This window comes from Akanthomyces muscarius, chromosome 3 (assembly GCF_028009165.1).
Source record: "Akanthomyces muscarius strain Ve6 chromosome 3, whole genome shotgun sequence".
Classification (NCBI taxonomy): domain Eukaryota; kingdom Fungi; phylum Ascomycota; class Sordariomycetes; order Hypocreales; family Cordycipitaceae; genus Akanthomyces; species Akanthomyces muscarius.
In genome coordinates this window covers 660,669-888,325 of record NC_079243.1, presented here as the reverse complement: position 1 = coordinate 888,325, position 227,657 = coordinate 660,669, and the positions used below count along the sequence as shown (strand labels likewise).

Below are 227,657 nucleotides of genomic sequence, written 5' to 3'. Positions count from 1 at the left end.
TAAGTACTTAAAAAAAATAAGAAACTATAACTATATATTAACTATTAGTAACTTAATAAAATTATAATTAAAAACTAATACTTATTATTACTTATTATAAAGATATAAAATAAACTTAAATAAACTAAGTAGTTTATTACTTTTAACTTAAAAAGAGTTTATAATCTAATTTATATAATTAAAGGTTATAAGTAAAAAAACGCCTTTTAAACTATTAAAGGATACTTTAAGTATCTTATAATACTATTTAGCCTTACTAATATATTAATAATATTCTAAACTATAATTAATAATATTTTATAAAAATAACTTAATAGATTTATTATTATTTACTTTAATAATATCTTTATATTTTCTAATAACTTTAAAAAATATAAAAAATATATATATAAAGTATTATAAACACTTTAAAATAATAAACTTTTTATTAAAAAAAAAAAAAAAGTAAACTCTATTAATATAAAGTTAAATTCCTAAAATATAAAATTATATTAAGATAAATTAAGATAAGTCTATCTAAGATTAAAGATATTTAGACCTAGTTTATACTAACTAATATTAGAGAAGTAAAAAGATTCCTTAAATTTATAAACTTTTATTAATACTTTATTTATAGATTTAGTAAAATTATAATTCCTTTTACTAACTTTATAAAGAAAAATAATAAATTCTAATAAATAGATAAAGAAGTTAATACTTTTTAAAAACTAAAAGAGAAAATTTTAAATAAGTTAGTTTTACTTATAGTTAATCCTAATAAACCCTTTAAAGTTAAAATAGATATCTCTAACTATATACTTAATAAATAACTTAAATAATAAGATAATAAAGACTAACTTTATCTAGTCTTATTCTTCTCTAAGAAAATTTATAAACTAAAATTAAACTATAATATATATAATAAAGAACTTATAACTATTATTAAAGTCTTTAAAGAATAAAAGTATTACCTAAAAGAAGTAAACTATAAGATTAAAGTCTATATTAACTATAAAAATCTAATCTCTTTTATAACTATAAAAGATTTAATTAAATAAATAATAGATTAGATAGTATAAAACCCTAATAGATTATAATTTTAAGATTATATATTATAAAAGATTAAAAAATAAAAAAATAGATATACTTAGTTAAAAAGAGAATTTAAAAATATAATAGTAAGTAAATAATATACTTTTATTATATTAAATTAAAAATAAGAACTTTATACTAAATATTTAAGAAATTAATATAATTTAGTAAATATAACTAGATAATATCTAGTTATAAAGAATTAAGTTAAAAATCTAAAAAGACTATTTAATTAATACTTAAAAATTAACCTTATTTTTTATATAAAAAGAAAATAACTATTTTTATAATAACTAACTATATATTTTAACTATATTATAAAAATAGCTTATAAAAGAAATATATATATATCTATTATATAAATATTAAGATATTATAAAAATAATTAGTTAACTATAAAGATTATATAACTTTCTTAAAAGTAAAAAGATTATATAAAAGTTATTAAAAGATATAATATTTATAATAAAGTAAAGTTAGTATAATATATATCTTATAGTAAATTATAACTAATATTACTATTTAAAAGAGTATAGTAAATTATTACTATAAACTTTATTATTAAATTATTAAAATCTAAAAAACTAATAATAAGAGTACTTTATAATAATATCTTAATTATTATTAATAAACTTATAAAATATACTTATTATATTCTTTATATAGAATCTAATAATACTAAAAACCTAGTATATATATTCTTTAAAATAGTTATTACTTAATATAGATTACTAATAAAACTTATATTAAATTATAATAAATTATTTATATTAAATTTCTAAAAATACCTTATAGAAATAATAAAGATTAAATAAAGCTTATCTATAATATTTTACTTATAGTTAAATAGTTAAACTAAGATTCTAAACTAAATATTAAAATAATACTTATAAAATTATATTAACTACTAATAAGATAATTAGGTAAAATAGTTATTATTTATATAATAGGCTTATAATAGTTTTAAAATTAATAATATAAAGATATTACTATTTAAAGTAAATTATAGATTTAATCTTATTATTAAAATATATATAATATAGAATATAAATATACTAATAGCTATAATATATATAATAATAATTATAAAAATATAAAAACACTTATAATAAGAATAGATATTTTTATAAAACTATATAAAATACTATATAAATAAAAAGAGATTACTAGTACTAATCTTAAAAGAGAGATATAAAGTCTACCTTATATATAAAAATATTAAAATAAAATAACCTAATAATAAACTTAATTAAAAGAAAATTAAACTATTTCTTATTAAAAGAAAAATATTAAGTACTAACTATAAACTATTCTTACCTAATAGAATATAAATCTATTTTATATTTTATATCTTACTATTAAAAAAAGTACTAAATAATATTATAGTTATTATAAATATTACTATAAAGAATAATAATAACTATAAAATTAAGAAAATACTTAAAGTATAAAGAAATATTAAGAAATATAAATATCTTATTAAATAGAAAGAATACCTAAACTTTAAAAATACTTAAAAACCTATTAGTAACCTTATAAATTACTTAGATCTATTTTAGTAGTTTAAAAAGCGATATTTTATTTACTAAACTCTTTTATAAATATCTATAAACTATTAGAAAACACTATAATTTAGTCTACTATATTAGACCTACTAACTATATAAGTATTAGTTATAGCTTTTAACTTAAATAAAATAAGATTAGTAGGAGAAACCTCTACTACCCTATCTTCCTAATCTAACTCTACTATACTATAATAGAATAACTCCTTCTCCTTAGAATAAAGGAGTTACTTTTATTTCTAAAGACAGTTTAGATAACCTAAGACTTCTACTATATCCTAGTAAGTAGTTAGAGCCTTTTTTTAAGCTTTAGTTAGTATATTCCCTACTTTTAGTTTTTAAATAGACACTTTATCTAAAACTATAATAGCCCTCTCTAATAAAATACTAATAAAGACACTATTATAAAAATAGCTATATTAGGTATACTTAAAAAAATAGTTCTTATTACTAACTATTATATATTATATACTATAATAAAAGTAAGGAGTATAGGATATAATATCCTACTAAGAATTAGTATTATAAAGTTTAATATATTATAATAGATAAAGACACTTAATAGTAGTATTATATTTTATAGACTTCTATAAGTATAATTTTTTAATATAACTAAATATAGTAAAAAGATATAATAATATAAGAAGGAAGTTTAAAACATACTAACTAGGCTAAAATAATAGGCCTTAAGGATAAGACTAATAGGGGAAGAGTATTATATTATAAATAAAGAAAGAATAAAAGTAAGTATAAAAGTAGCCTAAGGTAATAGCCCTATAAGTATATATAGATTACCTAATTAGGATAGATAGTTATATAACTAATTACCTTACCTACTAGTAAGTATAGTAAGTAGTATATACTATAATTACTAGTAAGTATAGTAAGTTAAGGAATATAATAGAGAGATAGATAAGTACTTAAAGAGGAAGTATTCTAATAGCTAGGTAGTCTAGATCTCTATTAATTAATCTAAGTAATAGTTTTATTATTAAGAGTTCTACTCTTAATAACTATTTACAATACTATTTAAACATACTACCCTATAGCTTTCAGCCTAACTTACTCTTTAAGAAACAGACCTACTATAACTTAGTAAATAAGCTATTATTACACTATATAGGGGCTACTTAGGCGAAAGGGTAAGGCAGCTTAGTTAAGGCTCGGAGAACTTCAGCACCCCTAGTAAGTGTAGACTATATAGCGCCTAAGCAAGTATAATAAAAGCGGCAACTAAGAATTAGCAGTTTTAACGTGGGAGAACTAGCACGTTTTAATAGTTACTCATATTTGCAAGACACTATAACTCTTACATTTCAACTTTCAATCACTAATTTACATCTACTCCTTCTTATACACGAATCAAAGGAGCGAATAATCCACTCTAAAGTTGGCAAACCCGAGTATTATGCTTGCATCTTTTCCGCCGTGGAGGTAGCCACAGGTAATGGCACACGAAAACTACCACAGTCGTGACGCAATACTTGTAAATCAATGCATCGCCACTCGTTTTTATATCTCTAATACCACCACCCTATTATACCAGTGGCTCCCACCAGCGAATATAGCCGTACCACGGGGGCGTCTCGCCCGTCAGTCCACCTGTTGCCAGTATGGGTCGTCTAGAAGTGACCGTTACGATGAGCTGGGAGGAGCTACTACGTCATGGGGAAGGGTGGCTTCCGGGAGGGCGTGTGTGGTCGTCCTGAGGAAACGGAGTAGCATCTTCACGTCAGTGTAGATTAGAACATTCCGCCGTCGACCAGCGCAGTCTAAGCGACAATCAATTTAGGGTAAACAGTATCACTATATGTAGAGAGGCGCAAACTACCAGTCTGAGAATCACAGCCGCGAATTGCTTGTTTCCCACTGAAGCAATATCTGGAAAGGGCTCCATAGCCTTTTGGTTTTGCGTATCGCAGTTTCGAAAAAAATATGTGTCTTCCTAGGATGTTGTCGTCAAAAGGCCCTCGATTAACATATGCGACTTAGAGCTATCAAAGATAGTATGGGCTATGGTTTTCTCCAATGCATGGACTGTGCCTCATTCAATTACTAGCCCAGGTTACGGGAGATTTCCGACATTAAATGAAGAAACTGGCAAGCTAACAGACTGATAAAACTGTCAGGTGACGCTACAACAAAACCATGAATCTGCAAGAGTATTTCTCATTCTCTTTGCCCAGGCACTTTTCCTTTCTAAAGAGTTTATCTTTGCAAATTCCAAGCATTGTGTCATGGCGGCCATCCGCGCCGCAGAAATGTGCACAGCTCAAATGGCGTGCTCGTAGTACGGATTTTTCTCAAGGTCAACGCCGTGGCGCTTTAGGCGCCTTCGCTCGAAGAAGGAAGGAATCTTGGTTTCGTCCGCGGGCATGATCCGACCGGGATGGAAGAGGTTGAAAAGTAAGAGCGCAATCAGCATCGGGAGCGAATCGAGTCCGTACTGCCAGCCTTCATGGTTGGGGATCGAGCTGTCGAGGCCGCTAGAATACTCAACCAGCCTGAACACGATTCGGACCTTGAAAAAGTAAGAACACGTACCACCCACAGATATCTTTTCTCCCAACAGGAGGAGCTGCACTTACCGTGATAAAGAACAAGGCAGCAAGGAGAACCCAGACTAAAAGGATTGGTGAAGAAACATCGACCTTGCCTCGCTGGCGACGGAGATCTCGGAGGAAAGCAAAGACAACGACGCAGAAACAGAGGATGAAAGTCTCCTGGATGCCGACGCCGACCATGTAAGTATGCAGCCCGCGCATGACATCTTCCATCTTGGCGCCGGGGCGCGCCGCCATTACCGCGCCGCCAACCTGCACAATAAAGGCAAGCATGTCGAGGAGGACAAACGAGGTGCCGTAGTGCCAGGCCTTGAGCTTGAGAACGGTGCGGTTGGGCTGGTAGCGCCAGACCATGCGACCAAAGACCATGTAGACATAGGCGTTGGTCCAGACGGAGGCGATGAGGATGAGCACGAACCACAGCACGTAGTAGATCTCGCTGTCGGGCTCGCGGATGCTGAGGTCGCGGAAGACGTACGTGGCCACCTGCAGTGCGCCAGACACGACGATGACCCAGCTGTACCAGGTCCGGTGGAAAATGGCCTGGACGATGTGCAGGAGCGTGACGCCGGCAAAGAGAATCGTAAAGACGATCGAGGCGCTCATGGATGGGCAAAAGTGCCACTGGGTGCCCTTGGTCGTGAGGGCTTTGCAGTCCATGATGGAAAGCGAAGACGTAGATTTGAATTACTGGTGATGAGGTGTATGGTATCAGGAAAATGTGAAGGGCTTCAATTGCTTGAAGATTGGAACGAGGGTTCTTTGTATTTTTGTCAGCGGCAGGCATGCGCTTCCCTTTATACACGCTAAGTCGCGGACGATCGACAATGTCTTGCCGGGGCTCAGGAATGTTGTTGCGTATCCCTTGGAGGGGCTTGTGACGTCGCTGCGAGTACAACCTTTTTTTTTAAGCTACGGGGAAGCTTAACGGAAGGAAGCACGACTGGGAGCAGAAGGTCAGCGTCGAGAAGTCAGAAAAGCGCAGCCCTAGAGCACTGTTAAGGAGTGAACGCTCGAAAGAGGGGATGGGACTGCCGTTGGGTTGTGTCTGAGAAGAACCAAGCATGTTTTGCGGTGCAGGCGACAGCTTCCCAGTGCTACATATAACAAGTGTCTCACGCTAATATTGATGTTTGAAGAGAGGCAGCAAAATCAAGAGCGGCCACCGCTTCTTAATAGACTTTGTCGGCTTTTTTATGTTGTATAATATTAATATTTTATTTATATTATAATGTCAACTATGGCACTTTAGAAAGATTGCTTTTTATACTTTCTACATTTTGGAGCCATGTGAAGCGGCTAACCGTATCCGCAAACCATTTACTACATTGCAGGAAAGGGTACATGTATGTGCAAGTTAATAAGTAAATATTTAAATCTTATTATATAACGCAGCTCTTTACTGCAAGTTGAAACGTGCCGGGTCTAGACAGCACTGAATTGGTAGCTTAAGAAAGGCTAGCCGTGGTGGCGTCACGACGCAGCGCTCTTACAGCGTGCTCGTTGGTGAAATCGCCGTAGAGTACAGTGCGCGTATAGTAAGCCTGCCAAACTCCTGCATTATCTCACTTATTTATATGAGCGTAGTAGTCGCGTAATAATGAAGCTTGCCGTAGAACTGCTCCTGGCTACGGTGCGAAATGCGACCGTGGTAATATTTGTTTCTGCCCTAGTCTCTCTAGCTCCGTGTCAGGTATGACGGCCGAGCAGCAGCGGTGGAGTAGCGTGTAAGGAGCAATTGAGCATACTTTCTTACGGTATGCCAGTGGCTTGGCATGGCATGGTTTTGAATATAGGCTGGCGCTGACCTTCCCGGGCACTGATGGGTGAGTCTCCAGCCTTATTAATAAAGAGAAGTAGCGCTTTCGCTTACGCAGTAAGACTGGCATTATAGTTAAAGTAGCTTTCTCTATAGAAGCCTCGTGAGTCAACAGCATTCTTTGAAGCTCATAGGCCACATGGGTTCCCATTTGAGGACCGCAGCCTGGAAGAAGACGTCATCCAGAGATTGGTGGGAAGCATGCGCGAGCATTTGAGAGGAGCCACGCTATATTACACGTGAAGAGAGCTTCGTGCAGGTGCAAAGACAATGTTTGCAGACATGGAGAATCATGGCATCATCAGCCGACAACATGTATTCACGGAGTCAAAGACTAGGCTTGCTAAGCTAGCTAGCAGAAAAGTGGCTGTCAGAGGGGAATTTGATGATACCATCGACCTGAGGATAGCTAGGGTTGTGTTCTTCTTCTAGAGAATTTCGAGCTTCAAAGCCAAGTTTATGGAGATGAAGGTTACGATAGACCAGGTCGATCCTAAACCCCCTTCTGAATACGCAGCCACAGTGTGTTGAACTATTGTCCTACCCGGGGCATTCTTGCTCAGCTGGTGGTCAAAAGAGAAAACTTAGGCTACAAGTACGTTTAAAATGCAATCACATATGTTAATGAAAATGTCCTCTCATCCTTCACATAGTCGCTGGTTATTTCTCAATGTTCAGACATCGCAAAGAGCGCCGAACACTGAGCATATAGCTTACCAAACAGTGGCGAGACTGATTGTCTCCTTCATTGACACCTATATCCTCTACATAAGTTCTTTTCAAGCAGCGCAAGAATATAGCATCAGTGCAATTATTCAATTCGTGTAAAGTCACATGGGCAGAGCAACATTGGCCACAAGGGTACCTTCTTTGCCCCGCACCCATATACCTTCTTCAATGCGCAAATTCTCCCGGCTGACTGTTCATTCATCATTATACTTCATCTACTTCGTCTACTCTTTTTTGAACACCCTCCTCCCCTCAAACCACGTCTCCTCCACCACGCCATTGATCAGCTTCTCCGGCGTCGGCTCCATGTTCACCACCACAAAGTCCGCCTTCTTGCCCACCTCCAAGCTCCCCGTCACGCCGTCCGCAAAGCACGAGTACGCCGACCCGTGCGTCGCGCCCGAGATGGCCTGCGCGACCGTCAGCGCGAATTCCGGATTCACCGTCGTCTCCAGCTCCGGCTCGCGGTACGACCGCCGCGTCGTCGCCACGTAGAGGTTCGGCAGCGGCAGGTGCGGCGCGGTCGGCGCGTCAGAGCCCAGCGCCAGCGTGGCCCCGCCGTCGACAAACTCGCGGTACGCAAAGGCGCGCTTGCACCTGTCCGGACCGATGAGCCTGGGCCAGGCGCGCAGGATAGCCGGGTCCGAGTGCACGGGCTGGATGGAGGCGGTGATGCCGAGCTTGCCCAGACGACGGGCGTCCTCGGGGGAGGAGAGCTCGAGGTGCTCGATGCGGGGTCGGTGCGAGGCGTCGGTGTTGGCCTCGAGCACGTCAATGGCCATTTTGATGGTGCGGTCGCCGATGGCGTGCAGCGCGACCTGCAGGCCAAGCCCGTGGGCCTTGGCGACGAGCTTGTGCAGGACGGCCTCGGACCACAGCGAGTCGGGGTTCTCGCCGGTCGAGTACGGCTTGGTGAGGGACGCGGTGCAGGCGTCGATGATGCCGTCGCATATGACCTTGATGCCGACGATGCGGCAGTCGGGCGTGGTGCTGGCGTTGTACTTGCTCGCCATGGCGGCGGCGTAGTCGACTTGCGAGAGGATCGCGTCGAGGGAGTCGTTGGGCTTCATGAGCCAGTAGGCCGAGATGCGCATGGCGCCGAGGCCCTCTTGCTCCCGCAGTGCAATCAGCGGGTCCCAAATGTTGTCGTCCATGGCCATGTCGACCATGCCCGTGTAGCCGGCGCTGTTGAAGTGCGCCACGGCTTCCCTGATGGAGGCCTTTTTCTCCTCCATGGAGGCTACCGTCGCTACAAATGGCCAAATGACCTGAAACACGGCACCTTCATTAAAAACGCCATTCAGCTTTCCCTCGGCGTCGCGCTGAAGGGTGCCACCCGCAGGATCGGGCGAAGTGTCCGTCAAGCCCATGACTTTGCATATCTCGGCCAGCCCCGCAGTGTTGCACCACGTCGTATGCAAATCTTTGGTGTCGATAAAGATGGGCCTCGGATCAATATCGTCGAGTGTGCTGCAGCTCACCCCCTCGGGCGTCATGGAGTGCATCCATCCGCGCGCGAAGAGGCGCGTGGCGGAGGGATTGGCAGCGGCGCCGGCGGCAATGGCGGCGCGCACGTCGGCTAGGGTTTTGCAGTGGTCGAGGCTGATTTTCTGCAGGGCCTGACCGACCATGAGCAGGTGCAGGTGGCCATCAATGAAACCGGGCAGGATGTAGCGGCCGGACAGGTCCTCGGTGCGGGCGCCGGGAGCGGTCATGGCGGCCTGCACGGGCTGGTCCGTCTGGGCGCCGATGTAGCGGATGAGGCCGTCGGCGACGACCATGCAGTCGGCAAAGACGGGAGCTTCTGCATGGCTGAGCAGAGGGGAGTTGTAGATGCGCCCGCAGACAAAAATGGTGGTGTCGGCCATGGTGAAGGAGTAGATGTGAGGGTGTCTGGTGAGAGTGAAGTGAGCCGTCTCATCACCGATGTCGCCGGTTAACATCGAGCGCATCTGCGGAGCAGGCGGAGACTCGGTATCACATCACGTGTAGGGCGCGGTGTAAGCCGGAGCTTGGCGCTGGTCAAATCGTCCAAAGGCTGATTGCGGCCGTTCTCAAGTTATTTGAGGTTGCCATTAGCAACTTCTGCCAGTATTTAACGCAGCCTCCCCCACGGGGTCGGTGCCGCGTTTATGTTGGGGCTGCCGGCTTTGATGGCAGGGGCGTTTGGTTCCGGGATCATGTATGCATGACAGGGCAGTCCGGTGACCTGCAGCTCCGAAACGGTGCGTTGCCAGTATGTGACTGGTTCCAGCTCTGATGCGGGCTATTCGAAATTGCCGCAGTAATGTTGATACTTGGGATGGTGCGGGCTTGTCGAAAATGCGTCCGGGTCATGGAGTCGCGGCCGACCTCGGGTTGGTGTCGGCGATCCGCGCACGTAATGGCAGAACTCCGAAACAAGCGCCATTGATTCCCCTGAGACCCCGCGAGAACCTATCTCGCTATTCAGTACAAGACGGCGCATATGGAACCGCCGAGATATCGCCAATGTGGGTGTTGCGTCTGGTGTAGTAGGGCGAGCGTGCTGATTGATGAGGTATTTGACTCGAAGCCTGGGCCATGGACCGTGAAGTGACCGGCGCCGAGTCACGAGAGCTGCCAGCTTTGACCGCCAAAAAGTCGATAACTGGTTTTTTTTTGGGACAAGAGACAAATACGATATTAGTCGCAGCTTTCCGAAGATCTGTCGCATTTGGAGCGAGACAAGCGCAGTCTTGACTGACACCAGGTCCGCCGTGGATGGGGGAAATGGTAGGCCGGGCTACTGCTAGCTGAGCGTAAGCATCGGCGATGCCAATTTTGATGCAACGTTTGTTTGCTCAACCAACGGGGCTCGGATGGTTTTATGGGCAGCCTAGTTTCGGAGGGGCGGTGTAGCCTGAGCCAATGCTTGCTTGCTGTCGCCATCTGTCTCTTCCCTGGAAGACTGCATGCAGCAGTAGCCTCGTTTGCCCTCGCAACAGCACGTTTTGGGAGAACGGGGCTTTCCCTTGTAGCGCCAATGACCGTTGTTCGTCTGTCAAATTTCAGAAAGGCGACGGCGCACGTTTTCGCCTCGAATCCCAAGCCATGGCCCGGCGTTGATGAACGAAGTAGCGTGGCAGCGTGGGGCGGCGAAGCTCCGACCGGATGAGATGCCGACGTGCGAGGAACGCGAAAAACCTTGGCAAAACGCAACCACGTTTTACTGCTATCCAAGAGACCAGATATAAGATCGGCACAAAAAGGGCGCTAAACAGCAGGTACATGGTAATTCGCATGGTAATTTGTTGGCCAAGATGGAGCCTCGACTAGCTGCTGTCAGACAGAGCAATGGCAGAAGCCCCGTTTGAGGTGCTCGTTGGTGATGTCATAGAAAAACAAGGCAAGCCACGATACGGCCTGATGAAACGCCTGTGGCTCAACTCGCTAACCAACTAGTTTATTGCTCTCCTTGTCTGCTCCAGCAACAAAAGCTCGTCGACTCCTCGGAATCTCCCGACCGCTCTTCCATTTCCTCTCCATCCGTCGCTTGCATCGTTGTCACACAGACGCCAAGGTCCAAGATCCGAGACATTCCAACACCGGCGCAGCACACCAACCATGAAGCTCACGAGCACTGCGCTAGCCGTCTTGGCAGCCGTTGGGATCGGCAGGGCAGCTCCCGCTCCCGCGCCAGCTCCCACGCCAGAGCCAACCTTTGCTCTTGCTGGCCGTGAAGCTGCTGCTGCTCCCGAGCCCACGCCGGTGCCGGTCGTGGCGCGTGGCCTCGGCGACGAGCTCAAGAGCCTGGGGAGCGACATTGACAGCAAGATCTCGTCGTTTGTCGACTCAGACGTGCTCAACTTTCCCCACGGCTTCCCGACCGGCACCGCTGTCGAGAGCTCCCTGGGCATCACGGCTGGTGCGCTCGATGCGCAGCCGACGCGAGTCCTCAATCTGCCGTAAGCGGGCTTTCCCCCTTTTCTATTGTCCGATGACGAGGGAATTGCTAACAGGATCTCGATGCAGCCCCTACGCCAACTGGACCGAGGACGGCTGGAATGTCCGCGTTCACGGCAACGTCTACAAGGTGCCCGACGTGGCCCAGGACAAGATTGATAAGCTCGCCGATGCTTTCCTCGTCGGCACCAGCGTCAGCGATCTTCAGGACAATGAAAAGGCCCAGGCGCGTAACTTGACGCGCGAGATTTTCGTCGTGCAGCAGGGCCACGAGAATGTCACTGTCAAGTTTGTTGTCCCTGTAAGCAACGCGTCCGCACCTCGCGGAGGCGGCTATGTCAACGCCGTAAGTACAGTTCAGCTCACTTGACCCTCGACACGAGTTCCAAGACTTACCTTTTTTTCGCTGCAATAGAAAGGCGGCGCGCAAGAGATTACGCTGCCGTATGAAACGACGGCTGAGGGCGACTTTGACGTCTTTGTCCCGCTCCGAAACGAATCCGCCAAGACCAACGGCACAAGCGCCTACCTTTTACCGGGCAACGCCACGACCAATATTCAGACCCTCGACATGTACGTTAACGGCACCGACACGGGCAATGCCACGGCGTACCTCGTTCCGCCCAAGGGTGTGACGATCGTCTCCGACATTGACGACATTCTGCGCGTCACCAAGATCTACAAGCCCAAGGAGGGTCTCCTCAACACCTTTGCGCGGCCCTTTACCGCCTGGATGGACATGCCCAACATCTACACCAACTGGTCCTCGTCCAGCATCTCCTCGCTGCACTTTCACTACCTCACCACGACGCCCGAGCAGGGCACGCGGCCGTACATGGACTTTATCTTCCGGACGTACCCCGCGGGCTCATTCGACACGCGGCCCCTCAACTTTACCAACGTCGAGGAGACGCTCAAGATCCGCCGCTACCTGCTCGACAAGCTGTTCCAAACCTTCCCCCAGCGCAAGTTTGTGCTCGTCGCCGACACGAGCAACTCGGACATTATGAAGGCGTACCCAGCCATGTACAAGGACTACCCCGGCCAGGTGAGCTGCATCCTGCTGCGCAACACGACGGCGACCGACTCGGAGGACAAGCTGCCGTACAACACGCAAGGCTTCAAGGACATTCCGCAGGAGAACTTTATGTTCTTCAACGTGCCGGATGACCTGACGGGCTTGGACATTGAGAATGGACACTGCTATAATAAGACTGTTGCGCAGAACGTGACGTTTAGCGAGCAGGGCCTGCCGCTAGGCCTGGGGAAGAAGAGCGATGCGGCTGGTGGCGTGATGGCGCCGGGGTACTATGCGCTTTCGGCGGTGATTCTGGTGGCCACTCTGATGACGTTTTTGTAAATAGTCATGTGATATGAACATATCTACGCTCGAGCGTTACGAGATGCATGAATGAAAGGCGATTTTGTTTTTCTGGTACATAAAGCACAAGACACAATCTAGTGTAAAAACATGCAGACTAAATTATACAGGCATAGAAATGGCCGTTCAACAACAGTTGACTTCTCTCTCCCCAACCTCGTGCTGCTGCTTCCATCACCCCTCCAGGTCAATCCATTCCAGATACCCAGTGCCGTTCAACTCCCTACTTCCCCAAGCGCAGCTAAACGTGTACGCGCTCACGTAGCCCTGGCCATGCCCATACCGAAACGGCGCATCCACACTCGCCTCGAGCCTCAACAGCCTCTCTCCGCCGTCCTCATCCACCGTCCACCGCATCCTCCTGGGCACCCTCATCCTCCGCCCCTGCACATCCACGAGACGCTTGTCCACATACTCTAGCACCTCCAGCTTCGTCTTTTCAAAAACCCGGGCTTTTCCACCCAACGTCCGCAGATGCGACAGCAGGCACAGCGTGGCGCCGGCGCCGGTGACCTTTGTCAGAAGCAGCTGCGTCGTCGCGTCCAGGTTCGCAATCTGGTACGTGAAGAACGTGACAGGGAGCTTGAGCGACGGCCGGAGCGGCGTCCGCGTCAGCGCCTGCGGCGTGATGCAGCGGCCGTACTCGACGGTGCACAGGCCAGAGATTGGCGTGGTGCCACGGATGTCCTTGATGGTGCCGTGGTAGGTTGCCAGCACGCTAAAGTGGTCGTAAATCGGCATCTTGGTAAAGTACGACACCTGGTCCGTCGCGCGCACCACGACATCGACGCTCATGTGGCTGTACCGGCCCGCCACTGTATACTGGGGGTGCTTGCGCTCTATGACCAGGTCGTCGCCCCAGGCTAGTCGAGACCCGTCGGGGCGAAAGTCGCAGTTTGCCGAGGCGTCGTACGCCTCGTAGTGGTGGTCGTCGCCGTACGCCGTCGCCGAGAGCACCGTGGCGGTGTTGCGCGCGTCCGGCTTGGTGGCGAGGTAGTCGTTGTCAAAGCACGCGGTGCCTGTGGCGCCGATAAAGGTCATGAAGTTGAGAAAGCGGTACGGCTCCGGCAGCAGCGGGAGGAAGATGCCGTAGTGCGTCCAGCCCCACCACCGGGATGTTGTGTGCGGCAGCATGACGTCTGCTTGGGCAAAGGGGAGTTGTGAGGCTGCGATGCGGGTCTCGATGCGAGGGGCGGCATGGGTGATGGCGAGCCGGGCGGCGGTGTTGACGAGGCGATTAGTGGCAGGCCGGGCTGGGGCGGCTGCTGCTTCGTTGTCAATGGGCGACGACATTGCTTTGTTGTTACGTTTCTAGAGAAATAGATGGATACTACCGGCTGTTCTTGGAACAGATTAAGAAATGCCATCTAGAAAGTCATGGAGAATGGCAGTGGACGTTTGACTTATATGCGGAAGCCGGCTTGATTGCAGGCTCCGGGTCGGCCCCACTGCCCGCAACCGTTCGGTTGCCGAGCCGTGAAACGGATTCACTACAGGCCCCGCGGCCCCATTCTCGCCATATGCTTATGATATCAATCAGATGCTCATGGCCGAGGCGATCTTTTTGACATTTGATCATCGTCGCGAACAGGGGCCCATCAGTAATGATGAGCTATCATTATTCGGGCCCTCGGGCAGGGCACAAGCAGGCAGCCTCCAGAGTTGAAATGTGGTAATTGTTGTCGGCCTAATCGTTCTGCTGCTCGATTTTCAAATTGGATCCTCCACATGTTCGGAAAATCGTCTTTTGTTCATAACATATTCGCTTTTATACGAGGCTGTCGCTGCCATTAGAAACCAGCATGCTTCGATCGTAAGGGCTCCCGAGACATGAGCTGCAGCAGAGTAAGTTGTGCTAAGAAGACAAAGTTCATACATCCAACGACGTCAAATACCGAAGGCGATCACTGTAGGTTTTACAGGGGCATCCGATTAGCCGTGTTGTTGGTTCATACGCATCCCGCTCACGCGCGCGTAGATTGCCAATAGCTGTAGCTGCTGCAGAGAGCGCTTCTGCACACGAGCCGGGCTCGGGGCCTAGCGCAAGAAAACTTACAGGGCCCATGGAACGGTCACGAGGAAATTCGACGAGAGGTTCTGCAGGACGAAATGTGGCAAAGCATCGGGCTGCAGGTTTCACTTCGCCGCGCGCACTTCGCCGCGCGCTTGCTTCAGACGCGCCTCGAGCCCGATCGGCGGTTGGATTGCGCTTCTCTGTAGTCGGTTTCGATCTGATGCCCAAGCTCAACAGTGGTTCGATAAGCTATGAATTCCGACTCTTGTCGAGACGTTTATTCTACTGCGGTGTAGCTCAGCATGTAGGCGCTTAGTATTCTTAATTATGCCTGGATTGAGACGGCGTGTCTGTGTTTGCCTCGCGCCTCAAGAAAGACAAATAATAGCTCGGACCAGTATATCTTTGATGATTCAATCTGAGAGATTGCCGTTTTCAAGTCATCAAACCCATCCCTCTTCTTCCAATATTTTTTTTTTTTTTTTTCCTGTATACTTGCGTAAACCGTTTGCATGAACAGCGTGTCGTTGACGATGTGCACCATTCGCTCGCGTCGACTAGGGCGGACTTGTCAGAGGGCGTACAAAATCACCATCGACGTAAAAACTCTCTATTCTCCCCACCACACACAGAAAATCGACTTTAACAATCTCAGCATCGCCTGTCTCTAGCTTGATTTCCCATTAACATGCACAAGATGCGTTCTGTTCTGCGCCTCCCCAGAAACGCAGGCAGCGCACGCCTGTATTCCTCCGCCGCGGCGCCTACCCTACGCATCAACGCCGCTCGTCTCCACGAGACGCTTCACCACACCTGCCAATGGGGCTCCGCGCATCGCTATGGCGAGTAAGTCAATGGCGTTTTTCTCCACGAGGAGTCAATCTAGATTTGTCGAGATTGATACTAAATGCATTTTCGAGTAGCAGCCCGACAGAGACCGGCATGAATCGTCTTGCGCTGACGGATGACGACATGGCAGCTCGGATGTGGTTCCGTGGCGCTATGGAAGACCTCGGGGCCAAGTTCACGATTGACCAGCTCGGCAACATGTTTGCGCAGAAATCAGGAAAGGCGAAATCGTCGGCCCCAATGATTGCCATGGGGAGTCATTTGGACACGCAGCCGCGCGGGGGCCGGTATGACGGCATTTTGGGCGTGGTGGCGGCGGTGGAGGCGATGCGGACGTTGCAGGAGAATAACTACGAGACGCACTTTGACGTGGGAGTCGTCAACTGGACAAAGTACGTGCTACAAGAACCAAATAAAACATGGCACGGGCGACTGATGAAACTACAGCGAGGAGGGCGCGCGGTTCCCCATGTCCATGATGGCGTCTGGCGTCTGGGCTGGCAAGATTCCGCTCCAGACGGCTTGGAACACGCGCGACGTCTTCGACCGCAGCAAGACGGTCAAGTCGGAACTGGAGCGCCTTGGACTCATTGGCTCCGTTGCGTGCTCTCACGACGCCTACCCTATCAGCGCGCATTTTGAGCTGCACATTGAACAGAGCCCCGTTTTGCAAGACACGGGCCGAAGAATCGGCGTCGTGCAGGGCGCGCAAGCGTATAAATGGTTCACCGTCCACGTCACCGGTCGCGACTCGCACACGGGGACGACGCCGCTGTACATGAGACGCGATCCGTTGCTCGCAGCTGCCAAAATGATATCCCGCGCGCACGAGATTGCCAAGAGCCACGGGGCGCTGGCATCAACGGGCATCTTCAAAATTCCGGCAACGTCGTCGACAAACACCATCGCTGCCGAGGTGTCGTTTTCTCTGGACGTGCGGCACCCGGAGAATTCCGTCGTTGCGACTGTCGTAGAGGAGGTTGATGCGGCCTTCGCAAATATTGCTCAGGAGGATGGCAAGGGCGTAAGCTACAAGATGACGCTGGATACGGATTCCCCAGCGGTCAAATTTGATAAGGACTGTATCCGGGCGGTCGAGAACGCCGCCACAAAGACTGTAGGGAAAGACGGCTGGAGCCATCTCACGAGCGGCGCTGGCCATGACAGCGTGTACACGAGCAAGATATGCCCTACGACGATGATCTTCGTGCCCTGCAAGGATGGCGTCAGCCACCATCCTGAAGAGTACACGTCACCGGAAGATTGGTAAGTGCCGCGCCGTCGGGCTCTTGTACCTAAAAACTAACGTTAAAAATAAAGTGCTCTTGGCGCGCAGACCCTGCTGGATGCCGTCGTGGAATACGACCAGTTCAAGGCGAACCAGTAAAGTGGCCTGAGTGGCGCTCAATTGACCGAGAACGGAGTTCGCCGAAGTGTGGGGTTCAGCCTGTTTCCCATCATGTAATAGTCATAACGGACGAATTTGCATAGACGTAACTTGAAACCTTCAATTGAATGACGAAAATGCACGGTATGGAGCTCGAACGCAGGATACGAGATGAAATTGACGCGCAAGCGGAAAGACTGTTGTCGCTCACACAGGAGCTCGTGCGCACTCCCTCGACGAACCCACCGGGTGATGTGTCTGCGGTGGCCAAGACGGCGGCGGATCAGATTCGAGAGTTAATACCGGATAGCGAGATCTCCACCATCGAGACCGCCCCAGGTATCACCAACGTTGTCGCTGTCATTCGATCGGGGCGCCGCGGAAAGCGTCTGGTTTTCAGCGGCCACCTGGACACGTATCCGACCGGCGACGCTGAGCGGTGGACGCGTTCTCCATTCAGCGGCGAACTGAGCAGCGATGGCAAGCACGTCTACGGGCGTGGCGTGTCGGACATGAAGGGCGGCATAGCAGCGTCCGTCATTGCGGTGCAGGCTCTTTCTCGCTGCAAAGACGCCTGGAGCGGCGATGTGGTGATTGCATTAGCCGGAGACGAGGAGACCATGGGCACGCTTGGAACGGCGCATCTGCTCAAGAATGTTGCAGAGGTTGGCGAGGCAGATGCGATGATCTGCGGCGACGCTGGGTCGCCGCTCATTGTACGTGCCGGGGAAAAGGGCCTGCTCTGGCTGGAGGTCGAGGCCAAAGGCAAGCCAGCGCACGGGGCTCATGTCCACCGGGGCAGCAACGCAATCGACCGTCTGATGGCGGCACTTTCGAAGCTCAAATCGTTGGAAAAACTGGAAATTACGGCACCGAAAGAGGTGGAGGACGCCATCAGAGCCGCCAAGTCTGTGTCGGAGCCCTTGGGAGGAGCCGGCGAGGCGGCGGTCCTCGGGAGCGTGACGGTCAACATTGGCACGATATCAGGCGGCACGTCGACGAATTTGGTGGCGGAAAAGGCGTCGGCGTCGCTAGACATTCGGCTGCCGATGGGCATCTCGACGACTGCACTGATTGAGGAGATGAAGAAAATGCTCGACTCGGCAGATGGCATCACATATCGTGTTGTGCGGGCCTACGAACCGTCGTGGACCCCGGCGGACGAAGAAATTACAAGACACGCGCTGGATGTGACAAGGCTGACGGTGGACGAGCGGGCCGTGGTGAACATGCGAGTCGGGGCTTCTGATGCGCGGTTATTTCGGGCGGCCGGGATCCCGTCGGTGGTGATTGGAGTAACGCCTCACAACATGGGGGCCCCGGATGAGCACGTCGAGGTTGCGGAGCTGGTGCAGGTGGCGCAAATCCACGCATTGACGGCGTATAGGTTTCTCAAGACATGCGAATAGTTTGTCGAAAAATATAGACTGAAAGTTCGAGTGGCTAATTTTAGTGCCAGCCACCAGCGAGAAGCGGCTCGTCTGGCGTCTGGATGTCAAAGTTGACCGAGGAGCGGGTTTCGTCTCCAGTGACCAGTGACCAGTGACGGCGGCGTCAGCCGTTCCAGCCATGGTAATGCTGGATCGGCAGGTTTGTACCGCAAGACCGGGCGACGGCACAGCTATAGGGGACCAGTGGCAGTCGGCCAGGGCTTGCCGGTGCATCCGCCGTGGAGCCAGTCGTTAGCGTTTGTGGGCGTGGATGTAGGGTTGACCGTCAAACAATAGCGGGAGCGTTGGAAAAGCGCGAGCTGGAGCGATAGTTCAACAGACTAGCTGATGCTTTTCCTCGAGGCGATTCAAAGGACCGCAAACATGGGCAGACGTGAGGCCATTAGGCGTGCCAGTCTGGGGAACTGCATGGCCTTGCCTGCAGAGTTATCAGAGAGCGGATGCTGTGGGGATGAATGGATGGGATGCTGGGATTGTGCATGACAAAAGTTCTGCGCGATGCCACAAGGGGCTGTGGCGATGGGAGTTGCAGAAGAAGAGGGAGAGAAGAGAGGGAAAGACGCTGACATGGAGGGGCGAGGTTGTAGCAATGGGTGTGACGCTGCAGAATACCTTAGATACCTAGGCAGAATCATTCATTGTCCTGTGACAAAAATGAGTGCTTTTCTCGCCTGAACCGACTTTCCGTTGGGCTGGACATCACTGGAAGTCGCCTAGGACAGCGCCTGGGAGGTCAGAGAGCGCCTCAAAGATGCCGCTGTGGGTGCTAAAAGAACACCCCTGTGGACCGTCGGCCGCCCCAGAACCCGCTGGATGGGCTACAAACAGTGGGTTCGGCTTGCGGCACAACACGAGGCCACGCAATGCATTTCATTTTTATTTTATCCTGACTTATTTTTATTTTCTCATTTTAATTATTCTCTGCGACAGCTCCAGCAAAACGCCGGCCAGCCCAGGTCCCGTCCGTCGCTAGTAGAAGAATGGCCGTCTTCCGCCGCCCTTTTCAGTCCTCTCGAAAAACCACCTCGCTTCAACAAAGCAGTCAGAAAATGGCCTGCAACCGCCCATGAATGATCCTCCATCCACAATCCCATCTCCTTCTTACAGATTCACACATCACCATTCAACCTCGACTTCCGCAGCGGGCTGGCCCACTGCAACCGCGGAATTATGGAGCGTATGGGCGAAAAGGACATTGTGACGGTCCCTGAAATCGTGGCAGTGCAACAGCCCGATGCCGCCTCCGACATGGACATGGAGGAGCTAGGCTCACACCACCACCACACGCAACAACAGCAACCACAGCCTTCTTCTTCTTCTTCTTCTCCAACGCCTCCTTCTCCTCCTGCCCTCCCCAAAGAACACGACGCTTCCGAAAATGCGTCTGGCATCACAGAAATCGGCTACCAGCACCGCATCCGCCTGGCCAAGAACCAGGCTACCGGCGCATACGCTCCCGTCCTCGAGGAGCGCTTCCGCAACAACCTCCGCCTCGCCGTCGGCTTCCTCGAGCTCGCCAACGCCGGCGACTTTGCCGCCAATGTCTGGAATGACATCCCAGTCCCCGTCTACGCCATGGTCCTCATGGCCATTGGTGCCACGGGAGCCGGCATCCTCTCCGTCTTTGCGTTTGACGACGCCCGCTACGCATGGCGCAACGTTGTCTTCCTGCGCCGCCAGCGCGCCCAGCTGAAGGAGAGCCTGGAACGCCGCGAGGCCCAGGGCCACAGCAGTCGCGATGTCAGGGTCCTGCTCGAGCTCAACCTGCGCGAGCTCGGCTGCGAGACGGTCAACCGCTTCGGCATGGACGTCCTCATGGGCTTTGGCGCCGTGCTCATATGCATCGGCACCTACATGGCCATCGGAGGCGCCAACAGGAAGGTCTGGCTGACTAGTAACATCTTGTCCGGCTACCTCGGAAACGCCCCGATTGCGCTCTATGGTCTTGTCAACTCGGGCTGGGCCACCTACCTGTCCGTCAAGACTGAGGGACATGTCAAGGCCACCGCCCGCGCCTTGCCCGGCTCGCTCGACTACAGGCTCGTCAGGCAACGCGCCAAAAAGCTACAGCTTTACTGCGGCATTAACGGCACCATCACCCTCGTGGGAGGCGTTGCCTCCATGCTGACGGCGACGCAATGGTGGGCCTACGTCATCCTCATCCCCGTCATCATCCTCTCCCCCACCTGCAACTGGTTCTGGCGGACGCGACTGGGCTACAGCCACGACGACATGCGCCAGATGCCCGACATGGACGTCGACAAGCTCTCCAAAGTCCTGCGCTTCGCCGCCGAGGCACGAACTGGCATCGCGCGCAACGCCGAAGTCGCCGAGAAGGACCTGGTGCGACAGGCCGCCACCCTGCCCCAGGCGCTCGACCTCATCGACACGTCGGGCCTGCTCGAGGCCTTTTGCATCCGGGTCGTCTCCGACAGCCGCCTCTGCTACGCCCTATGCGACCCCGGCGCCGAGCACATAGAAATTTCGCTGGCCGACATTGCTGCCCTCCCCGACGCCCTCCACCCCGCCTTGCTGGAAGCCGCGCACGACTGTCTGCGCTCTGCAGGCGTGCGTCGCTTTGCCCACCTCGAGCGCTTCAGCGCCGAGCTGCTCGGCATCTATCTTCACCAATCTCAAGTATCCGCCGATCCGGAATCTGCACGGAAATAAGGACCTTTTATGAGCAATGTATTTTTTCTTCTTTTTAATACTTCAGCGCTGCATATAATTTAGATATAGATACAGCCTATGGATACTGCATCACTCAAACGCTCGCTCGACGTGAGGATTTTAGTGTCCAATGCTGTTGGAAGTAGCCAATAGATGGCGTAGTCATTCAATCAGAATGTTACTATCAGTACAGTCGTTCTCTTCGACTTTATTGAGGCGTGTGTTTCACGACTTCCGAACTAACGTTAGCTAGTAGGTGGTTGTTGGCTAGTGGCGATGTCCCCTCTCCAAGGCTCTTCTGGCCAAATGTTGGTTACTTGGTTGATCCAGCCATATTCCCAGAGAGTGTTGCTCAGAAATCCAGAGCCAGCAATCAATTCATCGACGTCACATGAAGGGCTGTCGTCTAGAACGTACCCAGCAGCACCGCTGCTTGTCGCTATTGTAGGTTGCATGTAGTCCTGCGAGCCGTCTTGTGGAAGCAACGGCCCTGATGATTGGCGAGTGGAGTGTGGCGATGGAGCGATGTCACCAGCTGCTCTCACGTCAACCGGTATGCCGGCCTCGGCCGCGACAGTCTGGCGAGGCATGCCGAGTTGAGGGGGCACCAGCAAATCGGGCGTATGAGCCGTAGCCCATGGGCCTAGACCTTCGCGCTCCACCAGTTTATCGTCATTTGTATCGCCGGCGGGGACAGAATACTTGTTCAAGCCAACTTGCAGGGCAACATGCCGGAGAAACAGGTCGGCGTATTTGGCATATACGTGAACGCCTTTCAATACCTTCATATAAGACAAGCAATCCTGGAAGCGACGTATGTGCCGCTGCTGGGGGGCACCCTGTCTCATGAGCTTAAACTCCATGAGATGGTTGGTCGCCGCAGTCAACAAGAATGTTACTCCCGATGAGGGAAGGAACCGAACAAGATCGTGCTCCTCCAAGTCTTCAAAAGAGCGAGTGATGAGCATGGTGGAGTGAGCCATCCTTTGCTTGCACTGGCCGCTGGGAGTATCGGTCGAGTATTGCTCTGCTAAGAGCAGCGGCCGATAGAATGTACACATGATGGTTTCGTAGAACATTTTCAGCACGGAATAGTGCAGAAACATGATCCTTGACTTTTCATCTACCACTGGGTCCTGCTCACCGGATTTTAGCTCGTCCGGTAGACTCTTTGGCCACTCCTGAAGTTGATCTTCGAGATTTGACACGCTCACTGATCCTGCCTTTTCAGCAACAGGCAGCAAGATGAGCGTTACTTCGGTTTTGGTTCCCAGTTTGGGATGCGACTCTTCATAGAGACTGTCAAATACCACTTCTAAAGCGAGGCAAAGTTTAGTCTTCTCACTGCACATCTTCGCCAGTCGAGACTGTAGTGAAACGTCTCGCAACATCTGACAATCTGGAAGGAAATTCTCGACATCTGGTCCGAAACCCCCAACATCAAAATCGGCTTCTGAAAGTGTTGGAAGTCCGAGCTCGTGATTTTTAACCTTGGGGGGCATCCGTACACCCAGGTTGAGCACTCTGTCGCGCAGGACACACGACCAGCCAATGCGTCGGCGTAGCGCCTTGCTTCTGTCGGGCAAGCTTGTAGCTACTGGGTCCTTGAACAATCCAATTGCACGTGCTGTTAAACAGCCTAGTTCGGACCAATACCAATGGTTCGTACTTTCGTCGTGCTTTTCTTGCCAGTATGACATTAATAGCAAGGCCTGCACAATTACGATGCGGTCAGACTCGTAGTTTGTATGGTACAATGTCTGTGTGCGGTTGCGTCAGCTGCGCACTTGGTCGCCGTTTTCAAGTGTGGCAACTCACCTTGCACCTTTGGAAAAAGTCTCTGCGAGCTGCGAACCTCGATGTGTACCCTGCTCTCGTGATCTCGCTCTGGGGCGCAAAGGTTGCACCGCCCAGCATCACTGCGTATAGCAGTAGTAGGCTGACTTGTCCACAGGACCCATCTGGATGCGCGAGTATAGCGAGAAAATCCCGTAGGTCGAGCAGAGGCAAGAAGAAATGAACCCAATGGATATAGCTCGTGATACAGCTATTACGAAAGGACTCGGATGGGAGCGCAAAAACATTTTTTCTAGCCAAGTGGTCGATGTCGTCTTGAGCCACGGAGGCTGGGGTCGGTCGAACATAGCCGGGAAGTTTATAGCGCGCGTCGAACGAGCGAATATCAATGTCGCTCATGTCGGGATGAACTTCATTGCTGACTGGCTTAGTGTTAGCACTCGGTTGGCAAAACGTTAAGAGACAAGAAAAGCAGACCATACCTCGACGTCCGGAGTCATTGCCATGATCTCCAATTATGCTCGATTGCGATTCAGATCCGTAAAAAATGGTTTCAGGCTCGCTCAAAACTCTTCCCTCAGCGCTGCTGATAGACGGCAGCAAATGCTTCCTTCTTCGGCCACTGGACTGAGTTAGTTGGCCACTGCGTGGCTCCATCGCCAATCGACCTCGATCGAGTAATTGTAGCATACCGCTTCTTTGCCTTGAAGGTGACGCACTCATCCTGGTTCGCTCGACAGTTTGAGCATGGCCCGCTGGACGTAGTAACGTCGCATCGCACTTTGCGCTCATGGCATCTAGAGCAGGCGGTCGATGAGCGCTGTGAAGGTCGCGCCCTGGAATGTACAGTGGAGTCGGAAATCGCCTTCATGTTGGATCTGTCGTCGCTAAATTCCCCTGAAGCTTATCCCGACGTAGTGTACCCAGAGGCCCTTCTGGTGACGCATGGTAAGCATCTACCACTTGATGAATCGATTGGAAGGCATAGGCGCTGCGATGCTGATTGCGCATCTGCGCGAAAGGAGCTTGGATGGGAAAAGAAGACTGCCAGTCCACACGGCGGGGGCGGAGAAGCCCTTTGGCTGAAAACTAGCCATGTTCATCTAGTCCCCTAGACGATCGCCGCAATTACCCCGATACCCCCGCTAAAGCTCGTGCTGGCGCCGGGGTTGCTGCTTTCGCGGAGGGGTCGGCATTAGAATACCGAGTCGGAGCATGGGGTATGCATGGGCACTAAGTTGTTTTGGGTACGGGTACTCTGCAATGCGTGCTTTGTCTTCAATCCGTTTATTGGTGGACTTGTTCATTTTGTCATCTAACGGTAGCCCTACCAATCTCATCACTCGTTGGCGATCTTTTCTACTGGCGCCATATCATCGGATTCCCTCGATATCTTTCGCTCTACTCCATTTTTGATCAGCACATTCTAGAGATTGCAGTTTATGCAGAGAGGTTGGGCGGCTTGGGATAGCAAAGCTCACAACCCCGTCGGCGGCCTGGATCGTACGCTGCTGTCGCGAGACTTTGGTCCATAAAGCCGTGTCAATTGTCGCTATGCTCAAATTGGCAGTTAGGAAGGCAGTTAGGAAAAAGATTATGCTCGTCCTACCAAAAATGTGCGCATAACCAATAAGATTGTAGACTTCTATCATGTCGTCGCATGGCACTATCTAGCTGGCGGCCACCAGGGGATGCGTGGTCGCTTTATCGTGTCTTATTCAGAACATGCAATGAAAGACTGCCGGAATTGCGACTATTAATGGATAACCCTTGCATTTAATCGTGTCTAGAAAAGACATCTTGCGTGGCATTGCTAGTCAAGGGTAGCACTCTTCAGCGAGTGAGTCTGTATAATTGAGCTGTTGAAGTCTTAACAATTTCTATGAGAGGAGCCTATGAGCATGACAGTGCCAAATGTTCTAGAACTTCGCCGCCGCAATTTGAGGCTCTTTTGTTAACCTGCGAGCTTTGCATTGACAAAAGCTGCTGCCGGCCAGTCGTGCCTGGAAGGGTACGTCAAATGAACCCACACATTGTTGCCAACAGAACAATAGGGGTCGCCCAAGTCGCAGTATGATGCAATCAAGTCCGAGAACGCGTCACAAGACTGGGAAGCAGGACGGACATAAAGCTAAATTAGTTAGCGTTGGACTTCCACCATGGACAAAACTGTTCGGAGAACTCACCCCATCAGTAGTAGCAGTTCCTTGGTCATAGGAGGCGCTCACGTTATGGCGGGGATCGCCATACCAAACAATAGCAGTAACTGCATGTCGTGTTAGACTCTGAAGTGTATTTGGGCTCTGGGCTAACTCTACCATGGCTAGCAATGGCCGCATCGATTGGTGGTGTGACTGGCCCGGTGCCAGCGGCATCACCACCGCAGAGCGCATCACCAGTGATCTGAGCTCCCTGGGAGTAGCCAAGGAGCACAATCTTTGAATCAGGGCAGCTTTTCACATAGTCGGTGAGCTGCTGCTTAACAGCCACGGTGCCCTGCTTCACAGATGGCCCATAAGGGTTCAAGATGGCCGGATAGTCAATGGACTCATACGTTGCTCCGGGATTTGCTGCGATGATGTCGTTGGCCAGCGAAAGCAACTGGCCAGGGCCGGCTTTCTCGTTGCTACCACGGGCGACGAGCAGATGGATCGGATCGCAGCTGACGTCGCGTGTAGGATGTCCAAGTGCCAGGCCAGACAGTGACAAGGTAGCCATGAGGCCGCTGGACATGGTGGACGGATACATTTCTTCTGAATTGAACTGGAATTGGCTTTGAACAGTTGATGTGCCGCTTGCTTGTGTCGCTGAGAGAAGTGATTTTTTAATGTTGCTGTTCCTGCTAGAAATTGCGCGTCATTTATAGATAATTCAAGTCCACCGTCATGAAGATCTCGTGGGATGAGCCGATGTCCGGGGTAGTTTTTTTTTGGCTCGGTTAATTTTGTTCTGTTATCGTTGATGTTGGTGATGTTGGTGCGACTGCCACGATGGGATGCACGTGGTTATGTCAAAACGCGGGCGCCGACCGAGAGGCGCTGGGTGGTTCCCTCTTTTCTTATTTTCTTGACCTACGAGCCCATGCATTTGGAACTGCCGAAACCAACAAATAAGGCTTCTAATTCCGGGGTAATCTACATCCGCAAGGTTGGGCTGGACCTCCTCTGGTGGATCATTGTACCCTGGTAGCGAGTTGCAAAATTGACCACTGACTCGGCGCTTTCTTCATTTCATACTAACGCAGAAATTAGCCGGCTTCAAGGACAGCGGCGGACCGTTACTCCACAACACGCCAGGGAGAACACAGTACGGCTATTTAATCGGACTCGTGCTTTGAAGCCTGCGGGGAAACAGCACCAGTGGCTTGAGTGATCTCCTCGGGTCTTGGCGTTTCTGCCCGCTAGATTTCTGCTGGACCAAGACCCTGCCAACCGGTTCCATGCACCCCGGATTTGCTCACTCCGAATTCTGCGCGTTGCAAGCCACCGCCACGCGCCGCTCAAAATCCGACTGATACATGCATGTATTCAAGAATTGCAGTTGAAAGAGTGGATCTCCTGCTCATCAAGCTGCTTGGCGTTCCCTCTAAATGTCACAAAGCACTCGCCGATTACCACTTGTTTACGAGCCAGTTCGGTAGTACCCTATATTGGGGTCGAGTTTTGCGATCTGCCGAAGCGGTGCTCATTGTGGGCTGGCAGTAACGAGACAACCACTTCGACTCGGCTATGGCTCTTTTGCTATACCAAAGACACCGCTCTACGGTATCGCTGGAGTAGATGATTAAGGAAAAATCAATGCAATTGACAATTAAATGCTAAAACTTTAAACTAGGAAATGCCTTGCAAGCAAAAGAGACCATGTCAAGGGTAATTCAGCTACCCAAATCTGAGGCCAAAAACCCCACGTAAACAAATACTACTCAATGGCTTTCTCAATGTGCCGAGCGTCCTTTTTGACAGTCTCTTCGATTCTGTCATCGGTGCGGTCCCGAGTATGCTGTGCCTCTTCCTGGCGCTCACTTTCGGTCATTTCTGGACCGAGTAGAAGGAGTAGAAAAAGAACACCCCAAACCGCCCCGATGAAAATGGCAATGACCCTTCCATAATCGAATCTCTGCTGCCCCGAAGGTCCAGGAGAAAGTTTGTACTTCTCACCAATGATCGCCTGGATCGTCGCGGAGCCGGATGAGGCGAGATTGCCTAGCTGATATGTCAAGCCTACGACAGTTGTTCGCAAGGTAGCAGGTGCCAGTTCCATGAGATAAACAGGCACAGGGCCCCAGACACCGCCCACAAATGCCTGTTCGAAGAACGCTGTGCATACTAGGACCATGCTTCGGGGCAGAATATACGCCGGCACAAGAGCTGCTCCGAACACGCATGCAATGAGCATGATGAGACGTCGGCCAGAGAAGCTGCTGATGTATCCAAGAATGGTCCCACCTGTGATGGATCCTAGTTGTCCAACCACGGATATGATGACGACCTGAGAAGAATTGAATCCCGCTTGACTCTTCAGGAATGTCGGAAAGAAATCTTGACTCCCATGGGAGCAAGAATTGAAAGCGGTCATAAGAATGACCATGAAGATGAGCAAGACCCAGTTCTTCTTGACTTCCTTGCCAGATTCTCTAGCAAAAGCGGCGATTTTGTGAAAACGACCACGCCAAGTAGAGTCCAGCTCGCAATCCGTTTGTTGTTCTGCCAAAGCATTCATCTCACGCTCCGCCTTCATAGCCTGAAAGTGGTCGGTTTCGGGCATGTACCATCGAAACACCATGATTAGTAGTGGCGGGACCGCAGCAAACCAAAAAAGACTTCTCCATCCGTATGATGTAGTTGGAACCAAAGCCCTGTAGAAAACACAGGCAAGAAGATAGCCTGTCGAGTAGCCATTTTGAAATAGGCCGGATAAGACACCTCGCGCGTCATACGGTAGATCGGATAGTGCGGTGCTCGCAGCAGGTCCAAACATGCCTCGAATCAAGTCAGTATTTCAACGTAGCGCTGTTGGAAAAATTAGCAACTAACCTCCCATGGCAATTCCGTATAGCGATCGTACAGCCAAGAACTGGGAAAGCGTTTGACAGAATCCTGAGGCAAGCTCAAGAACAACGAAGAGGAGGAGGGCAACCATCATAGGCCATTTGCATCCGTACCGATCCGAACATGCGCCGAAAACTAATGCTCCAACGGAACGTAGCATCAATGATACAGTGATTCCCTTCGATAGTTAGAAACAATTTGATATGCTCGCTTTTGTAACTCACCCATGATACTGCAGCATTGTCCACTCCGAATTCCTCGGCGATTTCCGTGAGGCACAGCCTAGGGCCTACGTTAGCTGATACAGTCACCATACGCGGCCACTGAAACCTACGAAACAGAAAAGCTGTTGCAACATTAGAAAACAGCCCGTAGTAGCTCCGAATGTACTTACAAGTCGACAGCATCCCAAACCCATGCGATGAATCCGAGGCTGAACATGAGCCATTGGTGACGATTGACTTCCCGCAGTACCCGAATAGGGTTATCAATCTTGGCCTGTAAGCGATGTAAGTACCTGGACTTGGTGCTGGGATGAGACTAACAAGGCCCCAGTGGAGACGACCTACTCTAGGAGGTTGCAAGCTCGTAATGCGGGTCGCGAGATAGCGTTTTATCTGCGCTGGTGAGTAAAACCAGCCATCCATATGGTTCTTCATTATAACGGGTAATGTAGTCAATTGCGGGTAGTAAGATATTAGCTGATCAATACGAATCGAGTGATATCGATCATGCAACGCTGGCACATGTTCTGCCAATCTCTTGTATTTAAATGATCCGTTGCCAGTGAGAAATGTCTCTAAGCCACAGCGGCTAATTCTACAACTGATATGCTCCTCTCGGTATAATTATGAAGGGGTTGCCTGGGCTCGGACTCCCAGAATTGTAGTGGTGCATTGTCAACACGAAAATTAACCGACTGCTCAATTAGCCGGCCGCCGCCACTACGGCAGTCTAAGCTATGAGGCTACTTTGTCTAACCTCCGCTCACCTGCGATAAATAGGTAACTTACTAGTCATGTCTCGCTAGAACTAAATTTACAAACGAAGTCTGAGCAATTCCGCTCTCAAAGGCTCGGCGTTAACTACTGTTCGAAATGGTCTCTAACAACGGTTCCGGTGCGCCACCAGCGACGCTTTCTCTAGGAGGTATCTTTCTGGATATTTATGGCCTGGATCAAGTGAACAACGCGTCCAAGATCACTTGCCTCTGGTTACTCCATCCCAGGACTTATTCACGGACGGTGATGGGAAGCTTTGCTTGGCAGATCATCAACGTTGCGAAAGAGCGGATAGCTGAGCCAAAACACGCTGTAATCGCGCTAGCTTTTGACCTGCCAAACCACGGAAGCCGTTTAATTGACCGAGCAGCTACCCTTGAGTGGTCAAGTGGCAACAGAAACCATGCGATAGATCTTTTGGGAACGGTCCTGCGCGGTAGGAAGGATTTGTCTGCCTTGATTTCTTGTTTTGAAGAGCTCTATGGCCGCGATCGAATCCAACAACATCTTGTCTTGGGCTGGAGCTTGGGAGGGCACATTGCTTGGCAAGCATGGCTCTGGGATCAGAGAATTGCCGCCGCAGTAGTTGTCGTCGGCTGCCCAGATCTGCCAGGTGAATTTGCCCTTTTGCATGCGACGGCTCTGGCTTTCCGAACATGACTAACTCTCACAGGGCTACTGAACTATCGAGCGCAAAGATCAAAGCTCCCGCTGAACGGTCCTTTTTTCGGCAGCGTCTACTTTCCCGACGACCTGGTGGAGAAATGTCTCCAGCGCGACCCAAAAACCTTTGTATTCGGGACGGCAAGTGCTAAGCCCCTTCGAATCTTGCCCACGGATGAGAGCGAGATGAAAAGTGTTTTTGACGAGACAATTAGGGGGAAATCGCTTCTCGTTTGCTCAGGTCAGGACGATGAACTTGTGCCGTACGCCAACACCCAGCCCTTCTTGGAATTTCTTCAAAGCTCCATCAGAGAGGATGGCTGGTACGCCGATGGCAAGGTCAGAATAGAGGATAGGACTTACAAAGGAGTCGGCCATGAATTTAGTCCGGAAATGGTTCGGGACTGTACAAACTGGATCATGGACATTGTGCTGTCGCCTAGAAATCCTCGCCAAAAAACCGAGTTCCACTAAGAACCTGACATAGCGCTAGATGATATGACTTTTTTTACATTGTGAGACAACGTGTTTTAGAGCTGCCATAGGTGATTTGGACCGTGACATCAGTGATGAAGCCAAATTCTCGCCGGCGCATTTCTCCCGCACCGCACAGTAACATTGGTGTACAAGTTCTGTGGAACTGTGTGTATGTGCCAGTGGGCCGTTAGTGGCGTTTTCGTGGCTGTTTTGACACATTTTCGGCTGTCTGCTGATTGGCCCTTGGAATTCGCAGGGGAGGTCCGTTCGAGTTGGTGTCATTCGGCTATTTTTAAAATTCGCCGAAGGCCCAGGTCGCGTTCTTCCAGGTCTTCCCCGGCAGATCTGCCTGGAGAAAGGGAAGAGTTAATATCCCAAATATTGCAAAGGCTCAACGAATAGGTTGTGAGATAACTTGTCCTGGCGACGAACAACGGGGGCATGGCACTAAGCTAGCAATGCGGACAGCCGTCAAACGGGGTCCTCAGACAAGTTGCAAACCCGCAATCTCGGTTCAGTTACTACTTGGCTACACACTCCCGCCTGGTATATTTATCTCAATTGTGATTGCTTTCCGTATTTTGCTATAACACATTTGAGCAAGGAGGGCCACTGGATGAAGAGGTGGTACTTGAGTTTTAGTCTCCGTATGATCCTTACCTCAACCAGATAAATACATCGCTCTAGAGTTCAAACTAAGACATTCGAGCCTGTGACCGTTTAAAAAAAAACCCTATTGGCTGATATCACACAGTAGCTCCTTGGGGCTCGTCCAAGCACTCTCCAGAGACCAATCACCGCGATCAGCAATTATTGGACTGATTAAATAGCTTGAGCTCGCCTTGTTGCAGGTCACGCCCTTCGTACAGGACAAATTGCTCCCCTCTTAAACCTGGCTGCAATATAGTTCTTCCTTGCTGTAATATATTTCCATATTTTCCGACAGCCACCTCGGACCCAAGCTATGTATGTCTTGCGCCCGCACAACAATCCTCCCCGCGTTGCATCAGAATGAGAACTAACGTCGTGCAGGTAAGGCTTGGCCAGACGTTTTGGATAGCGCTTTAGCCGATAATGCCCCATCATGACAGGATTTCGAATATTTTCCAAGCATATCCGAGTGCAGTAACGTCTATTGAGTCGGCGCAGAACCTCTTCGATGGTCAACAAATTTATCAAGGAGTAGGATTGCAGGACCAGGACTACGGTGCTGATTGCTTCACTTGGCAAAAGTACATTTGTACGAAAAACACCACTAGCACCATCAGCGCAGATCAAGGTGGCGCTCTCCTACCTCCGCGACCCGAATCGTTGAACTCTCACATCACAAATCCAACCAGACAAGGAGCACAGACATGGGGTTGCTCGCTTTTTGACTTACACAATCAGACATCATCGCAGTTGTATAAAGAGACATACCCGAACGAAAGTGTACCTGCAAATGGAAATGAGAGTGCCTTCTCGGGCTGGGCATACCCGCCCTGGGAGGGCCTGCCAGCTGCATGCTTCGCCCAAAATGCGCAATGGGGACGTGTGTGGATGCTGGGCGCCGGGCAACGATATACACAGCAGCAAGTCAATTTGAGCGATGCGACCACGATTGACTTGGAAGCGACACCCAACAAGGACGAAGAAGGGAATGGGCAGCAGGATCACGGCGACGACGCGGACGTCTCGCTCTCCGCAGGGCACAGAAGCAGTCAAGCTTACAGCCCAACACCATCAGTAGAGAAGGAGGTTGAACTTGACCAGCGAGCTGCTGCGAAGAAAGTAGACAAAGACATCTCTACAGCCGGTACAGCAGGGCTGTCAGCCATCAGCCAAGGGCCCAGCCGCCAGCGCAAGAAGCTCACAGTAGAGCAGAAGCGCAGCAACCATATACGATACGAGAAAAGGCGGCGCGCTCTTATACGGGATCGTTTTACTGCGCTGGCAGAGCTTCTCCCAGGGTTGGACGGGGAAAACTGCTCAAAGTCTAGGACTTTGTTCAGCGCAGTCGAGCAGTTACAGGTTCTGCTGGAGAAGAACAAGTTGCTGCAAGAGCAGGTAGATATGCTGAAGCGCGATAAATGAATAAGTATCCAGCTATTATCGACGAATCTCGCAAATTATCCTACGGTCGGCTGTCCACGTTTCTGCAAGTGCGTGATCCTGATTGTGTCTTCTCCTAGACCAGTTGCGAAAGGAATTGCGGTTTTTATCGCATCTGACATTGTGAATGAAGCGGAATTGGCACGGCCACGGGGTCTTGCCGCCCCTGGAAGCTTCTTCCTCCGGAATCGAGGTTGTGGATGTGTTCCTTGCGGCGATGATGCACTAGAGTACAGGAGCTGGTCTTGAATCATATTGGCTACCGAGAAAGCAGCACAAGGTATGCGAAGCACCAAATTCGAGTGCTCCGATTTGTTAGTAGAACCAAAGTACTTTTTTTAAAGCAGAGATTTTCTTGAGGCAGCGGCAAGTAGATGCTAGGTCGTTTGCTTACCTGGTGGCACAGGCGGGTAACCCGGTGACCCGGGAAAGGGAGAGAACTCGGGTTCATCTCGTGCGGAAGTAACATTTCCAGATTGGTTACACCACTGCGTCTTGTACCGCCGCGCAAGAAACTTGGTGCGTGACAGGTGTAATGCCGGCCGTTGTACGAGAGAGAGCCGTGATGCAGAGTTGCACAGCAGCCAGGCGGTTAAAAGGAGCATTTTCCTCCCCTCAATGAACTCAAAGTCTGGTTTACGCTCTCTCATCTGCACTCCAGCAAACGCAATGTCCGAGGATTGGTTCAGCAGCTCTGTGGCAACGCCACGATGGGGTGTGATTGACTTCACCTTCGTCGAGGCAGAAAGATGCGCGAGGATTGCGGTAATGTGCGACTATACGTGCTATGTCATTCAACTGAGGACATATACCCTCAGGCCGAGTCGCTTGTTACTGGAAAGATTCAAATTCTTTCTCAAGGTGGCCGAGAAGATTGAAGTCGAGGGATACACGGTCGACGACTTTTACGACTGGGCGGTCCAGCCGCTGCTCCTATACTCCGCGAGTATGCTGAGGTGACGCCATGGCCAAGAGTCATAGTACCAACGCTGCGCGACTTTCTACACGCCCCTACCATGGAGTACAATTTAATGGGGTCCGAGTCAGATACGCTTTTTTTGAAACCGGAACGCGAGAGCGAGGAGACTCGCTTCATGTTCGGTGTTCGCCGCCCTGGTATAGACAGCTCCTGGACACGGTACCTGCCGGTGAGCCTGCGACTCGACGACCAAGATGGCTTGTACTCGGTCCCCCACAAAGTCATGCTCCCCAACGGTACTCCAGCATTCTTCAAGCTTATCAGGGCTGGGGACGGGGTCTCCCTAGAGGGGCAGCTCGCAACATACAGCAAGATCCGCGACGTGCAGCTGCGAGAATGGGTCCGAGTGCCCCGTCTTCTTGGAATTGTTGTCCGGGGCGACGACCCGGACGTGGTGCTTGGTCTGCTACTGACCTTTGTTCCGTGTGGAGCAGCTTCTCTAAGACTTGCAGTGAACAACGGCGCGCCGCAGCGCTCGAGACGAAGATGGGTTGCACAGGCCAGGCTCATCATAAATGCCCTGCACGAGAACGAAGTGGTCTGGGGCGGAACTGGACCTGATCATGTCATTATTGACAAAGACCAGAACGCGTGGCTAATTGGCTTCGAGGTTGGACAGCCGAGCGGCTTGGTGCCGAGCTCGCAGGTAGGCACCATGGACGGTGATCTCAAGGTCCTGGAAAGATTGATTGAATTCGCCGGAGGGATCATTCCGTATTACTACTGATGAACCTTGTTCCATATTCGCATGCCTTTCATACTGTACGCGGCCGTACGCGAGCACAGGGAGGTTTATACCCTGATCTTGAGTGACTCGTGTACTCGATACTCGTGACTGACGGTACAATTTGTTAGCGTATAAGGTGGGGAGATTACCGACATACCGTTCCACATAGTAACGCTACCAGCCCACATCCTTTCTTATCCCTATTAGCACTAATATACTTCACCGCCTTCGTTAAATCTAGACTATTAGGACTTTTCCTTATAAGGCAGTTATATAGAAAGGTGTAGAATTCGCCGTCAGGATGCCACTAAAGAACTAAAGATCGACTAGCTAGCCGCAGACTGTAATACGATAAAGGCGTAATAAGACGTTATATTTTATTAGACTACTATTAGAGTAGAAGTAAGAGAATAACATTAATATAAAGAAGCCTATACTACTTAAATCAGTATATTATACGTTAGTAGAGGCTATAAAAGAGCGCTTTATTAGGCGGCTATAGCAGATAGACTAAATAAACAGCAAATATAAAGATGTTGTAAGGTGCTGTCGGCGAAGAGCTTCAGTCACTAGATGATCCTTAGGTTTTTAGAATGATGGTGGAATTATCGCTGCCTCCTCGCTACTCCCTCGTCGGCAGCCCACAGCTATATAGTAGCTTCTTCGTACGTAATACCTCTAGTTGCCTATAACCTCCTACTAACCAACGTGCCCTGCGGGTGCCCTGACAGGCTGCCCTTCCTTCTCACGCGCCGTCCCGGCGTGAAGCCTTCTCTCCTTCTGCTTCCCTGTGTACGCGCGGCTAGTACGCTGTCACTCCGTACTGCTTCTATCTCGGAGGTTCGCCTCTTATACGGTCGCGGGGCTGGGGTTTGCTTCGCAATTCACTTTTCTCTTAGCGACGTCGTTACTACCTGTATATTACTGCTTACACGTCATAGAGTCAAAGCGTCTTCATAATAAGCCCGTTATTTATTTAACTTAGTTCTAACGCCTTTTAGCCTCCTTTATAATAAGCTTCACTTTATTCTTATATTACGTACTATTTGTCCTGTATTATAGCGTTAGCCTATACCTCCGCTATGTGCTCTGTGTGTGTACGTAGTGACTTGCCTTTATATTATTACTTCCTTTCTATTCTTAAGTTTAGCTGCCTTTTACCTTTATTCTCGCCTTCTTAGCTACCTTACTAGCCCTAATAAGCTCTTATAATAATAAATAGCTACTAAAGACTTAATTTCTTACTTCTTCTTTCTTTCTTCCTTTAATAACCTTAAATTATACGTTTTAGTATTATCTTTATATTTACTTTATATATTATTATCTTATTTACCGCTAACTTAATTTATAGATTGCTAAGTTTAGCCGCCTTACTACTACTATTTTTTTTTTATATATTTACTTATTACTTAGTTTAGTAAGGTTATAGCTAATTTGCGTGTAGAATTAAATAACTTTTTTTTTTTTAAAAAGAAATTATTATATAGGTTCGCTACTTCCTTACTAGGTCCTTACTAACTTATTATAGGTCTGCTATTCCTATTATAGCCCCTTTCCCTTTTATATAAGTCTATATAAGTTTAAGGTGGGTTTATAGCTAACTTACTACTTAGTACTATATAGCTCTATATAAGTAAGAATAAGAAGGGTCTATATATTATTAGCCTATAAGTGCTTCCTTATTATATTATTTTTACTATTAACTTATATTAAAGTTAAGATACTAGGTACCGCTATTACTTTAGGCAGCTTATTAATAAGGGTGCCCCTTATTAATATCTATAGACTAATAGTAAGTACCCTTTTCCCTACTAGTTCCCTATAACCTAACTGTGAGCTAGATAAGTTATAGAAGTGTTTTTACTATTAAGACGGTGGCAAACCTTATATCGCGCTTACTATAAGTAAGTAGTGAGTTTTTAACTCACTCTAGGCTGCCTGTTACTATAGTGATTTAGTAAGTAGTTCCTTTTCTCCCTTCGCCTTTACCGCTAACTTACCGCTAAGGCCCTATTCTTAAGGGTCTTTTAACCTAGGCTTAGAAGGTGTTAGGTTATACCGATAAGGTTATTATAACCTTATAGGGTCTAAAGCGCCGTACTAACACTACTATAGACTAGGGCGCTTATACTGATACTACTATATGCATATAGATTTTCTATATGAGAATAGCCTACTATTAGGGCGTTATTACCGCTATTATAGCTATAAGTTTACTACTTTCTTATAGTGTCTTTAAAGCTAACTTATATATAGGTAGATCTTAATATTAAGGTCTTACTAATACTGGCCCTACTAGATTTTAGTTAGGATAATAAGGAGGAGGAGGAGGAGTAGGCGCTACGCCCTTATTATGTTATCGCTAGCCCTTAGGTAAAAGTGTTTTTAAGAAAAGTGGAGTTTTAGTGCTATAAGCTTAATTTAAGCTTAAACTATCTTTATAGCGTGTTTATAGTAATAAATTCGTTAATAAAAGTTATTATTTTTCCCTACTTCTTTTTCACTTCTCTCTTATCTCTTTTACTCTATAAACTTAATTTATAGTTAGGGCTATAGCCTTAACTTATACTCTTTAGGTAGTGTTAGATCTATAAAGTTATTACGCTTAACCTAAGAGTTTTCTATATTATTATAGCCCTCCTATTTTACTTTAAAGAGCCTTTATTTACTGTTATATTTATACCCTATAATTTCTTTAACTATATACTTATTATTATTCTTAAATAGGGCTTATATATTTAGCGCTATACTCTTATAGTGATTATATAGTTTAAGGCTAGACACGTTAAATACGTTATAAATTCTTAAGCCTTAGGGTAGGTCTAGTTTATATGCTTATTTAGCTATCCTAATCGCTAAGATAATCTAAAAAGGTCTTATATACTTCTCTATAAGTTTATAGGTAGGTCGTGTTAGTTTTAGATTTTTTATTAATAGTAATACCTAGTCCCTTACCTTATATTCTTTAAGCTGCTTTTTATTATTATAGTATCTTATATACTACTTATTAGCTTCTTATATATATTTTATAGCGTTTTTATATATAATAAGTATTTCTTTTATACGTTCCTAAGCTTATATATTACTTATATTTAGGGTAGGTACTAAAAGGTAAATAGGCGTATAGCTTAGTAGTAACTTTATAGATATATTATAGATTATTACTTACTAGCTTATATTATAAGTAAATTATACTATAAATAGTTTTTTAACCTAATTAGTCTATTTAGTGTTATAGAATATATATAGGTAGTGTTCTAGCGCTTAATTTATACGTTCTATTAGGCTGTCTATTTATAGGTAGAATATAACACTAAGTCGCCACTTATACGCTATAAGGTAGTAAAAGCTTCTCTAAAAGCTAGATATAAAGATACTATCTTAGTCTAAAACGATACCTTTAGGTGCTCTATATACTATAATAATTTTCTTATAGAAGATTTCTATAAGTCTATTACTAAATAGGTATGTGTTTATAGTAATATAGATATTATATTATATTATCCTATCTACTATTACTAGTATTACGTTATATTTACTATATTACCTTTATTATTTTAGTAATCTAGTAATAAGGTCTATTAATATTTCTTTAAATAGGCGAGATAGTAGCGGTAATAGTATAAGGAGGCCGTAAAGTTAATACGTTCTAGGTTTTATTATTTAATATATATAATAGTGTTTTATATACGTATTAATATTATGTCTTATTCCCTACTAGAAGAAAGATATAGCTACTTTATATAGTGTTTAGTAAGTTCCCTAATATCCTATAGTAAGGTTATTATAGTATAATTATAAGATCTCTACCCTCTCTCTAAGTAGTATATAGATTCTCCCTTTATTCACTAAGAGGCCTACTATATTTACTATCTAGTAGACTTTTTAGATTCTTAGGTCTTCCTTACTATTATTATATAATACTTTCTTAGTTTGCTTAATAAAGACGTCTCTTTATTAGGCTGCTAGTAGCTACTCTTATAGTGTTTTCTTACTTAGTGTGTTATCTATGTTATTACTACTTCTTTATAGCGTATTCTTTAGCTACTTATCACTCTTAGCTACCTAGGTGCTCCTCTAGCTTGTCTTAGTGTGGCGAATTCTTATATTATACCTATTATTCCCTATTTATATAAAACGGTTTAAGAATTATAGTAGTAGTTATTCTACACACAGCTTATTTATATCTATTTTATAGTCCACTTAGCGCGATAAAGTATTTATAGGGTTATACTTACCTAGTCTAAAAATAATTCTAAAGTTATATAGAGATAGTTTATCTATTATTACTGCTTGCCTATATAATAGCGTCTTCTTCTCTATAAGATAGCTGTGGTTTAGGTAGTCTATAATAACGTTAATAGTTACTATTAGGTAGACTAAGTAGTGTCTCTATTAGCGGAATACTACTAAAATTACTAGTATCTTTATATCTAGTATTTAGTAATTTAGTTTAGCTCCTTATAACTTCCTTAATAAAAACACTATAAGATACTAGTAAGTTCCTTATAATTATAATAGTATTACTTTAATTATAAAGTCTAATATGTCTATTTTTATATATATATAGGCTTTTAGATTAAACTATATAAGTATAGGCGCTTTTTTAAATAATAGCTTAAGGTGTTAGAACGCCTATAATTTATAGATATTTAGCGTAAATTTTACTAGTACGCCTCCTTTTATTTTTTCTATTAGAGGTGTTATAATCTTACTAAAGTTCTTAATAAATCGCCTATAGAAATTTGCGAACCCTATAAATACCTAGATTTCTTTAACGGTAGTAGGTCGCGGCTAGTTCGCCACTCTTTTAATATATTCTAGATCTATTTTAATTTTACCCGGTTTAATAATAAAGCTAAGGAATTTAACTATATTTATATTAAACTCACACTTTTCTAAGTTTAAAAATAGTCTAGTTTTATATAGCTTTATAAGGACCTAATAAACGTACTATAAATAGTCTATAAGGTCTCTACTAAAGACTAAAATGTCGTTTAGGTATATAATATAGATATAATTAATATCCTTATATAAGGTAGTATTAACATATTCTTAAAATAATATAGGCGCTCTAGTTAGCCTAAATGGTAATACTAAGTACTTAAAGTGTCCGAATTAATAGCGAAATACTATCTTCTACTTATCGCCCTTATAGATTCTTAGCCGCCTATATGCGTCTTTTATATCTAACTTAGTATAGAACTTAGCGCCTTATAGTTAATTAATTATTTCTATAATTAGGGGTAGTAGCGCCCTGTTTTTCTTAGTGATTTAGTTAAAACTATAATAATTAATATATAAGCGGAGTTTTCCCCCCTTTTTTAGTATAAATAAGATAAGAGCTCCTACTAAGCTAGTAGATCTTCTAATCTATCCTTATTTTAGCCCTTTATTAATAAAGTTATATAGCTTATATAGCTCTCTTACTATAAGGGGGTAGATAGGTCCCTATAGTAGCGTCTTACTATCTTCTAGTTTAATAGCGTATATAGGCCTATATAATAGTAGCAACTTTATAGCTTTTTTAGGTAAGAAGAGCTCTACGAATTCCTAGTATTCTTATAGTAACCTTATATATATTCCTTCTATAGTTATAGTAGGTAGGTCCGGCTAGCTTACTACTAGTATTATCCTAAATTTAGCGTTCTTTATAGCCCTTTAAGCTCCTTTTAAGTTTAATACTATCTTAATATCTTTTATATTAATACTATAGTTCTAGTAGTCTAGGCTACTATAGATTAAAACGTTTTATTCTCTAATCTATTACTAACTAAGGATAAAGTCCTCTAAGGATGTTATAACTAAGAAGGGAACTTATATCTCCTTTCTACGCCTAAGGTCGTCTATAACTTATAGCGTTTTAGTAACTTCCCTATTTACCTAGACTCCTTTTTTAGTTAAAGGATATGTTAGTACAGTTAGTTTAAGGAAGCTATAGACTTCTAATCCTTCTACTATACGCTTATTAATAATATTTAGATCACTCCCTATATTAATTATTATTATCACTTCTTCTTAGCTATATCTTATTTATGCCTTTATTACGACCTTATATTAAGGGTAGATTTAATAGTAGACCTTATCCTATTATATCTCCTTTATCTAGCGGTTCTTAATTAGGCTATTATTTAGGTATATCGCTACGTCCTTACTCTAAGCTATCCGCTTTATTTTAGCAATTTTCAGCTAATCCCTATACTTATTAGTAGTATAACTTCCTCCTTTATAGATAGTATAATTATCTATAAAGTAGTTTCTTTATAAGTAGTTACCCTTATATTTAAAACATCCTATAGAGAAGTCCCTACTAATACGCGGTATATTTATAGTGTTCTAGTTACTTTATAGCTTATTTTTATCTAATATAGTAGGTTAAGGCTTTAAGATTATTTTAGCTTATAGGGTTATACCTACCGCTCTTTTAGTGTTCTCTATATAGGACTCTAGCTTTTTCTACGTTATAAGATCACTACTACTACTTATCGCCGTTTAGAGCCTATAACTAAGTCCTTTTAGAGCTATTATAATTTAGAAGCTAAGGGGTAGAGGATCTAGTAGCTCTATTACGGCGTTCTCTATTTAATATAGATACTTCCTTACTAGCTTATTAGTGTTATATTTATACCTTAGGAGGTCACAGGTCGCTCGCTATACCCTAACGTTTTTATCCCCTAGTTCTTCTTTATACTAGATATTAAAGTCTTCCTAGGTAACTCCCCTATAAGTTCCCTATAAAGTTATAGTAAAGTAGTAGGCCTATTACGTCTATACCTCTCCTTATAGACACTATACTATATATATTACCCTATTAAGGTTATCTATATAGTCTTCTATATACGCCTAGAAGTGCGTTTATAAGGTGACTATAAAGCTTATATACTCCTAAAACGATCGTCTAGTAAATACTACACTAAGGAGCTTTATTATTACTATACGTTTCCTACAAATTAGTTCCTTTAAGAGGTTTTCTAATTCTAGAGTTACTATAATTAGCTGCCCTTTTACTAGCTACTTATAGTATACTACTAGCTACGCTTATTTCTATTCCTTTACTGCTTTCTAGATGCTAACTCGTATCTCCTCCACTATTATTAAGCTAATAGCTGTGCTTACTATACTGCTTAGTGGGTCGGACTAAACTAGCGATGTTATTCGTTATGTTCTTACGGCGGTCTCTCTGCTTACTTATAGCGAGGTAATAATTTGTTCGGTTATAGTGCTATAAGTAGTTCGGCGTCCTATATACTAGGTAGTAGCGATAATCCTATAAGGTGCTGTTAGTGAAGAGCTTTAGTTACTAGATAATCCTTAGGTTTTTAGAATAATGGTGGAATTATCGCTGCCTCCTCGCTACTCCCTCGTCGGCAGCCCGCAGCTATATAGTAGCTTCTTCGCACGTGATACCTCTGGTTGCCTATAACCTCCTACCAACCAACGTGCCCTGCGGGTGCCCTAACAGATGTTTAATATATCTAAAAGATCTTCTTAGCAGCTAAGTTAACCTTAGGAACTATAGTTAATAATAATACTAGAACATTTAAAATTAGCGCTAACTATACTATAAAAATAGTTAATATATATAGTATAATAGGCGGTAGGATTATCTCTTTAAGCATACCTTATAGTAAGGGTATTATACTTATTATATATTAAAAGATCTTTACTAGTAAAGTAGCTAAAAGGTAGTATATTTAAATAGCAGCCTAGAGGAGGAATCTATAGTAAGAGGTACTAAAGGCGATTATAGAAGCTAATAATAATAATAAACCTATTAATAAAGATATTAGAGATAATAATATTAATATTTAGAATAAAGAGCTTTAAGAGCTAGCTTTAAATAAGTTATAGATAACTTAAGAAGCTAAGATTAAAAGAGGAGAAAGAGAAGATAAAGATAACCTACCTAACCTTTAGAATTTAGTGCTATAGTGTGCTATTAGGCCTAAAGCTGCCACTAAAGCTACTATTAAAGCTACCACTAAAGAAGTTAATAATATTATTATTAGAGAGTTAAAGGCAGAAAGATCTATTTTTATAGCTTCTTTTAGCTCGCCTATACTATTAGAGGTGTTATTAGCTTTATAAAGTGCCTCTAAAGGCAGAAGAGGCAGAAATAACACTTCTTAAGCCTCCCTAATCACCTCACACCAACGCCTAGCTTCTTAGGCACTATTAGGCTCTAGATTGTTAGTAAAGAAAGCGCCTATTATTATAAAACAGCATTTTTACTATTATAAGCTTCCTAGTATAATTATAATTAAATAAATAGTTAAAAACTACTAAAAATTAGATAATAAGATAGTTATAAATTAGATTATTTAAATAGTATATTTTTTAGGTAAGGAACTATTAACTATACTAGTCTAGAATAAACTAAAGAATAGGGAGGTAAGAATTAGCTTTTTAATAATATTTTTAGATAGGCAAGCTACTAGCTAACTTAATAACCCTACTTTTAGACACACTTCTTTACTTCTTATAATAACTCTTCCTTTTTAATTAATAATATCTTTATAGTAATTTCTCCTTTCTTTATTATCCTATTACTATAAATATTTATTATAACCTTTTTAAAGCTTATCTACTATTATCTCTTAAACTTCTAGCATACTAAGACCTTTATATCACTATTAGAGCTATATAAACGCCTTATTAAGCCGCTCTTATTCCTCCTTTATTAGTAATACCTTTTCTTCTACCTCTTACTTTACTACTATCTTTCTATTAAGTTTAACAAAGTTAAATAGGCTAGTTATAACTAATATAATATTAACCTAGTCTTTAATCTTATACTCTAATAGGCTAAAATATATAATCTTTTACTTCTATTTATAATAACTAAATACATTCTCTATAATAACCTAAAGCTAGACATACTATAAGTTAAATAATTCCTACTTTATTTAAAGCTTCCTTATAGTATCTATCTAGTCTTAAAGATAATATCTTATCCTATTATAAAGTAAGAGAATTCCTTACTAAGTACTAAAGCTAGTATTACTAAGAATTAGCCTATTTTCTAGTATATAAAAGCCTATAATAATTACTTTTAGTAATAATATTATATTAGAGAAAGAGCCTTCTATACTAGGTATTATATATAAGAAATACCTTATAGAGGTTACTATAATAAACACATTCTAGCTTATAATACCCTATTAGTCTTACTATCTTCTACTTATTATAATAGGTATATATACCTATATATATATACTGTTAATAATACTAATTATATTACTAAAAGGCTTAAATTTAGTATTAAGCTTAATCTTTAATATAAGGTATATTAGCTCTAAAGGCTATATAAAGTGGCGATATAATTCGTATATTAGCTTAAATAGTTATTATATAATAGAAGAGATATATAATTAGCTAACTTTAAACTTACTAGTAGTGTTCCTTTAAGGCTCTTTAAAGGTATAGATCTATAAGAAAATAAGCACTTTAAACTTAAGTAATATCCTCTATAAGGCCTTAGTTATAGTGTTACCTTATAGCTAATTAATAAGCTAAAAGAACTAATCTTTCCTTATTTAGAAGAGGTTAAAGAAGTGCCTATCTAAGACGTTGTTAACTAGCTCCTACCTTATTAATTTAGCTACTAGGAAGCCCTAATAATAGCGTGGCAGTAGAGGCCTAAAGAGGTTCTTATTATTAAATTTATCTTCTTTATTAGTCTTATTATTATTATTTTTAGCGATATTACTAGTAATAGCCTTATAGAACTAGGGCTTATTAAAGAAGGTTAGCATTTTAGTAATATTTCTACCTTTATCTAGCCCCGCCGCCTAAGTCACTAATTTTATTATAAGTATAGGTAACTTATAAGATAGCGAGAAAAATGGTAGAAAAGGCAGAACCTTTCCTCTTTAGGCTATTTCTAACGCCCCTATCTAGCGCGGTACTTTATCTGCTAGGGTGTCGAAAAGTTATATAACGACTATAGGAATTTGCGGGTAATCACTACTAAATTCGGTAAAGCGCAGGAATTATACAGACAAGTCGCGAGTATCGAGTACACAAGTCACTCAAGATCAGGGTATTATTGGCGCGATCACGGGCTCTAACCACAATAGACATTAATATAAACGGTTAAATAGAGCAATCAAATTCAGCTTCATATCGAGCACCGAATTTACCTCGATTACGTTAGTGGCCTGGCAATTTTATTTTAGCTGACTGAGGCTGCTAGGGTATTATGCTTACACCGCACCGCACTAACACATCATCGTACCTAGAACCTGCCAAAAACATTGCACATGACAATAAAAATGCTACTCTCTGAACGCCGGACATTCCTCACCTCTCGCGGATACAAGTACTCCTTCATCTACGTGCCCGCCAAAGACAACAAGCCGACGCTACTATTTCTGCATGGCTTCCCCTCGCACGCCGACGACTGGGAGCGGCAGATCGCGCACTTTGCGCCGCTGGGCTATGGCGTCATAGCGCCGGACCTGCTGGGCTACGGCGACACCAGCAAGCCCGACAGCGTCGCCAGCTACACCTTTAAAAGCATGAGCGACGACATTGCCCAGGTGCTGGACCACTTGAAGCTCGAGTCCGTCGTCGGCGTCGGGCACGATTTCGGCGCCAACTTTCTCGGCCGGCTGGCCGCGTACTACCCCGCGCGCTTCCGGGCTCTGGTGTTTTTGGCGGTCGGCTCCGGGAAACCGGCGCGCAGGTTTGACATTGACCAGATTCAACAAATGACAAAGAAGATGGCGGGCTTCGTCATGTTTGGGTACATTTCGTGGCTTGGCGGTGAGGAGGACCCCCACGCGGTGCTGGAGCAGCACGCCAAGTCGGCCATGAGCCTGCTCTTTGCGGCGGATCGCAGCGCGTGGAATACTTCATTCCACCCGCTCGGTGCGATGGAGCAGTTTGTCACTGAGGACAAACAGCTTCCCGTGGGCGAGTGGTACACGCCGATGATGCAGGACAGCCATTTGGACGTGTTTGGAGCCAAGGATGGCTACAAGGGCGCGACGCGCTGGTATCGCATGCTCGTGACTAATGCGTCTCTGAAGGAGGAGGAGGAGAGTATTGCCGACGTAAAGCTGGAGCAGCCGAGTATTATTGTTGCAGATGCACAATCGATGCCCTCGCAGAAGGGCATGCTCGCGGAGTGGGTGTCGAACCTGACGTCAAAGGAGCTCGATAGCGGGCACTGGACGCACATTGAGTGTGCGGAGCAAGTCAATCAAACCATCACCAAGTTTATCCAGACGATCTAGAGAATTTAGCCTCGAGTCAATGAATATCTTCACTCTGCAGCAAGCGCGCAAGCTGTCTGCTGATAAAAGCCGGCAAGATTCTACCGGCTTGCCTCTTTGAGCCGCTGAAGAATGCTGCGATCTGAAGCTGCAGCTGCGGTATCTGAAACATGCGGCCCTTGCATGAGAAGCAGCGGCGAGGGCGAGGCTTTGATTTTGCTGCCCGTGGTTGCTTCGTCGTTTGCTGGGGTCCATGACCAGCTGCCAGGCAATTGAGTCAATTACCTGCACGTGCCAGCCCCATCGAAGCCAAAGCGGAAAACAATCTTCAATAAAGCACATGCAATTAAATTCTAATGATGCGTCTCCACAGCTTCTGCGCGACGCTTGATACTTGAGCCGTGTTATTAGTCTGCGTACTGAGTAACGATACTCCGTAGAGCAGTAATAATAAGCCCTAGCAAGCCCTTCTTTCAGCCTTGTGACTGGGCGCCTGATGTTGTCTGGGCGCGGATTCTCGGGCTCCATGCACTGAAGCGCCCCCTAGATGACGATGGTCATTCAACTGAGTACCTAGACCTAAGCGAATTACCATTCAATCGCTAATAATAAATGTCTCTACGGATTCTGAGTAGATGCAATACTGAGTACTGCACTGTAGCAGAATACCATGTTCCAAGTACGCAGCGCCACTCCATGCGCCACTTGACGCACCAACGCCACAACAGCGCTGGAGCTGTTCGGCGTCGGCCTAATCTGGCGGGCAGGCTTCATCTCGATACTCCACGCAACGGATTTGTTGCCTCGTTCATCATCTCTCGTCGCCACCCACGCTCCTGCGCCAGAGCGCCTTGTGGCTGGCTCGATCCGCCTTGCCCCATTCCCTTGTCCTGCACCTGCACAGCCGCTACTTATGCCCAATCCAGCAATGGCTCTCGTATCAAAACGTGCTACTGCTGCGCCCAGTCGAGGCTGCCTCTGGCGTCGCTTGGCAAAGTGGGAATGAGTAACGCCGTGAAAGGCATTGCCCGTTCTACCTGGGCGGGCCTGACATCATCACCGCCCGCCGCTGAGACCCAGATGAGACGGCGGATCATCTTCTTTTCGTTCAGCCCAGCCGATCCACCGGCCGCACAGAGACTTTTTGCGAGCCGTTGCACAGCACAAACGTCACCTATATATTACAAGGGGCCCCGTGTTTGTTCCCCTCGCCACGGCCATCTCGAAATACGCAGCGAGTCGAATTTTCAAAATGAGCAAAGAACAGTCCCACGAGCTCCAAGAGCAGCAGCAGCAGTGCGAGCTGCCGCACGACCAGCCCCAGCAGTCGCAACAGCAGCTCAATTCGCAGCAAAGTGCCCCGACCGAGCCTCAGCCCGCACACAATCATATCCTCATCCAAGAGACCGCGACCGAAGTCCATCCCCCAAGCTATGAACAGGCCAAGGCTTCTCCGGCCGGTCAACCGCCTGCCGGCCTGACGCCTGGCCAAGCTCCCACAACGGTCACGCCCTTGAACCAGCTCGGCGACACGCCCCAATGGATCGACTGCCCGTTCTGCCACAAGCGGACCAAGACGACGGTGCGAAAGGAAGGCGGTAGTATGCAAATGTAAGTCTGCATCTCAGAGATGTCGTCTGAATATATAGCTAACACCCCCTTGGCGTCGTCGGTGTCGTCCTCTGCCTCGTCTGCGTGTGCCTGACCTGTCTCCCCTGCCTGCTCCACTGGTTCGAGGACACCGACTGGCACTGCTCCGAATGCAAGAAGAAGGTCGCGATACGCCAGAATGAAGGTGCCATTCAAGTGCTTGCCCCTACTCAGGTCGTGTACTCGCAATACGGCAACCAGAATCCGATGAACAATCCCCAGCAGCCGCAAGGCCCCGGTCAGAATGTGCAGCACCCAGATGTGGCGCAGCAGCAGCAGCCTCAAGCTGTGCCAGGCCAGAATACACACCAATCAATGCCCCAGCATCCCGATGCTTCCCAGCAGCAGAGCCATGATATTCAACCTCAGCCGCTGCAAACACCAAACCATCCGCCCATGGACGTCAAGAACTAATGGATCCGCTACGGATACAACCCCAGCGAAGCTCATAATCCTAAGACCTGTCATGACTCCTACGCGTATTATTAATCAGAGATACCATTCCAGATGAACATGTTTATTAAATAGCATTCTACCCTAAATTTCATTAAGTCTTTACAAAATGCGCCGCCGAGAGTGTCCCGTCGGTAGAATTGAAGAAACCGCACAATGCCACCCCGCAAACCATGCACCCCACTACCCACCGTCGCCCCGTAGGATTAAGAGAAACTTTATTGTTCCCGATTTACTCGATCAGGAACTGCTTCTCCCGCTTGATCTTCTCGATAAAGTCCACAGGGACCTTGAGCGTCTGCGCGGCAATCTCGGGCGGTGTGAGGGCCAGCCACTGTGAGAGGGAAATGTCGGCCACACGGTCCGACTTGTAGATTTCGATCCACACAAGATCCTCGTCCTTGGATGTGTTCTCAATGTAATGTCTTCGCGAGCGTCAGTATTTCCATTGCATTGTGGTTGACTAAAGAGGAACGTACCCAGAGTTGGTCGGGAAGACGGCCGTGTCGCCGGCGGAAAAGTCAAACGTGCGAGCAGCGCCGTTGCCGATGAAAGCGCTGGCTCTAGCCTGGCCCTTGTGAAAGTACAGCCACTCCTCGGCCTGGTTACAGAATGTCAGCCAAGCTTCCCACGTTCGGTTCGGGATAACATACATTGGGGTGCCAGTGGAGCTCGCGTAGACCGCCCGGCTTGAGCGTCACAAACGTGGCGGCAATCTCCTTTGCAATGGGAAAGTTGGTCGAGTCAATCTTGTAGAGCGTGCCGCCGCTGCCGCCAATCTTCTCGGGCGGGTGCTGCAGGGTGCGGTACACAAACGAGGCGTCGCCCTTGGCCTCGGGCGTGACGGCGCCGGTGACGTTTTTGGTCGCGACGGTGGCGTTGAGGATGTAAGGGTTCGTCGCGGGGACGTCCTTGAAGGTGGACTCGGGGACGCCAAAGTTCTTGGCGAGGATGTCCTTGGGCGTGTGCGCGACCCAGTCGTCGAGGTTGAAGGTCGTTCTGGCGGCATGTGGTGTTAGTGGATGGGACTTGTGATGGGAAAGGTTGGCGGTGACATTACCCAATCTTGTCGAAGTCGGTCTCGTCAAAGATGAGGAGAAACTCGTTCTCGTCGTCCAGACCCTGCACCGTATGCGCGACGCCCGGGGGAAAGTACCAGACGTCGCCGTAGCCAATCTCGGTGGCCTGGAAGACGCCGTTTTCGTCGACGGCGGAAATGGTGATGCGGCCGTTGTAGACGATGCCCCATTCAGCCTTGCAATCATCAACACATTAGCTCTTTGGCCCTACATGCATAGAATGGTAGAGATGGATGCGTATTTTGAAGAGAAAGAAAAAGAAAAGAACATACCACTTTGTGCCAGTGAAGCTCGCGGATCGCGCCCTTGCTCAGGTGCTGCTGCGCGCCGGTAATGTCGTGGCTCGCGGGCAGGTCGGTGACGACCTGCTCGCGCACCCAGCCGCCCTTGAGGATGCGCGTCTTGGAGTCGGAGAAGCTCCATTTCAGGTTGGGCACGGTGCCGGCGTCGGTCGACTGCTGGCCCAGGTTGTCGGGGTTTTGCAGGTCGAGCGCCTTGTTGGTGCCGCCTGTGTCCAGTCAGCAATCTTTCTTCTTTCTGGCAGGTCGGGTACTGGTAGACCAAGGTTGGAAAGGCCATACCTAATATGCGGCCGCCTTTGCCGTCCTTGCTGATGGGCTGGCCTTCCTTGAACTGGTCGCCGTCGCGAGGCGTCAGGGAGGGAGCGGCGAGGGCCGAGGCGGCGAGGCCAAGCAGAACGGAAACAGCACGCATGATGAATGATGGCAAACTTTCGTTCGCTTCTCTTTTCCTTACTACATAGCAGCTGAGCTGGAGGAAAGGGGGCCTGTCGTTTTATTTATTGCTGCTTTACAGCTACGTGCACGTGAACGGTATCGGCGTTGTAAACACCTTGCTAGGATGCCTTGAGTTTGATTTGATTTGATTTGGCAATCCGCAGCTCAGTTTTCGCAAAACTCACGACTACAGCTGCACCGGCTCGTCGCTTATTGGCTTGTTTGTCATGTTTTCTTTTTTTCTCTCAGCGTGCATGGGTGTGCACGCGTGCCAAAATGGCGACATAGGGTTGCGGAATGAGATGCAGTACGCTACTCGCCGGATCGCTCAGCTTCCTGAAATTAAGCTGTCCAAAAGAGCTTGGTACAGTTGTAAAATTGCGAACATCTCATTCGTCGATCGATTTGACTTTTATTCATGCGGCAGTTGAGAAATATCCCGCATGACAGGGCCGTCGTTGCATTGGGTTTCTCGGGGAGAGAGGGGAGGGATCGTGTCGGATCACGCCATGCGGATCGCGAATTGTGTCCATCGTCTGCGCTCGGACGGGAGAGGCTGCTTGGCCCGATATGACAGACAGCGGGCGAAAAACTGCCGACTGGGAAATGTGGCTTGCTTTTCCCTATTTTGGGTACGGGGCTCCTTAAATTATGCTTTATTTTATGCTCCAAGTAAACGGGGGGCGCTGGATCGGCCTGGGGTTGCCAAGCGAGGCGTCCAGGTCGAGCTGCACCAGCTGCTCGGGACGATGGCGCCCGCATCATGCGCCCCAGGTTCCACTGATGCAGTACTCTATATAACTCCGAAGTGTCGGAAGATATATTGCTGGACATGTCTATTCATCGCAAAGAGATTTGATATAACAGTTTCGCGTGTAAAAGAACAAAGCGTGTAGTTGCGTTCTGCCAAGCCCGCGCGAGACAATGCATTATTTCAGCAGAGGAATCTAGTCTGAATTCGATCTACACATCATAGTTACAGTCTCACTTCGCCATTCTCTAGCTCAGTGCAGATCCGCAGCCCAGCTCTCAGAGTCTCCAAGCGGCCAGGGCCTCACACTAAACAGGAGTGTCCGCTCCTTTGTTAGTAGAGCTGTCGCCGCCGCCGCCATCATTGTGGCTTTCGTCGCCATCTGCGCTACGCACAAACGGGAAAGAAATCCAAGACATGCAGTTTTCTCCCTTGCTTATTCTGGTGGTCTCGGTGTGTGTTCTGTATGGCATCACGTAACTGCATGCCTGCGCCGTGTAAGCGAGGTGCGAGGATCCGGAGGGGGGAGAGGAGATTGTCAGGAGAGCCGTCGAGTTGGACGCAGGATGGGATATATAAGTACAGGATAATCTTCTCATATCTTGCTCATATCCAAGCACAAAGCAGCCAACTTCTCAATTCATTCTCTAATCTGCTCATTCCCGCCCAGCACACACCCACCCCTAGCCCACCATGATCTTCTCCAGCGTTGCTCTGGTCCTGGCCAGCCAGCTGGTGGCCAAGGCTGCCGCTTCCCCGGCTACCTCTGTCAGCAAGCGCTCGCCGCTGGGCATCAGCCTACCCCCTCTGATTCCCTCTATTCCCGGCGTGACGGAGCCCCTGGTTGACTTGGCGCCGCCTCTGCCTATTCTGCAGATTCCGACGCCACCGCTCGACAGCCCGGCGTTTGAGACCAAGGACATCAAGCCCAAGAAGATTGGCTACATCTGGACCGGTGCCGGTGACAACCACCACAAAGATTTCCTGACGGCCATCAGTCTTGATGATGTGAGTGAATTGTCCGTACTCTTATTTCTGTGGTGATGCTAACTCGGCCGCAAGGACACATTCGGAGAGATTATCCACATTGCGGATGTGCCCACCAGTGGCAACTCGCCTCATCATCTTGGAACCTCCCTGGATGGCAAGACCCTCGTCGGTGGTGGTCTCCTGTCGCTGCTAAAGACGCAGGATACCGCGTTTTACTGGGACTCGAGCGATCCTTACCACCCCAAGTTCTCTCACAGCAACAGAGCCCTGCTCAGCTCCATCACTGATGAGATCCGTGCCAAGCCCGAGGGGTAAGACTTAATACAATCAAGCACTACGCTACACTTTGCTAACAGGCTCTAGTGGTTTCCTGATTACCTACATGGGAAGTGCGCTTGGAACTTCTCCCGGTCGCCTGGTCGAGACCGATGCCAAGGGCAACATTATCCACGAGTGGCCCGAGGACGTTGACGGCACGGTAAGTCTTTTGCCGATTAACAACTTTTCCTGAGCAGACGCTAACAAACGCCAGCTCAACATTCTTGGAGAGCAGTTCAGCCCTCACGGCCTGAGTGTCGACTTTGAGAAGAACCTCATCCTCACCTCTGACTTTGTCGTCCCGCTCAGCATTCTGAAGCCCGTCTCTGCTCTGGGCATTCAAAAGGCCAACACTCTGCGTCTGTGGACTCTGAACGATCGCAAGATTATCTCCACCATCACCATCCCTGATGTAAGTCTCTCGTGTCATTAATTACTCTTCCGACCACTAACATGGAATAGGGCCAAGGTATTCAGGATGTCAAGTTTATCCCCGGTAACAAGGAGAGCGCTGCCCTCGCCACGTAAGAACCGTCATCCACTCTGGAATCGCACATGCTAATTTTGATAGTGCTGTCAAGAATGGCCAGGTCTGGATCATCTACCCTTTCCGCAAGGATGCCAACGGCAAGCAGGGTGTCGCCGAGCTCCTCTACGAACTCGGCCCCAAGGCTAAGGAGTCGGTCGCCATCTACTCGGACATTTCCGACGACGGAAAGTTTGCCTATTTTACCCTCACTGTCGGCAACCACGTCGCCGCTCTCGACATCTCCGACCTCAACAACGTCAAGCGCCTCGACAACCCCGACGAGCAGCAGCCCATCATTGGTCCCCACTACGTCAAGATTTCGCCCGACAAGAAGAACCTCCTCGTCTGCGGCTACTTTGTGCAGGCTGGCGATGTAAGTGAACACTTCTGTGCTTTCGGTGGCGACTGCTAATTGAACCGCAAGATTTCGGTCCTCAATACCCCCGGTGACTACAAGGTCCACTGGATTGACATCCTCGACAACGGTGCTCTCAGCTTCAACCGCACTGTCGACTTTGAGACTATCTTCACCCGCACTCGCGGCGGTGCTGTAAGTATACCCCAAATGCAACATTCGAAGGCATTTTGCTAATGAAATCGAACAGCGACCTCACAGCGCCGTCATCTTTGATCTTTCGGACCCCAACCACCCGATCTACTACTAGAGGAGCAGATATAGAATGGCTTTGGGACGGTCATGACTTTCTTTCTTGTCAATCTTTTTCTCGAAAGATGCAGATGCGCCGATTGTTGGGCACACCCTCCGCTTCAGCGCAACTGCGTCAGTTTTTTAGGCTACTGCAGCGCGAACTCGGCGTCGCATACTTAATTCATAATATACCATACTCAAAACCCACATCGCTCTTCCAAAAAAATGCAAAGATCTGCCAGCGTCTGCCCGGAAAGTGTGTGTCCTATGCTGTACTCGTGCATGTCAATCTTGCGGATCTGGCGCGCCTGCAACGCCGCGAAACACGACTTGAAGTACCGAGACGGTACCAACGCGTCTTGCATTCCCCGCGCAATGAGGACTGGCTGGTCCACAAGACTAGCCTCGGGTGCATGTTTGTTTCTGATGCTCTCGAGCTGCTGCTCCAGCGGCAAGTAGCCCATCAAGCCGAAGATGCCCGCAAAGCGGCCGGCATACTCGGACGCGAGGCCAAGTACCAGCGACAAGGCGCATCCCTGGCTGAATCCACCGAAAGCGATGCGGTTCGTGGGGATATTTCTGGCATTTATGTCTTTTACGATGGAGATGATGTAGCGGCAGCTCTCCATGATGCCCTCGTAATCTTCCTCGTCTTCAAGCTCAGGGCGTGGGGTGGGGCGCTGTGTGAGTTTGGAGGGCCCGTACCACGCGCGTGCCATGGCATCTCTGTTCTCGGCGGCAGTGGGCAAAACCCAGAGTGTATGTGGAAGCTTGTTCGCGTTTTGGTACTGATTGACGAGATCTGTAAGATGTGTTAGCTCAGATGGTGAGCAGGGTGTAGAACGGCTCACCTCGGAATGATTCGCCGTCGTCTGCCAGGCCGTGAAGGAAAATAACAGCGGAAGCCTGTTCGGGGGACGTTATCGCCACGCTCGGCTCGATAATTATCGGATCAGGACGAGCTCGAGCCATGATGATGCGCGCGTCCGCTGTGTTATGCTGGTAGAGCTGCGCGGTGCAAGTTGGGTTGCGGGGTAAAGGTGTAGGTAGGGTGGCAGGTCACAAAGGCTGGGTAGCAACAATATTCACGAGTCGGGTTCGCCACATAGAGTATAATTCGAGGTTGAATCAAAATTGAGAGAAGAATAGTTTAGTAAATTGTCTAAAATGAAACTCTGGTGCTTGCAGTCTCTAGCTCCGTCACATTGGACTTGTTTATGCTGGGGCGCGACCTTGCGTGTACGTGCTTAACACTGAGTTGCGGGTAGGGTACTTTCCGTTGCGCGAGGTGGCGATTCCCGTCCATCAACAGTCGTTCAGTGATAATCATTTTCTTTCTTCGAGTGTGAGAAATCATACTATAACTTCGAAGGGTTTAGCTATACAGCATAGAAAATAGCAACGAAAACGATGATAACAAAATGCCGAAATGTCACAAGTGGAAGTAACTCGCGGTGGGGCCCCATGACACGGGCTCATTTACACGCGGTTGCCAGAATCAATCGTGTCAGCGCCGCCCGCTGGAGATGGTTATACCTCCCATGGATGTTATACACGGCTCGCGTGCCTAAGTGTGTCTCAAAAAGTGGCTGAAGGCTGTATGCTGTTTCAGAACAGAAATGAAAAGAGGGTGAGCGCGCCGCCACGGCCGGGATGCGATGCGGCATCGTCATTAGTGTAACGCTTGTAATACAGCTATATTACAAGCTCCGACTCGCACAGGGCGCACCCAGCCCGTCTTTCCTTTTCCGCATTCCCCAAAGGGTGGGCGCGCTCCAGGCTCCTGGTTCCAGACTCTGCCAAATCTGTCTCTGGCTCAGGAGCTGGGTGTGACCGTGGCCGTTGCTTTATGACTCTGGCTCGGCGACGGGGGCTTTGCTGCAGATCCTCCACGGTGACAGCTATACCAGAATGTACCTGAATGCTTTCAGAAGAGCTCTCACATGTGTATCCACTGCCATGCAGATGATTCAAGGGCATCAGCTGCATCCATTTGCTCCTCGCCCGCAGCGGGTGGTACCGCTCCTGGCGGCGTTTGGGTTGCCCCCGTAGTCTCACGCTCCTTCCGTGCATGTCCAGTGTACTGTGAAAAAAGCTGTAGCTTGCAACCATGCGGCCACGTTGCGACCACACCACCTTGGCGCACCTGTCTGCTCGGACGCGGCTTTGCAATAATTTAGGATGACCATGACTGACATCTAGCCTGTCCACGGTGCAGGACCCTTTCCCGCGGCCACGACGGGCTCAACTTCACCCGCAGGTTGATACCATGAGAAAGCTAGGTGCGCAATACTTGCAGCACAGAGTCTTGGACCCGGGCGGTCGAACCATTCGCCCTTGAGCGGTATAAAAGGCTTTCAAGCCCCCGGACTGTAATGTCAATTAAAAATGAGAGGTACTCAAGTTGGAATCGACCGCAGCGAGATATCCTATTTACCTAATCTTTTCTACAATTACGTTGCTTATTGGCCTGCTAATCGTACGACCTCACCTTTCAGCACTACCGGTCTCGCATCAAACATCCACCGGCTGTGCAACTGGACAAGAGGAGCACCTCAAACTTATGCTATCTGGAACCTGCAGGCAGTATATACCTCTCACCGCAATAGAGCTTCTTTCGATGAGTCTCAGAGTAGAAGCCATCGTTGGCATTGCTGGCCTCTTTCTCGCCCTCCCCTCTGCTGCCATCGTCATTTGGCGACTGCAACGGCGCTGGTGTCAGTCGACCCAGTCTGCCGCCGGCGAGTCTGATTCAGACTCCGAGTGTACGTGTTACGTTTGTTACTCCCCTTTTCCTCAATAAACGCTAGGTGCCAATCTGAGAAGAAGTCCGCATGGAACAGTCGTGTTAACCCCGACTAGTGTAATCCTTTGACAAACTCGCCGCTGACGCTATCGCTTCTCGCGATCGCACTTGTCTTTCCAAATCGTTGCAAGCGGCCGCAAGACAACCCGTTCTGATCCATATCGCCACGAGAGGAAATAAATATTTGATGTAGCTAGTCTTAGTTAAGTAGCTCGCCAAAACTGCGCTACCCTAGACGAAACAAGGCATTATATGTGAATAGATGGCATCTAGAATAGCACCTCACAGGACCTTGCACTTGTTTCGCAGTCATTGTATGGTTCGATAGACGCTTCGTGACAAAACTACGCAACAGTCGACTAGAACCTTTCAGTCACAAAGGTGTTTCTTTACGTCCAGACGTTACTTGCCTTGCTTGGAATTGACACTACCAAGGCTAGAGGGCGCATCTGGATGCATCGACCCACAGATTGACAACTCGCAGGGCGTCTTGAAGGAGTACAAAGCAATCCTACGATCAGCCCGATGCAGTTCACACGAACACCAAAACTTACGAATTATCACTCATCGCTCTACAATGGCAAGAATCACCGACTTCAAAGTCCTCTGCTTCGACGTCTACGGCACCCTCATCGACTGGGAGACGGGCATCATCACCGCCCTCGAGCCTCTCTTCGCCGCCAGCGGCCGCGCCCTGCCCCCGCGCGCCGAGCTCCTCCATGCCATCCACGAGCTCGAGGCCGCGCAGCAGCGCCTCACGCCAGCCCTCTGCTACCGCGACGTGCTCGCCGCCATCCACCCGCAGATTGCCTCGCGGTTCCAGCTGCCCGCGCCGCCGCCGACCGCCGCCGAGAACGCCGCCTTTGGCGCCTCCATCGGGACGTGGCCCGCGTTTCCCGACAGCGTGGCGGCGCTGCGCCGCCTGTCGCAGCGGTACAAGCTTGTGGTGCTGAGCAACACGGACCGCGAGGCGTTTGGCGCGACGAACGCGGGACCGCTGCAGGGCGTGCCGTTTGATCTGGTGATTACGGCAGAGGACGTGGGGAGCTTCAAGCCGGCGAGCCGGAATTTCGAGTACATGATGGACGAGGTGCAGAGGAAGCTGGGGGTTGGAAAGGAGGGAATTTTGCAGATGGCGCAGAGTCAGTTTCATGACCATCATCCGGCGCAAAAGGCGGGGATTAAAAGCTGCTGGATCGCGAGGCCTGGTGCGGTCATGGGAAATAGGGACAAGGAGGTGTATGACTGGAAATTTGATACGCTGGGTGAAATGGCGGATGCTGTCGCGGCGGAGAAGAGCTAGGGCGATGGTGTAATGCGACGAGGAAATTCGTCACGATTGATACCTAGTCCATGCACAGACATATTTGCTTCTATAATGAAAATTGTCTCAGTCTTCTTTTGTTACAATTTAATACAGCGCATTCATCCGCATCGTGAAGTATTCCTGCGTCGTCACCGGCTCATACCGTTTCGGCCGCTCCGGCCCATGACACGTCGGCACGCAATCCACCACCGTCTTCGGATCCGCGCCGATGAAGAACGGAATTGAATACCGGCGTTTAGTCATTCGCATGCACGTCTCTGGATTCGCTTCCGTCTCTGTCGGCGTGCGCACGCGGTGAATCGTCGACCGCAGCTCGTCATTCGTCCAGCGCATCAGCATGTCCCCGATATTCACCACAATCGTGCCCGGTATGTACGGCACCGGCCGGAACCGCCCGCCCTGGTGCTGGTCCTCAATCTCGAGCCCGCCGACGGCGTCCTGGAAGAGCAGCGTCATGGTGCCGAAGTCGCTGTGCGCGCCGATGCAGTCGGCCTGGCCGCGCTCGAGCAGCTCCGCCGCAAAGGGCGGGTAGTGCAGCAGCCGCAGCTGGTTGTCGCGTCCGCGGTGGCAGCTTTCGAAAAAGTCGGCATCAAGGCCCAGACCGACGGCCACGGTGGTCAGCAGCGTCGTCTCGAGCGCGTTGCACCGGCCGTAAAAGTCGACAAGGAACTCGCGGAAGCCGGGCAGCGCGGCTGCGGGCGGCCAGATGTTGCGCATGACGGCGTCGTCTTCCCGGCCGAGCTCAAACGACTCCTTTTGGTCCGGGATCTTGCGGTGCTGCGCGAGCGAGTTCGGGTCAAAGACATTCTGGGAGACCTTTTCGCGGCCGACGCTCGAGTACCCCCGGTGGTACCAGCCTTCGGGCGGATGAGGCGCCTTGTCCTTTTCGCTCTGCGGGAGATTAAAGAACTTGTGGCTCTGGGGACGGCTTAGAAATTGAACAAGTTTTAACGACAGTAGGCTCCTTACCCATGAGAATGCTTCTTCGATTCGTTCTTCTGGAATACCGTGGTTTTTTATGTACGCAAAACCCACCTCGCGAAAGGCCTTGCATAGCTCGTTGGCAGCTTGCTCTGTCGGGGCCGAAGCGGCGAGATCGACAATCGGGATAACGCTCTGCGGCGAGTCTCCCATCATTCAAGGAAGCAGGATATTGTGGGAACACAAGATGAAAGAATGAATGATTTTTAATAACGAGCCAAATACCAATAGACATAAGTTTGTAAGCTTTATAAGCTTCATCTAGATCGTCCGGGGGGGCAAGTACGCCGATGCCCCGCAGACGATGCTGGCAAGCCATACTCCGCACTGCTTCACCCCGGGACGAACTCGCACCCAATAACATTAGCACACATGGCTCTGGAATGTCACACATATGCAACGTCGGCCAATTTACTTTCTCCAGAAGGACATTGTGCATCGGGTATTTTTTATCCAACCAATCCATTTTTAGCTAATCCTGCTTGGTACAGATTGCCCCCGCTCTACGGCTCGTAGCCCTTGGGAGGGTGCTGCGAGTCCGCAACCTTGAGAGAGTCTGTGTAATACGTGGGTGCGTCGCTATCGGCCCAGGTGTCCTTGACTGACTGCAGGATGCGGCGGCCGTTGAACGTGTTCTGGTCCAGGTCCAGGTTGGGCTTGGGGATCGGCATGTCGGTCGATTCGGAGTTGAGGTAACCGCCGTAGCACTTGTTCCAGTAGTAACTCCGGAACTCCTTGTCGCTGTCCCACTTGCGAATCGTATCGCCCGTCTTGTCAGCCACCATCTTGTACACGTTGGCGCCGACGTCCCAGCGGCCGAGCGTAGGAAGGTCCCAGTTGGCGGAGACGGTCGAGATTTCAGAATAGTGGTTGTAGAAGCTGTTGTCCGTTGTGCCGACCAGCTGCTGCGGGACGGCGTCGCCGAGGAGGATGCCCAGAATGTTGTTTCTGCGCGAGTACGTCTCCGACTCATCCCATGTCACGAGCACAAGAGTGTTTTGCATAAAGTTGGGGTCCGTCAGGAGGGGCTCGAGGAAGAAGCGGCACCACTTGCCGGCCGTTGTGACACTCGAGTCGTGGCCGTCAGAGGTCATGTTGGGGGTGATGAACATCCACTGGGGAAGAGCGTTGTTCTTGAGGTCCTTGTGGAACTCAGAGCGTCCCGTGTCAATGTTCGACATGTTCTTCACGCGACCTAGTCTGTCGCCCGAGTCGGTGACACTCTTGTGCATGATAGCAGGGTTGTGCTTGCGGACGTAGTCGTTGCGGCCCCGGCTGTTCTTGTATGAACCGCCCTCGAACCCAGTGTACGGCATGTCTTCCTGATAGTGCGCCCATGAGATGTCCTTGGATTCAAGCAGGTCAACGACTGTGGCGACCTCGGAAGGGGAGTCAATAACGCGGTCGTCATCAAGACCAAAGTAATCACCCGCTACGCTGGCCATATAGTTGGGCTGGGACGGATGCGTGGCGGCAAAGTAGTTGGACAGCGTAATGCCCTTCTTGGTCAGCCACTTGAAGTTGGCTGTGAACTGTTAGCCGCGTGTTCGGACACTTCTGCATCTATTACTCACGATCGCCAATCGACTTTTCATAGTTTTGGTTCTCAAAGTAAATGACAACAAAACGATCAAAAGCCTTGCCTTTGACATTGCTAGTCTCGACAGTGGCAGCAGCACTGAGACCAGCAAGGGCCAAGATCTTTGCGAACAACATGGCGCAAGAGTATCAGCAGATGTTCTACCTGACCAACTCGGATTACCTCTAGTGCGAAGATCCTACCGCCAGGGTGTAGCGGCGGGTTCGGTATATATATTCCAAGATCCATCTCGGCAGATCCAGTGTGACCGGCCTGGTCTGGGGATGATGTGCTAGGTGACATGGGCTGGTGTGGAAACCAGATGCCGCGCCCTTACAGAACCGGGAGAAGGGCGCATTTGCGGTCATTTCCATGACATTGCTTTTCATTAGTGCCGTCCGTCTGATAATTTTATTCGGGGCGGTTCCCTGGCGAGATACCGGTGTGCCAATCAGACACGGCTCATTACCCAACGTAGCATGGCCAGTGTCCCATCACCATCCCGTAGAGCGGAGTCGACTAAAACTGAGTTGGAAGGTGGAAGTTGCTGCCGACCCTGCACGTGTTTTAATGCGAACCTTGCTGAGGAACAAGGTGCGCAAAAAAATCGTCTAACCTCGCGAACAGACCGAGGTAGCACAACGTGCTACTTCAACGCCATCTAAGTGGTTTACTGCATTGCCAGGAACGCGCTTCCCAAGTTATTCGCAGAGCTGCACTCTGGGAGTGGCATCTATTAAAAACGCCATGAGCTTTGAGATGCCATAGCCCCCGAGCCATAGATTGACATCAGAAAATTGTCCAGGGATCCTGCGCAGCTATCAGTGTCGCGTGCCTCATGACCCAAAATGCACAAGAGTGACTGTCGCCTTCCGAAAAGCTACTAGTTGATGCGACCGTCAAGTTCAGGAATGAGTTGGGCTGGGGCGTTGTGGAGGATCTGCGCCGCCGTCTCCTTGCCTAGCGTCCCGCGTCGCATGCCGTGGCACCCGGTGTTGGTGTTCGGCGGGACGAAAAGCCATCTGTGCCAACTCTGGGGAGTGCAGAAAGTCTCTTCGGGACCGTGAATCTTGCGGAGGTATAAAGGAGTGACTATTATGTTGAGGACTCGCCGCATTGGAGAATGGGGTCGGGGGAGCCGAGGGCTGACTCGCTCCATAGGCTTCGGGGAACGACGCCGAGAGGCTGATGATATTGCCAGCCATGTTCTTGTAGCAAATGGACCATTTCTCGTCGCATCTCAACTGGTGCTTTTTCGTACGTGCAAGAGACGAGAATTGTCCAGAGAAAGAGGGGCCTTTCAAAGCACCAGATGAGAGAAAGGTCCTGCTGCGTCCAGGACAGCTCCAATTTAGCCACGTACCGGGCATCTCCGACCATGTCCATGCCGAACAGGGTCCATAGTTTGCAAAGATAGAGGACAGCCGCCAGGCGAAAAAGTTCTTTGCTGTGCGCGGATGCGCTATTCATCACGCTAGCTCTCGACATTGAAAGCAGGACGTGTAATATGGGTGCAAGATGAAACTGCGGGAATAGAACGTCACCCCAAAGGCCATCCCCGGCTGTCTCAAGTCGACACTGTATCACGATATTGAGCTTTTCAATACTTTCGCATATAAAGGATATTTGTACATCGTCGGGTAGATCTGGGACGAGTCCAGTTGCCTGCACAGGGACAATCTTGCTCCGCTGGGCTAGTATAGTCATAGGCTGAGGGAACCGCGGTTCGACATCCTGTAGAAAGGCGGCCCGCAAATCGATCCTGATCACGATTAGATATGAAATGTACTAAAGGATTTCGATGTGAGCTCCCAGTAACGCACCAGTAGACCATTGTCCGGATGACGGGTAGACTGTCGATGGATTGCAGACCACCCACATAGCTGAGTGCGTGACATAGACCATCGAGATGAATATTGACCAGATTGGGATCACTCGTCAAGTTCTGCTAGCTAGTTAAGCAAAGGTCGAAATGCGGAGCTTTGACCGTCGAAAACTTACCGCATAGGCTGCAAACGTCAGGATCGCTATCACGGTTTCGAGTGTGACTCGTTTGGACGGATCGGAGAGCATGTGGCGCAGCGAAGAAGTCGCCATGACCGAGTATCTGGCATAGTCCAGTTTGTTTTCCGAATTTGCCTCTGTTTCGTTCCTCATGTGCCAGGCCGACGATGAAAGCATCTGAGTAAGTGCCGCTGATTCCTGCAGGAGATCGAGGAAGCCAATCTCGACCATCGACTTGAACACGACGCACGTCCCTCCATACACTACACAGGTCAGTATGGGATATTATGAGTAGGAGAAACCAACTGACAATGCTGCCAGAGTATCTGGGCACGATTTCGCTCCGCTGTGTTCATGAGCTGAAAAACATCTGAACCCTTGCGCTCAAAGGGCGACAACCGCGCGACGGTGCCATTCGAAGACGCGCTGCGCTGTGCTGCCGCTGGCGAAGCTTTCAGTGCTGTCGGTTCGATAGCACTTATATCATGAGATAGTACGCGTAGCCATTGTCCGACGTCAAAGTGGTCGTTCAGTGCAGGCTTTGGTGCGGGTGGGTTTTTTCGCCGGTAGTCGGCCTGGGCACGACTCCTCACGCGTTTTCGCGTCGCTGCATCGCCTTTAATGTTTGTTCCAGACACGGGAACAAATTCAAACGGCTGACGCTTATTCCCCATCATCAAAATTGGCGTTGCAAGGCTAGATTCACACTGGCGCTTGATGGATGTGGGGGATTAAGACACATCGGCACCTGGGCGGCTTTCTGCCCGGTGAAGCTCCGGTGACAACTGCGGGGTGCTTAACAACCAGCCACAGCCTGTTGCATACAACGCTGTTAGTGGCCACCAGCCGTGCACAATCACTTGAGACGTACACATATGCACATGAATGTATTATGTAACCATATTTAAACTATTGCTAAACTTTCGTCTACTCAGTTCAGAAATTTTAGAATTTCTTCTGCTATCAAAACAGTGTGGCTCTCTACCGCAAAGTGTCCAGCGTCAATGAGCTTTACCACTGCGTTCGGCAAATCTTTCTTATACGCCTCTGCACCAGGCGGGATGAAGAAGACATCATTCTTGCCCCAGATGGCAAGTAGGGGTACCTGCGAAGATTTGAAATATTCGTGGAATTTTTCGTACAGTGGAATGTTGTGCTGGTAGTCTCTAAACAAATCCAGCTGAGCGTCCCTACGCCCAGGTCGCTGCAGCAGGGCGTAGTCCAGCGAGTAGGACTCGGGGGCAATTGCGTCCACGTCGAGCGTGCCGTTGAGATATTGAAACTTGGTGATATCCAGGCTCAGCATAGCGTCTGCGAGCTTGTTTCGGTCGTCTGTCGTGTTGTCGCTTGCCCAGAATTCCTTGATTGGAGCCCAAACGTCGCCGAATCCCTCCACGTAGGCGTTTCCGTTCTGAGTGACGATGGCCTCGATCGCTTCGGGGTTGCGTAGCGCCAAGCGCAGTCCAACAGGTGCGCCATAGTCAAAGACGTAGACAGAATATTTCTGAACTGAGAGTAATTCGAGAAACTCATCAACCACGTTTGCGAGAGAGTCAAAGGTATATGTAAAGTTGTCGGGCGTCTCCGTGAAGCCAAACCCTGGCAGGTCTGGTGCAATGACGCGATACTTGGCAGCCAAGAGCGGAATCAGGTGGCGGTACTGGTGCGAAGAAGATGGGAAGCCATGGAGGAGTACAACCGTCTTGGAAGGATTCTGTGCGCTCTGCTCTCGCCAGAATAGATTGACTCCGGCCTTGGGCAATGCGATTGTTTTGGTTTGTGTAAGAGACATGGTGTCAGGCTTGGTTGTGGAGGAGTGTAAAATAGCGATGGGTGTTGGATTGGATGTGCTGATAATATTGAAATCGGGGCTTTGGTGTCGTATTTATGCTTTTCCAGTCACCGTTCTCACTATAGATCTATGTGCACATTATAAATCAATTCGAAACAGTCAGCGCAAAATTGATAATGAAGCTCATCGTTTAATCACGCGCAACGACCGATTCCAAACTTGTGCCCACTACTTTCCTAAAAGAGGCAATGCTGCTATCACGCTAGATGACGGAGCAACGCCTGATCTACACTTCTTTGGTGGGGTTCACTCTGCGTCACTGAGCGAGATGATAGTTAGTGGCACCATCGGTAAACATCATCACCAATAGAAAGACAACAGACTCGTCAAATCGACTGCGAATGCGCTGGTAGCTTGATCAGCAAGATGTCTCCTAGCAAGCTGCAACGGCCCAGAACTAGACCTCTGCCCACTGTTTACCATTTCGCTTCATGGCTGAAATCCAAATCAGGGGGGGCCACTAAGAGCCAGCTGGATCTATTTTGGACGCCGCCATACTGTAAGTTAGTGACAGGTATGTGCATCGTATCTGGGGGACCTTTGTCCTCATGACATGTGCTTTCCAGCTAATTTACAAACCTAACAAGTACTGTAATTGAGAGAGGATACGGAGTGCACATCCGCGAAACCTGGGCCTCGGGACAATTAGCGTATTGGACCACTTCTGTGCCTCAGCACGTCTCTCGCATCTGCGAGCAGAACCCCCCACAACAGGCCTTATATCAGCTTGTGGATAGGACGCTGGCTTCCCCAAAAGCGAGCATAAATTTGAACAAAAAGAAGACATTTGGGTAGTCCCACTCTCAAGCTGCGGAGTCGCAGAACGCTGGTTAAACAGCATCCCAAGTCCTCGCAGCCGTGTCCAGGCGCTCTGCTCTAACGTTAGCTTCAGCCCGCGCCATCAGCTCCCTGGTTGGCTAAAGGTGAGACTTCGGCTGGCCGCTTGGCGAGACAAATATACAGCATAAAACGGTAACGTCAGTAGCAATAAACAATAAGACCGTATGGAAGACATGTCTCTTTGACTGCAGTATACTTAACCAGATGCTCTTTGTAGAACCTCATATCCGTCGTTGGAAGAATATGCACAAGGTGTCTTAAAGCACCGCTTCTCCAGCAATGGTTACCAAGAGCGGGCCAGGCTGCCAATCTGTCGCTAACTAAGTTACGGGTAGGCATGGTATGGTACAGTGGGCAAGAGGTTAGGTGGCCCGTTGCAGCCGCGCTTCAGTCTTTCGTGGCTTTCGTGTCTGCCGAAGAGTATTCAAATATACTGCCATGGTTGTCACTCATTGCAAGGGAAAATTAGAAGAGCACTTCAAACCTAAGTGATCGAGTGTTCCCGATTACGGCCTACTGCTAATGCTTCTGGATACAGGAGGAGGTGCTACCGCCACATACGCTGGTGCGCTGGGTGCTACCCAGGCCGCTCATCAATGGCACAGTCGCAGTCGCTAACTTAGTAACTGTGGCGGGTTTCTCTGGAGCCGGCTGCGGCTTTCGCCCAACCAGTATTCCCCGTACTTCGGCGACTTTGCAAACGCCCCGGAGCCGTCATTTGCTGAAAGAAAACTCGTACGTTTCTTTTCAAAAAAAAAAAAAAGAAAAAAAAAGAAAATGAAACTCAGTGTGTCCTTCACTATCTGCAGGAGAACAATGCCATTCAGTGTCACCAGGGAAGTGGAAAGAAGTCGTGTTCTAGTCACGGGAAGCATCTCCTAATCACAACTCAAAGGCGACGGTGGTCAGGCCCGCCTGCTTGCAACACGTCCTAGTAGCTAGTCAAGTTGCGCTGCTACGGGCATTACGCGCTGAAAATCGTGCCAGTAGACACCTCAACGCCGATGCGATTTGCCCTCGGGCCTGGTTGGGGGTGTTATATGATGTATTCGTATGTGAATCATACTGAATGTAAATCTAAGCCCAATAGTTAGCCAGGCGGCATACCTGCAAGGACCTGTCGTTGGCCACCATCCGCGGTCTTCACCTAGCCAGCGTGAAATCAGTTGATGAGCCAATGCAAAAGGTCGCCTCATTAATATCACCTGAAGTAGGAAGCACAGTCGCGCCTTTAGTGTACCGCGACATAGTCTGTTCATTACGGCAGCGGGCGTAAAGACCCCGAGAGTGCACCACGGTTACTCGGTAGCCCCCTGCAGTTGCTAGCTTGAAGACGGTGAAGCTCAGTCAAGAAACCAGGGGAAATACACAAATCCCGTTTTAAATAATATAAGCAGGACATTTATGCTTTTCGAGCATGGATAAGTCGGCACGGCTCCTACCCCTGCTCGAATCCTGCTAATAACCGTCTCACACCACCTGGCGAGGCTGTGGCGTTGCCACCTTTTTATTGACGAAGGACCAGCGACTAACGCATGCTTTGCGCCGCCTAACGTCCACCTCCCCGCCAAGGATGCGGGAGAACCCAGAAATGAGCTTGGCCAGGTCGGGTTTTCTTCTTTGTTCTTTCGAGTAGAACCATCGAAAGAACACTTCCATACCCCTCTGTTCCCCGTCATGTTTTGCATCTTCCGCAATCTCTGTTGCCGGACCTACTGACAGTCGAACCAGCTTTCGGCCTCGCGAGGAGCAAGTGAAATGTTGGTAGGTAGCCTGGCGAGAATGAGGGGTCGGTCCACTTGATTGCAGCTCTGCCTGCCTTAGCCTGCTTAACTAGCCTCTGCAAAGTGCCCTGCGGCGCGTCCAGCCAACGGAAGTCGCTGGCTGGTGATCACAAACCCATGGGTGACGGTACATGGTGTTGGGCCCTGTTATGCAGCCTACGAGAGTACTTGCACAGGCCTTTCCAGGCCCTATAGCCCCAAGAAGGGGACTATAGTACCTTTATGCTTGAGAGGCGACCGTCTCTGTCTGTTGTCCGCGACCAATCACAGCGCTTGTCCTCATTACCAGATCCGCGCGCGTTGGGCCGCCCGCTGGTTAGATGCCGCTTCCAAGCGATTATAAAGGGCTCGCCACGCATGTCGCTTCCCCTCACCCTCCTTCTCTCATCAACTGTGTCGTACCCTGTGCTCTCAGAAATTCATCGTTACCTCCGTCTTTTTCGACAGCGTCCACCGTCGCTTCGCTCTCCCTCTCCTTTGCGAGAAACACTGCCTCGATGTTGTCGTTGGTTGACGCGGATGCCCTTTTTGGGCCCCAACTGCCGGATCACTTTGACTTCACGATTCTCTTTGAACATTCGATACTCTGGCTAGTCCCAACATGCATTCTCATCCTGATTACACCTGTGTATCTGAAAAGACTTGCGCGCGCTGAACGTCAAGTCCGACCCGGCATTCTCCTCTGGGTTAAGGTAGCTTGCGGCCTCGTGCTTGTTGGGATACAAGCTAGCAATATTGCGCTGTGGCACAACAGGGCTGATTATTTTCGTTCCAAAGTAACTGTCTCTGCCTGTGCCATGTCACTCATCGCCTCTATCTGCACCCTGGCTATCATCATTATTGCACACTGCTATTCCTTGCAGCCCTCCAGCTTCCTTAGCATTTTTCTCTCGATTACAATGATCTTTGATGTTGCTATGGCGCGCTCTTACTTCTTTCGAGAATTTCTCGGCGCTATTGGTCCTCTGCAAGTCTGTATCGTGCTCCTCAAGTTTCTCCTCATTGTTTTTGAGGAAGTGCCGAAGCGCAGCCTCTACCAGTCATCGCATCTGCAATCCACAGTCTCTCAAGAAACGCCTTCTGGCTTCTGGAACAGGTCTCTATTCATCTGGCTCAATCCGCTTCTGGTTTATGGTTGGTTCAACAACTTTACCCAGGACAACTTGCCTGGGATTGGTGACGAGTTCGCATCCGAAAAGCTTTTCGATCATTTCCAACCACACTGGTACAAAGGTACGAGCCACTTGCCACTTATTGACGTCTTCTCCACTTGTTCATGGCACGCATGGGCTAACCTTGTATAGTGTCAAAATTGTCCAAGTACTGCCTGATCATTGCGCTGCTCTCCAGTCTTAGATGGCAATTTTCTCAAGTGATGATACCGCGGCTCAGCTTCGTTGGATTTATGATCGGGCAACCTTTTCTGCTGCAGCGTACTGTTGAGGCGGTGAGCGGAGGCCATGTTGACATCAACACCGCCAGTGGCCTCATAGGTGCTTGCGCTTTGATATACGTTGGCATTGCAGTAAGAGTCCATTGTGGCTGAACTGTTTTCAGGACTTTTTCATGCTGACATTTATCTCAAACAGATCAGCAGAGCACTCTTTGAACATTGGGAATACCGCCTGGTAACATGCATTCGAGGAGTTCTCATCGTAGCCATCTACGACAAAATGTTGCGTCTTAAAGTCGACGACTTAGAAAACTCCGCTGCCGTCACTTTGATGAGCACGGATGTTGATGGAATCGAACAGCTTATCTCTATGGCATATGAGTCTTGGACATGCGTCATACAACTTGCTCTAGGAATTTGGCTCCTGTACAGATTTGTTGGACCAGCGTGCTTCCTCATTTTTATTCCCACCCTGTGTATGTCCAACACTGGAGCAGACATCTCGACAATGAGTGCTGACTTCGTTTACTAGTCACTTTTCTTGGGTCCCTTATTACTGCCAGAGTTATTGCAAAGATTCGTACTGCGGGAAATGCGGAAACGCAGAAGCGTGTTGCGGCGACCTCGAATATCCTTGCTCAGATGAAAAGCATCAAGGGCATGGGGCTCTCAGGCGCTATGACGGCCTTTATCGCACGCAAGCGCGAATTTGAGCTCAAGGTTGCAATGAGAGAGCGCTACTCCGTCCTTTGGGTCTTCGCATTTGGTAAGCTGGATCAATCCTCACGTCTCCCGAGAGCCACTGACAAAACGCAGGCGCAATCAACTATACGATAACGCCGGCACTTGTTTTCGCCGGTGCTTATTTTTGGACGCGAGCGGATAACAAGATGACTATTTCCGAAATATTTACGATTCTTGCCATTCTTTCCATTTCCACCAACCCTTTGATCAGTTTGTTCAGATCAATCACAAAATGGGCCGCCGGGGCTGCATCCATTGGGAGAATCTACGATTACTTCATGCTCCAGGAGCTACAGGATCCTCGTGACGTGCCAGGTCGGACTGCGGATCTCACCGACGGCCAAGAGAAGTCGTCTACACCACAAAGAAAGCCGTTTGCCGTCGAATTCAACGGCGTATCTGTGGCAGTCCCCATCGCTGGCCTTATTCTTCAAGACATTAGTTTACAAATTCCATGGGGCAATTTAGCAATTTTGTGGGGGCCTATTGGCTGTGGTAAAACTACATTTCTCAACGCTATCTTGGGCGAGCAAGAGCTGAGCACTGGGACTGTGTCTGTCGGCTCGAAGAACGTTGCCTTCTGTAACCAAGAAACATGGATCCCAAACAGCACGATTCAAGAAGCTGTAATAGGACAGCTGCCGCTTGACATGACACGATACAGAGCGGTCATTAGAGCATGCGCCCTTGATGTCGATATTTCAGATCTGCCCGACGGAGACAAAACGAAAACTGGGAGTGGTGGCTGCAATTTGAGCGGCGGACAGCGACAAAGACTGGTAAGTCCCTCCTCATACTCAAGAAGACACAAAATCAATCTATTGGAGACAATAGAACGACTGACGATCCGGCAGAGTCTCGCGCGGGCTGCCTATACGGAAGAGGAAATTATCGTTGTTGATGACGGCTTCAGTGCTGTAGATCCGGAGACCGCAGGGACCATTTTCGAGCGACTGTTTGGCCCTAGTGGTATGGTTCGTGCCTGGAATTGCACTATCATTATGACAACAAACAGACGTGAGTGAGGTTATCTGCCCAAACAAGCCGGGCTAGCTAACTGTTGAATGTGTGGCCCAGTCGATCTGTTGCATTACGCTGATCAAACTCATCAATTCGCCAAGGATGGTCGCGTTACTCAGAAGGATCCCAATGAATACGATGGGGCTGCAGAAGGTTTTGAAAGCAGCGGGAACGAAGATTCCGCAGCAAACCCAGCCCAGCCTGTGGCGGAGATCAGCGACGGCGAGGATCCCGATATGCCTCAGGTCCAGGCCGAGGATGAAGAAGTTCTAGACGAATCCAGAGGCAAACTCGGTGATTTTTCTCTCTATTCTTACTACCTTGGGTCAGCCGGGCACATCGTCCTTTTTGCTTGGTTATTATTCGCCATGACAGCAGCAGTCGGTGAATGGTCGCCAGGTCGGCCTCCAGTGCCAAATTACATGTTAGAATCCCACACTGACCGCCGCTATAGTCATCTACTTGAGGGTTTGGTACTCAAAGTCGCCCGATAACCCATACCCATTCATTGGATACTGCGCAATCGCGATTTTGTGCATAATTCTCAATGTTTCGAGTGGCGCGTAAGTCCCTTCTGCCCCTACAAAACTGCCTTGAAACTTTGTTTACAAGTTTATAAGATACTACTTCACATTCATCTTCAAGAAGGCGAACAAAGAGCTACATCACCGCCTCCTACATGCGGTTATGGGGTATGTTCTTGCAAACACTTGGTGGCGAGAGTTCGGCGCTAACATTAACTTTAACTAGTGCAACACCGCAGTACCTGAACGAAACCGATTCGGGCGTCCTACTCAACCGGTAAGACTCCCTCAATTGATTGTGTCTATTATCTACTAATCTGCAAAAATCTCAGATTTGGACAAGATATCTCTCTCATAACGCGTAAACTGAGTCTTCTTGTGAACCAATTTGTTTTCTGTAAGTGAATCGGGTGTCGTGCGACCGTCTCACTTGTAATAATCTGTTTGCAGTGTTCTTCACCGTCCTCGTGGAGATGGTAATAATTGCCGCTGGTTCCGCTTATGTTGTACCCGTCATGGCACTCCTTCTCGCGCTTTTAGCTGTCATTCAGGTGTTCTACCTTCGAAGCTCCAGACAGCTGCGACAAATCGAACTAGAATCATCTGCCGCCCTGTTCACGCTCTTTACGGAGGCGAGCGAAGGTGTCCAGCACATTCGCAGTTTTGGTTGGCAGCAGCACTTTCGCCGAGAACTTTACGCCAAACTGGACCGATCTCAGAAACCAACCTATCTGCTCTACTGCATCCAGCGCTGGCTAACACTCAGCTTGGATATTACCTCTGCTGTTACCAGCGTTATTCTGGTGAGCGTAACGACGTCGCTTCCCAGTCAGACAACGTCGGCCGCGGTAGGGCTAGCGATGCTCGGCCTCATGGGATTCAGCGAGACTGCAAATGTTTTTATTCAAAGCTGGACATCAGTCGAGACTGGACTTGGCGCGGTTCGGCGCATCAAGCTCTTCGTGATGAACACACCCCAAGAAAAAGACACTCTCTCCGCCCCGCCTGTCCCTGACAATTGGCCGACTGAGGGAAAGCTAGATTTCAACTGTTTGACAGCAACCTACAGGTAATTGTCCCTAGATGTGGTTCGAGTTTGCGATGATGCTGATTTACTATCGCAGGACGGCTGACGGCACCGAAAATAAGGCCGTTGACAATCTTACCGCCACCATCTTGGGAGGTCAGAAAGTCGGGCTGATGGGCCGCACAGGAAGGTATACAACCCTCAAAAAGAACGCCACATATAACTCATGTTGCTAAATTTTCTCAAGTGGAAAATCGACAGTGTTATCCGCCATCCTTCGTATGGTGGACTGCAACGGCAGCGTCAGCATCGACGGGCGCGACACTCGAACGGTGCCCCGAGAGCTTCTCCGTTCGCGCATCACAACCATAACCCAAGATGGTCTCCGTCTGAAGGCACCGCTTCGCTTCAACATGTATCCTTTCGATGGTGAGCGCCCGTCTGACAACGAGATCATGAAAACACTTCGAAGCGTGAACTTATGGGCTCATGTGGAAGCCCGAGGCGGCCTAGATGCCAACTACACCGCAATGCGGTTCTCTGCCAGCCAAAAGCAGCTTGTTTATATTGCGCGTGGAATTCTGCACCAAGCGAAGACCGGCAACAAGATTGTGATGATAGATGAAGTGACGAGTAGCATGGCGACAGATGCAGAACCTGAGCTACAGCGACTAATTGATGTGGCATTCAATAGTTGCACGATCCTAGTTGTTTCACATCGTCCGGAATCTTTCCAGACGGCGGAGAGCGTCCTTCGATTCAAATTTGGCGTGCTTGACAGCGTACTCTACAGGCAGAGTAACGGGGACTTCGCTGAGGTTGAGACTGAGTGAACGGAAAAAAGAAATACACGAAGGCGTGCGGTTCCCTGTACCCTGTTGAATCCTCATTTTTGTTTTGCCTCCATTTCAATTTATAGTAAAGTTGCATTTCTTTTATTCGGATGCTGGCTATTGTTGGGGCGCGGGTCTTGCTTCAATTCGTAGTGAGCTTCTTGTTAAAACTGCGTTTACAGAAGGTCTAGCAATGTCTGCGGTAGTTGAACTCTTGCAGGGCTTTTCGGGTTGGCAGTGCCAACTGACGTTGCCATTATTACATTTCGTTGATCAAGGCGAATGCCGAGCTGGAATCGGGTCGGCAATGTGCGGCAGCTATTTTGGAATACATTCAGATTAAATTATACGGGAGAGCTGTCTTCCACTTGACGTGACATTCTCTCGTTTCGCGACAGCCCACTGTACCATCAGGGCCTAGTCAATGGCACCGGAACCTTGTCAGCGCCGAGAGTGGCGTCGCGGTCGGCGCATCCGATATCCGCTTAACAGTGACTATCATGTTCTACTTGCTTTCTTGGAGACGTAATCTCATAATTTTATGGTCGTGAGTCTGGTTCGAACGCGATACTCTGCACGTGGAGCTGCGATTATCGGTCCAGCTCAGCATAGGCTTGTTGGGCGTTTCTCAATTATCCTAAACCCCGGACACTGTTAGCTAACACGAGAGAGGGGGGCTGCTGTCCGGCCACGAAATAGTGAGCTTGCGGATCGTTGGTGATGAGTTTCCTAGGACGACGATGCGCAATTTGAAGTGGTTGCCAGTCTGTTTTACCAGTCGTATTGTCCCGGTGTTCAGTTTCTTCCAAAGTGGTCTGTTCAAGTCATATATGTGACTGTTAGCTCCTCTTGGAAAGCTGTCCTGGCTCGGATTCCTGCCGCCCGAGCGTAAACAACGCGGACGGAAACGATCCAGCTGTGCAACCAAGGTTACTGAAGCCTTGGACAGTTTTATCACGCGAGTGACAGGGCTCCCAAACGCCCCACCTGCATTCAGCCTTCGGGGCTCCAGCGCAAGCCACTTCCAAAGCTCATCTGCGTTGGCCCGAGGGTAATTGGTGGGCGAACTTCAGCCACGCAACGCGGGAGAGCAACGCGATTTGCCAAGGTATTACTCAAATACTGTTACAATGTTCCTCTTTAGACACTCGACGATATCAAAACACAGCTGCCGCTCGCGGCAAAGTCAATGGGGAAGCGGCTGGATCCATGTGTCAAACTGGCTGCGTCTCTGAGGGGTATGGAGCTAGCCCACTTGCATGTAACCGCAACTGGTAAAATATTAGCGGGCAAGCTTCCAAGCTTCATCGCTGGCAGGTGGGTGATGGATGGTAGCCTAGTCTGTTTCTTTCGAGTGGCGTGCGTCCTAACGTTAAAACAGCTCACATCATGTGCCAGTCACCATTGTAACCACGTCAGCATTGCATGTCAAAGACTGGCCCCCACGCCAGATCAGTTGTCAGCCGTCGCTATGCGCTGGATCTTGGCCAATGGTACCCTCACCTCTCCCTGGTAGATCCACCCCTAATGCAATGTTGGATGGTGGTCAGTAAAAGGTCTCTGCATCCCGCAATGAATTCTCATTCGCACTCCTACACGCACTTGAGCTCTTTTTCGGTGCACCATCTATCCATCCTATAGTTTCTCCAAAGTTCGTAGAGACACATCGATGTCGTCTCTGCTGCGCTCGGAAGCCCTTTTCGGGCCATGGCTGCCTAACACTCTCGATCTCACAGCTATTCTTGGCAAATACATGCTCATGCTAGTTCCAGGGGGGTGTATCATCTTAGCTGCGCCGTTGTTTGTCAAGGAAGCCGTCGCTAGCGATCGCCGCATGCCGCTCATCCCATTTTCCCGGGTGAAGATAGGTTGCGGTCTATTTCTTGTCCTTGTGCAGGCTACCAGCGTTACCTTTAGGTACAACAGCGAGCAATTCTCTTAGAACTTGGCTGAAGCCGCGTATACAATGTCGCTTGCCGCTTCTCTTAGCACTTTAGCAATAATTGTTGCATCGTGTGCACAGTCCTTGCCGATACCCAGCTTTCTGAACGCCTTTCTTCTACTCACAACTCTTTTCGACATCGCCCTAACCGGGTCTGGCTTCTCAAGCGACCTCTCACAGACGTCTTTAGTACTTCAAACGGGCGTTGTGCTCCTAAAGTTATTATTTAGCGCTCTCAAGGAGAGACCCGAGCAGGACTTACACCATATCCAGTGGTGGGTAAAGTCGAGCCCCTCTCCAGCATCCGCCACAGGCGCCCGCGGCTGCTTCCGTTTTAGGTGGCTGAATTCGCTAGTTATTATTGTGTTTAAAAACAGGTTTAATCTAGACGATCTGCCGGGAATCAGTCAGGATATGTCATCTGAGAGACTTTCTGGCCGATTTCGGTCTCACTGGTCCCAAGGTATAAGTCAACTTTCATAGCACTGCATTCTTGGATCCTAACTCGCCGCAGTTGACCAGTCCTCTGACAATGCTTTGGCCATTGCGTTGCTACGCACCACGAAATGGCAGCTTGCTGTGGTGGTCCTATCGCATCTATTCGTGGTGGCTCTTACAGTCGGGCAGCCGTTCCTGATGCTACGCCTAGTCGGGGAATTGAGCAACGAGGAAACCGATGGCAAAAGCTACGAGGACTTAGCAATGCTTAGTGCTATGCTCTTCATTGGGATTTCGGTACCAATCTCTATTCTATAAGCCTATCGTTCCTTAAGCTGACACAGGCTTATTCTAGGCGACGAGAAACATTTGCGAGCATTGGGTCGATCGCATCGTGACGTCCACTCGGGGCATGCTCATTGCTGCTATATATGAAAAAATGCATCACCTTGCAGATGACGACCTCAAGCATATCGATACGGCCAGCTTAATCAGTCAGGACGTCGAGAGCATCGAGCAGGTTATCACACTAGCTTATGAGGTCATATGGTGTATCAGTCATGCTTTAGCTGGCATATGGGCTTCTTACACATTCATCGGCTCGGCCGCATTTTTCGTTTTATTGCCTCCTTTAGGTACAAACTTTTCCTTCTTGGCCTGCACGTTATTTTAACAAGCTAATCCGCTGCACCAGCTATATACTTCAGTACTCTAGTAACTTTGCCGATTCTCGACAAAGCTAAGGCTGAATGGTGTGAAGCAGTGGAGCGACGAGGCTTACTGACCGCCAATATTCTTGCTCAGCTGAAAAGTATCAAGGCTATGGGGCTGTGCAGGTCCATTTCAAGTCATATTAAGGAAGAGCGTGTATTGGAGACAAAAGCTGCTTTACGCGAGCGTCAAGCCACTCTTTGGACTTTTGTGTACAGTAAGATTGGACACCAATGATCTATAAAGCTTGAAATCGCTTTTTTGGTTTTTTTTTCTCTTTTTGCTAATACGAGGATATAGCGGCGAGTACATGGGCCATGTCCCCTGGAGCCGCTTTCGCGGGAACCTATTTTTGGACAAGGGCGAGGAGCCCCATGTCGACTGCGGAAGCTTTCGCTATTTCTTGTGCACTTGAAATTGCATGCTACCCTCTGACTATGATGAACATGTACGTTCCCAGACGAAAAGGCAATTTTCGATCAGTCACAAGGATTCGGGCTTTCCTTACGCTGGACGAGCTGGAAGACCCACGGGAGATCCAAGCGCCGACAGCACAGCAACTGCTCGGCTCCCCCACGCAACCACTTGCCATCGAACTTAATGATGTGTCAGTAACATCACCTTCAGATGGTCCTATTCTCAAGCAAGTCAATATAAGAATCCCAAGAAGCACTCTAGCGATAATATGGGGCCCTATCAGCTGTGGTAAGTCTACATTACTAAAGCTACTTCTGGGCGAGGTGGGTTTAAACGCAGGGACCGTTTCCGTCACCTTCGGTACAATATCATATTACAGCCAGGAGCTCTTTATTCCAGATTGCACTATTCTTGAAACCATTTTGGGCACCCTTGACCTCATTGCTGGTCATTATAGAGCTGTCCTTAATGCCTGCGCGCTGGATGGAGATCTCGCTATACTACCAGAGAGTGATCGAACTAGAACCGGGGCCAACGGGTGCAATCTGAGCGTCGGACTGCGTCAGAAACTGGTGAGTATTCGATGTCATTTTTACAGGCTAGCCGTAACTACAGAGTTTCATATAAGAACGAGCTGACATTAAGTTGCTAGAGTCTTGCCCGTGCCTTATATGCCCAGAACGAGATGATGATCCTTGACGACATATTCAGTGGCCTAGACCCTGATACGGCAGGTACGATATTCCATCGAGCTTTTGGTCCTGGGGGCATGGTTCGACAATGGAACTGCACAGTCATCATGACAACCAATCGCCGTAAGCAAGCACCGGGGTTTTTTTTTTCTCGCAAGCTATTTGATGAGCCCAAGCTAGAGCGTTAGCTAATTCTCTTTCAGTCGAGCTGTTAGACTATGCAGATCACGTGTATCAGTTTACTAGGGACGGACGAGTCGAAAAGCAGGAGAGTTCGTCGAATGGGTCTTCTTCGGCTGGTTTTACCGGCAGCAATTATGGCTCAGTTGCCACCTCTTCAGCCTGCGCCGATGTAGATGAAACGGAGACCACTGATGACACGAACGACAGTGTTGCCACGGAAACCTTGGACACTGAGCCACCGCTCCCGCGGTTTGTGCAAGAAACTGATAGAGCCTCGGCGAAGAATGACGGTACAATTGGGGATATTCCACTCTATGCACAGGCCTTGGCCTCGGCTGGATGGTCTCGAATCGCCTGTTGGCTCTCCTTGTTGTTCATATCCTCAATGGGCCAGTTCATGCCAAGTGAGATTATTATGCTCTGTTTCTGTCTTCCCGCTACAATGATTAACTAGTGCTGCAGCAATTTACGTCCAAACTTGGTTCGCAAGATCACCCGGCAATCCAGTTTTTGTCGCTGGGTATGCCGGATTTTGTGTTTTCTGTGTTTTTATGAACGTCATAAATTCCGTGTGCGTACTTACCTTAACTGGTTGTCGTGTTTGTCTCGCTTACATACTAACTAGATTCTACTGTACATTTGTGCTTCCTGAGCCCGTCACAGAGTTGCATAAGAGGCTCTTGCAGACCATCATGAGGTTTGCGCTCCTGTGGTTCATCAGCAGTTCATATGCTAATACTCTATAAGTGCGATGCCACAGTACCTTGACGGAGTTGATGGCAGCCTTCTGCTACACAGGTAATGCTCAGTGTCTCCAGATACCGAATGCTTTCTAACTCAGCATATTTCGACAGGCTGGGCCCAGACTTCTCTTATAAAACGCACAGACTAGGAGTCCTTGCAAATCAAACTATATTTAGTAAGAAGCCTTGCAAACTTGTCCCCCAACAGGCTTGCGCTAATGCTTCCCAAAGATCTGTCTGATTTCTTGGTAGAGATCGTCCTCATTGCTTCAGGGTCACTTTCTCCTGTCCGAACGGCAGTTTCCATGCTGGTCTCTTACGGTGCCATAGAAGGTATTTATATACGCAGCACAAGACAGTTACGAGATTTAAGCTCGGCTGCATCAGCTACCCTAACCGATCTCCTCGGGGAGACAAGCGATGGTATGCAGCATATTCGCAGTTTTGGCTGGCAGGCAAGCTTTCGTCAACGAGTTTTTGCGGCGCTTGACCAGTCCCAGACAGCTCGATATCAGCTTTATAGTCTATCACGGTGGCTGAATGTAGTCACCGATATCATCGCGGGTGCTACAGCTGTCGTCCTTGTCAGGGCACTCCCTTCTAGCCGCGAGACTGTGTCGACTCTTGCTACGGGGCTTGCCTTACATTACCTCCTCAACAATAATATTTCGGCGTCCCGGCACATCAAACTCGTCACATCGTTTATCTTAAGCCTGTCCTCGGTGCGTCATATTGACGACTTTATGACGGGCACGCCCCAGGAGCAAGATGTTGCTGCTGAGCATGCACTTCCTGAAGTCTGGCCTAGTGCCGGTAAACTAGAGTTCAATGCTCTGACTGCATACTATAAGTTAGTACTTAAGCGCATATCTTAGCCTTCTGGCTCGTTTTGACATACAGTTCTTAGAAATAGTGACGGAATGACACACACAGCTCTAAACAACATCACTCTAACCATTCGAGCGGGGCAGAAAATCGGGATCGTAGGGAGTACTGGAAGGTATTTGTTATCATTTGCTTACGTCGTACGCAGCGTGTATACTAACCTACCTTCGAAGCGGCAAATCGACTTTCTTGTCATCTATACTTCGTATAGTGGAGCAGACAGGAAGCATCAGTATCGACAGGCTTAATACCCGGACCGTTCCGCTCGAGTTTCTTCGCTCTCAAATTACGACTATAACTCAAGACGGCCTTCGACTCGACACAAGTCTTCGATTTAGCCTATACCCATATAGCGGGTCGCAACCATCCGACAAAGACATCGTATTCTTACTACAGCGACTTAATCTATAGTCACGGGTCACCAGCTACGGTGGCCTTAATGCCAAGTACTCTAACATAAAGTTCAGCGCGTCCCAGATGCAGCTCGTATATCTCGCGCGTGCGATTCTGCACCATTCCACGACAAACAGCAAGATCGTGCTGATTAATGAGACGACTAGCGCTATAGCTGCCGAGGCTGAGGAAGAGTTTCAGGGACTTATTGATGACTTTTTTAATGATTGCACCTTGCTTATGGTTTCGCAGTCTACCCATGTTTTAAATAGCGCTGATTTGCTCCTGCACTTTGATGGTAGTATACTAGACAGGGTATTTCGTCGCCGTGCGAATAGGCGGTTAGTGGAGGTCGAAGTTCAATAGAACGGTGAAGATGTCGCAGGTAGTTAATTCTTCTCTCAGCGCGCTAGGCACGAGTCAGAATTTGCCGAGTTGCTTCGCTTTCATTGTGCACACTAACGTCAGTGCCGAACAGGAGCCGTCGGCCCCTTCATTCAGCGACCGGGTCGCCATAACTCAGCCGCTCCAACCCTGGCCAACTGAACAGTGTGGACAACTGGAAGACAAGAAAGCTTAAATACGCTCTCCAACGCCCTTCTCCCTAAATTCCTTACGAGGCTAGCTCTAACAGGTATGTATGCGGATTTAGCCATAGCTCATTTACGATGTGCGTGGCGGTTGAAACGCCTTGAATGCGTCGGTTTGGTGGCAGCTGTCCGGGCAGCGAATATCCTGTCGGGAAAAAGGTCATCGCTGTTATTCAGGGCATACCTTACACCGGGCCGGGCTGTCCGCGACCATTGTCTGCGCTTGTGACGGCTGGCATCTGCTTTCAGAGTGCGTAGCACGGGGTGCTATCCGTTGCGCGTCTACCACTTGTGGTATCCGTGGTATGTGTTAAGGCAAGTAGATTTTTTTCGCGGCACCGCCCGGGGGCCAAGACAACGTCGCAATTTCCTTAAGAGCATGAGAGTTCAGACTGATGATCAAATGAGAGTCTGTTCTTTTTTTTTTCCCACAAATGGCAGTGCGTTCTCACCTTTTCTGATGCTTTTTGCGCCATCGCGAGCCTGGTTCCGCGGAGTTTTGCGCCTGTCGGCATCTTATCGAGCCAGGGGAAGAAACACGCCATCTAAAAGATTCCAAGTATCACAGTTCAGACATGAACTCCTGAATTCTTTAAACGAATTTAGATAGACAGGCTTCAGACGACGCCTTAAACTCCGAGAGCGAAAGGATATCCCCGCATCTGTCCGCGGATCGGCTCCCGCCTTCGCCGTTTTTCCACCCGTAACCCTTGCCCATCTCTGCAAGCCACAGCGTAAATCATGCGCTATGACTAGCTACCGCCGGTCGCATTTTTGAACCTGTCAAAGAACACAAGCGAGACAAGTCACCAATTCATAGCCGCTTCATAGTCGCATATTACCAAGCACGGAGCAACAAACGACATGGAATCTGCAGCAAACGTGGAAGAGGGCTCTGCTGAGCCGGCGTCGCCTCAGAATTATGCTCGCAAACCGCTCAGCTGCTCAACATGTCGCATCAAGAAGATTCGCTGCGACAAGCGCATGCCATGCTACCACTGCGTCAAGGCGAATATTCGATGCACTTTCCCAGTGCAGAGAAAGCCAAGGGAACGTAAACCTCATCTCAAAAACCGGCTACCGGAGGAACGGAAAGTTGCCGAGGCCGTCGGCGATGCCTTGGCAGACAGGTTGCAGAGTCTGGAGACACAGGTCTCGTCACTACAAACACAATTGGTGGACGCGAGCAAAGGCGACAAAACGCAGCCGCCAAACTATGAGCTGGTAAAACGGATGGCATTGCGTCCGCATGCAAGCTCGACGGGCGCTGGTTCGCACATTAAATCCTCGTTCTGGGCTAGCATCAATTCTGAGGTAAGTTATTTCTCGATAGCCTTTTCTGATGGGTCACTAAACAAGTGCGTCTTCAGTTACAAAAGCAGCTCTCATCACGGCGCTCAAAAAGCATACAGCTGCAGTTTCAGTACAGTGCGCTGGCAGGGCCCAGCTTTCCTGCGCAAAATCAACCCGATGTCTCTATGCTCCTGTTCAAGTCGTTTCAAGGACTGCGACATCCTCTCCATCACCCACCGGAAACGCACATCATGCTCTTCTGGAATGTTTTCAAAGAAAACGTTGAGCCCATGGTGAGATTGCTACACAACCCAACAATGGCCAACCTGGTGGAGAGGGCGCTCTGGCACCGGCATACGCTTTCCACCGCTGAGCATGCTCTTCTTTTCTCAATATACTATGTTGCAACAGCAGCCATGGGCGAAGAAACGGTCAGTACGAACCAGTTTCGTTGCTTTCCGCGGCCACAACTAATGCCATATTTCAGATCATTCGAGAATTTTCCGTCTCCAAAGGCGCTTTGCTCAGTCGCATGCGAGTGTTGGTAGAGCAGGCGCTCGTTGCTGCCAGATTTGCTACTACAGTAGATCTGACTGTTTTTCAAGCTCTCATGTTTTTCGTGCTAGTACTTCGCAAGACAGGAGAAGCTCGAAGCGCAGGAAGTCTAGTTGGTGTCATCGTACACCTCGCTCAATGCTTACGCCTACACAAAGACGGTGCGGGAATATATGATCTTACACCATTCCAAACGGAGATGCGCCGCCGATTATTCTGGTGCGTCATTGTCCTTGATCAGCGCTCTGCAGAAGATTTGGGCACAAATCCCATGATACCCGAGCACATGTGGGATACGCCGCTGCCGCTCAATATCAACGACGACGACATCAGCGAGAGTTCGCCTGCCTTACCCGAAGAGCGAAACGGCATGACAGACATGACGTTTTGTCTCATTCGCGTACATACTATGCAAACCTCGGTGAGGATAAGGCGACTCGCCTCCGAAGAGCCTGGCCAAACAATTGAGGCGCTTGATCAGTTTTGCGAGGAAATGTGGCAAGAAACGTATGAGATGCTCAAGAAGAAATTCGTAGACCCAAACCCCAGCCACGAGCTGGCCTGGGCCGCAGAGACCATGGCGTCATGTATCATCTCCAAGATGAAACTGACAGACCAATGTTCGTTTTACTCACCTGAAGACGCGCACACAATGACCGAGTCAATGCAGAGCCGCTCCACGGCGCACCTTGCCTCGGCCATTCGCGTCATGGAACAAAACCACTCGGCCAACCTCGACGACCGCTGGGCCAAGTGGAAATGGATCTTTGTCGCCTACTCGCGCTGGCACGGCTCCGCCATCCTGTTCAAGGAAATGCTCCGCAGGCAGTGGACGCCCGTCAGCGAGCAGGGCTGGGTGACGCTGCACAAGATCATGGGCGACTCCAAGTTGGGCGAGCTCGAGTGCCTGCGGGACCAGCCGGTGATGCCGCTGCCCTTTGGCTTCATCTACGAGCTCACCAGAAATTACCGAGAGTCCGAATATGCGAGACTGCGCGGCCAGCCAGAGGAGGCGCGACGGCTGTGCGACGAGGCCGTGCGCGACAACGGGCAGCACCAGTACGGCGCTAGCTGCGGCGATCGCCCCGGGGTTTCGGCCTCATCTCTGGAGCGCTGGCAGCGGGCAGCAGGCCTCGTTCACACGGTCGAGGATATGTCCGCGCAAGTACCGCGCGGCGTTATCGCATCCTTGGAAGATGAAGAAAGCATCGCAGGGTTCGGTAATATGTTTGCCGTCACGCAATCAATACCCGAGGCATCCAATCGTGGGATGCTACCCACAGCACCGTTAGGCTATGACGCTGGGACTGAGCCGTGGCTAGCGGGGGAGGTTATGCCAATGGAATACATGGAAAATATGCTGGACGAGCTGTTCTAGCAGGTGTTGTCTTGTGGCGTTGGCACATCTACGGATCTAGAACTCGCGACGCCTCTCCCGTCTACACATTCCAGCGCCTTCGAGATGTATTTTAATGCCTCATCGAGTATACTATCCGTTGCCATGAACTAACTTGTTCTCAAGCAGCCTGCGTGGATGGCTCATTGATCGCAAAGCAGGCTCTGTTGCTGTGTCTGTATCTGTTGCCGCGCGGTTTGAAGTGCGCGCATGAACTCAATTAAATTTGCTATTATCTCTAAAAACTCGCAACGAGAGTTTGTCCTATGATGTAATTTACTTTCAAATTTCTCAGCCATTCCCCTCGAGCAAGTGAGCGTGCCGCGACTCCCGATCGACGGGCCGTAGGGCCTAGGATCGCTTTTGCAGTGTCGCCGTTTCGCCGTTTCGGCAACTTCTAGTCGCCACACGCTAGCGAGCAATGTTTCCGACCGGTGTGATCGGCTTCACCACTTGAGTTTCCTTGCGATAATTTTATGTTCTAAGCAGCGTAGACGATACGACCCTAGTGGAGAGACCTGACGTAGTATTTCTTTTCGTGTAGAGCTGCCGCAGATTGTCTTATAAAGGTCGCGGCCGTTCCCTCAAACGTCCTGCGTGTTTCTGTAGACAATTAATCATACTCCTTCCTATTTAGCAGCAATTTACATATCCGCCGTGTTTGCAAGAAAATGGCCAAGAGCGGGCACACTCCCTTCGGTGGACCTTACGGGCGCCGCCTCTATGTCAACGTCGTCGACGAGACCGCCAAAGCTCATCCTGATCGAGCATGGATCTATGCGCCACGCTCCTCGGATGAGCGGGATGGCTGGAAAGCCATTACTTGGCGGCAGCACGCCAACGCCGTGAACCGCACAGCCAACTGGCTCGTCGAGCGGTTCGGTAAACCGGAGCACAAGTCATTTCCCAGCCTTGCCTACGTCGGACCAAACGATGCCCGGTACCTGGTGCTCTTTGCCGCAGGTGCGAAGGCTGGCTACCAGGTTAGTACCAAGTGTTGCGACTTTTTTTGGTGGCGCGAGTGGCTAACATGGGGGCTAGATCATGTTCCCGTCTACACGCAATAATACGGAAAGCCAAGTCTCACTACTTCAAGTAACAAAATGCCAGAAACTACTGTATAGCAAGGAATACGCCAGGAGAATCCAGCCTTGGGTGCAGGAGTCTGGCGTCGGAGCGATGGCGATGCTGGGCCTCGACCAAGTATTGGACGATGCGCCTGCGCCTATTCATCCCTACAACGAGACATTCGAGTCGGCCGAGTTCGATCCTGTAGTGATAATGCACACGAGTGGCAGCACTGGTATTCCAAAGCCTATTTACTGCAAACAGGGTCTTTTTACATCGGCGGATAACTATCACAATTTTCTAGAGTATGAGGGCTCTACCTTTGTCATGGAGGCCATGGCAACCTGTTCCAAAAACACGTATTGTCCACGTACGTTTAGCTTGCATGCATCTCGGCGCCTTCTCTGCTAACAGCCCCCCTAAAGTGCCGCTTTTCCATGCGTTTGGTCTGTACTGCTTTGTCAACATCCCGACATTCTGGGGCAAGCCGATGACGCTCGCGATTGCCGACAAGCCCTTGACAGCTGAGAATGTCGTGAAAGGCTACGAGGCTGCCGACTGCGATGCTGTGTTACTCCCACCGTCCACTGTGGAGGATATAGCGAGGCTCGACGGCGGTGTTGAGAAGCTGAAGCAACTGAGTTATGTCTGTTGCGGCGGTGGTGAGTTATTCCCGCTGCCATTCTACAACAATTGACTCCCGCTGCTCACACAATCGCTTAGGTGGTATTTCGAAGCAGGTGGGTGATGATCTTACGTCACAGGGTGTCAAGCTCAATAACTGCATTGGGAGCACCGAGTAAGTCTCGCGACATGAGAGCAGAGTCTGCCGAGCCTAACGCTGTCAGGTACCATATTTACCCTCTGTATTGGCAGACCAATTACAAGAACTGGGATTGGTTTATTTTCGACAACAAGCTATTTGGCTGCAAATATGACCACGTCGGCGAGAACATCTACGAGCAGACCATTGTTCGACAGGAGCCGTTTCAGTCCATCTTCTACACGTTTCCCGACGCGACCGAGTACAAGACGGGCGACCTGTTCGAAAAGCATCCAACTCTGCCAGGGCACTGGCGCTCACAGGGCCGCTTGGACAACATCATCGTCTTCAGTAATGGCGAGAAGCTAAACCCGATCAGCATTGAAACAACCGTGTCTATGCATCCCGATCTTCGGCAGGCGCTCGTTGTCGGCCACGGCCACTTCCAAGCCGGCATGATTCTGGAGCCTGTGCAATGGCCGCTCGACGAGGCGCAAAAGGGAGCGCTCATTGAGAAGGTCTGGCCAGTCATCGAAAAGGCCAACGCAGCAACCGTTGAGCATGGGCGTGTTGCTCGTCATCTTGTCACTTTATCGAACCCCGAAAAGCCTTTTCTCTACTCTCCAAAGGGCTCCTTGCGACGTGGTGCCGTGATCAAGATGTACAAAAAGGAAATCGATGATCTCTTCTCGGCACAAGAGGTCATTGAGGCAGCTCAGCTGGACACTACTAACGTCGAGAGCCTGACTACGGGCATTCGATCTCTTTTCAACGGAGCTTCGCCTGGAGATGCCATGGAGGATGAAGACGACTTTTTTCTGCAGGGAATCGATTCACTGCAAGTTATTAACATTGCCAAAAGAATTACCGCGGGTCTGAAGATTGCTGGGGTCGCCGAAGATTTGGCATCTCTCGCACCGCGGGACGTATATGCGCAGAGCACCGTTACCAAGTTGTCAAAATTTCTGTTCGATCGGATCCACGGTAGACAGAGTAACGGGGTACACAGACAAACTGAAGTCCTCCAAGCTTTGGTGGACAAGTATAGCGCCGGTCTTGCCAAGAGCAGCGACAGCCGCCCGCCGGCGAAGTCTACGGGCAAGACTGTTGTTCTGACTGGATCAACTGGTAGTCTCGGATCTTATTTCCTTCACTTCCTGATCCACGACAATCAGGTCGCAAAGGTTATTTGCCTGAATCGGTCCGATGACGGCGGTCGGGCAAAGCAGCTCGAAGCCAATAGAGAACGTGGCCTGTCTACCGTTTTTGACAAGGTCATCTTCTTGCATGCTGATCTCTCGCGGCCGGACTTGGGCCTGAAGGCAGATGATCTCAGAGAGGTACAGCAGTCGGTCGATTGCATTATTCACAACGCTTGGCCGGTCAACTTCAATATTGCGGTCCAATCGTTTGAGGGCCACATTCGTGGCGTTCGCAACCTGATTGACACTGCGCAAAAGGCTACTGTGAAGGCTTCGATCACTTTTATTTCGTCGATCGGGACCGTCGATAAATGGTCTACGCAGTCTGCCGTCCCAGAGACCAACTTGACAGACTTCAGCCTCGCGTCGATGGGTTACGGCCAGTCCAAGCAGGTCAGCAGCATCGTGCTGGACATTGCCGCGAAGCTTGCTGGTGTTCCTGCCGCCGTGGTACGTCTTGGTCAGGTGGCTGGGCCGACGACACAGCAGGGCTCTTGGAACGTTCATGAGTGGCTGCCGACGATCATCGAGTCCTCGGTTCAGCTGGGTTCTTTGCCTGAAAGCCTGGGTAGCATGGCGGTTGACTGGGTGCCTGTCGACAAAGTTGCGCGCACCATCCTCGACATGGCAGCTTATACTTCCGAGGCTACAGACTTTAGCAGCGGGGCAGAATTCTTCAACCTCGTCAATCCCAAGACAGCCTCTTGGTCGACGATTGCGCCTGCCGTGGTCAGCTTCTACGAGCAGAGAGGCAAGAGGCTGCAGTTAGTGAGCCTCGATGAATGGACCAAGGCTGTCGAGAATGCGCCGGCTTCGTCCAGCCTCTCGGCGATTAAGCTGCTCGATACGTACAAGGCCATGGCGGAGGGTGCAGAGAACGGTCCCGGCGCAAGGTTTGCGACGGACAAGGCGCAGGTGGCGAGCAAGACACTGGCAAGCATGGAGGCAATTACACCGGAACTGATGGCTTTGTGGTGCCAGCAGTGGAATTTTGCGACGTAGATCGATTGCGTCGTTTATTCTTTTTTGTCTTTGTTCCTTTTTTTTTATTCTGTTCTCGGCCAACAGAAATAAACTTTGCGACATTATGAAAAGCATTGCGCCTTAGTCTTCAGCCTCAAGTCCACACACTCGCGATACCAACTGCCGGTGCAGCCACATCTGCCACCATGCCGTGGCCGACACTTGACGTGTAGCAAGCTATTTGGCTCCTTATATGCTCGCGAATATTCAGTACACGAATAGATCAAAGAAGCACGTCCAGGATATACCCATTTCACCGGAGCGAACGGACTGTTAGAACCGCTGCTCTTCATTACATGATCACGCAGGTTGACAGGATCTAGGCCAACAGGCTCCAGCCGGATCGGCAATCTAGTGCACACAAAAGAAGCAACAGAGTGTGCTGATCCAGGCCAGCCGTCGCAGCCCCCACGTAAAGTGTCAATTTAAATATTTTTCCGACGATGGACCAGCTGTCAATGGGCCTCGCATGTTTTGCCTGCTTCTACAAGCCTCAACAGCCATGGCCGTTGTATTGCTTTGGCCTCTTTTTCCAGGCTTCGAGTTATATCGGTGTGCGGATAACACGCCTGGCAGTGTTCGGCGTACAGTTTTGGGCACCTGGCTAGCCAGCTTCCTCGAGCCTCCAAGAGGCTTGCCCGTGGCTCAAATCAGCCATCCCATTGGCTTATCTGTGCGAACCACGAAAGGCGGCCGAACCAGCATAGACTTCATCAGCCTGCCTTGTTAATTTGGGTCAATCTATTTCTTGGGCCATGGGCGGTGCCGCCTGAACCGGCTTGGCTAGAGCCAGGCAGGCAGCGCACTGGCTGTGTCAAGATGCCAAAAAAAGGTGGCTTGCAAATAGTCCACTGGGGCTAATGCAGGGGAAATTACGCACACCATCAAGCTCGCTCGGTGAATGGTGAAAGATGGAAGCGATGCGCTCAACGGGCGCCGAGGTTGCTTTTGCGGGAGAAGTGCTCTTGTCTCAATTGGTTTCCTTGTTGAGAATTAAGGCCAGACAATGCCGCCGCTCCGAGTCTGCATCGTGGTTTCCTGCAGCAGGCATCTTTGACGCCCACTAAGTTAGAGAAATTCTTCGCATTACCCTCGGTCTGCCAACGGCGGCGGTGGGCACCTTCTAATATCGACGCTAAATTGCCCTGCTCTTAGCTGGGCACGTTTCTCTTGGGCAGCCAGGTCAAGAGAGGCTGCGACGCCCGCACACGAAGGATTTTTATTACCTAGTTACCGGAAAACAAAACTCACCTAATGTACCCGCTCGGGTCGGCCTTCTTGGTAACGTTGGCATTCAGAGACCCTTGTCGCCATGCGAGGTGGCTAGCGCCATCACATCTCCGCCCACAGCCTTACTTGGTCACCATTCACTCAGGTGCATCTCCACATGGATGTCGCCGAGTGGTCTCCTGCGGGAGCCTTTGTCGAAAAAGGTCTCTTGCGCCGCTGCTGCTGCCTTTGGCTCCATATGCCCTCTAGGCACTGATGAAGAAAAGCAAGCACCTTTGCTCATGTGGCTTACAGGAGCCAAGCGGGGGCTGGCAGGGGAAGCAGCAGCAAATCAGACTCGATCAAGGTATCCAGCCTATTGGTAGCTGGACGCCTCGATTGGCTCCAGACCGGGGAGGGCATTACAAGCAATCATTCCGAGGTCCCGTCGCATGCTGGGGACATCAGATGGCTTGCGATGTCGCGCCACGGCTTGGCCTGGGCGGCCCTTTCTCCGACTCGCCGGAGTTGAGTCGAAAGGAGAGCGCTTGTAATGATAAGGGCGCCACGCGCAGTATTCTCGCGCCGCTTGACCTTTTCCTGTCAACCATCCCATCTCGCCTCCATTGCTCGTTGTATCTTTTCAAGAGCCCCTTTGAGCTCGTCCACTGACGTATCGCACGTCGTCCACATTCCTTTTTACTTTGCTAAATAGTCATTCGTTCTCTGAGCAATATGGGTCCTTTCGCAACCTCACTGGCCGTGCTGTTGGCCGGCGCCAGCACCGCTTCAGGCACCGTCTTCTCCCTGAAGGAGACGTATGATGTGTCCAACTTTTTCAACGAGTTTGATTTCTTTGAGGTATGGGTTCCTTCATGGCCTTGAGCTGTTCTATCGAGTGCTGACAAGAACGTTCAGAGCAGGTGGGGCGGAGACGATCCCAACCTGGGCTTCGTCAACTACAAAAGCCGCAAAGACGCATTTGCCAGTGGTCTGATCAAGTACGAAGGAGATAATGTCTATATTGGTGTCGATCATGAGAACAAAAAATGGTCCCCCGATGACAAGGGTCGTCCCAGTATCCGTCTCGAGTCCAAGAAGGACTACACGAAGGGTCTCTTCATCGCCCGCTTCAACCACCTCCCCAAGTCGGCTTGCGGCACCTGGCCGGCATTGTAAGTGACCCTTCTCGTGTAATTTCCATGTCTGATCCCACACTAACTCTTCTTGCTGCAGCTGGACTTACAGCCCAGCCAGCGGATGGCCCAACGGTGGCGAGGTTGATATCTATGAGAACTGGAGCCTTGCTACGCAGAACCACCCTACTTTCCACACTGGCCATGTGGAGGATGTCGGTCGCTGCGTCATCAACTCGGCTGGTAGCACGGGCTCGATGCTGCGACCTGACTGCTCCAACGATCCCTACAACCTCGGCTGCAACGTCGTCGACACGCAGGGACCTTGGGGCTCCTCGGACGGCGGTATCTGTACGTACTTTTGCACATCCTGTATGCGAATGGGGCTAACTAGACCTCATAGATGCCATGGAATGGACGGATAGCTACATCCGCGTCTTTACTTGGTCTCACGGCAATGCCCCCAGCAACATCGACTCCAAGCATCCCGACACTGCTGCCTGGGGCAAGCCCGTCATCGAGGTCCACGACGGCCTCTGCAACATTAAAAGACAGTTTGGTCCCCAGAAGCTTATTCTCAACATTGATTTCTGCGGTACTGCTGTGGACGCCACGTGGGGCCAGGAGTGTGCCGCCAAGACTGGCGTAAACGTGTGCCAGGACTACGTGCGCAACAACCCCGAGGAGTTCAAGGATGTCTACTGGAAGGTCAAGGACATCCGCTACTTCGAGCAGGGCTTCATCCCAGATCCCACCTCGTCCTCTACCACGACGACGTCCACCTCTACCACAACTTCGTCGACCAGCACCTCGTCTAGCACCACGACGTCTACGACGACTTCCACTACGTCTAGCACCACCACCAGCTCGACCACCACCAGCTCTGTTCCCACTAGCACCAGCACCTCGTCGTCCACCACCACGCCTACCTCCTCCAGCTCCAGCTCCAGCTCCAGCACTATCAGCTCTACAAGTTCCTCTACTCCCACCTCGTCTAGCACGTCTTCCACCACCACCGACAACAGCAGCAGCAGCAGCAGCAGCTCGAGCGCGGGTGGTAGCAGCTCCTCGACTTCCGCGGTGACCACCAGCAACCCTACCAGCACAAGCAGTGACACCACCTCCTCCTCGGTGCCTCCCACAAGCAGCAGCGACTCGTCCTCGGTGACCTCCTCCTCTGCCGTTACTACCTCTTCGTCTTCTACTGTTCCCACGTCGTCCTCCACCGAGTCCAACTCGTCCTCGTCGACCGCCACCACGACCGACTCCTCATCTTTTTCATCTACGCAGCCCACCAGCACTAGCTCCTCATCCACGTCAGGCTCTGCAAGCACCTCTTCGACTCTTCCCGGCACCACCACTGGTGCCCCCGTCACGACGGGCTCCTCGTCGAGCACTTCTGCCCCGGCTGTGACCACCTCGTCGGAGGAGTGGACCACTTCTGTCGTCTACACGACCACGACCTACACAGTCACCAGCTGTGCTCCCACCGTCACCAACTGCCCCGGCAAGGGCCACGTCGTGACCGAGACGATCCCGCTGTACACCACCATCTGCCCCGTGACCCCCACCGCCACCGCCGCGCCGTCGCCCTCGAGCAGCGCTCCCGGCCAGCCCGAGACCATCACCACAAAGGTCACCAAGGTCTACACCATCACCAGCTGCGCCCCGACGGTTACCAACTGCCCCGTCGGCAAGGTCACCACCGAGGTCGTCACTAGCACTGTCTGCCCCGGTTGCAGCAAGAACACCGACAAGCCCAGCGCTTCCTCCACCGAGGCGGGCTGCCGTGGTGGCAACTGCGCCACTGGTGTTCCCGTGATGATTGAGACATCCACCGGCCTCACTGCTTCGTCGTCGGTCCCCAAGGCCTCCAGCAGCATCCAGTCGCTGCCGTCTACCGGCGTGTCCACTGGCGTGTCCAGCGTCACTCCCTCTGCTTCTTCGCACGTTGCGTCGGCTTCTTCGCAAGTCGCCTCGACTGGCATCGCTTCCTCCAGCACCCGCCAGCCCACTGGCACCCAGACTCAAGTCCCGACTACTGGCCTCGCCAGCCCGAGCAAGTCTGTGTCCAGAGCGGTCGCCGTCATCGCCGGCATGCTGGCCGCTGCTCTTCTCTTGTAACGTGCAGAAGGAATAAGCGCGGTTCCTTTCCAAACCAATGAGCCAGTTTTATGTGAATTCTTTATTCTCTTCACCATAATCTATTTTTCTCTGCATTACTCTGATGAATCGATAGAAGATGCTGCGCGCCAGGCACTAGCGCCAAGCACCATCGTAATGTAGCCTCACATAGACTAATTAATTTATGACTAGTCTGTTGCACAACTATTTAACACCTGATCGGATGCAAACGTGACCACGGTGAGCAGGGCCAGAGCCAAGGCATCTCAGTGATAGTGCTCAGTCATTTAAGTATAAGTGCCGCATTGACATGGTTGGTGGTTGTCTCTACGTATCATGCATCTCTACATCGGGTCACGAACACGTCGGTGGCGGTGGCTAGTAAATATTTACATTTCTGCATTCCTAGATGTACTACTTCATCTCGTGAACTCATCGCGCACGCGCATTCCATTTACATCTAGTTGCGGACCTTGAAGGGGTGCGCCTCCGTGTTGAAGACAAACTGGTTGGGGCTGTCGGCCTTGACCTGGACCGGCGTGTCGTCGACAAAGATGAGGTACAGGTACTTGAGCGTCTCGGCGAGGAAGAAGGACTGCTGAAAGTCGTCGAAGCCGCCGCCGTCGGCCTTTGTGACGTCGCGGATGCCCGAGTAGCCGCTGCCGGCGCGGCACTTGCTGGCGATGGCGTTGAAGCCCTGCCAGGCGAGGTCCTGGTACTTTTTGTCGCCGGTGGCGCGGTAGGCGTAGTAGAGCGACTCCATCGTCTCGGGGCGCAGCACGTAGTCGGCGCCGTCGACCCAGAAGCCAGCCTTGGCGTAAAAGTCAGCCTGGTCGGCGGGCGGCTGGCCGCCGGGGTTGGCGGCGTCGACCCAGCGGAAGACTTCGGGGCCGATGCCGCTGGCGGTGGCGTTGTAGGTCTGGAAGTACGACTCGGCGAGCTCGATACCGAACTTGGTGTACTTGTCCTCCTTGAGGACGAGGCCGGCGAGGATAAAGTTGCCGCCGGCAAAGCTGGTCACTGTAACGCGGTATTAGTATCGTGCACGTGAGGTCCTTGGGTGGGGGTAGGTGTTCTTACGGTGACCGGTGACGGGCTGCGTGGTCTGGCCGTCAAACTGGCTCAGGAATGTGAGGTCCTTGCGGGAGGTCGGGTGCGAGGCGAGGTGCTCCATCGTCGAGTCGGCGGCGGCGATCCAGCGGTCGCGGTAGAGGCCATAGCTCTTGGGGTCGTAGACGTACATCTTGATGAGGTACTCGTAGAAGCTGTCATCGCCGCCGGACCAGCCGCCGTGGCTGTTGAGGAACGTGCCGTCCTTGGTGCTGATATCGGTGCCGACCAGACCGGGCCAGGCCTCGGGGCTGCCCTTGGGCGCGAGCAGGTGCGCCTCGCACCGGTCGGCGAGCTGCGCATACTTGGGGTTGCCCGTCAGGTCGCTCAGGCGCGTCCACTCGAGGATCAGGGTGCCGACCTCGGCCAGGTTGCTGCTGGAGGCGCCGCTGATGCTGCGCGCGGGGTTCAGGACCAGGTAGCCGTCGGCAATGCCGCTCGGCGTGTCAAAGGCGAAGCTGATCGTGTCGGCCAGGCTGGCGGCCTGGGTGAGTAGGGCGTCGACCTTTTTGGGGTCGGTGGCCAGGCGCTTGTACGGACCCTTGAGCAGGTCGTAGGCTGCAAGGAAGTTAGGGAACTGTCGCATGAATTGCTTGGATGGGTGTGCATACCGCTGAGGAGACCACCGATGTAGCGAATCGTGGTTTCAAAGAGAGAGATAGTCTCGTTCTCCTTGCGCGTGGTGGTAAAGTCAACGCTAGGAATAAAGTCGAGGATGGTGTTGACAATGTCCTTGTAGTTCATGACAATGGCAGTGTCGAGGGCGTCAATTGGCGTGAGGCCCCATTGAGCTCTGTGTGGTGTTGGTTAATGCTGTGCTACGTGACTCGGCAATCTAGTTTCCAGTACCTGTCGTCCTCGAAGGTGTTGCTGATGGGGTGCAGGTCATCATGAGGGAAGGCATATTTGTAGTAGCCGGACCAGGCAGTCTGAAAAGCGGCGCGGACAGCGCTGGCACGACCGTGGTCGGGAGCAGGAGCGCGCTGCTCGTTGGCAGGGAGGGCGAGAGCCTGGCTCAGCAGAGCAGCAAGCAGGTACGCAGAGGTCTTCATGCTGGGCTCGGTGGGATCGATGAAGGTGGGTTACAAGGAAAGATGGCAGACAGCCATGCAAGGTGTGCGGGTGCAGCGAGCTTTATCTGCGAATGTCGCAGCCGTGGTAGCTCGGGGGAAGCTGGAGGTACTTTTTGTGCTTCTCTGTTTACTCCGCACGAAAAGAGATGACATTGTCTCTGATTTGGGGGAGATGCGTTGTAACCTGTGGAAGTGATGGAATACGACACTACAAGTGGCTAGCGGCGTGCAGATCAGCCTGGGGATTGCCCGTAAAGGCTTAATCCGCAGCGAGAGATGCAGCGGTCTCTTGTTTAACGAGCGGGGATGCAGGTGAAGGAGGATGGTCTCTGCCGGTGCGAGCGGTGGTGCAAGGAAAAGGCAGCTAATGATGGCCAAGAGCTGCTAAAGCCGGACAGGTGTGGCTTCATCTCGGCCCTATTCTATCGAGCATCGGTGGACACGATGTGGGGGGCAGCGGCGTAAAGTTGAAGGAAGAGCTGTGAGTTGCGGGAGTTGTAGCCGGTGTAAAGGGTTCGTCTTTGCTCCCTGTTGTCCTGACGCTGATGGATTTGCATGCGTGCCAGTGCTGAGTGAGTTTTTGTGAAGCAAATCGCGGTACAGAGAGCCTGGAGCCGTCGTGAGACAACGTCTATGATGCTCCGAGCTAGATGGTGGCGGCCCAGGCGGATGAGGCTGGCCGGGGTTGAGATGCGGGGTTGGCCGGGGAAGCTCGGTGCGGAAGACGAAGTGCCGACGAAGGATGGCTCGGCTGATACGAGATGATGTTATTAATACTGGTAATCATGATGAGCTGTTTTTTGCGGCCAGTACAGACTGTCTTTATGCAGGCAGTCAACAGCCCATGATGCGTCACGGCCATTGAGCCGCATTTGAGCAATTAAGGTACGAACATGTTTACAATCGGGTGAGAGTCTCGCGCTCACTTACGAAGATTCTATGTGAGAGCAGCGTCTTTCGAGTCACCGTGTGATTCCAGCGGACCCAAATGATGTCAATCAAATCGCGTTGCATTAAATCGAGAACTGCATTAAGGCTGCTACCCTGCAGACGCGATGGTCCAGCGGAGTTGCAACGATCTAACGCTTGGTTAAAACAGGAAGGACGAAGGTTTATCCCAGGCGTCTACTCAACATTTCTTGGTAGATTCTAGTTTTGGTCGTGTTTTTAGAGCCTGTGTTGAACTCTGGCGGTCGATTGACGTTTGCACGGGGAGTGATGACATTGACACATTGATTTTGGCGAAGTGCGGCACGACTCAAGCTCAAATACATTTAATGTCGTCTACCTTTAGAGCATCGATCTAAGTCCTCAAGTACCTTCTAGACATATGAGATATTTTTTACTGTTTACGACACCTCTGTATTGTACAAAAGTCGCCCTCCCATATGGCTGTGAGTACGTTCCTGCCTACGGCTACCCTGAACAGCTGGGGAGGGTACTGTTAGGCAGCGTTGATTTCGCGCGGCGCTTCCGCAGCTAGGTGAAGCCAATCATTTGCAGTTTTGTTCAGCCATTGCTTGCACTGTACTCCGTAGCGCCAGACGGATCTAAGGTTCAACGGATTCAACGTCATGACGAGACGAACTCTCGTATCTGTAGAAATGCACCCCCACCAATACGGGCCAGGAGCGGAGCGTCCCGCGCAGAAACTCTATCGCTAATCTGCATGTACAGCCTCATCGCAGGGAAGTGAGGGCACAAGGCTGGGGTAGGCGGCGGCAGTGTGTTGGACGATTATGAGTTGGAAGTGCAGGCGTAGCAGTAACAGGCTGGTAGTATCAAAATGGTACCACGCAGACCAGCGAAGCAAGACAGACCACTCGGGCGCGATGGCTACTAGTAGTCAGTCTGATGACTGTGGCCTAATAAAACAAACACGGGCGGGAGCGGCACGGAGCGGAAAGGGGCAGACGGGCTGCGACACGGCGTGTCTGGACCAAAATAACAACACCAGCAAACTGCAGTTTTGTCAAGTTGACCTCGCCAGCGATACCGAGATTCATCCTTTTTATTTTTGTTTTTTACATGACTACCGATATCCTGCAAAAGTTCTAATGGCGATCAGCGCAAACATCAAACAAGTGCATCTGCAACAGCGGCGGCCCGGCCCACGTGAGAAGATGCCGAGTCCAGATGCTGGACAGAGCAGAGCCAAATGGAAAGGAAAACATGCGTATTTGTTAGTTTCAAAAGCAAGGAAACCAGATTTCGACTGGTTGATTGTGACGGCGTCGCCCTGTGGTTGCAGCGACTTGTTGAGACAGGGTCGCGACGGTCAAGCGGAACAGGGCCAGACTGCAAACTGCCCAAGTCAGGAACAGCACAATGAAAGAAAAAACAGGGAACAGAGCGGGTCTCGACAGCAGATGGGCGAATGAAGAGAGCGAGAGGCGTTGCTAGTTTGAACAGGGAACAAGGAGATGGCTTGGGGCCAAGTGGGAACCGCTCCAGACAAGGCTTGGACAGGCAACAGGGCTTGGACAAGACCTGGACAAACGGTACCTGATTGGGACTTGCTGACCACTGACAAGCCACTGAGCAAACGCTGAAGGAAAAGCTCGCGAGACCGCTGACAGCCAGGCCAGGTCTGCGATGTGCCTCGCGTTTGGTTTCTTGTTGCAAAATGCCCCGCGCGTCACTTGCTGCTCAGATGGGCTGCATCTCGATTGACTCACCTCGGACAGCCCGCCTCTTCTTTCCATTGTTCCCTTTTCGCAATGAATAGTAAGCCCGCCCATCAGGAAATTACGCGCGCTAACGTTGCGGCACTAACTCCAACCAAGTCACCAGTAGCGTCGCGACATGGCTCCGACAGGCTGTACCTGGCCGCTACCTACTGATACTGGTACGTGCTTGCTTGCTTGCTTGCCCACCTCGAGCTTGTCTCTTATTAGGAGCGAGCAAAAGCCCTCCTCCTCAGCAGCAGACCCTGGCCACTTAATATAAACAAATTAATACCCGCCGCCCTCGTCCCTCTTCCTCTCCTCTTTTTCCCCTTCTCCTCTCTCAGCCTGATTTCATCACTGTATATTCCGAACTGGTTGCGCATCCTTCCCTGCAACTCACAAACCACTTTCGTTACCGGACTGTCAGCATCACATTTCACAATGCAGGCCACTTTTGCTCTCCTCTCCTTTGTCGGCCTCGTCGCCGCCCAGGGCTTCTCCTCGGCCCCTCCCTGCGCCGTGAGTACATACCAAACAGCACCGCCATGTTGCTGCGTTCTGGTCGAGCAATACCACTGACCCTCTCCCTTCCCACAGCTCGGCTGCATCCTCAAGGCCATCCCCGAGACGGGCTGTTCCCTCAATGACACCGACTGCCTCTGTCGCAAGGAGAAGCAGGCCCAGCTGCAGGCCGCCGCCGGCGACTGCCTCATCGCCCAGTGCAGCGCCGCTGACCTGACCAAGGCCGAGAACCTCGCCAAGGACGTCTGCAGCCAGCTCGCCTCGACCTCGCAGGCCACCGTCACCATCACCGCCGGCGCCTCGTCTTCGTCGTCTTCGTCCTCGGCGTCGTCCGCCTCTGGCAGCAGCGGCAGCTTCGTCGCTGGCGCCTCCCACTCTGGCTCGGCGACCACCACCGACTCGGCCTCTTCTTCCTCCTCCTCGGCGTCGACCAGCGCGGCTCTCAACAGCACCACCTCGGCCTGGACCAACTCGACCACCGTGACCACCGTGACGACTGGCACTACTACCACCAGCACCACCTCGGACGACAGCAGCGCGACCGTCACCACCACCACCACCGCCACCCCCAGCGCTACCAAGACGCCCAACGCTGCGGCTGGTACCGCTGCCGGTGCCCTCGTCGCCGTTGTTGCCCTTGCTTTCGCTCTGTAAATGGGGAGCAGTGGACATGTTCTTTCGACTGTTTATGTTTACGTTTTACATATAAAACACCTGGATCTGTTGACAAAACTGGCGTTGCGCTGGACTACTAGAAAGCTAATACTTTAATGCAATAATACCCATTCAAGAACCACAACCTTGCACTCGAACCTGCATCATTCTCGAATGAGAAATCCTGGTGATGTTGTGTTTTGCCACGGACACTAGCCACGCGAATAATGGCACCATTAGAGAATGTAAGGAGTTGTGAAAAAACCAACGCTTGTGAATTATGTACTTTGACTGTCACTAGTAAATGTCCCAAGTGCATTGTCCATGCACAGGTATCTATATCCATCTATGAATGTCCCCATCTATCGCCCGACTAATACCCACCCATGGAACACATGCGCTGAAACGCCGCCGCCACCCGCACGCTGCCGACATCGACGAAGCGGTAAAACACATCTGCGACGCACAGCGTCACTGCAAAGTTAAAGGCGCCCGACAGCACCATCGCCGTCGCCCAGTCCCTGTCCGTCTCGTCGCCCGTCCGCGCCAGCATCCACGGCGTCACGACGTAGCCCACCGCGTGCAACACCGGCCCGTGCACAATGTACAGCGAGTAGCTGATGGTGCCCAGGTACTGCGCCGTCGACGTCAGGAACGGCCGCTGCAGCGTCGCGCTGCTCGACACGGCGACGAGGAACAGCACGGCGCCGGCGCCGTGCACGTAGCGCTTCCCGTCGCCCGTCCAGCTCGGCACCAGCCACTCCCAGACCAGCATGAAGCCCGGCGTCTCCTCGGGGTGCGCCGGCGGACACGACATGAGGTACATGCCGGCCAGGGCGAGGAGCATGATGCCCAGGCCCTGGATCATGCGGCGCTCCGCCCGCGGGGGTCTTCGCGGCACGTCCTCGCGCTTGGCCTCGACATCCTCGTCGTCAATGCCCAGCGAGTCAGCCATCGGCGGCGGCATCGCCGCCTTGGCCGCCGCGTCCCTGCGCATGAGGTCCAGCTCGGCGAGCATGGCGCCTGTCATGAACAGCACCACCTCCCACCGGTCAAAGCGCAGCGAAAAGACCGTCAGCAGGGTCATGATGGCGAGGCGCGGGCCGACGCGGCAGCAGGCGACGGCGGAGAGACTCAGCGAGACGATGAGCGAGGCGCGGAACTCGAGCGGCACCGTCCACAGGTGCGGGTCGTAGTGCGTCCAGAACGGCTGCTTCCACGGGTCGATGAGCTGTATCATCTGCTGTCGCCAGTCGCGCAGCGTCCCCATCAGCGTGTCCTGCCGACCCGGGTGAAAGTCGGCCCAGTTGAACACGCCCTCCAGGGTATCAATGTTGTGCCGCGCGGGCTCAAAGACGCCCGCGTACGTGAGCAGCGCTGTCGTGAACGTGGCGGCCAGTGCGGGAAGCCACAGGCGGACGCCGCGACGGAGGAGGCTGGAGGCGACGGCGGGTGCGAGCTCGGCCTGGCGGTGTTCCCGCATGAGTCGAAGCGGCTTCATGGCGTTGACGTAGCCTCCGATGAGGAAGAAGATGCCGACCATGGCGTGGCCGGCGTGGACGAGCCGCACAAAGGGCAGCTGGAGGATGTGGAGGTTCTCGCCTTCCTCTGCGTGCCAGCCGTACCCGTCCTCGACGATTCTGCTGTAAGCCCATGTCGAGTGGAAGATGAAGACGATGACGGCGGCGATGCCGCGGACACCAGAGAGATAGGCCGTTGCGGATTGCCCTCGCGAGGGTTTTGGCGTCGTGGTAGTGTGGTGGTTGGCGCGGCCGCCGGGAGACGACGACCGTCGGGGGCTGGTAAGGTGCGATGCCACAGCGCCGGTCGACCTGACGGCCTTGGAGACGGAAGCAGCGCGGTTCTTGAGGTAGCGTCCGCATAGTACGGCCGTGTCGTACATGGTTTGCGTCTCCGGTGGGAGCAGCAGGTCTCGCTTCTCGTTGCGAGGGTCCATTGTGATGCGCGAATGGTTTGGAGGTGGGCTGCAGAAGCCGGTGATTCTGTCGTAAAAACGACAAGTTTGGATTAAAAGAAGCAAACGAATAGAATAAATAAAGGAACAAAGATGAGTTAATATCAAGCAAAGGAACGTATGAGAAATGTCGACGTTGGCGGTGTCGATTTGTCACCGTCGTCGCAGCCAGGGCGATCTGGGTTTCGGTGAAAGCCCCAAACGTATCTGGCGGCGTTTTTTATACCGCCGATAGATGAACTTTATAGATGAACTTTAACAAGAAGGAAAATAACAGGAAAAAAGGAAACCAAATTAATGAGTGAGCAATGAGAGAAGCGAGAAAACAGAAGGGAAAGGGGAATGCTATGATCGTCAAGCAGGGGCGGGTGTCTACACTATTTGAGAAGGATTGACGGTTACACTTTTTTGCAATCTACATTACTGGTAATTAGCAACGTGGTCCCGCGGTTTTTCTCTCGTTCTGGGATAGGCGCAAGCAAGGTGGCCCATGTTCCTACCAGTAGTTAGTTCTCCTCCCTCCTTCAAAATTGGCAACCTTCGCTTGGCTTCTGATGGCAACGGGGCCGAGGGGGGAGACAATCGCAAGGGCCACAGGACCCGTTTAGTGACCACCCCGACTCGAACTGGGTGACTGAGTGACTGGTTGACTGGGTCAACCTCTCTCAGCTCGGCGCCCAGCGGCCCCCTGGCGTTGCGCCCTCAAGCCATGCGCAGAGCGCCGTTGTGGAGATGCTCTGTTCCAGAACAAGTTGTGATGTTCGCAACAATGGGCCAGTTTTTATGGCTCTCTTTTGCGCAGACCCGGCACACTGTCGCAGGCTCTGTCGATCGCCTGTCTAGATCCAAGCGTTGGACAAGTCGGACGGGTTGCTGTCGCGCTTTTTTGTGGACGGGACATGGCAGGCACGGATCGCTCATTGGACGTGCACGGGGCGATTGATGGAGATGTGCCAGCTTTTTTCCCTTGTCTGAGACGGGAGCCGCAAAAGCTTAGCCATGCACTAAAAATGTTCAAGATCGGCCTGGTTTGAGGAGAAACACATGTGCCACCGGAGTAATTTGACGTCAACACAAAGGGCACGCGAGCTGACGTGGAAGGGCGAACGAGCTTGCCGAGGTCGGCCCAAAAAAGAAGAAGGAAAAATCAGAGCAAGAGACAGTGAGGGATGAGCTGGATCATCGCCATCTAAAATCTAGACATGGAGGCGAGTGGTTCACCTTGCTTGGTTGCTTGGCTAGAGGTAGTCATGCCTACACACCATTGCGGCGCTTACGTGTCATGCGAGGGCGGGCAGACTCGCCTCCTGCGCTGGCGCTATGCCAAGTTTCTTGGAAAGCTTGGAGATGGAGTGAAAACAAGCATAGCTTACAAATGTTGGACTTGATAACCGAGAAATTCTACAAAAGTTTAAAGTCGAGTCGTCCTGCCTGCATTCCATTGACGTTGTGGCACCGTTACGCGACCCCCCTGGGCGGCCCATTGTCCCTCGACAACAACGGGCAACTTGCGACAAATGTCACAGATAGACATCGAATCACAAAACAGCGATAAACGAAAATGAACAGGTGTTTTACTCAACGTCTTTATTAGCTATGAATCAGACCACTTGAGGCGTTATGCGCCAAACCCGCCCGCTGAGTCGTTGCCCTTCATCGACCCGCTCGGATCCGTGCCTTGGCGCACGGAAACAACGTCCGCAGGTTTCCCTCTTGCCCATCAACCCAGAACCTGCTGTGCCTGGCCCTCCAGCGCCTTGACGTCGTCTTCTCCCAAGGAAAGCGTCGTCGTCAGCCACTCCCGCGCCTTATCCACCACCAGCTCCCACACCTCCTCCTCGTCGGCGAGCTTCGCCTGGAGATATGCCATTGCGCATAACGTCGCCGTCGCCGCCTCGGACGTGACTTGGAGCGCCTTACTCGCTGCGTCCTGCGTCACGCCCAGGAGTCGTTCCAGCGCCGCCGACCATGTCCAGCTGCCGCTGAAGGTCTGCAGCGCGATGATGGCCTCGAGCGGTGTCTTGTCGTGGTCGTCGTCGACGTTGCCGCTGGGGGAGGCGTTGCCAAAAGTAGACTGGCTCACGCCGACCGCGTGCTGAGCCATCTGCTGCTGCTGCTGCTGCTGCTGCTGTTGTTGCTGTGGCTGCTGGCGCTTATGCTGGGCCATCTGCATCTGCAGCTGCTGTTTCTGTTGCAGCTGCTGCAGCGTTGCAGCATCCCCTGGCTGTGACATTCGCTGCCGTCGCGGCGGTGACATCTGCTGCTGCTGTTGTGGCTGTGATGACTGTGCGCTCCCGAACAGCCCACCGGAGGCCGCGTTCATCGAGGGGGCCGGCGCCCCGAACAACGACGACGACGAACTACCGCCGCCGAAACTCGCGGCCGACTGCTGCTGCGGCTGTGCGCTGCTAAACAGGCCGCTAGATGTCGCGCCGAAACCGTACGCGCTACGGCCGCCAAAACTGGCAGTCGCCGCTGAGGCCCATATCGGTGCTGCGGGTGGTGGCGGCGCAGCCATGCCACGAGTTGGAGCCGACCTGCGCGCCGACATCTGGGCCATCGCCCTCTTCCTCGGAGCGGCGCTGCCTGGCGTGGTTGCCGAGAAAGGCTGCGCGCCGTCGTCTATCACGCAGTCGTCGCAGCTGTCGCCTATTTCGACGAAGTCCACGACCTCCTCGTCGCAGTCTTCATATCTCTTCTTCGGCGTCTGTGCCGTCTCTGCCGCACTGAAAGATGCATCGTGAGCGGTCTTATTGCTCCTCTTCTTGACAGCAACAAACGAGCACCATTTGCCCACCACCTGGTACTCCACGCCAAGCCTGACACCGGCCTCCCGCGCCACGTCGCTCATCTGCATGGCGTACGTCTCGTTCAGCATCTTGCCGTTCGTGAGCTTGGCTTCGTAGATCCAACCGCGGCCCTCCTCCAGATCCTGCACGGCCTTGCGCGCCGCGAGTTGGTGGATGGTGGTGCCCTTTTCGGCGAGAGCCGTGATGGGAATCTCGAGCTCCAGAGGACCTTGGGGCGCCGTCCCCTTGAGGACGACAGACTTGGGCGTGCGGTGCGCGCCCTGATCAGAGAGCAACACGTAGACAGAGGTGCGGTTGAAGGGGAACAGCGGAGGGATGATGTGCGGAGCTTGCAGATATGTCGGCGTGGGTAGCGTAGGGAGATGGAGCGTCTTGGCGTCGGGCATCTCCAGGTCTTCATCCTTGACAGATGTGTCGTGCAAAGAAATGGACGCCTTGGCTGGTTGCTGTGTTTCAGGCTCCTCGCCATTGTCCACCACAGTACACTCGCTGACCTTTTCCACCAGCTCGAATTCGTCGTCGTCCTCCTTTTCGTACTTGATCTCCAGACTGTAGTCATTGATATGCGGCGTCAGGGCACCCTTTAGCATGCGCACGACCTTTTTGTTCATCTTTTCATTCTCGCCGACCGACTGCGCAAAGCCCCGGCCAGCCCGCGCCGTACCCTCAATGAGCGAGTGACTGGCATCAGCGCCGACACCCAGTGCAAACAGACGGATAGCGCCTTGAGCCTCTTTGACGGCTCGGTTGATCGCTTCGAAGGTGCCATTCTCATCCCACGTCTCGCCATCTGTCATCAGAAACACTTCCAGATTTCGCGACCGCTCGCGATTGTTGAACGTAGCCTCGATAGGCTCGCGGATGCGCGTGCCGCCATAGTTTGCCGAAAAGCTCTTGACATGCGCTGTTGCCTCGTCGAGCGTCGCCTGGTTATAGGGCTGCGACTTGGGCCATAGGAACGAATGTGAGGAGCCAAAGCTGCAAATGTTGAACAAGACGCCGACCGGCAGTGACTTGAGAAAGACTTGCAGCGACGCAACCAGGTTGGGCAGACGCGTGCCCGAGTCCATACTGCCACTGCGGTCGCAGATGAAGACGACCTCGGGCTTTTCCACCGCGAGGTTGAAGCGTGGCACCAGAGTGGCCATGAGCGCCCTGCGGTTGGGCATAGTCGCGTGCGTCTCGAGGATGGCCGACGGGTCACCTAGGCCTTTGGCGCATACCTGCACGATAAAGTCCTTGTCGAGCTGCCCATCGGAGCGCGTAAGGCTGGCCGAAGCATATTGCAGGGAAGGATTGTCGTTGGGACGTGTAGACGTGGTGCCGATGTTGACGGAGATGGGGTGTGACGGGGACTGCAAGCTCTTGATGGCAGCCCCAGTCGCCAAGTCTACATCGACAGTGACCCTCAAAGACGCGTCTGTTGTGATGACGTCTGACTGATGGACTGGAATAGGCAGGACTAAATCATCGGCGTAACGCGGAGCAATGTGGGTGGGCATGGTGTAGCGCAGCCCATCGACCTCGGCGTCGTGCTTGAGTTCTCCGAGATATGTAATCTCTACCCTGGCCTCTTCGTTGGGTCCGACATTTCCTAGCGCTGTAGTGAAGACATCCGAAGCTCTGTCAGACTGCTCTAGTAGGCCTGCTTGCTGGCCCTTGGCCACGGCGGCGTCGAATTCCTTCTTGGCCTCGGGCTTGGACTTGACGACGCCCTTGATGACAGTCTTGCCAATGGTGCACGTGAATGCGACTACAGAGACGCCGTCAAAGAGTGGAAAAACATAGCGCGCTTCCTTGATAGTCTCTGATGTTGGATTTTTGAAAGTTTGAGTGAGAGTGGTGCGGGACGTGGAGGCGAGCAGTGTGGCGTGGGCGCTGACTTGTGTAAGAGGTAGGTACTTGTGCTCGTTTTTGAAGATGACAATGCAGCCGCAGTAGCCATTGTTGATATTGGCATACAGCGGAATTCTCCGAGAGCGATTCATGGTTGGACCCTCGTTTTGATTTTGAGTGATGTGTTGGGTGGCAAAATGACGTATAGTTGATACGCGGGGTATTCGTAAAACTGGAAGCAAGGTAGACGATGTGTCTGCTGTAAGCGATGGTCGGGATGGTATGTGAAGAAGAACAAAAAGATAAATCATGCTCAACGGCCGCGACGCCTCGTTTTATATACTTCTTCAAGGCGTTCACTCCGCTTTCAAAACAAAGCCTTGGCGAAGATGTGGTTGATGCCTAGTGAGATGTGTCGCGGCCGATTGGCTGCAGTGGCAAGGCTGCAGCGGCCGTGGTCGGTGCCTAGCTGGGAGGCCGCCTTGCGAACTGCCCGCGGAGCTAATACGGTGGGCTAAACGGCGCGGCGTCTCTGAATGGTGAAAAAGGTCTCTGGCGATGAGTAGGTTAACGTGGCAGTCTAATAAGAATCAAGAAGGAACGCGACATTACAGGGCGAGCCACCGAGTCACTTGATCGAGGTGTTTTACATCCGTGCTGCAGCAGCCTATTGTTTGCTCTTTGGCAAGCCGAGAGCTTTCAAGACTTGGCAGTGACAGGCTGGAATTAATTACTTTACAGAGTTGCAGGGACTTGGCTTCCATTCTACAGTCGCATTAAATCGTATCGAGCCGTTACAAGGTTATCAGTTTTACCCTATTTGATTAGATGATTGTGAAGAATTGCCCGCAAGAACCCCTGCCTAGTGCAGAACTATCGGCCTGCGAATAATTAAAAGCCTTACCGTTCCCACCGTAGTTTGCTACCCCTGGTCTACGCTGGGCCCCTTGGCCCTGTCGAGCCACCCCGGCCCATCTACAGCCTGCTCTTCCGCCGAGCTTTTTCTTTTTAAAGACCCACGTCGCTCCGCCAGCAGTTCCAATCCCGGCCTCACAGCAGATCTTTCTCGTCGACCGATGAATTCGACGACAACCGTCGCGGCGGCGGCGCCTGCTCTGACAACGCCCTTTGTGGTGCCGGCGAGCTGTACCGACAGTTTTGACACCACAATCACCTACCGCACAGGCTTGAGCGGCGATGCGACGCATATCACCGCGTACGCAGCGTTTCCCCAAACCACGTCCGGCTGCCAGGCGTCCGGTGCCAACCTTCACCGAGACGGCGCAACCATTGTCCTGCGGCCGGGCGTGTGCCCCAGCGACTGGGTCGCGTACAACTTGAAAGTAGATGGCCCGCAGTATTATCCAAATCCCAGCGATGCTGCCTCTGTCACCTTTGACGCCGTCTGTTGTTCGAGGTGTGTACTGAGCCAGGGACTGTCTTTATATGTGACAGCTTGCTAATGTAAATGCTGCTACAGCGGTTTCTCTATGACAGAAACGTACTATAGCATACCCAACTTTGGGCCGGCCTGTACGAAGCTCGTCTCCAAGACACAGGCCGCCACGTCTGGGCTGACGACCACGACACTCATCGTGAGCGCTCACGCCGCGTGGCAAATTGAGTGGATGGCCAAAGATGCTCCGACTCTGACACCCCAGCCGCCGTCTATGGATCTCTGCTACGACGTGCAAATACCTACGTGGACTCCCGGCTCAGAGGCCACAGGTCGCAAGAAATGCAGAAGCTTGCAGGACTCGCCGGACAAGCACCAGTACGATGGGCTGGTGTACATTGCCATTGTGCTACCGACTGTAATCGGGTTTCTGCTCATTACGGGCTGTATATGCTGCTGCGTGTGCTACCGAAGAAAGAAGAATAGACAAAGGAGGGAGGCAGAACGGCCGGCTGAGTTGCCAGGCGACGAGGCGTCGTCGCTGGAGCTGTACAAATATACCACATAATAATAATGACAATATCTAATATTAATAATAATACATTTGATGAAACATGAAAAAAGGCATACTGCACGATGGCTAGCAAATTGATGTGCTCTGAATCATTCGTATATAGCGGTACACGGGTGGTCACAATGGTACACCGCGGCCCGGTAGTACGGACCGAATGACCACATTATAAAGCAAGCGCGATCTTCAAGTCTTGCAAATCTTTTCCACTGCGAAATCCACACCCCAGCATACCGAACCTTTGAGAATGTCTGACTCGTCATCCGCGATGATGGTCTCGTACCTCAACGCACGAAAAGTCGAACTATACGAGAAGATGCTAGCCCATAACAGTAACCAGGAAAGCTTTGAGCTTTATCGCGAATACGAGGAAATAGAAGAGCGCCTACGCAGGTACAACAGAGATTTTGATGCAAATATTGCCACGAGCGATAAACGAAAGCAACCTCAGGAACATGGCGAGGTTGCCGCCAAGAGCGACTGCAAAACGGGAGGGGCCGACGTGATTATGGAAGATTGGAATACGGCCTGGGACAAGACGGTGCCTTCTCCAAAGAGAGGAATCAAAAGAAGGAGGTACGCGTAGCTACTCGTTGCTTTGTGCAGACCAAGACCATGGTTCTCAAACGATGGGCCCAAGTTTGCTGGCCGATGACGACCTCACCGGCTCGGGAGTGGACACTGGCAAGCCACACCTCGACCACTACGACACTCAAACAGCAGGTAAATTGTTTCAGGGATGGATAATGACCTTGAAATTGTTCAACGCAAACGGCTTCATGCCCATACAGACTTTCGCGGTTTCAAGACTGCGGTTCATTGATAGTAGCTGTTCTGGTGCCAGCGCCATTCTAGGATCGAGGGGTAAGGGATTGATAAACTGCGTTGAGTTTCTTAGAAAGCAGAGGTTGTAAGGTCTTTATCACTAGAGAGAACAATCACAGAAAATTCTGACGAGCATATTCTCCTGACTCAAACGGCGGCCAGCCTGTCGCTGCTTAGCTAGACCTCGCAAAATCTATCTCAAGCTGCCCCGATGGTGTATTCTGGTTCGAAAGCGGCTTTCAAATCCCCGATGACGACACATCCTAGACATGGTAGGCTGGCCAAGCTTGCGGCGGGATCAATAGCGGCCCCAACTCTTAATAGGAATTTTCTTCGCTGTGAATGCGGACCTGCATGAGAAAGCAGTGACCTACGACCTACGGCCACTTTTGAACGAAATCAAGACACGAAAAGACATTATAGACTACAAAAAAACAGGTGTGAACAACAGCATCAAATTGATTGTAGCTCTGATAGGTTATAGCAAGGATAATATATTACACGCTCTGGGCCGCTTCTAGCTGTCTAGCGCTTTAATCTAACATGTATCTTGTCATTGTACAACTGCAGCAACGTTTCGTGTATCAAATAATCTGACTTTAGCTCAAGTCGGTCGAGCGCTGGCTCAGAGGCGACTCGTAGTCATCGCTCTTGACCGTCGCTAGCGAGCTATCGGGAGTGTCCGTTGGCGTCTCGAAGCTGACATCCGATTCGCGGCTGCTTCTGGGCGTAAAGGTGCGACCGCGTGAGCAGTTGCTGTCAATGCCCGAGACGTGATGGCTTCCCTTTTCAGAGAGTCTCTATTCCCCTGAGCGTTCCGTGCCAGCACCGCGCCAGAGTCCATAAAATCCGTCGCAGTTCTTCCACATCTTGATTGTGCCGTCCTCAGACCCCGTTGCGTACAGCTTGCCGTCGGGCGAAAAGGCGATAGACCAGATAGGGCCGTGGTGGCCCTTGTGGGTATCCAATTCCACCTCGTCGTCGTAGCGAATAACCTTGGCCCAGGTGCCAGGCTCCTCTCCAACGACTAGCTTGCGTCCCTTGATATCCAGAGCAACACTGGCGATCGAATTTGGTAAAGTAATGTGCTTGAGTTCAGTCATGGCTCGCTCCTCGCCCCAGAAGTAGGCCGTCTTGCCAGCCGCCACAGCGAGTACAGGCTTTCCCCCTCCGATGTCGTTGGGCGATGAGACGCTGGGGCACAGAGAAATCATCTCGCAGGATTTGATCTCGCCGTCCAGCACCTTTTCGTGGATGCAGGCGCGACTCGGGAGATCAAGCCATCGAAGCGTTTTTCCAGACGCAGTGATGATGACATTGGGATCCTGGGTCCAGCAGATGAATTTGATCGAGTCGGTATGAATGCCTTCGCCAATCTCAAAGCCAGCAGACGCCGGAATCGTTACTGCAGAGCCAGGGCTAGAGACGGCGAGCTCAGACAGGTCAAAGACGCGCAACTTCTTTTCCATGCCGCCAGTGGCAACGAGGTCGGAGTTGTCGGGAGGGTATGCGACGGCTCGAACGATGTGGTCGTGCTGAAGGGTGTAGAGTATCTCGCCGGTGTGGGTGTCCCAGATCTTGCTGCACTCCTGTCAGTAACGGGATTTCTCGTCGACAAGAGGAACGTACGCAGTAAAGTCGGCCGAGGCGGTGGCAGCATTCGATGCGTCGGGACTCAGTCTCGCCTGCCAAACAGCTCCCTTGTGGCCGATGAATGTGCCGATCCTACTTTATTAGCCTGGTTGATGACGCGAAACCGGTCGACTAACCAATCTCCAGTGACTCCATCGCGAAGCATAGGATTACCATCTAAGACCGTCAGCAAGGAAAAGTAGCAAAGTGCGAGGCGCTTACCTTTGCAGGCAGAGATCAGGTAGTACGTCTCCTCCTTTTCCAGGTTGGAGAAGCCAATGTGCGGCACAGGGCGAGAATGCCCGTGGCATGTCAAAGGCACGTATTGGCGAGGGACATCGATAGCCATACCGAACGGAGGGGGTGGGTGTAATTTCTTTCGAATTCCTCAGTGTTTCTAGATGCCGCTTGTTCCCTGACGGAAGAAGCAAACAAAGTCGTAGCGGGTTTCGTAAATCGTAAATGTCGTCAGGTCGTGGATCGTGACAAAGAGAGTGATGTGATGCATGAAAACCTTCAAATGATCCTCTATACGATGAATCCGTCCAGTTCCTCACAGCGGCTTCCTCTGCGTAATGAGTGAAACGCACGAGCGCGCTGGGAAGAGAGTGTCGAGGTTGCTCCTGGATTTTCTTCGCGGGGCTACACTTGCGGGAGGACAGCGCAACGCCACAGCGGGGTGGCGCGGATGTGGCGCAGCTTGTCGCAGCATCGCAGGGAGGCAACGAGGGGTGGTGCAAAGAAAAGTAGACGCCATCTAGATTTACTTTTTATTTTTATTCTTGTCTCGATTACTGATATACCGGAACAAAAGCACTAGATTCAAGTATCACTTGCCAATGCAGTTCACACTTGAAAGCACTAAAAACTTCCGACTCTCTTGTGCACACTCACTTCACCAAGCCGCTCTCCTCTTTCCCACTGACCAAGCACGTATTGTTACGCAGTGCTAAAGTGAGGTATATATTCTTGTCACTGACGCTTAACTTTGCATGCCAGATAGCCACTCGTCAATATACTTGAGACATGCCCAGTCACACTCCACTGACGACTTGTTAAACTCTTGTCCCCAAAGCATAGGTCCTCTCCAACCACCGGCCACGCCTCCCTTCTTTATATTTTCTCCAAGTCGAGTGCAAGAACCCACGCCAAGCAGGAGGGCGTCACCACCTTCGTCAAACATGATATTTGTGGCAGATATGTCGTTGTGGCCGTAACCAAGAGAGTGTAAATGAGTCACAGCTGCTCCGATCGTGCGCATGCACTTTTCCCTCTCGTCAGTCTTCAAACGTTCGATGCCGTTCCGCTCCAACTTTTGGATGCGATCGTCCAGTGTTTCCACATATTGTGGAAAAGCGAGGCGAACAATTCGGCCGTCATGTACGACACAGCCAAAATACGCTCCGAGGTGACGATGTGGCCTCGAGAGGAAGATCTCATTAGTTCGTGCTTCAGACAGTAAAATGTTGGCGGCAAAGTCGCCTTCATCCCACTGCGTAGCATCGGGGGATTTGAGGCAATAGCTCCCCTCGTGCACAGAACTAGGATCAAACTGTGTGAGCCCATCTTCGAACAAAGGGTAAATGCCAGAATCGGGTACACGGCGCATGGCAGCCACGGCTTCGTTGAACGTGGCGTCGTCCAGGTTTTTGTATTCTCCCGCAGCCCATTCACCTCTATCGCTCAGCGAAAGATCCCCAATGAAGGCCGCGTAGCCGTTGTAGGCCCCTAGAACAAGTTTCTTTTTTTCCCAGATCGTCTCGGCAGCGTCTTTGGAGTCGATGGACTCGCCCCAAAGCTCCCAGACATGCAACCATTTAGCTGTAGCCGCCATGGTAAAGTGAGGAGGTAGATACTGTCGGAGTAAGCAGGTCGATGCTGACAGATCTTCTAAGACTGAGTGTTTGATGCGAGAGTATCCGTGGTAGTGAAGATGAAAATATCAAGACAAACAGCAGAAAGCCTGGTTGGGCTGGGCGGTTTGGCTGCTCTCTGCCACGTAGTCTCTATGCAACTTGAAGGGTGTGGGACCGGTGAAGCCGCCAAGACATGCCTTTCCACAGCTGAGGCATATATGCGGCTTAACGAGTAAACCAATATCTTGATGGGTATTTATCCGTTGGAAAGATCTGCGATTTCCTAAACGTGAGGCGGTTACGCGCCAAGCGAGCACACAGCAGCCTCCGCCGCATTCCGTTTCCTAGGAAGTTCCTCACCTATCAGTCACTCAGCTTCAAAACTGTCTTTTAAATCCGTCGCTGCCTGAATTCTGTCATACGGAGATTTTCAACATAAAATAGACGGGCTTCCTCCTGGTAGTTGTACTGATGCCTGCTGCAAAGCCACCTTTTACAAAATCATACCTTCAGAATCATAAACAGTCCACGTACATTCGATCATGGCGCAAGGTACACCAGCTGAGCTAAGACCTAGCTGCACATTCGCGATGCAAGAAACCACCGCCGGTGTTCGGGTGGCCGTTGTCGCCAAGGATTGCTACTCGTCAACTTGTCCTGCATCCTCTTCTTACAGCGGGGTGAAGAAATGACCGTAACGTACGTTTGGTCTCATAAAATGCGTGTATTATTGACTCAATACGCGAAGACGGAATATTAGCTCATTCTTCTTTCGTTCTCATTCTTCTTTCGTTAGGCATTCATAGCGAACACGCGCGCAAGCCGTGGCGATAAGAATCCGAGAAGGTGCAGCAAGAATTAGTTACGAAAACAAAAACGGGCCGAAGAATAGCCAGTTGAGAGCTCTCTGTTTGAGCGTACTCTAAAACGAGGCTTCGATCATTTAGTTTACTTGTGCTTTTCCTCAAATTGGTAGCTAGATAGCATTCATTGAAGCCTAGCCAAATTAGCCAGTATCATCATTCCCAAGCTGTAAAAGTTGATTGTGTCATTAGCCAAGTCCCCAACTAGACAGGCTACCTCAAAAATCCTTTAGGAAGCGATATTTCACATGATTTTAGAATTGATCTGGACAATGTCGTCGTCGCAGCGCACGTTCCAGAAGTTAGAGGGCGTGTAGGTGCCGGCATCCTGTGTGCGAGCCGTCAAAGTCAGATGCATCGCCGAGGCACCGTGGAGTTAGAAAGATCATTGGGACCTGTGCAGTAACAAACGAAACCCATGATACTGATGGTTGGGGGACGAAGACTTTTGTCGGCGTCTGACCAAAGTGTCCGATGTGCGACCAAAATCAAGGCTCCAGGCACCACCGTTACAGTGCGTTGCCTTCCCTTTTTAACCAACGCGAAACTGCGATAGAACGTGGGAGATTCTCGTGAGAAAGAGTTTTAAAATGGAATGCAAGGCCCTTTTCAGGATTTCGTGCTTGGAAAGCAGCGCAGCTCAACGCGAGCATCTCCCTACGCCGCCTTGCCTGCTCAGATAAATCCAATGTTGGTCGTCAGCAGTACGGCAGGCCAAGTCTGATTGCACCCGTGGACAAAACTTCGCCAGGCCTATCAAGGTAAAATCTACGCGTGATTTGCCTGACTTAGATATTGCATATGTTTAAAAAAGAGTGTTCATAGGTACATTCATAATCATCAACCCATCTAAGCCCGTGGTGTTATATACGAGGTCTTCGCGACCAAAACCCCATCCTTCATATACATGCCGCAAAATCAGCACACACCACCCAATATCGACGTCGCATCAGAGATTGGCTGCCTCCGCCAATTCAAGTGGCCATCCGGACGAACGTGAAAGTCCGCAATCTCTTCCACCGGCTCCCACACGCCCGTCTCCGGATCCTTGTGCACCGATCGCAGCACAATACTCGATCCGAAATCCTCAAACAAAATCTCACGCCTCCGCAACCTGATCCACTGCTTGTTCTCGTCGCCTTCGCTCGCAATCGCGCGTTCAATCTCCTCGTTGTGTAGGGCAATGGCGCGGTACACGCGGCTGTCGCGCAGCGCGTTGCGGATAGGATACTGGCCCAGGATACGGACGGCGTCAGCGCGGACTGCCGGGTCGCGGCAGCCAAACGCCGCGATGAAGAGCGGCCATGTCCACCCTGAATCCATGGCAAATCCACAGTTGGGGCGTGCCCGTAGCAGCGTTTCCGCAAGGACACAGATCTCGCGGTACTGCGGCGTCAGCCCCCGCGCGGTAATTAGGCCGGAGTACCGCGGCACTGTCGTATAAACGTATAGTATTAGGTACTCAATACGCAGGTTGATGGCGTGGAGGTACGGGAGAGGGTTTGTGTGGGCATTGCGCACGAAGCTCTGGTATAGCGGCTCGTACGCTTCGATCCAGCGCTGGATCCAGTACCGGCAGTCGGCAATGAACTTGGCTATGCTGGGGTTTTGTCGTATCGCCGTTAACTTAGCTTCGACTTCGGCCTCGGAGCTGGCCTTGGCTAGTGCGAGCTGTGCAGTCGTGGCTGTCAGGAGCGGCATGTATTGAACCATGTTCCTCTGCACCAGCGCCCAGTATCCTTGAGTTTCCTCGATGTCTTTGAACTCTCGTGGCATTTCATGTAGCGTGGTAATGGTGGTTCTTTTAGGTCGAAAATATGGCGAGTGTTTTGTGAATGGGGCAATGCCGGGCGGTCGTCCTGGAGATCCTCCAGCCGGTCCTCCGGGCCTTCCAGCGCCGCTTGGAGCACCGGAAGCTTGACCAAACATCTGCTGTCCGGGGCCAGGTGGTGTCGTTGCCGAGGATGATGGTGATGTATAGGATCCTGGTGCAATAGGTGTCGTATTCTGAGTCGATGGACTGCCTAAGCTCTGGGGACTTAGCATTCCTGTGTGCGGTGTTCCAGGTTCGCTTGGAGGTGATTGCATAGTAATAGGGCGTTGCGGGCTGGATGTTGGTGACATTATGTGCGTCTGCGGTTGTGTCAATATCTGCCCCGGATATTGCGGCGGTTGCTGGGGCGGTGCGCCTGGCTGCTTCTCGCCCTTGAAAAAAAATGTCTTGTACGATCCCATGAAAGACCGCGATTGCAACTCCAGCGGCTTGTAGCAGTCGAGAATCTCCTGCACCATGGTCGGTGGCGCTTGTGCTATCCGCACCAGATCCGGCGCCTTGGGTGTGCACCCCGCCAGCTCATTCAGCATGCTGAATCCATGCGTAATGTGCTTGAGCGCCGCAGGCATATTGCCTCGCTGTGACTCAAAGCAAATAAACAGCAGCGACGACAACAACGCTGTCCGCAGCCCTTCCTTGGTTGGCAGCGCCTTGGACTGTAACCGCAACGCCTCGCAGTAAAAGACGACAGCATTCAGGTAGTGCTTGTTATCCTGTGTCAAAGCCGCCAGCGAGTTGTCGGGACCGCATGCGCGCCGCAATGCACCGACAGCCATGGCGCCGAAGCGCAACGTTGGTTCCTCCAGTGTCAATTGCGGCATCGTGGCCGACCATAACCGGGTCGGGCTAAGACCACCGCCGAGAAACGATACCGAGAGACTCGCCCATTCGTCAAAGTATGATCGCTGATCTTGGCTCGTGAATCGTAGAGTATTGACCAGGGGCTCTGTCAATATTAAGGGTGCCTTTTTCGTGTGAATCAGCTTTGCACTATCACTCGCGCCCTTGCCGTCCGGCGCATCAGCGTAAGAGTCGCAATAGCCTCGCCATTTGATGCAATTCAAGCACGCCGGCCTCGTCTCGTCGCATTTAACATGTCGTTTTCTGCATGGAGTTAGAATCTGTCCGAGCAATCCGAATGCCACCACTTCTTGTCTAGACTTCACACTAGACAACTTACTTGCCTGGATGGCACGCAATGTTAGATTTCCCGTGTCCAGTCAGGCATTGCCGATCAGGTAGGCTTACAGGTTGCACAGCCGGTGCGCGCGCGGGTCGAGCTCCGGCGAGTATGTCTGGTACGGGATTCGAGAGCGAATCGATGCGTGCCGCCATGCGCAGATATCACCGTGGCATTGGTCGAGGACTCCGCCGCAGCCGCAGACCTAAAACTTGTGCAACCCAAAAAACATCTCAGTCAACCAGCTTTCCGTAATGCGAGCAACAATATCGGACGCAACGTCTTTAATGTCGCAGCTGACGCGCACCGGCTCGCCGCACCAGCCGGCGCTGGGTTTTGCGGGGAGTGGACTTACCGTCCCTGTGTCGCGTTCTTGGGGCGGGCAAGGGGAATCGAAAACTGAATCTCCATGGCCAAAGGCAGGGGGCTTGGGACCTTGCGCGTCTTGGGCCGAGGGGCGCGCTCTGCTCAGTACAACGAAGGATGCAGCAGTCAACTACATCAGGATAATGCAGGTAAAGAGACCTCGTCGTAATTGAGTTCCTCGACAACGGGTGCGGAGAGCCGGTGTTCGAATTAGCGTCGTTCGGCCGAGAGAGCTGGTGAGGGCAAATGGCTGAATGGCCGCTACCTGAGTCGGGCGCATTTATTAGCGCCGGAGATTCCTCTTCGCCACCTGTCGTAGTGTCGCTGCCCGTTGGTGACCAAGACTTATTATGAAGAGCACGATCCGTGAGTTTGTTGCTGAAGGAAGCAACGAGGATTCGGCCTTGCACTGATGGTCTGGTGGCGTCAAGGTTATCAATCAAGAGGAGTAGATGGGCCGCCCAATCCACACCCGCACCCTCCTTCTCCAAGTCATCACTGCAAATTCGTTTCAAAAAGCCAGAATTTGTCCAGTTTCGACCACGGAACAGCACGGGGCCGGACCGGCAGACTTTCAAGGAGCCAATAGTCCAGCGCGGACAGGCGGAACGCCAGGAAACCGCCCAACCAACGCACTAACTTCAATTTAGCGTTGCTGCCGACCGCGACGCATCCCTGCTCGTGGTGGGATAATGGCGCTCCGGTCCACAAGGCAGAATAGCAAGCACAGCAGGGCCACTGAGGCTTGTTACGGGCTCACTGAGCGAGCCCGAGTTTGGAAAGTGCCCAGACAAATAAATTGATGAAGGAAGGCTCAGAGCTCAAGAGACTCGCAACTCGGACTTGGAACTCCGTGAAGATCGCTCTCTAGTCAACCAGTAGCAGTTCTCGGCGCAGGCGAGGCGCGCTAGGTGCCGTATTGGTATGGGGTATTCCACATGGTGCGGGACACAACACTATCCCGATAGCTGTTAATTTCAAATACTTCGCCGATAAGCCTTTTATTAAGTAATGTCTTCTTTCATCGCATATATGCTACAATGAACTGTTAGCATAATAACGTATTACCACTCTAGCTACCCGCCATTGCCTCTCAACTGTCTTCCCAAGGCTTCGACAAAGCGACCTTCCTTCCGACTACTGTTATTCGTGTAGCTACCCTAAATCCCGACATTGGATGTTGCTAATTTCAGTTTGAAGCCTTCAATTGCAGTGGACACCACTACTCTCATAAGCATTAATAGATTCGCAGAGGATTGCACATTAGGCGCCACATAGCGAGATTTCGTTTCACTAACATACTTGTTTGGCATATGGGAGAGGGGCAACTTTAACGTGCCAATGCGATATTGCAGGATTTGAAAACGCCCCCAAGCGGTAGCAGTACCGATCGTTACCATGGACGTGCTTGTCGATCCTAGCTTGCGCTAGCCATTTTGTATGTGTCTATGCATACACGTACATGTGTCTCTGAGGTCTGCCGATGGCGTGAACAGCTTCGAAATGCGGGGTGTGTGGCAGCCGAGGTAGAACCTAATTACTTGGTCAACTACCGTCTAATTTACTTTCCACTAAAACAACATACACCAGTAACTAATGCGGCGACGGCGGCGACTGCTACACTATCTACTGTTTGTCGGCCTGACTACTGTGTGTGCCATCGCACGGTTCTCTTCTTCCTGAACCCCACGATGGCCTCTCACGTGTGCTTCCCCAGACACTGTAAACCTTGTCGTAAACATATCTATATAAGCCTCGCCTTCGTTGATAGATCGATCACATCTTTTAGTAGTTGATTCAGATTTACGCAAGTTATCAGATTTGTCAAGATGGACTCCTCAAAAGAGACACCCGACCACGCTGTTTTGCCATCCATCAGCCGCCAGTCTGATCTCGAAGATGCTAGCTCCAAAAGAAAGAAGAGTTGGCTCGATATCGAGCAGATGCGAGGCACGCTAGTATCTCTCTTTAAGAGCGATCAAGTAATTCTTGTTCCCATGCCTACGGCCGACCCTCGAGGTACTAGTGTCACCTGTATCGGAACGAACCCAAAGCCTTCAATGCTAAATGCACTCCTATAGATCCTCTCAATCTCCCGGATTGGCGCAAAGTTACTGCCATCGCGGCGATATGCTGCTTCGGCGCCATGGCCGCAGCCGCGGAGCTCATTCTCGGCGCCATGTTGCCTGTCTTCGTCTTCCTCTACGCCGGTCTCGACCCCAAACTCCTCACCAAGGTGCACCTGCCCGCAGGCATCAACAGCCTCACATTGCTCAACGACTTTCCCGGCCCGCCTATCTGGCACATTTACCTTCTGGGCTCCGCGCCGATTCTCGTCATCGGCGTCGCCAACTTTTTCCTGGTGCCGCTGGCCGTCGCCGTCGGTCGCCGCACCATTCTCCTCGCGACAGGCGCCGTCGCCATCGCGGGCTGTGTCGGGTCTGGATTCAGCAACTCGTTTGGCGTACACTTGGCATGTCGCACAATTCAGGCGCTTGGAGCGGGCACCGTGGAGAGCCTGATCCCGTTTATCCTCCAGGACATGGTTTTCCAGCACCAGCGCAACGTGGCTGTCAGCGTCGTCTTTGCCACGCAGGGCCTCATCATTGCGATTCTCGGCATCGCGTCGCCCTACATCATCGGGTATGCGAGCTGGCGCGTCATTTACTTTGCTACGGCGTGTGCCGGGCTTGTCTGCTGGATTGCCATCTTCTTCTTCCTGCCCGAGACCAAGTTCAAGCGCTCCGACGACGAGCAACAAGGACGACCGGCAGTTCCCCTCCCGCCTGGCCAGTACCGCCCACAGATCGACCACGACAAGTACCCGCCGCGTCGATGGATGAACGACATGAAGCTCATCACGGCAAAGCCAGACTGGAAGGAGGGGTTCAATGCCATATGGGACTCGCTGCGGACATTTTTCTACCCCCACATCTTTTTCATCACCATGCTCAACTCAGCCGTCATCGCGCTGGCCGTGGCGGCAGGCTATACTGCAGCTCCTCAGCTGCTGGCCGATCCTTGGAGCTGGCCATTTTATCACCTCGGCTTCTGCCTGTTCCCGATCATCCTGGCGGCATGTGCTTCCTTCATCTTGTCGGGCTGGGGCGCTGACCTTGTCGCCAATTTGTTCGCCCGCAAGAAAGGCAAACGTACACCCGAAGTCCAGCTTCTGAATCTTATTTTCCCATGCCTGACTGGCTTGGTTGGATGTCTCTTATTTGGATTTTCAGGAGACCACCCGGCAAAGTACCACTGGATGGTATTCTTGCTCGGTCTCGCTTTTATCGCCTTTGCGTTTCTCGCGACTAACACCATCGGCATCGTGTATGTGCTGGAGTCCCATCCACACCTGGCTGGCCCGTCTCTGGTCAATATTGCTTCGTTCCGGTGTCTGATTGCGTTTGCCCTCTCCTTTCGCGTGTCCGAGTGGGTTGCTGACCTGGGATATCTCAAGACTTTTACTATTTATGCTAGCATCCTCGGCGCCTTCACATTGTTTATTCCAATCATCTATATATGGGGTGAGAAATGGCGGCAGCGTTTTCCGGCCTCGTGAAGCGAGCGTCGAGGACCTATCTGGGTGGAAAGCATTTTCGGTCGCGGACTGCTCTTGAGCTGAGATATCAAAATATCTTGGTCGTTGGAGAGGTATAGCGCAGCATCAATATTATTATCAATATTATAAGAATGAGCTTGCGTTGACTGAAATGATGCCACATTTACTGCTATTATCTCTGTTGCGAGTGTAATCCGAAGTAACAGTGCATGTCGAGTCTATAGCGCCGTACCGAGCAGCTTGCTCAGTTGTTCACCTCTAGCAGCCGTCTAAGGAGGATGAACAAGGCTTTGATATGAGATGACCAAAGAAAAATGATTGACAGATTTGCGAATTTCCGGACTTGCAGAGATTTGCAATAGTGTTTGCTGTTTTGGCGAAGAAAGGGAGTCCTGCACGGGGCACTGAGATGACGGGCATGGACAATGAGATCTACATTACGCAGCCAGTGAGAAGCCACGTAAGGGCCGAGGGGAGACAAGGGCGAGCGCACATCGCATCAATAGGCGAGGGGCAAGCAAGCGCAGAGGCATGGATCGGCACGACATGCGAAACAGTTGCGGGTGGAGCCTCAAGCCCTGTCGGTTGACGCACTTTTCGAAACCAGGAGGCAAGCGGCCGGCGTTAACTTGTCGAACGGCGAAGGTGGTCGCTACACTTGACATCTTGGCGTGTGTCGTATTCTTAGATGAGAGGATGATTGTGATGCGAGGTGAGATGGCGAGCGGAGGACGAAGCGCAGGTCTAGATCTGGGTCTGGGCTGCACCTGCCCTCAGGTTCTTCCAAGCGTGGGGATAAGGGTCCAAGTTGGGGATGGCGAAATGCAGAAATACGATCTTCTCTCGATTTCTATAACACGGATCAACAGAGCCGAGCAGACAGGCGAGATCACATCGTTATTATGTGCCGTGGGCAAGGTAGGACCGTAGCACACTGGCGGTAATGACGAATGGGCGATGGTGATGTCATGGACATGCCAAGCGGGAAGAGTCGCCTAGTAACAGGCGTGACAGGCACCGCAGGGAACGTGGTAACGAAGCTGTCCATTTGTCCAAGCAGCGGGGTGCATGAGTCCTTTGTCTGGACTTTGAAAACGGTGGTGGTGGAGGCGGGACCCGTCTAGTACGGGTTGTATTAATAGCAGTAATAGATGACACAGGTGCAGGAGCAAAGTAGATACTTGGGTGCAGGCTTACGCGGCAGAAAAGGGAGCTGGAAGAGGGCAGCCGAACTTCAAGGAGACATTCTGGCATGCGAGTCCAAATCAAAAACCAGAATACTGAGTACTCGCTTGACAACGAAATGGTGGGTATTCTGTGGTTGGCTGGTGTATTTTATTAGTGCGAGAAGAGGCTGTCACCGATTTGCATTTGCGGTCTTCGCGCAAAAGCAGCTAGTGATGGCCGCTGGTTGCCCCGAACGACGGGGCCCGAGATTGGGGCCGCGAGGTGGTGTGTAGCCGGCGATAATTTCCCTCACTGTCGTTGGAATTGACGAAAACTCTGCAAATCGAAGCAGAGGTATGGATTGACGGGATATTGATTTCTTTCCATGCTGGTAGGATGAAAACCATGCTCTGACTGAAAAATTGACTTGCTAAAACTGGCGAGGCTGAGTGTGGCTGTGGCCTGTACTCAGTACCTACCTCTGAGTGCTGTGTCCTGACGCAGTTTATCCGGTGCCATGGCCTTTGATCCAGGGGCAGATCTACAACGGCGATTTCAAAGACAAAGAGACACGAAAAAAAAAAAAACATGTCGAAAAGCAGACGTCGACGAAAGCATTTTACAGAAATAGACTTTCCGCGACGACTAATAAATAATAAAGCAGCCAACTCTGTAACTCTCTCGTGTCGTGTGGACCTCGTATTGGTGGCGTTATCGAGGCGTGCGAGGCCACTGTTCGGGCTGTGCAGTGCCTGGCCCTGAATCAGGACTCAGGAGGGCTCGTGTAGGCCGATCAGTGGAGTCAGGGCGCTGTATTTGCTGCGGATGCTCCCTGTAAGTGCGCCACAGCTGCCCTGAAAGGCCTGAAATGCTGTGTTGTCTCGACGCCGCCCGTCTTGCACCCTGGTGGATTGACGGCCTGGCACTGGGCAGTGGGAGTGGCAGGGACTCCCCAGCACCTCACATTCTCACGTTCCTCTCGATACTTATCTCGCCAGTATTAATCAATTCTCCAGGCACACTGGCACGCTGGCTCGCTCCAATCCACCATCTTAATCCACCCGTCACCACCTGCAACCGCTCCCGCTTCAATCTCGCACTACCTAACCTAGTTAATAACTTCGCCTCGCCCATCCCATCCATAGGTACCACAGCCCTTGCAGTAACTACTGCGCTGGCCTGGCCCCTCTGCCCTTGCCGTTTCACCCGTTGTGCGCTCCCGCGACAACGCTTCGGTCCAGGGCTAGTTCCGCCCTTTCCTCCATCCACCTATCCATCCAAGCTCTTTCATCCAACACTCCTACGAGATACCCTCATACGGGCTTGTCGTCAGCAGCCTCATCACCTCTTCAGGCCTGCCGTCGCTGCAGTCTGCCTTGCGCTGGCCATTTCCGCCCGGGCTGTCTGCTGACGACATCCACTCGCCGCGGGCCGATTGTCGCAAACGAGGCTGTACCCTCCACCGTGGCCACACAAGGACGCTGGTTCTCTCGCCATCATTGAGTCGGCAAAGACGACACTGTATTCATCGCCGTCCAACTGCGTATGCACGGTTTTTCGGCAGAAGCAACACGAAATTAAGCGACTTGGTGTCGATCACCCGCCCCAGCACGGGGCTCTTTGATTTGTAGCGCTTGTTTGCTTTCGCTTCATGATGCAGCACTATCCCAACCAAGATCATTACGAGAGGGAGCCTCTCGATCCCGCCTACGACAATCGCTACGACACACCCACTCGGCGACCGGCCTACAACGAATACACGCAGTCTTCGCCCTATTACGACGATTCCCCCCAGCGCAGAGCAGAGCCGTACACGCCTCATTACGAGCAAAGTCGCTACGATAACATGCCCGGGATAGAAGACGGACCGCCGCCGCCTCCTCCCCACGCTAACCTTCACTCGAGTAACAGCTCCGCGAGCCGCCACCAAGCCGACGACTACCGTGGCGGCGCTCCCAACATTACACCAGGTGCCGACAACTTTGGTCCCGCGGCCGCTGGTGGCATCCCTGGCATTGCTCACAACGTGGCGGACCGCAACCCCAGGGAGAGCGGCATGGACTCTCTTCGCAGTACAGGCCAAGTCCTGCCCCCCCCTTCGCGCGCGCAGTATCAAAACAGCGGCCGAAGCAACTCGTCGCCCCGCCACAGCGTACACAGCGGCCCATACGTAGGAGGTCACGCCATTGATGGCGACTCTCGCTCCAGCGTTAACCCTTTTGGTACTGTTGCCTCCTCTGTTGGCTCCAGGTCGCCATCCAGAAGCCCGCACGTCTCGGGTGAACCGTACGGTAGCACCGAGGACGTCTACTACAACTACTCGGCCACGCCCCGACGGGATGGCCACTCTCTAGGCGTGGTTGATCCCATGTCAATTGAAGACGACGGCGATGACGGCCTTCACTATGGGCCTCGTAGCCACAGGAATTCTGGCAATAGCAGCAACAAGCGCGGTGCGGTCGCTGCTATCGGTGCAGCGGCCGGTGGCGCAACAGCCGTAACAGGCGAGCATGGTGAGTCTTCTTGGGCATGAATTCAATACGGGGGCGTACGGCTAACGTCGCAGACACTCGCGGCTATTATGAACCCCCCAAGCGCGAACGATCGTCAGATTGGCTCGAGAAGAAGCAAGGCCGCTCTAAAAGATGGAAGTGGGCCATTATCGTCCTCATCTTCCTCGTTATTGCCGGAGCCATCGTCGGTGGTGTCGTGGGAACTATTGTCACGGGGAGAAAGGACGACAACAAAAAGAGCCCAAGCGACGACAACAAAGGCGACCTTAGCATCAGCAGCGACGAGATTAAAAAGCTGCTCAACAACCCTAACCTGCACAAGGTGTTCCCCGGCATGGACTATACCCCGATTAACGTCCAGTATCCCGCCTGCGTTGACAACCCACCCTCGCAGAACAATGTCACCCGCGACGTCGCCGTCCTCAGTCAACTAACCAACAAAATTCGCCTCTACGGAACTGACTGCAACCAGACGCAAATGGTACTCCACGCTATTGACAAGCTCGACATGAAGAAAGACCTGAAGGTCTGGCTTGGCGTCTGGCAAGACGGAAACAGCACCACCAACGAACGCCAACTGTCGCAAATGTGGGACATCTTTGACCAGTACGGTGGCGATCAGTTTGAGGGCGTTATTGTCGCCAACGAAATCTTGTTCCGCAAGGAAATGACCATTACCAAACTGTCGTCAATTCTGACTGATGTACGCAGCAACCTGACTAAGCGAGGCATCGACCTGCCTGTTGCTACCTCTGATCTTGGCGATGACTGGACCGCTGAGCTCGGCAAGGATTCGGATCTCATCATGGCCAATATTCATCCCTTCTTTAGCGGCACACCCGCAGACGAAGCGGCAGCTTGGACGTATGGCTTTTGGCAAGATCATAACTCGGCCTTTTGGAAGACGGACAAGCAGAAAAACATTATTTCCGAGACGGGCTGGCCCTCTGCTGGCGGGTCCAAATGCCCTGACGGAGTGAAGGACTGCAAAACCCCCGCGAAAGCCGGCATCGATGAGATGAATCGCTTCATGGACGACTGGGTGTGCCAAGCCCTCAGCAACGGCACCAATTATTTCTGGTTCGAGGCCTTTGACGAGCCCTGGAAGGTCCGCTTCAACACGGGCAACGAGAACTGGGAAGACAAGTGGGGCCTGCTCGATGTCAACCGAAACCTGAAAAACGGTATCAAAATTCCCGACTGCGGAGGCAAAACAGCACCTTGAAGCGGATTCAGAATAAAAGGAAGAGGGAGGAGCGAGACTAACGAGGTAAAGCAAGATGAGGAATGCAGGACTCGATCCACTGGAGCCCGAGCGATGTGCGAGAATGAGCATGGTCATGCATTGACTTGCTGGCGTTGAATTGTACGTTTTTTTCCTTGTGGCACTTTTTGGTGGACCTTTTGCTGTTCATATCTGGAGTACTTGGGGTTCTATCTTTTGACAAGTCAGGATGCTGGGCATGAATTAGAATAGCATCTGTAGTATACGAGAAATGTATTTATACATGATCAATTGAACTATTTTCGACCTTGCTACTCTTCTGATGGTGTATCTTGTTCTTTATTTGGCTTGTCTTTTACCGTTGTGCCTTGTAATCTCGGGCCTTCGGCTTCGTCTGGCATGCCGTCGCCAACCTTGTCGTCGGCACACTCATCAGGGATCTTTGTCTCGTCTCTAGCCTTGGCCCTGTCTGCAGACAAAGCTGCAGGGACATGGGCTGCGCCGTTTTTCTTGCTCGTAATGTCTTTGCAAGAAGACTCCTGTGCGGGCTTATCCGTGTTATTATTAGGCGATGCTTCAAGTGATGAACGTCGAGCATCTGGGGATGTGCTTTCTGGCGGCGGCTTGAAGTATATGCTGGTGCTGGAAAAGGCTGTACTGGCGGTATCCTGCGGGAACGCGTGCCGTGTGTACGTCTTGTCCATCTTCTTCATATTCTCCAGATCACTGGATTTCTCCATTGTTACTCTGCGTGGCAGACAACGTTAGCACACTGTTTTGTTTGACGAAGCGAAGAGGATGGATGGCCCGAGTCGAACGAAGCGAAGGAAAAGAAAAAGGAAAAAGAGGGCAGCAAATGAGAAATTCAGAATACATATTGAGCGAAGCAAGGCGAAAAAAAAAGCTTACGTGTCCCAGACGTCCCACCCCGTACCGACGAATATGGCTGGTAAGCTGGATTTCAGAGCAGCGGCGTATATAGGACGGTAGAGGTGCACGGCAAAGAGCAGAGTAGCATCATCGATGAGCTCGTATGCAGTAGGCGAAGCTACAACGCGGTAGCCCAAGGCTGCGAGGAAAGACTTGTCGGATACTGTAAAGATGGGTTCTTGGAATATACACTCTACAGAGTCCTCGTTATATTTTGCTGCCACCTGATTTAGTGCCTAGTCCACCACGAGTTTTGTCTTCAGAAGGTACTTCGAAGTAGCAGCGAAGGTGAAATTTCTTTTTAGAGGCAGACAACTCACGTAATTGGGATATAAGCGTCGACAGTGCGCAGAGCTGCACATATGCCGCCCTCTTGGCCTCCCACGCGCCATCGTCCGGGTCAAAGGTGCCTATGCCCAGACACACGACCTTGCTTATCCGCAATCCCTTCGCGTGGTCATCGACCAGCTTTATTAGTGCTTGGTGGGCCGGGGACTCGAGCCACTGCGGGTGAATCCGGTCATAATCGGTGCGCAAGGCTTCTGGAGGACGTAACACGCCCGTGGTGCGCGGCGCAAACGTATCTGGTGGAAGATGTGTGGTCGTGGCTGTCTTGGGAGGAGAAGGCGCATTGCGACGGGATTTACGCTTGACGTGGGTCCAGTCACCGTCTACAGCCATTTTTTGTACAATTGTTGATGGGATTTATACAGTATGAGATGAACATGGCAGACGTGTAGAGACATCGTCAGTTTTTTTCTCGTCGAGATTGACCCGCTTTTTGGGCCATGAGACTAACGACGACGACTGCGCATCTATGACAGGAGAACATGGTACAAGTCTCGATCGACTCAGATAGATTACGGTTATAAATAGGATGCTGAGGTGTCCGCTGACTTGCTTTGCCGACGAGGTATGCGCGTAGCAGCGCCGTAGGCTGTATTTGCTGGGTGCTGGCCGAGGCCAACCTGTTGCCGGGAAGAACGGGGCAAAGCATACAACAGCAAACTACAAATCAACATGTAGCAGTAACAAATATCGAGAGTAGAACAAGCCACATCTGTAGATCCTGCGTCGGAATCGGAATGGCAGTGACCGCTGGTCTCGCCCAGTTGGGTGCCTTGTTCCAGTCAGGGCAACCGGAAGCGCTGGTTCAAGCCACTCGACACCCCTCCTGGACTACCATCTTCCGCTGCCCCGACATAACAAGCAGTGTACATCTTGCCACGTATTTGCAATCTACAAATAAATCACACTGTAGTTTCTGAATTATGTCTGTAGTTTAATGCATCGGAGACAAGACTGCTGGTCCCCTGGATAACATGCTCAAAGACAGCATCTGCAGCCGCCCTCCGATTGCGGGGGCGGGTCTTGGGTCCGGTCGACGCCCGATGCATCGCCACGATCCTCTTCCAGACGGGATACTCGGCGAGCTGTTGTGAAATGCTGCTGGACCCTAGATTTGGAGCACAGTTCTAGCTGGCTCGGCTCCAGCTGCGGCTGAAATTGATACACATCCGCTGGTGGCGTGCCCCCTTCGTCCGACCCCGTAGCCCGCGCCTCGCATCGTGCAAGTCTCGGAACCCCGCCCGTCATCCTGCATACATATAAGAGACTTTTCTGTCCTCTTCTGTCTCATTACCCGTCTCCTTTCTCCAAAAATTGACCTTGTCTGCTCGTCATCTACATCCTATATACACATACCCAAACTCCCATTGAAGCAGATAGCACCGCAGCCATGGCCACCGCCATCGCCCCCACGGTCCAGACCATGCCTGGCACCACCAACCTGCCGCTGGCCACCTTTCCCGGCGCGCCTGCCACGGCGAGCCTCGACGCGCTGCAGACGGCCCAGTCCTTTGTCGACACGGTCAACGCGCACCTCGCCAAGGCCGACACCGAGTCCCTGGCCGCGCTGTTCCTCGAGAATGGCTACTGGCGGGACCACCTCGCCCTGACCTGGGAGTTTCGCACCGTACAGTCTCCCGGGAAAATTGCGCCGTTCCTCGCGGAAGCGGCATCCTCGCAGGACGGCTTCCGCCTGCAGTCGGTGACCCTAGACACTAGAACGCCGAGCCGCACCCCCGTCGTGGCCAAGATTGACGCCGAGGGGAAGGCGGACGTGGTGCAGTTTTTCATCACCTTTGACACCAAGATTGGGTTTGGCGCGGGTACGGTCCGGCTTGTGGCGGATGGGAACGGGTGGAAGATTTACACTTTGGGGACAATCTTGCAGGGCTTGAAAGGCTTTGAGGAGCCGGTGTATGGCAGGAGGCCGGCGGGTGTGTCGCATGGCCAGCACCCCGGACGGAAGAATTGGAGGGAGAGGCGCGAGGCGGAGGAAAACTACACAGACGGCAGTGAGCCGCTAGTTGTCATTGTTGGTGAGTAATCGTTGCTTGTTGGGCGAAGCGAGGAGAATAACAACGATGCCCACGCCGAGCGGAACGAGGAGAAAAAGAAAGCTAATGAGTACACAGGTGCTGGTCAAGCTGGCCTCACAGCCGCCGTCCGGCTCAAGATGTTGGGAATCAACGCCCTCATCATCGACAGAAATCAGCGGGTCGGGGACAATTGGCGCAACCGGTACCACCAGCTCGTTCTGCACGATCCAGTATGGTACGACCACATGCCGTACATTCCGTTCCCGCCAAACTGGCCCATCTTTACACCCAAAGACAAGCTCGGCGGGTGGTTCGAGTCGTACGCGCAGAACATGGAGCTGAATGTCTGGATGACGACCCAGTTGACAAAGACAAAATGGGACGAGGCGTCCAAGACATGGACGGTGGAGCTACACCGCAAGAAGCCTGATGGAAGCAGCGAGGTTCGCACGTTTCACCCAAAGCATATTATTCAGGCAACAGGGCACTCGGGGAAGAGGAGCATGCCGGAGATTGAAGGCATTGAAAACTTCAAGGGCCATATCCTTTGCCATTCGTCAGAGTTTCCTGGCGCGCGCAAGGACGAAGGCAAAGGGAAAAGGGCGATTGTAGTCGGCTGCTGCAATTCAGGCCATGACATTTCGCACGACTTTTACGAGAACGGCTACGACGTCACCATTGTCCAGCGCTCCAGCACCCATGTCGTGTCCTCCAAGGCAATTACCGAAATCGCACTCAAGGGCATCTTTTCCGAAACGTCGCCGCCCGTCGACGACGCAGATTTGCTCCTGCACAGCATGCCCAACGCCGTGCTCAAGGCCGTGCAGTCGCAAGTTGGTGTTTTGCAGCGCGCCCACGATGCGCCCATCCTCGAGGGCCTGACCAAGGCCGGCTTCAAGCTCGACGACGGGCCTGACGGCTCGGGGCTCTTCTTCAAGTATTTCCAGCGCGGCGGCGGGTACTACATTGACGTCGGCGCGTCGCAGCTCATCGCCGACGGCAAGATTAGGATCAAACAGGGCCAGGAAATCGTGGAGGTATTGGAAAGGGGCCTGCGTTTTGCGGACGGCTCCGAGCTGGAGGCGGACGAGATTGTGTTTGCGACGGGGTACCAGAATATGAAGTCGCAGGCGCGGGAGATGTATGGCGAGGAGCTGGGGAACAGGGTCAAGGATGTCTGGGGGCTGAACGAGGAGGGTGAGTGGCGCACAATTTGGCAGGATAGTGGCCATCCGGGCTTCTGGTTCCATGGCGGTAATATGGCGCTGTGTCGGTATTATTCGAGGTTGTTGGCGCTGCAGATCAAGGGCATCGAGGCAGGGTTGTATAAGCCTGGTGAGAAGTGAGCCTCTTGCGATGCTGCTATTGTCTTTTCCTAGACGTTTTTTCTCGTTTTGCTCGACGTCGAGGCTGGCAATATGGTGTCTTAGTGAATGCATTTGGTGTTTAATTTTCGTTGAAAAAGATGTTTTCGAATTTGAAGAGACGGCGATGGAATTGGCTTATTTGTCTTTTAAGTTCTTCACCCGATGGCTTCGCTCAACTTCATCTCGTGAACTCGGACCGTACTCTTCAACTTCTTGTGCAAATATCTCTTATCATGGTCGCTGCTGGTCATATTCAGTAACCCGCCCTGCGTGCAGCACACCGTCGCATTTGCTGCCCAAGACCACTAGCTGGAAGATTGGTCTTACTTAAACAGAGAATAAGGAGTGTTTATTGGGAGCGTCTAGTAGGATCAATACAGTAGCATGAATAGCTCTAGTGACAATGCTCGTCTCTCCCCGATCTGTCAAATAGAGAAGTTAGGGTCTATCTAAGGTTGATGGTGGGATGGAGGTTGTTGAGGAGGTTGAGGTTGAGAGTGGGATTGCTGATGCTCAAAGTCGAAGCAGAAGCATTTCCAGAACTGCCTCCGAAAGAAGCACTTCCACCAGTACCTCCTCCCAGCTGAGCCTCCTCCGCCTCCGCCGCCAGAGCCTCCAGCACCACCTCCGCCAGTACCTCCTCCAACCGAACCTCCACCGTTTCCACCTCCAGAGTCTCCGGCAGCAGTAGCCCTTGTCCGCGGACGGGCGACGACCAGCTCTTTTTGTTTGATGATTCGTGCAAGAAGAAAGTATTCGGCCTCGCGCATTGCGCCGAGCAGGCCATTCCGCGAATGACACGGGCAACCGTTCGGAGGCTTGTCAGATGTCATATAAGGAGGTTTTGGCCAATTCATTATGCACTACCGTTCCGAAGTGTACCTGCTTTACCAAGCGGATTGAGCCTGGTATTATTAAAGTACCGCTCGCTCTCCATGATAGCGGCACACGAAAAATACGCCATACTTACCCTGTCAAGGATTTAAGTTGTTTGCCTTGCACGTGTTCCTTGGCTGTGTCATAAAATTGTTGGTGCTAGTATCCTCAGACAATCGTCGAAGCGGTTCGAGGGACGGAGCGACGCCAAGCTCATCCGCGGACCGTTATTGCCGGGTCGCCACCATTATCATCGGATGCCGATGTGGCCGGATGTTCCTCAGTGGACGATGTTACTGGCATGTCTAGTCGCCCATGCATGCTGGCGAACTCCATCACATTGAGCGCTGCCGATCCCCACCTGCCACCTGCCACCTGCACCAACCTCTCAACCTCTCAACGACCCTGGCCTAGTCTCTACTGGTACTGGTACAGATTAGAGAAAAAACAATATCCCCGCTCGACCAGACTTGTGCAGGGTAGTGGGCGCTTAAATCAACGTCTCCAACCAATCAGCGTGCCATGTTCAGGATCACGTCCCGCTGTGGCCACCAGCACTGCAGCGGGCTCGTCCACTAACATCTCGACAGCCGTACACCATTACCAGCCACTAGCCGTGTCTGGGACCAGGGGCCGGCCGTCCCAGGCCGCTGATTGAACGGCCGCATCTGCATCTCCCGTCACCTCAGCATGCCCTCATCTCCTCCCCTCGCCTGTTCCCATCTGTTACGCTTGCTAGGTAGGTAACTAGCAAAGTAGCGTACCAGTAGCTGGCCCGTTTGCCCTGTTCCCCGCCCCAATCGATCCCCCGTGGCTGAAATCCTCGGCGGCTACTCCCCTCTGCCTACTGGTCCAAACCCCTCCCCTTCGGCCCCTCACAGATAGAAACCCTTGCAGAGTAGCACACAGAGGTCATGCAGCGGCCTCCTCATAAGAAAAGGCCGCCCGGCCACCTGCTCCCAGCTCCTCCGATTTTGGGGTCTGTCAAATCGTGATTTTTATTCTCCTTGCTTGCTTCTCCTCATTCCGTGCGCAAAGCTTGGCCGCGGCGACGACTTGCTCTCACTGCGCCTCGTTTTGTATAGCTTTGACCAGCGAACAAGCTCTCACCGCAGCTTCCCACGTTTTCTCGCTCTGGGCTGGCCCGGGTTGCATTTTGCGTCCTTTTTACTCTAATATTCACAACTACCGCCATCATGAAGCTCAACTTCCTCATCAGCCTCGCCCTCGCTGGCTTGGCCGCCGCCCACACCGTCATCTCTTACCCAGGCTGGCGCGGCAACAACCTCATTACCAACGGCACATTTCCCTACGGAATGCAATGGATGTATCCTTGTAAGCTTTTTTCTTTGCTCGCTTCGCTCAACCTGGACGTTTATTGTTTCACGCTGCGCCCGATACATGTTTATTGCTTCTCGCTTCGCTCAACGTTTGCCTTTTGTTTCTCCCTCCGCTCAGCCCGGGCTTCTTGAACATCCTCACTTTGCCCAATGTCTCCCAGTGCGATGCTCTTCGCCCGCGCTCGACATCATGCCCAGTCCCCAGCTTTTCCTCCTCGCTGCGCTCGCTCTCATCATGTTTCGCCCCACTGACCACTTCGCAGGCGGCGGCATGGGCGTCACCAAGAACCGCACCTACTGGCCCATCGGCGGCGGCACCGTCGCCTTCCAGCCCGGCTGGTTCCGCGGCCACCTCACGGCCTTTATGCAGATCAACCTCGGCTTCGGCTCCGACGAGAGCGTCAACATCGACGGCGGCCCGCCCAACATGAGCAACCCAATGGTGCACCCCTTCCAGATCATCGGCCCGACCAACAACCCCTACCCGGGCACCGTCTGCCTCACCCAGATCCCGCTGCCCGTCGGCGCCAACGTCAAGGCCGGCGACGAGGCGACGATCCAGGTCGTCGAGACGGCGCAGCACGGTGCGGCTCTGTACTCGGTAAGTTGACGCAACACCCGACATCGGACCTCGAGCGAAGCGAGGAAAAGAAAACAAAATGACTGACTGGAGGGGGAAAATAGTGCGTCGACATCATCTTTGCTGAACCAGGCGACCCGCGTATCGCTCCCGTCAACGAGTCCAACTGCTACAACTCGACCGACATTGGCTTCGCCGACATTTATTCCATCACCACCAAGGACTCGGGCACCGACAACTACACCACCTCGGCCGCCGAGCGCACCCTGCACTCGGTCGGCTGGATGGGCTGGACGCCGTTGCTCTTTGCCGGCGCCGCGCTGCTGTTTCTGTAAATGGACCTAATGTATCTACTGCCTCCATGCTACTCATTTTCACGGTGTTTTGGCGTTTTGGGAAATCTTTGGCTGTGGTGCCCCGTACCATTACTTCGCAGCTTCGCATCTAGCTTGCATCTTCAATATACCATCTATGCATTAATCATTTTCCTCTATTTTGAAGAACGTATGCTACTCTCTATGGTTACAGCGCCACATCTCAGGCGACAAGCTTCTTGCACTCGGCAATCACCGTCTTGACCCGATCCTCAGACGCCTTGTCCGCTGCCTCGTTAATCCACCCGTTGATTCCAGGCACGGCCGTCGCATCGCCCTGAGACGTCGACACCACAGTACCCAGCGCCACCAGCCCTCGATAGAGCACCTCCGAATCGCTCTGTCCCTTGAGCAGCGCCCCAATCACCAGCAGCAGTCGCCGCCTCTGGTTGGGCGACAGCAACTTTTCCTTGTTCACCAGGACGGCCAAGTTGATAGTTGTAGTCGTCGCGGCAATCAGCAGATTGCGGTTATGCGGTCCGATGGCCGCGCCGCCCTGGATACCCGTGCCGCCCTGGATACCCGTCACGCGCTCCAGAAATGACAGCACAGTGTCCACATGGCTGTTGGCTAAACTGCGCCCGTCGGTAGTGCTAAAAAGGTTAGCGAGTGTGCGGGCGCCCATCATGGCTGCGTTTTCGTTGGGAGTCTCGCCACTGGGGAGCGCGGCGGCAATGGCGAGGTCCACCAGAGTGCCGTGCGTATCGTCCTTGTAGTTGGCTACTGTGCGGAAGCGTGCCACGCAGCGAAGCAAATCGAGGCCGGCCAGGCGATCGCCATACGGCCACTGCGTCACAACTTTGACCAGAGAAGGCAGGGCATCGATGGGGATGGCGCTGGACGATTCGAGAGCCGTCCGGAGAGCATGTAGTGAAGACTCCTCGCCCGGGTTCAGGGTTGTGTCCTTGCGACCACTGGAAATCATCGTTTTGTTGACACCCGAGATTTTATTGAAAATGACTATACTCGTTAGCATCATGTTGTGGCAAAGATACTAATGGCAACGCACCCTCGTATTTCGCAGCAGAAATGCTAAGATATTCCTTTTGCGGTAGCAAAGCAGGCTGTTGGTCTTCGTCGCCTGGGCGGTATCTCGACTCCGTGCCGTATGGGTCAGGGCCGCCGCTTTGCTCCGTCTGGCCCAGCGTGGCACCTTTGGTATTTGTCGTGATAAAATTGGCCACATTATCCAGGTACGTCAGAGGAAGCTCATTGTCGTTCAGGAATTTTGTAGCACGTTCGTAAGGGTTCTCAGAGAGGTTGTATGGCAGCTTCAACGGGGGCTTGCCGTCTTCAATGTCCACGTCGAACACAAAGTCGTATGACTTGCCCTGGTACTCCACCTTCTTGCCTGTACTCCCAACCGCGTCCACTACCGTGCCGACATTGAGCCATTGTTGCTGGCTCGTCGACCATGTGTGCGCCGTCACGCTACCATTGTCCTCTTTGATCATCTGTACCTGGCCCTCCTTTGTGCCAGACTTGCTCTGCAGAAATTCCGGGCCGGGCAGCTTCTCCTTGTTGATGCCGCCAACCTGCTGTTGGGGAATAGAAGATGCCTTGACAGAGTCTTCGAATTCTTTAAGTGTTTCCTTGTCGGCAACTCGCTCAGGCTGGCGTGTGAAGACGCGCGCGACACCATCGCTGGCGCCGGACACAATGTCGCCAGTACCGGGGTGGGCAGCGACAGTCCAGACAGAAATGGCAGGGTGTGTAATGGTTTGCGTGCACTCGAGCCCCTTCCATACACGCACAGTGCGGTCCTCTCCGGAGCTGACAAGCTCGCCCGTGGGTAGACTCACAAGCGAGTAGACAAAGCTCTCGTGGCCGTGGAGCTCGCCAATCTGCTGACCATTGAGCTTCCACAATCGAATTGTCCCATCGTTGCTCGCGCTCGCGATATCGGCGCCGCTTGGGTGTGAAGATGGCACGCGACACAATGCGCGCACCACATCAGGTGTGTGTATGGTCGTCGAAGCGTCCACCTCGCCAGCTTTGCCTTTGGTCAGGTCAAAGACGCGGATATTCTTGTCAGCACAGCCCGTCACCACAGTCTTCTCGTCCAGCGCCAGTACCGCCCACACCGCCACGCCGTCATGCCCGCTCAGCGTTAGCTCAGTTTCCCAGTTGGTCAGGTTCCAGACGCGCGCCTGGCCGTCCCAGCCGCCCGAAACTAGAAACTTTCCATCGTGGGCGACGTCCAGGGCACAGACATTGTGGGCGTGGCCGATGAGCAGACGCTCGGCGTGGTCGCTCGCCTGCTGGCGGGGGTTCCTGACTTCGATGATCGTGTCCTTGCCGCCCGAAACGACGAGGCCATCGGGGTGCTCGGCCGTGGGGGGACAAAAGGCAACGGCGTTGACGTATTCTGAGCCCCGGCTCATGAGTGAGCCCTCGAACGAAGCATTTGCGTCTTGTGAGCGACGCCAGAGCCGGACGCTGCAGTCGCGAGAGGCGGTGACAACGGTGTCGGGAGAGACGAACGCCGCCGCGCGGACCTGTAATTCCTGTTAGCGGATGCGGAGATGGATGGAGGGGCACCGTACGTCGGCTTCATGCCCTACGAGCTGCGCGGAAAGCCTGAAATCGACCATATTCGCTGAATTTGGGAGATGTAGAAGAAAGACTGCGAGCTGCAACACCTGGCAATCAGAGTGAGTGGCACAGAGTTGACACAGTGACGTTGTTGACAAATGCCTGGCCGCCGAGGTGGAGGGCTGTGGAAACAGGTGGATGCCGACCGAGCTTGTGTGGAGTGGTGATGCACGACTGCCCCTCATCCAGCAGCGTACCGTGATTGCGTACAGGGTAGGCAAACGCCTGCGAGTTCTTGAAGATGAGTTCAACGTAAATAAATGCGCATAAATTATTTAACAACATGCTATGCTTTCTCTACTGATGAACTGAGTTCGAACCTTGGGCTCCTATTTACCTGCGATTATTTTCCATCCTTGTCGCCAATTGTCGCAATACTGACCGGTCGCAAACGCAGGGTATTGTTCTTTGTCCAATACGATATACCCAAACGTCATCTCAAACCCAGTCCTCGGGAATTGTAGAGGGGAAAGAAAATTGTGGCAAAAATGGAATTGAACATTCCACGCAAAGCGCACATGCTAAGTAAGAAACGGAGTCACGGTGCATGCTTGCTGAGACGATATGAAGAATATGGTAACGCGGGGTTGGATAATCTATCAGTCTCAGACGCCAAGGTGCGACTCAAGGGCAAAACAGCTCAAGCGTTCTGCTGGTTTTGCCTGCAGCTGGCCCCTAAACACTTTCATAACCCAGAATAGCCTGGTCAAAAGCCTCTAGAAAACCATCGTACAGTGCATCCATCCCTTCCTTCGACGTGTCGGTGCCCCAAAACAATTCGTCCTCGTTTTTGAACAGGAGATGCCAAAGAGTCCAGGCGAGTGTCTTGCAGTTTTCGAATTGTTTATCCCATTCATCAAGTAGGAGCGGGAAATTGTCCCGCGACATGTCTTCCACACGAGCTTCTGTCGCGTCTTCCCAATCACCGGCCGTCCACCGCGTAAATCGGCTGTTCGCCGGTAAGCGGCCCTCCTTCCGCGTGAGAGCCTGGATGAAAACGTAGAAAAATGACTCCATCGTGCCGGTAGGTGTACGGGTTTTCCTTCAGAAGGCCAGCCGCCGAGTAATCCAGCGTGCCAGCGATGTTCCTTGCCGTGGGCGTGTGTTGCGACAGGTCTATGGCCACGTCAAAGTTGATCAGCATACCACGCCTGGTGCTTTGATTGATCAGAATATTGCTGCCTGATACGTCACGATGCAGGATGTTGGCCTTTTGCAGCACATCCCGGTGGGCTTGTATGGCGTCCCGCAGCACAACCAACAGCTCGGCAGAGTTCCGAAACGTGAATAGCGGAAGTCCGATGGGTGTGACGACAAAACACATGCAAGTGTGGTTGCGAAATGGGAAACCTGATGGCTCGCTGTATTTTTCGAACCCGCGGCTTTGTCGCGATTCTTTACACCGCTCTCAAGTAGATTTCTGTACGCTTGGTGGTGTAAACCATCGCGCAGCTCTGCGGTAGAGCCGAGCCTGTCATGGCGCACGAGGCTGGGCACATTCGTGATTCCGTTCTCCTGAACCACTTTGAAAATTTCCTCCTCTTTACTTTTGAACGACGTTCGCCATTTGAACTTGACCACGTGGCTCCACTGCTCTTCATTCTGCTTTCGGTTGTAGTAGCACAGCATACCGTAGCCGAAGACGTCTTCTGGTGTAATAGCGGCGGCTTTGCGTAGCTCCAAAGCTTCTCCGAGTACAGATATATGCCAAGCTTCAGTGTGTTCATCTTTGGGAAACAGATTGTTCGCTCCTAGTTCTTTAGGCAACATCAGGCTGAGCCCGACGATAATCGAAACTGCGTCCAGGTAGTCGGCTCGAAGGTCGAGTGGTTGAGCGACGTACATGCCGCTTCGATCAAAAGCCCATAGTTCAAAGGTTGACTCAACTATCAAGACGCCATACATGAATGGGCGTAGTGGCTGCGATCGGAAGGTTTGGCGCGCTAGGGTATAGAGGTGAACCAAGGCATCATGGTAAGGTTCACCCTCGTCTGCTGCATGGTAAGCCGCTCTGACACTTTGCCATTGATCCACGTAGTCTATCGGCTCTGCCAGAACCAAACTCTTTCCTATCATCCAACTCGGCTTCTCGAATATTTGAGACGGCTTCCAACGGCTCTCCAGTGCCAATAGTTGGGGTCCGAACAGGACCGACAGCCACGGCAACAGATCACTTGGGGGTAGCGGCCGAATAAGCACCATCGCTTCTTTGCTTGTTGCACCATCCTGGAGGATCCTCGTGACCTGCATTTCAAATCCGTTATTCCATTCAGGGAAAATCTTCTGCAGGTGCTCAGGATCGGACCCAACATGTACTCAGTGCGAATCTTGTCGAGATCTGCCAGAAAGCCTGGGTCCTTGTCATAGCTATGTGCTGCCATTATCCTCGCAGATTGTGTGAATGAGATAGCAGTGTTGGTGCCAGGAACTTGGAACGAGAGGAGAATATTTTATTGGTTCATGGATGCATACAACAGATGAGACGGATTTCGCAAGTAACGAGTGACAAGCAATGCTTTGGTCGCACCTGGCGTCCCGCAGCGGGCCCGTGCAAGGTCAACAGCGTACAGAAAATGTATATCCAGGAACCTAGGTAACGCACACCAAATCAAGCCACAATAGTCACTGCTATCCGTTGCTGGAATTGCGGACGAAAAGATGCCTTTCATGTCAACGTGCGCAAGCAGGCTTTTCGGGTTCTCCTCCGAGCCCGGCGGCACAACGACATGAGCCCGACATAAAGGCGTTGACTTTGGGCCGGTCAACTTGGTGGGAAGTCAAATGGCAGGCGCCTCCCAAGGCTTTCAGAAAAGTGCCGACTTGACCGACTTGACCGACTTGACCGACTTGACCGACTTGATCGCGTTGTTTGAGCCGCCCATTAATCTGAGGAATAACGGACTACTTTTGTTAGCCGGAAGCTGTCCCACAGCATTGGTGCGACCAAAGCCAGGCTGGGGAGCTTGCGCAAGCTCTGCCAATTTGTAGACAATCCTTCGCCGCAAATTCCAATACCCGCACGATCCAGAAATCGGCCTGACTCCTGTTTGATAATGTGAAGTTTACCATAGAGTCTCGACTAACAAAGTAAACAATGGAAGCTATGTGCCGACCCAAATCCAAGCGAATGGTACCAAATAGGGCGCCGGGTTTCCATCAAGGCGTGATTGGTTTAGTGGTAAAATTCTCCGTTGCCATCCGCAACGTCGGGGAGCCCTGGGTTCGATTCCCAGATCACGCACTGTTCATTCTTTTGCCATTTTTACACGTTTCTTTTTTGCCGCGTCGTGTCGTCGTGCTGCGGGTTGACCTTGATGGAAGGTTGGTGGGCTAGTGGGACTACGGGCGGAGGCACTTTTGCCCTAGGGTAAGGGCATGGGTAAGCTAGATTGTGGGCGGTATATTGATAAATAAGAGCGGCTTCTTCATCGAAGCGTGATTGGTTTAGTGGTAAAATTCTCCGTTGCCATCCGCAACGTCGGGGAGCCCTGGGTTCGATTCCCAGATCACGCATCGCTCATTCTTTTGCTCTTTTTGCCTCCGGGGCTGTTCGTGCTGCTGTCTTTTTGTCTACCCATGATGTCTTGTCTGGGGGCCTCAGAGGGGCCGAGTACATTGGTGATACGGCACGCATCGGCAAAGCCATTTGTCTTTTGTCAAAATTTGGCTTATTCGAGAAAGAACAATGATTGGAGAAGACCATGACATTCCTTGTGGAGCTCCCCCCAATTTGGATCCGAGACAAAGTGCTCTGCGCTGTCGCCGGCTCTTTCGAGAAACCAAACACCCGCGTCAACCATTTCCTTAGACCGGGAACTGGCTTGGTAAATGTCGTGAGCCAAATTGATATTTTCGCGCCCATGTAGAGAGAATGTGGAGCGTAGGAGTTGCAGATTGCTGTCCTGGGGATCCCTCTTGACTCGGAGCTGGGCAGCATCTCGGTAGGCAGAACAAAAGCCCTCTACGTACAACAATAGCAGCTGATGCAGGACTAAATCGTCCTTGGCATCAATAATCTCACAGCGCATGCTGGAGAGAAACTGCGCAATGTCGCCGTTGACGCCGCGTCCCTTGGCACTTCCGAACTCCCAGTCCACCAAAATTGGCGTTAGGTTCACCTCCAGAGCTGGGTCGGCTAACAGTATCGAACCTGGGTGGAAATCGCCAAAGCTGAGGGCTGGTCGATAAGTATATTTCGGGTTCTTGTATTCCTCAACTGTAGCATTGTATAGGTTTTCCGCGTTATAGTGGTCTTTGATACGGTTTTTGATGGGAAAGACAGCAAATTCCCAGACAATGTTCGTAGACACAGACTGTGATAGCTTCTCGTATGTCTGAGGGTCGGCCTGTATCTTCTGTGCAGTTTCTGGACTGTGTACAAGTGCCATGATGGAACCAGTATTGTGGCCAAGCTTGGAGACTTGGTCGGCAGAGGCTATGCTGGAGTCTTTGGCCGCGGCCTTGATGAAGTCGACAATGTTGACCAGGCGTCCAAGATCGGATAGCAGCAAGATCGAAGCCTCTTGATTCGAATCGCTAATCTTCAAGACGGACTCTTTGCCATAGTCGTGACGCAGGAGACGTGGTGTATTCCAAGCTGGGCCAGTCTGGCGCGAGTCAAATAGCAGGCCGCCTCTATCCCATAGTCGCAGGATGGCCGCTTCAACAGCCTGAAGGCGTTAGTAGGAGCGCTGAAAGGCGTAGCAGGTTAGCCTACCTGTCGCCCAGTCGAGAAATGTAGCATTGGGCCGGCACTTTCAACATATGGATGCGCATGCTTGAGAACTAGACTGGTAGGGCCGGCGTCGCCAGAAAGTTTCGTCGCTCGGTGAGTTGAATTGACGACGCCCCCAGTCAGACGTTTGGTCTCCCAGGTCGTTCCCGGGTACACGGACTCGAGGTAGCCGGAGTAGTCGGGATTCGTCATGGTGGCGGGCAAGAATTTTTTTTGAAAACAATAGCGAAATGGACAATATTACGGCTTGGGCATAATAATAGGATTGCGAGAATGAATAGACTCAGCGACGAAGATATAGAATGCCTGGGAGATCTTGGTATTTGAGTCAAGCCCCAGGGCCCACCGCTCAGCGCTGTTCTCCACGCAGCTGAACTGACGAGAGCCTGCCCGACGATGCATCATTCTGATTCACATTCTGCTCTGAGTCACCTGGATGCGGGAGCCAAGCTGCGTATTCTTTGCGAGATAGCCAAGCAATTGTACAATTGGCAAGGCAGTATCGAATATGCCAAATCATTGAGCCTACCTACCTAGGTCGGTAGCTAAATGGTACGCCAGTGGGCACCACCGTTGGATGGCCCTGTAAAGTTCATTGTGGTGACCGCCGACGACGCCAGTGGCTACTACAAGTACCTAGCTACTGTGGACAGACAGAAATCGAAGCCAAGCAAGAAAAGAAGATACGAAAAAAGCGAAGAATAGAAATTACACATAGATGTAGAGTCATAAAAAAAAACAAAAAAAAACAAGGAAACCGCTGCTTTATTTGAGCGGCGGCTGTTTTGCCACCTAGGTTGGTACTGGACCATTACCTAACAACTTACACAAGGCGCCCCGAAATGCGAGATCACGTTCAGCTATGGAAATGGATAAAGGCCTTGGAGCATTGACTGACGGTTTGATTTAAACGACATGACATATACTGAGAGCAATAGGCATTCAAGGCAGGGTCTGGATCAGTTAGTTTTAGCTGAGAAACAGAACGGTACTTATTCACGGTGCGTAAATGGAGGTAACCTAGCGTCCGCAGAGAGATCAGTTCATCGGTCTTGAAGCAGCAGTGCTATTCGAACGACAATAAGACAAATAGAGTCAAATTATTGAATGGGATAGCTGCAAGTGAGCTACCTTTGACGCATCACATCCTATTCGACACCGCCAGGCTTTCAAACGGCCCACCGAAATACCTATGGCCATCGCGTGCTTCACATTCTTCAGCTTGGACAACCAGGCGAATTCAGGGCACAGAAATTGACCCAAATTAGGGGATTTATGCAAGTAAGAGTCCTACCTACCTATTCTAGCCCCAAAAGATACAGGTAGGTCGTCGTCAAAGCCCGTAGCCTAGATAAGGTAAATGTGGCAAGCAGGCCGGCAAATGTTGCAAACGCGCGCGCCAGCTGGCAGGACCGCCGCCTCGAATCAGCATGACAACAAGACATGCGGTCCTCACTTCTCTCTGGTTTGTTTTCCTTTCTTCATCTAACGTTCGCTTCTCGTCTGTTTGATTTGATTTGATTGCGATGCCTTCTCCAAGAATCGTCGTTCAAGACTTACGTTGCATTTTCGAAACTCGTTTGCTTTAATTCTTTTTCGCTTTGAAATTTGGCGCGCTTAAGCTTTCCTGGTCCCTCAAATTCTTCACCACAGAAATGGCCATCTCCAACCGGGATAGAGCATTGGTACACATCCTGGTCCCTAAAGCCAAGAACTATCTATACTAACTCTTCAAAAAGCAATTAGACTCCTTCTTTCTTCCATCGGGGTCAACGGCTCACGACCAACTCCAGCCAAAAACGAACTGGCTCAAAGAGCCGGAATTCCCGTCGCCCGACGAAATACTTTCCAACTCAGCGCCTAAATTGCTGTGCATTGATAATGCCGATATTACGTCAAAGCAAGAATATCTGGAGAAGCATTACCGCATGCAGCGGTATGAGGCGATCGAACCCACCAGATTCGCCGTGAGCGAGTTTTGCAAAAACCCGACCATGGGGGAAGGGGAGCTGGCGTATATTTACAGCAGAGTAAGTGGATCAGACACATTTACCTGCACATGAGAGCTGATTTTAGTCCAAGGTTCAAATGCAAGGAGTTGTACTGACGGCGCACGGTGCTGCCCACCGAGCCTCGTTCTCGACGGACAGATGCAGCGACACGCCGGTGGACTGGGCCAACTCTGGCCGACTCTGCCAAGGCTCTCTTGTTGTATTATCACCTGTAGAGGATGCTTTCAGGTCAAAGTGCCTGGTCGCTATCGTCGCGTATCGGTTTCTCTTGGGCGGTTTGTGGCCGAACCTAGACGCGGAGCCTCCGGAGCCTGATGACACGCCACCTAGAATCGATTTGTACTTTTCCAGCTGGACCGAAAAGCTTCTTGACCCAAACATCAAATACTTCATGCTTGAAAGCAAGAATGGATACTTTGAGTCCTTCCGTCACACCATGAGGGCCCTACAAACGGCTGCATCCGAGAAGTAAGCTACACTCATTCCTCATCTAAAACCATACTGATAAACTCAGATCGCTACTAGACAAATACGTGTTGGCGAATAGTGCGAGCGAGATCACGACTGAAAGCCCTGTTGTAAACCTTCGCTCACAAACACGAAATACCCTTGATAAGTCGCAAGCCGCCGCCTCCAGAGCCATAATTGGCCGGGAACTCGCCATTGTGCAAGGTCCTCCCGGAACGGGCAAGACACACACAACTGTCATAACTATAGAAGAGATACTACGTCAGTTCAATCCGACCAAGCCGATCATTGTTGCCGCTGTAACAAATCATGCACTGGACCAACTTCTTCAGCGGTGTCTCCTGAGGGACATCGTGATCTGCCGCTTAGGCGGCCGCACAGTCTCGGAAACAATAGAGGAGCATTCTTTGTGTAAGACTCGAGAAAGAAATAAAGGCACTGTTCCAGGGATTGGACTACCAGGTGCTGTGTATCGTGATTTTGAAACCGCACTTCAAGTACTCGAGTTCCATCTCAAGAAGTCCTTCCAGGGCCCGCTGAGCTACGACGCAAAGTTGTTCAGGGACGCCAAAATCATCACTGCTCAGCAATTTGATTCTCTTCAAGATAAGGATTGGGAGACCTTGGCTGAAGTCAATCCCCTGTTGGTATGGCTTGGCTGGGAACACTTCGGGACATCGTCAGCTGAGGTATCAAAAGCCAAGCTCGGGGAGAAATGGAAGGCCAACAACAAAGATAAAGGAAAGGATGACGAGGAGCCCAAAAGACGGCTTCCAGATCCCGACAAGCCAATAGGGCCGTTCATTCCGTTGCGCGAATGTTCAGACCGCCCAGCTGCACGTCTCAAAAGCATGCTGGCTCGCAACCGCGATCTATACAAAATCAAAGCTCAGCATCGTGAGGAATTATTCAACTACATGTGCCACGAACTGGCCAAGGAAAGCCAAGCAAAACTTCAAGAGTCGTTCAACAAATTTCAGGTCGCCTGTCAACGGTTGCAAAAGCACAAAATAGATCGTGACAACCGCGTCGTGGCAAGAACCGGGGTTCAAGTCCTTGGGTGCACCATCACTGGCTTATCTAAATATCGACAATTACTCTCCATGATTGGCCCTGATGTGCTTATCATTGATGAAGCATCAGAGGCAACGGAAGGCAGCATTGCAGCCGCACTGCTTCCATCGCTCAAACACCTGGCCTTGATCGGTGATCACCAACAGTTAACGCCTCGTCCTATCACCCAAGCCCTCACGCACCCAATCTTTGCCTTGGACATGTCCTTGTTCGAACGACTAGTCACAAAGAATGAAATGCCCTACATCATTCTCAATATGCAGCGACGCATGATTCCTGAGATTCGACAGCTAGTCAACCTCTTCTACCCGGATCTTCGGGATCATAGCAGTGTGATGAAGCGCGAAGCGGTAAAGGGGCTCGGGCCAGCCCTGTGGTGGTTTAGCCATGCTTGGCCAGAACAAACTAACTCAGGTGCTTCTGGTCACAGCATCTGCAACAATGAGGAAGCCGATATGATTGTGCACTTTGCCAGATATCTTTTCCGCTGCGGTACCCCCGTCGAAAAGCTCACTATTTTGACTTTTTATACTGCGCAACAGGAGCTCATTCAATCAAAGCTCAGCATGCACAGTCTTGGGTCAAACATTTGCAAAACTGTCGACAGTTTCCAGGGATGCGAGAATGACGTGATTCTTCTGTCCGTTGTTCGCAGTCCGCATCCAGGACGAGGTCCAAGAGTCGGTTTTATCGAAAACTTACATCGTGCAACAGTAGCGTTGAGCCGAGCTCGGAATGCCTTCTACATCTTCGGCAATGCTGAGAGCCTGAAAGGCAGCGCAACTTGGGATCCTGTTCTCGATGCTCTCGGTCCGTTGAAAGAGGACCGCTTGCCCCTGGTGTGCCCCATCCACAACACAATAGCCTTCATCCGCTGCTCAGAACAATGGCCCTCGCTTTCGGGAGAGGGGGGTTGTCGCGGGCAAGGGTGCGAAACCGATGAAGGCAGCGAAAACAAAATCGTAAGCAAAATCGTTGGGATGCAAAAAGCCAAGACTCAGATTCCAGAACGTGTCGTGCCTCTTCAACGGCCATTCATTCCTGCCAAGGCTGCTTTGAAGCTCGACAAGGCTACACTTGACTCAGTGGATAGCGCGACGTCGCGGCCAAGAATTAGTGTTGACAGAAGCTCTTTGGCAAGCCTTAGCCAAGACAGCACTGCACACAGTAGTGACGACGTGATTGAGATGGGTTATGATGCGTATCTTGCAGAGTTTGAAGAGTTGGCGGTTAGTGCAAGATACGAGATGTTGCGGGGGCAGCTTTTGGATTTGGAAAAGTCCGAAATGGACCAGGTAAAGGAGGAAGTGGCGGTGGAAGTGGTGGAAGCCAGTCGCGATCTCATTAACTTCGATTAGCATTGGCATGCTTTTTCGCTCGGCGCTAGAATGAACAGGTTTTACTGGAGCTACAGAAGAAGAAAAGGGTTGCCTGATTTTTCCATCCTAGCTTTTTCTTCTTCTTCTTCTTCTTCTTCTAAAAAAAAAGAAATTGCTATTCCAGTCTGATAAAACAGTGTGTAAAGCAATGGTAGCCCCGCGGAAGCTGTCGCTGGAGTGATTTGCTAAGCAAGCCTGCGTTAGCGCGCGCGCATCAGATCTGTGAATCTTCTTTCAACAACGCACCTCAGCCAATTGACGAGCAACACTTCTTCGCGGGCATACACCATAAAAAAGTTATATTCTGAACCGAGGCGAAACCAGCGACGGTAAAGAGGAGAGCGCAACCCCCTCGCAACAGTCTGGCGACGACCTTGAAGGTGATGCCGCGATCTTAAGGGCAGCTCCCCTACACCCATCACCCGTGCCGAATACCACGCATACGATACCCATACAGCCACACGCAATGGATGAAGAGGAGCGCTTTTCTGGAAGCTCGCCCGAGTCCGAGCGAGAAATCGAGCCCGATGAAGTCCTGGAGGACGAGCCTGCAGAGCCTGACAACGACGACAACAATGACGACAACAACGACGAAGATGACGACGACGGCGACCAAGACGACTCCAACAATGCTGGCACACAAATCAATGGCAATCAAGGGCCGATGCGAAAAACTTCGAGTAGTCCTCGTCCCCAGTTTCCCTCCTTGATGCGGCCGACAGTCCGACCTGAGTACGTCACTGCGCGCCTTTACGACATTGTGCCAACCATGGCCGCGCCTCAGTCGACAAGCGTCAACGCGATGGCAATCACACCAGACCTGAGATACTGGTTCACCGGCGGCTCAGACGGCTATATCCGAAAATACGACGGCCCGGGCACCATCAACGGCAAGTTAGCGCTGACGGTCGCGCAAAGGCACCCCTTTGTTGACAGTGTCACGAAAGCCGGCATTCTGATGTCATACTGGGAAAACGAAGAGCCTTCACCGCCTGGAACTGCTAGTCACGAGCAAATTCTGTCGCCGGTATACTCGCTAGCGGTCGAATCCACGGCCCTGTGGCTGCTGTCGGGTCTGGACTCGGGGGCCATCAACCTGCAGAGCGTGCGGCACGACGAGGGCAAGAAAATATGCAGCCTGCAACGCCACACCAACGCGGTCAGCGTGCTCACCATGGCGCCGGACGAGAAGACAGTGCTGAGCGGCAGCTGGGACAAAACGATATTCGACTGGGATCTCAACACGGGGCAGACGATTCGTGGATTTACCGGTACTGCAGGTCAAATCTCCGCGGTTGAGCTGCGACCCGAATGCGGAGACCCAGTGCCCGCGGATGCGGACGAGCCGCCGCCGCACACGACAATGACAACGAATAGCGGCGCACCGTACACGAATGGCTACTTTGCGAGCACGAATGGCGTGGACGAACCGAAGGAGGAGTCGCAAGGAATTGAGGCCGGTCAAGAAGCGGCTGCTTCTCCAGCACACGAGAGCTTATTCGGTGGTAGTGATGCAGGCAGCCTATTTGGAGAGACGGCGGGCGAGCAACCTTTCGGGCAGGACGACGACGAGTACGGCGGCGGAATGGGCATGATGACAGGCCAAGAGGGAGGCATGGATCACTCCGCCGACATGGCCATGGCGGGTATGGACATGGAAAAGGATCAGCCAGTAGAGAAATCCACTGGGCCTGAACAGCCTGCGCCGGAGGGCGATGCCATGGATGTCGACACTCAGGCTCCGAAGCAGGAAGATGATCAACAGCCCAAGACGGAGCCCTCCCAAGAGCCCGTCCCGACTAGCTCAGCACCCAGGCCGGAAGATGCCGGCGCGACGCAGCCCACGCAATCTGACACGCTTCCAGGCACTGAGCCTGCCATCGACTCGACGCCCAAATCACCCATCATTGTTTCAGACGCGGCCGCCGGCAAGCAGCGCGACCAGTCGCAAACGTCCACCACGACGTTTCTCTCATCGGCCATGGACGGCACGATTCGCATCTGGGACCGTCGCGTGCCGAACCCGGTGGCGCGCATCAGCCCCCGCGCGGGTGTGCCCCCTTGGTGCATGAGCGCGTGCTGGAGTCCAGATGGCAACATGATTTACGCAGGCCGCCGTAACGGCACCGTGGAGGAGTATGATGTGCACAAGGCCAGGAGGGGCTGGGAGCCGGAGCGTGTGCTCAAGTTCCCAGGAGGAAGCGGCGCGGTCAGCGCGGTGAAGCCAATGGTGAATGGACGGCATCTCATCTGGTACGTTTTTCAATGTCTTGAAAGAGAGATAGGTGATGCTAATGCAAAAGGGAAACAGCGCCTCGCACGATATCATGCGTCTGTACGATTTACAAGACCGCCGAGCATTTAAGCACTCGACGGTGCCGTTTCTAATCATTCCCGGCCCGCCCCGCGCGGGAGTCATTTCCAGCTTGTATATCGATCCGACGAGCCGTTTCATGCTGAGCGCCGCGGGTACGAGAGGCTGGAACGGCACGAGCACAGAAGTGCTGGTTGGATATGAGATTAGTGTGACGAGTGGTTAAAAGATGCTCAGGCAGGTGGTTATCCTTTCGCTGATTTTTTTTTTTGGCTACATTTGTGGGTGTCAGGAGTAGGTTTTGGTTAAAAGCTGGACAGTCTTGGAGGCTGCATTATGCTGTTTTTCTTTTTGGATAAGCGAATGGTCTGACAACTGACGAAGTGAGGATAGATATAATTACAGTCTGTTTTTCTTTGCTTTTGGAGAGCTCGGTGCATACCGAGCGATGTCTACCTGTGCGGCATCATGGTCCACTTGGCGATGTTGGCCTTGCTTCGTTGGCTGTTCGGCGCTCAAACGTTTTTCTTGCTCTTGGTGCGGTGCCTACACCAAAGCATCACCCTGCCGGTGCATTTGACTGGACTGAGCTCCATTTAACTGCCTACTCACCTTCAAAACATCGCGCTCTTTGCTAAATAGTGCCAGGACAACCCCATAGGTCACTCTATTGGCTTACCTCATGCCAAAGCACCATTACGGAAACGCGGCGAAAACTCGTGCTCGGCGGCGATTTCCCCTAAAGCGCACAACCTTTCCTGGGGGAGTGCATTTGACGAGTCACCGTAAAGGCGATGACTGGAAAGACGGCCGCGGGCGAGTGTTCTCTGCAACCAAAGTGCCGTTGCCGCTACCAAAGAGCCATGCACTGCCCGAAGATGACAATGCAATCTAAGCGGTGCACGATGCAATGATTAAACCGGTCGTCTTTTGATCAGCAGCGAAGTTTTCTACAAAGATTGTATTCCTGACACCCGCTCCCCCCGAAAGTTACCAGCAAGCATATGATGCTTGCTTGCTTGGATGCCTGGGCACTACTGGACCTTTCCCCAAAGTGTAGCTGTACCATGCCGGTTGAGATGCAATTCTCTGACTAGGAGACAACTTGATCGCTACCGAGTAATGGACCAGGACCGGTTTCCTGTCGTCGAGCGGCATGGGACTATTTTCGGGCGATGGGGTTGACCGTGAAAGCAAGGTCCAAGCGCAGCTTAGAAAAGCGGCGTTTATGATGTCGTCGACGTTTTATTGAGAATATTATTGATGAGATGAAAAAGACGTGGCAGAAGTGGTTATATGACGATACTGTCTGATTCGTGACATTGGTCACAAGCTAATAAACCAGTGTTTGAGGGAAGTCGTCCTGTGATTGAAACGCGCAGCACAATGGTGCAACGATGAAGCACATAGTGACCGACACCTTCGTTGTTGCGTACACAGGGCAAAAATAGACGGGACAGAGCCGCCCTCGCAGAGGGCCTTTTGCGAGCTTGTCGCGCACGTGCTGTTCAACTGTAAGCCAGCACCCATTTGCTATCCTCCTACTGTTATCTAGCCTCCCAATGACTCTCTAGTACTCCGTACTAGGTACGAAGCAACCCTCACAGCAGCCTTCGGTGTGGAGTACAGTGGCGACGGGAACTTTTGCGCGAAACCGCTAAGGACTGAGGCAATTGGCCGCCCAAATTCTGTCGTTTAATCATTGGTACATGGTGACCCGTAAACGATGCTACCATCTGTATTTGGTAACAGGGCCGATGCAGTGAGCCCTTTTGCTGCTAGCGGCTTACGGGGGTACATGCGCATCTGCAACTAGTTACTTTTCGCGCCCTTGTTCTGACATGACGATGTGGTGGGAACTGCTGGGGTGACCACTCTCGCTCCGGTCGAAACAAAGAACCAGGCGTGTCTGAAAGGGACTTCCTCAATGCAACTACTCTTAATGATAGCACGCAGCCCCGACGCAAGCTGTTTTGTAGATAATGCAGGTTCCGCAGCTTACCTGTCGGTGCGTGAATAATCTATCAGCAGGCCGGGGTGAGAAGCCACACACTTACTAGTTATCGCTAAAAGCTTTCGGCTGTGGGCCCTTGCAGGAGCGATGTAGAGGCCCTCGACTCTGCCTCGATTTTTGGTCCTTGCGAGTCGGCACACAAAATTTTGTCCATCCTAGAACAACACCAGCCTAAGATAGTACGACATCAACAATATATGCAGCGGTTGATCCATAACGAAAGGTCTTCATCGTCGAGCTGAGAGACCATGGCACGGTCGCTGGCCATTGTCTGCCTGATGGCGCTCTTTGTTTCTACTGTTATGGCCATACCTCCAAGTACGCGGATGATAGAACTCAGTTTCCAGTACTGATCGCTGTAATTGCTAACGCAGGCTCACAGGCATAAATATCCCTTTGGGCGAGGGTGGCCTCTATGCATATAAGCCACCAAAGGTAGAAGCTTGAAGGGTGCCGTTGCCAGTATAATACATTTTTTATCCATAGAACATATAATTCATATTGGTAGCACCAAGCATTTTCCATACCTTACAGCAATGAACCCCTTCACACCATCAGTCACCGGGGCCTGATGGGACTGTGTGCCATTAAGCAACCATGACACGTCAACAACCTTACGGACCTCCTTTGCCTGCGTCCGCCCGCGGAACGTAGGGCAGGACTTACACCTTCATATGAGACCCAGGGCCACCAGATCAAGCACTTCGGCTATCAGTATCCTGCCAAGTTATGCCGTAGTCTGATGATGCTAGGCAAGTTGGACACATCCGTGGCATCTATGGCCCATGGGTACTTGGGGTCTTGGGTGCTGGTATCAGTAGGCTGTCACCCTGGGTAAGTAAGTCACTGGACAACACCTGGCTAGTGTTCGGCCTTCGCGGGGGTTGCGGGGGGGAGGATTCAATGTGCTTTACCAGCCACCCAACATGCCGACTAATAATCAGGCTACATGTGCGACTATCTGTACCCATCCATCAAACTCATCTGTTAATGGTGGGCCCTACCCGAGCGCCGCTGCTGGCCCGTCTCCCCATTCTGGTACCAGTACGGAGTAGCTGCTGGCGATTATGATCGATGGTACCGTTTCCCCGCACCTTGGGATATTGCGCATGTGTTGCCATACTTATGGGAGGGCTTCCCCTGTTTTCGGACTCTTTATTCCTGCCATTCTTTTTGACTTGTCGGCTCGTGCTCACCCCAGAAGCTTTGATGTGCTCAATGCTAGCTCTGTACAAACTCTCCTCGGCTCTTTACCCAACTTCGGTGTTTTCTTGACAGCAAGCCAGTCGAAACCATGCAGTTGCCAGAAGACGGGTCACTCGGGCCGCTGGTCTCCTCCATTTCAGATTTCAGCTTGAGGTTTGAGGAGGTTGTCCTTCGTCTTCTTCCATCTGGCTCATTTCTATTCTTCGTGTCTGCAACTGTCCTGTATTACCGCCAGCGGCCCGCCCGTATACGCTACAGCCGATTACTGTGGATTAAACTGGTAAGACACATATTTGATCTTTCTACATGAGCCCAATCTTTATTCGCAATGGGCCCTCTATCAATGAACTCTCTAACGTCAACTCTTCTTAGATTGTGGCTGTGATGCTCATGTTATTGGAGCTTTCGAGTCTGGTACTGCGATGCGTGTCTCCGGAACGTACCAGCACTACGTACGGAGCAGCGGCCATCGATTTCGCTGCGGCACTAGGAATCGGCGCTGTTGTCTACGTCGAGCATCGCCATGCCATTAGAACGTCCACTTTACTTGGCTTGTATCTTGTCTTTGGTGTTCTCATTGATATCGCCAAGAGTCGCTCCTATCTCAAGCGCGACCTCACGGCTTCTGGCTGCGTCGCTGTTGCCACGGCCACTGCCAGACTTGTGCTTGTTGGCCTTGAGGAGGTACCGAAAAAACATTTGCTCATCGACCCCAATATACGCAGCATTTCTGATGGAGAAGTAACCAGCGGATTCTTTACCAGAATCCTATTTCTCTTCCTGCGACCCATGCTTCGCACTGGCTTCCACAGTGTGCTGACAGTGGAGGGCCTTGGTGGCCTTGGCATTGAATTTGCTTCAAAATCTCTATTCAGCAGCCTATTAGATAATTGGCAAAGTGTTGAAGAGACTAAAAGGCGTTCCTTGTTTCTCGCTTGTTGCAAGACATGGAAGGTTCCTATTCTGGCAATCCTGGTTCCTCGTGTATGCGTCACGGGCCTCAAGTTTGCACAGCCTTTTCTCATGCAGGCTATTATCGACTCTATCGGCAGTCAGTCAAATACTAGTACCCAGAAAAAAATTGGGCTGATTGGAGCCACGGGCTTTACTTTTGTTGGCGCTGCAATTTGCCGCACTACTACAACGCATCTAAAAAATCGGCTGGTTGCTCGACTACGCGGTGGGCTCTTTTCCCACTTGCTTTATAAGTCATATAGGCTTGAAGTGCAGGAAGGACGAAAAAAGGCGGCGATCACTCTCATGAGCGCAGACTTTGACGGCATCGCCTCCAGCTTTCCTGCTTTTATTGAGATGCCGTTTACGGTGCTGGATTGTGGAGTTGGAATGTTCTTCCTATCCCGCTTCACTGGTTTATCCTGCCTCGCCATATTCGTGCCCCTCATAGCAAGTACTGTATTGGGCTTGTTATTTGGCAGGCCCTCGACATCTGCATTGAAGCTTTGGAATGAGAACATCCAGGCACGAGTGGCCAAAACCTCACGAATGCTATCTCAGCTTCCCGCAATCAAGGCTCTTGGGCTGGGGCCTAAAACTGCGGAATTCATCCAGTCTCTTCGAGTTACGGAGATAGCTTCATCGAAAAAATACCGGGTTATCCAAGCCATCTCTACAGCACTTGCTGTTGTAGTAGATCTTGTGACGCCAGTGGTTGTTGTAGCAGTCGCGCTGTTCACCTCGGCACTTGGACACAGGATCTCTGCACAGGTCCTCTACCCAACTCTAGGTATTGTCTCATTGGTTCAAGGTCCCCTCGCCGAACTGTTGAAGGGATATCCAACAAGCATGGCCATGATGGGCTGCTTCGAGCGAATTGAGGCATTCTTGTGTCTGGAAGATCATAAGGATCCACGCGTGGTTGTGTGTTCTGACCCCCCACAGGCTTCTGGAGAAGGTCAAATACTGGAAAAACTACCTGCTACGGCTTTTCAGATACCACAGCAAGCTTCGACCCATATCATTCGCTTCGATAAGGCTACTATTGCTCCCCGTGGCTCAGACACACCGGTTCTCAATTACATCGACCTGGAGATTATTTCAGGCTCAATCAATGGGGTTTATGGCCACACTAGCTCTGGGAAAAGCACCTTTTTGGAGAGCATCTTAGGCGAAGCCGAGATTCTTGACGGTACGCTTTACGTCGATAATATAACAATAACCGTATGTGCACAACGGATATGGCTGCCAAACACTTCATTTCGCGAGTGCATTATCGGAGATTGCGAATATGACCGGGTTTGGTTCAATATTGTTGTTACGCGCTGTGGGCTACAGCAAGACCTTGCAGCACTGCCGAATGGTGAAGACTACGTTATTGGTAGTGATGGTGTCGCACTAAGCGGTGGTCAATGCCAAAGGATAGGGATTGCAAGAGCGGTGTATCCACGCCCAAGAGCGATAATACTTGACGACGTTTTCAGCTCCATTGATAGACGGACTGCTCTCGACATTTTGACCGGTCTCTGTGGCGAGAATGGACTTCTACGAAACTCCGGATGCACAGTCATCATGGCCACCTATCTGCCCGAGTCTCTGGATTTTGTGCAAAATCTGATTCTTCTAGATGACGATGGTGCAGTCACCTGTGAGCCCCGCTGGAAGCCCAACGGCAAACCATCAGAAACTGCCGTCTTTCTCCAACGATGTATGCTACCGCAGCAAGACGTTGCCGCGCGACAAGAACTACCGCACGAGCGACCTCGTGCTACTGCTATGTCCTCGCGAGCCTCTGCGCCGCCTCGGGATTCAACGCAAGGGGATGTAGGCAAGGGTCGCGGCAAAGGTGATTTTACACTTTACCTCTTGTGGTTCAACGCTATCGGAAGCCTGATATCAACGTTTTGGGCTTTATTGGTGTTGCTGATGGGGACCACGGAAGTCTTCACGTCCATTTACGTGAGAATCTGGATCGCAGTCGCACCATCTGATCGACTCTTCATCATCGGCTATGCCATGGTTGCCTTATCGTCAGGACTTTTGTGCGGACTGTGTATCTTTTTGAACCATGTTCATTTGTCACCTCGCGCTTCCCTTGCCTTACATGACACGTTGACAACTACGGTCGCACAGTCCACACTCGGCTTCTTAAGCACTACAGACTCTGGCTCCATCTTGAATCGGTATAGCCAAGACATGGACCTACTTGCCAAGCATATACCTCAAGCCATCTACGCAACTCTGTATTGCGGTGCTACAAGTACAGTCCAGATCGGTGTTATCCTATCTAGTGCGACTTATATGACGGCAGTTCTTCCGTTCATATTTATTTCAGTTTTCTTCATACAGCGCTATTATCTTCGCAGCTCCCGTCAGCTTCGACTTCTCGAGATTGAAGCTCAGGCACCACTAGTCACTGAACTCCGGGAGACCGCAACTGGTCTTATTTACATAAGAGCTTTTCGCTGTCAGGAACACAGCTTCAATCGCGGTCTACGACTGTTGGATTTATCCCAGAAACCCTTTTATTTTCTGCTTTGCTCTCAAGCTTTCCTCGCCCTGACCTTGGATCTCCTTGCTTCCGCCGTGGCGCTCATTCTTGCAATAGTCACACTTTTCGCACGCAATCCCTCGCAGAATGCAACAGGCCTGGCATTTTTGCTCCTGATTAATATTGGCACTAGTTTTAACCGGTTTGTGACCTACTGGGCAATGTCGGAAACGTCAGTTGGATCTCTCTCAAGGCTACGAGACTTTTTCGACCACACGCCAAAAGAACCCAGCAACAGAGCCACTGTGGATCTACCACCAGACTGGCCATCTAATGGTGTCATACAAATCAACAATGTCACCGCTCGGTATAGAGTCAAGAAGGAAGAGCTCGATGACTCAGTTCTCCACGATCTTTCTCTTGCCATTGAACCGGGGAAGAAGATTGGTATAATGGGAAGAACTGGCAGTGGTAAATCGTCACTATTGTCCACACTCCTGGGCTTTCTTGAGTACGAGGGTTCCATCTATATTGATGGCGTGGATATCAAGAAAGCAGATCCTGACCAGCTCCGTTCTCGGATTATTACAATTTCGCAGGACATAGTCGAGCTGGAAGGCACTATCCGGGATAACCTCCTCCCCTTCGACAAATTATGGAGTGCTCCGAGCGGTACTATTGACGAAAAGGCCAAAGAGAAAGCAGAGCGAAGAGACGCGGTGGTTCGAGAGACTCTTGTTCGTTTGCGAATCTGGGATCGGCTAGTGAAGCATGGCGGACTAGATGCGAATCTAGATGCGGTCGGGTACTCTCGGGGAGAAAAACAGCTGATGTGTATCGCAAGAGCTGTCGTGCGCCGACGACTCACAGGCAGCCGACTCTTATTGGTGGATGAGGCAACGGCGAACGTTGATCCCTGGCGCGACCAAATCGTGCGTGAAATGATGAAAGAATACTTCAGGGGGTGCACCATAATCGTGGTTGCGCATAGGACAGAGACGATTGCAGATTCAAATCGCACCGTCCACATGGCAGGCGGGTATATTGAAAAGGTTGAAAATCACTGGTAGAACTGTAGCGGCGGTGAGCCGGTACTTGCTGTTTAGTCATATTCACTGCGCGGCGTACACAGGGCGGAGATTCAGTTGACGCGAGAGGCCTAATCAACAGAGCATTATTCGAGAAACTCGAGAATTATTTTGGCTTCGTAGCAGTGACGCCGCAGTCGTTCCCAATCGCCTGACGGTGCTTAGACACCAGTGCGATTTTGAACCATAGGCTTTCAGCTTTGAGCGCGGGCACATCCAACCGCAAGTCCAAGCGCTTAGACCTCCCCAGATCACAGCAGTTACTTTATCTTGAGTCAACGATCGCATGAGCTTGGCATTGCTCTCTCTCTCTCCAACGGCCCAGGTCTATGGGAAATTGTTGTTAGTTCTCCGTATGTTTCTCTTTTGATTATCGTAGTGCTGCAGGTAACTTGATTTAAACGGCCAGCATCTCTGCTTTTGCAACAGTCGCTCGCACCTTTGGACCTGTGGGTAGGCAGCTTGGGAGAGGAATCATTAGTCAGAAAGAGGTGGCTTCTCCACCCACGCACAACTAAGCCTCATCATCATCATCAATGCAACCAATTGATCCTCATTAATTCCCTCCCTGCGCGCCTTCTTTTACACCCGATGCACCACACCATGCCGACAGAAAGAAATATGTGCCGCCCACAAAGGCATCACAACAGATGACAAGCCAACGATGGCTTGCTCCTCGTCGACTAGCTGTCGAACTGCTACGCATATGTGATCCGCCAAGACTGACGCTTCCGCAAGGTCCTCTGCATGTTTCGCTCGCAGTTTGCTGGGAAAGTTGACAAACTTCTCATGTATTTTCAAATGCACCATTTCCCATTCCATAAATAAGAGCAACTTCCCAACCCAGTAGGTGTTCATAACGAGACGATCTCGAATGCTGTCAAAGTCAATGTCATACCCAATGGACTTGCGGAGCGGGTCCTTTTCACTGGTGCTCGATTCTTGCAAGCGCAATAATGTGCTCCCACGCAGACAAAACTCGCTGGTGTACCAGAGCTCAAAGTCAAACTGAAGCTGTCTCTTGCGATCTTCAAATTCAAGCATAACTTGCGGACTGCATGGGCCGCGGCACAGTTCCGCCGCTAGGCTTCTGTAGCTTGCCACATGCAGTAAAACATCTAGCGCTTTGTGCAATGGGTCTTGCAAGATTGCGCCCCATGGCTGAAAGCACCACGCCGATTCCGATAATCGCTGGAAATTGCCCAAAATGCTGTGGATTATCTGATGGTTATGCAGGTTAGTGTGCTTGAGCTTTGCGACAAGCCACGTCCCTGGGAGGGGGGGTCCAAACCATTGTTACACGAACGAGCGAAAACGTGGACTGGAAACGCGGGTCTCGAATTTTGCCTATCGTGCCCTTTTGCAAGAGAATCGACACTCCCTGGAGATGTACACCAGGCTTGGTGAATAAATCATCGCTCGTTGACTTTAGCCAACAGTGTTAGACAAGGCATCTGCGAAGGCTCACGAGATCAGGGCACTCACCTCGTATAGAGAAAGTACTATCGATGTCAGAGCTGCTTCATGCCAGCGTGTCTCTGTACCTGAACGATTCGAATAATATTCGCTCAATTGCCCGAGTGCGTGGCCATATAACTTCATGCCCATCGTACGGAGGTCCTCGCTGGGATCCGTTTTCGCGCAGATGGCCATGGCAAAGGCGTCGACGGCTAGAACAAGTGGCTTGAAGCGGCGCCGAAGATCTGGCAGCTGCATCACCCAGTGCGCCTCGAATACGTCCAGATCAGCGGCCGTCTGCGGCATTAACCGCGTCAGGAATTTCTGGAATGCCACCTGCTGCTGGCTATGCCCAATACTCGGCGGTAGTTCAGACGCCGATTGAAGTCGCAGGCGTCGCCCCGGCGCACTGGATCTAGTATTTGTAGTGACTGCCAATGTCTGGTTTGCGTTGTCCTTGTCAAAGGTCTGTGCCACAAAAACGAGTGAAGTGTCTGGTCCTTCACAGGCAAGTTGCAGGCGAGAGCATGGGCCACATACAGGCTTCACATAATCACACTATTTTAACTGCCAAATTAGCTGTTCCATAGTTGCTCAATCATTCCAGGTGTTTGGACTACACGCCGGTATCAAGTAGTTAGACACGCACCTTGACCTTTCTGACACGGCAGTTCTTGCAGCGTGGCTTGGTGATAGGCCGCACTCGGAGGGGCATTGTGCTAGGCGGCAAAACAATCAATGGACCAGGAATCCGACCTTTTAGACGATCACGAATGCGCAGTACGCTGTCAGAAAAGTATTGTGTGGTTAGCGATCAATAGCCGGAGGAGCCGCGAAACTCCTGACTCAGCGTCTTGACGGGCATAACGGCCAGTGACGCTGGCGCAAAACCGGGCTGACATCAATGATCGGCGGTGAACCAGTCGGTATTGTTCGGGCATTTTCAGGGATTTACACTCCTGACCTGACGCAGAATCGTTAGTGCACTTGGTCGGAGCAATAGATTCTGACTTGCCGTTACCCTTGTCTTCTCATCCCCAGCGTGCCAGGTTAGCTTTGGCTCTAATTTTAGACTTGGTTGACCAGGCACATGGCAGGGGTGTCGGGGTCGAAGGCATAGTTAGTTGTTGTTTATTATGGCTATGTCACTATCCTTTCTAAATCTTTCGGGTCGAAAACTGGAAGACGATTTGCTAGAAATTAATAGTACATGATTGTAGAGGCTGCCTTTTTGCGCCGATCGGCCACCACTAGACAGCTAGCATGACTGCCGCAGCCACAAAACCACCGACAGCGCCGTGGGTGATGGCTGGGGCCGAATTCTTGGTAGGGCTGGCGGCGGAGCCGCCGTTGCTGCCTCCTGAGCCCGAGCTCGACGCATCCGTGGCAGTCGCCCCGTCTGAATTCGTGGCCGACGCGCTGTTGCTGCTGGGTTGAGAGCCACTAGTCTGGGACGCGACCGCCGACCTCGAAGCGGCTGAGACGCGCTCCGAGTAATCCGACGCGGTGAATGGGATTTTTTCGAGGCATTGTTGTGAGGGAAATGCCCTCTTGTCATTCTGGCTCGCCGTGGTAGAGCAAAAGGGGAAGCAGCTCTTCGTAATGTCACCCGTGAGGTTGTTGCTGCCGCTGTCACCGCCGGTCGAGATGATGTTATCGTGGACGCAGCAGTAGCCATCGTTGTTGGTGACGGTGCTCGAGCCGTAGCAACAATAGACTTTGTCGTCATTGTTCAACGTCGTAATGCTCCAGCCGCTTGGACACTCATCCTATGTAGCTACGATTAGCGACGGCATCAATGCGGTCCTGGAGCAGGAAAACGCCTTGTACCACTCGGCACGACTCAGCATTTTGGGTGTTGGAACGTACTCCGCCAAAGCTCACGGTCAAGCCACGGACTGCCTGGGCCAGCAGGACGCTTGAAGCAATGGTAAATCCTAGACGAGTCATGGTGTAGAATGGTAAAGTTTTTTTCTCTCAATAGATGATTGATAGTTGATGGACACTAGGTCAAATATCCAGCGGCAATTGTCTTCCTTTATACTTGAGGGTACCCCATGTCAAAAGTAGCCTTGGTTGTTTGGATTGCCGCCGTGCGAAGCTTGTCATCAGTCTGTATTCTCCTGTCAGCATCCACAGAGAAACTGAGGCCGTTTGTTGGCTTCCAAGTTGATCGGTGGGTCATTAGGTGAATCATCCCCGTTCAGTGGGGAGAAAGCCCTGGGTCTAGTGGCTGCGCCTTTCGCTCGTTTTTAATTTCTAGTTAAAGCATATGGAACGGTGACTCTGTGGCGGACAACACCATTCAAGGTGTAGTGTTGGCAAACGATTCAAAAACGGCCATCAAGCTAACTTACAATGCAGTAGGGCTGTCTTACTATTGCCACGCTGCCGTCATAAAAGCTTTCCGATAAAAAGATCTCTCAGCCAGTGAAATCCATCGCTCGGTTTTAACTTCTGTGAAGAGGAAAGCGTCCTTTGTGGATACTGCCGAATCAGGCAATGCGTGTTCAAAGTCTCACAGTCATAAACGTCAGCGGCTGAACAAGTGTCGTGGGCAGATGGACAAATGAGCCACTCGATTGAATTGATCGGCAAGGCAGCTGAGTGGGCGTGATGCGGTCTCCGTTGAGTTCGATTCGTGCTTGCGACTGGAGAGAACTCGCGTGGGCTTCCCCGGTCAAGTTTAAGCTTTATTAGGCTGGCACGTTGGCCACCCGGGCTCTCGGAGCTTTCTTTACTCGGACGGCGAATTCATCAGAAGTATCGCACCAGCTTGAGAGCTGCTCACTAAAAATGGTATGAAATGAGTATGATATAGAGAGTTTTACCAAAAGGGGTCAGCATTCCATTATCTCTTTATTTATTTCAATTGCATATATAGAATGGCTAGTGCCTACGTCACAGCCTCCTCTCCAGTGTAGCGTCGAGGCTCATTGGCTCACCCAGTCAATGCGTAGTACTAGACCGAACACATTGCAAAATGGCATCCAATCGTCAGGTTATGAGGGAATATTTGATATATGGAGAAACATTTATTTGAGGCGCCTTCAAAGCTATGTACTCGCTGTGGTTGTGAGATTCTTGACATCTCCAGAGGTATTGTTGTTATTTTGATGATTCGGCTGCAGAAGCACGAAATCTCCGATTTTGGGGATTTTGCTAAGTAATGAAGCTGGCTCGCCCGCGTTGCTGTATGCAATTGGACCGGCAACCATACCGACAAATACAACAAGCAGGCAAAGGTATAGGGCGGCGTATCGAGCTACACGCGTTTTGCGCAGCTTGGACTGCTTCAAAGAATATATCGGAGGACGAATCTGGCGGCTAGTGAAGAAAAGTGTTAGGCAGTATTCGCACGATAGAGTACAGAATGGAGTGGTATACCTTGGTAACAGCCAGAATAAGAGCATGGAGTGAAGTGTATCGATGCGTGGGATCAGTAGCAAGGGAAACATAAGAATCAGTATCCAATGACCAATGATAAAGTCAGCCGCAAACATGCTCAACTCGACCAGTTTGCAAAGCAGTTCGCGCGCTGGCTGTGACATGGAATGCCAGCCCATGGAATACCATTTGCCCGTCCAAAATGCAAGATTAGACTGATCTGTCTTGAATTCTCGTGTGAGAGCCAGTGTGACAATGAGCTTAATGATGAACCGCTGGATTGCAATAACAGCGACTAACCCTGCCAGAGTGCGGGCAAAGTTGAAACTCTCAAAGACGAACATGGCCTCGAATGAGACCAGCATGAAAACGACCGCAAGACCGTGAGCAATAGCAGCTAGGACAGAACCAAAACGCTTGCAGCACATACTCAAGACCGGACCCATGCAGCAAGCCATGGCAAACATGACCGCAAGAACTGCCAAGTTTAATGCAATTGGCCCGACCGCAATGATGAGAACGCGAATGAGAGAGTCAGTTGGGGCTGTTTTTGTATCATCATTGTTTTCCGGAATGACACCGGTCTGCGCATTGATGAAGAGATATGGTATCACGGTAACAACCGCGAGCAGAAACGGTGCCAGGATCTCGCTCAGAAACAAATTGAGTTTGGGCGGTCGGGCAACATCTGACACGTGGGACTTTTCACCCAGTACTTTGCGCTTGTATCCAATTATTCTTGTCCGTGAGAAGCGGCAAAAGGAGATCCAAGAAGAGGTATGCGTTCTCGAATTGCCGCGAGATAACCAACGAATAAACTCCCGGTAGTCGATGAAAAAGTCGCCCCACGCAAATTGATGAGGGTTGAAGAGAAAAGGCGAAATAGTAAGAGCCAGCACCGAGATCCAAAAATATGTCAACCCAGCCTGCCATATAGTGACCGACGTGAAAAGCAAGATCACTAGCAGCCGAAAGCCAAGATAAATCGAGTTACCGGCGAAGCGCGAATATAGGACGCCGAAAGGAATGCGCGACGTCGCAAAGCCGCGGCCTGTGCCGATGTAGCGCGCGCCACCATAGGAAATGTCTTGCTCAATAGCATTGGCGTAAATTTGACAAGCGAAAATTTCGAAAAAGATGGAGAGGGAGAACAGCTGCTTCAGAAAGCGCGTGACGGCTCGTAGGACGCCTCGGTCGATTACTTCATGAGCCACAAGGGGTATGAAGGAGATGAAGAAGACGACAAAGATGGACAGGATACACCTCCAGATCCAGTCTATTAGGGCATTTGTATTCACACAGCCTACAGGTAGCAGGAGGTCTGTGATTGGTTTGTCTGGATTATAATCGCAGGGGATAGTCTCGTAACTGAAGACGCCGATATTGAGCAGACAGATCATGAAGAGCTGAATGGAAAACATGATGAACATGTTGTTGACATGAAATCCAGGGTGGGCGTAGTAGAAAGAGAGAAAGCGGTCTAGAGGAAGCTGTGTGCCGATGTAGTAATACTCCCGGCACAGTAGCTGCTCGCCCATGCCGGTTCCGATTTTGGTGGTGAAGTTCAGTACGGAACCGAAGCCGAGGTCGCGACCTTTTCCACATTGATAGTACTCTGAGTGTTTGATTCTTCCGCCTCGTGTTATGGCTGTCATACCCGCAAAGATATCTTCGTTTAGATGCAAGCCTTTCTGTGCCTTGGACACACCACCGCGCGTAGTCATAAAAATGCCGTTGAGGAAATCAGGGTGACCGTAGTGCAACTTTGCGCCAATTTGTGATAGAGTGCGTGCAAAGAGCGTGCCAAATGTCTGTTCTTTTCCTGCCGCAATATCTCCCAAGACACCCATGCTCTCAGAGAAAATGTACTCGCGAGCTCCGACGATGGCCACTGGTGATTTGGTGTGAAAGTTGGGGGAGTATGGCGATAGCTTGCTCGCAGTCATCTCTTCGAACTCAGCCAGTACATTGCGGATTTTAAGACACTCCTCGAGGTAATTATCCTGATTTGCATCCACCAGCTGGATATACTCTCCACGATAGAAAATCAGCGCCTGGTTTTGATTGTCTGACTTGCCGTCGCCCAGAATTGGATTGCCGGAAAGTTGCACCCGGAATTTGGGTTTTCGTTGGCCGTTTTCCATAATCTCCGAGTGACCGTCGATCAAGGTTGAAAAGATTCTTGGCTCTTCTCCATCGACTTCCGGCGCCTCTTCGTCGAGGTACGCAATTTGAAGGTCAGGAAACGCTCGCAACATGAACTCTGTATTCTCCATTTCGTCTTTTGAGAATTTTGTAAAGCGCTGCATAGACACTAAGATCTTGAACTTTCTCCGCGACATGCGCTCGAGTTCCTGGTCCAATCTGTGTGCTTGACGTCCAAATGCTTGCACTTCCTCCGGATTTTCCACGCGGTACAGAAGCTTGATAGCGCGAGCATAGTTCATAAAGCCGGAAACAGTGCGATATAAGGTCTGCGATCGGAGAGACGACCAAATGCGCGTCCGTAGAGTGTATTCAGGAGAAGATGATTTGAATCCAATGCAGTAGAATGGAAGGTCGTCAACCTTTTTCTTGTCTTCGTCTGGCTCGACGCCAGCTGTACCGTCTGCGAGGATCTTCGTATCCTCCACGAAACACTCCCATTCGTGGGGGTGTAGCTGTTTGAGATACTCAAGTACAGTGACTCTTGAATGTGGGTCTTCTTCACGAATAATCTCCCGGAGCGTCAAAAGAATCTTTTCGCTATAGTGCGGGATCATAACAGTGAAAGTTGGCATGCCATCGACTGGCGCTGGCTCTGGGAGAGGCATAGAGAGTGACTGGGCAAAAAAGGATATTCGGCGCGATGCCTCACTGTTGGCGGGGAAGAATTCAGACTTGAAAGAATTGTCATCTTGGGAGACGAAAAAGGTAGGCGCCCGCAGAGTGCGTTTTCCAGTCTCTTCAGAAGACACCTGGTAATAGAGTAGCTTCTGGACGTGCTCAAGCGCAAGGAGGTGTTCGCGATACATCGAAATAACTACCGCGTTCCAGATTTGCGAAATGAGAATTTTCGGTTGATACTTGACGTCCATATCCGGCGTCGCTAGCACCTTTGAGTAGATGCGCTTCGGCAGGCGTGTGAAAACATTTCGCCAGGGCGTCAAAATAGACGAGCCAAGATAAAATGCGCGAGCAATGGAGAATGCTGTATTAACTAACACATACCAGAGGTAGGTATCGAGGAAAAAGAAGATGACGTCGGTACATCCCGTAAGGACAATGAGAATGACATTGTGATGTTTGCAAAGAACGTCGGTGACCTTTCCAAAGATGTTGTCACCTGCACAGGTCACTTTGGCAATGTCCAAATAGCGGATGACATCTCTGTAGGACAAGGTCAGGAACTTGTAGGACACACCAAATTTGATGCCAAAGACGATCATCCATAGGCCAACCGAAGTAGCACGATCGTTGAATGAGAGATCCGGAAAGTTGTCAGTAAAGACTTGATTGGCGAGAGGACGATTCCTATTCTTTTTCCAGAACTTCCCAAACAAGCTCTCGAGTGGAACAATGGAGAAATAAATATATGTCAGCACTGCAATAACAAACTGGACGATGCCGAGTGCTAGATCAATGCGGTACAGCTTGTCCTTCGTCTGCGTGGGGAAAAGAAAGACTTTGACGCCAGGAGCAGCATTGAGAATTAGAATGCCGATGAGGATGAACAATCGACTTGTCAAGTGACTCGCCCCAGGCCATTTTCGAGGAACGTAGACCCATTCAGCAAAAGTGGCCAAGATCTGTATCAAAGTCGCAATGCAGCCGCCAAATCCAACAATAGAGAATTGCTTAGCCGGTGTCGGCTGTTGATCGAGGGTCTGCTCGTAGTCTTTTACAAGAAGCGTTGGGGCGTTGTGGGAGGTATAAAACCAGAACATCGTGACGTGGATTATCCAGATGCGATTAAAGTTGATGAGCATATGCAGCCAGGATCTGGTCTCTTTGTATGTCTTGAAAAAGCACTTTTGCCATTTCACATCCCTGAGTTTCAGATATCGCTCCTCAGGGGAGAAATCCACAATTCTTCCGCCGTCTTGTAAAACAATCCGGGATATCCCCTCAGGGTACCAGAAGAGTTGATTGCAGTCGTCATATCCGATAGTGTCCTTGTGGTCACGTTCGCGTCGTACGTACACACCATCGGATATCTCGTACAGCTCGTCGCGGATGTAACGGTACAAAGGCGTTATAATCGTGTTGAGATAGGCGAATTCTTCTGCCCCGTCACTCGCTGTCTGGCTAATGGGAGCGTTGACGAAGTCATCCGCGCACTTGAAAATGAAGCATAGTGCTTCAGGCATGAATCGCACTTGATTAGCCTCGCCCCAGCAAAGCAGGTACAGAGAAATTTGACGGACTCGCTGTAATTGTGACATTCGACTCATTCTTGTTCTCCATTGGTCTTCGGCCGTCCTCAGGGTGAGGGGCTCAGACTCATCGATTATGTCTTTTGCGCTGACTTCGGTGACAATTGAATCTTCCCCCTTTTTCTTTTTGGAGCCAGACCTTTCTTTGCGACCGCTTGCTTTCGACTTGTGATCAAAGTCAAAACAAGCTGCAAAGTACCACTTTCGATAATTGGCATTGTCCCCCCCAATGTAGTCGGCATGAAGCGATAGGAGTGCCTGGTTGGGAGTCATTCTCGATGCTCTGGAATCAAGTATGACCATAAGATGATCGTACATGTTTCGCATGCTATCTCTTTGGAACCCGAGCTTGTTCGTCAGTTCCACAAAGATTTCCTCGATTTCCTCCTTTGACACGGGAACCTGAGCTTCCCCCGACCATGCAGGATATGGCTCCGAAATTGACGCCGTGTTTCCATCGGCATAATCCACAACTGATTCAGGAACCGATCTTTGGGAAGCTGCCATAGGCATGCTGAAGCCGTCAAAGCTCGCACGGCCGAGATCGGACTGATCTAGGCCCTCGTCTGTGTAATGGTAGCCGTACTCATCGGCGTACTGGCTTTCACCGTCATAGTAACCGCCATCATTGTAGTAGGGATTTTCGTGTCTCGCTTCGTAGTATCCTCTGTCTTGATATTAGTATTTGGACAAGCCGTTTTTAGACCAATGTACTGTACGACTCATCATAGTAACCCGACTCGTCATATTCGCCATTGACTTGGTAGTCGTCGTGTGCGTAGCTGTCTTGATAGTACGGGTCGTTTTCCGGTGTCGAATTGCCGTAATAGTTGGCATGGCCCTTATTCCGATGCAGGTTGTTGCTTTCCGCGTTCTCCGTCATGTTGACCTGCGATTCCCGAGACTGGAATTACTAAACGACCACTACAGAAGCCATTTCGAGCTGCTGGTCACACATTCTTTATTTATTAAACGCGCTACAGCCTTGTACTGCGCTATGATGCTTCGAGTTCAATAATAAATGGGATTCATTGCCGGAAAGCTATGTGCTGCTTCGCAGGGAGGTGGCTGTGCAAACAAAAATAGCTTGAATACGAGCCCTTGCATTAGTCTCTCGTGGCTTTCATCTGCCAATGGAAGCTGATCCCGCCCGGAAACGCCATTATTGAGTAGACGGAGCAAATCCTTCGAAGGATTCACGGTTACGGCCGGTATGTTGCTCTCAAACTGCACTGCCTCCTTGTGGGAGCTCCACAATCCCACACTGCGCCATACCCTCCGCGAAGCGCAGGGTTCATAGGGCTCGTTGGCATATCTGGATAACCGTTCCGAGGCCGTAAACAAAAGCCCGACCCAACATCTACGTTGAGGAGAATGTTGAATTGGGAGCTGACATGAACCTGGACCGTGAATCAGAACTCGTCTTTTTCAACACTAGGCCTGCCTGAATAAACAAAGGCAAGGGCCCTCTGCGATTTAGCGGGATCTCTTTTAGTGTCCGATTGGGCTATTTTTAATCCGTGCCTGGCATGTATGGCTTGGCAACTTTGTAAGGCTGCAGCAGCTAGCATTTTCTCATTTCGGAATACGAGGAGGCGCTAGCAAATAGCAGCGAGGATTGCGGAGAGTCGGAGACAAGGGAAGCCCGGTTTGAACAAGCCCGAGACAGACGGCCTGTATTTGGCGCGCACACAAAAGAGGTCCTCCTAACCTCTGTATGTCAATGGTTGCTAATAAAAGCAGAGAGCACGTAATAAAATGCGGACAGAGCCAGCCACCGGAGAAGGATGCACGGATGACGTGAATAAAGATTAAGTACAGGTAATAGTATAAAATAAATTGCGTCAAATTTCTCACTCTACGGAGTAGTTGAATCTCATTTTTTTCGTAGTTCATTCCCGTTCCCACAATAATAATGGATTTTGTTCATACCTTTATCTCTCGTCCCTCGCAGAGCTCGGAACAGCCCACCTTGCTTCGCCAACAGGGTAGCTAGGCGGCCAGATTACAGCAAATGGTCGGTTTCGGATCCTTCAACCTCTATGGAGGCTCCAAGGAGAGAGACTCGAACTAGATGCGTGGCACATGTAGGCCCTGAATGGAGCGCGAGCATGGTTGACAAGGCCAAACATTTTGATTCCTGCCATGTAGCCAAGAACGGTTGTGATATCGGAAACCCGCTGCTCGATTGCCTCCACCCAACCTCTTTGCGCAGGGCCAACATACCTGGCCATGAATGCCGACACAATGTTTCCAGCCGCAAAGCCTGGTTAAAATGCATCGGTGGCTGTTTAACTTCACTTGAAGGACGTGCCGATGACGTTGACTAAAGACCCAATTGACCCATAGCCAATCTGTCTTGCCAACAGCCACGTTGCAACAACAATCTCAAGCGGAGTAATCCAGAGCTCGTGGACCGTATGAAACGCTGAAACCGCACGAGAAACATGTGCAGTAACGAGTGTCAGCGACTTTTTTCTCTCACCTGGTTCGAGCTGCGCCGCACAGTGTAGAATTGTGGACATCAGCGCCGAGCGCATCATGACTTTCATCCAAACCTCTGCCTGCTCACAGGCTGCTTCAATTGAATCTCAGGTAAAGAACAAGGGCGCTGTTCTAGTGACGAGAGAATACTCAGTCTCTAGCCTGTAGTCATTCTCTTGATGCGTATTGCAACTTGAGACATGAGATATACCTCCGGCGACGTAAAATGGCACAGCGAGGTTGTGATTGAGAGCAAGATCCAAGTTATCGTGCCAGCGACAATGGCAATATTTGTAGTACTCACCAAAGTCCGAAGTGGAGCATGCTTGCTGGACTCTTGTTATTTTTCAGTCCCGAAACATCTCGGGCGGCGGATACTGTGCACGAAATCGCGGCTCAAGTGTCGGTAGCTGCGAAGACTTCAAGAGCGATATTTGCCCGACCCAAAGCCGTGAATTTACCCACCACAAGAACGCAGTATTCAAGGCACTGCTTGTGGCTTCTTGACCAAACAACCCCTAGTCTTGGATCAGAATATTCCTTTCGTTCTGAGCTTCCAGCCAAAGAATAGCGACTTTGACGATAAGGCCGGCTGCAGCAGTGGCCGCAAGTGAATCAAGGCCCGCAATTAGCCAGTGGGTGCCACAACGCAGGGTATTGAGGAGTACCGAAATCACGAGGTAAACGGCAACGGCGGAAGACAGTTTTATAGAGCGGGCGCGTTCAAGCTTGGATCATGACAGTGAGGGAGTCTGCCACGGTGATGGAAGTGGCGCGGATTGGGAAGGCAAATGGTCGCGACAGCTCTCCAATTCGATGAGAGTCGCAACTTGCACCGCTGCTAAAAGCGATCAGGTAACCTCGAAGGACTCCCAGTTAGCAGCCGGCTGCGGTGTCATCCTGAGCACATGCCTATAGTGACAAGACTCTCACCAATTTGAAGTATACTGCTATACTGGCCTTCACTTCGGCGCCCTACCAGGAAGTTGCACACTGCAAATTGTTGAAGCAGCAAGAAAATGGCCGGTGCTACGGCGGCCAGAAAAAAATGCTCAAAAAGAAAAGTGAAATCAAAGCGACCATGACGACAGGCAATGGCCCATGGACTCAATGTTTCGTCGCAGCCGGCAAATTCGGGAGTGTTCTGCGGTTGCTGGTAGCGGCTGGCAGGGCCGTCGGGGCTGACTTGAAAAAATATGCTTGCCCGAACAAGCGCCATGACGAATTTATTGCTGTGTATTGGCATTGTGTAATTGGGCAGTGTCTTTGGCGAGCTCTGGCTCACGAAACACTGCCACTAAATTACTAGATGTCTGCAATTTAGAATATTTGCCGCAGATGGTTTGACTCATTCGTCGCACGAAATCGCTCCGAGATGTTCCACTAATGGCAATAACAGCAGTTGCTAGAGGAGCCAATGGATTCATTGGCGTCGTGCGCTGCCTTGTTGCTGTTATAAACAGGCATCCGGTTCTTTTCGCGAGAGTTGCCGAGCATTTTGTCATGTCGGTGTCCGTCCCTGTGGTAGCTGCGGCAGAGCAAGTCTGCAGGTCACGCTGGGTAACGTTGGTTAATACATGCGGTCCAAGTCTGGATTATGAACAACAGCCTTGGTTTTTTCACGCCTTGATAGTTGGGCGAGGATCTAGGCACTAACTACCGGAACCATCGATCCAGTTAGCTTGTACAATGTTGTGCACATCTAATTAAAGTTTATGTTAGCTCTGGGGTAGTTATTCAGTTGCCACGGCGGTCTTTCTAGCGGGCCCCCTAACGGCGGCCCGCCCACACGATAATTGAACACAGCTAGACAGGGGCCTCCGCGTGCGGTCTAAGACTGTGCATTGTTACACTTCTCGTCCAGTGTGTTTCTTCTCATGATGTAGCGCTACAGCGCATCGTCGAGATACACTCTCCAGGTGTGGTTTATGATGTCTACCGGGGCGGCAGAGGCCCTGAGAGAAGAACTAGATCCTTGAATGTATAGCTCACCTCCACGGTCAAACTGCCTTTGCTGTTGTCGTGCGGCAGATTCGTGTACTAGATGTTGGACGTTATTGGCCGGGCTACGATGGCTAATCGCAGCTAGCTGCCGTGCCAAAGCCATTGAACAACGTTGCGCGACACGCACCGCAACAAGATGCTCGGCCTGTACCCCGCCACGCAACCCTGTGGACTGACACTGTCGAGCCATCGCAGGTGGCGCAAGCCGATGTAGCGTAAAGGGGGAAGGTCATCTGGAGTGAGGCGTCATCTAGAACAATGTAGAACGGGCCGAGCCAAACCAGGAACGCCATCTGGGTAGCGGCCAAGATACCCCGCATCTTTAAATAGTTACATTACGTAAAGAGGTTATCGAGAGAACTGGTAGTTAATTAAAAAGCTATAGAAGCATTGTTAAGAGTTGTAGTTCTGCAGTCATCATTGTGCTGGTGGCCATGGCGGCTCTTCCTCAAATATTTAGGTGTGTCGCTTGCACTGCATTTCTTCAGATGCCAGGCATCACTCATCCCAAGCTAGCATCTTTCGTCACAAAACTTACACTGAGATCAATTACATGGTGGTATGCGTTTTTCAGGTCCGTTCACTGCCCTCGCCCATCTCTGGCACAAAATTCCAGCTTCACGGCACATTTACACGGAAGTCTCCCGAGGCTGCCCAGCTGAGCTGACGGCGTCACATCGCCTGAGCTGGGCACATGGTTCAGCAAAACGACTCCACCAACCACACCCTTGCTTCAGCATCGGCATGTAGGGTCCAATACCTTCGTTGTTAACTGCCATAGCATATTTGGTCAAGTGAGCCAGGATCGGTCGTGACAAAAAGAGCAGGTACTATCTTCTATCTGGGCTTGGGTCTCCGCAGATCGTTTCCTAGCACAGTGCACACCGAGCTATACGGCCTTCTAGAGTGGGCACACGTACATATGTTCTTAACGAGATGCGGCATGAAATTAAGTTGCAGATATATTGAAATACTCTGCGATGCTTTCTACACCCATCGTATCGCGCATGCGGCTGAAGCTGAAGTACAAAAGTCCCTGCCTCGATAGCAACAACAAGCTTGTCCAGACGTTCCAGGCCCTGCAAATTTTCGTCAGGTTTCCGACAATCTGCAGCATTCGGGTATAAATTTGAGGTCTTTCCCTCTGTCGGACGGGTAAAATGACAAACAAACAACCGCAAGACTTGAATAATAGATACTATTTTCTAGTCTCATCAACATCCGATTGCTCAGCATGCGTCACTTCTACAAGGTTGCATTAGTCTTGCCGCTTCTGGGTATTGCTCAAAGTTTCGCTGTAGAGAGCCGCCAACTCAGTCCCGGGAAACCAGCAGAAGAACCACAACATGTCAAGGTCGTGGGTATCAGCGTGTTAGGAAGCGGTTGCCCAAAAGGCACCGCTGATGTGCAGGTTGATACCACGGGTACACTGTTTGAGGTTACTTTCTCCGAGTACGAGGTCGAAACCGGTCCGGACACCATGCCAAAGGATTGGCGTAAGAACTGCAAACTTACCATTAATATGGAGTTTACGCCGGGTTATCAGTAAGTGAGGTGTAAAAGTGTTAAAGCATCAACTAACACGTGTCCAAGGTTCTCTATCGTTGATACGGATATGTATGGCTACGCTGAAATCCCCGCCAAGGTCAACGGCCAGTGCGTCAATACATACTCTTTCACAGGTGGCGGATCAGATCATGTCGATTTTAAGCTGCCTCTCAAGGGTCCTTACAGTGGCAACTTTGATCTTCATTCTAACCCAGGCATTTCTTCCTATTCGCCCTGTGGAGGCAGCACTGCCATTCTTAATATGAATACAGCTTGCGCCATTAGCCCGACAAACTTGCCGGCGCTGATTGCGGTCAGTGAACACTGGGTTTCGGAGCGTAATGATTGAAGCTAACAAGACTGAGCACAGGTCGACCACATTAGCGGCGTTCTGACGGTCAAATTCCATCTTGACTGGCGCCCTTGCCCGAAGTAATAAGCTCTAACGATACTTCCTGACGATATGTCTCGCTGTTCGTTACCTATATGGCTAGCTTATACAACAAATACCGAAGTGCACATATGTCAACCATAGGCCCTGTAATGCAAAAAATGTATCGAATTAGCTGCCTCATTTCGTGTCTCCCCCCCCCCCCCCCCCCTGGCGCTATTCTGTTTTCGTGCAGTGGGCATTCCACGCGTCCCGCTTCGTGCCGATAACCTTTACGACTTCTTGGCTCACAATATCTTCGCCTAGCCACCCCATCAGCCTCCACTCAACATCATGACGCCAGTACGGAGATACTGCTCGTAATCTCTGCCTAATGGCAGCATCGACCGTATATACAACCTGCGTCGCGAAATAATCGGCCTTTGGGGCGGCTTCAGCTACTCCCTTCGAATTGCCCTGGGACAGTACATCTCCGGGAATAATCGCCAAACAATCCACGTTCCTCGTATTTGGAGAGTTTTCCAGTTCTCGAGCGAGGCCAACGCTGAATCCATGGTTGAAGGCCTTTGTGGCGCCGTACATTACGATGAACGGGACACCAGCCATACCCTGGCTTGAGAGATTGAGTATCAATGACCGATCCTCCGGGCTGGAGGATGAATTTGACAGAACAGGTATCATTAGAGATGTGAGCAATGCCATGAACCGCGAGTTTTGATTGATGACGACATCGACGTCAGCAGCTGAGTAGGTCATGAGCTCTCGGAAGGGCGGCGGTCCAACGGCGCTGCCTCCAACATTGTTCACCAATATGGTCAGGTTGATGTCTTTGAGAGATTCAATCATGTCTTGCATATCAACTGGAGTTGCCTTGATAGCGTCCATCACAATGACGCGCACGCGCGCGCCAGGTGTCGCAACCTCGAGCGCTTTTTTAGCGGCTTGTAGCTCATCTTGTACATGGCCTAAGATGACCACTCCAAATCCGTGCTTCGCGAGTTCTTTTGCAATGCCAAAGCCAATCCCTGCGCTTGCGCCCGTAATCAACGCATACGCAGGCTCTGCGCTTGACCGCTTGTATCGCTCGAGCGGTTGCTTAGGATGGAGAAAATGGAGAGAGACGAATCTGACGGCTGAAATAATGGCTAGGAGGATGACTCCAGCCCCTATGGCTGCCAATATGTAGATGATTGCGGTTGTCATATTTGTTAAGGCGCGTCCAGGCAGGCGATGGCGTCTGGTTGTGTAGTGAGACAAATGCTCGGTCTGCGTAGAGCAGCAGAGACGGTAACTTAGGGGTAGCTAAGGCTAAGTTGGAGCTTACCAAATACCCACGACAACGGGCAGCGGGTGTACACAATTTCCGCACATTAATAAATGACATCTTTTGATAAAATGCTCTAAAAAAATTGACAATTAGATCGATTGACAAGACTCTGGCCAAAGCAGTCTTGTCAAGCACTCTGAAGTAGCGACGACACAGGAGTCCGGTACTGAGATTTTGGGCTGAATCACTTTTCCGCCAGGCATCAGAAGACGACTGGAAGACTGTCATCTGCAAGCCGCACATGCGTTTCTCTAGCGCCCCCAAGATTTTCAAATCGCTTCTGGTTGTGTCCCCTGGCCATAGAGATCAGCCATTACTCGTGTGCAAACAACTGTTCATTGTATCACAGGTCAGTGCTGTGATGGTCGCTTGTCTGCCCACACAAGTCAGTGGCAGTGAGCCCGATACTCGCGAGTGTACTCTTAGGGTTGTTGTGTCGTTATACGTTGAAAATCGTTCTATCTAGCTAAATGTACACTGTTGCTATTATGTCGTAGGAACCAGCCCTTTCCGAAGTTCTGCCATATATAAAGGAGTACTGGTAGCAACTGCCAGATCATGACCTTGCGCCGCGATCCCGTCAGGTCTACTTTTCTTCTACCGGCTTGCCGCTTTCACCCTCAGCGGGCTTACCCTCAGCGGGCTTACCCTCGGCAGGCTTTCCAGCTTCACCTTCAGCGGGCTTGCCACCCTCGGCAGGCTTTCCAGCTTCGCCTTCGCCTTCAGCAGGCTTGCCGCCTTCGGCGGGCTCACCACCCTCGCCAGGCTTGCCGGCCTCACCACCCTCACCAGGCTTGCCGCCCTCGCCAGGCTTGCCGCCCTCACCACCCTCACCAGGCTTGCCGCCCTCGCCAGGCTTGCCACCCTCGCCACCCTCACCAGGCTTGCCGCCCTCGCCAGGCTTGCCACCCTCGCCACCCTCACCAGGCTTGCCGCCCTCGCCAGGCTTGCCACCCTCGCCACCCTCACCAGGCTTGCCGCCCTCGCCAGGCTTGCCACCCTCGCCACCCTCACCAGGCTTGCCGCCTTCACCACCTTCACCAGGCTTGCCGCCCTCGCCAGGCTTGCCACCCTCACCACCCTCACCAGGCTTGCCGCCCTCACCACCCTCACCAGGCTTGCCGCCCTCGCCAGGCTTGCCACCCTCGCCACCCTCACCAGGCTTGCCGCCCTCGCCAGGCTTGCCACCCTCGCCACCCTCACCAGGCTTGCCGCCTTCACCACCTTCACCAGGCTTGCCGCCCTCGCCAGGCTTGCCACCTTCTCCACCTCCTTCGCCACCGGCAGGCTTGCAAGCTTCGAGCAGGCCACCAATGTCCAGGCTCTCAAGAATCTCCTTGAGCGGGCCCTTGAAAACGTCTCCCAGGTTCTCCGCAAGTACCTTGACGGTGGAAGCAGTTGCTGACTTGTCCTGGAGTGGTCTCAAGGTCATGGCTTGGAGAAGGAGGGCAAGGCCTTCACTAGATGCTGTTTCCGTCAAAGCACCCCTAGCGGCGAGAGAGCGTGCGGGAGCGGCAGCCGTCATGCCAGCATAACAGGCTCCGATGATTAAAGATGTCTTCATCCTGGTGATTTGGGTATATTGCGGTGTATCTGTCAAGTTTTAGATGAGAGTCTGCTTCAGTGACTCACGAGACTTACGGAGATATGAAAGAAGAGTCTTAACCAGGCGCGCCGTGTATTTGTGTCTTTGGAGATGGAATTGTATCTTGCAATCAGTCGGGAAGAGTGCTTGGTATTTAAACATTATATTTTCCCGAGATCGAACAGAGCTATAAAGAAGCTTATCGTTCAGATCCAAAGCTGGCAGTTGACACTTGAGTTTCAGATGTATGCTTCAGTCCAGCTAGCCCCTATGCACATTACTAGTTGCCGCTTCATCCCGAAGAGTTAAAGTCTATTCCAAATTCAAATTATGTCTCTGCACTAGCAATCAGACCATTCTCTAACGCACCAGAATAAAACTCATGGGGTCTTCCAGCCTCTTTCTGGTGGTGTGCCAGGCTAGCTTCGCGAAGCGCGTCCGTGTGGGGGGGCGCCAAACTACAAGGGCTGCCCAAAGCCTTCATAGGTCCGCAACAAAGAACCCACGAAAAACATACGAGCACAATATTTACTCAGCTTTTAAAAAGAAGTTTACAGTAAATCTTTTTGAACTTGGACAGTACTCTAAAAAATACACGTTGATAGTACATAGAAATCGCGGCAAATATAGTCTCTCTAGCTTCGCGTGCAGTCGGATCTAGAAGTAAGCTCCTTCAGAAGTCAGTATCTTTAAAAAGTGACCGTTTCAAGCACTTGACTACAACAGCGTTGCATTCGAGCCCTGACCGGTCTTAATGCGAAGGAGGCAATCTCAAACGTTACTGACTGACTCAAAATAGATACACGGCAGATCACCTTGTTGTGAGGAATTTCCCCTTCTGGTACGAGACCATACTGGTGATGCGGTGTTAGACGCCGCGCTGCGACTTTCCCCACGACCATCCTTTGACCGGCACATCCAGAAGATAGTCCCGCACTACTGTACGGATAGGCCAGCTACACATGAAGTTGCCCCATAACTACTACATCTTTACATGGACATGGTAAGAGGGGGTTGTTTCACCAGGGGCTCGGGTGTCCTGTGTCCCGTTGGCTCTAGCGTCCTGTTCGGCTCATCAAATCAAATCAACGCTGTGGCAACTACGCAGTTCAGGCAATCCAGTTTTTACTAGGAAACTATACATCTCATAATTCCCCCGCTTCAACCATGAGTCAGTTGATCGGGTAGCCTTGCAGGCATCTTGCGTGGCGCCGCCCTTTCTTCGTTTACGCTAGAACATGCTTCTTGGCTGGCATCAAGTAGCTTGGCTGCTTGGCATTTTACGAATACATGAGCTCAACTGGTTATTTTGAAACAAAATGTTCTGCTAATAGGTGGTTTCTTCCGACTAGGCCGGCTACTGTGACTCAGAATAAGACGTGATTCATGGAAGTCTGAACAGTTTCATGATAGAGCAGCAGTTTACATTAACGTTAGCTCTTGAATGACTCTCGAGGGCGTAAATTCTTACGCGAATGGCAAGGCCAGCGTTTCACTTAACTCGTGAGGTATATTGACGGAAACCTTGGAACAGGATTGGAAAAGAATACCAGGCTACATAGAATAATGCACAGCTGTAAGGTCTGACGCAAGGAAAGTGGCGCTTTCTTAGCGTTCTAGGCCAGGCATGCCCTTGTAAGGAGACGAGCGCGCCAGCTTGATAACCGTGGGGTCGTGGGTTTACCACTAGGTGACCACTAAATCTGCGACAAATCCTTCCGCAACTTTGAAACCCCAACGATACATTGCGTCTTTTCTCCAACTTTGTTTGTCGACGAAAGAGTCTAGAACTAACGGAGCTATGGCGGCTAGGGCTAGCTGTAAGGCTTCCTAACCCCAGCTTAGCGGAGTTGGTCAGGCTGGTGATGTAAACAATGGTGCCCGTATTAAAGGTAGCCATCTAACGTTATGGTGGCGTTTGGTGTGGGCAGGTTAGCACACAGCTAAAAATAGCAGCGCGTGGCACTAAGTAAAGAAAAGTTGTTCTATGATAGTACGGTTTTGTGTTATTATTTGATATTTGAATGTTGAATTTCAGCCACATCGTCTCGGTTTTGACTAGCACTGCTTCAGCGGATTGCACCTCTTCGACAGACCGCAGATCTTTGGCGTTCGAGGCACTACCACGGTCGCTCTCTGGCCTTGTCCCAGATATATATCATTACTTGATTTATCAGTACCAGCTTGCGGCCAATCTAAAATATTTCTTGTCAGTTCAAGAACTGCCAGTACTTTTGTTATAATAACACTTTCTGTTCTGAAAGAATTTTCCATATGATCCTGAGCAATGAGTCAATTCCTGTCGTATAGCATCGCTAGAGTTCCCTATACAAAGGAAACTACTCCAATGCAAGTCGCAGATTGGCAGTCAACGTATATTGCGTTAACGTTTTGTCTGTTTGTAGAATGGTTTCGACATGACTGATCGCGTCTGAAGCGTAGCAGCCTCCATTTTTGAAGACGCCAAAATTCTTGACCGGCTTGACGCCTAGTGAACGCCTAGATATCAATATAGTTGTTGCTGACGACGACTTTACTGCCCATTTTTCCTTTCTTGTGGTCTTTCGATCTCTCGAGACCCATTTGAGAGTTCTTCCGAAAACTATTACCCTTCCGAAAACTATTACCAAGATCGGGTAGGTATATCCGAGCCTGCGATGTTCGCAATTGAAAGCGCAGCTCAAGCAGTTGAGACAATTTATACTAGCTCGACGTGACGGGTGTCACCAGAATCGTTCGTCACGTTCAGCAAATAAAGTGCAGCGTCCGAAAGAGCGGTTGCCACATTTCTGCGGATCTTGGTGAAGTTTTATCCACGTTTGTAGTACCAATCAATCTTGTGTTCTCTTCGGTTGCACCCTGATCTGTTTAGGGCCAACAGCCGGCCTTGCGACCTTGATCGGCTCTGGGTTCGAAACGGCACCCCCCCCCCCCCCCACCGCGTCCAACGTTCGTATTCAAGCGAAGGTCCTTGCTCAGACTATCTAGTAGTCACAAACACAAAGGTGCATCTTTTTGAACCAGGGTTTTTTTTCTCGTGCCTCACCAATCAGAATAGCACATGAGAGGCGGTTCACCTACCATCAGGCTTACTTCTGTGCACAAACAAGGTCTCGTGTGGCCGATTCACGTGAGCCCTCATGGAAACAAATGTCAAGTATAATTCATTCAGGCCGTTGTCAAATTTTCCATGAAGTAGACGCCTAAATTTGGTGTTGCTTGGAGTTTCTTCCTCTGTCTGAATCTATGTGAAGCACCCACGAAGTTTTCGGCCATGTTTTTCCATCAATTTCGGCATTGTTAACGCTGGAGAACACCTGAAAATTCATATAAAAAACTTAATAGTCCCAATATCTCCCATGAATTAATTGTCTTGGTAAAGCAAGATGCCACGGTAGGGGGCGTAACTCGGTTAAGAACGGACTCAAACTTTAGTGAGCAACACGGCGTCAGCTTCCCAGTCCAGCTTACCACGGGTGACAGGACTGTAATCTATAATGTTTGAGAGAAGTGTGAACCCGGTTCTTCGTGTTCTCGCTCGCTACTCCCCCTCGCCAACCAGTTCCATCCCATTAAAAAGATCAAGCCAGTCTGCGAGCCTGTCTCGGATGAATGCCTGCAAATCCCAGGACTTTGAGCTCAAGAGGTCCTTTTCGCCTTTCCACAAGTAAACTTCAGCTTCTACCTTCTCTCCGGTTGGCCTGTCGTTCCAATCGAGAACGCTGACGGTGGTTGCCTCGGCTACGTAAGTGTCACCTTCAAAAGAATCTAACTTCCTACGCTGAGACGGTGCGTCGACCTGGAGTAAATGCCCATCCACGTAATCTAAATGATCTGAGCTTCGAATAACAGAGGGATAATCGCAGTTTTTGACCGCCAGTCGAATGTACTTTCTCGCTAGTGCCGGCTTTAACATGTGTTCGATTTGGGCCACTGCAGTTGAATCGCCAGTCACGACCCATGCGAGAAGGGGTTTGGCGCACAGTGTACCATAAATGAAGAGAGGGCGTGGTCGCCCCGAGTTCTGGGGTGTATGGAGCATTGTTTGACCAGCCGTGTTGGGGCCTCTTAAACTGTTCTCCGTCATTTTGTTTTTGTTCTGTCGTAGCCCGATGTAATTGGCAGCCGAGCTTAGCCTTGCGATCGACGATAGCGCTTGCCAGTGATCCGTGACCCTACTTTGGTTTTGTCGGAAGAGCAGGCGGAAACAGCAAGAATCGACGAGCACTGTATAGCACTGTAGTTGAAAGGGTATGTTTTGACAATTTAGAAAAGCTGGCAAACGTCGATAGCCCGAATAAGGTTCCTCGATAATTTTCCTGCATATTCTATGGCGTCTTTAAACTTCAAGCCCGGTCGTGCCTGGCGCCGCGGTAGGCACGCACCGTGACCAATACCTACCTTTCAGTAGGTACCTAGTTATAGCTAAGTTACAGCAGGTCACATCCAGCGGAGCCCCCAAAGTGAGGTTACAGGGCTTGCAACAAACACGCTGTAGGCAGCGGTGATCAAGTCAGGGTGCACTCTGCAATTTGGCATATATCGGTTCAGCATATTTCATTTCCTGGCGACAACTATCTAAGGTCAGATACCCCGGAGCTAAGGAATCTACCCACTGCTAACTCTCGACATAGGATGAGTCCCTGGGAAGTTGAGTACCCTCTAAAACGATTGTACAACCTGATAATACTTGTCCGGTTGATCGAGGTGCGTCATATGGCCATCGTCCTCGACAACCACTGATTTCACACTTGTGATATTGTCAATGGACGGCTGCGACGCAATATGCTGGGCCGCCTCCAGCTCTCCCAAGATGACCAGGGTCTGTGCTGTGATATTGTGCAGTTCTTCCACGATTGACCAGTTGCGCAGTGCGCCAGTAGGCGAGAGCATATTGGGACCATAGCTACAAATAACACACGTTAGCGAACTGGCAGTATTGTATTCCTTAGTGAATACGCTTCGGTGTGGTAAAGTAATACATGATTACAGTCGGGCTCTGGATGCGGCCGAAAGAAGCTTATATGAGTACATTACCATAAACACTCCTGAGTTTAAATTTACATTGCCATTAAGACTAACCAAACGCTCGCCCAAGGGGGTGACGATATGCCTTTTGAGAGTCATCCTCGGCCAAGGGCCATAATTCCATCAGAGACTCTGTCTCCATAATCGTAAGAGCGCCAAGATCATCCCATAAAAGGCTCCCCTGCAGGCGCAGCCATCCTTCATATCCTGGGGACTCGCACAGGCGTCCAGGGTCCTCTTTGTTGATGTCAAAGCCCACTTCAATGGCCGCGATGTGGCCTGAGGTCCCATTGAGGTAGGAGTCAATGACTGCCTTGTCTGCGACGAGGAATACGTCGTTATTGAATCGCATCATATACTCCTCGTCTTCACGCAAACCTCAAACTGCCTGAGTTCGGCCAGTCAGCATTATAATGACAAGAAAGCTGGGCTCTAAGAGCCCAAATTAACAAGATCCGAAATACTCACTTTTCGGCGGCGGCGATTCCATCGGCATCTTCCACTCCACCACGCTAAGAGCGGCAATGTCATTAATATCTCCCAGTTCGTTCCCCCAATTCGAGATATCTGCTTGGAAGAAGGTCTTGAACTCTTCCCACTCTTCGCCGCTGTGGTCGTAGCTCGTTCTGAAGCCAATGTATCCCCATTCGAGAGGGCCGTCGGCGGCCAGGTGTCTGCGTACTTGCGCTACCCAACGCAGCGCTTCATCCAACTTCGTGTCGTTGCCGCGTAGCTCTTGTCGCACTTGGATCAGGGCCCTAACTTGGTCCTTCGCGGCTTGCTACGCTGTTGTCGAGAAGGTTCTCCGTCTTGAACGATTCGACATGCGACAAGTATCGAACACGAAAATTCGTAATCAGCTGTTCGCTTCTCAGTGCTAGCAGAGAATTCGAAGGGCTCTTTGCGGTATCGGTAAGATGTGCTGTCGGCCACTTTATCCTGTGCAAGTAGCGATCCACCGCGGTAGCCGCCCATTGGGAGAAGAATACTGCTGTCGGCTGGCGCAGCACCCTCGTGCAGGTCGTGTATTACATCTGCAAGGGTCTCGCCATAGTCGTAGCTTTCATGTCTGGAATATGCAAGTAGTGGAAAACGTGGGTGATAGCAAAAATGAATCGGCAAGCCTCCTGGAAACGGGCGGGGGAGTCGAGTTCAAGCTCCGTCCACTTTCTTTCAGAGAGAAGCATTATTCCCTCCCATACTCTCGCCCTAATGGCGAGAAGCTCTTTGGTGACTAGCACAAGCCGGCTAGGGTCTTAGAATGATCCAATGCTCTGCATAATAGCCTCGAGACCCGATATCTCCGCGTCAATCTACGGAATCGTTTCCCACTCTGACATGGGAACCTGGGTATACTCAAGTTCTTCCCTGGAAAGGGGCAGCGCAGTCTTGCCTCCGGAGAGCAGCTCACCACAGACGGTGAGCTCCAAGAAACGAGATACAGTCTGTGGTTCCAGGATGCGGTCAACTGTCCACAGGCGGTTGCGCTGTTCAGCTGTCGGCGTGTCTGTGTGAAAGATTTGGTCGTAAGCGCCAGAAGGGGTCTTGCTTGGTCGGACCAAGCCCTCGCTAAAGATACTGTTGGAATCACAAGGGATTCGATTCGTACGATACGTATCGCGAGGGTCTGGTGGTGGTGGTTGAAAGCTGCTTGATTGATTGGAGTGATCGCGATCTGCAGTGGAAGATCTAAGCTAGCTAAAACGTGGGTCTATCGTGGATTTGGGCCAATAGGAGCCCTGCATTCAGTGACTGCAGCTGGTGGCTGCAACAGATACCAGCAAAGGGCGACGGCCCAGTGCCCAAGACCCAATCCATGAGATTCTCCATCACTGCAATGTCTCGGACCTAAGGTAGCTATCAAGTCAACGCCGCAGTGCCGTGCTTCCAAAGAGCAAGAAGGGAGAGCCTTCGCTGCGGTGGGATGTTGCTTGGTTGGTCGACCAATTTCCTTGGCTGTGACAGAGGGGCTTGGCCGTTAATCGGAGAAGCCTGTTTGCCCGCAAATCAGGCCTTCCTATTCCGCATTTGCGGGTTTCTAGCCTGATTCAACAGAGGGCTTGGCCCATGTTATGCGATTTTTATTTCATTTGTGGTTGTTTGGGGCTCCTGTTCTGGTTGCTTTTGTAGGTACCCATAACTAGAGCGCAAATGCCTAATATAGCAGGTTTCTAGAGCCACCTTCCTAGGTACTTGCCTAGTGGATGCAACTGACTTATAGTGCCGTTACTATACCTCATCGCGACAGCACTCTCGGGCCTACTGGAAGTCGGTGTCGCCAATGATAAATACAGACGAGCGCAAGGTACAAGAAGTGGATGAGATAGGAATAAGAAGGTTAAAGAAAATTCAAAATAGTGACAATGAGTTTTACATTATGTAGATTTGACAATTTTTTATATACGTTCAGCAGGCAATCTCGCAGTCCTGGGAGGTTCCATCCCCAGCCGGACCAGCATAGGAGTCAGTCTTACAGCCGTCGTCGTGGAAGTCCACATGGTTGGCACCGTAGTCAAGGTAGCCGTCCTTCATGTTGAAATTTGTGTGAATGCTATACATCGTGCAATTAGATTATGAGCCATTTTGTTCTCTTTACTTTCATATACTTACCACAATTCGTAAGGGAGTTGGGATGGGTAGCAGTGATTGTTCATGACATATCGGCACTCATCGCTGAGTTTATCCTTGCGGCCATCGGCGTAAGTGACTTCGGCAATACATGCGAGAGAGTTATCACCACCAGCAACAGGGTTCTTGTCGTATCGACTGTTAGACTCTCATCGAGCATCACGGGATAGTCTGGGCTTGTAATACTCACCTGCCCGCGGGCAAACCCAACACGGAATCTGCAGGTGCCGTCACGTTGCTGAACAGCAACACCCAAGGTGCTTGGAACCGCAGCGGCGGCGATAGCGAGGATTTCAAACTTCATGTTGAGTATTAGGGGGGGGTGGGGGTTTTCTTGTTGACTTAGTTGGTGCTGAGAGCCTTGTCCTGTTGCTATAGCATGAAGTTTTCGAGGCCGAACAAGCCGGACTATTTATCCTTCACTACTCAGAACACAATTTCGAACAGCGGTTGTATGAACCATAATTGTATCACAGAACAGCTCTTAGTGATGTCACAATCACACACAGGGCGTAGTTCAGTCCATTGCAGAGTGCTAACGCATCCCCACGCCCATGCATGTCAAACGGTGTGCGTCGGGGGATCATCGCCGCGAGAGTCAGGTCTACAGCCAACTGCCAAGCTTGCGCCTCTTTTCATGATGTTCTTGTCGGGAAGTCTGGGAGCGAACAAAGTCATAACTCCACGCTCCATTTAGGCTTGGCGCTATGGTTATACCCGGACGAGCCACCTAGGGCTGACCCGCGCTTACTTGTGTGCGTCATCTTACTCGGCAAGCTCCACCCCCAGTTCCATGCGACTGGAGATGAACTAGATGTTAGTACGGAGTGGTCGAATATAGTTTATCTAGGTTGTGAGGTTCCTGTGACCGAGATCACTACTGACTGAAGAGATCCCAACCAATGCTTACTCGCCCCGTGATCGTCGTTGAACTTGTCTCATTTACACAGTTGGCAACAAACGTGAAGATGCTTCCATTCATCAATGCTTAGACTTCAACCCCCAGCGCCCAACAATGAAACACCACGAGCACTACTGGCGTTCAACGTAAGGTCAGCAGGTCTAGTTGATGGTGTAGGGTGCAAGTATAGGCATGAGTAAAATGCTCAAGCAACGCTACCCCGCGGTGGTGTCGACAGGTCATACCAATCACCGTTGGTTTTGGTGCCTCAGCTCGCCTTCTCGGTAAGAGCGCACAACGAAACACAACAGGAGATAAGATGCCTAGGTCGCGGTCCGAGCTTCTAGCTTGACTTTCTCTCTCGCATATTTTTTTCTGAGCGAGATGCATCGGTTTTCTTGTAGACCGGCATGACCTCGCTACATTGAAGTTCACTTCCAGGGTAGCTCCTAAACGAGCCTATCTACGACGCTTTGTATCCCGCGGTATGGAAATGACCGTCGAAGAAGCATAGTGTCGAAATCCAATCTGGACAATGTAGTATCAGATAGGCCAAATCCATGAGACATTGTTCCTGATTCAATCCCATTTAGTCCTGCTTATTTTGTGAGCAGCTCGAGACGCCGCCGGAGGTCTCACGGCGGTACAATATGCTGGATATAATATATAGGCCCTAATTGTCAAATCACCGTCAATGTTGGGCAAGCGATAACCAAGTTTGGAGTAATAAGAAGCGATCTTTCAAATGAAAATTGATCGGCTTCTATTCGCCTAGGTTCCGGCAAGTCCAAAGTTTCTCGCCGTGACAGACCGCTCGAGCTTCTTCCTGATTTGGCTCCACCTGTAGGACCCCACCAGGTCGCAACTGCGACAGAAGGCAAGCTTGCCAGCTCATCACATCGTTACGCAATTGCTCTTCTTCCAGGAGCCACGACATCACGACCCTGCGTAGACGTGGCCCAGCTCTCTGCCCAAATTTCCCCTTGTTGCTTTGTCTCACTCTTTTGATCCTTCTTTCGTACTCCCTTTGTTCTTCTTTTCCGTCTTCCTTCTCTGCTTCTCTACACAATCGCCTGCGCGCCTGGGTTCGCCCAAGGCTGCCCGATCTATCCAAGATGGTCTCATTCTGGCCCTGGGGTGTACGCCTTCCCAATCTCTCTCCTTTCACCCATTTATCTCGTAGAGCTGACCCATTTCAGAGCGATGATACCTCACCCGCCTCCTTTGAAAAGACGCTCTCGTCACTGTCCTCGAAAATTACCAGCACGCAAACGACGCTCGACAGGACCCGCGCCAGCGCCCGCCGCATCAAGGTCCTGCTGGTGCTATATCTCGGTTTCGCTTACCTCGTATACGCCATTGTTCAGCTCGTCGTCGTAAAGTACCGGAACATGGGCGCCCTAGAGTGGGCAGGCATGGCCATAGGGCCCGTCTTGTGAGCGCTCCCCCATCCTCTTTCTCACGGCCGAACAGGAAACTAACAGTGTCCTTTTTCTGTGTGTCAGCATTATCCTCACGCGCAAACTTGTCGGAGCGTATTTCAACTTTCGAACCGAGTCCCTCGGCAGGAGACTAAAGGACCAGCAAGAAGAGCGCACCAAGACGATCCAGAAACTTAAGGACGCGACAAGATACGATTCGACCATGGAGCTGATTGAAAAGTATGGCGGCGAGAAGAAGAAGGAAGCTGCTCGCTCCGACAGCAAAAACAAGGATGGCGACAAGCAGTCTCAACAGCCCGTGCCACCCAATGGCTCTCCGAACCGGACACGTCTCCCTCCCCCTCCTACCGCCAACATCCAGCCTCGTACTCCGATACCCCCCGCCTCCGGCCCCTCCTCCCCGGAGCCTAATTCCCTCAAACCGGGCGCCGAATTTGCCCCCAACGCCTTTACCCATCCTCCTCCTTCATTACAAGCTCAACAGTCCGCACCCGTCGGTGGTGGCCCTGTCGAATCGCACTGGTACGATCGCATATTTGACGTTCTCCTCGGCGAAGACGAGACCCTCCCCAAGAATCGCATCGTACTCCTTTGTCTATCATGCCGGCTCATTAATGGCCAAGCACCGCCAGGCACGCGCAGCCTTGCGGAGTTGGGCATCTGGAGGTGTATGGGATGCCACGCGGCGAATGGCGTGGTCGATGAGGGCAAGCGCATTGTGGATGAGGTGCTTGCATCTTCACAGCAGAATGTTGAAGAGGAAGTAGATACGCCGGTTGAAAGCGAAGGGGTTCATGAGGCAGTGGATGTCAGTGGGAGCGGAGACAAGGTTTCCTCCGCGACGGGCGTGGAAAGTCACGATGGTGCGAAACAGAGACGGGGCAAGAATAAATAGGCAATTTTTGTGGCATATGTTTATCTTGCTTTTTTTTGTATTAGTCTAAACTGTAGGAACATGTCACATTCTATTCTTCCTGTTGTCTCTTTTTCCATTATTGCCCAGTGGTGCAGGTGCGTGGATGAAGGGGTAATGTACGAGGATTGCGAGAAATAGAGAAGGTTTAGGAATTTGGCTGGCCTTTGCATAAATAGTCAGTCTCGTCCAATTGTGGCAATTTACAGTTCGCATATCCCGCGCTCTACTCCCAGTAATTATTAGCCTTCTCGGCACCAATGCCGAAGCTGGCTTTAATGGTCGTGTCACGAAATCTCTCTCACGTACACATGATGTCTAACGTGGCTTCATTTCAGCATCTCATCTATACCGTATACCAGACTCCTACAAAGACCAGCATCTATGTCACAGCATTCCGCGTAGGCAAATCAAAGAAACTTTGGGGGGGGGGTGCAAAAAAAGGGAGAGAAAAGACGGCACCCTAAAATGTAAAACGGGAGATCATGCATCGGAAAGGCGTAAAGGCACTCAAAGTCAATTATCACGCCGCTCGTTTCCTCGACTGCGTAGACCAGCCTTCTATATCCTCGCCTTTGCTGCCGACCTTGAGTCCGTCGACCTTGATGCCTTTCATGCCCGGCGTGTCCTCCAGCCAAGTGTGCGCCGCCATTCCACCTGCGTTGGCGCGTTTATCGGGGATGAGTTCAAGCATGGGACTCAAAAAGGCCGAGATGCGCTTGGCCTCGTCCTCCTTGAAGTGGTACTTTTCGCGCAACACATCGGTGAGGGCCCAGTGACGTAGGCGATGAATATTGCGCAGCTCACCGCGGCGATTAAAGATTTCTTGTGACCACTTGCCGGTGAGGCACGTTCGGGGGAAAGGGCCCAGCAGCTCGATAATTTGGGCAATGTGGTCATCGTCTTTACCGTATTTGGTGCCGGACTGGGGATCGAAAAGGTAATCGCCGGTGATGAGTTCAAAGATCTAAAAGGTTAGCATCGTTTCACGAAAACTCGAACATGGTTTCAAGCGAGAGAGCGGTGATTCTGAGAAGAACAAAGACGACCGCTTCGCGATTAGAGGACTCACCATAGCTGCCATGCTCCAGACGTCTGTGCTCGCTCCCCACTTGGCACCGAGAATGACTTCTGGGGACCTATACTGCCTAGTCTGAATGTCGTCTGTGAAGTGGTGGTTAACCCAGCAGGCGTTGCCGAGATCGGCAATCTTGACGCTTATAATGTCGGAGGCATGTGCGTCCTCAGCTTTGCGCTTTTCGCCAGTGGAGGCGGTAGGGGATTTGTCGAGAGAGATGCTTGAGACTTCGCGAGTGAGCATGTCAGCAGTCTTGTCGCTGTGTGCTTTATCGTCGTTGGGAGAGGCATCTTTCTTCCGAGCGTCATCTAGCATCTCCCCGAGACTCGCTTGCGAGGTGGCCGACGGAAAGAGATTTGACTGATTGAAAGACGAGTTGAGAGGCGAGGGGAGAGGCTGGCTGCCGGTTATCAAGGTTCTCCGTCGACGCCGGCCGTTTCTGTTGTTTTCTTTGTCGCCGGACTCGTTTTTCACCACCTTTTTTACAATCTGCTCAACGTCGCCGATTTCAATCAGGACGTTTTCAGGCTTGAGATCGGTGTGAATGATGCCGCATTGGCGGTGAAGATAGTCGAGGCCGAGCAGAACCTGTTTTGTGATTTGCTTGACAAGGGGCATGGGGATGCCGCGGTGATTCCAGCGCTTGATGAGGCCTAAAAGATTCTCGCCGAGGACCTCGAAGACCATGCATACATGGGTGCCGTTGGGCCCCTTGTGCTCAAACGAATCGAGGAGGCTGACGACGTGCTTGCGGCCGGGGTGATCGGGCTGCGCCTGAACGATGCGGTTGAGAAGCTTAATCTCGTCGATGGCAGTCTCGGTGTAGTGAGCGGCGGATCGAACGACCTTGAGGGCGACGTGCTTGCCCGAGTTGTTGTCGCGGGACAGCCAGACGGTGGAAAAGTGACCCCAGCCGAGTTTGCGGACGACGGTGTACTTGCCATCCTTGAAGTTCTCGCCGACCTGGACGGGGTGGTAGCCGCCCTTGCAGTAGTCTTCGGAGTCCTCCTCATCGGCTGTATTTTCGGCGGGCTCATCGGCGGAGGAGGACGAGGGCGAGCCGGTGACGGCGGAAGCGAGCTGCTGGGTTCTGCATAAGGGGAGCGGGGGTTAGCGAGGTTCGTCGTGACAGAGCGATGATGCAATGAGCAGGCGCAAGCGCAGAGGGGAGAAGTAAGTTAGAGGAGGGTTCAGAAACGCAAACAATGCATTAGACAGAATCGCAAGAATAACAAAAAAAAAATGAAACAAAAGAGTCCGGGCCGATCTGTCTGATAAGGCGACCAAACAGCGCATGCGGAAATATAGTGGCCAGGCGGCGGCGGCGGCAGAATCACGGGCGGGAAGGATGTGACGCGTGCGGGCTAACGATCATGGGCTGGGAACGGCGGTGATGGCGGCGGCAGGGGGGGTCAGCGGTGGGAGGGGTGCAACCTTGACTTGATAAAGGTGCTCATCTTGTCAACATTGCGCAGCTCTGGGCAGGCAAGGAAGAGAGGACGGGGCGACTTGATGGAGGCGGCGACAGAGTTGAGGCGCGAGACCAGGATGGGAGCGAGGCAGAGTCGAGTCTTTTCGAGTCGAGTCGGGGTACGCTGCTGCAGGAGGGCAACGAGGGGTGCGTGCCTTGGTATGTGGTGGTGCGCTGGTCCAGTCTTGGTCGGATGCGGGCTGTTCGCGGGGTCGATGAGCAAAGCGCCTGTACTGAGTGGAGAGACCAGTAGTGATGCGGCCTTTTGCCAGGACAAGACGACGGCGTGGCGAGACGAGGCGAGACAAGACGAGCTTGCGGCGGCGACAATCAAATCTGCACAACAGATGCAGAGCTTAATGTGGCAGCAGCAGGATCTGGAGCCGAGCGAGAGAAAGGACGGAGAGAAAGCGAGCACTGGGGCCGAAACAGTCTTGCCCTTCTTGGTCTCCCGACTCGTTGCGGGCTGTGATTGTGAGCCAGCGCTAGCGCATGCCCAAGCCTGCCAGTGAGCGGCCTTGCCAGCTGGTCATGCCACTAAAAAGGGCGCTGTAGCGGAGAGCACGGTCGAGGAGACTGTTATTAGCGCTCAGCAAGCTTCCATCGTAAACTTTGACCAATCCACTTGGGTCGATGAACCACTGAACAGTAGGTACCTTCGCTCTCGCCGTCGACTTCGCCACAAGCTCGCCAGTTTCCAGTCAGCCGAAATGAGCTGAGCTCAGTCTCGGAGCCTCTGTGATTAAATGCCCTTCCGCTGCTGCCCTCTTGTCTACCGCCTTCTCCACCGCCACAGGCACTGGGTTGTGGTGTGGCCGCTGTATGTGTACCTGGGAAGTAGCCACGCCAAGGTCCAGCCAATCTGCCTTATGATATGCCCGACGGTATTGTTTTTTATGCGCCCTGCGATGGAGCGCAGCATCTGCCACAATATTTCGCCTGCATCCATCTTGTCCCCTCGCCGTATCAATCCAATTGACCAGCCATCCGTTGCCCATGGCCCGCTGCTCGCTTTCGCGCTCCCTAAAAAGCTGCCCACGAGCTTCCCTAGGTAGCCAGCCGCCCGCGCAACTATGCGTCGTCCAGCCAACAACCACTCATTCTCTCTCTCAGCGCATTATTATCGGTCCGCTTGATGGCGTGCCAGATCTGATCGTGAATGCCCCGCATTGGAGTTCAATTGTTCGTCTGCCGTCTTGTCAAAAGGCTCGATTTTTCGCGCCGACCTTCCAATCTGTCGTTGCACTCGTCTCGCTTGGTCTTTGCTCGGCGCTTGTCGTATCCTAGGGCGCAACCGGCTGGCACATTTGTGTCTCAGCTGTTGGGGCCGGGCCGCACGGCAACTGGATGCTCGTGCGAGTGCCATTCGTATCGTTACCGATTTGATGCTGACTCCCGTATCTTGCGGTAGCCCATGCAAAGCTGGCGCAGTGGACGCGCGCACCCTGGTAGCAAAACGCCGCCACCACTTGGCGCGACCCAAAACATGGAAACAAAACAAAGCAAAGCAAAATATCACCGTAAAAGCACCTACCCGGTGGTGTCCGCCGGCTCGGGGCTGTGTGTCAGAATCGGTGCCAGGGCGTCCTTCTTGCGCTTCTGGGACCCGACGCCGTCGCCGTTTGACACGCCGCCCAAGGCCAGCGGCGGCTTGGCCTCTGCTGGACCTTCACTGTCAGTCATCGTGTCGTCGCGCAGCTCTCACGTCGTAATGTATTATTCGTCTGCTTGGATCGTGTTGGTGCTTCGTTGAAAATCGTCTAGAAGCAAGGTCTAGGAGGCGGCTTGCGACTCGTAGTAAAGTGTGGCGACTGGACAAGGCCCATTCGCGGAATATGCGCTCAGCGGAATGCGAAAACACTTTGTCGTCGATCGGGATGCAAGTCGGCAGGATCGCGTTTCGTAAATACAGTGCTCAGAAAGTCGAAAGCTCTATCTTGCGTGATGAGCGAAAAAATGTTGCATAAAGGAAGAAGAGCCAAGTCGAGTCGCGATCTGTTGCAAAAAGATTTGAGGTCAGCCGATTACCTCAGTGGGCAGATGCCTTGTGTCAGATGTTTGCGACGCCCAAGCTGGCGGCCACAGGCTTATCGACCGTGCATAACTGGCGTGGCCCAACGAGATACCGTGACAAAGCAGATGTAGGTGAGATACCAACGTCTTCGTCTTCAATCACGGGAAGGCCTGTGCTGTCGGTGAATGAGGAAGGGCAGAGACGTCGTGGCCCTACGGTGACGCAGCCAGACCCAACATGCCCACTAGCATTTCTCGCATGCTGCATCATGGTAGAGCAGCAGCATCAGGTAGGGGTTAGGTAATGGACTGGAGAGCTTTGTGCATGCGACACGACGGGCACAGCTTGGCGCCTCGCAGCGGTCCAGCAGGAGAAAGGCAGTACGCTGGAAGTCCCGCGCGCTGGGAAGGGGTGTGCTTTCGTCGACAACGTACCTTGATGTGGTGACAGCTAGGATGTGTGATGTCGTACTCTGTGCAGTGATCGATCCAGGGATTGATTTTACGTGAATTGTCCAAAACGGACAAGACTTCAAATAAGCACAACGTGGGGGTAAAAAAACCCAAAAGCCATGGGTTGTCAAACACAGAGGGCGAGAGACCGGGGGCTTGATGAGCCCCTCCAGATTTCATGTAGCGACTGGGAAGCGGGGTTTGCACTGGGCAGAAAGGGTGGAGACGCTGGAACTTCCCTGAAATGCCCTGTAGCGCGGCGGGCATTGCCAGGCAATTTCCTCTGCTTGGAAGGTACCCTAGGATGTGGCTGTTTGCGGGGCAGCACCAAGCCTACCGACCCTGTTTGCAGCAGTAATTTAGCTCACCACGACAATACATATCTTACACAGCTATTAGAATGATAGAGGGATAGAACAAGGGAGTATGATGAGCTTTGCCATCATACTGTAACATTTTATCGCGCATCAATCGAAATACCTCCTCATCAGTACGGAGTATATACCTCGCCATCTGCGTCCATATAAGCGCCATGCCCGCCTTGACGTCACTGTCTTCCAGACCGGGCCGGCTGCGTTGCTATCCAGGCGCGTGGGCCACGTCAACTCTTACCAGTAACATCACCTTCCTTTTATTTTAGTTTTTTAATATATGTGAATAGCAACAAGTGGAAGTGCAAAGCCAGATGATCTGTATCGATTTCTAACGCCAATGTCCCTAAAATACAAATCAGGTCTTCTTCAGCATGCGAAAAAATTGCGCTGCTAGGATTGTACAGCAATTGCCTGAATGGTGGCAGGCCCTCTGGCCGACACCAGCATACCCTCTTCGACTCCACCATCGCGTCTTCACGCCCGCTTCTTACTCTTTTGCGTCATCTTGCGGAACGCCTCCATGCCGCTCGCGCCCAGAGGTCGGTGGTCGTTGGCCCGGTTGCCATCAAAGGTGCTCATCGGCGCAATTGTGTAGCTCGACGGCAGGCTGGCCATGCGAGCCTCGTTGCTGGCCCGGGCAGGCGCCAGCAGCCTCTCCCTCTCCACCTCGGCCGCCGACTGCGCCGGACGCTGAGTGAGATTGAACTGCGTGCCAGCCTTTTGGCGCTGCTGCAGCTTGGCCGCACTATCAGTCCGAGTTAGCACATAAATGACAAAATCTTCGAGTGGAGGGAGATCCCAAGAGTGCTATCTCCATAAGCGAGGTGAAAGGGGGAAAACACGTACTGGTAGTCAAACTCGCGCGTCTCGACGTGACGCTTCTTGTAGTCATCAGTCCTCTTGAGAATAGGTCGGCTCCATTCTCCCAGCAACCTCTCTGCCATCCGCTTGATACTCGGCTCCGGCTTCTTGCTCTTGGTGTAAAATAATACAATCTTGCCAATACCGCTACTGCGGAGCGACTCTTTTTCAATATTGAGTTTGGTCAGTGCTGTAAACAGATCACGCTGGATATTGTATGCTGGTAGCGACCCGTCGCTCAGCGGCTCCAAAAAGTACTTGACGTGCAGCAAGAAGTTGGTGTCAGGGTCTAGCACCGCGTGCTGCACGTTGTTGCGATTCAAAATCGCATTTACTTGCGGCAGCAATTTCAGCTTGTGTAGCGCAGGCTGGCTCATACGTCGAGCTTCGTTGTCGGCCAAACAGGCTCTCTCCATCTGCACTTTGAGATCGGCCAGCTGCTCGTCGATTTCGTCTTCCAGATCCTATTCCATCTGTTAGCCGCCTTTTCTCGGTCGTGAACGCATATTACACACAATTTCATCCTTCTTGCGCCGTCTCGTCGTATTCGAACCCCCCTTCTTTATGGCCGCATCGAGAGCCCTATCAATCGCACGCTTTCTTCGCTCTTCCGGTGTGAGATTCTCCTCATTCTCCGGTTCTGGCGATGCCTTGGTTCGTGCAGCCCGAGGAGCCCGCTCGCTCTCGGCAGCGGCCCTGCGACGTCGGGGTTTACGCTCCTGATCCCCATCGGATTCTTCCTCCATCGCCACATCCTCATCGCGGTCGCGACGCTTCTTTTCGCGACGACCCTCGCGCGGCTTCTTGGGCTGTCCCTCTATGCGCTTTCGTTTCGACACCTTGAGCGTACGGGCAACATCTTCGTCAATATCGACAGGGCGGTCTTCGATGTTGGCGGTCTCGGGATCGTAGTCTTCAAACTGGTCTTCGTCGACCTCGGACAGCAGGTCTGAGTCCTTGTCAGAATTGGCAGCTGCGACCTCGTCCACAAATTCCTTCTCCTGTCCATCGTCGACAGGAGGGTCTTCCCTGGCCGGGGAGCCTGTGGGCGACTCGTTATCCGCCATGGTGTCAACTATCGCGGGCCGTGCTGTTGAGAGAAAAGTATGTTTCTACCGTTGAAAAAGGACCAGGACACGCGCTGGAAAATTCTCCAAGATTCTCGGCAACAGTTCAAATCGCTCGGCACTGTCAGGTGATAATGGCAAGTTTGAGGCAGGCGCAACGTTGTGCCTAGCCGGCAGTCCATTTGAAAATTGCTGACCTAATCTAGCGCCACAGCACACGCTACAGCCACAGCTCCATAAGCCACATACCAAGCTACTGTAGGCATTTGTTTACTTGCCACCTGTGGTTGCTCGGGAAAATAAAGACGGCCCTTCTTCAATCGCCGCTCGCCGCCGCCGCATTTACTCAACGGTTGGCGTTTATCAACCATAGCACTAGCAGCAACCGAGAGCCAGCCTGGTCGACTGCCCGTCATGAATCCACGCACAGGCGAAGGCCACATGGAATGGGAATACAGTGGCAATGCGCCGTGCGATCCCTCTAGTCCCTTTACTCACGTCGCACAGCGAAACTTGGGCTTTGGTACGTGATGTTGCCTGTTCCGCGTGACAGCTGCCAACCTCTGTTTGCAACCGGCTGAGCAAGCTCCGCTAACGTTTTCCAGGCGGCTTCTCATCTCCTTCTAAAGGAAGGGGCCGTCCGAATCCATTTGCAACAAGCATTCCCTCGCCATCCAGACCGCAACCGCCCTCATCCTCTCGCTTCGCGCCACAGATTTCGGCCAAGAGCACGGCCCCTCCCTTTCGCAACCCAGCCTTTACAACACCGCGAAAACCATTCGACGAAGCAATTTTGTCTGAGGCGTCCGGCGCAGAGGATAGCCCGGCCCCTACAGAAGCGTCGGACATGCCCAACGATACGCCAGACGTGGACCACCTCGGCGACGTCTCTATGGGCGGCGTCATAACGCCGACCAAGGTCAGCAAGTCGGCGCGTTACGGGCGATCCTCACACAATAAGAAGCACAGCTCTGGGAAGGGCGAAATTAGGAGCAACCGGGACTCATCACGGTCGGCGCTGCTGCGCAAGCGGAAGCGCCACAACTTGGACCGCGACGTGAGCAGCGTTGTGCGCTACCAGGGCCATGATGAGTCCGACGGCGAGACGGATGCTTCAGTCTGGTCTGAGGGGATATTGCGGAAGGACAAAAGCCAGGGCAGAGGGCAGCAACGCGGCTTTCTGGGGTCCATCTTCCACATGCTCGACGAGCACCCCAACGCTCCCGAGAACCTGCACAGGTGGGTTCAGCTCTTCATCAACATGCTGGTGGCCACGACTGTCATTGGTGTCGGCTGGTCCATTGTTTCAACAATTCGCTCTGATATCCGCAACGCCAATGAAGGCGCCCGGCTGGAGATTATGAGTGCGATTGCAGAGTGCACCAAGCACTGGAAAGATAACGCCTGCGAGACCAACAACAGGCCCTTCTTCCAGTCGCAGTGTGATAAATGGCACGACTGCATGGTGCAGAATCCCGAGTCGATTATGCGCGTCAAAGTGACGGCCAAGCAAATCGCCGAGATTATCAATGAATTCTCGGAAGCGATGAATTTCAAGGCATGGGTAGGTTTTCTTGATGTAACTCTTCATTGAAATATGTTAACACTGACAGGGCTTCTTCTTTGCCATCATTATCATCTGTGTATTTGGAAACAATCTGATTCTCGGCCGCAACGCCAACAGTGGCCAAGTGACGGCGTTCAACGGGGAACCACAGAAGAATGTCAACAGGATGGCGGACGACCCGAATGTCATATGGATGCCCGTGCAGACGCCGCGGATGAAGCGGCACATGATGCTGGACGACGGATCTGATACTGACAGCTCCCTTCCACGGTCGACGCCGCTGATGCTGCCGCACGCCACCCCAAGCGGGCGTAGGAGTCCCAGCAAGGGCGAACGAGCTAGAAGTCCAATCAAGTACTCGCGAAGCCCAAGTAAGGGCTATTAGCCTAAACTTTGTCGCAGATTTGCTTGTTGTTTTTCGAGTCTTGGGCATGGATAGGAGAGGCACACAATTGCTGGGATTTGGCTTCGGGCGTTTGTGTTCAACGGTTTCTGTTATGTTATTTATGGTACATCATCTATTTGGGCACATGGCTCACCAGTAGAGCATCTAGTGTTATTCACTTTGTCGAAATGAACAGATACTCTGTTGAATTCATCGTAACAAAAAACTGTTCTGATTATCTCTTACTATTTTCGCTTGTTGCTTCGACTTTGCTGCTCCAATGCATCCATACCCTAGAGAAAATTCGTGGCCACAGTAACTAGTATGTAGATCTGCAGCTGCCGGGATGGGCATTGAGCGACAGACCCATGACGACATGATGGGCATCCCATAGAAATGCAGTAACAGATCAGCACTTGCAGCAAGTAGTAATGTGGTAAAGTTCAAAAAGCCATATCCACAAAACGATGGCACATTGGTAGACACGACATATCACGATCGTGATGAGCAGTTTTGACAAGCCCACGCCAGCATCCGTAATTTCAAAAGCGCAGCTACTCTTTTTGAATGATCTACTCTGCCGCATCCCTAATGTCATTGCTACTGCTATTTTAATGCCAGCCTTGCTTCTGTACCGCCCATTGCGCCCGCCAACCACCGGCATTTACGCAATGGAGGAGGCCAGCAACGGCTGCCACCACCTCATCCCCGCAACGTAAATTATGGTGCATGGAGAGTCCGGCCGGACCACGGCAAGGCTCGCGTCATCAGACGTGGCGATTGCTAGCTTCACTGGCGGCATGACCGGTTCTACGGCGGGCTGCACTGCAACGACCGAGCTAAGGAGACCTGCTAAGCGCGACGTGCTTGTCATCCGGATTCAGTACCATGATGGATGTAGTCGCTAGGTAGTGATGGCCAGCTTCTGTGCCTGGCTAGTTTAGTTATTGTCCAAACAAAGAATAAACGTAATACAGGGCCGTTTCGTTCCACGTGTCTGCTGCTAGGTAGTGTGCCTGTGTGCAACTCGCAGAGAAACGGGGTTTGAACCATTTTGCCATCCAGGCGATTTAGGATTCATACATCATTGCGGAACTGCCCTTCTTATTTCTCTTCCTCTTGTCTTTTTCTTCTTTTGCTGTGTACTTTTTCTTTCCCGCCCTAGCGTCGTGGTTAGTGGCGTTGCTGTTGGTGCGTGCCGGGACAGTCACTCTCCCCTTGCATAGCACAGGTAATTGCCGAATTCTTGCTTCCTGCCGGTACTTTGTACAGGTCCAGACTTTTGGGCAATGTTATCACTTTCCAGACTCGTAACGGCATATTCGCACTGATGGGCAATGAATGCCGCCGGCTGGGTGCCTCTAGCGTGATAACATTCTCTCCCCCACATACCCGCGCCCATCAGCTTCCACCTCTGGTCGCTGGTCCACAGGCTGTCCAGTCCCCAGTACCGAGCGACTCGCACCACCCATTCGCCATTACCAAGCAGTCGCCCAATTCCAGCTTCAACACCTCACCACATACCAATCTACCCTCCCGCCCTTTCCTTCACGCCCCAACATTGGTACTCTGGCGCACACTATGCTTCACGTAACGTCTGGCTCACCCACTCGGCCATAAGCTCCCCAAGCTCCCGCCATCGCCATGTTCACAAACCCCCACCCTGCAAACAGCGACACCCAAATCACTAAACCTCGCCTCGCCTCATCCGCTACCTCGTCTGCGACTGGCCACCTAGCGCGCGCCAATTGATATTTCTGCTGACAGAGTTCGGCGGCGTCACATACGCGGCATCACTTGAGCGCCCCATCCGCACCCTTCCATTTCGACTGCCTTTCACGACCTTCCTGGCCGCTGACGGGCATGAGCCACGGCGCCATCACGACCAGAGTTAGCTAGCTACAATCACGCGCCTCACCATCGACTGATCTGGACTGCTGTGCGGCAAGTCTCTATTTAGCTACAAACCACTCTACGGCCCATGTCGATACTTGTATCTCGTCGTCTCACTTCGATTCTCCGAACATCTTCGTTATCCTTAGGCCAGCTTGGCCCTAGCGGAGGATTTTGCCGTTTTCTTTTGTCTGCCGCGCCAGCCGGCCTAAACTCATCCTTTAGCCCCGATGGATAACGACAGCAGCGGGAGTACCCCGTCTGGCCCAAGCAAGCCTTCGACCGGCAGTACACCTCAGGGTCGCTCAGACTCGGCCTCCGCTCCTACCCCTCAGCCTGCGTCCTCCTCTTCCTCGTCGCGACCGATCGCCGGACCTTCGTCTGTCTCCTCAGTGGCACATAGCTCGCAAAACTCCAAACGACGCCGCGGTTTGGGCATCGTCACACCGAATGCATGCACAGAATGCCGCAAGAAGCGCGCCAAGGTACGTGATGCTCGAAGGCTTGGTTATTGACCCGCGGTTGCAATCTCGGCCATGCCAAGTCGTCGACTCGAGCATGTCTACAATCTACATTCGCGCGATACTGTACGCTAACGGCTTCAACTTTAGTGCGACGGTAGCAAGCCCTGCGGTCGCTGCAAAGCCCAAAAAGTTGACTGCGTCTACGAGATTCCGATTCGTCAATCCAAGGAAAATCTGCGCACCGAAATCGAGCAGCTGCGCCATCGGCAACGATCCAGCGACCAAGTCTTTTCCGCTCTGGTCCGCTCCAATCTTTGGGAAGATGTCCTGGGTCGACTGCGCAACGGCCAGACCGTCGACAGCATATCTGACTGGCTCGGCAGCAATCCCGCGTCTGAAAGTCATCCCACAAGCGCGCAAGGCTCTGCCTTTCCGCAGCACCAAGCTGGAGACTCCAGCATGTCGACTGGCGACGAACCCCGCGGCTCGCTCATGTCCGTTGCCGACTACGGCCAAGGACCTCAGGGTCTGGCTTCCATGAGCCTCAGCCCATCCCAGCAGCACACACCCTTCCACGGCGAGTTGAAGCAACCCACGCCCTGGCAATTTTCATCGCACGATCCTGCTGGCGGTGGTGGATCCACAAGAAGCAATTCTCTGGCCGACGCGATGAGCATGGCCTCTGAGCTTCACGGTCCGCCGCAGACGCGCGTGGGGTACTGGGCCGAAAACATGGATACGGATGCCGCCCACGAAAACCAGGTTCCGCGCTTTCGTGGCCTTGAGCAAGTGCTGTCCCCCCTCAGCGACCCTGAAATGCGGCGCAATTCTTCGGGCACCTGGACCAACATCACAAGCGACGTAAACTTGGTCCACCATTTGCTCGCCCTGTACTTTTGCTGGGAGTACCCCACATTTGCGTCCCTCAGTAAGGAGCATTTCCTCCGGGACTTCCAAGACGGCCGACATCGATACTGTTCACCTATTCTCGTCAATGCGTTGCTTGCTTTGGGCTGCCGATTTTCGACTCAGCCCAAAACAAGAGAATTTCCCCATGATCCATACTCTTCCGGCGACCACTTTTTCAAGGAGGCCCTTCGGCTTCTCAATGCTGAGTCGGACCAGCATTCTCTTACAGTCATTCAAGCGCTGGGCATCATGTCCATCCGCGAGGCTAGCTGTGGGAGAGACTCGGAAAGCTGGTACTATGCTGGCCAGAGTATCCGGCTCGCTATTGAAATGGGCCTGCATCTCACCCAGGAGCATGGCGATGTTGACGAGATGGCTGTGCGATCCGCCACATTCTGGGGCGCCTTTGCCCTCGATCAGTATGTTGCTCTACCGACAACTTGCCTTCTTACCTAACATCATGCAGCGCCTGGTCTCTCGCCACCGGCTCCCTCCCGCAAAGCTCCTGCTTTCCCCGGCTACCAACGAAGCCAGGCATCATTGCAGATATAGAAGCATCGTTATGGGTACCCTACACAGATGACGGTCAGCACCACCACCAATCCCAGTCCGATGCATGCTAACATCCCCAGGTGCACCCCTGCAACGATCATGCGAGCAGCCATCCAACGTTAGGTCCGTGTACAAGTGCTTTTGCGAATTGAGCGAGCTCGTCCACCAATCTCTCTACATGCTACACTCTCCCGGAAAGCCGCTGTCCTCTCGAGAGCTGCTCAACATTTATACCCAGTACCTGAACTGGTATGACAGAATACCAGAGTCGCTGCGATTGGGGCACAACTTCACTCCAGCAGTCCTCTTTGCACAGTATGTCTTTTACTAATTAATCGTCCTCATGCCCCGCTAACCATGTGCAGCATGTACTATCACTTTGCTATTTTGCTCCTCTTTCGACCCTTGATCAAACTGCGCATTATTGGCTCTAAAGTATCTCCCCGAGACGTTTGCTCCCAGGCTGCCGATGCCATTCAAAATCTGCTCAAGTCGTATTCGCAACTATACACGTTGCGTCGGACGCCGTCATTTGTGCCATATTTTGTGCTCACCTCGACCATCATGCACCTCGCCATTGGCGCAACCAAGTTGTCGTCCGATTTGGGCGACACCTCGGCTACAGACACCGATGCTATGGGCGAGAGCGCAAAGATCAACCCTTACGCCTCCGACTCACTGGCTCAGGGTATCGCGGATCTGGCCGAGATGGCGCCCTGCCACCACTTTGCTGAGCAAGCGCTTAACATTCTGCGGTATCTCGCCAAGAAGTGGAATATTGACGTAGAATTTGGCGGCAACAACAAGCCCGTCCCTGATGACTACGAGAAGCTCCTCAAGCCCTACACCAGTAGCCTTAACTTTTTTGCCCCCAATTTTTCGACGGACGACTTCATCTGCCGCTGGGGTACGGCCAGCATCGTTGCGGACCCCAACATAACCGCGCCCGGTCCAGGGACAGGCCTCCAGGCCGCCGTCGATAATGTTGAGAATCCCTTGTTTTGGCCCTTTCCTATGCAAGGGCGGCCAATGCTGCCTACTGGTCAAGAACTGGAACAGGCTGGGTTTGCCATGTTATAGAAGATGATGAGCAACAAAAAGTGTATTTCGCAGGCCGGTGTTGACAGGTTGTAACTTTTACGGGTCAGAGGAAAGCCATGTACATAATCTTTCTTTGGGGGTTCTTTCTTTTTGCATGTACGACTCTAAAAATAATGGAAAGTAGTCGCTAAACAATGATTTCCCGTATAAATGACTTGTGTACTTTTGATAAACCAAGTCGGCTGCCCTGTCCCAAAGGCGGGGTGCGCGCACGCAACTGCAGGCACTGGAAGATTGCAACCACAGTCTATGGAGCACAGGAGGTTAAGAATGACCGGGGGTGTGCTCTGTAAATCCTGAATATTCTTTGTTTCGCGCAGGGTCAGCGGTCAGCATGAGCGATGGACGGCTTTTCACTCGCAGTCGGGGTATCTTAGATAGGCTGGCGGAATCAAGCTGCAAGAGTACAGCCAGGCTTCCAAGACGGGGCGGCCCGAAGCCTTTGTACCACCTAACCATAAGCGCCAATTTCTCAGCCTAACATTGGACCCCTCAATCGGTATCAGCTGACTAGCACAGAAGTCACCTTATCCGCAGCTATCAAGTATTCCATACATCCTACGTGACATTTTGGTCATCGGCCGAGGCACAACCACCAGAGGCTTCGTCTGCCGACTGGACGTCATGGCTGCTGTTTCTGGTACCATCGATATCCTTGCCCTGGCTAAAGATGCCTTCCAACTGTACCATGTCTATCGTGACGCACAGGATCGCTATCGTGCTTTGTGCGAAGACATCATAGGTCTCGAATCTACACTCAAGGTTCTTGGCAACAAGCTCGTCTTTCAGGGAACCAGCAACAACTCGGGCCCTAGTTCGCGGGCCAACCTGAGCGCTAGCGATGCCGCCGTCGAGGATGGAGTGGGCGGCGGTGGCGGGCTTGGTCCCGAGGAGTCTGCAGCTCTACAACAACTTATTCAAAAAGCGCAGAAGCTTCTTCAAGAGCTTCACGCGCGCGTGCCTGCCACAAAGCTCCCTCGCGGCCTCTACCGTCTCAAGTGGTCGGAAAGCGAAGTGCAGTCGGTCCGCTCGCGCATCACGGCATTGAACAGCAGCATTGCCGCATTTAGCAGCAGCCTGGTCGTCTCGCACATTTCCTTCTCGGCACGGACGGAGCACTCACAGCAGCAGATCCTGGGCACATTGCGCGAGGTTCTCGACGCCGTTCAAAGTAGCACTGCAAATAAACCCTTTAGCCACGCGGACACCTTGGCCGCCCCTAAAGATGGTCTGGGAGAGCTACAGGATCACGTCTTCATGCAGAATCTCATTTACGGTATGCGAAGACACGGCGTGTCGGATGTGCACCTTGATGAAAGCGGAGAGCTGGTGATACGGTCTGTTTCTCCTGGCCCTGGGCCAGAAAGGGCACCGGCACACACGTCTCGTCAGCCTTGGGCATCAAGCCCCGAACCGGCATGGGACTACGGCACTGTTACGTATGAAGTCCTCTCGGCGGTTTATGGCCCGCGTGTATTGACGAAGCGGATACAGCGCATGCTTGACAATCACATTGCTATAACGGGCAGCACGATGGAGTTTGTCATAAAAAACGAGACCATGGGCGGTGACCCCCTCTTCGGCAACAGGAAAGCTTTTGCCATGGCCTGGCGCAAGCGCGCGGTCCGTGACGGCCGCATCTTGCACTCTGAGCCGCAGTGCGCCTTTGGCGACGAAGGCGACACTGTCACGCTATGGCTTGACGCACCCCTACCATGCATCGAGGAGCAGCAACAGCAGGCGCTTAACGCCAGCGGCAGTCCGCCAGAAGGCAGGACGCAGATTGTCCTGGCCAGCTGGTCTGGCGTCGAAGTATCAGCGCGTGTTGCGGCGCTTGTAGCCAGTGGCCAGACAAGAATACTAGCCACTAATGACGATCTCCACGTTGCGGATCCCAAGCCAGAAGACTTGAAATGGCTGTCTATCTGCTGGACTTACTCTCGTGGCCGCGAAGCAGGCACACCCTCCGCGACAGATTTCCAGACGGCGATCGTCTCGGAGGGCCAGCATCTGTATGTGCCTCTGTGCCTGCGCATTCTGCGCGCGAGCAAGGGCGACCTCGACGTCACAGATCTTCTCCAGGCCATGGTGTCAGGACAACAGACGCTCACTTTTGATCCAAACGACATTATTGCTTCGGCGCCAGATTCGCGCCCCGGTATTCAGAAAACCATATCTATTGCATATCGCTATGGCACCCGCGCCATGCAGCTTCTCGTTGTACCTGAAGGTGTGGGCATGGTTAAGCTGACTCCTCACGGAACAGCCAACGACAGCGCCGGTTACGGAAGAATTTTTGACCTGGATGCGTCCAAAGCCATAGCCATTGGGGGAGAGAACAAGGCGGCTACAGTTCTGGCAATCATCTGGGGCCTGAAATTAATACCGTTGGAAACACCATCCCTTCGAGAGGCGCTACAGCTGCGGCTTTTGCCGTGTCGTAATGATTTCTTTGGGGTTGACGGCTGGGAGGGTGTGGTCAAGACATGTCAGGTCTTTGTCCAAAGTGGAAAGTCGGTGGGCTGCTTTTCTACCTGGGAATTGGCCGACCTGGATTTGAATTGCAGTGTTTGAGCCAGTTGTCGAGAAGCATAATTATCACGTGCAGTTAGCGGCATGTTCGAGACAGAGGCATCGCTCATGAGGCAGTACATTCAGTCGCACTTTCCACTGCAAATCCACATTAGCCATGCGTCATTACTAGGCAGATAGAGCCTAATGCCCATGTCCGTGCCTAGATACTACCGTCACGTTGAGATAGAGTCTAGACCTCCACCTGCCAGAATCAGGATACGAAGTAAGCTATTATGACGAAAGAGTTGCTGTCTGAATGCACGTACAAAAACCAACTGCTTCTTCGCACTACCCAGAGGCCGGCCCGCAAGCGCCGCGTGAGCATACGAAACTCTTTGGGTCACCTTGTGCTATACTGTGCTCGTGAAATGGGCCACCGATGTTTGAAAGTGGTACGGGCGGCAATAGGCCTGATCAATCTCACCGTGCTGTCTTACAAATGCATGTAGTTGTGTAGAGTGTAGCAGGCCGTAGACTCACTGCTGAGCAATTTGCCTTCAGCGGACATATGGTGCACGCGACAACTGCCTCTCCGATGGGAGTTTTGGCTATAGTTATATGGGAAACGTCGGCTGATAGTGCTAGAGAAAGAAATCAGGTAGAACCAGACTGAAAATGCCATGCTAGTACCGCGGAAGACTTTCTGGGGGTCGGCGCGGGCTGGACTATGGGTGGTAGATGTGAGTGAAGCTCACGGAATCCCCCAGCCTGCGAGGGAGAACTATACTCTGTAGCGTGATCAGCAATTTCAACAAAAGCCCCGGATCGTATTATGAATAGAGAGCGCACACATACAATAAAGACGCGGCCCTGCTCGTAAGCAAATATTGTGTCCCGCCTGCCCTATTTCATGTGACACGACGACCTACACGCATCAATAACACCCCAGGAATGATCTCGCTCAGGAATACAGTTCTTGGAGCATGACGCGGGGTTGCCACCGAGCTCTTGTGTTGCCTCGTCACGGTTCAGGGCTATATAGCCAGCCAGCTCTCGGTTGCTTCATCTTCTTTCGCCATGCTTCTCAGCCCTTACAAGCTTGGCCGAGCATGATGCAAACTACTTGGGTGTTATTCGCTGTTTCTGCTATAGAATTCGCCGAGGCGGACAAAGATCATGCGCACTTGGTCACAGACCGGGTTCACCAAGAAGTCATGGTAATGACTACAACTTCTGTACATGGCTATAGCTCGAATGCTACCCTGTCGAGCCCAAGTGAGTATTGAGGTCGAAGGATGTTTCATTATAGACGAATGCCTAATCTGTTGCAGCCTTACAAACCACGAGACCAGCGCCGGCGGACGTACGATACATCTGCACGCGATACGAGCGCTGGTCCATCGATGTTGACTGCGGCGCTCCGATTACCGGGGATGTTTGTCAGGATCGGTGTTCATGCCATGGAGGTTTTGAAAGTCTCGCGCCATTATGCAAACCGTTTATGGAATGCCATGAGGACTCCGTCAGAGCTACTTGCGCCGATACTGGAGGATGCCATTGCTGGATTTTCGGCTAGCAGGGTTGCAATAATATCGAGTACATAGAAAATTACGCTGCTCGAATACGCATGATGGAGCAATTTGGCAGAAATCTGTGACGCTCAAAAAGAAGAAGAACAATAGGCCAAATACAGGTGCGTGCGTGTGAGTGCTCAGAAACGTAGACATGTTGTGCAATTTATGATGACTGACGCTGCCCCGTTCTATTTTCTTTCCAAGAAGAAAAAGAAGAAGAAAAAGACCCCAGAGAGGAATGCGGAAAAAGGACAAGATTATGTAATATACATAAGATTGAATTGGAGAATGACAGATGTTTTAGGGTCAGGTCTTCGGAGGAGATGCTAGCGACTCGTAGAATTTGACACTTGGATCCCCGGCTAGCAAGTTGCGATGCAGCGTAGGTTAGTAAAGGAGCTCTAGTTCGCCAGCGACGGGCCTTTTTCTCAACCCACCGGAAAAAAACAACAACCGTGATCTACTATAGAACGTCTTCTTCCGTTATTTTATTGGAACATTGTTGCAGTATCATAAGCGTCCAAGGGCATGTCACACCCAAATGCACCTAACAGCCCACCGATTAGGCAGTTAGCTAACTAACAAGCTCACGGACGGTAGACTAACAAAGCAGATAGTCATGACCAAATCTTCACTCGGTGGTGTGTGCTCAGCCTTTGTCCTTACATTTGATTAGCCACTGTGTAGCCCTAACTCGGAGCGCGAACTCTAAAATACACGTTTCTCTTGCCAGGGCGGACGTACCTGGAGAGGTCCCCGACAGCAGAGTATTGAGAATCAAAGGGGCCAGAATCCTTTTGAGGGTTGGTTTTTTTGGGTGGAAACTCAGATTCAGTCAGTTGATCGAATGTGAATGAAGCTTTCACATCTATTACAGGAATGTTCACGCCGACGCAGACCCAAAGATGAAGAAACCAAGGCAATCCACTCCATTCTACACTAGCTGGCGGCTCCCGAAAAGCATTGTCCACTCCTAGGATAACTCAAATATATAAGCATTCATTCTACATACAGACAGCTTTGGGTACTGCTTCTGAGTCCCTAAGATACTGTTCCTGATCAACGCCGACTACTCCGTCTCGAAACATTGCTTCCACTTCCGCCCCTCATCGCCCTTACCAAATCTTGTCCTTGGTTGCTTATCGAGCTCTCTGGCGCCACCGTCGATGGCGCTCGGGAGGCCGCACTTGGTGCCACCTCACCGATCACGAAACCCTGCGGCGGCATTCTCGCTGCCCGCCCGTGCCCGGATGCTGGTGGGTAGTGCCTCGACCCAGAGGTGTATGACGGCAGGGGCACAAAGGTGACACTGCGTGGACGACCATCCCCCTGATGAACTCGTGACGAGGTATGCGAAGGTGCCGCGGTCTGTGATCTTGATGGCGGTGCTGGAGTAAAGCTATATCGTGAGGCGGTCTGCGATGGAGTGATGGCTAGAGACCGAGTAGCCGACATGACGCTCTGCGGCCGCGATTCCTGCACAGTGTAGAGGTGCCGAGCGCCACCGCTGGGCAAAGCTAACGAAGCTACTCTGTGGCTCCGAGGTGGACCTTCCCGTGTTGTATTCGGAGCGGACGACGTGATGGTCACGTCCTGCGTGTAGGTGTAGCCGCCACCACTCGTGGGTGCGACATGCCCGCGAGTCTGGACATGGAGGCTTTGACCCTGATGAAACGTGACGACACGGGCTCCACCGCCACCATGATTAGCGAAACGCTGGAAGCATGTAGATGGAGTACCTGAATGAGATATGGCTCGTGAAGCGGCATATGATGAAGCCTGAGTTGGTGCTCGTGAGGGTGCAGCGCTGGACGGCGCCCGAGTATGAGCGGCGGAGGGAGCTCGGGAGAAGACGTCGGCACAGCTACGGCAATGGTTCGTTGGCTGAGTATGATGCTTTAAGCAGGGCATTTTGTCGCTTACTGATACGCTGCTTGCTTGCTGTTCTCGCTCGTTGAGCTGAAGTGTTGATGGTGGCGCGGCTGAAAGCGTGCAAGTTGAACTCTGAGCTTGAGCTGGTCGCAAATCGATCTCTCCACAAAGTCAAACTGAGAAGCAGAGAGTAAAATAGAGGCAAGATTTTGCGAGTCTGACTTTGTAGTTATGACAAGTGGCGGGTTGGCGTGGCTCTTGTGTGGTATTTATACCTACTCAGTTGTCACTTACACAAGCACAACGCCCGTCGAGCACGGAGCCTTGTTTGCAGCCTAACAGCAGTCTAAGGCGTCTTCTCGTCACCGTTGCACGAGGGGTGAACCCTCATGCGGCCACGGAAGAGAGTCGACTAGCAATAACATATAGAGATGCTGTACTGCCGTACAAATGACCTTCGCGATATTGTTTTGTACGGCAAGCCCGTGCTATCCGGGCTCCTTTTCAGACAAACCCTCCATCTCGTCACTGTCAGTTCTGTGCCACGTAAGCGTCTGCGCCAGGACATACCAGGCCACACACAAGTCAATGCCGAAGTATTGTTCAAGATATTCGTTCGGAAGGATGTTATCTACCTGCAGTAATATACAACAAAATATGTCGCCTGTAGTCTACCAGTAGCTCGCAAGCTAAAGAGCCAACAATGAAACAAGCCGAGAAAAGATCAGAGTAATCATCAAAGTGACCTCCCGAAAAGAAGCAGTGTCATATAGTCCAGAAAGAAGTGTCGGCGCACTTTCTTCGATCAAAGTAACCCTAAGGACACCCTGTGCCAGCTATATTTCCCAAAAAACACGGTGGATATTAGTCATTATCTATACATATGTATATAAATATGCAGCAAAATGCGCGCAATGAAAAGCAAGTGTCTGTCTAGACGTCGACGTCGATAGAGTCATGAAGGAAAGTAGAGGGAACGCGCCCTCTTTGTGAACGCAGTAAATCGAAGGGAAAAAGAGGAGCGGTGTGCTAGCTGAAGCCTATAAGATCGAGGATTCGTTATGTTAAGGAAAAGCGACGCAGCTGCCGTAATTTGTGTGTGTGGTAGAACAAATATAAAAAGCTGCAAATGCAGGACGCATTTAAGCAGAGGTGACGCGAGGATCGGGAAAGTAGCCCATCATGCCCCAGTCACCGTTTTGCGTTGCAGAGCTTTGCCCCGATTGCGACGGCGTGCTGGCGAGCATAGAGTTGGTCATCGAGGCCCAGTCTCCAAAACCGCCAGGGGCAGGCGAGTACTCAAAGTCCATCATGCTGTCACTATTGCCTTGCGGAGGTGGTGGCGGAGGGAGCTCACGCTTGTCGTAGTTGCTGGCCTGTGATGCGAGGACAGGAGGCGACATGGTGAGAGGCGAGTTGGATGACGATCCTGATGATTGGCGAGGGATCTGGAATTGCTGACTTGTAGGAAACACGTTGGAAGATCGGAACTGGGCGGCGCCGAAAGCAGCCTGGTTAGACTCGCCGGGTGTACTTGACGGAAGCATGGAAGGGGGTCGCATCTGGCCAAAGGAGCCGTCTTGCGAGAACTGCTGCTGCTGCGGTGGCTGAGAGCCGGCCGGCTGCTGAGATGGTGAAGCAGTGGGCGACTGCATGTTGCTGTTGTTGGTCATGACAACATCCGCGAGGTCGTACGCCACCGAAACAATCCATTGTGCCTCAGCCTCATCGCCGGAGAAGAATTCCAGCAAATCTTGCAGCTGCCCTGGACTCTCCTTCTCCAGAAAGCCTTGCGCCCGACCAGTCTTGCTGGGGTGCCAGCTGAATTGAGGTCGTCTACCACCGTACGAAGTGTGCTTCTCTGCCACGAGAGTGTCCCAGGCCGTGTGGATGAGCGGCTGGTGGAGGAGACCGTAGATGACTCGTGAGTGCATCCAGTCATTTTTGCCGAGACCAGACTCAAAGTGGCGCGCAACGTGCTCGACGTGACGTTCGCGGGCCGGGTGAAGAGCGGAGCAGAAGCCGCAAGCCCAGTACTTGCGCTTCCGTAGAAACTTGACCACCTTTTCGGCATGAGGGCAGGTCTTGCATCCATGGCACTGCTTATGGTGCTGATTGAACGAGTTGGAGCCCCAGAAGCTACGGTTGCAACCAGGCTCCGGACAAGGATATTTTCTCCAGCGCTCGTGGAATTCGTCTTCGTGTCGTTTCCAGTCGTATTTGCGCTTAAAACTTGTCTCACAAGAGGTGCACCAATAGACATTTTGCTTGCTGCCGCTAGAGGGCGTTACCTGGGAGCCGTTGATGACAGGAGCGCCGCTGGCGGGAGTAAGAGGGGGGCCCATTGACCGGTTGCTGGCGTTGGATTGCCAGGACATGGAAGAACGCGCCGAGTTGACCGACCAGAGCGAGGCGTGCCCCGAGGAACCAGAACTAGTTGACGAAACGGATATCCGGGTGCGATGTGCGTAGGGGTAAGACGGCGGCAAGAAGACATTGCTCTCGGGCTGCTCCTGGATTGGCATGTACTGGGCGCTAACAGAAGGGTCATGTATGGCCGCGTTCCACGGTACAGCGGCATTGTCGTGTCTAGGCTCGGTCTTAATCTCGGTGTGGATGCCACCCGTAGGAGTGGGTGTTGACGAGGCGGTCGAGGGAGAAGTCGCGTTGGTATTCGAAGAAAAGGAAGCATTGGAGGGAAGGGTGGACGGCGAGCGTGACGGTGGCGGCGGAGGAGGACCCTGTGGTTGCGGCGGAACATGGAGAGAACCGGACTGCTGCGCGGCGGCGAGCGTGGACTGAATTGGAAAGTTCAGCTGCAAAGGAGGGCTGTCCTCCACCCACTGGTGAAGCAGGTCCTTGGAGATGCCCGAGTCAATGAGCACTTGAAGATTCTTTCGCGCTTCGGCAAGAACATTTTGGGCGCTAGGATCGAGCTGGGAATCTTGTTGTTGCTGTCCTGGCAGTGATGGGGACGAGTGCCCATGGAGCTGGTGATTTCGCGACTGATCCATTGCGTTTTGAAATCGAATCTCCTTGACATTGATAGTCGAGTATTAGTCGAGGCGAGTGACTAAATCGAGGTGCAGATGTGGGCGGACGAAAGTTGAGCAATTCGCAAAGTGCAGATCGTTGGGCGCAAGGGTGAGCACAATTGCTGACAATCAGCCGAAAGCAATCAGACCGGTTTAGGGGCAACGAGCGAGGGTATATAGCAAAACGAGTGTAGCAATATGAACCAAAGTTTCGGCCGGCTGCAGTAGAAGCGCGATGTTGGTTCGAGCGATTGACGGGAGCAAGCGAGAGAAGGACTAAAGATGAAGGCAAGGACCTGGAGATAAAAGAAGCGAAAGTTGGCGTAAACGAAAGAGGTGCGAGCGCGCGAGCAACAGGCAGGAAGCGGAAGAGAAGCGAGGCCCAGGCTCGAGGATCAAGGGGACTCGCGAGGATAATATGGCGCGTCAAGGCTGGGTGTGTGGGAAGAGGAGCAAGTGAGAAGGTACTGGGTAAGACTGGTTGAGAGAGAAAGGCAGATAGAAGTACAAGAGCGAAGGCGAGGCGGTGGTGTGTGCTTTGCTGTGGTGTGTGCGTGAGGAGGGTGCTGTTTGAGCCCTGGAGAGAAACAAACACAGACTTCCAATGGAAGCGGTGCAAGAGTCGAGCCTGCAGAAGAGGAGCCTAGAGTCGAAGAGAAATGCGCAGATCCTCCAAGACAGGCTCGTAAAAGAAGACTGGGAAGTGGAAAGAAGAGAAAGAAGGCAGCGATAGTGGGAAGAGGAGGAGAGGCAAAAAGCCAGGACCCCGGGGGGGGGGGGGGGGGGGGGGTGCGTATGTGTGTAAGAAGAAGTCCGTCTCTTCGGAGGTGCGCAAGACAAGTACCAACTGCCCGGACAAGAGTACTGGTGGCAGCGAAAGCTGGAATAAAGCGCGGTGCCTGGTCGAGTGTCAAAGCTCTTGTGCCTTGTCCATGTAGGTTTAATGACGGGGGGGGCCTGATTGTGTTAGTGCCTCCAAGCAGAGAGGGGAGAGGGGGCGCGTTGGCGCTGGGGTGGTCTTTTTTGGGGCAGCCTTTACCCAGTCGGGGTCGCTACAGGCGGTCATGGAGGGGGCGTGGCAGCAAGGTTTAGGGGGTCCCCAGGGGGTGTGTGCGCTGTATTTGCACCAGCAAGTGGGTTCCGAAGGGAAGTGCCGACAACGCGACACGGGATACCAGTATGTGCGCATGGGTGCCAAAGCAAAGATACCAGTATGTCGAGTTCGAAAGGTGCAGCCAGGGCAAGGAGATTGTTCCCATCGGCGACCATCCTATGAGTCCTGTCCGACTAGAAATGCCGGCGGGACGCAGCGACGCTGCCACGGTCTCGCTCAATCAAGACACTGCCGATGCGGTGCTACAGGGGGCTTGCCGCTAAAAGGCACCTGCACTGCACCCTAAACCAGCTAGCCAGGTACCAGCCACCAGCCCACCCAGGTACACGGGCGGACCCAGGCTTGAGATGTGCAACGCATATCCCCGTGGCGCTCAACAGGCACAGAATGGCCGGTGGATGAACTGCACTGGTGACTGGTACCAGTATCCAGAGTGCGCGCTCCTACTGGTAAATAAGGCGGGCTTTTCGGACTCGGCACTCCGTAAATTTACTCCTTACACCCTGCTGTTGTGCAAAGGGCCGCTGATCCTAGATGCTCGGCAGCTGGGTATGACGCTGCTGTCGTTGGTCCCCAGACCGTTGCCATCGCGTGCTCGCTAGATGTTTTTACAAGGACCATCGTTTGAACTCTAGCTCGAGTTTCTTTTTCTTCTTTCGTTTCTCTTTATTTTTTTGCGCTTCATGGTGCCACGTTGGCTGCCGAGCGCTGTTCGCACAGACACGCTCGCGAAGCTGCTCGGCTCTCGTCCAGAGGCTGGTAGGGCAAGGTAGTCAGCAGCTCCAGGTAGGCTGTGTAATAAGAAGAAGAAGAAAAAAAACATGCAAGAACGAACATCTGTCATGCGGAAAATCCACACCATTTCACCCGTGCACCAACAGAAACAGTTGGCTGGCGCCGGTGCACAGCTGCACTACCACGCTGCGCTGCAGGCACCCTCACCCCCTGTAATTGCTGGCTGCGCGTGCCAATCCAGTGTTGGCGGCGCTATAACTACATGGGAGGCCACCCGCGCTGAGCGCCTCGTCCACGCTCTCTGCACCTTGACACTCTAATAATCATCGTCACCACCTCGGCAGTCTTGCATCATCGTCGCCAGTACTTTTCAGGATTTTCCCTCTCTGGCTCAGCAGCAATTGAGCTATTGCACTTTTCACCGACATGCCTCCGCCAGTATTCTCAGCCCTTGGTCAATTCGCACACATCAACGTACACATCCATCGTCAGATCTCACCACCAACCGGTTCCGCTCCTCCCACTCCGCCCTTTCCGCCTCCCGCTCTGCATGTCCATGTCCCCTTTGTCCTTTTCATGCATGATGCCAGCCCAGCCCACACTCGTTTGGCGGAAATGAGTTAGCGGGAATGGGGGTGTGCTGACCCACGTCCCTTGGCAGAGGGGCGTGCTTTTCCTTCTCTTGTTAGCCGCTAATAGATCAGTAACCGACTAACCAACTTTGTCCGCTCTCATTTACTGGTAAAGACCCGGGGCGGTACTGACAACTGGAGGACTCTCGTTCCCGAGCACTCCTGTACTGTACTGGTAGCCGGAGCCCCAAAAATCTGCCAACATGTGTTCTACTCTCAGTGCACAAAAATGAACAGATCCGCCCCCCGCCACCAGTCCGTTTATGCTCTTCTCGTGCATACAGTCGCTGCGGATACGGGAAGCAATATACATTTTGTCATGCTCCCCCAATCTACGACGCCTTTGTACTTGGCTTCCCCCGTCTCGAAACGCCACATGAGGGAGCCGGCGCTCCCAAGTGCCCGGACAAATTGCACCTAGCGACTACCGATCAATCACTGGGAAAACATGGCTCTCATGAACGCACACTTGATACTTTTTTCCCTGACCGTCCCTGCGACTGATGCCTGATCTTGTTGCTACGCTATTCCAGCTAGCACGGGCTCTTCACTCCTTCACATACAATCTACGTCACCCCTCCTCGAGATATATATGTCACTGACTGCACTACAACAACCTCACAACCTCGTGGGCTGGATACAGACAGTAGATCCTCGTCGAAACATGTCACCTTCTTTCTCGTCCTGCATGTGCCCAGTCCAGTGGGCTAACGTGGCTTAGAGCCGAAGCTGGGGTGAACGGACCCAGACAGCGCCTCCCAACCTGCTGCGGCCCCCCCTTGTAATTTGCAATACGAAAAATGCATCGTAGCTGAGAAGCCGCCACGAAAAAATCCCATGATGCACCACACTGGGAAAAGAGGTTCCGGATCAGGGAGTAGACAGCCGAAAGAAAAAAAAAAAAAATGGAACGGGCTCACGCTGACAGAAACTTGATTGCCATCACAACATGGACCCTTCGCATCGTCGAGTAGGCGGCTTAAGCCGCCGCATTCGAGAAGCCCGGGTCACCGCGTGACCGCTTCCTTTATGGCAATTGCACTCTCCAGACTTGGTAACACAAACAGAGTTGAGATTGTCAATAATTAAGATTGCTCCTGCGGGCCAGCGGGACGGCAGGTAATCTGTCAATTCTGGAAGTTACACAAGAGAGTAAAGAACGAAAAAAAAAAACTTGTACGATATGCGATTGTGCACGTAGTACACGGCATCACGGAAATTTACGAGTCGCGACGGCCCATGAACCGCGCTTTGCCTGGTCCAGTAATCCCGTAAAACTCAGTTATTTATTAGTTGACACCCCGATCCGAAAATGCTGCACTAGCGCGTCCTGCTAATCAACGCGCGCCAACCAGCAGGAGAGCGACTTTCGTTCCCTGCCACGCCTGCCCAGCATTGACAGAGAGAGCATGGAACCCGATGAACAGCATTATCTGGGTTGCGCTATCATCGATGCAAAGTATTACATCACTGCCAATGCAAAATACAGCGAAGATCGGCGCGAAGGCGCAATATTGCCCCTCACCCGGAGCCTTTAATGCAAGGGGTGGTTGTACTCCTCGGTTGGATTCCTCTCCAACGGTCAAGACAAGCGAACGCCCACTCTTGTTCTGCCCGCCCGCCCGCTCGTCTCGCGCCAGAAATGAGCCCCGGGCAAATAATGAGAGACATGCAGAAGCTGAGATATATATAGACATCTGCTTCTTGCTTTTTCCTTCTCTTCCTCCTTCTGCAAGGGAGCCCGTCCTCATGCTGTGGGATTGACCAGCTCCAACTGCTCAATGAAACATGCACACCTTTACTATTCCCGTGGCGTAATAAACTGCCAAGTCAGAGTGACATTTGTTCTATTTCTGGCCCACGACATGTCCGTGTGTATGTTTCAACTATCTATTCTCGGGCGCATGCCGCCGCCACGTGTGGCGAGAAAGGCATAATCGAAGAGATGCTTCGAGAATTGGTGCTCGACCTGCATTTTATTTTTTCCTCTGAGCCATTGAGATGCTTTGCACGGTGATGGCTTCCCGGCGCGTGTGCACGGCCAGAGGTGGCCGGCCTCACATTCATCTGCTGGCCGACTGGCAAGGGTAAAGAAGAACGGTTACTGGTACACCTGGTATTAAGCTTGCAAGGCGAGGCCAGGAAGCGGAAGCTTTGGCCGCTGAATGTAGCAACGGCATATTCCGTGGCTTGGTGCAAAGGAAGCCAAGCGCCGCCTGTTTTATTATGCGAGACAGCGCTGTACTGGTGGTTTCTGAGCGAACATAGTGGCAACCTTTTTGGGCCGCCACATGTGTTTGGCTTTGATTATCCGTAGCGTCCGCCAGCACCTACAAAGTTGCAGCTAGCCAGGCACGAAACGCACAAGAGAGATTGTGATAGATGTGTGGAGCCTACAGAAAGACGCGATTGGCTTCTGCTTAGCTACTAGACAATTGCTCTTCCCCTTCCCACATGGGAATAAGTCTTGCGTTGTGTAGACATTTTGTGCTGGTTTGGAGCTCTAGGCAAGTGCTCAGCTTTTCTGTCGCAAAAGCTTAACACAATGAAGCCATACATGTTTCCGCTGCAATGCCCACCGTATGCATATAATGAAGTTAAGCCTCTGCTATTACCGGATATGCCTCTTAGTATTTACGGGGGATGATGGAAGAGATGATGCATGTCCGATGCAGGGCCATTGACGTGTCCGGGCTGGCAACGGACACTAACTTGAGCTTGCGGTGCTGGCTTTTCTAGCACGGCATATTTTTTCTAGAATCGGGCCTGCACCAGTCTTTACTGCTAAAATGCTCTTTTCAGTATTGGCGCAGCTGGCTGCCGATGGCTCTATCATGGTCTGAACCAATTCAAAATTATGCGTCAGCCCTGCGAGGAGCATATCAAATAACGGATAAACTGGTGTTCAGCCGGACGTTGTCCGCGTCGCGAAGCGAGCTGGCCACCTTTACCAAGGCAAGACACTGCCCTGACGCCTGGGCCTACATGTCAAAAATTATGGAAATAGACTCTTCGCAAGGGGTAGAATCAGATGTTAAGGTGTAACGTACCGAGGAATTATTGTACCGGCGTTCTTTTTCGCCGACCTGGTCGTTTCACTGTTACAGCAAACTTCAGCGGTGGTGCGCCAATACCACTCGGGTTTAAAGGTTAACTCAACGCGTTTGCCTCGCAAGATATTCTCGGCAGCCAGTGCTGAAATGGAATTTTAACATTCCATCGAAATCCAGAGGATATTGCGAAATACAGTCTGAAGCACTCCCCGACCGGGACAGAGTAGGTACGTCATACGTGCGCTCGCCATGCTTGCCTGATTGGCTTCTGTGCTTGGGCCGCATGGTAGAACTGCTAACTAGTTGAGTAGGTCGTTGGATCGGGACCACCTCTGTCGGGGGCTAGTCAGTTTTCATCACAGCTGCGCGAGCGCACGGCCTATGAGCCATGTGTTTCTTCCGCTCCCGAGTCGCATTGTAGGTTGGTGTTTGTGCAATGACTAATAAACATACGTATCGGGCGTTGTTGCATAAATTTGACGCAAAAGTAATCTATAGACCGTTGCTGGCCACTATGAATCAGCAAAACGCTTCAAGCTTCGCTCCTTAGATCTTGTTCTCGAGTCTCGCCAAATGGAATGGTCTACGTACTACATTACAATACTAATGCGATCTGCTCGTTTCACAGCTTTGGGTATGACGCTCTTCGTTGGAGATGCAGCTGACAATGCGCCTCGGATGGCTATTCTGCGTTTGTTCAAATTGCCATGTTGCATCTGTTTGTAAACGCGCAACAAGACTTGAAATTGTTGTATCTGGCGCAAGCATGGCATCGTTGATCCTACACCAGTTGACCAGATCCAGAGCTGCACCAAACGCGAAAGAAGCAGTAGTGAGTTATCTTTGCTGGCAGGGGTCTTGTGCACTGATGCTGTGCAAAACTCAAGCGCACGTCAGCGGCAGGGCCGGGGCATCCGAAACGAGAGCCTTGGTAAGAGGGAGCATCCATTACTTACCCTTTTATGAACTATCCTCGGTCGGCTAAAGTGCCGCCAATCCGCTTCCTCCTACTCTGTTGCTCAAGCTTCAGAGGCAAGGGCCTACCGAGGGTGGCTGGGGGATGATTCTGGTACGGACAGCTTTAAAGTTTTCGAATGTTGAAAGAGGTCCATAGAGGGATATGCCTGTAGAAAATACAGCCCAAGAACGTGTGGTTGTACTTGTAGCCTTTGGTAGACTCCACGACGGAGAGGAGATGCTATTATGTCCACGCGGCGGCCTTGCAAGTGGAAATGACATGAACTACGGGCAGGGTTAGGCGACAATGTATCAAGCTCCAGCGCGGCTGATTCATCTAGATATAAAGCGGCATATGCGGTGCAAGTGCTCGCGCTGGGATAGCCACAAAAACGCGTGGGAGATTTTCTGTCTTTCAGCTCGTTTGCTCCTCTACGGTCAAGTTTCGCACTTTGCACAGCCTCTTTTTTGTTCGTTCTGCCGCAAAAAGTAAGCAGTCGATGCATGACAGAGGTAATAGGAGGGGTATGCCGGGAGATGCAGCCCCCCTTCTCCTCGGGACAGAGGGTCAAGACTTCTATTTACTGTGGAGTGTGACAATAGCCAGTTGCCAGTCGACGGATCTGCCCCACCCTCGTATAGCCCAAAGAGATCAGCCCACGTCTCCGCCAAAGAGCTGGGAGGGCCTCTTGGGCCCTCACCCTGCAATCTCCCAATTGTGCAGCCAGAAAATTCAAGACCGCTGAGATTATTCTAATTCTTCCTTATTGGGCTAGCTGATGTCATTTCGCGATTGTTATCAGTAAAACAATCGCCAGGAGTGGACTTGAAGGAGCCATTTCTGCATTTTGCTTCGCTATTGCCACTTATGTCCTGACATATTCGCAGGCACGGAGGCTGGCCATTTGTATGTCAACGTGTTGGTTCACAATCATATGCGTCTTGTTTCAACAGAGGATCAACTGTAGAGATACATGCGCTATCACAAAATATTACGACAAAGATCACATAATTACCGGCTCGTAAATTGTATCATGCGCTGTAAGCAGTGTGCAGTTACTGAGTATAGCTAATAAGCACCATCACCACCATGACAGAATAAACAAAGGCGTCTTGGTATGTAACGTGATGAAGGAGCTCGAGAGGCCCTCTCGGGAGCTAGCCCGAAAGCCTGAAAAGGTGACGTCGCCGCCTTTTGGGTGTACCGTCTTCAAGCCGACGACCCCTGGCCTGCTGTGCATCCGTAAGCTCAGCCGAACTGCCAAGCCTGGGTAATCATTCATGGATGAAGTCTAAAGTTTTGTCAAGTATACCTTTTTCTTTTGCCTTCAATTTACCATCATGGTACTTAGGGTTTTTTTGCGCCAAATCAGCATGAAACAAAGTCAGCCAAGATACACCCCTCCCTCTGCCTGTCAACAACTTGCGCGAGGCTGAGCTTGCTGATCGTGACAGACTCAGGTTGACACCTGAAACGAAACGACATGCATAGTGAGTCGTTCTATTTATAACAAAACCCAGTATAGTTTAGAGCTCCATTGAGCGACGAGGGCTGATCATAGTTGTTCTGCAACTCCGAGACTGAGCCTCTCTGTAAGTATTCTGCGGACATTGTCAACTTTCTCTACCAGTATATCGCTAGGAGAATGAGGTTTACATGCTGATCGTCTGATGGAAGCACTTCCTGAAAACACGGCGCTGATGAACCATTGAGTCGACCAATGACGCGATTCGAGTTGGAAAACATCACGCTGACTACACTGGAGCGGCATCAATATCAAACAATCATTAATCCAATACTTTCAGGGTCCTCCAGTCTTACGAATTAGATCATTCCCGCTGACGGCTCCATTCGCAGGGCAATTACAGCAGATGAAGGGCAGCGACAGGCACAGCCACCAATGCGCCTTCGGAACGATCCCCTGTCACGCCAAATCTACAGCGAGCCCTAAAGGCAAAAGTCCACTATAGATGCCGGAGTTATAGTGGGTGGCGCTCTTTAAACAGCGCCGATCAGCGCATCTCTAGTCTTGGTTACAGTGGTTAAGCACACCCCCTCCTCCCATCCTTTTACTTTACATTTTTAGCTACACTCCTTCACAATCCAATACTTACAGTGTTTCGGAATCGACGACGTGATGCGTCCAGCGCCATTCGGTTTTCACGGGTTTATAATTCGACGCCAAAAAGCCTCTGCGCACCAGACTGATATTGCGATATCGACGCAGAAATGATCATTTGATGAGTTAGCCATGATCTTCATATTCCGGCTGTCCTCTACACCTCAGCTGCGCCAGCCGTTTTTCGGTAATGCGGCATGCCATTCAGTGTTGATTGGATGTGGCTTATGCTCAAGCTTCACACCCAACTACCCTGGCCGGCCACACTGCCAGCGATGTGCCCGACGCCCTCGCGCCTAGCAGCTTCCCCGGATGTTGTCTGCATCCAACAATCCAGGGATTATTGGGCACGTCACGCTTTGATCGGAGTATCAAGCGCATTTTGGCAATTGACATATTTGCCTTTAACGAGAGATTGTTATCCACCTCTTTACAAGGCGAAGATGGCGACAATCCGCCGCGCATTCAAATAGCGACCGAGGAAACCTGTATTATATCCATCACGCACCACCACCTCGCTGGTTCCAAAGGAAAATGGTGGCACTTGCCGCTACGTGAAAAGGTGGCCAGTGGCAAGTTACACTGCGGTAACGTAAATGAGATTACTGTCGCTAGCAGTGTAGCCTGTCACGAAGATCTAGTCCAGTCCGCCGGGTCCGACCTGTTCCCCAGAGAAGATGGCAACGGATAGAACCTGAGATGTTAAGGATAGTGTGCGCTAATAAATTGACCAAGAAACCATTGTGTCATCCATTTGAGCTTCGCACTTTGCGCTCATTCCTCGTTCGGGTTGCGAGAAGCCCGTGCTGCTCCCGGCTTTGAATAGGGCTTTGTGGCGTGCACGGCTTCAATTTGCACCGCCTGGAGAACAGCAGTGCATCGAGGCGCCGCTAGAATGTCTCCGTCGATCTTGATAAAGAAAATCAGCACCCTCATAACATGGTTCCCCCTCCGCGACCGCCATAACGGAAACTATCAATGTTACTGTTGTGCCTGGGATGGTAACTATGGGATTGCGAATCGGTACTTCCACATCGTTAAACTCCTCGTGAGTTGTGGGGGCAGCCGCCTGGCCAACTCGGGAGGCCAAGGCTTTCGGTGGGTGGCAAGCTACGCGCGAATAGAAGTGTATGAGACTACTCCGAGCCAGTGTTTTCTTCGACGGTCTATGTATCAAATATGGAAGCACACGCAATCGTGATGCAACGTTAAGATTACCAGATCGTCCTGTTATACACCTCAACAAGTAGCTGCCGTCACGTCGCCGACACTCTGAAGGCGACGCACCCAACGGCGTCGCTCTCACATCTATAAGCCATTTGATTATCTGCAGGATAGCACACGTCAGGCAACAGGGGCAGAGGCGTCAGGCAACTAATCGGCTTCAGTCCTCGATGGAAAGCTTGACTGTCACGCCTGTCCATTTTTTATACCTTGTCGCCAATAGTCTCGTCACGAATCATGACACAGCTAAGATTTCTAGGTGCAAAGTGCGCTAAGGAATGGACTAAACGGAATTGACTAATGAATTTAGCACGACAACAACGGCCCTCCCTCCCTGGCGCGCATTTTTTTTTTTCTGCCTTCTGCTTAATTACATATCCAGAGAGCTGCGAAGTTTTACTAGGTAATATCAGCTGATGCTTGGATGCTACTTTGCGCCGGTAGCCAATCTGAACAGGCACGCTGACTCTGCAAGGCCCCGTCCCAAGTCTCGTCGGCCCCTCTGACTACTACCTCGAACTACGACTAGTTACTGGTAGTTCTCGGTAGTCGTGAGGCCAAAATGCGGGCGTTTCCCGTCACTAGCTTATTACTGCTAGCTAGAGGCTTTTCTCCGGAGAGCTATGACGCCGCCGCAAGTCTCATACGAAGCCGCTGATCCGAACAGAAGCAGCCTTCCGAGTTATGATCTACATGCAGATGACTTGTCACGAATCACGTTGGCATGAACAAGATGCGCCTGGTGACTTGGTACCTGGCGACGTGTTCGCAAATAAGCTGGCCTAGCCTTGCGGTTGCACTAAAATGGAGGGGTCAGGAGCGCCAAGGTTCGAATACCATCAAAAGTGGTGACAAGGGTATTGATTCTAGATCGATGTTTCTGCCCGTTCACCGTGGGAGCGAGCAAAAGCCAACCCAGACGTCCGCAACGCCATCCTTACAGCTGCTAGTTTGAGTACGATGTTTATGTCGTATTGCGGAACTCAGGGCTAGAACCAACATCGAGAGCGTCAAGGCAAACCCTGCTTGTTCACAACCTTGCGCAAAGATAAAATCAAACTATGTAGTCATAACTCTGTCTCCGTGCATGAAACAATTCACACTTCTACCCAAATCAGCAAAAGAAAACACGCGTTCCACAAAAGTGCGCATATCTCCCCACGCAGCCATTCTCACCTTCGGCGACTACCCAGCTGCAAGGCAGCAGGCAAAGCACGGCACTTACGCCGTGTGTCTAATGGCTACTGATTTTGATCTTGACTAGATGGTAATCATGACCTGAATGATACTGAAAATTTGGAGCCAAAGACCACGCACTTCGCTCATTGTGCTTCCTGGTGTGTACGATAGCGGTCCATTGGCCCCCTAGTTGCTCAAGATGCAGTGACCCTTCCTCGGCACCAAAGATTAGATTCATACTCGCGCACTACACTAACCTAGGCGGAGACTTTACTCCCAAGGAAATAACACCTGTAGCCTTTGCCTATATGGCACTAGATCACGGTTCAGCCATTACGTAGCGTGGTTCCTCTGATCTCTCGGAGTAGTCTACCCGGTTTTGTTTCTCTTTTTTTTCTCAACCTAAAGCCTCTCCCGTACCTCTCATACAAGTGATTTTGCTTTGCGCCCTCTGGCAGCGCATGTCACCAGTGCCTCAATAGTCTCCCTCCTCCTGAGCATCTCAAGATGTCGCCCGTGATCGGAGACTTGCAGGTTAGTGAGCCAGTCTGCTACAGGACCTGCAGACTTCTGCCGGGTAACAGATAGTAATTCTTTCGGTCTTGCGTTGACCTTGAAGAACTGCTGCCATATCGCGCTATCCAGCGCAGCTCCCTAGAGATTCCTGAACGTGGACAAGTCCAACGCTTGGCTTCGTCGGGCCAGACCAAGTAACTTGGAAAGGAGGGGCGCTTCTACACAGACGGTCGATGATCCGGGATGTTGGACCCGAACCTGTCACTGGGAATGAAAAGCGTAAGCCATGTGGTTTTCCTGATGTATGCAGGATGATACCCCGGAAGTCTTCCCTGACTTACGGATACTCGCTAATGCTTTAGGAGAATCCGAAGGCGCAGGGCGTGGTAGAAAGAACGTAATTTCTGACTTGCCACTGTTGCCACTTGTACTAGTAGATTGCCGCTTTTCAGCCGTGCAAGGATGGGCTATCACCTATCAATGTACAAGTGTGCGTTTGACTTCTGCCTTCCCACGGATAGCAAAAAAGACACTAGTTGCGCCAGCTATGGTAAAAAGAGGGAAATAAAGGAAAGAAGGAAATTAAGGAAAGATATAAAAAACAAAGACGAATGAGAAAGAATTCAAAAAAATAAAGGGAAACATAGAGATAACTGATTATTATTTACGAGAGTAAGAATACTAATAGGAGGATACAAGGCCAAGAGAAGTAATAACAGAAATACTATTACTTACTAAGGTTGCGTCTTTTCTAATTACCCAGCTGCTTCCAGTCTGTCGCCCAACCTACGATGGAATCGGGCAATTATTTGCTGAGATTGGCGGAAAACACACAGCCCATCATGTCTGATACATCAACATTATCCAAGGTGTATGTTCAACATCGCTTGCAGTCAGCCTAGCATCCCATCGTGGCATGTTGCTGGGGAAGCTGCTACAGTGCATTGCAGCACGCTATCACAAGTATCTGAGCCAAGCGTCCGACAAACACACTACCTCGGGTGGTACAATGCGCTGACAATTGATCGTATTTATAGCATGCGTATTTCGTCATGCCACTCCATTAATACTGTCCGAGAGTTGTGGGCAAAACGCCACTTTCAGCTCGGTCGTTCTGGCATGCATACTTGCGCCATCGTAAAACATGTGATCAGCGCTTTGTAGATTCCATCTTGTAGTGTCCAGGCAGAAGACAAAACTATCCTTTGCCAAGGTGGGATAAAACATACCTTTCGCTGGCCCGGAAATGTAAGTTCGTGATCCCTCTGCGACCCGGTTCACGACCTTGGGCACGTGCGTACAAGGGAGTGCCGCTGCTGCGGCAAGCTCTTAGGTCAACAACAAAAACTTATTATCGGTCCTTTACTCCTTGAATCTCACTACTACTTAAGTCTTGAAGATATGGTATTCGCTTTGATTTCAGTCCTAACATTGATCCGTGGCGTTCGCGTGGCCGAGAGTACACCTGCACACGCTCAGGCAAGGTATGCGTTGGAGCTGCACACTTCAGTTGATGGCACCGTGATTGTGTCGTTACCAACGATCGGCTTCGAAACAGACTCCTCGATAAAGAGCAGTTTCTATTTCTGTAAATGCTCGGGTGTGTTCAAAGAATTACTTGTAATGGTATATTCCGTTAACAACTTGTTTCTGATGTACTTTACCCTTTGTGGCGGCGCCTCCGTGTCGATAAAGACGAGTGCCGCGCCAGCCTTGCACACAGCCAAAACTGCCACGACGGCCCATTTGGACTTCTCAAACCGCAGAGTTACAATCATCTCAGGGTCAAATCCAACCTTTTGTAGCTCAACCGCTGCTTTCGAGGTGATAACATCAAGCTCCTGGTACGACAGGTCTCCGTCCCACGCATGCACGGCAGCGGCATTCGGCCGCGTACACGTTCTCTTGGCAACGAGGCCTTCTACCAAGTCTTCCGGCGCGTGAGGAGCTGCTGCGTTGCTCTCTTGAATTTATCTCACGTCGGCTGGGCCAGCTTTGTAGAGAACTCGCTCCGGATCTTCAGTCGAGGCAAAGAGGGCAAGTTCCGGAACTTGGTGATATTGCGCCAGCATATCCGCCGCTTGCGCATCTGTGTATGTACCCATGTTATACACCATGTGGGCGACTACACCTCGTTGTGTGGGCGTGCAGCAGAGCCCTAGGGAAAAGTCGCTGCTGCTGGCCTTGACACTCTCTGGCGGGGTCGGTGGGAGCACAACAAAATCATCGTCGACTTCTTGTTTCTTCAGCTGGAGAAACGAGCGCTTAGCCGCCTTTGAGCTTTTCCTGCCCTGTTGAATCTCGGATGCACCGGATTTCAGGTTTGGCGTTTCCGTCGCAGACAGCTGGCTAATCAGATCGGAGATTGGCAAACCACGATTCAGTGTGACGCGAACGGCTTGGTCGCGGTTTTTTCGTGATGCTTTGACTTCGAGTAGAGCCTCCATCTTCATGCTGAATGCCGAAAGCCACTTCAGAAGATTGCGATTGGCTCTCAGGTAGAATTGACCAAGCAATCTGCAAGGCCAGATGAAGCGGTACCACGTTGACGCTGTTAGATTGGGACGGCAAAGGTAGCTCCCGGACAAGTTCTCCTTCCAAGACATCAACAGTGCTCCGGTCAGCGGTTACTTGACCAGCTTCAAGATCCTGGCTATTCATTTTATTTCTTTTTGCTTGACTTCGTAGTATTCTGAGTAGGGAAGGCACAGTCTCTAGATGGATATAGCTGAACTCGGGTGCGGGGGATCAAGCTTACACGCAAAGGGCTGGGGACACAAGGCTATACCCTTAAACCGACCTCTGTACGTCAGCTTTATTACGTACCGTGTCTTTTACAGGTGACCCTCACTACTGCGCAATGACACGGATAATACGGCAGTGACAAGGCTACATGCGAGACCTGCGTCCGATTGAAGGATCACAGGTGCATATACAACGAGTCCACATGTCAAGCCTGCATGACGGCATGACGGTATTTTACATTTCAACACACAGCGGACGAGTATCAAAGTCTCAGTTGTGACTAACAAGAACTAAGAAACAGGCGACTCAGGCTGATCACACCAGATCAACTCATACAGACCACCCCTCCATTTCGGCGAGCAGGGCAGAGATGTGCTTATTGGCGAGATGGCGGCTCCGCTGCGCCTCGGTGAGGAAGTTAGAGCCTCGCTGTATGCTAATGTAGATCCCGTCCCCTGCGCTACACTGGCACTTGAAGGGCCGCGGGCTGATGAACTCGGTCGACGGGTAGAACCACGTTAGCTCGTCGCCGACCTTGAGCGGCGGTTCTCGACGACGCGAAACTCGCCCGAAATGCCGTTGAGGAGCGACCACTGGCATCGGGCGCAAAGACCTCGAGCTCCAACGTGGGGGCGCGGGAGTGGTTCATGTAGACGAGGGCCGAGTTGAACTCCTCGTGGGTGGTCTTGCCGGTCTGGATGGACGACCGGGTCGAGGCCGGCACGGGCATCTGGGTGAACACGTCGCAAAGTGCGCGCCGGCAGGCAAGCCAACCTTGCAAACGACGGAGAGCTGGCCGCCAAACGCCCGTGTATACTCCATCAGATATTGTAGGTTGTTCTGCGTCAGAGGAAAAGCTGGCTCAGCGGGTGCGTCGACGGAGGTCAGGTCTACTAGTCCCGTCGGCTTTGTCGTGATAGAAGCAGCGGGCAAAGTCGCAACTTGCGTATATGTCATGGCGCTGGTCATGGTGTCTGGTGGCTAGTAAACCGCAAAGAAGATTGTGTAAGACGGGCTTGGAAAGAGAATCTATTGGATGAGAGAGGGGCTTGTCGTCCATGCATCTTCACCCAAGTCGAGCGAAATCATCGAGGGCTTAGATACACACAATGCAAGAATACGAATGTCACCATCGTTGGCCTGTTTTTCGTTGTCTCGCCACCGCTCGCAGTTCCTGCCAGGCAGCCTTGTCAGTGCAAATAGCGTCATGTTGAAGTGCTGGCTCGCATACCCGGCACGAAATTGCCGTTAGAGGTGATGCCCGCCGCTATGCCTCCAGATGGTGGGGTTTCTATCGAATAGGAAGCTTCATCTGAACGTCAGACTGGAAGCCCTTCTCAGCGCAGTATTTCACCTCTTCGCGAGATGTCGCATCATTCAGTAAGGCTGGCTGTGCCGGTATCTAGAGCGTTGTTATGTGGTTTTGGCGGTTGCCGAATGAAGCAGGTATGGACGCTTTTACCTCCGGGTACCGGAGTAAGGTGGTGGCGGCGTGGCACGTTTACTGGCAGCATGGAGCTTGTTAAGTAGCGACCTGCCGTTCCTTTCGCTACGGCGGGCCAGTAGATTGTTTCGGATGTATGCCGGTGTTAAAAATCAGGCTGTCCGCAGTGAAGGAAGGATTTCGAGCCGTCGAGCAACTCTGCGGCCTTGCTTTTAGAGCATCCTTTACCCGGATTCGCCCAATTGCCCACATTTTTTCGCCACATGTGCGCCTCGTTCTTGTCTGCATCACCGACAGCCCGGAGACATTGCCGAGTGGGTGGTGGCTAGTGGCGCGCCAGCGAGCCTGAACGAAGCGAAGAGACTCAAGAAACAGGGAACAATGCAGCGGCAGTTTAGGAGAGCGCCGTGAATCACTAGAAATAGACGAGAGAGAAAAACTTTGGGGTGGTGACTTGGTAGATTGACTTTAGCTAATACGTCAGATGAACGACGCAAGGCGCTGTCCGCCAAACCACGAGAGTCGGCCATGTAGGGACAATGTAGACACAGCCTACACGCGGCGGAGGAGTTGCCTCTTTCTCGTGGCTGTTGCCTAACCTACGTGCCTATAGAGAACCATATTCGCCATATTTGTATGACATTCAGACCTTTGGCCGTTTATTCGCCGCTGAACTTTGATCCTGCCACTGCTTGCCGGCATTAGCCACAGTCTATACCAAACTGCGCTATGTTAACACTATCTTAGCCTTTGCTAGCCTTACTGCTTCATATAAGCCTAGATCGTGACCTCTTGTACTGGAGCGGTAAGATGTCTGTTGGCTTGACTCCGGAATAAGTCCAAGGCATACTAAGACGCGCCCGCTCTGGTGACTTTTGGCTCAACACTCCTGATGTGCCTGAAAAAGATGCCCTGAGGGCGCTGGTGCTGGCTATTGACCCCGAAACGGGCGATTCTCTCTTGCACATTGCTACTGTGTTTATGGGCGAACTGCTTGGTGTGCAGGAAGTCATTTATCAGACGGACTAGAAACCATGCGGTAAGATCGCAGCGCGGCGCCGCGTGAGCGCGCGCTTTAAACACTCCTGGTGCACCAGAACCACGCTGGCGACTCTGCCTTGCACATGGCTGCCTGAAGCGGCGTGTAGAAAACCGTCACATTCCTGTATCGTGCATTCTGGCGTGCCTACTCGCGCGACAGTCTGGATATTACGGATGATGCTTCACTGCCAGAATTTGAAAAGGGCGAGGAGCTAGATGTCGAATATCGCGAAAAGCCTCTAGTATGGCTGATGTTAAGAAATGTGATAGGGCAAACTGCTGCCGACGCAGCTCGTGCTGCGGGTCATGCTGATGTTGCGGCCTGGTTGGATAAGATTGTCACGTTGCTGAATTATGACGGCAGCTTCAACGAGCAAGACATCCCGAGGGTGATCAAGGATGAGTTTCAATGATGGTCACGACGCTGTCTAAAGCTTCGTTGTTCCCAGCCTGCCGAAGAAAAACAAACTCCGAGATGAGACAATGATTAGTTTTCTCCGCCAAGTAGCCAACTAATTTTTTTCGGCAAAGCCGTAGCAGGGCAGAGTGGCATTGTCGATGTTTCGGCCCAGCCTAGCCTCATTTCGTACCGGGCTTTGCCAAAAGACCCTAGAGTCGGACTGTGTGACGACGCTAGTTCTGACTGTGGCAAACTCACCATCGGAGAAAACGTTGTACCAAGGTCAGCGCTACCCGAGACCATGCTTCGGTGCACGCTCGGTGAGATAGTTTGAGAAAACTGAGAAACATGCAGGACCTTCGACGATGTTCTATTCATGAAATCGGCCAAGAGCAAGTGGTCAAATGGTGGTGGGTTCCTTCAAGTTGAATCGCATCTGCACGAGAAAGAAGCCGGAGGAAAGAAATCGAGATGCTATGCACAGTCAGGGATGTTGCGCTCGGCGGCAGATAAAATTGTAGCCTGAACCAGTGGCTCATTTTATATTGCTTAAGCCTCCATGTCGCCTATAAACCCGGGACGCCGAGCCTGTTGAAGACAAACGTAGTAACAACAAAGTAATGAAAATGCTATAAAGACGCTACATTCGTCCTTCCCATGCCTCGATTTCGCTGGTGTAGTACCCCCTTTGTTGATAAGCTGAAGTACACCTTTTGTATCTGCACAGCTCCCTGCTGCTATGCTTGTGCAATGATCGAAATCCTTCTTGAGACATTTCCTTCTATTTAGTCTGAATCACGTTCCACTACGTCCAGATTATAGAACTAGCAGACAGACGTGGATAGAGCAACATCCCCGCCGGCATTTCTCATGCGCTGGTGCTAAAGTAGTAATTCTCCCAGAGGTACTCGTAGTCCTCCAGAATACCCCCAATGAAGCTGGGCATTCGTCTCGACACGCCTGTCACCACACCCTTTGTGACGTTCTCATAGAACGCACCGCGCATACTCCACCACAGCATCGACCAGCCTCGCTTGTTCCACTCATCGCGCTCCAGTGGCGTCGTGCGAAGGATAGCACCACTGCTGGTATCGCGCAGCTGTCGCGCGGCATATTCCACCGCGAGGCCAATCACCCACGGCGTCCACGAGCGCTTGTTCTTGCTGCGCATCAGCGCGACGGCGTACGCGAGTGGCGCGAGAATGTGCAGCACCTCAGCGGCATGCCCGAGACCGCGCAACTGGTTGAGAAGCTTTGTCGCGGGACGAATATCGTCGGCAGTGAGCACCCGCGTCAGAAGGTAGGAACTGATATCGCCAGATTCAGGGAGGGATGGCAGGCTCATGCCCGTTCGCGGCATGATCCATTCACGTTCGTGAGAGGGCCTCAGCATGTCATGCGCTTCCTGGGACGTCATGGTGTTGCCGTGGATGCTGCCGCCGTCCTCCAGCGCGAAATCGCTCTCGCTGTCCAACGCCAGGCCGTCTTCCTCGCTCTTCGCCTGGTCAACGTCATCAGGGATGGGTTCGCGCTCTGGCAGCGACGGCGTAACAATTTGGCGCGTTCGCGTGATGCGCAGCAGCAGCAGGCGGCAGATTGCCTTCATGCCCTCAAGCAGCACCACAACGCGCCACCGGGACTTTTCCCCGCCGCGGCGTTTGGCTGACATTTCGCACAGTAGCTCAGTGTATATGGCCATTTGCAGCAGCATGGCCACACGCCGGTAGAGGGCGCTCTTTTCGGCCCAGAAGCGCGTGTACCGGGCGTGCGCGGTGCGAATGGGCGGGATGGGCAGCTTGGAGACAGCTTTGGCGAGGAGGTTGTCGTGGTATAGGCTGAGAAGCTGTACGCCGGAATGGATCGATTCGGAGGCGATCTCGGCATCGCGGAAGCGACCTGGAGATTCAATTGTTAGAGTGTGAGAAAGAGTAAGGGGTCATCAGAAGGTAGGTTAAACAAACCCGGAATAATATAAGTTAGACTGCGCAGTGCGCTCTCGATTTGCGAGACTTGGCTGGCGTTTTTGGTGATAAATTCCTCGTAGGATGCCAGCCACTGCGGCGGCATTGCGAGGATCTGGCCGATCGTCGACGCTGGACGCTTGGGCAGCGTCGACTGCACGGGCATGATGGGCGGTTGTCTGTGATTACGATTTGATGGTCTAGTGGTAGAAGTCGATTGGAAATTCAAAGGTCGCTTGAGACTAGGAGGTGCGGCGCATGGTCGTGTGATGGCTTGCGAAAAGAAGGGCAATGCAATGCAGGTGGTTTATGGTGACGCAGCTGGGGCCGAGAGGCGCGCTGGTTCGTCCTCATTAGCGTTTTACCGAGGCACATGTGGCGACGCTTTTCCGCATTCGGATACACCAGCTACCCGGTACCAACAGCAAGCGAAGGTAATCGCGCTCGAAAACCGAACTGAACCTTGATGTCTTTTGTCTCTTTAAAAAAACAAGTTTTGATTTAGCTAAATATACTGTGGATGGTATGCCTATTGCCGCGAACGTTGTTTATAGAGGGCACTGTTACTGTTAACATATGGTCAAAATTGGACCGTTGGCCCGATGTGGGACGGTCGTGCCTTGGCAGAAACTATTTAAAAACATGCGGGTCATCATATTGCTGCAAATGAGGCGTAGAGACTTTCGGAAATAAGGATGGTTTCTGGCAACGATTAGACCGTGTAGTTAGAGTGTGAGGCAATTTAGGCTATATGTACAGTACCTTGACCTAGCTGTTACGAACGATAGGAAGTGACATAAGGCGACCAGGGAAGCGGCCTAAGAGGACGACCTTATAGCGCCTATAAGGTCCCTAATCGGGCCTTATAGTCACGTGACCGCACTAAATCACTAGTAAGCTATAACGGGATTATCGGAGTAAGTAAGTTAGTAATCTAAGGAAAGTAATAGAGAGGTAAACTATTATATAAAAGAAGGACTATAACTAGTCTAGATAGTTTAGATCTCTATTAATTAATCTAAGTAATAGTTTTACTATTAAGAGTTCTACTTTTAATAAACACTTATAATACTACTTAAATATATTACCTTATAGCTTTAAGCCTAACTTACTCTCTAAGAAATAGACCTATTATAACTTAGTAAATAAGCTATTATTATAAAAACGGGTAAAAGTGTAATTATAATTCTTAGTTAAACTAACTATCTATAACCTAATAGCTTATAGAAAATAAGTAGTAAAGTGTTACGAACGAAGAAAGAATAGAAGCGGGCGTAGGAGCGGCCTAAGGCAGCGGCCTGCGGGCGTATATAGATTACCCGATTAGGATAGGCAGTCACGTGACTGATCACTTTGCCTACTGGTGAGCGTGGTGAGTGGCGCGTACTGTGATTACGGGTAAGCGTGGTAAGCGGTGCGTACTGTGATTACAGGTAAGCGCAGTAAGCTAAAGAATATAATAGAGAGATAGGTAAGTACTTAAGAAGGAAGTATTCTAGTAGCTAGGTAGTCTAGATCTCTATTAATTAATCTAAGTAATAGTTTTACTATTAAGAGTTCTACTCTTAATAACCGTTTATTACCTACTACTTAAGAACATACTACCTTATAGCCTTTAGCCTAACTTACTCTCTAAGAAACAGACCTACTATAACTTAGTAAATAAGCTATTATTATATTTTAATTAATCCTATTTAGTAAGTTACCCTAAAACCTTAAGTAGCTAATATGTCTACTATAAGCGGAAGAACTACTAACCCTAGAATAGAGATTTAGTAACTTATAGCTAAGATTGCTAAGCTTAAGAAGTAGAACTAAAGCCTTCTCTCTTATACTAATACCCTTTATAAGACTATAGAATAATATAAGAATTAAATCGCTACCTCTAGAATGCCTAAAAGGGCCTAGGCAAATAAACCTAAGTTTCCTAAACCTAAACTGTTTAACGGTTATAAGGGAGATATAAGGAACTTCCTTACCTAAGCCTAAGCCTACCTTTAGGTTAATAATAAAATACTTAATACTATTAAGAATAGAATCCTCTATATTAGAAACCTCTTAACTAGAAAAGTTATAGAATAGTAAGAGCTTATATTATAGGCATACTTAAAGTATAGCGTTAAAGCTAGTATAGACGTTATTTATATCTTTTTAGATTATAAAACCTTTAAGGACTAACTCCTTAGTGCTTTTAGAAACCCTAATAAGTATAAGGAAGCTACTTAATAGCTTACCTATCTCTACTAAACTAGATTTACTACTTACTATATAAGAGAGTTTAAACGGATTATAGCTAAACTTAACTAAGAATAGGAAGCTCTAATTAAAATCTTTTACTAAGGCCTTAAAGAAGAAATTAAAGATAATATCTACTAAAAAAAACGACTTAAACTATTTAATACTTTTATTAAGATAGTTATTAAAGTAGATAACTAACTATATAAATAATATTAAGAAAAAATAGGTAGATAGAAATATAATAACTATATAAGGTTTAATAAACCTAATATAGGTAAATCTTAAAAAACTTCTACTATATATAGACACTATACTAGACTAATAGAACTTAACGCTATATATAAAGAAAAGGGGAAATATTATAACTATAATAAAACTAGACACTTTATAAATAAGTACTAAGCCTTTAAGAAATAATAGAAGCTTATTAGAGAAGGATAAAAGCTCTATATAGCTAACTATAAAGAATTACCTACTTAAAACCTTAGTATAGTAAATAGTAAAGAATATATCTCTAAGCCTAAATATTATTACTATTTAGTAGATAATACTAACTTAGATAAAGACTAGGAATTTAGAACCTAGCTAGTACTTAATAAAGACTATAGCCTTATATATACTAGACTAGATATAAAAGAAGTATTTAATTATATTCTAATAATACTAGAACCTAAAGGCACCTTAGTTAGTACCCTATTTATAAGAGAAAGAGACTCTAAACTAATTATAGTTATAATTAATAGATTTAATATATCTAACCTAACTATATTAATTTACTAACTTCTCTTAGTAAAAGATAATACTATTATATAAACTAGTAAAACTACTCTACTCTATTTAGTACTTAACCCTATATACTAAGAATATATAATAATCTCTTAGATATTATACTTATACGATAATTATAAATAATACCTATAAAAGAAACTTAAGTATAGATAGTTCCCGCGCTATAATATTACTACTAATTATAGACCTTACCTTAAAACTAACCTTAGGTACTAAAAGATTTAGAAAAGAACTAGCTTTACCTTACTCTTTAAGAAAAATAAGGATAGGATATACTATATTAAAGATAATAACACTTATACTATCTGTGTTATAACTTTATATTATAAGGAAGGAGGAAATAGTATAAGGATAAAAAGTATATTTAGCTTATATTTAATTAATATAAAAGGCAGATAACCTAACTATCACTAAAGCTCTAATAAAAGAAAACTAACTATCTTTAAAATATTCTAGAAGATAGACTAGTAAGAGGAAGATACTAAATAGAAATTAAGAAATAATAGTTATTATTATAATTAAAACTAATTCCTTAATAGAGATCTAATAGGTCTCTATATACTATAAATATTAATAGTATAATATACCTTATAATTACTATAAAAATTATAAGAAGAAAGATCTAGGTAATAATTAATAGTAGAGTATAAGGAAACTTTATCTTACTAAATCTTATTAATAAATTATAATTACCTTAAACTATAAAAGATAAACCCTACTAACTTATAACTATAAAAGGATATATAATAAAATTTAGCTAAAAAGTAGTTAATATAAAAGTAATATAACTTCTAATTAATATATAAGGTATAAAATACTATATTATTTTAGATATTATAGTAATCTTAAAATATAATATTATATTAGGGATACCCTAGTTATAAGTAAGTAATCCCTAAGTTAACTAGAGAATAGGCTAACTCTAATAGGATCTATTAGG

The 227,657-nt window shown here is 51.0% G+C and overlaps 74 protein-coding genes across 74 annotated transcripts; 33 read left to right on the top strand and 41 right to left on the bottom strand.

The window, feature by feature from the left end:
* Positions 1–4,907: 4,907 nt before the first annotated feature.
* LMH87_001594 (uncharacterized protein) lies at positions 4,908–5,859 on the bottom strand (the record flags this gene model as incomplete). Its single annotated transcript, XM_056192891.1, has 2 exons — positions 4,908–5,156; positions 5,224–5,859. 2 exons carry the CDS (start codon positions 5,857–5,859, stop codon positions 4,908–4,910), a joined length of 885 nt encoding a protein of 294 aa, XP_056049982.1.
* A 2,112-nt stretch (positions 5,860–7,971) lies between these two features.
* LMH87_001593 (uncharacterized protein) lies at positions 7,972–9,699 on the bottom strand (the record flags this gene model as incomplete). The annotated part of the gene is made up of 1 exon (XM_056192889.1): positions 7,972–9,699. The coding sequence occupies one exon, from the start codon at positions 9,697–9,699 to the stop codon at positions 7,972–7,974; it is 1,728 nt and encodes a 575-aa protein (XP_056049981.1).
* Positions 9,700–11,332: 1,633 nt separating this feature from the next.
* On the top strand, positions 11,333–13,031 carry LMH87_001592 (uncharacterized protein; the record flags this gene model as incomplete). Its single annotated transcript, XM_056192888.1, has 3 exons — positions 11,333–11,673; positions 11,741–12,017; positions 12,087–13,031. The coding sequence occupies 3 exons, from the start codon at positions 11,333–11,335 to the stop codon at positions 13,029–13,031; spliced, it is 1,563 nt and encodes a 520-aa protein (XP_056049980.1).
* A 195-nt stretch (positions 13,032–13,226) lies between these two features.
* Positions 13,227–14,345, bottom strand: LMH87_001591 (uncharacterized protein; the record flags this gene model as incomplete). The annotated part of the gene is made up of 1 exon (XM_056192887.1): positions 13,227–14,345. The coding sequence occupies one exon, from the start codon at positions 14,343–14,345 to the stop codon at positions 13,227–13,229; it is 1,119 nt and encodes a 372-aa protein (XP_056049979.1).
* A 1,409-nt stretch (positions 14,346–15,754) lies between these two features.
* On the top strand, positions 15,755–17,302 carry LMH87_001590 (uncharacterized protein; the record flags this gene model as incomplete). Its single annotated transcript, XM_056192886.1, has 4 exons — positions 15,755–15,912; positions 15,990–16,307; positions 16,363–17,181; positions 17,236–17,302. The coding sequence occupies 4 exons, from the start codon at positions 15,755–15,757 to the stop codon at positions 17,300–17,302; spliced, it is 1,362 nt and encodes a 453-aa protein (XP_056049978.1).
* Positions 17,303–17,430: 128 nt separating this feature from the next.
* Positions 17,431–18,711, top strand: LMH87_001589 (uncharacterized protein; the record flags this gene model as incomplete). The annotated part of the gene is made up of 1 exon (XM_056192885.1): positions 17,431–18,711. One exon carries the CDS (start codon positions 17,431–17,433, stop codon positions 18,709–18,711), a length of 1,281 nt encoding a protein of 426 aa, XP_056049977.1.
* A 1,212-nt stretch (positions 18,712–19,923) lies between these two features.
* On the top strand, positions 19,924–21,423 carry LMH87_001588 (uncharacterized protein; the record flags this gene model as incomplete). The annotated part of the gene is made up of 1 exon (XM_056192884.1): positions 19,924–21,423. The coding sequence occupies one exon, from the start codon at positions 19,924–19,926 to the stop codon at positions 21,421–21,423; it is 1,500 nt and encodes a 499-aa protein (XP_056049976.1).
* Positions 21,424–21,668: 245 nt separating this feature from the next.
* LMH87_001587 (uncharacterized protein) lies at positions 21,669–24,091 on the bottom strand (the record flags this gene model as incomplete). Its single annotated transcript, XM_056192883.1, has 5 exons — positions 21,669–22,738; positions 23,093–23,183; positions 23,242–23,642; positions 23,703–23,842; positions 23,913–24,091. 5 exons carry the CDS (start codon positions 24,089–24,091, stop codon positions 21,669–21,671), a joined length of 1,881 nt encoding a protein of 626 aa, XP_056049975.1.
* A 1,083-nt stretch (positions 24,092–25,174) lies between these two features.
* Positions 25,175–25,968, bottom strand: LMH87_001586 (uncharacterized protein; the record flags this gene model as incomplete). The annotated part of the gene is made up of 3 exons (XM_056192882.1): positions 25,175–25,351; positions 25,407–25,486; positions 25,539–25,968. 3 exons carry the CDS (start codon positions 25,966–25,968, stop codon positions 25,175–25,177), a joined length of 687 nt encoding a protein of 228 aa, XP_056049974.1.
* A 1,170-nt stretch (positions 25,969–27,138) lies between these two features.
* Positions 27,139–28,927, bottom strand: LMH87_001585 (uncharacterized protein; the record flags this gene model as incomplete). The annotated part of the gene is made up of 5 exons (XM_056192881.1): positions 27,139–28,199; positions 28,254–28,446; positions 28,493–28,550; positions 28,663–28,766; positions 28,838–28,927. The coding sequence occupies 5 exons, from the start codon at positions 28,925–28,927 to the stop codon at positions 27,139–27,141; spliced, it is 1,506 nt and encodes a 501-aa protein (XP_056049973.1).
* Positions 28,928–29,365: 438 nt separating this feature from the next.
* Positions 29,366–30,406, top strand: LMH87_001584 (uncharacterized protein; the record flags this gene model as incomplete). The annotated part of the gene is made up of 2 exons (XM_056192880.1): positions 29,366–29,882; positions 29,943–30,406. 2 exons carry the CDS (start codon positions 29,366–29,368, stop codon positions 30,404–30,406), a joined length of 981 nt encoding a protein of 326 aa, XP_056049972.1.
* Positions 30,407–31,420: 1,014 nt separating this feature from the next.
* On the top strand, positions 31,421–32,482 carry LMH87_001583 (uncharacterized protein; the record flags this gene model as incomplete). The annotated part of the gene is made up of 3 exons (XM_056192878.1): positions 31,421–31,441; positions 31,501–31,534; positions 31,596–32,482. 3 exons carry the CDS (start codon positions 31,421–31,423, stop codon positions 32,480–32,482), a joined length of 942 nt encoding a protein of 313 aa, XP_056049971.1.
* A 1,034-nt stretch (positions 32,483–33,516) lies between these two features.
* Positions 33,517–34,206, top strand: LMH87_001582 (uncharacterized protein; the record flags this gene model as incomplete). The annotated part of the gene is made up of 1 exon (XM_056192877.1): positions 33,517–34,206. One exon carries the CDS (start codon positions 33,517–33,519, stop codon positions 34,204–34,206), a length of 690 nt encoding a protein of 229 aa, XP_056049970.1.
* A 10,274-nt stretch (positions 34,207–44,480) lies between these two features.
* Positions 44,481–45,446, top strand: LMH87_001581 (uncharacterized protein; the record flags this gene model as incomplete). The annotated part of the gene is made up of 1 exon (XM_056192876.1): positions 44,481–45,446. The coding sequence occupies one exon, from the start codon at positions 44,481–44,483 to the stop codon at positions 45,444–45,446; it is 966 nt and encodes a 321-aa protein (XP_056049969.1).
* Positions 45,447–46,677: 1,231 nt separating this feature from the next.
* On the top strand, positions 46,678–47,489 carry LMH87_001580 (uncharacterized protein; the record flags this gene model as incomplete). Its single annotated transcript, XM_056192875.1, has 3 exons — positions 46,678–47,036; positions 47,221–47,254; positions 47,328–47,489. The coding sequence occupies 3 exons, from the start codon at positions 46,678–46,680 to the stop codon at positions 47,487–47,489; spliced, it is 555 nt and encodes a 184-aa protein (XP_056049968.1).
* Positions 47,490–47,760: 271 nt separating this feature from the next.
* On the bottom strand, positions 47,761–49,321 carry LMH87_001579 (uncharacterized protein; the record flags this gene model as incomplete). The annotated part of the gene is made up of 6 exons (XM_056192874.1): positions 47,761–47,953; positions 48,008–48,129; positions 48,182–48,527; positions 48,589–48,782; positions 48,880–49,115; positions 49,189–49,321. The coding sequence occupies 6 exons, from the start codon at positions 49,319–49,321 to the stop codon at positions 47,761–47,763; spliced, it is 1,224 nt and encodes a 407-aa protein (XP_056049967.1).
* Positions 49,322–50,788: 1,467 nt separating this feature from the next.
* LMH87_001578 (uncharacterized protein) lies at positions 50,789–52,597 on the top strand (the record flags this gene model as incomplete). The annotated part of the gene is made up of 8 exons (XM_056192873.1): positions 50,789–51,103; positions 51,158–51,396; positions 51,449–51,563; positions 51,618–51,815; positions 51,866–51,927; positions 51,975–52,305; positions 52,357–52,482; positions 52,538–52,597. 8 exons carry the CDS (start codon positions 50,789–50,791, stop codon positions 52,595–52,597), a joined length of 1,446 nt encoding a protein of 481 aa, XP_056049966.1.
* A 181-nt stretch (positions 52,598–52,778) lies between these two features.
* LMH87_001577 (uncharacterized protein) lies at positions 52,779–53,553 on the bottom strand (the record flags this gene model as incomplete). Its single annotated transcript, XM_056192872.1, has 2 exons — positions 52,779–53,383; positions 53,433–53,553. 2 exons carry the CDS (start codon positions 53,551–53,553, stop codon positions 52,779–52,781), a joined length of 726 nt encoding a protein of 241 aa, XP_056049965.1.
* Positions 53,554–55,964: 2,411 nt separating this feature from the next.
* Positions 55,965–56,690, top strand: LMH87_001576 (uncharacterized protein; the record flags this gene model as incomplete). Its single annotated transcript, XM_056192871.1, has 1 exon — positions 55,965–56,690. The coding sequence occupies one exon, from the start codon at positions 55,965–55,967 to the stop codon at positions 56,688–56,690; it is 726 nt and encodes a 241-aa protein (XP_056049964.1).
* Positions 56,691–56,798: 108 nt separating this feature from the next.
* LMH87_001575 (uncharacterized protein) lies at positions 56,799–57,848 on the bottom strand (the record flags this gene model as incomplete). Its single annotated transcript, XM_056192870.1, has 2 exons — positions 56,799–57,632; positions 57,684–57,848. 2 exons carry the CDS (start codon positions 57,846–57,848, stop codon positions 56,799–56,801), a joined length of 999 nt encoding a protein of 332 aa, XP_056049963.1.
* Positions 57,849–58,198: 350 nt separating this feature from the next.
* On the bottom strand, positions 58,199–59,411 carry LMH87_001574 (uncharacterized protein; the record flags this gene model as incomplete). Its single annotated transcript, XM_056192869.1, has 2 exons — positions 58,199–59,220; positions 59,270–59,411. 2 exons carry the CDS (start codon positions 59,409–59,411, stop codon positions 58,199–58,201), a joined length of 1,164 nt encoding a protein of 387 aa, XP_056049962.1.
* A 958-nt stretch (positions 59,412–60,369) lies between these two features.
* LMH87_001573 (uncharacterized protein) lies at positions 60,370–61,952 on the bottom strand (the record flags this gene model as incomplete). The annotated part of the gene is made up of 4 exons (XM_056192867.1): positions 60,370–61,036; positions 61,098–61,219; positions 61,276–61,541; positions 61,589–61,952. 4 exons carry the CDS (start codon positions 61,950–61,952, stop codon positions 60,370–60,372), a joined length of 1,419 nt encoding a protein of 472 aa, XP_056049961.1.
* Positions 61,953–62,209: 257 nt separating this feature from the next.
* Positions 62,210–63,070, bottom strand: LMH87_001572 (uncharacterized protein; the record flags this gene model as incomplete). The annotated part of the gene is made up of 1 exon (XM_056192866.1): positions 62,210–63,070. One exon carries the CDS (start codon positions 63,068–63,070, stop codon positions 62,210–62,212), a length of 861 nt encoding a protein of 286 aa, XP_056049960.1.
* Positions 63,071–66,653: 3,583 nt separating this feature from the next.
* LMH87_001571 (uncharacterized protein) lies at positions 66,654–71,295 on the top strand (the record flags this gene model as incomplete). The annotated part of the gene is made up of 15 exons (XM_056192865.1): positions 66,654–66,987; positions 67,059–67,279; positions 67,344–67,623; positions 67,680–67,913; positions 67,964–68,670; positions 68,746–68,908; positions 68,969–69,310; positions 69,366–69,474; positions 69,532–69,603; positions 69,662–69,712; positions 69,768–69,832; positions 69,886–70,504; positions 70,560–70,652; positions 70,710–70,891; positions 70,961–71,295. The coding sequence occupies 15 exons, from the start codon at positions 66,654–66,656 to the stop codon at positions 71,293–71,295; spliced, it is 3,807 nt and encodes a 1,268-aa protein (XP_056049959.1).
* Positions 71,296–73,651: 2,356 nt separating this feature from the next.
* On the top strand, positions 73,652–78,245 carry LMH87_001570 (uncharacterized protein; the record flags this gene model as incomplete). The annotated part of the gene is made up of 20 exons (XM_056192864.1): positions 73,652–73,700; positions 73,752–73,972; positions 74,031–74,310; positions 74,370–74,603; positions 74,687–74,834; positions 75,014–75,091; positions 75,183–75,375; positions 75,456–75,618; positions 75,699–76,082; positions 76,141–76,249; positions 76,304–76,375; positions 76,426–76,476; positions 76,533–76,597; positions 76,653–76,754; positions 76,968–77,271; positions 77,329–77,421; positions 77,480–77,687; positions 77,769–78,014; positions 78,066–78,084; positions 78,178–78,245. 20 exons carry the CDS (start codon positions 73,652–73,654, stop codon positions 78,243–78,245), a joined length of 3,087 nt encoding a protein of 1,028 aa, XP_056049958.1.
* Positions 78,246–79,153: 908 nt separating this feature from the next.
* LMH87_001569 (uncharacterized protein) lies at positions 79,154–81,683 on the top strand (the record flags this gene model as incomplete). Its single annotated transcript, XM_056192863.1, has 5 exons — positions 79,154–79,603; positions 79,660–80,013; positions 80,070–81,357; positions 81,516–81,601; positions 81,660–81,683. The coding sequence occupies 5 exons, from the start codon at positions 79,154–79,156 to the stop codon at positions 81,681–81,683; spliced, it is 2,202 nt and encodes a 733-aa protein (XP_056049957.1).
* Positions 81,684–82,204: 521 nt separating this feature from the next.
* LMH87_001568 (uncharacterized protein) lies at positions 82,205–85,568 on the top strand (the record flags this gene model as incomplete). The annotated part of the gene is made up of 5 exons (XM_056192862.1): positions 82,205–82,516; positions 82,575–82,971; positions 83,027–83,263; positions 83,325–83,400; positions 83,450–85,568. 5 exons carry the CDS (start codon positions 82,205–82,207, stop codon positions 85,566–85,568), a joined length of 3,141 nt encoding a protein of 1,046 aa, XP_056049956.1.
* Positions 85,569–87,533: 1,965 nt separating this feature from the next.
* LMH87_001567 (uncharacterized protein) lies at positions 87,534–90,058 on the top strand (the record flags this gene model as incomplete). The annotated part of the gene is made up of 4 exons (XM_056192861.1): positions 87,534–87,659; positions 87,717–87,973; positions 88,035–88,285; positions 88,338–90,058. The coding sequence occupies 4 exons, from the start codon at positions 87,534–87,536 to the stop codon at positions 90,056–90,058; spliced, it is 2,355 nt and encodes a 784-aa protein (XP_056049955.1).
* A 460-nt stretch (positions 90,059–90,518) lies between these two features.
* On the bottom strand, positions 90,519–92,220 carry LMH87_001566 (uncharacterized protein; the record flags this gene model as incomplete). Its single annotated transcript, XM_056192860.1, has 4 exons — positions 90,519–91,078; positions 91,139–91,726; positions 91,780–91,961; positions 92,018–92,220. The coding sequence occupies 4 exons, from the start codon at positions 92,218–92,220 to the stop codon at positions 90,519–90,521; spliced, it is 1,533 nt and encodes a 510-aa protein (XP_056049954.1).
* Positions 92,221–94,961: 2,741 nt separating this feature from the next.
* Positions 94,962–96,086, top strand: LMH87_001565 (uncharacterized protein; the record flags this gene model as incomplete). Its single annotated transcript, XM_056192859.1, has 4 exons — positions 94,962–94,968; positions 95,028–95,089; positions 95,358–95,429; positions 95,508–96,086. 4 exons carry the CDS (start codon positions 94,962–94,964, stop codon positions 96,084–96,086), a joined length of 720 nt encoding a protein of 239 aa, XP_056049953.1.
* A 373-nt stretch (positions 96,087–96,459) lies between these two features.
* LMH87_001564 (uncharacterized protein) lies at positions 96,460–98,043 on the bottom strand (the record flags this gene model as incomplete). Its single annotated transcript, XM_056192858.1, has 1 exon — positions 96,460–98,043. One exon carries the CDS (start codon positions 98,041–98,043, stop codon positions 96,460–96,462), a length of 1,584 nt encoding a protein of 527 aa, XP_056049952.1.
* Positions 98,044–99,781: 1,738 nt separating this feature from the next.
* Positions 99,782–102,859, bottom strand: LMH87_001563 (uncharacterized protein; the record flags this gene model as incomplete). The annotated part of the gene is made up of 1 exon (XM_056192856.1): positions 99,782–102,859. One exon carries the CDS (start codon positions 102,857–102,859, stop codon positions 99,782–99,784), a length of 3,078 nt encoding a protein of 1,025 aa, XP_056049951.1.
* A 924-nt stretch (positions 102,860–103,783) lies between these two features.
* LMH87_001562 (uncharacterized protein) lies at positions 103,784–104,671 on the top strand (the record flags this gene model as incomplete). The annotated part of the gene is made up of 2 exons (XM_056192855.1): positions 103,784–104,124; positions 104,188–104,671. 2 exons carry the CDS (start codon positions 103,784–103,786, stop codon positions 104,669–104,671), a joined length of 825 nt encoding a protein of 274 aa, XP_056049950.1.
* Positions 104,672–106,299: 1,628 nt separating this feature from the next.
* On the bottom strand, positions 106,300–107,480 carry LMH87_001561 (uncharacterized protein; the record flags this gene model as incomplete). The annotated part of the gene is made up of 4 exons (XM_056192854.1): positions 106,300–107,080; positions 107,129–107,224; positions 107,269–107,308; positions 107,354–107,480. 4 exons carry the CDS (start codon positions 107,478–107,480, stop codon positions 106,300–106,302), a joined length of 1,044 nt encoding a protein of 347 aa, XP_056049949.1.
* Positions 107,481–108,113: 633 nt separating this feature from the next.
* Positions 108,114–108,965, bottom strand: LMH87_001560 (uncharacterized protein; the record flags this gene model as incomplete). Its single annotated transcript, XM_056192853.1, has 1 exon — positions 108,114–108,965. The coding sequence occupies one exon, from the start codon at positions 108,963–108,965 to the stop codon at positions 108,114–108,116; it is 852 nt and encodes a 283-aa protein (XP_056049948.1).
* Positions 108,966–110,768: 1,803 nt separating this feature from the next.
* On the bottom strand, positions 110,769–113,275 carry LMH87_001559 (uncharacterized protein; the record flags this gene model as incomplete). The annotated part of the gene is made up of 3 exons (XM_056192852.1): positions 110,769–112,788; positions 112,929–113,069; positions 113,220–113,275. 3 exons carry the CDS (start codon positions 113,273–113,275, stop codon positions 110,769–110,771), a joined length of 2,217 nt encoding a protein of 738 aa, XP_056049947.1.
* A 1,784-nt stretch (positions 113,276–115,059) lies between these two features.
* On the top strand, positions 115,060–116,789 carry LMH87_001558 (uncharacterized protein; the record flags this gene model as incomplete). Its single annotated transcript, XM_056192851.1, has 2 exons — positions 115,060–115,249; positions 115,312–116,789. The coding sequence occupies 2 exons, from the start codon at positions 115,060–115,062 to the stop codon at positions 116,787–116,789; spliced, it is 1,668 nt and encodes a 555-aa protein (XP_056049946.1).
* A 244-nt stretch (positions 116,790–117,033) lies between these two features.
* On the bottom strand, positions 117,034–118,043 carry LMH87_001557 (uncharacterized protein; the record flags this gene model as incomplete). The annotated part of the gene is made up of 4 exons (XM_056192850.1): positions 117,034–117,221; positions 117,283–117,545; positions 117,725–117,909; positions 117,987–118,043. The coding sequence occupies 4 exons, from the start codon at positions 118,041–118,043 to the stop codon at positions 117,034–117,036; spliced, it is 693 nt and encodes a 230-aa protein (XP_056049945.1).
* Positions 118,044–119,607: 1,564 nt separating this feature from the next.
* On the top strand, positions 119,608–121,694 carry LMH87_001556 (uncharacterized protein; the record flags this gene model as incomplete). The annotated part of the gene is made up of 2 exons (XM_056192849.1): positions 119,608–120,469; positions 120,523–121,694. 2 exons carry the CDS (start codon positions 119,608–119,610, stop codon positions 121,692–121,694), a joined length of 2,034 nt encoding a protein of 677 aa, XP_056049944.1.
* Positions 121,695–122,005: 311 nt separating this feature from the next.
* Positions 122,006–123,305, bottom strand: LMH87_001555 (uncharacterized protein; the record flags this gene model as incomplete). The annotated part of the gene is made up of 3 exons (XM_056192848.1): positions 122,006–122,441; positions 122,604–122,841; positions 122,945–123,305. The coding sequence occupies 3 exons, from the start codon at positions 123,303–123,305 to the stop codon at positions 122,006–122,008; spliced, it is 1,035 nt and encodes a 344-aa protein (XP_056049943.1).
* A 1,057-nt stretch (positions 123,306–124,362) lies between these two features.
* On the top strand, positions 124,363–126,354 carry LMH87_001554 (uncharacterized protein; the record flags this gene model as incomplete). The annotated part of the gene is made up of 2 exons (XM_056192847.1): positions 124,363–125,008; positions 125,105–126,354. 2 exons carry the CDS (start codon positions 124,363–124,365, stop codon positions 126,352–126,354), a joined length of 1,896 nt encoding a protein of 631 aa, XP_056049942.1.
* Positions 126,355–126,820: 466 nt separating this feature from the next.
* LMH87_001553 (uncharacterized protein) lies at positions 126,821–127,554 on the bottom strand (the record flags this gene model as incomplete). Its single annotated transcript, XM_056192845.1, has 4 exons — positions 126,821–127,193; positions 127,243–127,257; positions 127,346–127,410; positions 127,477–127,554. The coding sequence occupies 4 exons, from the start codon at positions 127,552–127,554 to the stop codon at positions 126,821–126,823; spliced, it is 531 nt and encodes a 176-aa protein (XP_056049941.1).
* An 893-nt stretch (positions 127,555–128,447) lies between these two features.
* LMH87_001552 (uncharacterized protein) lies at positions 128,448–129,506 on the top strand (the record flags this gene model as incomplete). Its single annotated transcript, XM_056192844.1, has 3 exons — positions 128,448–128,586; positions 128,855–129,192; positions 129,276–129,506. 3 exons carry the CDS (start codon positions 128,448–128,450, stop codon positions 129,504–129,506), a joined length of 708 nt encoding a protein of 235 aa, XP_056049940.1.
* A 202-nt stretch (positions 129,507–129,708) lies between these two features.
* Positions 129,709–132,139, bottom strand: LMH87_001551 (uncharacterized protein; the record flags this gene model as incomplete). The annotated part of the gene is made up of 3 exons (XM_056192843.1): positions 129,709–130,505; positions 130,555–132,043; positions 132,092–132,139. The coding sequence occupies 3 exons, from the start codon at positions 132,137–132,139 to the stop codon at positions 129,709–129,711; spliced, it is 2,334 nt and encodes a 777-aa protein (XP_056049939.1).
* Positions 132,140–133,062: 923 nt separating this feature from the next.
* LMH87_001550 (uncharacterized protein) lies at positions 133,063–133,985 on the bottom strand (the record flags this gene model as incomplete). Its single annotated transcript, XM_056192842.1, has 2 exons — positions 133,063–133,501; positions 133,567–133,985. The coding sequence occupies 2 exons, from the start codon at positions 133,983–133,985 to the stop codon at positions 133,063–133,065; spliced, it is 858 nt and encodes a 285-aa protein (XP_056049938.1).
* Positions 133,986–135,808: 1,823 nt separating this feature from the next.
* Positions 135,809–137,067, bottom strand: LMH87_001549 (uncharacterized protein; the record flags this gene model as incomplete). Its single annotated transcript, XM_056192841.1, has 2 exons — positions 135,809–136,810; positions 136,858–137,067. 2 exons carry the CDS (start codon positions 137,065–137,067, stop codon positions 135,809–135,811), a joined length of 1,212 nt encoding a protein of 403 aa, XP_056049937.1.
* A 1,463-nt stretch (positions 137,068–138,530) lies between these two features.
* Positions 138,531–141,787, top strand: LMH87_001548 (uncharacterized protein; the record flags this gene model as incomplete). Its single annotated transcript, XM_056192840.1, has 4 exons — positions 138,531–138,560; positions 138,615–138,905; positions 138,958–139,355; positions 139,402–141,787. 4 exons carry the CDS (start codon positions 138,531–138,533, stop codon positions 141,785–141,787), a joined length of 3,105 nt encoding a protein of 1,034 aa, XP_056049936.1.
* Positions 141,788–142,274: 487 nt separating this feature from the next.
* Positions 142,275–144,348, top strand: LMH87_001547 (uncharacterized protein; the record flags this gene model as incomplete). Its single annotated transcript, XM_056192839.1, has 2 exons — positions 142,275–144,061; positions 144,120–144,348. The coding sequence occupies 2 exons, from the start codon at positions 142,275–142,277 to the stop codon at positions 144,346–144,348; spliced, it is 2,016 nt and encodes a 671-aa protein (XP_056049935.1).
* A 173-nt stretch (positions 144,349–144,521) lies between these two features.
* Positions 144,522–144,894, bottom strand: LMH87_001546 (uncharacterized protein; the record flags this gene model as incomplete). Its single annotated transcript, XM_056192838.1, has 3 exons — positions 144,522–144,668; positions 144,735–144,796; positions 144,873–144,894. The coding sequence occupies 3 exons, from the start codon at positions 144,892–144,894 to the stop codon at positions 144,522–144,524; spliced, it is 231 nt and encodes a 76-aa protein (XP_056049934.1).
* Positions 144,895–147,430: 2,536 nt separating this feature from the next.
* LMH87_001545 (uncharacterized protein) lies at positions 147,431–148,087 on the top strand (the record flags this gene model as incomplete). Its single annotated transcript, XM_056192837.1, has 3 exons — positions 147,431–147,622; positions 147,715–148,026; positions 148,085–148,087. 3 exons carry the CDS (start codon positions 147,431–147,433, stop codon positions 148,085–148,087), a joined length of 507 nt encoding a protein of 168 aa, XP_056049933.1.
* A 44-nt stretch (positions 148,088–148,131) lies between these two features.
* On the top strand, positions 148,132–151,857 carry LMH87_001544 (uncharacterized protein; the record flags this gene model as incomplete). Its single annotated transcript, XM_056192836.1, has 2 exons — positions 148,132–148,393; positions 148,613–151,857. The coding sequence occupies 2 exons, from the start codon at positions 148,132–148,134 to the stop codon at positions 151,855–151,857; spliced, it is 3,507 nt and encodes a 1,168-aa protein (XP_056049932.1).
* A 600-nt stretch (positions 151,858–152,457) lies between these two features.
* LMH87_001543 (uncharacterized protein) lies at positions 152,458–152,919 on the bottom strand (the record flags this gene model as incomplete). The annotated part of the gene is made up of 1 exon (XM_056192833.1): positions 152,458–152,919. One exon carries the CDS (start codon positions 152,917–152,919, stop codon positions 152,458–152,460), a length of 462 nt encoding a protein of 153 aa, XP_056049931.1.
* A 193-nt stretch (positions 152,920–153,112) lies between these two features.
* Positions 153,113–154,048, bottom strand: LMH87_001542 (uncharacterized protein; the record flags this gene model as incomplete). Its single annotated transcript, XM_056192832.1, has 4 exons — positions 153,113–153,301; positions 153,361–153,801; positions 153,874–153,891; positions 153,983–154,048. 4 exons carry the CDS (start codon positions 154,046–154,048, stop codon positions 153,113–153,115), a joined length of 714 nt encoding a protein of 237 aa, XP_056049930.1.
* A 535-nt stretch (positions 154,049–154,583) lies between these two features.
* LMH87_001541 (uncharacterized protein) lies at positions 154,584–155,283 on the bottom strand (the record flags this gene model as incomplete). The annotated part of the gene is made up of 2 exons (XM_056192831.1): positions 154,584–155,102; positions 155,203–155,283. 2 exons carry the CDS (start codon positions 155,281–155,283, stop codon positions 154,584–154,586), a joined length of 600 nt encoding a protein of 199 aa, XP_056049929.1.
* Positions 155,284–156,389: 1,106 nt separating this feature from the next.
* On the bottom strand, positions 156,390–162,018 carry LMH87_001540 (uncharacterized protein; the record flags this gene model as incomplete). Its single annotated transcript, XM_056192830.1, has 6 exons — positions 156,390–156,660; positions 156,721–158,314; positions 158,378–161,059; positions 161,127–161,170; positions 161,275–161,802; positions 161,855–162,018. The coding sequence occupies 6 exons, from the start codon at positions 162,016–162,018 to the stop codon at positions 156,390–156,392; spliced, it is 5,283 nt and encodes a 1,760-aa protein (XP_056049928.1).
* Positions 162,019–164,342: 2,324 nt separating this feature from the next.
* On the bottom strand, positions 164,343–164,838 carry LMH87_001539 (uncharacterized protein; the record flags this gene model as incomplete). Its single annotated transcript, XM_056192829.1, has 2 exons — positions 164,343–164,479; positions 164,553–164,838. The coding sequence occupies 2 exons, from the start codon at positions 164,836–164,838 to the stop codon at positions 164,343–164,345; spliced, it is 423 nt and encodes a 140-aa protein (XP_056049927.1).
* Positions 164,839–166,857: 2,019 nt separating this feature from the next.
* LMH87_001538 (uncharacterized protein) lies at positions 166,858–167,607 on the top strand (the record flags this gene model as incomplete). Its single annotated transcript, XM_056192828.1, has 3 exons — positions 166,858–167,168; positions 167,217–167,484; positions 167,542–167,607. 3 exons carry the CDS (start codon positions 166,858–166,860, stop codon positions 167,605–167,607), a joined length of 645 nt encoding a protein of 214 aa, XP_056049926.1.
* A 171-nt stretch (positions 167,608–167,778) lies between these two features.
* On the bottom strand, positions 167,779–168,765 carry LMH87_001537 (uncharacterized protein; the record flags this gene model as incomplete). The annotated part of the gene is made up of 1 exon (XM_056192827.1): positions 167,779–168,765. The coding sequence occupies one exon, from the start codon at positions 168,763–168,765 to the stop codon at positions 167,779–167,781; it is 987 nt and encodes a 328-aa protein (XP_056049925.1).
* A 710-nt stretch (positions 168,766–169,475) lies between these two features.
* LMH87_001536 (uncharacterized protein) lies at positions 169,476–170,453 on the bottom strand (the record flags this gene model as incomplete). The annotated part of the gene is made up of 1 exon (XM_056192826.1): positions 169,476–170,453. One exon carries the CDS (start codon positions 170,451–170,453, stop codon positions 169,476–169,478), a length of 978 nt encoding a protein of 325 aa, XP_056049924.1.
* A 4,351-nt stretch (positions 170,454–174,804) lies between these two features.
* LMH87_001535 (uncharacterized protein) lies at positions 174,805–175,217 on the top strand (the record flags this gene model as incomplete). Its single annotated transcript, XM_056192825.1, has 3 exons — positions 174,805–174,847; positions 174,973–175,057; positions 175,109–175,217. The coding sequence occupies 3 exons, from the start codon at positions 174,805–174,807 to the stop codon at positions 175,215–175,217; spliced, it is 237 nt and encodes a 78-aa protein (XP_056049923.1).
* Positions 175,218–175,870: 653 nt separating this feature from the next.
* LMH87_001534 (uncharacterized protein) lies at positions 175,871–176,477 on the bottom strand (the record flags this gene model as incomplete). Its single annotated transcript, XM_056192824.1, has 3 exons — positions 175,871–175,890; positions 175,971–176,279; positions 176,345–176,477. 3 exons carry the CDS (start codon positions 176,475–176,477, stop codon positions 175,871–175,873), a joined length of 462 nt encoding a protein of 153 aa, XP_056049922.1.
* A 1,431-nt stretch (positions 176,478–177,908) lies between these two features.
* Positions 177,909–178,434, bottom strand: LMH87_001533 (uncharacterized protein; the record flags this gene model as incomplete). Its single annotated transcript, XM_056192822.1, has 3 exons — positions 177,909–178,053; positions 178,113–178,255; positions 178,321–178,434. 3 exons carry the CDS (start codon positions 178,432–178,434, stop codon positions 177,909–177,911), a joined length of 402 nt encoding a protein of 133 aa, XP_056049921.1.
* Positions 178,435–180,146: 1,712 nt separating this feature from the next.
* LMH87_001532 (uncharacterized protein) lies at positions 180,147–181,368 on the top strand (the record flags this gene model as incomplete). The annotated part of the gene is made up of 3 exons (XM_056192821.1): positions 180,147–180,170; positions 180,231–180,466; positions 180,537–181,368. The coding sequence occupies 3 exons, from the start codon at positions 180,147–180,149 to the stop codon at positions 181,366–181,368; spliced, it is 1,092 nt and encodes a 363-aa protein (XP_056049920.1).
* Positions 181,369–181,909: 541 nt separating this feature from the next.
* On the bottom strand, positions 181,910–185,618 carry LMH87_001531 (uncharacterized protein; the record flags this gene model as incomplete). The annotated part of the gene is made up of 4 exons (XM_056192820.1): positions 181,910–182,353; positions 182,459–183,554; positions 183,899–184,168; positions 185,470–185,618. The coding sequence occupies 4 exons, from the start codon at positions 185,616–185,618 to the stop codon at positions 181,910–181,912; spliced, it is 1,959 nt and encodes a 652-aa protein (XP_056049919.1).
* Positions 185,619–185,776: 158 nt separating this feature from the next.
* LMH87_001530 (uncharacterized protein) lies at positions 185,777–188,703 on the bottom strand (the record flags this gene model as incomplete). The annotated part of the gene is made up of 5 exons (XM_056192819.1): positions 185,777–185,930; positions 186,384–186,399; positions 187,267–187,520; positions 187,622–188,100; positions 188,152–188,703. The coding sequence occupies 5 exons, from the start codon at positions 188,701–188,703 to the stop codon at positions 185,777–185,779; spliced, it is 1,455 nt and encodes a 484-aa protein (XP_056049918.1).
* A 414-nt stretch (positions 188,704–189,117) lies between these two features.
* LMH87_001529 (uncharacterized protein) lies at positions 189,118–190,655 on the top strand (the record flags this gene model as incomplete). Its single annotated transcript, XM_056192818.1, has 3 exons — positions 189,118–189,226; positions 189,309–190,267; positions 190,317–190,655. The coding sequence occupies 3 exons, from the start codon at positions 189,118–189,120 to the stop codon at positions 190,653–190,655; spliced, it is 1,407 nt and encodes a 468-aa protein (XP_056049917.1).
* Positions 190,656–192,778: 2,123 nt separating this feature from the next.
* LMH87_001528 (uncharacterized protein) lies at positions 192,779–195,553 on the top strand (the record flags this gene model as incomplete). The annotated part of the gene is made up of 5 exons (XM_056192817.1): positions 192,779–193,033; positions 193,160–194,340; positions 194,388–194,506; positions 194,554–194,788; positions 194,839–195,553. The coding sequence occupies 5 exons, from the start codon at positions 192,779–192,781 to the stop codon at positions 195,551–195,553; spliced, it is 2,505 nt and encodes an 834-aa protein (XP_056049916.1).
* A 645-nt stretch (positions 195,554–196,198) lies between these two features.
* LMH87_001527 (uncharacterized protein) lies at positions 196,199–198,148 on the top strand (the record flags this gene model as incomplete). The annotated part of the gene is made up of 3 exons (XM_056192816.1): positions 196,199–196,850; positions 196,967–197,013; positions 197,069–198,148. The coding sequence occupies 3 exons, from the start codon at positions 196,199–196,201 to the stop codon at positions 198,146–198,148; spliced, it is 1,779 nt and encodes a 592-aa protein (XP_056049915.1).
* Positions 198,149–199,302: 1,154 nt separating this feature from the next.
* LMH87_001526 (uncharacterized protein) lies at positions 199,303–200,002 on the top strand (the record flags this gene model as incomplete). The annotated part of the gene is made up of 3 exons (XM_056192815.1): positions 199,303–199,363; positions 199,420–199,523; positions 199,967–200,002. 3 exons carry the CDS (start codon positions 199,303–199,305, stop codon positions 200,000–200,002), a joined length of 201 nt encoding a protein of 66 aa, XP_056049914.1.
* Positions 200,003–200,279: 277 nt separating this feature from the next.
* On the bottom strand, positions 200,280–202,055 carry LMH87_001525 (uncharacterized protein; the record flags this gene model as incomplete). The annotated part of the gene is made up of 6 exons (XM_056192814.1): positions 200,280–200,316; positions 200,407–200,456; positions 200,782–201,526; positions 201,586–201,755; positions 201,829–201,869; positions 202,049–202,055. 6 exons carry the CDS (start codon positions 202,053–202,055, stop codon positions 200,280–200,282), a joined length of 1,050 nt encoding a protein of 349 aa, XP_056049913.1.
* A 621-nt stretch (positions 202,056–202,676) lies between these two features.
* LMH87_001524 (uncharacterized protein) lies at positions 202,677–204,548 on the bottom strand (the record flags this gene model as incomplete). Its single annotated transcript, XM_056192813.1, has 1 exon — positions 202,677–204,548. The coding sequence occupies one exon, from the start codon at positions 204,546–204,548 to the stop codon at positions 202,677–202,679; it is 1,872 nt and encodes a 623-aa protein (XP_056049912.1).
* A 13,521-nt stretch (positions 204,549–218,069) lies between these two features.
* Positions 218,070–218,552, bottom strand: LMH87_001523 (uncharacterized protein; the record flags this gene model as incomplete). The annotated part of the gene is made up of 1 exon (XM_056192811.1): positions 218,070–218,552. The coding sequence occupies one exon, from the start codon at positions 218,550–218,552 to the stop codon at positions 218,070–218,072; it is 483 nt and encodes a 160-aa protein (XP_056049911.1).
* A 752-nt stretch (positions 218,553–219,304) lies between these two features.
* LMH87_001522 (uncharacterized protein) lies at positions 219,305–220,358 on the bottom strand (the record flags this gene model as incomplete). The annotated part of the gene is made up of 4 exons (XM_056192810.1): positions 219,305–219,574; positions 219,975–220,018; positions 220,076–220,150; positions 220,307–220,358. The coding sequence occupies 4 exons, from the start codon at positions 220,356–220,358 to the stop codon at positions 219,305–219,307; spliced, it is 441 nt and encodes a 146-aa protein (XP_056049910.1).
* A 2,239-nt stretch (positions 220,359–222,597) lies between these two features.
* Positions 222,598–223,856, bottom strand: LMH87_001521 (uncharacterized protein; the record flags this gene model as incomplete). Its single annotated transcript, XM_056192809.1, has 2 exons — positions 222,598–223,625; positions 223,691–223,856. The coding sequence occupies 2 exons, from the start codon at positions 223,854–223,856 to the stop codon at positions 222,598–222,600; spliced, it is 1,194 nt and encodes a 397-aa protein (XP_056049909.1).
* Positions 223,857–227,657: the final 3,801 nt, after the last annotated feature.